The 288,358-nt window shown below is 46.4% G+C and overlaps 1 protein-coding gene and 2 long non-coding RNA genes across 8 annotated transcripts in view; 1 reads left to right on the forward strand and 2 right to left on the reverse strand.

The window, feature by feature from the left end:
- Nucleotides 1-1,487: 1,487 nt before the first annotated feature.
- On the reverse strand, nucleotides 1,488-120,146 carry CACNA1I (calcium voltage-gated channel subunit alpha1 I). 6 transcript variants are annotated; one of them, XM_075936472.1, is made up of 35 exons: nucleotides 117,736-120,145; nucleotides 116,959-117,092; nucleotides 94,277-94,374; nucleotides 74,453-74,612; nucleotides 71,576-71,891; nucleotides 70,650-70,742; nucleotides 59,867-60,173; nucleotides 58,016-58,419; nucleotides 50,598-50,749; nucleotides 49,588-49,773; nucleotides 48,746-48,863; nucleotides 48,002-48,157; nucleotides 47,562-47,652; nucleotides 45,103-45,305; nucleotides 42,142-42,561; nucleotides 41,303-41,403; nucleotides 40,374-40,497; nucleotides 39,370-39,438; nucleotides 38,085-38,269; nucleotides 37,440-37,566; nucleotides 36,290-36,415; nucleotides 35,018-35,107; nucleotides 33,683-33,875; nucleotides 32,432-32,583; nucleotides 29,548-29,657; nucleotides 29,022-29,155; nucleotides 28,078-28,148; nucleotides 23,022-23,100; nucleotides 21,105-21,226; nucleotides 19,565-19,894; nucleotides 18,256-18,402; nucleotides 9,451-9,567; nucleotides 8,557-8,722; nucleotides 7,286-7,482; nucleotides 1,488-4,475 (listed from the first exon to the last, which is right to left on the reverse strand). In XM_075936472.1, the coding sequence occupies exons 1-35, from the start codon at nucleotides 117,826-117,828 to the stop codon at nucleotides 3,774-3,776; spliced, it is 6,273 nt and encodes a 2,090-aa protein (XP_075792587.1). In that variant the 5' UTR covers nucleotides 117,829-120,145; the 3' UTR covers nucleotides 1,488-3,773. The 6 variants fall into 6 exon arrangements, with proteins under 6 accessions (XP_075792587.1, XP_025040924.2, XP_025040935.2 ...); XM_025185139.2 differs by lacking the exons at nucleotides 116,959-117,092; nucleotides 117,736-120,145 and adding exons at nucleotides 96,519-96,630; nucleotides 97,642-97,843; XM_025185150.2 differs by lacking the exons at nucleotides 116,959-117,092; nucleotides 117,736-120,145 and adding exons at nucleotides 96,519-96,630; nucleotides 97,233-97,570.
- Nucleotides 120,147-192,831: 72,685 nt separating this feature from the next.
- Nucleotides 192,832-253,506, forward strand: LOC112545974 (uncharacterized). Its single transcript, XR_003089562.2, has 4 exons — nucleotides 192,832-192,873; nucleotides 195,719-195,910; nucleotides 211,647-211,766; nucleotides 253,128-253,506. It is a non-coding gene; the product is annotated as an uncharacterized LOC112545974 (long non-coding RNA).
- The window catches only part of LOC112545975 (uncharacterized), a 63,732-nt gene continuing 14,853 nt past the window's right edge, over nucleotides 239,480-288,358 (reverse strand). Inside the window, exon 3 of the long non-coding RNA XR_003089563.2 lies at nucleotides 239,480-240,232. This is a non-coding gene — a long non-coding RNA (uncharacterized LOC112545975). The remainder of the gene's footprint in view (nucleotides 240,233-288,358) is intronic.

The raw sequence follows: 288,358 nt of genomic DNA on the forward strand, positions 1-288,358 counted from the left end.
CCGGAAAAGCTTTTAACGGAAAAGATTTCCGTTAAAAGCATTTTCGGAACAGAGCATCTAGATTGGCATGGACGCTTTTCCGCAAAAGCACTTTGTGCGGAAAAGCGTCCGTGCCAATCTAGACGTGCTTTTCCGCAAAAAAGCCCCGATCGCCATTTTCACGATCGGGGCTTTTTTGCGGAAAACAAATCTGAGCTGTCTACACTGGCCCTTTTGCGCAAAAACTTTGCGCAAAAGGACTTTTGCCTGAACAGGAGCAGCATAGTATTTCTGCAAGAAGCACTGATTTCAGACAGTAGGAAGTCAATGCTTTTGCGGAAATTCAAGCAGCCAGTGTAGACAGGTGGCAAGAGACTTTAGCCCGCAGCGTAGACTTGCCCTAACAGATTTATTTGGGTATAAACTTTCATGTGTAAAAGAGGCACTGACAAAGTGGGCTTTTGTCCATGAAAGCTTATGCCCAGATAAATCTGTTAAGTCTTTACGCTGCCACAAAACTCCTCATTGTTTGTGTGCAAATGGAGTACAGTACTCCAAAAGGTCCCAGCTCAGTTGTGAAACCTATACCTTCTGATATAAAATGGTGGCCTAGAAGTAGAGGCAGGTGTGTGCATACAAACATATAAATGCAGGAATAGATTCTTTGCCTATGAAAAAAGCCCGACCTCCTGCTGAAAGTGACCAGGTGTGTCTACACAGCACCCTAAGCTTGAAATAAGATATGCAATTTGCGCTATGCAAATTACGTATCTTATTTCTAATTTATTTCAAAATAGCTTATTTTTAAATTTGGCACATCTACACAGCTCTCATGGGATAGTGGGGAGCTAGGAAGCTGGGACTGGTTTTAAAATACACAGCTCTCTGCTTCACTATAATCAATATTACCTACCATTTTAACAGGTGGTAAGGCCAGTCTAGGGTCCTTCTACCACCTCTGAATGGGGGATAGCACTGGTCCATGAAACGAGCCCCACACCACAAAATTGGCCTGGGGAGGACACTGCATAGCCGAGTTTTACCTGGAACATGATTCGTCTTCCATCCACGTTGATAAAGAGATACTAACATGGCAATCAGAAAACCTATTTCAAAAGTGACCATGTATTGGAGTAAATTTTGGCTCTACCACCATCCTAGGTTCCTTTCCCACTCTTAGGTTAGACATGATACCAATCCCTCCAGCCACTCTTGGGGTAGCTCACATTTCCAGCGCTTTGTCCCGTTCATCTCAAAGGCCCCAATTGAAATAAGTGGAGACACACAGCACGTATTGTGCAAAGCACAGTCTCCAATGTTGAAGTACGCCTGGATTTAACCATGGACCTCGTGTAGCCAATTTTAGTCTTCTGTCTACTATGAATTGGCCATTTTCCTTCCCAGGCAATACAGAGCCACAGTGGTTCTCTTTCCTCAATTGTGCAGGGAGAACCCACCCAAGGAACAACCAGTGCAAAAGCCATTTTAAACCCTTATTATTGCTTTAATTAATCCAGACCAGCAGCCTTCCTGCCAAGATGGGGACTTTGGCTTTCCTGTCTTCCCCGGCATGCCTACAGTCAGAGCAGTGCACTTTCCACAAAACACAGATTACTCTGAACAAATAAAATCAAATACAGAAGTTAATTATCCTTTTTTTTTGTTCCCCTTGACACACGTGGTGTTCACAGCCCCAGTTTATAGTGTTAAGCATCTGCTCAAAAAACAGATGAGCAAATCTGTATAGTACTAGGTTGCACAGGGCTTCCGATTCCAGCGGGAAAGGTGCCTCCAAGAGGAGTTTGCTGAACTAGCCCTCTTGCCTCCAAGAGAAACAATGTCTAGACAGGAATCCCTGTGGGAGATTCATTCTTTCCTGTCAATATGATGAAGCAATGTCCTCTGAACCTCCCTCTCTCTTCCCCTGCTGCTTCTCCTCTCTTTGCCCCATCCTTTTTCTCATGCTCTCAGAAATACCCATGTCAGAGCCCAGTGAGGCTGTGGATTGTATTCCACTTTTTTTCAAGCACTTCAGGTCATTTCTTTGTCCTCTCTCCTATCCCACCATAAATCTGGAAAGGATACAAAACAGATGAGTTCTTAAAACAATTCTCACACGTAGAGAGGGCGATGGTGAAGCAAATCTTGGCCTGAAACAGCAATACAGTCTCGGGGGGGAGGGGAGGGAACTTGCTGCAATAGTTATGGAAGAGACTCAGATACTCCTGTGTTCAGCTTGATCCTGAAGGAGGGGTGGGAATCTGTCCTCACACCACACAATCAGCGGACACCAATCAGCAGCCAGGCATGTACCTCTCTCACAATGAGTGCACATTCCTTTGTAAAGCACAAACAAGGTAAGAAACATACACACAACTGCCTGGAGGGAGTCAAACAGACATGATATTGCCCACACATGCATGCACGCACACACAAATTCTGCCCTCAGAGCCTGATCTTGTGAAGTCCTCCATGCCCCTCAACTGTCATTGGGGTGGATTCTGATCATGCTTAAATCAAGGATAACTTCTGCTGATGTCAACAGAGTCACATCAGCGTGAGAGCAGAATGAGGCCCATTGACTTCAGTGGCATCACATCAGTGGAACTAGGAAGAGAGTTTGGTTCACAAACCCCAGCTTTGTGCCTGGGGACGGAGTGCACTTAATATCTGACTGAGGCTCATTTTATTTTGCCTGTTTTTTTAATTCTAATTTCTTTTTTTTGTAATGTATACATGGATATAGATATATAAAAAATAACAGATCTGATTCTCTAGATAGTTTTTGCGCCTTTGGGCTTCTAAAATAAAAACTGTCACAATTACAGAAACCTGGAGTGGAGGGGACAAACCCTGAACATCTTTTCTTCTCTTAGCAGCTTTCTTTTTCTTTCTTTCTTTCTTTTTTTTTGGGGGGGGGGGGGGGGTAAATAAAAAAAGAAAAATAAATACATAAATAAAATGAAACAGTATTAAATAAACACAGTCAACAGTTGCCATGTTGCCTCCATCTCCTCCCCTCCCAGAGCATTCCTGCTGCGTTCACACACACTCATCAAAGCAATCTCAGATCACTTCCAATGCATCACCTCATTGGGTTTTCCTGATGTCAGGGCCAGATCTTCAGCTGGTGTCAACTTTCATGTCTCCATTGAAACCAAATCTATATTGATTTACTCCAGCTGAGGACCTCCAGGGAACCCTGCTGACTTACATTGGCTGAGAAGTTGGCCTGTGATCATTAATTTTCAAAATGGAAGTATGAATGATGAGGAATTCTCAAAAAACAACCAAACCAACCAAGCCCTCCTTGGTTTCTCGTCTCCTTTCCCCCTCCCTGTGTGAAATGAATGTCCCCAAGCTCCCCCCTTCCCCCCCCCGGCCCTGTTCTCCTACTTAGCACTTTCTGGAAGTCTTAATCGCTCAGTAAAAAAAATAAATAAATCAATCTCTTTCTCTATGTATATGTATATAACTAAATGGCTGCCACCCGGGCAGGTATTTGGCTGGTGGGCCCAGTCCCTCCAAGCCCAGTGGTGCCCTCTTCATCACTGTGATCTTTGTGGTGGTGATCCCCGTCCAACACGTGGGCGGGAGTGGTGCCGTATTGCTTTCACTCTCTCATACCTCAGCGGTACAGTACCAGAGTATTTCCTAAATATATATGTATATATTTATATATTGTGTTTGCTTGTTTCTTTTCCCCACCATCCTTTGGAATTGCTGCTGGGAAATGGTAGCACAAGGCGTGCCCTTGCCCACACTGCTTGCTCCCCTCCCTACCCCAGGGACCCTCATCTGTTCCTCTTGCTGACGCTATTGCCCAGCTCCAGCTCAGAAGGGAGTGGGGAGCTATGGTCTGCCGTCCCCAGTTTATCGGGGCTGTCCGACCCCTCGTCATCACCCGGCGAGGGGGTGTCCTTGCAGAAGTCCGTCACCCACGAGGGCATGGACAAGAACCCCCGGGGATCAACCGAGTAGAACTGCTTGGCGTCGTTGGTGGTGGGCCCTCGGGAGGAGGCATTGAGGCTGCTTGTGCTGTTGCATTTCTTCGTGAGCGCCCGGCCTGGGGGTGGTGGGGGTGGGGAGAAGAGAGAGGTCAGTGAGAGGCTGCTGAGGGTCTCTGACTGCTCGCTGTTGTTACCACCCCTCAGGCTGCTCCCCGCACCCTCCTCATCAGAAGGGTCCATGGAGTCATGGTGAGTGCACCCTGGGCTCGTGCTCCCGCCACTGCTGTGACTTCGCTGATGCCGCCTGATGTTCTGCAGGCTGAAGATCCCGCGGCCCCGCAGGTTCCGCCTCCGGGATGCAGGAGAAAGCGGGGCTGCCATGGTTCTTTGGGTGGCAGTTGTTGGCATCGGGCACAGGGCCACCGGGAGGTCCAGCGTGCACTGGGGAGAGTCGCTGAGGTTCAAGCTGTCCTCCAGAGTGGTCTGCAAGCTGCCTTCTGAGCTACTGCTCCTGCTGTCATCGAGGGAGGTGTCACTTTCAGTGGCCTGAGAGAACAATATGCCACAGAGGAAAAGCTTTCAATTTCAGTTCCTTGCCTCTGGGACATCTGGGGTGAGATGGAAATGTGGCACTAGCTACTGACCTGACTTGAAGGGCCCCTATAAAGCAGTTCAGTTAGATGGCCTGAACATTTCTCACCCTGTATTCATGCCTTGTTGCTATGTGACCACCTGTTCCATTGTCACCAGGAGGCAGTATGGTCACAACTGGAACAGGGCAGAGAACGGGAATTCTACCTCATGACTTGGTATTGTGCAATTTGGTTTCACTCTGATGTGAAAGGAAAACCAAACATTCTGAAATTCTTGGCCACAGACAATGGCACCTGGCTCTGGAGCAGTCCATCTGAAAGGCAGTCACAGCCGCAAATGCCCTGCAAGCCCACACTGCTGAGGAGCAAGGACTCACAGCTCCCTGTCAGCCTGCCCTGCGGAAGAGCCAGTAGGCGTGCTGACTGGAAACAAGGCAGAGATCGGTCAGAACTGCATCAGAATCAGCCATCTCCACAGAGCATTTTGCTTTTGACGAACTGGAAAGTTCTGATTTAAAAAAATTCTGGTTTGGAACTGTTCTGACCTGCTTTAGTTACAAAGCACCTCATGTGGCGGCAGGGAAGGGCCCAAAGAGAGGGGCAAACAGCTGTTTTGTTGGTCTTCTTTGTTATTTCACATTTTAGTTGTTTATAATAAAAGGGTCTGGAGACCTTGGGATTTATCATAATAGGTAAAATAGAAGGTGTCTGATTTTCTCTTTCTCTCGAATGGGCCAACCCTTCCTCAACTTCACTCTCCTGCAGCCTGGAACATGAGTGATTCAGGAGACACCTTAGCATAAGCATGGTAGAGGAGTCCTCTTGTGCTTCTCCTTTCTATCACCTGTGCTTCTCAAATACATTTTATTTCCCCTCCTCTACTCTGTTCTCCCCAGTCTCCTAAGTGACAAATCACAGTATCTACCTGAGAGATAGGGAACAGAAGGGATATGAATACAGAGATCAGGGACACAGAGTCCATCTGGATGGGCTCCAGACAAAACAAGCCCCATGTGTGTGGGAATGAAGCAAGGTCCGTTCCAGTTCTATTTGGACTTCATTGCCCCTGTTGCTTGGGCCCTGTGAACACATTTGACTTCCTACTCCACCTTCTTTAACTCCTGGTGAGACTATGTTTACATGTGTTGAACCCAAGGGCTAATGAGCTCCCCGCCACTAGACCAAGTCCTTAAGCTAAAAGTGTTCTGCTCGCATTAGCAGGATCAGCATCAAACCTAGAAACAGGGGTGTCTGGTTCTATTTCTTTGTTCCTGCCATCCAAGTAGCAAGAGCAAGGGAGGCCAGGCCCAGGAGCCAGTGTGAACTCATGTATACAGGCAGTCCCCGAGTTACGCGGATCCGACTTACGTCGGATCCGCAGTTACGAACGGGGACGTTCCTCTCCCTGGTCTCCAGCAGACCAGGGAGAGGAAGCAAAGCGGCGGAACACGTGGGCAGCGGACAGGGCTGTCCACTGCCCACGCGCTCCGAGGCTTGGCTCTGCTTTGCCCCCCCCCCCCTCTGCAGACCAGGAGGATGGGGGGGGGAGCAAAGCAGAGCCAAGCCGCGGAGCGCCCAGCCAGCTGACAGCCCAGACGCGTCCGGGCTGTCAGCTGATCGCACGCTCCGCGGCTTGGCTCTGCTTTGCCCCCCCCCCCCCCATCCTCCTGGTCTGCAGACGGGGGGGGGGGCGGGGCAAAGCAGAGCAAAGCCGCGGAGCACACGGGCAGCGGACAGCCCAGACGCATCTGGGCTGTCCGCTGCCCGTGTGTTCCGCGGCTTTGCTCCCCGTCCCTCTGGTCTGCAGACCAGGGGGACGGGGAGCAAAGCAGAGCAAAGCCACGGAGCCCGAGGGCAGCAGGACAGCCACGGCGTGTCTGGGCTGTCCCGCTGCCCCCGTGCTCCATGGCTTTGCTCCGGACACCTGTGGTATGGCAGCTGGGGCGCTGCCAGTTGGTCCCGTAGCGCCGCTGTGGGCGCTACTGGACCAACCAGGCAGCACCCCAGCTGTTCTGCCCCAGGCGTCCTGATTCAGCCACTGCTGGTCAGATTCAGCAGCGGCTGAATCAGGACGCCTGGGACAGAGCAGCTTGGGTGCTGCTGGGTTGGTCCAGTAGCGCCGAGGAGCGGCGGTGCTACTGGACCAACCCAGCAGCACCCCAGCTGCTCTGCCCCAGGCGTCCCCAAGTCAGCCGCTGCTGAAACTGACCAGTGGCTGACTACAGGAAGCCCCTGCCCTGGGCTTCCTGGAATCAGCCGCTGATCAGTTTCAGCAGCAGCTGACTTGGGGATGCCTGGGGTTCTTAAGTTGAATCTGTATGTAAGTCAGAACTGGCGTCCAGATTCAGCCGCTGTTGAAACTGATCAGTTTCAGCAGCGGCTGAATCTGGATGCCAGTTCCGACTTACATACAGATTCAACTTAAGAACAAACCTACAGTCCCTATCTTGTACGTAACCCGGGGACTGCCTGTACTTGGATCTAGACTGAGGCTGTCAACTTAATGTGTGACCCAAACCAGGCCAAGACATGTTTTCTGGAGATGCAGGGCCAGTGCCTTTACCTATTGTGCCATCCAGCTCCTTCTACACTAGCACTCACTGTGAATAACTCTTCACCCTACTGCACTTTCTGCTCCCAATAGCCATCTAACCCTTTGATCCTCCAGAGATAGGTCACTCTATGCCCTTCTTCTCTCTCTCATGCCCTCTTTGCTTGGATACACATGAGGTCTCCTGGGAGGGTGGGAAGTAGGGCCCTTACCTGGTGAAGAAGTGAGCAGTTCACACTTGGGGATCGCAGTGATGCCCATGAACCCTGCAGAGATATTTTAGGAAGGCTGCCTGAACAGGACACCTTCTCCTGCCCAGTCTGGGTGGCAGAGATGCTTGGGTGGAAAAACTCTGCTGGCACAGGTAACAGAGGCCTGGCTGTACCTGGAGAGAAGGGTCTGGGGGGAACTGACAGTGGCAGAAAGAAGGCGGAATGAAAAAAGAAAAATAAGAGTTCAAGAGTCCATTGATCCATTTTGGGGACTCAGTTTCTACCAAGCTCAGGGTCATGTAAGCCCAACAAACTGCAGGTGTTTAGTGACACATTCACCTAGACATGAATTCTGAGCATTCGGAGGTCATGCTCCACTGATCCTGCTTTCCACATAATTACCAGAATGAATAACAGACTCAGAAGCACTATCAGAGCTCGGGGCAATAGTTGAACAAGGAAAAGGGGCACAAGGCTGAGACATGATAGGCCAAATGTAACCCAGGTTCAACTCCACTGAACTCAATGGGCCCATAGCCAGGCTCCTACAGAGTAGTAGAAAAGGGAAATACACAAAAAAAGTGACTGGGGAGCACAGTGACCCAATACAGCCAGAGACGTGCTCAGGAGGGAAATTAGGATTCTTTTTTCTAGGGCAGATGAAGGTACTCCACAGACCCTTGTGATAAGTAGCATGGCCTCAGGAAATGGTGGCACTGTCTACTCTATGGAGTTAGCACAGTTCCTCCACCCGACTGCTGACATGACATTGGCTTTGAAGCCTTTGGGCCTTATTGTCATTTGCGTTCTGCTCCAGCTGCCCAAAGGGACCTTAGTGTTAAAGAGAATCAGATACTCTGAAATCTGTCTGTCTAGGGCAACTCTGAGGAAAGACAATAGACACTATAAAAGGTGCCGGGGAAACCAAGCAAACACCACATCAGTGCTTAATCTGTGCCAGAGCTTACCAGAACTGAACTCTGGCACCTCTAGGTTTTGCAGTTCGTAGCCCCAGCACCTTGGGGCCAGCCCCAGCAGTTATGAATGTACAAAAAAAAAATTGCTTGAGCCCCAGCACCTCCTTCCTTGCCAATGAAGCTCTGCACTGCAGTGAGACTGGCGAACTGAGAGTGAATTCCCACATCATATCAACACCATTCCTTTCTAGAATAAAGTGGAGCCAGGCCAGATTACCCGGACTGGTCTGCACTGTCAGCAGAACTAGCCTCAAATGACTGCACGACCCAGGAAAATGAAGAGGACTTCCCTACCTTGATTACTTTCATGTTTCAGCCAGCATTGGACTGGGTTGAAAGGGATTTTCTCCATTTCACACAAGTAACTTTCTGGAGTTGGAGAAGCGCCTGTATTTGTTAATGGGAAGAAACATTCCCCCAGATCTCCCACGCCCATGGAGTCAGGGCTGTTCGGGCCATCCTGTTGAAAAAAATGAAAGAAATATCTTTTGAGGAAAAAAACACACAGAGATAGTGAAACTGACTGAGCAAGGTCTGGAGATGGGGTGGATTTTGAAGATACCTGGCCAGTGCACGTGCATGTTAACCAACAGATAGTCCAAGAATTTACATCCCCTGCCCATCCCCAAATATATTCCTAGTCACAGCAAGCTCTGATAGTGGTAAAAGGAGCTGTAGTTTGCACACCCCTCTGTGTTTTCATCAGATCAGTCTGAGTGATAAGTCTCTAGGGGAGGAGTTGCTGCTAAGTGCCTGACACTCACATTCTTTGTGAGAGTGAAGTGTGATCAGCAGGGGAATCCATGGACCATGGCAGTCCAGCTGATCTGGGTCAGAGGTACAGAGTGCAGCACATTAAGAGGAACATGAATCTGATAAGCTGGTGCTAACGGCCAATGGACATTGTGGTCCTGTTCCAAGAGGCAGACCTCTCCACTCTTCCCTGGTTTGTGCTGTGCGCACACAAGTTCTGTGACAGACCCTGTCTCACACAGCATGGAGAAGTGAAGACAGGAGATGTTCACCCCTTATAAGTGGGAAAAGCCAGACCTCCATGCGACTCACTCCCATGCCCTGAGTGAGGAGTGGGTGGCTCTTTCAAGGGATGATGTGTCCTTGAGGACATAGGCGACTGCATACTTTGCCCACTGTGTAAGTATATATCCCAAACACCGAGGATGCTCCTACCTTGGTCTCCTTAGGACTCAACTGACAGATGCTGCGATTGTCTAAATCATCCCCAAGCAGAATGGAGGAAGACTTGTCTGAGTTGAGGGATAAGGCTTCCATTTCAGCCAGCTGAACCTACCAGAGGGAAAGAAGTTGTCACAGGATATGGGCTGAGTCTGTTTCTCAACCAGTTCTACTCTTTTAAGGGTGGATGGGTGGAGGGAGAGAGCCTGTACACCTGAGATTGACTTTAAAACATTCCTTTGTTTATATTGATTGTTTCCTAACCCACAGCTAGGCCTGGTGAGAGAATCCACTTCTAGTAAACAATGGAAATGAAGTTTGGGAGCTGCCAGGGAGATGGGTTCACTGATCAAGACTCCCTTGGCATCCAAGAAGGAGAGAGGAGTCCAGAGAATCTGCTCCAAGATCAGAGTCTGGCATCCGGCTCCTCAAGCATATGGCTCACAGAGTCAGTGCCAGAGGACTTCCTCCACTGGGGATAATAGTCTGCTCCAGAGACAGAGAGGAGGGGAAAAGTCCCTAGGTTTTGTCCACACCAACAATTAGTTCGTGGCAAGCTGAGGTGTGACTCTACCCTGCACTAGCCTTTGACAGAGGGACTGTCCTTGTGGGCCTGCTGCTGTGCATTAACAGCTCTGTAATTTGCTCTGCTTTAGTCAAAAAAAAACATAACATAAGAATGGCTGTACTGGGTCAGACCAAAGGTCCATCTAGCCCAGTATCCTGTCTGCTGACAGTGGCTAGCACCAGGTGCCCCAGAGGGGGTGGACTGAGGACAATGATCAAGCAATTTGTCTCCTGCCATCTCTCTCCAGCCTCTGACAAACAGAGGCCAGGGACACCATTTTATCCCCTGGCTAATAGCCTTTTATGGACCTAACCTCCATGAAATTATCTAGCTTCTCTTTAAACTCTGTTATAGTCCTAGCCTTCACAGCCTCCTCTGGCAAGGAGTTCCACAGGTTGACTACGTGCTGTGTGAAGAACTTTCTTTTATTAGTTTTAAACCTGCTACCCATTAATTTCATTTGGTGTCCTCTAGTTCTTCTATTATGGGAACTAATAAATAACTTTTCTTTATTCACCCTCTCCACACCACTCATGATTTTATATACCTCTATCATATCCCCCCTCAGTCTCCTCTTTTCTAAACTGAAAAGTTGCAGTCACTTTAACCTCTTTTCATATGGGACCCTTTCCAAACCCCTAATCATTCTAGTTGCCCTTTTCTAAGGTCAAAATATCTTTTTTGAGGTGAGGAGACCACATCTGTACACAGTATTCAAGTTGTGGGCGTATCATAGTTTTATACAGGGTCAGTAAGATATTCAGTGTCTTATTTTCTATCCCTTTCTTAATAATTCTTAACATCCTATTTGCCTTTTTGACCGCTGCTGCACACTGCGTGGAAGTTTTCAGGGAACTATCCACGATAACTCCAAGATCTCTTTCCTGATTTGTCGTAGCCAAATTAGCCCCCATCATACTGTACGTATAGTTGGGGTTATTTTTTCCAACGTGCATTACTTTACACTTATCGACATACATTTCATTTGCCATTTTGTTGCCCAATCACTTAGTTTTGTGAGATCTTTTTGTAGTTCTTCACAATCTGCTTTGGTCTTAACTATCTTGAGCAGTTAGTATCGTCTGTAATCTTTGCCACCTCACTGTTTACCCCTTTCTCCAGATTATTTATGAATAAATTGAATGGGATTGGTCCCAGGACTGACCCTTAGGGGACACCACTGGTTACCCCTCTCCATTTTGAAAATTTACCATTTATTCCTACCCTTTGTCTTCCTGTCTTTTAACCAGTTCTCAATCCATGAAAGGACCTTCCCTCTTATCCCATGACAATGTAATTTACACAAGAGCCTTTGGTGAGGGACTTTGTCAAAGGCTTTCTGAAAATCTAAGTATACTATATCTACTGGATCCCCCTTATCTGCATGTTTGTTAACCCCTTCAAAGAACTCTAATAGATTAGTAAGACAGGATTTCCTTTTATAGAAACCATGTTGACTTTTGTCCAACAAATTATGTTCTTCTACGTGCCTGACAATTTTATTCTTTACTATTGTTTCAACTAATTTGCCCGGTACTGAAGTTAGACTTACCGGTCTGTAATTGCCAGGATCACCTCTAGAGCCCTTTTTAAATACTGGTGTCACGTTAGCTACCTTCCAGTCATTAGGTACGGAAGCCGATTTAAAGGATAGGTTACAAACCACAGATAATAGTTCAGCAATTTCCCATTTGAGTTCTTTTAGAACCCTTGGATGAATGCCATCTAGTCCTAGTGATTTGTTAACATTAAGTTTTTCTATTTGTTCCAAAACCTCCTGTAATGACACTTTAATCCGGGACAGTTCCTCAGATTCATCACCCACAAACGACGGTGCAGATTTGGGAATCTCCCCAACGTCCTCAGCCGTGAAGACTGAAGCAAAGAAATCATTTAGTTTCTCCGCAATGGCTTTATTGTCCTTGATTGCTCCTTTTATATCTCGATCGTCTAGGGGGGGACACTGTTTTTTTAGCAGGCTTGCTGCATCTAATGTACTTAAAAAACCTTTTGCTATTTTTTTTTGAGTTTTTGGCTAGCTGTTCCTCGAAATCTTTTTTTGCTTTTCTTATTACATTTTTACACTTGATTTGACAGTGTTTATGTTCCTTTCTATTTATCTCACTAGGATTGGACTTCCACTTCTTGAAAGATGCCTTTTTGTCCCTCACTGCTTCCTTTACATGGTGGTTAAGCCACGATGACTCTTTTTTAGGTCTCTTACTCTTTAGTCCTTGCTGAAATGGGACTAGATCATAAACTGTCCATGCAGACTAACAGCCAACATCAGGTTAGTGCCAGGTTCACTCACACTCCTTGTTGCAAACTAAATGTTGCATACACACGCCCTTAGTCTGGGGATAACAGTGTAATCTGATGCTGGACGAGGAGAAGATCCCCTCAGTCTAGGGTTAATGGAGATTGCCCAGGTTAAATAGCGTGAAGGCTCTTTCATGCCAGCAATAATCATGCTGCCCTCAGTCCATGCCAATATCATGCTTTTGACTCTCTCTCCCCTTAACTACTATAATCTATTCCCTTCTGTCCTCTCTGCTTCTTCCCTCTCTCACCTCTAATCTATCTAACACATCCACGAACACCATCTTCTCCTCCCCATTGCTTTACCTCTGGCACTCCCTCCTCTATTTTCCTTCTTTCTTCATCAGGTGTAACAAAGCTCTCCATATTCATCTTTCAGGCTCTGTATAGCTCTGCTCCTGCTTGCAACTCTGTTCATTTCCTCTCCATCCCCTTTTACACCCTACACTCCCCTCCGCACACTTCTCTCCTTAGAGATTCCTTTGCTTTTTCCCACCTACATCTGTCCTCTATACTTGGAAAGTTTCTCCTTCTTTCTGCATGCCAGGTAGCCCCCTTCAAACATAATTCCTTCTCTTCCAGATCTAGAGCAGAGCTAGCTCCAACTCCTGTGCCCAGTCCTTTATTGTTGTTTTATCTGTTTATTTGTGGCCGCATGTTCCTCAGGACTAGGATCTTGTCCTCCTATGTGTTTGAACAGACAGCGTGCATCAGTGGCACTATGTAAATAATAGTAAGAAGATGATATGGTGAGATGACTCCTTCAGGCTGGAAGTTTAGTGGTCTGTGCCAGTGTCAGTGATTGGAAGAGGACTCCTTCAGAGAGCTATATCACTTGCAATAAACAAAAGGAAAAACCTGAGCTATATTTTTAAAGAGCTGTTAGGTTGTCCCAACACAAGAATATCATGTTGTACAGGTGTCCAAGCTGCTCAAGTACAAAAGCCACCAACTCAGAGCATTAACAAACTGGGAAACTGACCACTGCATTATGTCAAACATGTTATTCACAACCAAATGACAATTTATGTCTAGAAAGCACAATCTAAATCCGACCCCATTCAACGTGTGTGTTTATCCACCAAAACAACCTTAACTCTGTCCCTTGTTGGCAAGCAAACATGACATAGGAAAAAAACTGAGACATCCTTCAACCATAACAAAACATTTCCAATCATCACTGACCACAAACACTAGAATATGTTACTCTTTGCTGAACTGTTATTCTGCAAATCTGTCCACCTTGCAGTCTACACAAAAAGACATACTTAACAAAGTCATAAATAGACAACAAGCAGGCTCAGAATGATTGTTCACCATTATTCATTGACAAATCCTAGCCTTCACACTAAGCCCTCTATGGGCCACCAATAAACACTGGTAATGTGTACTCAAACCTTATAAAGACAGAAAATGAAATGACATAAATGACATGAAAAGAGAACAAGTTAGTGGAAGGGTCTTCTTATATTTTAGAATAACAGCATTTACAGACTACAGACAACTTAGAACTTTCCTGAATAAAGATGATGAAGTAAACATGAAATGATATCAGTGGACAGTTTGAAAACAGTCACGAAAATCTGTGTGTTGTTTTGAAAACAAAGCTCCAGGGGCAGTGTCCTGCAAGATGCTGAGTAGGTCTGAGCAAAATCTTTTGGACAAACCTTTTTTTGGGGGTGTGTGAAAAATGCAGATTTGGCAACATTTGTGAATTTGTGTCCACTTCACTTCACTGTATAATACTTCCTCCCCTCCCCCCCCCCCCAAGTATTCCTAAAAGTTGAAATATTTCATTTTGACATTTTTTAGTTTTGCAGTAAACATGACTTTTACAGTACAAATTTCCTTCAATTATTTTTTTTACTAATGCAAGTATGTTTTAAAAACTGCTCAAAATTGAAACAAAACATTTTGTTCAATCAAAAACATTTTTTGGGGGGGGAGGGGAAGGGGAAGAGGAAGGGTTTGGAGCTGGGTTGCTCCAAAACAATTTTTTTGGAATCCGCAGCAAACCAAAAAGTCCACTATTTGAGTGGTTCTAGCGTTGAACAATTTTGCTTAACAGAGCAGAACTCTTAGCACGAAATTAAAAACTTTAAGCATTTACAATGTTTTGCACATTGCTGGAGCAAGCCCTAGATAGGAAGGAAACAAAGAAATTGAAGTATGTAGGCAAGTTTTGTTATAGGAGCAGATTTCACATTGTTTTGGCATGGTGCTTCCTTATTATTTTGATGAAGCACACACGTGTCTGTGTAAATCCTACCTTTTCAATGTTCTTCGCGTTTGTATCTGAATAACCTTCAGTGTTACGTGGCACAGTGTTCTTATGGAATTTCCTTATTTTTTCACTAAAGTTTTATACTATTAAATTATGGATAAAAATAATGATGCAGATACCTTGTTAAAATATTGATCTTTAATTTTACTTTAATGTGATTTAGAAAATAAAAATATTCACATTTTAATGATAAATTGTTCTTGCATGAGTTGATCAATGATTTCCTTTAAATTTCAGTATGTATTTATATAAAACAAAAATGCCAACTTTGAAAAATAATTTATAATTCTAAAGCATTTCTTGGAACTTTTTAAAATACAAATCAATTCTTTCACAGGTGTTTTCGTTTTCATCTTTTTAGCACATGCTTGTTGATTCCTATTTTTCTTTTAATCTTTTTTTATTAAAAAAAAATTATTATAGACTGTCATTATCATTCTGGCCTACTGTGTTTGTCTGTGCAACTATTTATAAAATTGCTGTTTTCTTTCCTTTAATATTTCAAAATATTTTTCTTGGTTTTTAAATCCATTTGTGTTTTATGCACTCTTGTGTCTTCCTGTATGTCTTCTCAACTCTAACACCACCTTAACAAAGGGTTCTGTCTAAAGATTTCTTGTGTTTAAGTTTGACGTGGCTATGACATACATAGAGATCAAGGCAGGTAGAGGAAGGAAACCTGCTGAAGCCTCTATGTTCTGATGGCAAATGGGACCAGGCAAACCAGGAGAACTGCAGGATACTGGGAACCATAAGGAGCCACAATTCAAAGAACTCTGTGGAGCTTCAAAACTGTGCATGACCTTGGTTTCCCAGCTATCCTCTGTAAGGGTATGTCTACACTAGCTCGTTAGTTCGAGCTAGGTAGGCAAATGAGGGAAGCTGGAGTTGCAAATGAAGCCTGGGATTTAAAAATCCTGGGCTTCATTTGCATGTTCCCGGGCACCGCCATTTTTAAATCCCCCTTAGGCCGAACTCTGTGCCCGCGGCTACACGTGGCACGGAGTAGGTAGTTTGAATTAGAGATCCTAATTTGAACTACCGTTACTCCTCGTTCCTCGTTCCACAAGGAGTAACAGTAGTTCGAATTAGGATCTCTAATTTGAACTACCTACTCCATGCCACGTGTAGCTGCGGGCACGGAGTTCTGACTAAGGGGGATTTAAAAATGGCGGCGCCCGGGAACATGCAAATGAAGCCCGGGATATTTAAATCCCTGGCTTCATTTGCAACTCCGCTTGCCCTCATTTGCCTACCTAGCTCGAACTAACGAGCTAGTATAGACATACCCTAAATCAGCTTCCCACTATTCACCAGCCTTCCCTGCTTTCCCATGTGCCAAAGCTTGATTCCTGCTCCTTCTCGCAGCTTTGCACACTGTGGATATTCTGAAGTGCCCAGAATCTGCTGCAGACCATAACAGGTCTGCAGGAACCATCAACTCAATATGGAATCGACTAGTGTCCACAGTAGGTCCTACAGACTTCAGAAAGTCTGCAGGGAAGAATATCTGGCACCAGAAGTTGGACTCAGGGTGTGGAACTTGGTGGAGCTGGAAAGCAGGGGGAAGATGACTCAAAGAAGGACCGAAGTGGGCCCAGAGAAAGTCTGCTGAGTGTAGAAGCTTTGTAGGTGTGCTGAACTGAGGTAGGTGGGGAGACCTGGGGATCCAGAGGATGTCTCTAGGGTTAACGAATGTGCTCAAGGCTACCTGTGGTTCTCACCTACACATAATTCAGCTGCATACAGCAGCATATACATGGTAATGATGCTCATGAAAGTCCATGATTCTTCATCTTTCTTTTCAGCCTTATTACTATTCCCTTTCCCTTGACTTGGATTCTAAAATTTTTTGCTAGCATGGGAAGGTGCACCACAAGTACATCTTACGGTTGTGAAACCCTGCTAATCTGGCCCTTGCTGGCAATGTGGTGATTTTGCTGCCTTCCTTCCAGGATAAGAGGGTGGGAAAATTCTGCTGCTACCTGCCTCACCAAGCAGGATGCTGAAAATTATGGCCAAGATTTTCAAAAGCAACAAGTAATTTTGGGTGTGTGCATGGAGCCAATCAGAGGACAGAGTAATCTACCAAGGAGAACTCTTGACACACTGACATTGCTAACTCATTTCAACCAATAAAACTGTAGCATGCAAATTAACCAGACAGGGAACGGTGATAATTGATTGACATCACATTGATGTCACATTGACAATATATAAGAATAACCTGAGCTAGTGACAAAACTCAAACCATAATTATAACAACAAATAGTCTTGTAGCACCTTAGAGAATAACAAAAATACATTTATAGCACAGTATCATGAGCTTTCATGGGCAACACCCACTTCTTCATCTCTAAGGTGCTACAGGACTACCTGTTGTTTTTTCAAAGCTACAGACTAACATGACTCCCCTCTGAGACTAATAATCATAACAGTAAGATGCAACAATCATGAAAAATGTTCCTTAATTACAACCCAACTCCTTTTAATGTAGCCTGTTCCTAAGTTTTCAATGAGTTTTAATAGAAATTCCAAAGCTTTAGAGAGGGATTTTCAAGTATAGTTGATTTAGGAACACAAGTCTCATGGAAAGTTCATGGGACTTGAGCTCGTAAGTCCTTTATGTGATTCTGAAATTCCCATCCTTAGCAAAAAGCCATTTTCAGCTAGAAAGATCCCCTCAAAAACAGACAAACAAACAAAAAACAAAACAAAAACCCAGACTCAAACGCTTCCTTAATCGGACAATTTTTAATAAAGTTTAACTCAAACTAATTAACAGGTTTACTTGAAAATCCAATCTTTCCTCCCAGATTATGGTCTCAATTATTCAAGGCATTTAACCACATGCTGAACTCCCACTGACATCAGTGGGAAGTTCAGAAACCACATGCTTAAAGTTAAGCACAAGTGTAAGTGCTCTGACAATTGGGCCTTGCATGCAGAAAATTTGGAGAAGATACACTCTGTCCTTCACACAAACAAATCTCTTCTTTAAGGCTATGTCTAGACTGCAAGGCTCTTTCGAAAGAGAGCATCTAGACTGCATGTGGAACTTTCAAAAAAGCAAGCCGCTTTTTCGAAAGAAAGCAGCAAGTGAGTCTGGATGCTCTCTTTCTAAAAAGCCCTGTTTGCTTTCAAGAACGCCTTTTTTCGAAAGAGCATTTTCGAAAAAAGGCGTTCCTCCTCGTGAAATGAGGTTTACTGCCGTCGAAAGAAAAGCCGTGTTCTTTCGATTTAATTTCGAAAGAATGCGGCTGCAGTCTAGATGCAGGTGAAGTTTTTTCGAAAAAAGGCTACTTTTTTCGAAAAAACCCCTGTGTCTGGACACAGCCCAAGTGAAAAACTGAATACAACTGAAGAGGCTAGTGTGTCTCTGCAATATCTCCACCTCTAGTTCTTTCTCTCTTGCCTTTCTGGTACATCTACCTTTCCTTCCTGCTTTCTACCAGTACATACATGCCTTCCATTACTTAGGACAACAGGCTAATATCAGAGCTTCACTGGAGTAACAAACAAAGGACAATCTATTGAACTCTTCACAGGGAAACCTCCAGGGTATGAGCATGTGTGTCTGTGTTTTGGGGGGGGGGGGTGTCCCTCCCCATCCTCGCACGCAGGTTACCTCTTGCTTGTCATGGTTACACTTCTCGCACATGGCCGGCGAGGAGTAATGATGGAAGACGGAGCCCGATAGGTTATCGATGATCATTAACTCCCCGTCGAAAGAGTCCTTAATAATTAAAGAGACACTGTCCAGCCATAAGTTCTCCTAGGGGACAAGAAAGGGTGAGGATGGGAGAAATTATTTGAAGAACCCAGAGTTTTTTGCTTTATTGTGTTGTGCAAATGTAGGGCCAGATTCTGCCACTCTTAGATGGATGGAGTAGCACTTTACTCTGTGAGAAACCCCACCGAAGTCAGTGAGGCTGGTCATGAAGCAAGATGTCACTTAAGGTGAGTGATGGTGGCAGAATCCAGTACTTGCGGCTTGTCTACACTTGAAACACTACAGATGTGCCACTGCAGCACTTCAGCATAGACCAGTGGATGTCAACCTGTGGTCTGCAGACCCCTGGAATCTGCATACTATGTCTGAGGGGTCTGACTGTCATTACCATAGAACAATGATTTTCAACCTGTGCTCCACGGACCTTCAGGGGTCTACAGACTATATCTATGATTTCCAAAGGGGTCCTTGCTTCCATTTGAAAAATGTTAGGGGTCCACAGTTGAAAAAAGGTTGAAAACCCACTGGTGTAGACACTACTTGTGTTGACACGAGGGGTTTTCCCATTGGCGTAGGTAACCCACCTTCTTGAGGGGCAGTAGCTTGGTCAATGGAAGAATTCTTCCATCAGCCTAGCATTGTATAAGGGGGTTATGTCAGAATAGTTACATTGCTCAGCGATGGGGATTTTTCATATCCTTGAGCGATGGAACTGGGTTGCCTTAGCTTTATAGTTAGGCCAGGCCTTCGTGTTCATGTAAAATGGAGGGACTAACATCACTAGTTGCCAGTGCAGACAGGCACTGTGAAAACTTCCCTTCCAGCTCTGCCAATGCATCTCACTCCTATACTGCACCATCTCCTGCTATTCTGATCCTCAGCTCCCCACACAAAATACTCTTTTAAGGCACCTTAACCTTGACCTACAGAACCCCTGCTATCGTAATCCTGAACTTCCTGCACACATCTCCCAACGCACCACCAATCTGTTCTGCAATAGCCCCTGCACCTCTTGCTATTCCAGTCCTGGCCCCACACAACTCCAACTATGCACTGGAACAACCCAATTCACCCACGCTTGACCTGAATGCAAACCAGTCACCAGCCTCTATCCCATTACTAAGCTCTAAATCATGTAGATTGCCCTCCTTCTCCTCACTCCAGCTAGTTGCAGTCTTGCTGGTAAGCATGAATCTTCACCCACCTGTGCTGGAGAGTAACACCTCATGCACAGACGTCCTTCAGGGTCCACTCTCCCACCTCCTCCACCTCCTCCTCCCTGTCCTGAGCTCGGGGAGCCCCCAGTGCGGGGACAGAGCCCATGTGCCATCTCGAGTTCAATCTCGGCATCCATTTCCGCATCCTCCTGTGCCTCCTTGTTGCTGTCATCAAGGTGTTTCATGAGCACAGCCACCACCACATTGATGAGGACAAACTGGGCGGTGAGCACGAAGCTGACAAAGTAGAGTGGCGAGATGAACTGCAGGTTGCTGAGGCAACTCCGGTCATCATGGGTGCAATCACGCAGCGTATCCTTGAGGAAAGAGCAGGTGTCAGAGGCAGCAGTGGGAAAAAATGAGGGAAGGACTAGTGTAAGAATTTGAATGTGTCTGCTCCCTCAGGCAAAAAACACAGACTCCAATGCCAGGCAGGACTAAAGCCCTCCAATACTTTGTGCTGTCTGAGCATGTGGGATCTGTGATGCCCACTGTCCCTTGCACTTACAGGAAGTGGTGTCCTCATAGGGGCTGGAACTAGGGGTGCTGCCACACCCCCTGGTTTGAAGTGGTGTCCATTATATACAGGGTTTCTAGTTTGATTCAATGGCTCTCAGCACTTCCACTGAACAAATTATTTCAGCACCCAGGTGATCTCTTCTCTACAAAGAAAAGTCCTTCCAGACCCCCAAATATAGTCCTTTTAATCCCACAAGTGTGAGCAAGAATCACTGCAACTAAGTGCCCAATCCCTTTCATCTCCCAAAGCCACCACCAATGTCTGAAGAATTGTCCACTCCCACCCCTTGAATCCTTGTGAACTATTTAATTTGGAGCAATATGATTTGAATATGGGAGAGAAAACTTATCTCCCTGAGGTTGCTAAATCACAAACCATGCCCCCTGCAGCTCCAGGTGTATGTCATACCAAATGCACCCCTATTTCAACATGGCCGCACTGTTGTCCTGCTCCTTGAGGAGAGAGATTACACTTCTCTCAGGCAGCTGCCTAACAAGATTAGATTGGCCTATGGTCTGATTTAGTACGGCAGGAGATAAATCTGATCTGATCTGGCAAATCAACATCTACATTTCCCCATCATCTAGCTCCTGTGAAAACAGTTCCTGTCAGAAAGCAGGGCCTGCAACAGAACTAGTCTCTAGGTCCCCCAATAAATGCAGTTGAACAGTAGTAGATTGCGATTGACTGGAAGAGTCAAGAGACCAGCTCTTAAGCCCACCAACACCAGCTGCTTTCAGTTTTTGCCCCTGACTGCAAAAGCTTCCGCCTTGGACCCAACCCTGCCCCTACTTAGCTTCACTCCGAGTAACCCAGTTCTGACCTTGGGCTCCAACTACTGACTCTGTCTGTGATCCCTGGCTCTAGCGCTACGCCTCTGACTGTGGCGCTGACACCAAAACATGGTTGCCCAGGGCAGTTCCCAGCAGCACTGATCCTTCCTACTCCAGCGTAGACTATTTCCTTCACTAGAACAGAGCCATTTCTTCCTCTGAGGCCCGCATTACCTTCATGATTCCATTCCAGTTGTCGCCAGTGGAGACCTGGAAGAGCGTGAGAAAGGCCATCCCAAAGTTCTCAAAGGTGGCATGGCGGCTCATGCCCTCACAGGGGTTCTCATCATTGCATACTGCAAAAGAAAGGATTTATAATGGTGCAGTGGACACATTTCTAGCTCTCACAGTGTGCAAGGGACTCAGGGTAAGATTCCCTGTGACCACTGCACCCATAGCTATAAATGTATATCCATGCAGGGCTCTAGTCACAAAACATTTTTTGTCGGGGGGTCGGGCTTGGGGGTCCATACTGGTGGAGAGTTAAAATCTACTTGCACTACAGTGGAAGAGTGGCAAAAGGCTACCCCCAGAACATCCAGCAGTAGTCACTTGATCAAGGGCCTAATCCTCTTGGTGTGAAAGGAGATTTCCTGTCCCTCTTTATGGACTTGGCTGAAAGTTTTGCCCATTGGTACATGTCAACATGGACCAAGGGAGTGCATGAACTCCCCCTGAGTCATCCCAGTAGCCCAGGCACGTCAAATTTGAAGCCTACCAAGGGCCGCACAAATGAAAATGGATAGCTTTCGGGGCCACCTGGGGTTCCCAGATGGTTTGTCGAGCAAAAAAAAAACCACACCAGACACCTGGCTTTTAGGTATAATTTTATATTATTACAATAATTTGATGTGTAAAATTGTTATTTGCTAATATTAGATAATTTTAAAATTAATTTTACATATTTTTTAATTTAAATATAAATTTAAGGTACTTTTAAATTTTGTATATGATACATAACTTATTTTGTTGAAATAAGAACAAGTATAGACCATGGTTAATCAAATAGAACAGGCTTCTGTGGAAATTTCAGATACTTTGTAAGTTTGAGATTTTGCATAAAGATATAATTATTCATGCAATTGCCAGAAAATTGACATTTATTTATATAAAATTAATATACATGTTGTGATTTTTATTTGGAAATAAACAAATAAAAACCAAAATATTAACAAAATATCCCCTCCACTCTCCCAGAGCCAAGCCCCGCCCCAATGTTTCCCCTCTCCCCCAGAGCCAGGCACTCCCAGCCCCCGCTAACCTAATGCCTCTCTCTTGCCCCGGAGCCAGGCATTCCCGGTCCCCCTCAGCCTCCCGCCACCCCCAGAGCCAGCCCCCCCAGCCTAATGCCTTCCTCCTTACCCAGAGCCAGGCTCTCCCAGCCCCCCCCCCCCCAACCTAATAGCTGGGTCTCGGAGTTGACGTTGCTGCCTGAGGCGCTGGGGCGGCGTGAGCACAGCAGCCAGCTGTGAGCGCCTGCTGGAGCGCCTAGCACAGAGCGCCCAGCTGGTCATGAGCACGTGCGCTGAGCAGACCGGCCAGCTGTGAGCACCTGCTGCAGCACCTACCGCAGAGCGCCCAGCCAGCCGTGAGCACGTGCGCAGAGCAGCCTGGCTGGCCGTGAGCAGTTGCTGCGGCGTGGAGTGGCCCGGCCGGCTGCGAGCAGGCACTTGGACACGTGCTCTGAGCGGCCAGCAGGCTGCATTTCATTCTTTCATAAAAATGTTCTGGCGGGCCGCAAAAAATTTCGATCGGACAGCATGAGGCCCTCCAAAGGCCAGTATGACATGCCTGGTGTAGCCTTTTGGCTGACATTGGGACAGGTGGGTGCTGATTTGCTGAGGCAGTGCATGGAAAGCAAAGATTGAAGAATGAGAGAAAGCCATCCACCTCTCGCATTCGGAGACAAGTGCTCTAGAAAGGCAGAAATTCCTGTCACATCAAATACCCAGAGAAGAGAATAAAGGTCATTGGAATACCCACTCCTTTCATTACATCAGAGCTGGGCCTGCTGCAATAAGGAACTGCCTTTTTATTTGATTTTATTTTATTCTGTGGCTCACCTGAGAGCACAACATGCTTGAAACTTACCCAGCTTCCCAAAGAGCTCCACTCCTAGAGCAGCATAGATGAAAAAGAGGAGCATGAAGAGCAGTCCAAGGTTCCCTACCTGAAACCAAATGGAACCATATCAGTCTAATGCAAGCCAAGCCAGGAAAGACTGACTCACAAGCCAGCTAGCACCACTCGAAGCAACAGCAATGGAACACCAGGCAATATTTCCATTATAGAACCTTTAGGAATTCCATGTCCACAGTCAAGCAGGACCCAGGAAATGAATCGTGAAGCCATCAGTCATGCTCACAGCAACCTCATCTCCCTGTGCCTTGCTATCCGAACATCATAAGGCTCACAGCCATTCACAGCTGCCACAGCTCCTATCGCCAGTCACAATGTGGGCATCCAGTTCCTCCCACCCCTTGGACTTCAAGCCCAGAGAGATGAAGAAAATCATATTTTGCGTACATGGAGTGGTAAAGCCTAGCACATGTGATACATATGAGTTGAGACCAAAATTTTATCTGAAAGCCCTTCTCCCCACCTTCCCAGCACCCCCTCAGTGCTACTGCCTGGTGCATTGCAAGTCAAGGTGCTAGTCAAATGTGGGGGCAGAAGTGGGTGAGAGCAGGGTTATCATGGGGTACATGGTGGGGGGCAGAAGGGAATGAATCAGTACCCTCAGATTTGTGTGGTGGGAGGGGAACAAGGGAGAAGAGAGATTTCAGGGACTCAAGTAGGGAACTAGGCCTGTGTTTGAGGTACTTAGAATGGAAGGCACAGGCAGCCTGTGGGAGAGAGCCCAGTTTCTATGCCCCCAGCTATTAGCACTTTGCAGGGTTTCCCATAGAGGCGCTGCCTAGTGCACCATGGGAGCTGTACCAGCAGTAACAGGGGAGAGCACCACCCCTCCCCAGGATCCCTGCTTGTCCCTCATATTCCTTGCTCCCTTGTCTGCAGTGCAGAGTGTAAGGAACAGGACAGGTGTGCAGAAGGCAGACTGGGCAGCAGCAGAAAGGGGAAGCAGCGGACACCAGGTCTGTCAGCAGAGCTTTGCAAGGTGCTGATGAAGGGGAAGAACTCCAATCTGGTTACTCTTGCGAATTTGAAAAGCAGATTTTGTGTGAGATGATTTCAGCACATGGTGTGTGCATAGACAAGCATGTGTGTGCCCATGTGTATGCACTGATGGGGGGCAGGGCGGATGGAATTAGCCACAGGGAACTGAAAAAAGTTAAGATGCTCAGGGATACATTTCCAAAAGGGATTTTAAAAAAATCACATCTCTATTTACTTTTCAAAATGGTTGCAGAATAACAAAGACAGGCAGGGGATTCAAACATGACAACCAGAGAAGCCTTCTATGCCATTAGCAAGTCAAAATCACTGATGACTCTCTGCTCTAGTATAAAGGGAAAAATCTAGACGAGAAGAAGAAAGGAGAGATTGTTTAAAACACTTCTTCATCCAATGTTAAAAAATCTTGGAGAAAATAGTATTATGGAGAATTCAATTGTCCCCAGAAGATTTAGGACACATCTCTACTTACAAAAAGATTGATGCTCCAGAGGTCAATCTTCTAGCGTTTGATTTAGTGGGTCTACTATAGACCCACTAAATCAAATGCCAAAGGCAGCTCTGTCCAGTATTCCTCCTTCTGCAAGGAGTAAAGGAAGCCAACGGGAGCATTTGCTCCTGTCGGCTTCATGCCGTGTGGACACCGCCACAACTCGGCTTAAGATAAGCTGACTCCAGCTATGCATTTTGCATAGCTGGAGTTGCGTACCTTAAGCTATCTTCCCAGTCTAGTATAGACCAGGTCCTAGTGTGGAGACCAAAAATCAACCATTTAAATGTGAAACATAGGGGTTATAGGTTTGCATTAAGGGCATATTTAACATAATTTTGATTGTGGAATTATTTTTAATGCCTCTGGAATGTATCTTTATTGAATGAAGTTAGCCTTTTCCTGGTGCAGAACCACCGGCTATCAGATAGGAAGGTCCTTATTATAGACTCCTTCCTTCCCTAATGGAAATTTCTTGACCCAGTAATCTTTATAAGAGGGGGGCACTTCTTTGAATAGTTGTTTGTGTGTGTTCAGGGGGCAGATATTAAGAACCAACAGAGAAGGGGGATTCTTGCTTAGCTATGAGGTTCTTTAATGAAATAATGTGAAAAACTCAGGGTTTATCAAGCATGGGAAAATGATGACCTTGAGACTAAGGTACTGCCTTGGGATTCAGAAGATCTGGGTTCAGTATTCAGCTGTGCCCCAGAATTCCTAGGTAACCTTAAGCAACATACTGCGTCTCCATGCCTCAGTTTTACCATCTGTAAAATGGAGAAAATAGAATTGACTTTGTCTATTTAGACTACAAAATCTTTGAGGCAGGGGCTGTCTCTTACTTAGCATAAATTACAAAAATGATAAAAGGTTTAGAAAAAAATTACCTGTGGGGAAATGTTAAAAAAACAGGACATGCTAACTCTTGAGAAAAGAAAATTGAGGAGGAACCTTATAACAGTCTTTAAATATGTTAAGGGCTGTTATAAAGAGTTCAGTGACTAGATATTCTCCATGTCCTCTGAAGGCAGGAGTAGCAATCAGCTTAATCTACAAGAAGGAAATTTAGGTTCACTGACAGGAAAAACTTACTAACTGTGAGGGTAGTTAAGAACTTGAACGGGTTACAGACGAAGGGTGCAGAATCTCCATCATAAGAAGGTTTTAAGAATAGGTTGGACAAACACCCGTCAGGAATGCTCTAGGTTTCTATGGTCCTGCCGTACCACATAGGACTGGACAGATGACCTCTTGAGGGCCTTTGCAGCCATACAACTCTGTGATTCTGTTCTAGCATCCTGTCTCAGGTGAGGCCCCTCTCTGCTACTGTGATAAATAAATAACAATAAATAGGAGGTCAGATAAATAGAAGCCCAGAATTCAGTATTTTATTTAGCATGTGCATAGTTGTCTAGCCAAGCAATGGCATCTTCAGTGGCATGATGTTTTTCTTTTAGACCCCTGCTGAACCTAGTCAGTGGGCACTCATCGACAACATGTATCATCGTCTGTGTTGTGCTGCAATTGCACAAAAGGCTCTCTCGAAGGCCCCAGTAGCAATACTGGTTAGCTGCACAGAGACCTTGCCTGGTCCGGAATGTGCAGTAGCAGTCTCGAGTTGGTTTGTGTACTTTCTCCAGTAGCTTGCCAGTGGCAATCTCTCATCTGAAATCAGGAGGAGCAATATCGCTCAGAATTGAGAGCTATGGGAGTGGAGTTGGACACAAGATGCCAGAGATGAGGCGCATGGGGGCATGTAGCTATGTATCCCCCAGTTAGGTGTATGAAGATCAACTCCATACTGGCGTGCAGTTCTCCACCACTGAATATGAGGTGGCTAGAGCTGACATCTGCAAAGTTGGGGCATGAGCATCCCATTGATGAACCTGCTAGTTTGCTAAGAAGATTGTTGCATGTTTTAACTTAGCTGTCGTCTTCCTAAGATGGGCATGGTAACTCAGCGTGCAGTCTAAGCTCTCACCTAGGTAGATCGGTTCTATGTCATGGTTCACCTTCTGACTATTCAGATAAACATTCAGTTCTTAGGCTGTGTTCACATAATGAAGATGGAACAAACTGGAGATGGGTTTTAGGATGCTTGGCTGGAGATGCCAAGTCCTACAGCAGAAAGCTAACTTAACCAAGTCCAGGTTTAAGGTGGCATCAAGCCTGTGAAAAGTCTAGGCCGGGGTACTGCAACAGATGTTGTCTATTGCAGTACCTTGTGGCATATGTTATAGCACGGCACGCTGGCCTGCTCATGAACGTGTTATGGGTCCTGTTACCCCAGGTCACAGGTGTCATTAAACTGTTCCTCCATGAGAGATAGTTCAGAGTCCATACTGGGGAGAAGAGGAGTGCTTGGAAACGACAGAGAAACGACAGGTTACCCCAAGGCTCTGTGCTTTCTTTAATCCTGCTCAGCTTTTACATCAATGACCTGCCAATAACAGTCACCAAAGTTCGTTTACACAGAATTCAGTGAAGACTGGACACTGTGTTTCCATCTCAATCTTGTGTCAGTTGATTCCCTTTAATTCTAATGGACACGGTTTAGTAACACAGATATCAGAATTAAGTTCCTTATGTAACTGCTTGTGCTGTCCCCAGATTGATGTTCAGCCTGGCCTCATTCACATACCCTGGCATATTACCTGATAAGTCAGCTGACAAATGCCTGTGCATTTCGATATCATATAACTGTTGTGGGCCTGCCAGAGGGAATGATCAATAGAGCTACTTGGTGCCATTATTCCTTTCTTAAAATGTCTCTCTGGAGGACCCAAAAGAGAGGAGAACTGTCTCTCTGGCTGCTCATCCATCATGGAGACTTCTTTCAGTAGGCTTGATGCCTGGACGAGGCAGCACATGAATAACTCATTCCAAAACAGCTGCCACTCACAGCTTGTGAAATCCTTCCATCTAGCTGCCTTTCATGAGGCATTTAGCTGCCTGCTCCATAAGCTACAACAGGTCGTGTCACAGCTTGGGACGAGAGGCTGAAAATCATTCACAAACCAAGGAGAAGAGGGTGAATGGAAAGCAAGCAAGTAAGCTGTGGCAGAAGGGAAATGGGCACAGCCTAGAAGAGAACAGTGGAAAGGGGAGCACACGTGGGAAAGAATGAGAGGGACAAAAATGAGGTACTTGAATGGCTGCTTTCTCCCTAAAATGGCCACCACTCACTCTCCATTCTTATGGCCAATGAGTGTGAGGAAAGTGACGGGTCACCAAGAGCAAGCAGGAGCTGGCAGCTAGAAATAAAGCTGGGAAGCAGCTCTCACCAGATGGAGCATGGGTTTATGCAGTAAAGCCACCAGGCGATAAAGTCGTGAGCAGACGAGTCCAGAAAAAAATGGCTATAGCCACGTGGTTGACATGAACATGATCCCTGGGCACATCATGACACTAACTCAAAGACCTCAGCAGATACCATCTCTGATTCTAGGCATGCCCAGGGAAATGAACTCACCAGCAGAGGGATTCCAAAAGTGAATCTTTGTAGGAGTTGGTTTCTTTTACCTGTGGCAGAGCTTGCACAACGGTGTCCAGTAACGCCCGCATCCCTGTAGCCATCTTCAGCAGCTTCAGCACTGGCAACAGAATCCAAACAACATTGCTACTCAGTGTTGGGACTTAGAGGAGAGAAACCTGCCAATATGCCTAGGCACCTGGAAGCACCACCCATTGTGGGTGTACTGCTGCTCTCCTCCTTAGCAAAACAGTTCCACCAACCTCTCACTCCTTCTACAACTGGGCATTTTCCTTCCACCCCCACCGCCTCCTACATGGGCCTTTCTAGTCCAACCCATCCCTCTGCATACTAATGACCCCTTCTCTCTCATCCCATTCCCATGCTGGTGCCTTCCATCTTACCCCCTCACATCCTGCACACTGGCCTGCCTTTTCCCAACACTCCACTTCACCAATCTCTTCTACTCCTCTTCCATACTCTCCTACACTCTCTTCATTCATTCTCTCCTCTTCCTGTTGTTTGCAAATGAGGCTTGGCAAGTATTCATTTGCCCTGATCCCTGTACATCTGTCCTCCACAGTGCAAACCATATAGGCTCTTAGCCTTTTCTGCAAAAATTCCAATGATATTTGCATTGTCAAAACAAAAGAAGGAAGAATTGTTTTTTCCAAAATTCTGCCAATCATTTTGGTCCCTCTCACAAAGCGAAAGTCACGACTGCTTTCCAGGACAAAGGTGCATCTAAATGTCAAGTTGAGGGCCAAATTGAACTAAGATCATTCAGAACACTGCACTTTTATTCCAGAACAAGAGAGTCTACACACAGAGTTAATCAGGAATAAACGAATAACTGCTTGTGTAGACAAGCCCTGAGTTTCCATAGCCCTCCGAGATTCCAGATATGAAAAGCCAATTGGTGAAATGGCAACACACACAGCACCCAGTGCATTGGGTGTCTGTGCCCCACTTCTCCCTCCATTGTCTCGCTCACCCCGAGCAATGCGCAGCACCCTCATGATGCGGATGATAGTGGGGTTAATGGGGAGAGCTGCATTGATTTCAATCTCCTCCAGCGTGATGCCCATGACAGACAGAAGCACAATGGCCAGGTCCAGCTGGTTCCACCTTAAATTAAAAGAAGGACGAATGGAGCTTTTCTGTTTGACTGACAGGAGAATGTGAACTCTTTACATTTCAAACGCAACAAAGTAAAATAAAATCCCCCGAGTCAATGAATCAGAGGCCTTGCTGCAATAGCTAGAGCAGGGTCCTTTATTCTGCTCCCATCTACTCTGTTTCCTGGACCAATCAGCAGATTCCTACAAGAGGAAGCACTCGATAGCACTTATTAACCAGTTATCACTCCAGTGTGTGTAAGGTGAATCTAGTAAGACCCCTTTTACCCTGAGCAAGCAAAAAGTTGAGGTCCCAATGGGATTCCATTGCAGATACAGAGCCCCCCCACTCCCACCAAATGTCACCACCTCACCAAATGACCAGCATGCCCGGGTGCTCACCTGTCTTTGAAGAATCGCCGCAGTCCAAATGCCACCAGCTTCAGAACCGCCTCCAGCACAAAGACTGTGGTGAACATGTAGTTGCAGTACTTCAGGGCAGTCTCAAGAGACTGTGGATGGAAAGAGAGGTTGAGAGAGGTGGGGAGTGAGAGGCAATAATTACAGATGTGTTTGTGAAGTCCCTAAGTTCCAGCCTGCTTGACTGATCAGGAATTCACAAGGAGTGGAGGCAAGAGGGGGCTGCCAAATCCTGGACTGCAACTACCTGAATGCTGAGGCAGACTTACCAAGGGCAGCGGACATCACACTGCATTCCCATGCCAAGTGGTTCTGCAGGGACCTGCTGTTCTGTCCAGCCACAGCTCAAGAGAATGGGCAGGCCGGGGAAAGGGCAGAGGTGCACCTTGGACATCAGCAGCATCAAGTTCATGGGACATCTCCCAGGTGTTACCCTATACATGGCTTCATTCACCTACAGAGAATGCGTCCAGCAGGGAGAGTGCTTCTGAGAAACGACCTGTTGCTGAATGTGTGCCATTTTCAGTAAGGGGAAACCCCATGACTCTGGCTGGGAATTGGGGAAGGGTTTAGCAAGCTTCTGCCCTCTGTTCTGCAGCACTAGTTCTCCCTGCAAGGTCCCCATTCTCCAGCAAACAGTGGCACAAGCTAGGGTGGGCTGTGGGGGTGACTACTACTTCCCAAGTTTTTAGACTTACTTAAAGTTCCCCAGGCCAGCGCCAGATGACTTTTAAGCAATGGTTCCATACTGAGGGTATGTCTACACTACAGAGGTTTTTTTTTCAGAAAAACAGCTGTTTTTCCAAAAAAAACCCGTCAATTATGTCCACACTGCAATCATGTTCTTTCAAAAGAAAATGGAAAGAACAGAGGGGTTTTTCTGACATTGGTAAACCTTTTTCTACGAGGAAGAGCTCTTTTGGAAAAAGGCGTGTGTGGACAGGGAAGAGGGAGTTCTTTCGCAAGAAGAGGAAAGAAGAAAAAGCATGGTGCCCTGGTGGCCATTCCGCCCATAGCAATCACAGCTTACATGCGAGAGAGCATCCATTCAGTGTGGACGCTCTCTTTCGAAAGAGCAGATGGCTTTTTCAATGCACTTTGGCAGTGTGGACGGTCTCTTTCGGAAGAAGTTTCTACAGAAGATCTCTTCTGGAAAAGCTTCTTCCGAAAGAAGCCTGCAGTCTAGACATAGCCTCAATCTGTATGGTGACTGCTGAAGCAGCTGAATGTCACTCTGGCTGCATGGTCACAACACCACTGAAATTTGACCCAAAGGGTCAAATTTGTACAGAGAAGAGAGGCTCCTTGGCGGAAGGAGAGCTGGGATCTCTGCAGGGGGCGAGAGCAGGAGGGGCGAGGGGTAGGAGGCTGGAATGAATCCTCCTCCCAAAAAATATCTAAATTGATGCCACTGCCACCGGAGAGTTTCTATTAATTGTATGCAGCACTTCTACAGCACCTTTTACCTGGAAAACTAAAAGCCCTTTGCAAGAACTGATCAGTGAGACTGTACCATATGCCTGTGAGGAAATGGGTATGTTTACCCCTATTGCATAGCTGAGGAAGCTGAGGCATGGGGAAGTTAATTGACTTGCCCAAGATCAAGGGTGTGATGTGTGGGGGAGACGGGATAAGGGACGGTCATTTTTGCAGAACAAAACAGGAGCTATAGGGAACACCATGGGAGCGAGGGAGGCCGTTCAGGAACACAAGATAAACAGGAACCAAATTCAAAAGTCATCAAGAAAGATAAGCTGGGCTTAGAGGGAAAGCCTGGCAGTGAATCTGGGCAACGAAAGACAAGTCACAGCCTGGGTCACTTCTAATACAACCAGCTCCTGCTATGAAATTAAATGTGTCATCAGTCTACAAAGGGCGGCATGCTTGTGGGCAGTGACATAGCAGTGAGTGTGGTGCTTTTGAATAGAGGGGGAAAAAGCCCCTTTTCTATACATGCACCACATTTCCCCCCTTTGCCCCTAACATGTCTGTAACCTTGTCAAAATTTTTGAGATTTCCCCCTTTCCCCCCAGATCTTTCACAACCTTCAAGAGCTGCTGGTGTGATCACCCTCCTTCCTTCTGAGAGAAACACGCCAGGACTCTCTTCAGAGTCTGTCCATCCTGCTTCTCTTTTGGAGGGAAGGTAACTGGGGCAGGGGCTCTCTTCAGCTATCCAAGGACTGGGCGTGCCAGCCTCTGTGGCACTCCCAACTCACTTCCAGGTTTGGGGGTGGCTACAGAGAAACTGAAATCTGATCCATATAGCAATGCAAAGCATTAGCTCCTGTAGGCAGTATGCCACCCCCTACTGGGGCCCGAGGGAAACTACAAAGAGAAGGTGACCATGCAGCTAAACTGGGATCATTTACGATACAGTGGAGAGAACTAACTCTCTCTTATCACCTTGCGAGTTAACGCTCGCAGAACTTTGCAAAGCAGTTTTCATGGGACATTCCTCTGCCATCTATCAGGGTGGGTCACAACACCAGCAGCCATGGTGAAATTACACATTTAGTCATTGGCTAGTGTTTCGAGCAGGGGAGGGCTGTCAGGATAAGGAGTGGGGAGGAGGTGTTGCAGAGAGGATAGGTTAGAAGAAGTCAGAGGTTAGAAAAAGTTACAGACTATATAGAGGTTTTCTTTGGGTTGCAATTTGATGCCCTCTTGCAAAGCATGCTGGGAGATGCTGCTCTTCCAAGTAAATCTCTAATGGCTGTAGTGTTTTACTTACAACCTAGTGACCCCTCATGTGATTGACTGCTTGGAAGGGAAAGTACCAAGTCTCTTGTTATGGAAAATGAGATGGGGAAAAGAGAGGGAGGGACAGAGGAAGGGGCAGGATTTGGTCCCCTGAACTCACTCACCACTGGCTGGTTGTAGTGCTCCAGGGACATGGTGACGACGTTGAGGCAGATGATGAAGGTGATGAAGATGTCCAAGTAGTGGCTGGTGCAGACCGAATGGATGAGGAGGCGGACAGAGCAGTAGGTGGCGTAATACGGCAAGCGCTGCGCCTCTTCAATGGGAGTGGGGAAAGAGAGAGAGAGGGAAAGAGAAGACAGAAGAGAGAGGGAAGAGAAACAAACAGAATTAGGAAGGGGGAAAGACAGGGAAGGTTGGAGGGAGAGACAGGAACAGGGATGGAGCAGGAAGACGCAGAGGAAATGAATAGAATAAGGAGAAGCATAAAATAAAGAATGTAGGGAAAGGAAACAGAAATGGTGAAGAAGAGAGAATGTGAAAGGCAGGAGGAGCCAGGGAGACACCAGAGAGGGAATTTGGGAGCGACAGAAAGAATCGGTTAGTCCTACATTTCAATGAATGGCACTAAGTCAGCATTGCATGCCTCAACAAATTAAGATCACAAAGGACAAAAAGGAGCAAATGGCTCCAGGAGACACCCAGAGATGGCACAAGGGAGAGGAAAAACTGAAGAAGGGGAGGGAAGCCGGAAGCCCATGGGCTTGGAGAGGAGGAGAATAATAAGACAGGGTCTCCAGGGTAGGGTGAGGAAGTAGCAGGGGTGACTGCCAGGGTCAAGTGTGATTCTGTGATGTTTCTCTCAACAGAACACAGGAAACAGACAGGTGGGGACCCTTCTTGGTTCCAAGGAAGCCTTAGAACCCAAGGAGTGAAACTGAGACAGGAACAGAAAGGCCTAGGAACACAGTGTGGATTTCTTCCTCTTCTTCCCTGCCTCATTTTGCATTAAATGGGAAGGGATTACTGTAGGAATCTGCCCAACAGCATTGGCTGGTGTCACTGGGCTCGTCAAAGGGGAGTCTAAATCCTGAAACCTGGAGTGTGTGTGTCTGGTGGCAGCTCCTTGTGGATGAGAATACTTGCAGACACAAGCACTGACGGTGTTGTTTTCTAAGGGAAAGGGCTTAAGAAAACAGGTTGCCATCAGGGTCTGACTCAAGGTGAGCTGGCGGGGGGTGTTGGGTCAGGTGGTGCATATGTCAGCATTGTCCCACCAAGAGGAGAGTGGTGCTGGGAGCTTTGACATACAGGCTGTTACAGAGCAACTGATCAGTCAAAAAATAAAAGAAGAGGAGGTTTTTCTTAGAAAACCTTGGCCTACGAACCAACCAAACACTTAGGCTGTGCCTTACTCCTGCGCTTCTTCTCCAGGCGCCTCAGGCGCTTCTCCTCCCGCCGGCGCGCCTCCTCAGCCTCCTGGTGCTGCCGGCACTTGTGGAAGTTCTCTACGACCACCCCCACAAACATGTTGAGTACGAAGAAGCTGACAATGAGGAGGAACGAGATGAAGTAAAGGAGCATCCAGGGGTTGTTGTTGGTCACTGGCTGAAAAGAAAAGAAAAGAAAAGAAAAGAAAAGAAAAGAAAAGAAAAGAAAAGAAAAGAAAAGAAAAGAAAAGAAAAGAAAAGAAAAGAAAAGAAAAGAAAAGAGCTGTGATTGGCTGATTGGGGGTTAGAGGTAGGATTATGAAAATGAAGGAGGTTGTGATTGGCTGGAAGGGGCAGGATTTTGAAAATGAGGGAGATCAGCAGATGGCAACTGGCTGGCTGGGAAAGGATTATGAAAATGAAGGTAGGCACAACAAATAGACCAGGTGTCTAGAAGTCAAGGACAAGCCTATACTAGTAATAATAAAGCATTCAGGATGTTGCACCTACATTTCCAATACAATCACAACAACAGGTCAAATGGACAATTAAAACATCAGAGAATATGACAGACACTAAAGATACCTGGAGAAAAGGCGGGTTGGGCTGAGGGTGGGTAAATTCCACATCTCAGGTGCAATGGGGGAACCCCTGAAAGGTGAGGGGTGCCTGAAAGCAGGTGTCAGTCAGGATCAAGGAGAAAAGAGGGCTTGAGTTCAACCCCGTTTCTCACCACTGGGCATTTTAAAAGACCAGCAACACTTCTCGTGTTGAGAACAGAAGGTAAGAGTAGTATCCTTATATTCATTCAGGCCTCTGATGCTGCAGTCTTTGTCGGGGCCTGATCCTGCATTACTCAAGTCAATGTGAGTTTTGGCATTGACCTCAAGGGGGGACACCCTTGGAATTTAATTACAGGGACAGAGGATCCAGGCTTATAGGCAATTAGAGGAACCAATTGTAAATCAGGTGGGTGCACCATGTCCAGAAAGACCTGGGCAACTGCTGCTGCAAAGGTATCACAGGATATATCAGGACCTGGCCTGCACAACTTCCCCAGCTGACTAAAGGCAAGGACTAGAATGAATGCCCACCCTGCTGATCACTTCCAAACTCACCTCCCTGCATGTGAAGAACCACAGCCCAGACCCACTAGTAACAACAAAAAGGAGCTCGCAGATGGGAGAGGCTCAGAGCAATGCTAGAAGATGCTATTGGGTAGAGGGGAAGTACCAACAGCTGGCTGATACAGCATGCTTCCACCTTCCTGCCTGAAGGAGGTGTAGATGGCACGATCAGTTTGGAAGGAAGTCTCTATACCTGCTGGTCCACAGCCACAGCATCTAGTCCATTATACATAATATTGACCCAACCATCTTTGGAGGCCAGAACGAAGAGGGACATCAGGGCCTGTAATACAACAGAAAGATGTCAGACAAAGAGTGTATGTGTGTGGTGAGGGTGGGGACAGTTCACATTTTAAGTTCTTAGGCACAAAACAGCATTAAAACTCAAGGTATTGGCTACCCAGCACTGCCATCTGCATAATTACGAACAGATGGGAGAAGGAGGGGAGCCCTTCGCAGAGAGGGACCATTATGCAAGTTTGTCCTGTTGAAGCAGCAGTGTAAAATGTTCCCCCCTTCCGCAGAGATGAGTGAATTCAGGTTGACAAATTAAAACACAGAAAACCCCAGCATGACATGCCTGCTGCTTGTCTGTGAAAATACAGAGACTTGGCGAAATCTTGAAAGCCTTGGCAGACCTGGCCAACGCAATCAGAAAACATCCACCGTCCAGCTCTGCCTTTGAGGAAGCCTCCCCGCTTGCATGCATGGATGGACCTGCTGAGAAACCAGAGAGCTCAGCCTGGCCCCTTGCCTTACAAGGCAGCACTTCACTGACAGGCCTGGTAGGGAGGCTGCAGAGAAGAAGGGACGTGTCTGCCAATCCATTTCCTTGGTTGAGCCTAAGGGACTGCAGACACGCAGATGCCGCAGACACCGGTGGCCAAACTCCCCGGTGAGGTAAACAAGGGTGGAAGTTGGGCCTGATTCTCCTTTCACTATTTTTTAACTGCAGTGATGTCAGCGAGTTACCCTTGATTCACACCCTGCTCAGGGAGTCAAGCTGTAAGAGCTCAATCATTTACATGCAACAACATGGAAGGTGCCTCTGTGCAAGTGAAGGCAGGAGTCACCCCTAAGCATGAGTCTGGACCCGGGTGTTACATGTTGAGGGAAGGTTAGGGGCTAGCAAGAAGAGGCACTACAAGGAGAGTATAAGGAAAAGCAGCCCTTCCTCCCCTTGGCTTTAGCTTACACTTATGCGAGTTGCTTGGCCAGTTGCATCTCTTTTTCCGCCGCTTCAGTATGGAAGCTGCAGACTTTACATGAGTGACTCTGCTTTAACCTGGCCATGTCTAACCAGCTCCCCTCCATGTTCACATGACTGTCTGCTGCATCTGGCCCTGAATATGATCCACACTGTCCTTGAAATGAGTGAGCATGGCCTTGGCGGGAGCTACCCAAAGGGGCCAAGCACAGCCCAGGTTCATCTGAGAGGCAGGGGCGTGGAGGGTCCTGCACGTACCTGCCCAAGGTTGTCAAAGTTGTACTTGTGGTGGACCCACTTGTAATTGGCAGACACACAGTCAGACCTGTTGGTGATGTTACGGATGTCAACACCCAGGCAGTGGTAGAACTTCCCCTTGAAAAGCTGTAAGATGGAAGCATCTTGGTCAGCGAGTCTCACTCAGACGTCCCCGGTGTCAGGGGACAAAGAGCCACGGGAGGATCCTCAGATGAGGATTGGGACTGAGAGCCTTTCAATCACTGATTATAATCTAGCCTCAGATCAGCAGTGACTGGAAGTCATCCCGCTCAGGCAGCCATGTAGTGGCTTGCTGGGGATGGACTGGAACAAAGGACCTAGAGGTGAAACACCCCAGGCCCAGGCCCCCAGAGCCATCTACTCCCTCAGACGGCTGCTAAGTGTACTGATGGGGAAAAGATCTCTTGTGAGAGCAAAGACCCAGAAAAATATCGCCTGCTTCTCCAGTACTTGTAACTAAAGTGACACTGATGTGGTTCATCTGCCCAAGGCTCCTTTTCCATATGGAGGGTACTGGATTGCACATTTGTACAGGCTCGTCAGAGCAGTCTCCATACAGACTAATTATAGCACATTCTCTGAGTTGGAAGTAACACCCACTGCTGCACTCCTCTGCCGCACAAGCCTAAAATAAGAAGGATTATCCTCCCTCTTCCTCTCCTCCCCCCCCCCCCCCCCAGCCCACACAGCACAATGGGTGAATTTAGCGCTTGGAACAAGAGGAGAGAAAGGAATGACTAGAGTCAGGTATCACGCTGGCCCCTGCGCTTCTGCCCCAACTGACACTGCTCTGTCAGTGCTTCACAGTCATGACATGCAGCATGTCCAGCTGCTTTCCCACTCCGGGGCTTTCTCCAGGGTTGGGATCTGAATATCAGTCTCTAGACCTCAAACCACAGCACTGACCCCCTGCCCCACGCCCCTGCCACTACTGCCAAAGGCTCAGGGATCATTCTGATGAGAGCTACAGAAAGGAGGACAGAGCAGGGCAGAAGTCCAGGAAGGTTTCCTGCGATGCCCCCTCCCCTGACACACCTCCGTCTGCTTAATGGTGCCTGCAATACGCTCCCTGCCTGGCAGTACCGTGCTGAGCTTGCTGTGGGTGCCTGACAGACAATAACAACCCTACCTGCACACCCAGGATGCCAAAGATGATGAAGAAGGCACAGCAAATGAGCACAATGTTCCCAATGGGCTTGAGGGATGAGATGAGTGTCTCCACCACCAGCTTCAGGCCAGGAGCACGGCTGATGACCCTGGAAGGGAGGGAGAGTCAGGGGGTGACACGGAGAGGTGGCAGAGTTCTTTCTTCCCCTGTGTTTTCAGAATCAGACAACAGTGGCATTCCAGATAGCATGGTGCAGCTGTCATCCAGGGGAAAGCAGGCTGTCCCCTGAGCCTGAACACTGTGGGCTTGAGTCCCTCACAGCAGGACATGGGTGCGTTCCCCAGTGCGGATACTGCAGTGACATACCTTAGGGGCTGGAGGAGACGCTGCACAGTAAAGAGAAACATCCCTGGGGAGGGGATACAACACAACAGTCTTGTCTCTAGCAGGATGGTCCTGCAACCCTTTTCCGATGCATAGCCCAACATGATGCTAAGGCGTATGTGTGGAAGGAGAGGGTTAACCTGGGAATCTTGGCCAATGCCCTGTCTCCATAAAGCATATTTTAATACTGGGACTGTGTGGCAGCCATTCCACAGTGGATAGAGGAAGAGACGCAGTGAGAGAGAGTGTAGAAGACTAAACATTTACTCATGGGGCTCTCACCTGAGAGGACGTAGGGTGCGCAGCAATCGGAGGACCCGGAGCACCCCCAAAATTTTAGCTCCTCCAGCAGAGGCCATTGAGACCACAATATCAATGAGGGACACAAAGACCAAGAAGCCATCTAGGATGTTCCAGCTGCTGCGGAGGTAGGCCTGCTCCCCAAAATATAAGCCTAGAGAGACCACCTACAGGAAAGGAGAGGGGGAGAGCATGGGGAGTTAAAGTCTCCACCTTCCAGAGGGGAAGCTACTTAACTCAATAGCAGCAGCTGATGAAGCAATGGGGACTCATCTTTCACCCTTCCATGACACTCATCTCCTTCCCAGAAAAGAAAGACCCATAGTCTGTGAAGTAAGAATGGAGATACTGGTGGCACAGAAATCGAATGTTCAGGAAAATACAATAAAGACCCACCAAAGCCTTGATGAAGTACTCTCGCCTCTCAGCTAATATCTCCTCCACTCCCCAGAGCACAGCCGCCCTGGAGGGGAGAGGGTGATGTACAGTGGATAAGACAAGGCACATGCAGTCATTAGACAAGGGCTCTAGTCCATGCTCTTCTGGTGACTGTGTAAATCACTTAATCCATATTTTTCAAACTCAAGTATGTAAAATAAAGCACCTACATCCCTACCGAGACACTTACAGAAGTGGTTTGCTTTTCAGAGCTGCCAAACACCAGCAGATGTTACCAAAGTCAACAGAATCTGTGAACACTCGTTGCCTCTGAAAACCAGGCCCCGTGTTTAGATGTCTAAATATGGATTTATGGTGTTTAATATCATGCATCCCACTCTGAAAGTGCATAATATTATGCATGATAATTTCATGCATCCAAATCTGACCTTAGTTGCTTGGTACCTCAGTTTCACCATCTGCAAATTGGGGGTAAATGACATTAACCCCCTGTTGTAAAGTGCTTTGAAACGGATGGACAAAAAATAATCACAAGTAAGAGCTTATTATTGTTTCCCTCCCCTCCTGTTCGGGGAGCAGGGAGCAGCTCTTTGTTATTATGAAAGTCTGGGTGTATCTAGACTCCAGCCTACCCCTTCCAGACACCAGTAATCTTGATTTAAAACCCAGAATATATTCTAATTCCAGGCCAGGCCATGGGAGATTCAGACCCAAAGGTTGGGCATGCCCCTACCATGACGAGTGGGTGAACCTCCCAGGAAGACTGAAAGAGGATGGGTGGATTGAGGAAAGATGATGAATAGAAGGGAGATGTGTTGGGCCCATGGCACATGGGGAAAGGCTGAGCAGCTGTCTCCCAGGGACTTACCTTTAGTGTCATCTCAGCTACGAAGATTGCCGTGAAAATGTAGTTGGAGACGGTAAGAAAGATCCTCTCCTAGAAAGAACAGACAAAAGCCCCTAAAAACTCCATGAGACATCGCCACCCCTCTGTGAGCTTATTAAATCCTTTGTTATGAACTTGACCAATGTTACTGTCTTGTGAAGGTGGGAGGGAAAGCACAGGCTGCAACCAGGGGCATGTGCTGAACAACCATCATCGCACCTGACTCAACTAATGCACCATAGTCCTGTTCCCTGCCACTCCGTCTTGCAGCTCCCACACAGCTCTGCTAATGCACTGCGATTGTGATCTGCAGCTTCTGATCATCACACAGCTCTGGAAATACAACGCAATGCTGACCAGCAGCCCAGCCCTGTCACTCCACTCTGGGACCTCTCTTCAGCCTAGACTCTGCCTAACTGTGGTATCATTTGGCAATGTGGGCTCAGCAGAGGCCCTTAAAAAGCCGTTTCACCTGTGACCTCTGTTAAGAATGACTTGAGGAAAAAGGAAAGTATATTCACCCACTGAAGCACACCAGTCTCTCCCCGACCAGAGCACCCAGATCCACATTCAAAGCCAATGCAGAAGTAACACACTCGAATTCTGGCCTGGCATTCCCACTAGGACACTGCTACACACGCAAGGCTCTCTTTTAGTTTCACCATCTGTCATTATTTTACTCACACTGGCAAGCCCGCCCCCAACCATGAGGGCCTGGAGAGACCCATGTGCCTTCTATGATCTAGGAAGCTACTCCTGAGAAAGAAGAATTGGACCATTTTAAGGCCTTGAAAGGGAGGCAAGCTGGCATATTATTCCATATTGAGAAATCACAGAGGGGAGGGGGAGTTTGGGGGTTACTCTCTGGGGCTGAGGCTTATCCAGAGCCTATGCAATGCCCAGAGAATTAACAAACTTTGTCCACCACACCCCTCCAGGGGTGGCAGTGTTCAGCCAAAAAAGGTTGAGGGTGCAAGCTTGCTCACTGTGCTCCCATGCTCGATCTGCGGTCTCTCCAGGGCAATGGTGATGCAGTTCAGGAAGATGAAGGCCAGAACAACGTAGTCAAAGAGCTTGTGAGCTATGATGGTTTGGCAGAGGATGCGGAACCTGCAAGAGAGTTCCAAAAGGACATATGTGCCTGGGGTGAAATGAAATCTGCTAAGGAAGGAGAGAGGGGAGGGAGGAGGAGAGTTCTGCTGGAAAAGTAACATTCTCTGTGCTGGGGTTACCCGAGCATTCTCGGCATCAAACCCTCTTGTGCTGCAGGCTGGAGGGATCCCTGCCATGACAACGGATGTCTAGTTCTATTGCCACAGGAATTAGCCCTCCAGCTTCTCTAAAAGCCGTCGTGACCAGTACAATCAGCAGGAGGGCAGCAGGTGCAGCCAAGAATCAACTTCCAAGAGTTATGATGAAACTCTCTTGTCTCCGTGAGCTGTTATCCTGAGGTATGGCATGCGGATGGCTAGGGAGACGCACTCTTTCCTCCTGGGGGAGGGAGGAGTTGTTCTAATATTTATTTTGTTAAGGGCAGAGAATACTAACTTTGCCCAACCAATGCAACGGGGGTCACTCTTGTGCCACCAGAAACATTGCTAATGGCATAGATTAGTTAATTCAGTCTTCATCTTTTTTGGTCAGAGTTAGTATTCTCTGTATTGCCTCAAGTTAAACTGAAGGAAAATGGGGCATTCCCCCAGAAGGAAAACAGCAGCAGCCTTTCAGGATTCCCCTTCTCTACCTGTACGTCAGGGACCTAACACGAGTTGGCTGGAGAGGCTGTGACTGGAAGCAAGAAAATTGCTCCCTTCCTCAAAGTGTAAAGCTGCACGTGCAGCATCCAACCCACGTCTGTGGCTGCTGAAACAGGATTATACCAACCCACCCCTCCACTGACAAAACTGGGACAAACCTGTTTTGTGGAGAGAAGAGGTAGATGGACCAATCTTCCCGTATCTCACACCAGTCTGGCTTGTAGACCTCTATCATCTTCTGGATGCGGAAACACAGGCTCTGCAAGACACAAGGGCACGGGTTGTCACTGACCACCTCCTCGTTTCACTGAGAAGTGCAGGCTGCCTTTTTTCTTGGAACCTAACATACCAGTAACTTGGATACACTGCCTCTCCTGATCCTCCTCTCTCTGCCCTCCCCACGTGAGGAAAGCAACTGAGCTGATGTCATAGTTACAGGGGAAATTAACTGGGGCTGCTATTCCATGAGCCTGTTTTCCTCCCAGAAGGAAGAGCATCAGTTCACTTCTGATTCCTTAAAACAGAATCTGTTGCTACCCTCCACTCTGCTGTAGAACGCTGGCACTGAGGCTGCCCCGCGCTCACTGGATCTTTGAACCCCAGGGACAGTGGAGACAGAGTACTGGGGTCCACAGCCTAGCCAATGTGCCTAAGGCAGAATGGGCACCTTCCAGCATCTTTTCTCCTAAGTGAAGTCCTAGTGTTGCCATGTGATACAGCAGAAGGAAGCTTCTGCTAAAATCTCCATTACCCTTGACCGCCACTGGAGTGTCACATTAACTTTTTCAGTTCTGGGCACTGGAGCCTTGGAGGCTGGTTAGGAAGCAGCACTCTGGTCTTCTGCTTGAGGCACCAAAAGCCCTCAGGCTAGCCCATAGGGATTCTACGATCTGCTCTTGCCCTGAGCAGTGACGTCTCCTGGGTTGGCACAACTCACCTCCCCGCTCTGAGTGTTGTCCCCCTTTTGTAAGCCCTTGAGGAAGCCCCCTGTACTCACATAGTCTATCTCCTCCTCGTCCTCACCACGTTCCTTGCGGTTGTCCATCTTTGGGAAGATCTCCTTCGCGATATTGGGCATTTTGCCATTGCAGTCCTGGTGCTCACTGGTGCCCAGAGCCACACCCGCCTTCCGTGCTGGCCTGTGACTGGACGGGACTGATGATGTCAGCTCCATCAGGTCACAGGAATCTTTGGTATCCAAGGAGAGTGTCCTCCGGTGATGAGGGGCCCTTCCCATCCCCTCACGTTCCCCATCTGCCACCCTGTGCCTTTCCCCGGACAGGAGAGATTCATGCTCAGCAGATGGAGGCTTGTATTTTAGGCTGTGTCCCCGAGCCAGGCTGTTCCAGCTGGAGCGGCGACTCCCCCAAGCTCCGCTGCGGCCCCAGGCACCATAGTGAGAACTGCGAGAGCTAGACTGTAAGAAAGAGGGACAGGGATTCAGTGTCTTGGGTCATGGGGAAGATGGAGTCTCAGCCATTTAGATCAAAGACTCACTCCAATCACCTAATACAAGAGTACGGCCCTGGTCTCCCATCCCTCCAGGAAAGGCATTTTGTGAACTCAAAAGTGACCTTTGTAAATCTGGCATCAGATTGTTATTAATTAATAATTCTTAATTGGTCATTGTCATATTTATTTTATAGCCCCAGCTGTGTGCCAGGCACTTTACAGATAAGGTTAGAAAGCAAAGGACCAGGTTCTCCTTTGCCTCACAGTTTGAACTGTCATTTGCACCAGTGGGAAATGGGGCTAAAGCCCTACAAAATCAGGGTGGTAGCATTTTGTGCTCACTTTGCACTGGTGCACAGGGAACAGGGCACTGGATAAACCCAGCCCATAGACTTTGCCTCAAAGAGCTTACAATCTAAATGAGAGGGAAAAGAAAGAGACATGGGTTTGAAGGTCTCAGCCTAATCCTCCACACCACCAAAGCTCAGCACTAATTGTTACCAGCAGCCACCTTTGCTCAGGAGAAACAACACTGGGATAGCACGATTGACGCGCACCACTAACGCTGTGTGTGTTGGTTCAATGAACTGTCGAAGGACCGAATTAACAGGGGTGCTAGAGGACACGATTGTGAATATGATGGAAAGAGACAGGATTGGCAGGCATCAGACAGGAAAGGGTGCTGAAGGTCAAGGCTTTGATTTTCACCTGAATTAAGAGCTCCAGAAACTTCTTCAGATAGAGGACCTGTTAGATGAGATATTACCCATGCTTTTCTAATGGCAGAAGTGTTCCATATGTTCTTTTTATATTACAGGCAGTCCCCAGGTTACGTACAAGATAGGGACTATAGGTTTGTTCTTAAGTTGAATTTGTACGTAACTCGGAACTGGCTCCAGATTCAGCCGCTGCTGCTGAAACTGACCAGGGGCTGACTACAGGAAGCCCGAGGCAGAGTTGCTCTGCCCCCAGCTTCCTGGAATCAGCCACTGATCAGTTTCAACAGTGGCTGAATCTGGAGCCTGGGACAGAACAGCTGGGGCGCTGCTGAGTAGGTCCCCCCAGGACCAACCCGGCAGCACCCCAGCTGCTCTACCCCAGGCGTCCACAACAAAAGCCTGGTCTGCTGGGGGGGGGGGGGCGCACTAGCTGCACCCCTCCCCCCCCCAGCACAGCAGGGAGACCCGAGCAAAGCCGCACAGGCGGCGGACCACGCTGCCTGTGCGGCTTTGCTCCTTTGCCCCGGGGCAAAGCCGCACAGGCGGCGGGGTCCCCCACCTCTGCGGCTTTGCTCCTGTCTCCCTGCACAGCACAGCACAGCACAGCACAGCAGGGAGACAGGAGCAAAGCCGCAGAGGTGGGGGACCCCGCCGCCTGTGCAGCTTTGCTCGGGTCTCCCCCCCAGCACACCAGGGAGACCCGGAGCAGCTTTTCTCGCCCCGGAGGACGCGGTGGTGGGACTGCTGCGCTCTGGGCGGTCCCGCCGCCCGCGAGCTCCGGGGCGAGAAAAGCCCCGTTTGTAAGTCGGGGACTGCCTGTACTGAGGAGGCAGGGCTCCATAATTCCATGCTCTGTGCTGCAGAACTACAGTGGAGGGCTCAGAGGGAAGCCGCTTTCATTCTGGAGGGAAGACTCCAAGGGAGATAACAAGGTAGTAGAATCCTACCTCCAGTCATAGCAGAAAATGGATCAAGAAACTGGAACCACCTCTGGCTAAATGGGCACAAGCAACAAGCTTCTGTTGCATTTCAGAGGGGAAGCCACATTAGCCTGTCTCAGCAAAAACAACAAGGAGTTCAGTGGCACCTTAAAAACTAACATTTATTTGGGCATAAGCAGGCCTGCCAATGGAAGGGGGGAAGAGAGGACAAAGGGGGCAGCTATCTCAGGCCCCGATGATTCAAAGGGGCCCTGGTTGCAGTAGCAGCTGGAGCCTGGGACCCTTAAATCACCGCCAGAGCCCCACACAGCTCACTCCAGAGCCCCAGGCAGTGCCCTCCGAATGGCACTGGCAGGAGGCGGCACAGTCTGGGAGGCTGCCCTTGCCTCGTCCTTTCTGCCCAAAGCCCCACCCATCGGAGCGCGTGGAGCCACCCCGCCACCTTGCCCAGGGGCCGGGTGAATCTGTTGGCTCGCCTGGGCATACGCTTTCATGGGCTGTAGCCCACTTTGTCAGATGGGCTTCTCCACTCCACAAAAGTTTATGTGTAAGGGTCAAAAGTTTAAGTCCTGGCTTGACAAAGCCCTGGCTGGGATGATTTAATTGGGGCTGGTCCTGTTTTGGGCAGGGGGCTGGACTCGATGACCTCCTGAAGTCTCTTCCAGCCCTAGGATTCTAGGAGTCTATGATACTAAGGGTCCTAATAAATTGGTTAGTCTTTAAGCTTCTATTAATGAGTTTCCAGTAGGGGCAGAACCCCCGATGGAATTCCAAGATGGCGGCGCTGAGACAATGGGTCCCCTGGGCTTCAGAAGAAGGGTGCTACTCATGTTTCTACTCACTCACCAGTGACCTCTGGTCATAGGTCATTCTCCCCAGGGACATCACACTGCTCTTCCTGGAACCCAGCGCAATGAGGACCTGGTCTGGCTGCAGGGAGTTCCGGGCAGAACTTGTGATCCCACCAGCTGCAACTGGCTGATTGGATGAAGGAAGGGTGGGGTCCAGGTGCCCATTTGGGGTCATGGGAATTGCACAGAGCCTGGGATCTGAGCAGAAAGAAACAAGAAGAGAAAGAGAGAAAAAGGCATTCCTTCCCCTTCTGTGATTTCCTCCCGCACCATTCAGTGAATGTTTTAATGCCCTGTTTGTGCAGCACTGTTAGAACCCAGCACAGCTTCCTGCTGCCTTTGGATTGTATAGAAGGGGTGAGTCAGGAAAGCAACAGAACTGAGGCCATGGCCCCACTCCCAAATGCTTGGTGCACTGATTCCCCAGAGTCCTTTGCACTACTTCTGCCTCACTATGGGCACACCTCTCAGAGGTGAGGCAGGGTGCAGAAGAACAAATGTGATGAGGCAACTTGTTCTTCCTCTCTACCCACCCCTTCTCTTCTAGTCTCTTCTCCTTGGGCAGTCCTGGCAGCATCCTTCTCTTCTGGCTTTGGAGGGGGAAAGGTGTTTCCTTAACTCAGCAGTTGACACAGCAACTTTCACACAGCTGAATCCATCAGCTCAGCCTTCCTGGCACAGAGCTAGAGCAGAGAGTGTTCCTACAAGAGAGCTCTGCCTGAGGCCAACATGCTGATCAGATAGCTGTCCCTGCAGACTCAGGCTGGGAGGCTCTTGCCTGGGAGCCAGGGAGGCAGTGCCCTCACTTGCTAGAACTGGGGGAGGAGGGAGAGTGAGAGGCAGTCTGAAACAAACACAGACTGTGAGGGTGTGTCTGGACTACAGGTTTTTTTAAAAAAAACTGCCCCTGCGTCTAGACTGCTGCCACGTTCTTTCAAAAGTAAATTGAAAGAACGTGGCGGTTTTTTCGACCGCGGAAAACCTCGTTTTACGAGGAAGAATGCCTTTTCTCGAAAGTTCTCTTTTGAAAAAAGGCGCTATGTAATGCAAACTGTGATTTTTCGAACGAGAGCATCCAGACTGCCTAGGTGCTCTCTTTCGAAAAAGCAGTTTACTTTTTCGAAAGCACTGGTTGTAGTCTAGACGCTCTTTTTTGAAAGAGGCTTTTTTTTCAAAAGAGGCTTGCAGTCTAGACGTAGCCTTAGACGAGGAGCCACTGAATATTTTAGGCACATGCTTTGTTTTCCTCACCATTTTACTGTGCTGAGATACTGAAGGGTAGACTGAGACTCGGGGGGGGGGGGGGGGGGCCCAGTTCTACCAAAACTTTCTAGATGCCTTGGGAATCTAATCCTTTATCTCTCTCCAAATTCCCATGCACATACTCCTCCTCACAGTCTGCTCTCACTGACTCATTGCTGCATTGGGCCCTCCTCAGGCCACTGCTCACAGACCCTAAGGATCCAGCAAATCTGCTTTAATTTGCTCCTGCAGGGTGCCAAGGAGAGGCATTAGCATCTGAACAGATGGGGGAAAGAAGAAATCAAAATATTCTTAATGATGTGATATGTTGCTCTTTTTTATTAGATTCAAAAACATTAAGGCCAGAAGAGACCATTATGAGCACCTAGTCCGACCTCCTATACAACACAGGCCATAAAACTTCACGCAATAATTTCTGTTTCAATGACATACATTCTGTTTGAGTTATGGCAGATCTTTCAGAAAGACTCAGTCTTGAGTTAAAGATTTCAAGTGATAGAGAATCTAGCATGCCGTTTGGTAACTTGTTCCAATGGCTAATTACCCTCACTGTTCGATCTTTGCCCCTTATTTCTAGTCTGCATTTGTCTGTAGCTTGAGTGCCCAACCACTGGATCTCATTATGCCTTTTTCTGCTAGATAAAAGAGCCATCTACCATCAGAAATCTTTTCACTTGGAGGTGCTTGTAGACCATGATCAAGTCACCTCTTAACCTTCTCTTGGCTAAGCTACATCAGTTGGCTTCTTTCATTTCTCACTATGAGGCACATTTTCTAGACCTCAAATCATTGTTCTGGCTCTTCTCTGGATTCTTTCCAAATTTTTCCATGCCTTTTTAGAAATGTGGACAAAAGAACTGGATCCAGAATTCCAGCCATGGTCTCACCACTGGTGTACACAGATGTGGTAATACTTCCTTGCTCCTACTCGATGCAGTATCTCCGAGGATCACACTCGCTCTCTTAGCTACAGCCTTACAGAATTTTTGCAAGTGACACTGCAAGCTGACAATGACTTTAAAACAAACAAAAATGCATAAAACTGCAATGCCACAAAAGTGCTTTTAGGCCAAGCCAAAGCACTCTGGTCCCACCTTGGATAAAGGAGTGAGATTTCAGGGAGATTTGTACATTTACATTTTTCACCCAGCTGCTGGTGGGACCACAGCAAACAAGGTGGGAGCCACTGACCTGAGCCATCCTGGTTGTCCTGGAACTTGTCAAACTCCTCCATGTTTGATGAACTCTGATCTTCATCTGAATATGACCGGTTGGCATCACCCTGGAATGGAAAAATCAAAGCCTGTGACTCTGGGCCTGCAGGGAAAGGATTCTGTTCTCTCTGACTCTTCATTCCACAGAGGATAGAGGAATCCCTGTGTGGTCTGCAGCTGCTTAGTTCCTGAACTCCTGGCCGATGGAAGGTTACTGAGTCACCTTTGCAGGGTGCATAAGATGGGTTGGAAATTGTTAACCTCCTCCTCCATATCAGTAGTTTGATACCCCCGGGAAAGGATTAAAGTTTTTAAACCCCTCCCTCTTAAATGGAATGTCTTAACCTAGGCTCTCCTCCTCTTCCACTCAGGCCATCTTCCTCATCTGCACCTCACCTCCATGGAGGGGCAACTCACCTCAGCCTGGAAGCCCTCCACCAGGATAGCCACCAGCAGATTGAAGAGGACGTAGTTGCCAAAGGTCATGAGGGCCACAAAGTAAAGGGATGCCCAGGGTGAGGTGGAGGCCATTCCATTATACAGCACAACGTTCCAGTCCTCCTGGGTCAGGATCTGCGAGACACAAGAGAGGCTGCTTGAGTCCCCTGGAGCAAAGGGAGAGTGAAAGGGATGTAGAGGAAGGGGGCAGTGTTAGTGAGCAGTGAGAGGAAAATCATCAGCCCACCACATGTCTATTGCAGGGTGAGGCTCTCCCATCTTCTTGCCACCTCCTACACCAGGTGCCAGTGATTGCCATCAGTGAACATGGTCCAACTCTTATGCCATCTCCATGACATTAGCTCAAGAGACCTTAGATATACAGGAAGAGATGAACACACACAAGCATAGTGTGTGCGCTATGATGCCAACACTAAACACAGGAGTTGCCACAACAGAGCTGACCTTTCTAAATGCCAGATCCTTCCATTGTCTCCTTGCTCCTTGGAGATAGCAAAGATGTCAACGGCTTGGTTACAGAGTGTCTGGTGCTCCTCTCTCAACATCACATGCTCGTGGGCAGGCTTTTGTGTCATCCGGAATCCGTGCGACATGCAGCTATACTAACCTACAACTAACTCGTCCTGATCCAGTTCATTGTGAGATCCCCCTCCAGTCCCATCCCTTGTCTAGTCTGCCCATGGAAGCTGTGCGTTGACTCACCTGGAACACAGTGACGATGGCCCAGAGCAGGGAGTCGAAATTCTTCCGGTCAGGGACTGTGTCTCCAGTGTCTGTCCGGAGGCTGAATTTGCACCCAAAGATGTGCATTCCCAGAATGCTGTTGGGTGGGGAAGAGAAGATGGTGTCCAATTTAAATAGTTCTGACACCAAAATGAGCTTGTTAGCTTATTTCTTTCACAATCCAACCTGCTGCCACTTGTTACCAGGGTAAGAGCTATACAAATTCAGCTAGCCCATCAAGATCTACCAGTGAAGAAGGGCAAGACACTGATCAGCCTGTATCTCCTCCTGTACCTACTCCTTCCCCTTGCACTGCCAAAAGCAACAAGACCCACCCCCCTCCCAGCTTCTGGCTACTCTATCCAGCCCTGCACCCCTGTCCACTATCTCCCCCATTCTCTCTTGTTCCATTTGCCTGCCTCTACCCACTTCTAGCTTATCTGCATCGTGTGTTGTGAAATACTGCCAAGTGCACCACCCCACACTTTTGTAATATTTAGCGGAAGGGAGAGACGAGTCAAGCTAATCCCTGCAGTCAGCATCAGGACGCTGGAGGAATTCACCCTCTCTAACTGAAACCTGTATCAGTTCACTCCCTGGCTGGCAAAGTTTCTCTACCCCCAAGCCTCTACTTGTGAACACTTGAGGGCCAGATCCTGAGCAGCTGCATTTACACCAGCTGAGGATTTGGCTCTGAAAACTCATAAAGTTCCTCCTAAAGGAAAGACTTGGGCAGGATGAGTCACACAGAGACTGGTGCCAGGGTTTGTATTCGCCATGTGATGCCTCCTCAAATTGCTCTGAAGATGACACTGTCTCACCTGAATATGAAGATGAAGAGCATAAGGAGCATACAGAAGGTGGCCACATTGTCCATGGTCTTCATTAGCACCACCAGCTGGCGTCGCAGAGCAGGCATGAAACGCACAAGCTTCAGAACCCGCAGGAGGCGGAAAGTTCTCAGCACTGACAGCCCCCCGTCAGACTGGCCAATGATCTCCCAGATGCTGTGGCCCAGAGGCAAAGGAGGAGAGAGACAGTTGGACAAGGAGATATGCAGAGGGAAGGAGACAAAGAATGACAGTGGAAGATAAACAGGACAGAGACAGTGAGAGTGGGAGAGAGAACTCACGTCATGGGATTATTACCTCGGTCACCAATGCAGCATGTGTGTGTGTATACAAGAGAATCTGTGTGAACCAAGAGAGTGCAAAAGAAAGAGAACCTGTATGAATCAAGTGTGTGTGTAAGTGAGGTGTGTATGCAAAAAAATCTGTGTGCATAGAAGAGAATCTGACTCAGGTGTGTGTTTGTAGTGTGCATTTTGCATGGGTATGTCTATAAGACTGCATTTCTTTCTTGGGAAAATTGAAGTGCTGCTCAACTAAACAGAAGTGTGCAAATGCTGCATCATAAAGACCTAGGACGGAAAACTCCTTTATAATACTTTGCATTTTTCACCCAATGTTCTGGCTCTTCGCAATAAAATGTTTTATATGTACCGAATAATTAAGCTTCACAAATGCCTGAGGTAGACAATGATTTTTATCTCAATTTTATGGCTGGGGTGGGGGGGAGGTGGGGGGAGGGGGACTGAGGCACTGAAAGGTTATGTGACTTGCCCAAGGTCACCCAATGAGTCAGGGTTTAAGCTGGAAATAAAACCTAGATCTCCTGATTCTTTGCCTTGTGCATTAAGCATGCCTTATCTCATATTTTAGCTGTTTAAATAGCCAAAGCAGGTATGGCACAGCATCACAGTTCAGGCACTGAGCTGCCTCTCTGTTCTGGGGTTGTCACCTGCCTGGCCTCTCTATTCTAGGGTTGTCACCTGATGATGACGATGATGCTGTCAAAAATGTTGTAGGGATTGCGGAGGTAATCAAAGAGGCCAAAGGCAGCGAGTTTCAGGATCATCTCCAGGGCAAACATGCTGGTGAACACGACATTGCTGATCTCCAGGATGTTGGTCAGTTCTTCTGGCTGCGGGAGTGGCAAAAAGCAAGGATCAGAATTGGGCAAGACTGGAAAACATCACCTCAGAACCAAAGGTTGCCATTTCCATGCCACACACAATCGTGCATTGGTGGGAGTCGTGTGGGTGATGGGAAGGCTGGCAGAGTGGAGCACAGAGGGGACCAATGGTGCCATCTTTGGACCTTTCTATACCTAAAATGCTACAGTGACACAGCTGTGCCACTGTAGCCCCTCAGTGTAGACACAACGTTTGCTCACAGGAGGGGTTTTCCTAACAGCCTAAGAATTCCCAGAGAGGTAGCAGCTAGCTTGACTAAGTTTTCAATTCACTTAGTGCTGGGGGACTTAGGTCGGCTTAATTACACCACTCAACAGAGGTGACTGGTGAAGGTGCCAGAGGGGCCACTGGCCTTGTATTCCCTCTCCCCCAGCTTGGGGAAGAGCCAGGACAATCCCCTCCACCCCAGGTCCCACCCCTGCTCCACCCCCACCTTGCCTCTTCCCTACCCCCAAGTGATGCACCCCAGGAGACTAGTGGGGCTGAGGGCCAGCGTCAGCAATGGGGATCCACCTCGCCCCCTCCCTGCATACTCACTGGAAGCAGTGGGTCAAGCTGATCTACACAACCTCATCTTGCTCTGCTCCCCAGCCACGTTGCTCTGCTTCTGCAGGCGAGTGTGGGGCGCTCTTGTCCCTCCCCCGAGTAGCACAGACAGGGGAATGCAGTTAGCTGGGGCTGTTGCTCAACTTGCCCCACCACTGCCAGTGAGTGCAAGGGGGAGGGGGGCAGGCCCTGATTGCAGGTACCAGACCCTCCCTCCTCACTAATCCCCTCACCAGCTTCTTGCTGGCTCCTTGCTCCTCCCACCCATGGCGTTTCGCCCTCTTGTATCCCTATGCATCGCCTGTGCCACTCAAGCATGTGGATTTTTCCACACTCCTCAGCCACATAGTTATGCCAACCTAACTTTCCAGTGTAGGCCAGACTTCAGTGTTGTGTTTTTCCTTTTGTATTTACACAGTCCCTCCCCAGGCAGCTCCTAACCTTACCTCCCAACTTCCTCTCTGCCCCCTTTCCTTTTTCTTTCCCACAGCTCTCCTTTAGTTCCTTGTTTTTTCTCTTTTCTACCCCACTTTCCTCTCCCCCGCCTTTTCCTTACCAGCATTCATTTGCTGGGCCCGCTCTGGCAATCTTTTCTCATACCTTCCTCTTTGCAGTGGTCTAAGTAATTACCCAGGGGAATATCAGAGTGCATGAATAACGCATCAGCAATGAAGAGAGTAGCCTGTTAATGTCTCAGAACAAGGGACAGAGAAAACAGGAGGGAATAAGAAACAGAGGGAAACGGACAATGAGGAAGAAAAAGGAAACTGACAAGACAACAGGAGAAATTACTAAGAATCCAAACAGAGCAAATGGGTCAGTAAAAGGAAATAATGGGTCCAATCCAGGACCTTTGCATCTACTGAATTTGTGACACCTTTTGCCACAGGTAATTCAGCTGCTTCCAGCCAAAGGGTGGTGTGTGTGCAAGAGAAAAAGAGAGAGAGAGAGCTTTAATGACTCAATCAGCTGAACAAGCCTGAACAAATTCAATTACTCCTCCTTTTGTTTTCAGAATTAATGGATGTTTCTTTGCTGTGTTCAGTTCATGGAGGCTCCTCTGACAAGGCTGGGAAGGGGTCCAGCCCGTTTGCTCAGGAACTATGAAGTAGACGTTTATACGGCTGGGGGCTGAGCTGACACCACTGATGACAGATTCTTTCCATCTTTCTCAGTAACAGCGGGTGAGAGGTGGGGCAGGGGGAGAAGGACTCCCCAGTTGAGTATGGACACATATATGTGCGAGAGTATCCTGGCTGCCCCTCTGGCTGAGTTGGAACTCTGCTAGGTTAGCCAGCAAAGGGTAACGGCAATAAACATAACAATGTCTGACACATTCCTGTCAGTAGGGGGCAGTGTCCCTCCCTCTCTCTCACTTGACAAGCCACAAGTGTCACCAACATGAATGGAAAGTCAGACTTCTCGTGTATACAGTATATCAGTATAATCCACCCAGGACACGCTTATGTATCTGAAGTCTGATCCCTCCTCCCCACACTTCTGTCCTTTCCATTCCTAAAGGAGCAGCTCCCCTAGTCCAGACTTAGAGGGAACTGACAGGCCTAACCCATTCTGTTCATGGGGGAGCAGCAGCATTCACCCTGGGGTACACCTATTGGGTGTCCATCGCAGATCCACTTGGATCAGCTGGCCATGTGGCTAGCCTCTTTCTTTATGTGGGGCTGAACTGCCTATAAATGCCAGGTCATACTCTGACATCACACAAATTAGTGTCAGTGAGATTACTGGTACCCCCTGGTGGTGATAGGAGAGGACAGGCACTTGTGAAATTAGGGGACCCAAGCATGAATGGAGACGGAGACTCCACTCAGGCCTAAGCAAATATTCTCCTAGGAAGCCAGCATTGCCTCATCATAGTGCTCTGTGCGGAAGAGATTCATTGACTCACCTTTTTTCTTGATGATGGCAAGACAGAGTTACTGTCCTTTTACAGGGAACACACTTAAATAAAGAAAATAATGGGACTTCTCCATTTCCCACAGGCTGTACCAGCAGTACATCGGGGAGAGGGTGCTCACATGCACAGAATAATCCAGTTCTGGTTCTTCCTCTCCTGCCATGGGCTGCACCTTGAGTCCATTCCAGGAAGCACAAGAATCCAACTCTGATTGTTCTTATCCAATTAAATGAGTGGACAAGAGCCGGCTCCTGAATCATCGTACCCTCCATGAAGCAAAATACAGGACTATGTAGCACTTTAAAGACTAACAAGATGGTTTATTAGATGATGAGCTTTCGTGGGCCAGACCCACTTACTCAGATTTTACATCCCCAGATCTGAGGAAGTGGGTCTGGCCCACGAAAGCTCATCATCTAATAAACCATCTTGTTAGTCTTTAAAGTGCTACATAGTCCTGTATTTTGCTTCAGCTACACCAGACTAACACGGCTACATTTCTACTACTATCGTACCCTCCATGTCTTTATGCGTCTGAGCTTTTATTCCAGTTACTAAAGCAGGTCCCCCACCCTTAGCCATCCATGTGGCTGTACCACATCTGACACCTACTGACCAAAACTACTTCTTCACTCACTCCTTTCTCTCCTCAGCACCTCTACCTTTCCTCTTCTTCACTAGGACCTGGCTTTGATTTCATTCTGGCTGGAGAAAAGAGAAATGGCAGACCCTCCCCCTGCCACAGAATTTTATACACCTCCAGTTTCTCTAAAATCAAAATAAAAGGGGGTGAGGCTCAATTTCCATCCCTAATTACATTTGAATAACAAAACGGGCCCTGAAAAAGAGAGCGAGCGAAAGAGAGCACAGGGAGAAGAGAGATGAAGATAACCTCAAAGCCAGGCAGTAATGACACTAGCAGGGAATGAGAGGCCCATATGCTAAACAGAGACACCAATTTCAGCATGAATCAAATGATTATGTCTGTGCGGATGAAGAATGTAAAAAGACGACAGGGTATAATGGTGGATTAGCCTTCTCTCTGCTGTCCGCGCATTTGCTCCCTTGCTGTCTTGTAAGGAGCAACTGATGTTTTAAAAGTCATGCTTGCCTCTCTCTAATGGAAAAGGTCACCTGTTCTCCTCAGCCCTCCTCCAGTCCCTGACATTTGTTTCTCTAGTCAAGCCCCCACCTGTTAATCTTTTTCTAATGGGCCATCAATCACACGCCTCCCAGAGCATTCTTCCCAGAGAGAGGGACAGGAAGGGAAAGGGTAGAAAAAAGAAAAGGTGAGATAAAGAGAGAAAAGGAAAGAGGAAAAAAACAAAACAGTTCATACGTCCAAAAGGAAGAAGGGGAGATGGTGAAGGGGTAGGAAAGAAAAGGAAGAGGACAGAAAAGAAGGGAAAGAGTGATAAAATGATTAAAGAAGAAATGGGAAAAGGAAAAAAAAAGAGAAATAAAGGGAGGGAGAGCAGCCAGCTGGATCTTTGAGACCTGAGGCAACATACTCCTAGAGCAAAGACAGACCCTGCATTGCAGCTATTTTTGGAGAGACAGAGTGAAAAGAACCATTAACACTGAGCCCAAGATGTTGTTGCTGGGGGTAGAGTCCCCCTCTCCCCCAGAGGGCTCCATTCATAAAGAGTTTTCATCATATCTGGGACTAACAATGCCATCATGTGTTTTCAGCTGAAATGTGACTGACAGTGGACAGAGCAGATGTCTGGGGCAGAGTGTATATGTGTCCAGGGGAGCTTCTCTCTGTCAGAGGAAAGGTAATCTTGATGGAAGGGGAAGGCTGAAAGGAAAAGAATCACTCTCCTTCCAGCTGCTCCCACACAAATAACCGCAGCCAACCAGTTAACGCAGGGTCGTAGAAAACTGCTTGGGATCAAAATCATTTTTCTGCACTATTTTTTCTGAACCTTAACAAAAACCATGGTTCTACTTTCCTTCCTGTGTAATTTCTAGGCTTCCTGTGGTTCTTTCCAGTGTCAGAAAAACTAACAAAGCCACACGGAAAGGTCCACGGTTCATACCCTCTCCTGCCCAGACAGAAGTGGGGAGTATCAAATCTTCCCAGTACAGAAGCTTGATTTCTCTGTCTTGCCACATGATTGCCAACCCCACGAATGCACAAGTCTCACATGTGAACATCTGGGGGGGGGGGGGGGGATACTTAAACCAAACTCTTTCTAAGTATGGAGTGTAGGGGCCCAAGTGGTGGAGGGGAAAGAAGCAATCAGATGTGAATGGCGGTGGGCGGTGTTCTGGTTCAGGCCACTTTTTCATGTATCAGAATTAGTGTGTCTATCCTGAATCTGGATTTCTTTCCAAATCCAGGAAACGAATCTCATTCAGATTCCCACAGCAGTGAACCCTCCCTCCCTACTAGGATGAAGGAAATGTGTGAAACAGCATGGTCCTCTTCTATACTAGGGTATCTGATTTTATTTGGAACCCCTCCCTCAAGGATCACATGATGGATCTGGGATGAAGGAGAGCAGCAGTTTGGTCCTTGCTAGCCTCTCCACATCTTTAGTTGAACAAAGGAAATTTCAATGCAGTCCAGCTAGTCCAGTTTATCTCTGGGTTCATCTACACTGCACTATAACTCAAAATAATATATGCAATTTGAGCTACACAAATTGCATATCTTATTTCGATACTATTTCAAAATAAAGTGCTATTCCGAAACGTCCCTTACTTCTCATAGAATGAGGTTTACAGGGACATAGGCATAGTGAGCCCGAAATAATGGGCTTTCTATGAAGATGTGGGATAGCTATTTCAGGATACTCCGGTATCCTGAAATAGCATTGCAGTGTAAACGTAGTTTCTTTGACTGGGAGCAGGACCAGATGATTCAGGAATGGAAGAACACCTGGAGTGTACCAAATGACCTATCCATAGAGGGAATTCCTTCCACTGGCTCTAAATTGGCAACTATGCAGAAATCTAACTAGGTGACTCCCTATGCCGTCATAAGACCAGCCCCATATATCAGTATTTAGAAATCAGAGTGATAAGTGCCTTATAAATATAATAGAGAGATTTCTCTAGTTGTAAATGACATCAAAGTAACTCAGCGGTAACTGGAGAAGCACAAAAATTAGAGATGGAAAAGACCAGTTTGGTCTCATTTAGTCCAATCTCCATCCCACAACCAGTGCTTTATCTCAGTTCACTTTCAGACAACATAGGGGATGGGGTCTCCATCAGTACCCTGGGCAGATCAACAGTAGTTTAAGAAATCTCTCTTTAAGATACTAGTATTTGTTGTTTATATTACAGTAGCACCCAGAGGACACAAAGTGGATCCCATTGTGCTGGGTGCTGTACACAGGAAGATATGGCCCTCAAGAGCTTATAACCCAAGAACTTGAGAGAGAATTCTTTATCTCCAACGCATATTTTCCTTTTGCTAAATATCATCCTATTGCTCCTAATTATACCCCCTCCAATGACCCTAAACAATTCCTCTCCTAGAGTGGTGTTTAGCCCCTTTGAATACCAGTGGCCAGTGATCATGTTGTCTTGTGCCTCATCCCTTAGTCACACCTTAGCTAAGTGATACAGATTTTTCTCTTTTAAGCTTTTCTCATGATTCAGTCCCTCTGGTCTCCTAGTAATTTGTATTGCTCACCTCTGAGCTACCAGCTTTTTTCTGGTAGTGAGGTGCCCAGAGTAGTTTTCACTCTAGGATCAAACTGGGGTTACCCAAACTCCTAGCAGAGGCTGGGTGAGGTAGGAAACAGTCTAGTGGATAGGATACTGGATTGAGGAGACTTGGAGGTCAATTCCTGATTCAGCCACAGACTTCCTGCATGGCTTTGGGTTGGACATTTAATCTACACTGTGCCTTAGTTCCCCATGTGTAAGGGGATGATAAATCCTTTTCTACCTCACAAGGGTGCTGTTAGGATAAAATTGATTAATGTGTGTGAGGTGCTCGGGGACTATAGTGATGACAGCTATCTATGTACCTAGATAGAGACCTGCTTTCTGTGACTTGATCCACCTGTCAGTTCATGCTATCAGATCAACAGAAGGGTTCAGCTCCCCAACCTCCTGGGAGCAGGAATATTTTGGTTGTAGAAACCGCAAGACTCACCAGTTTTCCTCGGTCCTTCTCTACAGACAGACTCTGTTTGTGAATCTCTTAATTAAGCTGGAAAGACTAGCTATCTGATGGATCTGAATTGAGATGCTGGTGAAGTTTGTGTGACATCCCCGGAGAGCACATTAAACTAAACCAAACAGACTAAGGATTCGGTCAGCTAATGAAGAGAGGAATGAGGGAAAGAGACGGGAGATTGGAAGAGACAAGGGAAAAGAGAGGGATAGAAAAGACAAGGAGAGAAAGAGAAGTAGGGGATGAGACAGATAAGGGAGGGTGAAACAGAAGGAGATAAAAGGAAAAAAGATGGCCATAGCCAACATGACTGAGCACAGAGCAATCCTTACTCCACTTCAAAGCCACAATGGGACCCCATGCACTAACATGTGTGTTCAAGTTGTTTTGTCTCCACCTCCGCTGGGTGGTAAGCTCCTCGGGGCAGAGTCCATGTCTCCTTAAGAGGATCATGCAACATTGGATGCTGCCCAAGGAGACCCACCACTGGATGAAGCTCAGGTCTAGATCATGTGATTCAGCAGGGTCCATGCTGCCTGATCCTAACCCAGACAACCCACAGTGCAAGAGTCTCCACTGCATTCTAAGCTGCCAGATACCATTGTGCATTACCTGTTCATGGTGCTCAATGCCCATGCTGATGGTGTTTACTAGGATGGCTATCATGATCCCACGGTTGAAGTACTTGCTGTCCACAATCCCCCTTAGTTTGACTCTCACTTCCCGCCACATGTCGCCACAGAGCCTCAGCCATCCGCCCTCTTCCCCCTCCTCTTCCTCCTTCTCCAGTTCTGCAGCACCCTCGCTTCCCCTTCTTCCTTCTCCCTGCTCTTCACCAGCCTCTCCTTCCTCCTGGTCCGAATCAGCACTGTCAAGGATGGAGAGCCTCCGGGCCGCTTCACGCTGCACCCTGTGACATCTGGGGCAGTTGTTGGGGTCAGAAGTCAGTGTCACAGCAATGGGCTGAACGAGGGCATGAGGGGTGTAGTCGAGAGAGTTGTGTTTCCGGCAATGCCCTGGGAAAAGAAATCATTACATTTAAAGGAACAGGGCTCAGTTTTCAATATGGAATACAAATCAGTGCACCAATTGGATGATTAAATAGCAACCAGGCTCCAAAAGTGGAAAGCTGGGCTTTTTAACAGTGAGGGTGATTGAAGACTGGAACAGCTTATCAAGGGAAGTGGTAAATTCATTATCATTTGCAGTCTTTACATTGAGATTGGATACCTCTGTAAAACATACACTCTAGTGCAGCCACAAGTGATTAGGCTCAACAGTATTCACTCACACAGTAGGGAAACATTATTTCCTCTGCTGCATGAATCAGTGGGTGAAATTCTATGGCCTGTGTCACACAGGAGATTGGACAAAACAATCACAGTGATCTCCTCTGACCTTAAAATCAATGAGTGCATATGGAGTACCCAAAGGCAGCCCTGGGTGCCCTGATTTAGAAACCCAATGTGTTGACAGCATTTTAAAGAGATGGAAGAGAGACTTTGAAAATGGCATTTCCTTATCCACTGCACTGTATGAGATTACATTTGTTGGCTTAGTGAGCTATGTTTCTATTCCTTTTTTCTCCTGTTAGCTCTGGAGAGCCAGCACAGCTACGCGAGGATGAGCCAGAGTCCAGTGCGACAACGAATTCCCAGCTGCAGAATCTTTATTACTGGTGAATAGGCACAAAAAGCTGAGCCTGTATGGCTGGCAGTGAGAAATTCTATCTGTTCACTCACAAAGTGAATTCAATTGACATGGAAGTCTTTGAGAGACAATTAACACAGGACCTATAAAGCCATTTTATTCTCATTCTTCAGACTAGAACGGCCATTTAAATTAGACAATTGTATCTCGAGTCTACTTTTACACATTCAAAAAATGTCTCCCTGGCCCTTCAAAAATTAACCTGTCCCCTCCCCCTAATTCTGCCAATACACTTTAAAACTGTGCACTTCAGCATTCCTTTCTATTCTTGTTCTGGGACATCCCCCACCGCTGTACTGCCAAAATACCTCGATCCTCGTCTGCAGTGTCTCTGTTCCTTAATTTTGGGGTTCCAGAGGCTCTGCTTAAGCAGCTCCATTCCCCTCTCTTCCACTTCCTAGTGCACCTCAACCCAATCTGCAATACCCTCTGCTACTCCAGACCTGGAACTCTTTACAAGTATCTGTTGATACCTCTCAATCCTATCATTCAGCAGCCTCTGGAATGCTAGATCTGGGCTTCCCATGCCATTTGGCCAAGGAACCAAATTTCTGCCAGCAATATAATACCTATTGCTATTCTGGTGCATTGCTTGCCTCCCTCATGCTGCTGTCCAATTCCTACAGCCTAATATTAACTCTGAACTCTGCTTCTGGGACATGTGCCCTTTGCAAGACTGGTACACAGTGAAGTTTCCAGCTGCTATTGCTCTTCCTCTACAGGCATTCCCAGCTTTGCCCGTGCAATACTTACTATAGTGCCTCTGTCCTTTCCCATTCACACCAAGCTTGGCATTGCCTGGTTCCATCCGGCCCTGGCGTCGGTCCTGCAAGCTGTTGTAGAGGCTGAGTGTGCGACGCTTGGCTTTGCGCACAATGTGGCAGACATACTGGAAGATCTCCTCGTAGCAGTCTCCTGGTTCTGTGTAGCTGGCCACGGTGCTGGAAGACAAGTACCGTGCCCGCTGTTCCTGCATCAGCTGGTGCTCCCGCTGCTTGGTTTCAGAGAATTGAGTAGCTATGACCACCAGGCACAGGTTGATCATGAAGAAAGAGCCCACCTACAACCGATAGAGGAAGAGGGGAAGAGTGAGAGAGGGAGGGAGAAAAACAGTGGGGGGACAAAGAGAAAGAAAGGAGGGAAAAAGGAGGGAAAGGGGAAAATAAAACAAGATGAAGAGAGAAGGAAAAAACTGAGATCAGATAGGTGAGATTCTGCACAAGAAGGCAGGACTTCAGTACTCATCACATTTCCTTTTGAGATTTAGGACACTAGGGGTACGTCTAAACTACATGGCTCCGTCGATGGAGCCATGTAGATTTGTTGTTTTGGCAAAGGTAAATGAAGCCACAATTTAAATGATCGCGGCTTCATTTACATTTACATGGCTGCTGTGCTGAGCCGACAAACAGCTGATCAGCTGTTTGTCGGCTCAGCGCGGCAGCCATGTAAATGTAAATGAAGCCCCGATCATTTAAATCGTGGCTTCATTTACCTTTGCCTATGTGTCTAATCAACATGCCTCTGACGACAGAGGCATGTAGTCTAGACACAGCCTAGCAGAACTCCTAGTCCTTTCTTCCCAGTATAGCATCTCTGATGCAGCTCTGAAGTACAACACAGCTGTACTCAATACCTTCCTACTCATCCTGTTTGTCAGCTCCTCTCCTGGGTCCTTACAGGTATAACCTCCTAAAAGAAAGGGCAGAGAGCAGATTGATGAAGGAAAGAACCCCCCACTTCAACTCCGCGATATCTACCTGAGTCAGAGAAGGAAATGGTGATATGAACAGTGTTCAAGCATAACTTCCTCTTCTCAAATAGATGACATTGCTGCTCCACTACCCAGGCCTCATCACCCCACCCCACTGATACCTCAAAAACATTCACTCTCTCTCTCACATACACAGGTGTCTTCTCTCCTTCCTTCATGAGATTCAGTACAGTGGCTTTTACTACTTGAAATGGGAGATGTCTCCGCTGACATATAAAATAAGCCTTTGAAAATAACTTGTTTCCTAGAATCACTCTGGACAGTAATTCCATGCTTTAATAATAGATTACCAGCCACCTAACCAGGATGGTGATAGTGACTGTGAAATGTTAAGGGAGACTAGAGAGGCTATAAAAATAAAAACCTCAATAATAGTGGGGTATTTCAACTATTCCCATATTGCTTGGCTCAGTGCTTTTTTTTTTTTTGGTTTAAAAAAAAAAAAGATGCCAGTACACCAGGGGAAAAAAGCAGCAGTGGGGCCGGCATTGCCTTTTAAGACACACAGCCCAGACAGCCATTTTCATTACAGAGGTGCAGGTACGCTCCGTTCTTTCCAGGAAAGCTCTGACTGGAGATGCCGGTCCTGTGTACCAGGCAGTACCATCACAAAAAATGCACTGGCTTGGGTACATGTCATCTCAGGACTGAATGCAGTGAAAGTTTCTTGACACCTTAAATGACTGGAGCAGCTGGTTCTGGAACCCACAAGAGGAAAGACAATTCTTGATTGAGTCCTAAGTGGAGAACAGGATCTGGTCCAAGACGTGAATATAGCTGGACTGCTTGGAAATAGTGACCATAATATAATTTTAACATCCCTTTGGTGGGAAAAACATCACAGCAGTCCAACACCATAGCATTTACATTCAGAAAGGGGAACTACACAAAAATGAGGAGGTTAGGTAAACATAAATTAAAAGGTCCAGCACCAAAAGTGAAATCCTTGCAAGGTGCATGGAAACTTTTCAAAGACACAATAATAGAGGCTCAACTTAAATGTATATCCCAAATTTAAAAAATACAGAGAATAAAAAAGTGTCACTGTGGCTTAACAACCAAGTAAAAGACCCAGTGAGAGACAAAAAAGACATTGCTAAAAAAAATGGAAGTTAAATCCTAGTGAAGAAAATAGAAAGAATCATAAACTCTGTCAAATGCAGTGTAAAAATATAATTAGGAAGGCCAAAAAGGAATCTGAAGAGCAGCTATCCAAAAACTCAAAAAGTAATAGCAATTTTTTTTATGTACATCAGAAGCAGGAAGCCTGCAAAGCAACCAGTTTTGGTCCCTGGATGATCGAGATGCTAAAGGAGCACTCAAGGATGAAACTACGTGAATTCTTTGCATCTCTCTTCACGTCTGAGGTCATGAGGGAGATTCCTAAACCTGGACATTCTTTTTAGGTGACATATCTGAGGAATGTGTCATTATAGGAAAAGACTGACATGTCGTTAGAGAAGTTTTGGAACAAATTGATAACCTAAACAGTAATATGTCCCCAGGACCAGATGGCATTCATCCAACCATTCCAAAAGAACTCAAATGTGAAATTGCAGAACTACTAATTGTGGTTTGTAACCTAGTCTTTAAATTATATTCTGTACCAAATGACTGGCGGATAGCTAATGTGACACCAATTTTCAAAAAGGGCTCTAGAGGTCGTTCTGGCAATTACAGTGTAACTTCAGTACCAGGCAAATTGATTGAAACTATATTAAAGAACAGAATTGTCAGACACATAATTTGTTGGGAAAAGTCAACAAGGGTTTCTGTAAAGGGGAATCATACCTCACCCATCTACTAGAATTCTTTGAGGGGGTCAACAAGCATGTGGACAAGGGGTATCCAGTGGATATAGGCTCTTAAGTAAACTGTCATGGGATAAGAGGGAAGGTATTCTAATAGGTTGACAACTGGTTAAAAGATAGGGGGGAAAGGGTAGAAATATATGGTCTGTTTTCAGAACTGAGAGAGATGTTGTCTGTACTGGGACCAATAATATTCAACATATTCATAAATGATCTGGAGAAAGGGGTAAATAGTGGGGTGGCTAAATATGCAGATTATACAAAACTGCTAAAGATAGTTAAGTCCAAAGCAGACTGTGAGGAGTTTCAAAAGCATCTCACAAAACTAGGTGACTAGGCAACAAAATGGCAGATGAACTTTAAAATTGATAAGTGCAAAATAATGTACATTGGAAAACATAATCCCAACTATGGGGACTAAATTAGCTATTACAACTCAACTATTGAAGAGAGAGATCTTACAGTCATTGTGGATAGTCTCTGAAAACATCCACTCAATGTGCAGCAGTAGTAAAAAAAAACCCAAACAGAATATTAGGAAAACATTAAAACAGAGACTATCTTAGTGCCTCTAGATAAATCCATGGGTATGTCTAGACTACATGTCTCCGTCGATGGAGCCATGTAGATGAGTTTACTAGACATAGCAAAATGAAGCGGCAATTTAAATAATCGCCGCTTCATTTATATCAAAATGGCCACTGTGCTGTGCCAACGATCAGCTGATTGGCACAGCAGGGCAGTCTAGAGGTGCCGCGGTTGACAAGGGAAGCCTTTGTCGACCGCTCCGGTAAACCTTGTTTCACGAGGCATAACGAAGCGGTCGACAAAGGCTTCCCTTGTCGACTGTGGAGCATCCAGACTGCCCCGCTGTGCAGATCAGCTGATCATCGGCACAGCGTGGCAGCCATTTTGATGTAAATGAAGCGGCAATTATTAAAATCGCTGCTTCATTTTGCTATGTCTAGTAAACTCATCTACATGGCTCCATCGACGGAGCCATGTAGTCTAGACATACCCCATGGTATGTCCACATCTTGAATACTGCATGCCAATGTGGTCACCTCATCTCAAAAAAGGTGTATTGATAGGAAAAAGTTTGAAAAAAGGGCAACAAAGGAGGTATGGAAGGGATGCCATATGAAGAGAGATCAATAAGACTGTATTTTTCAGCTTGAAAAAGAGGAGACTAAGGAGTGATATGATAGAGTTCTATAAAATCATGACTGGTGTGGCAAAAGTGAATAAGGAAGAGTTATGTACTCCTTCCTGTTACACAGAAACTAGGAGTCACCAAATAAAATTATTAGGTAGCAGGCTTAAAACAAACAAAAGGATGTACTTCTTCATACAAGCACAGTCAACCTGTGAAACTCCTTGCCAGAGGACGTTGTGAATTCCAAGACTATAGCAGGGTTCAAACAAGAGCTCGATAAATTCATGGAGGAAAGGTCCATCAGTGGCTATTAGCCAGGATGGGCAGGGATGGTGTCCCTAGCCTCTGTTTGCCAGAAGCTGGGAATGGGCAACAGGAGAGGGATCACTTGATGTTCATTCCCTCTGGGGCACTTGGTATTGGCCACTGTTGGAAGATAGGATACTGGGCTAAATGCACCTTTGATCTCACCCAGTATGGCTGTTCTTATGGAAAATGAAACCATTCCTGGCCAGATCAGCATTAGGACAAATATATACTGTTTCAGAATAAAGTTTCTCTCCCTGCCCTCTATGGCGATGTCTATACTACATGCTTATTTTGAAAAAACAGAGTGCAAGTCTACACAGCAAGCCCATTATTTTGAAATAATTTCAAAATAACAGGCTTTTTACTCCAACTTCTATAACCCTCATTTCACGAGGAGTAAGGGAAGTTGAAGGGAGAGTGTCCTTCCTTCGATTTCCTGCTGTGTAGACAGCACCAAAAGTTGAGTTAATCTTCTTCGTGTTCAGCTATGCAATTAACGTAGCTGAAGTTGTGTATCTTAACTTGACTTTGTCCCACAGTGCAGACATGCCCTAAATGCCCTCAAAGCTGTTATAAATCCATTTCATTTCATCTACAGAACCCTCCCCACCTCATTCCAGCTGTCTTTCAGATTTCTTATGTGGGTTTTAAAAAAGAAAGAGGGGAGGAAAAAAAGGAAACTGCTGTGTGGTTCAGATCCCTTTCCCCAGAGGATCCTGGGTAGTTCATACTGTTATCATGTTTTCATTGAGTGGAAGTCCAAATCTCCTTCAGACATGTCACCCCACCAAACATATACTCTCCCATTTACATTGTCTCCCTCCCTTCACATTGAATGAATCAGATCATGGAGTTTGGGAAGAGTTGTGTCATTCCTAAGATGTCCCTCTCTGTGTTGTTCAGGAACCTCACAAATATTCATGAATTAATATTCACAACTACCAGTTGGGATAGGGAAGATTTATCCCCTTTTTAGAGATGGAGAAACAGAGGCACAGAAAAGTGAAGTGATTTGCCCAAGTTCACAAAGTATCAATGAGTCAGAGTCATGAAGAGCGCTCAGATCATCTGTCTCCTAAACCTGTGCCACAAAGCCGTGCTTCCTCCACAGGCTCATCTCAAATCAAGAGGAAGTGGGAGAAGGAGGAGAACTGGATATAGCTGCTAACCTGAACCACTCAGCTGAAGTCGTTTAACACAAGCACGTGTTTGTTTTATTCCTAGGACAACAGCCACGTCCACGGACACACAGGAGAACAGTCACAGGATGCATTGGGCTCAATGTTGATTTCTGAACTAACAGCTTCAGGCATCAAGAACCTGGGATCTTTTTTTTTTTCTGTTAAGTGCCTAACTCACCACTGGCATATCATCCTCGAGGCCTTTGGAAAGGAGGCTGACAGTTATTATTTACTGAGTGTCCATGGTGCGTTTGACAGAGTGGTGGCATGTCTCCTTTACGGACAGTGGGGGCTGCGGGAGAAGAGGGGGATCAGTCAACCCTGTTCCCAGACTTGGCCCCTTGGTGAACTGGTGGCCCTGAGAAGGATCACAAGGATCAAGCTAGGAATAACTCTGGGTACCTGCGCCATGTGACCACTTGCTGAGGATTAAAGAGAAGTGCTCTTAGCTCTGTGCCAAGGGGGATCCATATGTGGCTTATGTGGAAAGGAAGAGAGGGTTCTTCTGGTAGAACTAGGACACGGATGAGTTGTGAAGCATGCCTGGGTTATAGCATAACCCCAAGATGAGCTGCAGAAGGACTATGAACGCAGATACCAGGGCTAGACTAGATCTGGAAGGAGGTCTCCCTAAAAAGCCCAATGGGCTAGAGTAGCACCCGCAGAGCTTCCCTGCTCAAGGGGAGCGGAGCGAGAACCAGGGGAGACAACCCAAGGAAGGAAGGGTTTGTGTGTGGAAAGGCCAGAGGAATGGTATTTGTTTTGTGAGGTCTGAATAAACTAAACCCCCCAAGAAGGGGAATATTATTAAAAGCTTGTGAGTGCATGAGAATGGACTGGAGACCCAAGAGGGGGCATTGCGATGGACTGACAGTGGTGCCATACTATGGGGCAAGGGTTGCTGGGACTAATCCCTTGTTACATGCCATAGAGGCTTACTTCATGGGAGCTTTGGGACTGGAGCACCCATCAAAAAAAGTAGTGGGTGCTTAATACTGTGCCTTCCCCTCCCCTCCCAGCACCTCCCATCAGCTGTGATGAGCTGTTCAGAGGTATGCAGGAGATGCGGGGACAGGGGGCGAGGAAGAGGAGGACAGGTGGGGATGGCATCTTAGGGGAATGGGTGGGGTGGGGGCTGGGCTTGGGGCAGAGCAAGAATCAAGTGCCTTCTAGGATCCGACTAAATCAGCACCTACAACACAGGGTGCCCTATACAAGCAGAGATGATGACAGAGGGTCAAGTGCATCCCTGGGGTCACTCCACCGAAGCCAATGGAACTACCCCTGAAATGGTCTCAGGTCTCTGTGCTGAGCAGCACTAACCAGCAGTTCATCAGCTGCTAGGCCTGCCAAAAAAATAACATCGAGGAAGTGCTGCAGATGAGTGGGGGTGGGCATAGAAAAAACCCAATGGCATTCATCTGCACGGTCTCCGGGTGAGTGTTTAATTGAGGGTTTCAGGTGACTGTACAAATGCAGAGACAAAATTCAAATCTCTGAGGGTATGTCTACACTACCCTCCTAGTTCAAACTAGGAGGGTAATGTAGGCATACTGCACTTGCAAATGAAGCCCGGGATCTGAATTTCCTGGGCTTCATTTGCATAAGCGGGGAGCCGTCATTTTTAAAACCCCGCTCGTTCGAACCCCGTGCAGCGCGGCTACATGGGGCACGAACTAGGTAGTTCGAACTAGGCTTCCTAGTTCGAACTACCGTTACTCCTCATTCCACGAGGAGTAACAGTAGTTCGAATTAGAAAGCCTAATTCGAACTACCTACTCCGTGCCATGTGTAGCCGCGGGCACGGAGTCCTTAACGGGGATTTAAAAATGGCGGCGCCCGGCAAGATGCAAATGAAGCCTGGGATATTTAAATCCCGGGCTTCATTTGCAACTTCGAATGACTACATTAACCACCCTAGTTGGAACTAGGGTGGTAGTGTAGACATACCCTGAGTTAATCTCAAATTGGAAAGACACCTCCCACCGCCTGGCAGAGAGGGAACGGTCACCTGTAGCCTCCGTGCGGTTTGGGAGCATGTGAATTGACTCTGAAGGAACTGGCTCCCACATGTAAATTCTGCCATTAGAAAGGCACCCACAGCTCCTACAGGCCTCCGTGGGAACTGCAGATGTGGAGATGAGGCTAAATGCTGTTCTTGGTTACACTTTACAAACACCATTAAACCACTGGTGTCATGCAGGTGAAAATGGGGGCAGAGCTGATACCCAAATATCTGTTCTAGCGGGGAAGTGAAATTGCAAGGGAAAGAAAATTCTTTCAGACTCATAAAAACACTGGGGTGTGGCTAGGGTTGCCAGGTGTCCGGTTTTGAACTGGACAGTCCAGTATTTGAACTTTCTGATCAGGAAAGAAATTGAGAAAATATAAATGAGAAAATATAAATGTCTGGTATTTTCTAAATAAGATGCAATGTAAATTGTGATATAATGTCAAGTGTGTCAGTAGTTTTGTTGAAGCCATCTGGCAACCTTAGGTGTGGTTTACTCCTTGGGAACTGGTACTTGGACAAACTGTTTTAGACACAATATCACCCATGACAGGGGAATTCCATCAAAGTTTGCTAGGGTGGAGTCTTCACCAGAGCACTTTCCATTTGGGATTGGGGGGAAGATCTGAAGAGGGTGATAGACCTGACCTCATTCTTTGGTTTCTCCTTCCTCCAACTACAAACATAGCCCTTCCAGGGGAAAAAAATATCTCTCAGGTATCCATGGTCTCCCCTAGCCCATTCTTCAGCCCATCAATACACAATGTCACTGGGATTGGCAACGTCTTTCTGTTTTCTTCTTGTTGAAGATGTGGCTTTCCCTCTCCATTTCCATTTCTCTTGGCCCTCACTGACGACACTGTTTCTTCACTGGTGTGTATGTGACAGGGTTAACAGGCCAGAAAACAAAGTACATATTGAGACAAAGAACACAATGGAGATCCCCTTTTAGTCCGAGGCCTGGCACCACACCATGTGGCAACACTTTATTCTGAATCAGACAATGAGCTAGGCAGGTGTGGAAAATTCACAAGCTCAAATGATTGATGCAGAATAGGTCCTTAGCTAGGTATGTCTTTCCCACTCTACCACCACTTGGGGTATATCTATACTTGCAACCGGCCTGCTCACTTTGATTGAGCTAGTGCCCTAAAATCAGAAGTGTAGCCATCACAGCGTGAGTGTTGGGATGGGCTCACTGCCTGACCACGGCAACCCTGCCCAGGCCCTGGCCTATGCCCTTACTTCTTTCTGGTGGTAAACCCGTCATGCTACTCATGCTGCTGCCGCTATATTGCAACTTTTTGGTCAATCATAGCTAGTGGGCCTATGTCAATTTTAGCTGAAAAATGACACCTCGAGCTCAAAGGGTAGATGTCTGGGCGCCACATTTCAAGAAAGATGTGGAGAAATGGGAAAGGGTATAGAGAAGAGTGACAAGAATGATTAAAGGTCTAGAGAACATGACCTATGAAGCCAGGCTTCATGAACTGGGCTTGTTTAGTTTGGAAAAAAGAAGATTAAGGGGGGACATGATAGCGGTTTTCAAATATCTAAAAGGGTGTCACAACGAGGAAGGAGAAAATTTGTTCCTCTTGGTTTCTGAGGACAGGACAAGGAGTAATGGGCTTAAAGTGCAGCAAGGGAGGTTTAGATTGGACATTAGGAAAAAAATCCTAACTGTCAGGGTGGTCAAATATTGGAATAAATTGCCAAGGGAGGTGGTGGAATCTCCCTCTCTGGAGATATTTAAGAACAGGTTAGATAGACATCTGTCAGGGATGGTGTAGACGGAGCTTGGTCCTGCCTTGAGGGCGGGGGGCTGGACTCGATGACCTCTCGAGGTCCCTTCCAGTCCTATGATTCTATGATTCTATGTACTGTGAGACTTTGAAGATACAGGCTAAAGTCTGTACAAGGGAAGTGATTAAGGAGTAAAACTGAGTCCTTCTCAGATACATTTTATATAGTACACATCCCATTTCAGGACTCCCCCGCTCTGTTCTTGGGTCTGGTTCCCATGTAGCCAGACTCCAGGACAAGTTTTTGAAAAGAATCCCTTTTTGTCAAAACTAGGATGTCCCCATGGAGGAGAAGGAGGAGAGAGGAATGTTCATGTCTGGAGGTCCCATGGGACAAAAGAAGCAATGGCATCCAGCTTTCTGTTCATCCTCTCACTTAGGCACCAATTCTCCTGCTCATTTCAGACCCAAGCTGACAGAAGAATATGGGGCACTTTCTGAGCAGTAAAAGGAAAAAGGAGAAAGAAAGCGATTGCGGGTCAAAGAGACAGACAAAAACTAAGCTTAGCTAAGGCAAAGCAACGTTTTCAGCTGTCAGCCAAAATGAAGCTCTTCAATCAGGCTTTGTCTAGCTTTGTTTAAAAATAGACCCTCTCATTCCCTTTCCATTAGCCATTATTGCTTCTCTTTTTGTCTCCTCTCTATTCTCTGTGTGGACAGTAACTTGGAAACCAGGAGATACCCAGAATCCCAAACCATGGTGATGATTTGTCATAAATGACTTGATAGGCAGAAATGCTGCAAGTTTGAACCCTAAAGAGATTAAGTCTAGCTTGTAAGTGATTCATTAATAGCTATCGATCACATATTTAAAACAAACCTACACAAAACCCTATGATGCTTCCAAACTGTACACTTAACCAATATAAACAACCTTATTTTTCTATTCCTATCACACTTCTCTTCTTCCTTCCCCTCCATCCCTTGTGCACTACACCAACTTGTTATGTTCTGCCTCTACTTCGACTGTGAAGACTGAGGCAGATTGTTTTTTATTTTAGGTGATTATACCACTCAACACTTGATAGTGACAAGATCCTTCGGGTGCTACAGTAAGAGAAATAGGTAATAATGGGAGGAGCTATTTGAGACTGCCAAATATCAAGAGGAAAAGAGAAGGAAATGGATCTTGGAATGGATCCATTGGATTTATTCACCCTTGGAATGGAATTGAGAGGTAGCAGCAGGCAGAAGCAGCTGGATTCTAGATTCCCTTGGAATGAACTGTAGGTGCAGATCCGTAGGAAGAGGAGAAAATCCTGAATTGGATTTCTATGTCTCCTGCACCAAATTCTGATTGCATCCTCGTGGAAGGAAGAGAAGAACCAGATTTGCATTTATATACTTTGGAATAGACACTGTATGCAGCCTCCAGGAAGACAAGAACCTGATCTAGATTCCTCCAATCCCTGGACTAGACTAGGTTACAGCTTGGAAACACTCGGTCATAAAATAGGATTCCACTAGGGGTGAGAGGCCAACCTGTACTTACGATTATCAGCAAGATAAAGTAGATAAAGTTGTAGAATGAATGAGCGTCCATCACATAATACATGATCTCCACCCACCCTTCCAGTGTGATCACCTGCAAAGAGAAGAGACAGCCAGGATGTGGGATTTCTGGATTCATGCAACCTGGTACAATATTCATTTCTACATATGGCACAGGCTGTTGCTGGTGAGCAGTGGGGAAGACTCAAACCTCAACAAAGTTGAGAAACGAGCCGTTCCAAGGAGGTCACACTTCCAGACCAGAATGTCAGTGGCTGCTTCTAGGTGAAGAGACAGGCTAACAGAGCTGGAATGAGTATGTTCATGGGGTGTGACTGCAGCTCAGGCAGACATACCCAAGCCAGTTAGGTACCAGAACAGCTGTGGCTGAATGGACTTCCATGCAGGCTCTACAAACTCACCCAGAGCCCTGGGTAATTATTTGCAGAGCTAGTCTTTATTGATGTATGGCATAGCTCGGGAACCCAAGGAAGGTAGATCAATGCTTGTTCAAGTATGCCTGCTTGAGCTGTAATCCCATCCCATGACTGCAATCTAGATATCACCTAGGACTGCATTAGTCACCAATTGAGGGATTCATTCAAATGATTTGTTTCCCTGGAACAAAGGAAGGAAAACCTGAATTGGATTTGTGGGCCCTCTAAATTGGATTCAGGGTACAGCTTCTGGATTGAGGAGGAGAAGACACAGACCTGGATTTCCATTCCCACTAGCAGTGAATTTTAGAACCTAAATCTGGGTTACAAATTCAACATCCTTCTCAATCCAAATCACTGCAGTAGGGAGAACAAGAGAGTTGGAATGCGGCACTTTAACTCGTTTCAATTAGGAATTGGAAAAGCATGGGGCAAGAGAAGGCTCTGCTCACAAACCTGGATTGAGGACAGGAAGCCAACTTTATTTTACCTGAAATATAACAATCCAGGCATAGCCAATATTGTCAAAGTTGATGGCACCCTTATGTGGGTTGGCACTGCCTGTGCGGCACACGTTGTAGTACTGGTTCCAGTTGACACACATGCCACTGACATTGAACTCCTGTTTGACGGAGTTGTAGTAATAATAGTCATCTTTATCCAGGCAGCATTCGTGGCCCCTCTCCTTCAGCGGGGGGATCTCATGACAGCCCATGATGCCATTGTCTCCTGACAGCGAGCAGATAAAGGGCATCTCGTCATCCTCCTCAGGTTGGTAATAGGGAGGGAGAATGATGTCGCCTTGTCTAGGAAGAGGAAAAATGTGCTAACAACGTTACTGTGACCAACACGCACCTTTCTGACAGTTGCGGAGCTGGGAAATCCCACTTTGGAGCATGAAATCTGCATATAAAGGGGCTTCAGATTTATGGGGGCTGAGTGGAGCTGTGGGAAGTTTCTGGATTTGCTCCCTGGTTTTGCAGAACCATATTTAGGATCGAACTGCACAATCCCAAGACAAACCCTGCCACCACCAGATTTGGGGGATAGGAAGATTTTACAGCTGCCAAAGGAAAGTTTGCATTTTCATAAAAATGACGGTGGACCTTGTGCAGTCAGCTCTTCCACCTGGTGGGCAACAAAGCATACAATTGATGCAATGTAAAGCAAGTGTACACGGCTACATGGTGATGTACCTGTGAATGTGATCATCAATGTTATAACATTTGGCAGTAAACTTTCTATAATAAAGTACAAACCCATAGTAATGCAAAGTTAAAGTGCACAATTAAGTTCTCAAGAGATAATAAATTAAGAAATCAAAACCGAACAAACAACCTTAACTCTGACCAGTGTTCCCTGTAAACTATGCACCTGTGTGGCTAGTCAGGAGAGACTGAAATGCTGCACAGCTGATTAGCAGAGCACCCTCAGCTAGCTTACTTCTTTCTACTGGTGGTGCACATTCACACATGCCTTGCTGCACATAAAAAGTTTATTCTGCACACGTGTGGAAAAAATCCACACATGGATGGAAAAAATTAGAAGGTACATTGATACTGAATCAAGATCACATGATACTTCTGCAGTGACACAATCTGCTCTACAATCTTCAAAATATACATGTATCTGAAATAATTTATGCTCACCTAATATAGAACTGGACTATAGTAAGCAAACAAAAGAGAGATTTAGGATTTTGAATTCAACCTTTACTCGTGCATTTCCAGTCTTCTCAGACCTACAAAACACACCTCGATGTTGCATTAATATAGGTGGGTTTTGAGGGGTTTTTTGCATTAAATATTATGGCCAATGGAAATGTGTTCAAAGAAAAAAGAAAAGTTACTAATTCTGTAACTAATAGACACTAATCTATAAAGGCATATTACTATAATTAATACATTGAGTCTCTGTAGACATAGCCAACCATGGTCAGCCAAAGATTAACTAATGTCCGATGGTTGTGCAGACTGGGGGCCTGATTCACCTTACATTTACAGTAGTTCTGCATTTCTGTAATTCCATTATCTCATTAGTATTACTCTTCATTTGTGCTGGTGCACATGAAAGAAGCAGCTGTGTGTTTTGCCTGTCGGTAGGGACAGTTCTGTTGGAGGGATCACGCTGTTTGGAACTGGTGCTCTGCTCCCTCCACGCAAGGTAAATGGAGCATGGGTCACCCACAGTGCTTTTCCTGGTTCAGTATGTTATTGAAGGAAATGAACGGAGCTCTACCTGCTCTGTCTGACCATAGATAACAACAATGCTAATCATGCCTATTTGCATATGACATTTTCCATAGGCAGATCTCAAAGCGCCTCACAATCTCCCTCCACCCATTTATTTATCCTCATCATACTCCTTTAAGATAGGGAAGTACCATTATCCATATTTTACAGAGGGGGAACTGAGGCACAGAGAGACTAAGTAACTTGCCCAAGGTCACACAGGAAGTCCAGGGGAAAGCCAGGTCTCTCACATTCTAAACCAGTCTCCTAATCACTGGGCCAGCCTTCACTTGTTCAGGTAGAGCACCCAGATCACTTTCAAGCATGCACCGTGCAGCACAGAGATCCTGTCTGACAGTCCACATATGCTTATCTGCCAGACTGAAGAGCCTGTTATCAAATATTTGTTCCCCATGCAGGTACCAACAGGCCATAATCAAGTTACCCTTAACTTACTCTTTGTTAAGCTAAGGACATGGAGCGCCTTGGGTCTTTCACTATAAGCTCTGTCCTCTAACCCACTAGCTAGTCTGGCTCGTTCATGGCACTGGAATGACCTCTTGAGGCTGTGGGCAGGACCAGTCCCAGCTCACCTGAGAGCCTGGCAGCTACAAAGACGGCGTACAGGCATCATTGCCCTTTTTCCCCTCTGATGTATGCAGAATGCAGCTCAGTATCAGGGTCCTACATCCCTTGTGCATGGGTGGTAGTGACTGCAATGGGAGATTGGGGCTCTTGCCTGTTGAGATGAGATGCTTTTCACTGGGACTGTTTAATCGGATTTAGTGAAACCCAGGGGGATGGGAGAGGCAGCAGTGGGATCCCAAAAATGAAGATTTTTTGGTTGCTCTGGCTGGCACAGAAGAGGAATGCTGCTGTAGCCCTACTACACTGACAGGTCCTTTCTGCAGACAGAGGTAGCTCTGAGAGTGTGTGCATGTAAGGAAACTGGAACCTTTCTGGCTGGGGGAAAGAGTAGACAGGAGAGAAGGGCTAGAAGTTTTAGCACCCTGGGCACTGCCTCTGGAAATTTTCAGGGACAGAGAGAAGAGAGAAGGAAGTAAAGAGTAGGGAGGGGAAGGAAGGAATCCCCCAGCAGATAGGACAGAGGAGGTAGCCATCTCCCGTGCACTCACATTGTGAAGTTCTCCTCCATGAAACAGCGGTTCCTGAGCAGACCAGCCCACAGCTGCACTCCGATGATGCCAAAGATGAAGAAGACAAAGAAGCAGAGAAGCAGAACATTCCCCAGCATGGGCAGGGTGTCCAAGAGCAAATTCACCAGGATCCGCATGCCTGCAGGGGGGGGAGGAGGAGGAGAGATTGAGATGGAAGGAGAGAAAGGGAGATGCAGAAAGAGAGAACAGTAGAAGAGGGGAAGAGAAAAAAAAGGAAAAGATGGAGAGAGAAAATTACATGAAAATAAAATGGGAGGCAGACTGGAAATTCATTATTGTCCAATTCAGGCTGGGTATATGGTCACTGCCCCCCAGCCCGACTTCCAAATGACAGGCAGGGGACAAAGCCATTTCTGTTCAGCATCCTTTACCCCAGGCCACACGTTATAGCCCCAGGAAGGAAGGATGATGATAAAGCTTGTGATGGGGTTGCCAGCGATAGCAGGAGACTGGACTCCATGGCCCAGGAGGTCTCTGCCAGGCCTGTCTTCCTACAAGGTTTTTGGCACAATCACTATTTGACATGCTATTGCATCTTCTTCCTTTGCCACAGAAGGGCGATGGGGTGAATACACCACCCTAAAATCCATGCGAATCAACAACTCTAGGGTTGGCTGGCATGGACCTCCTGGGTCATAGCAGCTGTCTGGCTGCATGGTCACCTGTGAGAAATGAGCTGGAAGCCAATTCCTAGTGGGATGAATGTGCATCACCCAAACACAAATCCCTCATCAAACTGGCATGGGTTGGCCTTTGCAGTCACAGCTTCCTCACACAGATAAGGTGGGTGAGGTGATATTTTTTATGGGACCAACTTCTGTTGGTGAAAGAGAGGAACTTTCAAGCTACACAGAGCTCATGGAGGCCAAATTCCCTTCTCCTCTCTAGTGAGCCCTCCAAGACAGGGCTGAGGTGCGCTGGGGGATGGTGCTGTACAAAGGAAGCTTTCACGGCTACTGCCTAGGCTATACCTGGTCTCTGGCAAAACAGGCCATTCAGGGCTGTCAATTTTGTGTTGAAATTATTGTATGAAGAATTTTGGCTGTGTTGTTTTCATCTGACTCTTTGCCTCACGGTGCCAAGGGACGGACTGACAGGGTAAGGCCAGCCTCCCTCCACTGCTAAATTAATTACATTTCCTCTGGTCTCCAAGGAGGCTGAAATTCTAGAAATCATTTGGCGCATTAAACAAGCTCCTTTTCCCTCTGCCTCCCCCCACTCCTCTCTCTTTCACATACAGACACACACACACCCCTCCCCACTCCTCCACTGAGACTTCCCCCACCAGGGGTCCAGGGAATTCCATCACGCAAGACGCTCCATGTAGGCCAGCATATAATTAGCTAATTAGATATTTATAACTAGTTCATTACTTCAGATGGCAGTAGAAGGGGAAGGGGGAGGGAAAGATAAGATTAGGATTCAGTGACAGCCCCTCGAGGTACCAGATAATCCCTCTTTTATGCCCACTGTCAAGTAATTAGTCACATCAAGTTGTGCTTTACATTATGTCTCAGTTTCCTGTGGTGTTTCATTCCTACTGCTGAGGGAGAGGACCGTGGGCATGTAGAGAAGTGTCATGTGTGGGCAATAAGCGTGGATGAGGATTAAGGCACATTTGTACCAGTGGAGATGTTTATTATACCTGGGTAAGAAGGTGGGAATGGAGGAGAAGAGTGTATCTGTATGGTGAGAGGCTGTGGCTATAGTGTGAGGCATGTACATGGGGCAGACAGGTGTGTGTATCTGTGTGACAAGATGGCATGAGTGTGAGGGGTAAATATATTTAATATTGACAAGATGTGTGTTCCAGCCTTACAATTTGTGAAGCCCTAAACCAGTGTGTGTGGAGGTGTCTGGTGAATTTCCTTTCCTTCTGGTTCCACTGCGGGAGGGAGTGAAAGAGCTGGTCCATGTGTGATTTGAAGAGTTAATTCAGGGCTTTACATGTTCATCCTGGCATTGGTCTGTGTGTGTGTGCAGTGGGGAGTAAGGAGCAGCACGCAGAATTCCAGGATTGGGGACCTATATATGAGAGGGAGATGGCAGAAGGAATCAAACAGTCCCTTCTAGACTTACAAACATAAGTCTTTGGGTGGTTACAATGCCCCAGTCTCTAGACTGTCCAGATGTCCCATTAGTCTTCAGTGAGTCATCTTGTAATCTAGTAAGGCATCAGTCGTTTGCTACCGCAGGGTTACATCTGCAGCCTCTTGCCTGAGAGTATTTGCCTGTATCTGACTTCCTGATTCATACTACAAAAAGCCCAATAGTGCAGCCACAGAACTGTGTGCTGCTATCGCGCTGACTTCTGGGTCTCCGGAAACAAACCTTTTACAGCATTACCAACTTACAGCTCTACCCCAGAACTGCAGTGTAACGGGCTTCCATCTACAATACTATCACACATTGTAATCCTATTCACTCTCATAAGCTAGACTGGCTCAGACTTGGTAATATGTAGATGGAAGACCTGCAGGGAAATCCAGGCCTCATAGGAGCCTGTGCAGGTAATAGAATAGAGTGATAAACTGAGACAACATCTCTACTTATCCCTTGATCAATGCTCCAGAGATCAATCCTCTGGCATTCGATTTAGCAGGTCTAGTAAGGACCCACTAAATCAAATGTTGAGGGCACCTCCATCGGCGCTGGTACTCCTACCTTGTGAGGAATAAGGGAAGTCGACAGGAGCATTTCTCCCATTGACTTCCGGCTGTGGAGACAACGTGAAAGTTTGAATCAAGTTACGTCGATTCCAGCTATGCAATTAACACAGCTGGAGTTGCATATCTTGATTCAAACGTATCCCCTAGTGTAGACCTGGCCTGACTTTCCACTAAATCATTGCTCAACCAAAGCTCCATGCTGGTGTTTGGGGATGATGTTATCTTTCAGATGAGACACGGATGTGAGGTCCTCTTGACTACAGCAAGACAGAAAGTTTCAGAGGACACATTGTTTTGTCAAAATTTGCCCATTTGATAAAATGGAAACATTTTGCAGTTTGTGCAATTTTGCTGAAGTTCCGAAGGAATGCAGACAGATTCTAAAATCTACCTGTATTTCCTCTTGGCACCTGTCTACCTTACTGCCAGATCATCTGCTGGGCTCCTCATCAAGCTGGGAATCACACATCCTGCTCAAAGTGTAAATTTCACACTGCAAAAAATAATAGATAAGGCTGCGAGGGACTCTGGGCTGAGCATGCAACAATGAAATGTCAGCTGATGAGTAGAGAGACAAGGTGCGTGAAATAATACCTTTTATTGGACAAACATTGATTGGTGAGAGAGACAAGCTTTTACAGAGCTCTTTTGAGTCTGGCAAACATACTTAGGTCTGGTTTACACCACACACCTATGTCAATATAACTACGGTGCTTAGCAGTGTGGAAAATCCACACCCCATGAGCAATGCAATTATACTGACCTAGCTCCTGTGTAGATGGTGCTATGTCTGCAAGAGGCTTCTCCCACCAACATAGCTATCACCTCTCAGGGTATGTCTACACTACAGAGTTTTGTTGGAAACACAGCTGTTTTTCCAACAAAACTTGAGGAATGTCCACACTGCAAATGCATTTTTTCTGCAAGAAAATCGAAAGAACAGAGGGGTTTTCCAGCACTGGTAATCCTCATTCTAGGAGGAAGCCTTTTGTGAAAGCTCTTTAGAAAAAAGGTGTGTGCAGACAGGGAAGAGGCGAAAAGAGGAAAAAGCACAGGTGCCCTGGCGGCCATTCCATCCATAGTAATCACAGCTTATATGTGAGAGAGTGTTCCTTCAGTCTGGACGCTCTCTTTTGAAAAAGCAGATGGCTTTTTTGATGCACTTTTGTTGTCCGGACGCTCTCTTTCAGAAGAAGTTTTTTCGGAAGATCTCTTCCGCAAAAAGTTTATTTGGAAAGAAGCCTGCAGTCTAGCCGCAGAGAGGTGGTTTAACTATGGTGATGGGAGAGCCCTGTCCCATCATCTTAGGGCTTTGGGCTGATCTTCACTGGCATGGGGCTGCGCTGAAACTTTCTTACTCAGCATGAAAACATCACACAGACGCTCCCCGTTGTAAAGCACCAGTGTAGACAGGCTCCCAGCTCTGGGGGCTACTATGCCCCTCATTGATTTTATCAAAGCACTGGGAGAGCCACAGCAGGGCTTTAATCTGGTAAGTGCAAACAAAGCCTTAGAATGACTTTCATTGAAGTGCTAGGCTATAGTGGTGCAGCTGCACCAGAGCAGCTAGGCTGAAGCAGCATTTTAAGTGTAAACTTGCCCTCGGGGTATCATAGCTAACTACAAGGTGGAAGAGATTGTGTAGCATTAAGTAGTTAACACATATTTCAAGGGCTCCAATCATAGGGGGAAGCTGAAGGGAGGGGGGAAAGGCAGCTGGCGGGGCAGTTGTGAGCGGGTTACAGATTGTTGGAATAAGACGTAAGTTCCATGTTTCTATTCAGTCCATGATTTTTAGTGTCTAGCAGAGTTATGAATTTAAGCTCCAGGCTCAGCTTTTGAAAGTGTGCGGGCTTCCTTTGAGAATGAGGACTAAGAGGTCAGACAAAGAGTGATGGTTCTGTGAAAAGTGTTTGCCCACAGGTGATAGGGGTGGTTTTGTCTTTTACCTTTTTCCTGCAGGAGTTCATTCCAGCATGCCATGATTCTTTTCACCCACAGAGTTGCTATTGGGGCATTTGGGGTATGTCTAAACAGGGATAAAAACACCCGCTGCTGCTCTGCACCAGCTGACTCAGGCTTGCAGGGCTCGGACTCTGGGGCTGAAGGATTGCTGTGTGCACCTGTGGGCTTGGTGTGGAGCCTGAGCTCTGGGAGCCTATGAGAGTGGAGGGCTGCACTGGAGGAAGTGTTTGCCTGTGTAGCTGTACCCACAGAACACTGGACGAGATGCACTGCATGCACCAGCAGGGACAGCCTCACTGTGCCCCGGCTCCAGCCAGAGCCAATGGGGGCAGGGTAGCTGCCTGCCGCCACATAGCCCCGCCAGAACACACCACTATCACCACTCATCTTCCAGTCCAGCAGGAAAGTGAGTGGTGGTGAGTGCTGCTCTGCTGGTAAGGTGGGCGGGCCTAAAATTTCTTGTGCGTGGCCGCACAGGCACGCCACTTAGAGGGAACCCTGCCAAAGAGCAGACCCCAGAAAAACCCATCTAGTTCAATGACATCCCTGTGAACCGCCATGCACCCAGGGGTAAAGAAGAAGAGAAGACTTGAGCAACTTCAGTTGGGGCACATTGCCTGGATGAGGTACAGAACCGGTACTTCAGATTCTGCAAACCACTACTGGAATCAGCACAGTTACGCATCCTAGTGCCCCTGCAGATCATCCAAGTGTGGATGGGGAAATATTTGCTTTGACTTCAGCTAAAATCCAAACTGATAGTTTGGCCCATCATACTGCCACAATGAGTACTGAAAATTACTTCTTCTACCTAGTTTGTTTGAGCCGGTAGATACAGAAGGCTCCATTGCCTCAAACCTTGCATCTCCTTTTGATTCCACTGATGCCAGTTATGTCCATTAATACAGTCCAGGAAGATGCTCAGATACTATGGTGATGGGAGAGGTGTAAGAACCTGACTAGAATTTTCCCACCAGTCCAGAGTGGTCTATCAGTGTTGGTGCTGGAGTGATGAGGAAAAAAACCGTATTGGGCTTTAGTTGCTTGTTTTAAAAAGGTAAGCGGTCTCTTCTGCACATGCTCCGTCAGCTTAGCATGCAAATTGCAGCATACGCCCCCTGCTTTGCTCTCTCTGCCATTGCTCACCCTGGTTCCGCTTTCCCATGGGTTGGCACGTGCCAGGTGTTTGTGCTCAAGAAGGTTTCGACTGTGACGGCCAAGTTAACCGGGGCTGACAGGAACTGTCTGCAGGGAAACGTGGACTCTCTGAAGTTGACAGAAGCTTGTCAGAAAGGGCCCTGGGGCTCCTATAGAGCAAGGAGCAGAGCAACTCTACCCAAATCCGAGGGGGAATTCTGCTACTTTCCCAAAATATTGGCTGTTGTCAGTGGATTTTGGTTTTCTTAAAAGTTTCCTTTTTTTGTAACCCTTTCTCCCCTCTACCTGCCATCCCCCCCCCCCCCCCCCCCCCCCCCGCTCTCATGGCATGGTGTCCTGCCTGGTCTGATGTTGCACTGCCATATCTGAGTCACCGAGATGTTTCCATTCTGCTCACAGGCCAAGTTCTGGGACACTCCATGGAGAGAAGCTCCCAGTGGCTAGCACCCACTGGGCAGGCTCTTCCATTCTCCACCTTTCGTGTGTGCACAGGGGTGTGGGCATGGGTGGTGGCAAAGGACTATTCTCTAACATTTCATGAGTACTGTGTTCTGGGAGAAATCAGCCAGCTAGTATCCTCCGCTGGTTGCCTGCAGCAGACACAGGCTTGTCGTCCTCCCCTCAGTCTCCCTGAGAGAGTGAGTGGGGAGGGTGAGATGCCTTTCATAGCCCACACCTGGCACTCATGAATATTTCATGCTTCTTGCTTTTTTTCCCCCTTGAAGAGCAAACCTTTTCATATTTGATACCCTGGAAGCTTGTTTGGTTGCTGAGTGTTGCTTCATTAATGCCCTCCCTTCCCCCTTTTTGTCTGGACTGCCCAGCCCCTCTTCCTTTCTCTTCTCAGGGAACTGCTGCTTTTCAAAGGCTGCCTCCGAAAAGGTCATTGTCCCTTTCATATTCACTCCTCGCTGTGAGCCAGTGTGGCTTCTGCTCTGCCAATGGAAAAGGACAAATGGAGATGGGGGGAAAAGACAACGGATGAGAGGGAGGGAGAGTCAGACGAGGAGAAAGAGAGGCACAGACCTGGTGAGAGAAGAAAAGGAGAGAGTGATATAGAGAGATACAGAGAACAAGGAAAACACACAGGGAGAGAAAAGTAAATGGGGAGAGAGACTTACAGGAAAAAATTCAACAAAGAGGCCGGGAAGCAGCTGGCTAGAAATACACCAACGCATCAGCTTCCCAAGACTTTTCAAAACTCATTCTGTACAATGCTCCAGTGTCTTCTCAGAGCCCAAACTAATGCCCAAGCTAATGCTTCTTCTTTCCCCTCCCTCACAATAGTCTCCTGAGGCCAGGTGTCCAGATTCCCCTCTGATAAAGCACTATAAAAACTATTCAAATGGCAAGAAAAGAAGTATCGGTGTGGTACCCTCCTCTGACAACCAGTTTCCTCTCCATTTATGTCCTGCTCTCTCCCCACTTTCTTCATAAATATTTATCGACCTGCACCCCCATTTGATTATCCCCCCCCCCGCCCGAATCTTCACAGTTTTTCACAAACTACCAACTTCCTGTTCAAAAGCCGTGTAGCCTGTCTCCTTTCCTGCACCACTCCCATGCACTCTCCTGATCGGTTGCAGTGCTATTCACCTCCCCTGCCCTTGCACTGGGCACATTGGAGAGTGCCCACCAGTTCCTTCTTCAAAGGCCTTCAGGAGCTGGCACTAGCCCCAGCGCTGTGTGGTGGAGGGGCAAATCAGACCCCTCCAAATTGGAAGAGCAGGGTTTGGGGATTATGTGGAGGCAGAGTTGGGCCCTAAAGGCAACTGGGAGGACTCCTGTCCATAGGGAGTCAGGGGACGTTGGATTTAAATCAGGGAAAGGAATAGGACCAGCCATGGGAAGTGGCATGATATCCCCCAGGGGAAGCAGCTAAGCTTGATTTTTATTTTTTTCTCTCTCTCCCATATCAGACTCGACTGCCTCCTACGTCAGTGGTGGGCAGCCTGCCACACATTGGGGTTCTTTGTGTGGCCCACCAGACACTTGGTTTGCTGTTGCCTGCATTCAATGTTGCCAGATTCCGCTGGTTTTCATCCACGTTGGGTTTTTTTCCCTAGCGGTATTACTGACATGCACATAAAGCAAGGGCACGTGAAGTGAGGTGTATGCTGAATACACACAACACTGACTGTGAGAGCCACGCTCTCTCTGCATCCAATCCAAGTGCTGCTTAGGTTCAGTCGGCACATCCCACCAATTCTAGGTGCACAAGCACAGTTAGCAAAACTACCCTAGCCTGGGAGACCGTCTTGGTTACGACAATCTTGCAGCCCACTGAGATGAAGGAAGGCCACTCATGAGACTCACTCAGTAGCTTACAATGCCCCTAAGTGCTTCTCTACCCAGCAATTGCAGCCATGCAACTTACCATGCCCCATCCATTTCTGAGGGGGTGGATGGGAAGAAGGAGGCCATACAAGTCCAGCTGGAGCATGAGGAGGCAGCCACACACAGCCCAGTCCTCAGACATACCCACAATGGGGCAGGAAGGTCAGGAGCATGGTGGGAAAATTTCCCTGATTCTAGGGAGAGCATTAATAGGCCATGATTCTAGGGAGAGCATTAATAGGCCATGTCACTACAGACCTGCCAGGATGGGCTAGCTACCACGAGTATGTGTCCATGGACCCCTTCTTAATTTCACCCAGTCTGTGGCAAGTCTCTGTGCTGCAGATCGGAAGCCCTGACTCTTGGCTCCCCATCACTGGGCTGAAGCTGTGAGCACTGGCTCATAACGATTAGGGACTCTCTGCATGTTGACCTCACCTGAAGTGCTGCCCCCAACGCTCCCATAGGCCAGGAATCACCTCCCCCAACCCAGAGGCCACAGAGATGTGCTGGCTGCTTCCATGATCAGCCTGGGCCCAGGGCAGACAGGAAGCCAGCACCAGGTATCAGCCCTGAGCCGTGTTCCACAACTTCCCTGCCAGAGCCCACACTCTGCACCCCCAGCCCAGAGCTCCTCCTGTACCCCAATTTCCTCTTCCCCTGCTCCACCCCAGAGCCCTAACTCCCACTCAGAACCCACAACCCACCTGAACCTCCTGACACTGGTCAGAACCTCCTCCTGAACTCTAATTTCCTCCCAGATCCCACAACCCAAACCCCTGCTCCAGCCCTGAGCCTCCTCCCACACCCCCATCCCAACCCCCTGCCCTGAGTCTGCTACTGCACTCTAAACCCCTTGACCCCAGCCTGGATCCCCTACCCACACCCCAGACACCTGATCTCCAACTTCACCCCAGAGCCACTTCAAGTCAGAGCCCTCACCTCCTCCTTCACTCCAACACTCTGCCCCAGCCTGGAGCCCCCCTACACATCCTAAACCCCTCATTTTTTACCCCCACCTAGGAGAAGCCCCAAGCCTCTGTACTTCCCCCAGTGGGCTGTGTGTAGCACACGGCTGACTTTTTGGGGGGGGGGGTCAGTGGCTCCTGATATGAAAAAGATTCCCCCACCCCTGATTTAAGACCCTTGGCACATACTCTGGACAGCCAGCCAGTCTCCTGCTGCTCACAATGCAACAGCTACACTCTGTTGTCAGGGCACTAGCTTGAGGAGAGCTAGAGCTAATGTCTCCCCAAGTTGGGAAAAGCACTCCTATTTCCATGGGCTGACACACTCTAACTAAGGCCCTCATCCCGCGAACACTACCATATGAGTGACTTGAATTTGGTGGGACTACTCATGTACACAAAAGTTCTGCAAGGGTCCATTTCAAAGCCTACTGAGGTAAACTGGAGTCTTTGCACTGACTCTAATGAACTTTGAATCAGGTGTTAGGTATGCCAGGGCACACCTACGCTATGATAAAAGAAAAGCTGGCGCACGGTCTCAAAGCCCTGGTCAGCTGACTCAGGCTTGTGGGTCTTAGTGTAGTCATTTTTGGCTGGAGCCTGGGCTCTGAGACTCTCCCCCTGCATAGGCTTTCAGACCCTGGACTCCAGCCTGAATCTGAATGTGTGCGTCGCAATTTCCTACCCCTGTAGCCAGGGTCCCGTGAGCCTGAGTCACTGACCTACGCCAGCTGCAGCTGTGCTACGGGTGCAGGGCTCATATTGCAGTTTACACTAAGTGTTTGCAGGCTGAGTTTATTTAGATTATAAATGCCTCAGGGCAGGGAGCTGTGTTTTCCACTTGCCTGTAAGGTGCCATACATAACTATGGTAATAAACAATACAAATTATGTCTTAAAACTGTGTTAATGCAACTCTATGGTTAAGATTTAAAGGGGCCAATTCATTCTCATGGGCATCAATCAGATGTAATTCTATCAGGGTACGTCTACACTACAGCGCTAATTCGAACTAACTTAGATCGAATTAGTTAATTCGAACTAAGCCAATTCGAACTAACGCGTCTAGAACTAAAAACTAGTTCGAATTAGGGTTTTGCTAATACGAACTAGCATGTCCACATTAAGTGGACCCTGAACCGGGCTTAAGGATGGCCGGAATCAGAGGAGGACTTAGAGCGTGGAGATGCTGTCTCAGGCTAGCTGAGGGCTGCGCTTAAAGGGACCCGACCCCCACCCCGGACAGACAGTTCTCAGGGGTGCCCTGCTTGCAAACCAGTCCTGGCTTGGAGTGCCCGGAGTGCCCACACTGGGCACATCACAGCACTCGGCCATCAGCCCGGCTGCACTTGCCGCAGGCTGCCATCTGGGAAGAGGGGGCAATTGGGGGGCTGCAGGAGAGCTTCCACCCCCAGAAGCCCGCAGAGCCAGCCCAGTCCTCTCCATCGGGGGCGCGTACCCCATTCCTCCCTCACCTCCTTCCACTTACCCTTCCCTAGCCCCTCTTCTTGATGTACAAAATAAAGGACAATTGTGTTCAAAAATGGAATCTCTCTTTATTGAACAAAACTGGGGGAGTCTGGGAAAAGGAGGTGGGAGAGGGGAAGAGAGAGGCTGGGAGAGGGGAGGGCAACTAAAATGATCAGGGGTTGGGAACAGGTCCCATATGAAGAGAGGCTAAAGAGACTGGGACTTTTCAGCTTAGAAAAGAGGAGACGGAGGAGGGACAGGATAGAGGTCTCTAAATGCAGGAGTTGGATGGAGAGGGTGCATACAGAAAAGTTCTTCATTAGTTCCCATAAAGAAGGACTAGAGGACACCAAAGGAAAGGAATGGGTAGCAGGCTTCAAACTAGTAACAGAAAGTTGTTCTTCACAAAGCAAAGAGTCAACCTGTGGAACTCCTTGCTGCAGGAGGCTGTGAAGGCTAGAACTAGAACAGAGTTTAAAGGGAAGTGAGATCAAGTCATGGAGGTTGGGTCCATGGAGTGGTATTAGCCAGGGGGTAGGAGTGGTGTCCCTGCCCAAGGTTTGTGGAAGGCTGGAGAGGGATGGCACGAGACAAATGGCTTGGTCACTGTCTTCGGTCCATCCCCTCTAGGGTCCCTAGGGTTGGCCGCTATCGGCAGACAGGCTACTGGGCTAGATGGACCTTTGGTCTGACCCAGGACGGCCATTGTAAGCTCAGGGCTCAGGGTCGGGGGTCTAAGTGGACCTCCTTGATTTTCATGCACACCTGCTCCTGGGTGGCCAGGCTGGCAGCTCTCCTGCCCTAGACGGCCACTTTCCTGTGCCTAGTGCGGAGGTCGTGGACGAGGTCCACGATGTCCGCACTAGCCCAGGCGGGTGCCCGCCTCTTGCGGTCCCGGGCAAGCTCCCGGGAGCCACCAGCCTGGTCCCGGGAAGAGGGGGAGGGCTGGGGGGCATCGGGTAGGTGGCTCGATCCGTGCCAGGTGCAGGGTCTGCTGGCTGGGTGCTGGCAGGCTTGCACCTGGCATGAGCACCGTAGCCAGCCCGTGCCCCTTTAAGGAGTCCGGGGCCGGAAGGGGGGCAGACGAGTTTCCCTGGTGTTGGCCAGAGTGGCCACCAGGGAAACCTGGGGAGGGCTAGCCTCCCACTAGTTCGAATTAAGGGGCTACACACCCCTTAATTCGAACTAGCTAGTTCGAACTAGGCTTAATCCTCGTAAAATGAGCTTTTCCTAGTTCGAACTAAGCGCTCCGCTAGTTCGAATTAAATTCAAACTAGCGGAGCGCTAGTGTAGCGCCTATTAAAGTTAGTTCGAACTAACTTTGTAGTGTAGACATACCCCAAGAGAAGCACCGGTGTGGACAGCACAATGTCAGGGGGAGACATTCTCCTGTTGACACTGCCGCCACTGCTCATTGAGGCGGTTAAATTAGCGTGGGTAGGTGGGAGACCTTACACTGGTACGGCTGCAGCAGTAGCAGTGTCATAGTAACATCCATGGTGTAGACATAGCCTTAGATTGTAAGCTCCTCAGATCAATGCCTTGTTTTTGTTTGTTTTGCTTTAAGATCTAGTGATAAAAATGGTGTATTATTGCCAGGCATTATTACGTGTGTGTGTGTGTGTGTGTGTGTGTGTGTGTGCGTGCGTGAGAGAGAGAGAGAGAGAGAGAGAGAGAGAGAGAGAGAGAGAGAGAGAGAGAGAGAGAGAGAGAGATACACATATGGCACTCCATAAACTTTTATTATCAACAATGGAAAACTTAGTACATTGCAACTTTGAATTTGCGGGGGACGGACTGTTTGGCTTTGAGTTACCTATGAGCAAAAATACAGTTCTAAAATGATCAAACTGAATTTTACATTTTCCAAAACTAAGTCAACTTTGGACAAAATATAGAGTATTTTTTCCGGAAACTTAAAAGTATCAGAAACAAGGGGTTTATAATGGAATTGTAAGAGTTCGGGTGCGTCTACACTGCAGGGATTAATTCAAAATAAGCTACACAAATTTAGCTACGTGATTTGCGTATCTTTTTTCGAAATAGGGAGCGTCTATACAAAACTTATTTCGAAATAGAGTACTCTTCCTGTGTCTTCCCTTACTCCTCGTACAATGAGGGTTACAGGAGTTGGAGTAAGAAGTCCTCCAGCTTGACAGTATTTTGACACTATTTTGAAATAGTCTGCATCTACATGGCAGGAGTTAAGTTATTTTGGAATAGCGCTAGTTATTTTGAAATAGTTTTTCAGTGTAGACGTACCCTTTAGAGATGGAAAAATCCTTTTAAATCCCTCACCCAGGTCAGGACTGTTTCCCACAGGGAAACAGACTTTTGTCTAGTCTGGTTTTAAGACAGACTGTTCCATAGTCTAATACATCTCCTTGTCAGAAACTAATTTCACATACACTCTCCATTGAAATTAGTTCCTCAAAAACACACTGGAGAGAAGTCAAAAGCCATCATTTCTCCATGGTACTGCAAGTGGGGCTTACATCCATGTAAATCTTTCTGTCTTAGGCACTGACACGTCACCAAACATCTAGGTTTGAGATACAGATTTAAGGCAGACAAGTAAATACTGAAGTGCTTTTTCTTGCCATCCCAGGGTTCAGCTGCTTTAAATTATTTTTATATTATTGTTTTGGTCTAGTGGGTTGAACATAGCACTGCGAATCAGGACACATCCATTCTATTCCTGACTCTGCTAGTGACTCATTGTGCCTCAGTCGCCTGCTCTGTAACAAGAGGATGATAATACTAATAAACTTTTGGAAAGCTTTTGGAGAATGGCAATTGAAAAGTATGGGAACCTGACCAGGTTGGCTTCTGGGAGCCAGTGCAATATAAACGAACAACAACAAAAACAAAGCTGGTGGAAAATTTTCTAGTGGAAGATTTTTCCATCAGAAAATGCCATTTCATCAAAAACAAAAACTTCCCACGGGAATGTATCAATGTCAATGAAATTTCATTTTGGATTTTTTTATAAGTTTCAATAAGGTCAAAACTTTCTGTTTCAATATAGTCAGATGTTTTGATTTTTCATTTCAATTTTTCTTTTATTTTAATGTTACTAACAATTTACAAATGTCACAATCCAAATGAAATCACCTGATTGACCCCAAATGATTTTCTTTTGTGGTGGGAGGGAAGATACTTTGTTTCAAGGGAAAAGGTAATTTTGTTTTTGTTCCAATTCAGATTGAACAAACCTTGAAATCACAGACTTCCCCATGAAATGGAAATCCCTGTTCCCACACAACTCTAAATAATAATATGCAACCCCCACATATATTCCTACACTCATACGCTATATATATTAATAGACATATATGCTTCCTATTCAGCAAAGTTGCTATGCAACAGTCTACTACACATCCCTTCACAGAACCTTCACATTAGCAGATTTCCTCACCTCTGTGCAGTCTGTGATGACTCTTTCAAATTAAGATTCGGTGACCATAAATTTGAGGTACAGATCAGTAGAAACAGTACAGTGAAAAAGGACTGTGCAAGCAATGTGACAGGAGAGTGAATTGAAGAGACATTTTGTGCTCCAATGTCAAAAATATGATGGAGTAAGATCATATTCCCCAAATTATCAGAAATGATTAAAGACTTTCCATTAAAAAGCGGCGAGGAAAAACTGCATCACCCGGAGAGGATGGTAAGAAAAGAGACAGCAGAGACGACATTTTATATAGGAATCCACCACTGAATCAGAAATGGAGAATAATAATAAAGGAAGTGGAAGAATACCCCAAACCTGGAGTGAAGACCTGCCATGAGCAGATTGTAACTACCTTTTGACAGAGACCTGAAAAGTCTCTTTCCTCCTTACACATTGTTAGCTTGTCATGCCAATACAGTGTTACTGAATTAAACTGAATGGTTATAGGACCAAAACAGCCTATCATTTCTGTTTCATGCACCTTCAGACAAAACCTTGAAAGGCAGCACTCATATGACTAAAGGCAGGGATGTGAGAGAGATGCATGAACACTAATGCATGGGTGAGACACACAGTCTCATAAAAACTGGACTTCTAGTATTTTGTCCTTTCTAATTTAAAAATGACACAGGAGCTGCCTGACTGGATCTGACCTTGGGTCCATCTAGTCCAGTATTCTCTCTGAAAGCGGCAAACACCAGATGCTTCAGAGGAAGGTACAAGAAATTTTTAATCCCCAGTAGTTTAGAGACTGGCTCAGACTCTGAAGCATGGAGTTTAATGTTTCTTCTAAAACTTGTGAGCATTAACTATGATAACTCTGAATATTTTTAACATCCATACAAATGTCTAATCTCCTTTTGAATCTTGGTAAGTTTAGGCCTCAATCACTTCTTGTGGCATTGAATTCCATGGTTTAGTTATGCACTGTGTGAAAAGGTATTTCCTTTTCTTTACATAGAATGCCCTCTTGTTCTTATGGTAGCAGAATCTCCCACCATACTTCATCTATACCATTTATTATTGTATATCACGTCATATACAAAACATAGGGTTTCCCTCACTTCCCTTAAAAGGCTACTCCTGGGAAGCTCTTTCTTCCTGTTATTCATTCTAAAATTTCTTCTTCATTAATTTTATCCCATTACTCTAAGTTATAACCAAGCAGTTGGGCTTGAATCTCTCATGTATACACACAGCAATTATTTGTGGGTTGTTATCATGTCCATTCCCTTCGGACATCCCTACTTAGCCAAGCTAGACCTATTTTGCTTTTCAAAAATCCTCCCTCATCAATCAAATCCTCCCAGCTTCCTGATCATTATGGATGCTCTTTTATGCATTCCTTCTAATATATGCTGGTCGTATGGTACCATGATCAGAAAACAATGCCCTAGATTAAGGCCATGTAGACAGGGAATATTAGGAAGAAAGGACTGAAAAGGACCTCCTGGGTCATCGAGTCCACTTCCATGCTGGCAACCCCAGCATATCATTCCATTCATAAACATATCAAGCTCCATTTTAAGAACGGTCAGGTTGCTTGCCCCAGTGGAGGTTGAACCTCCCTGATCTGGCACCCTTAGGACTTGTGCAGTCCGAAACAAGGGAGTTTGCTGGAACAGGAGAGGTCAGGCCTCTTTCCTCCTTACACATTGTTAGCTCACCTCCTAGCCTGCCACTCCAGCCAACACGCTGCCCCAGCTCACCTGCTGGGCTCTGCGGCCCCCAGCTGCCAGGGTGCCACAGTACCACTCCAGCTGCCAGCCCCACTCTGGCAGGCAGGGCTCTCTGGCCCAGCCCACTGGCCACCAGACCATGCATGTTGCCAGACCAAAGAGTTCCAGACCAGAGAGGTTCAACCTGCACTCTTATTTGAAGGCAGATCCAGAATCTCACTCCTTGGAAACTAAAAGAAGGTTTCTAAGCATCCAGGCTAGATTTACTCCAGGCCGGTTTATACCCATTTGACCTTCCTACACTGTGGCAACCTTTGCATATGAAGCCCAAATTTATAACAGCCTTGTACACTGCCACTGCACATTGCAAACTCGTCTCATTTTGGCTGCCTGCTCTCACTCTCAAGCTCAGACATTTTCAGACAAGTGCAGGACCCTGGACTGAGAAGACAATTTCCAAACCACACAGCCAGATATTCTTACCTTACTAGGTGCACACTGGGTGCTGAGCTCTTTTGAAAGTCTGCCCCTTATTTAGTTGCCTGAATGTGGACCCTAAGTTCTTTTGAAAATATGGCCCAGCATCAGGGCTGGCCTTGGGGCTGGATAAACGGGGCCCATGCACAGGACACCGTAGCCAGAGGGGGAGAGGCAAGTGGGCATGGCTGTTGCTGGGCAAAGGGGGTGGAGGGTACTGGGCAGGGGGGCAATGTGGTGGGGCATACTGGAAGCGCAAGGCTGGGGCTGGGGGCAGGGGTGGGAGAAAAGTGCAGGGATGAAGGGGGCACTGTGTAGAAGTTAGGGGCAAAGTGGGCACAATGCAGGGGTTAGTGGTAACAGGAGCACAGGACGGAGGTGCAGGGGTTGGGAAGCCCGGGGGTGCCAGGGAAATGGGTGGTGCTATGCTCACAGGTGAGGGGCACCAAAACACAAGTTTGCCCAGGGCACCATTTTCCCTAAGGCCGGCCCTGCTCACCATTGCTATCTCCCAGAGTCCTCCTCCCTCACACTGCACTCTCATATTTCAGATCATTCCATCCCCCAAACCGCACCAATTTTCTCCTTTTGTTACTTACTGCCCATGTTTCCACTCTCTCGCCGTCCCTTTGTACTTTTTTCTCTGTCCTGCCTAGTGTCTGCAACTCCTCCCATTTTCTTATCATCTGCAGATCTCCTCAATGTGCTTTGCTCTTTCTTCCACATCATTAATGAAGAATTTTTAAAAGGCATTCAATAAGATTTCTGACAAAAGGGCCTTTCGGTGATATTGGCTGTACCTCACTAGACACTTGCGTCTACCTCAGCACATTCCCATTTATCATTAGCCTTTGTTTACAGGCTTTGAGCCAGTTTTCACTCCACAGGACAGTCTTCCTATCCAAGGAAATTTATTTTTTCATTTAATAATGAAAGTGTCTCTTCATCCAGAACTACTGCACATATAGCCATATATCTATGTAGACAGACAGAGATAGAAATATATGATAGTAGAATAGAAACTAAAATAGTATTAGTTCTATACTGCCATAGTGGCGGGAAGTAGAGTTCAGAAGAAGGACTGATGTAGGGAAGAAAAGCCTAGAGATGGCTGAATGGCAAGTTATTGGGCTCTATAAAAGGGTAGCTGGGTGAAAATCAGGGGCCTGTGTTATGCAGGTCAGACTAGATTATCACAATGGCCCTTTCTCACTTCAAAAATCAAGTCATTGTGGGCCTGATTCTGATCTCACACTGCTTTTCCCCAAGTGTAACTGCATTGATTCTAGCTGAGTTATTCCTAATTTATACAGGTATGAAAGAGATAAAAAGGCAGGGCTTCCTTTTGATCTGTCTAGCTTTGTTTTTACTGCTGGACCCAGCTAATTAAAATGTCGGTGGCACATATATCCTCAGGAGACAGCCTGTCAGCTGGGTTTCTTTCATTCAGTCTCTGGCCTATTCCCACCTATAATAAACTTCCCCTCAGCTTTGGAGAAGGGAATGTTGAGGGGTGGAATGGGACTGGCCTCAGCACTGAGAGAGAGCCCTAAGGAGGTCTTGGTCACTGCCAACAGCCTGATAAAAGTGGGAGCAAAGGACCTTTAAGTGGAAGAGATGTTTTGTTACATGGTAAGAAAGAAGAAATCAGTATAAAACCTGGAGAGAAATGGAAGAGATGCTGAAAGTGTCACAATATCTTGCCTGACAACTGGTTTTCACCGAGTAGGTTTGTGTCCTCATAGTCCCAGTAGGACAAATTCGTTGCTGGTGTAATGCCACTGACTTGAATAGCATGAAATTGGCCCACTGAATCAAATCAACTCCTCTGTTATAACCACAATGATACCTGTGATACTGTGCTCTATAGGTATCAAAACTGACTAGAGAAAGAGGAGATGCAGTGGAAGAGGGGAAAGGGAAAGAAAGAGAAGTGGAGAGTAATAAAGATATGGCACACAGTTAAGAGGTTAGTTTCTGTTTCCCGGCCCCTGCCACAAAAGATGGGGCAGGGTCATAAAAGATTATACCCGTTCACATGGCAGAGGTCAGCACCCATTGGTTTCAGTGGCTACTGATACATGGAAAAGAAGGAAAGTGCGAAGTGTCATATGAAGATAGCAGATGTGCATCTGGATCTGGTGCATAGTACCCCTCCTCACTCCCTTTCCTTCACAGTGAAATTAACACCAAGGTGGGTCCATTTCTTGGATCTAAGCCAAACCAACAGGGAAGCCATTTAGCTGGACCAGAGAGCTGTAGAAAAGCTGTTTGTGCCTCCAGGTTCAGATGCGGCCCATCAGACCCTGACAGCTCAATCCCCAGTAGAGCTCACAGCCCTGACTCATACATGCTGCATATACACAGAGCTGCAGAGGTGGGAACCAAGAAAAGAAGGAAAAGAGAAAGTGCGCAGCAAGAAATAGATAAAATAAGGCTATTGTTGTTCACCCTCACGCAGAGCTGGACTGGTATATTTTTAAATTAGAGGAAAGTGAAGAATCACGCAGGAGGCACTAGAGCTAAACCCCTCACTCCTGCTCCTATCTGATTGCACTGCTCGTCCATCCCCCAAACACCTCAGTAGGACTCTACAGGTCTTCCCCCACCTCCACCTTCTTACATGAGACAGAAACATTTCTTGCTCTATTACCAACTCTCAGGACTTTGCTCATCAGTTAGGCATGATAGACAGAATGATGCTAGGTGTAGCCTCACTGTTCATACCCTTCCCCTCCTCCCCCACAACCCAACTGGGCAGCAACTGCACCACCCTTTGAGAAGAGGGGAAGGGATTTGGAGGGTGGAGGAGGATCTTGGAAACAAAATGAAGGGCTAGGCTCAGAATCTAAAGTATAACTTGACTAGAACTAGTGATTCTGTTTCCCATTCTCCCAGCATCTCTGAATTCTTTGGTACTCACCGCCAAACGGAGGCTAGATTGGTAACCTGCATCTAGAAGGCAAAGTATCCCAAACCTGTTTCCCAGTTCTTGAGCCAGCCAGCGGCCCACCAGCTGGGACTGAAATCTAGGAGCCATTTTGATGATACACACACACATACAGACCCTACATACATGTCTTACAGGCTAAAGGATCAATCCAGCTACCTGGATGTCTGGGGCAGGACAATCAATGGGGGAAGAGATCCCAAAGGCCCAGCCGAGTGAGTTAACAACAGTACAGACCAGGGTGAAGCGTGGATGAAGTGCAGTAACAGTGAGAGGGAATAGTAACAGAGATGTAGCCGTGTTAGTCTGGTCTTGCTGAAACAAAAGGCAGGACTATGCAGCACTTTAAAGACTAACAAGATGGTTTATTAGGTGATGAGCTTTTGTGGGCCAGATCCACTTCCTCAGATCAAATTGTGGAAGAAAACTGGCATGACCATATATACCAAAGGGATACAATCAAAAAAAGTGAACACATATAAAATAGACAAATCAGATTTTAGAACAGAGGGGGGATGAAGGGGAGAGGTTGGTGTCTATGAGATAATGATATTAGAGGTGATAATTGGGGAATCTATCTTTGTAATGGGTAAGATAATTAGCATTTTTGTTAAGGCCCATTTGCAAAGTGTCAAATTTAAGCATGAACGACTTACTAGGCACCCGGTTGATGGCTTTGAGGGGCCTCAGGACACGGACAGTACGGATTGCAGACAAGTTAATATTTTGGAGGTCCAGGGAATATTCCACCATTCTGCAAAAGGAAAGACAAAGAGTGAGTTTAAAACTATCCAAGACCTTGTTTGAGCGACAGGCATGACACCAGAAGGAGGAAGTGAGGGATGCCCAAGGTGAGAGGGCAGGACTGTCCTCACCCTCTGTGCAGTGCACAAGCCTTTCAATGCATCTGGGCTTTTCCATCCGGCTTGCAGAAAAAGCATGAAGAACAAGAGGTACCAAGGAGCCCCTTGCATGTTGATAACATGCTAATGTGCTGCCCACTGCACCTGGAGAGGCTGGAGAAATGACTGATAATTGGCATTACAAGCACAGGGTGTATTTTTATTCAAGAGTTTCTGGCAACCGTGTAGCGCTGAAGTCCCTGGGAGGCCTATGAGAGCAGAACTCAGGTCCCCAGAACCCCAAGGTAGAAAAGTCAGCCTTCAATCCTTATGTTGTGGAATGGAAATGAGAGCAAGAGCAGCCGTGACAAAGCCATCAGGATGCTACTCAGCAGGCTGCCATAATCCCAGCCTGGCACTTACCTGGCGTAACTGTCACAAAGGGAAAGAGCTGTGCAAGAATGGAGAAAGGGGTGGTGAGAAGAGCACGTGTCCCACAGGTAACCCCCGGCTCCTCCGCACAGAAAGTTGGGCTCAACTCCACTGGCCGCGGAACTCTCTGGAGCACTGCAGCTGCCCACCCGTTGCAGGTGGACTTACTATGGCTCACACATCCATGGATTCCCATTGCAAGGATCCAATCAAGGCTCATACAGCACAGGCAGCAGGAATAACCACATCAGAGCTGTACATCACTCTTGTTGGACACCATTCAAGGGGGAATGGCCTTATTTTATAATATATATATATATATATATATAGAATCTGGGGGGGTTTAAACTTGCAACCTATGCAGCAAGTTTTCTTCTCCAAATAACCTTGAGAACTAAGCAGTTAGGAGTAATGCGCTGGCTTTCACCCACCCTGCCAGTCAGACAAACTTTAAGAAAACAGTCCTCTTTTTTCTTTTCTTTTTTTAATAAGCAGGAAAGAGAGAAATTGTGGCTCTTTTAAGGCACCTACTATATGAGGATCTCAAAGCACTTTACACCCATCAATGAATTTCAGCTCATGACACCTCTGGAAGGTAGACAAGCATTTTTACCCCAATTTACACAAAGAGAAACTGAGGCAGTGGCAGACTCAGGAATGGAACCCAGCACTCCTGAAGCTCTTTTCTCAACTTTAATCACACGGCCATGACAAAGTGACTTTCTTGTGCTGTTTCAAGGTGCAACATAGAGAGGTAGGTGAATCTTCGCCTTTCTGCTGCTGCTGCAGAAACTCCAAAACCAGAAAGGCTAGCTGAACATGCTGTGCTTGTCAGATAAGAGCCCTTTGGTCCTCTGGGCTGTCTCTTTGGCACCTTTCACGAGCCCCAAATCACGCTATATTAAAATACCAAGTTGCTCGGCCTCTGTTTTTTTTACCTCTGTGATCCCTCTACCCAGAATGATCCCTTCAATCTATAGCCTCACTCCCCTCCTCAAAGGGCAGGAAAAGCATGTGTCTAGTTGTCTATCTAAACCTTTCACAAAGGGACTAGTCAGAGTGATAGATTTTCAGACAAAATGGGGTAAACCTGTCAAGGTGTTGTGATTATTTTCAGTCTCTCTCTCTCTCTCTATCTCTTTCTCACTGCTCTGTTCTCTCTCATACTTTTAGATTAATTGAGTGAATAATTCTTTTCCTGAAATACAGTGGTGTTGATCTATCCCCCTGGAGCTGTCAGCTCCACATACAGTGAACAGAAAGAGAAAAAGAGAGAAGGGATTTTGTGCAGATAATCATAATATTCATAAAGCCCATAGGAAGCCCACAGAAAACATGAATGATAGACAGGGGTTGAGGAGGTGAACAGCAGTGGGGAAGGATACACAGTAATACACACACACACTTATATATGTGCAAGTAGACATCCAAGCACGCACACAAAGAGGCTGCCACACTCAGAGTTGTACACTTGCAGATGTTCTTTTCTCATGTACACTTCCCCTTAGTACGCTAGTGAGACAAGGTGGTAGAGATACTATCTTTTATTGGACCGACTTCTGTTGGTGAGAGAGGCAAGCTTTAGGGTTAGGGTTGGTCCAATAAAATATATTATTTCACTCACCATGCTTCTTTCACTTCCTGGGACCAGCATGGCTACAGCAACACTGCCAACATGAGGACACAGTCAGGTATATCTCCTGTGGAGATGTGTGGTGGGAACTCAGGAGCGGGAGCTATGAAAACAAGGGATTTCCTCTCTGGTAAATGGCAGAACAAACTGAAAAAAATTCTCTCAAGTGGATAGCAAACAAGCAAATGATCTTAATATAAATGTTTGTAATTTGGAAAGGGGGCCTTTGTTGATCTGCAAATTCCCACATAAAAGATCCAATTGCTCTCACAGCACATATGCATAGCAGAAAGGCACAGTCTTGTAAAGACCTTGTGGCTGGTACACGTATTCTACTTCTCTAGACTGGATAAATCAGAACTTGTCATCTACAACGCTAGAACTAAGATCCTCCTCTAGCTAAATTTTGCAGGAGGGGCAGAGGTCTATCCCTGCGGTAGTTAAGTTCCCAGTAGCCACAGTATCAGCATGTGAAGTCCTCAGCAGCTCTGGATTTGTTACACTGTAGTTTTGTTTGACTGAAAGTTGCTGGAACAGTCAGTCTCCTTGCCCGGTGTCACTGAGAAGAACAACTAGTCCTCGGGAAATGGAGGAGTTCATACTTTTGTATGTTTTTGTAAGTTTCACCCTCCAAAGTTTGCAGAGAGCAATTTCTAACCAAGATGAGCCCAGTTCCTATCCGTTTGGCCAGGGGTTTTAGCTTACCTGATAGAACTACCACTTATAGTTTCTCCCAAGGAGTATTGGTGATAACTTGTCTGTGGTAACAAGTGGGACACACCAGCACTGGATGACCAGGGGTTCCAGCTATTTGGTTATTCCCACTATGTCCAGTTGAATCAGCTATCCTGAACCTCAACATAGCATGCACAGTTCCAGAATCTTGTCTGCTTCAGCAGTTCGCCTGCCACAGGCCTGCTCCTTGACAAGGACCTCTCAATTCCTGATGTCTCTAGCCTTGGCATCACCTTGTATTGATGTTTCCCCCCTACAAAGTGATGCAACACACACACACCTAGTGCAAGGGAATACTGGGCTGAGGCAAACCCCCTGCCCAGGAAAAAACCCTCTGTCTGTGTGGCCAATGCTAATAATTCAAATTTTGCATACATACCCCTTTTGAAATGGAATATTTCAGAAACACAGGTAATTTCAGGAGGGGTATCTGCAGAATCCCTCAGATTCTTAATCCTGCAGTTTGATTTCATACCCTTCTCCTGCCACCCTGTCCTTCACCTCCTCAGACTGTCTCTACTGGTGGTACCCCATATGTGACACTGGAGGGAAGCTGGGCTGCACTGGAAGAATGCATCACCTGATGTCAATCTTTATAGTGTGACAGTAGGACAGGTTACCATGGAGACTGAGGGGGATGTCACAGAGAATGAGGAGCCAGGAACAGGTTAACTGACAGGAAACCTGGATCATGTTTGCTACACGTTGGGAGGCAAGCCAGTCCTCGCTTACAGACAGCCCCTCCCCCCCAAATTGAGGCAAATACCAGCAGCTTCACACTCCACAACAGAAACACAAATCCAGGAACCTATCCCTGCAACGAACTCCGCTGCCAACTCTGTCCACACATCTACCCTAGTGAACACCATCACAGGATCTAACTACATCAGATATATCATCAAAGGCTCATTCAAGTGCACATCTACTAGCGTGGTATATGCCATCCTGTGTCAACAATGCCCCTCTGCCATGTACATCAGACAAACTAGACTGCCTCTAAACAAAAGAATAAATGGCCACAAATCAGACATAAACAGCAACATCCAAAAGTCATTGAGTAACCTCCCTGGGCACATAGTTTTGGACTTGCAAGTTGCTATTCTCAGACAGAAGAATTTCAAAAACAGATTGCATAGAGAAACTGCTGAGCTGAAATGCAAATTTGACACCCTGAACCAAAGTCTAAATAAAACACACGGAGCGGTTCTCACATTACAATAGGTAATTTCCCATTCAGATACTCTCACCCTCTCACCACTGTTGGAGATGAGCCATGTTCTGATTTAATTAGCACTGTTGTCACACTCCTATCTCTGTATCTTTTTTTTTTCTTTCTTTTTCTCTTCGGCATCTGAGGAAGTGAGCTGTAGCCCATGAAAGCTTATGTTCCACTAGCCTAATAAATTTGTTAGTCTTTAAAGTGCTACCGAACTCCTTGTTGTCTTAGTAACAAAAAAGAGTTTTCCAAGCTCCTGGCTCACCTAGCACCCACACGCTACCAGCAATGAGCCTGACCCTCACAGGGATCAGGATTTCAAAGCTGACCCTGTTCAGACACTAGACCAAAATTCAGGGGAAAGGAGGGCCAGCTGGGACATCTGAATTCACATCTCTATTTCTATAATGGGTCTGAACAATTATCCTGGTCCAGTGGCAAGGGCAGAATTTCAGGAGGGCAGGGGGGCAGCAGCTCTGTATACCAGGACACAGCTTGCTTTTCATCTCATTCTCTGGACTATCAGGGAGCGATGGGAAAGTACTTACATTCTGTGATTTACTGCTTTGCTCCCTCCCTTCACCAGCAAGGTGTGAGAGGTATGCACGGAATGCACCTCACTATCTGACAGTCCCGAGAATGGGATGAAAAGCAAGCAGTGTCCTGATGCACACAGCTGCAGGCCCCTTGCCCTCCTGAAACTCTGCCCTTGTTCAGTGGCTCCTATACACTGGGAGAAAGGATTAAAATCTGAAGCTGGATCAAATTTCATAGCTTTCACCTAAAACTTTGGACCTGAACGAAGGGAAGTTTGTGTCTACATCTGAACTTTGAGGCTTGAACCAGTACTTCCCCTATTTTTTTTCCATTCACGGGTGGAATAAATTTTGTTATATACACCAAGGCATGAACAGATGCGTACCACAAGTAGAAACACATGCTGTGGGGTGTGAGCGCTTTGCTAATCAGCTGGGTGGCAACTGAATCTCTCCTGAGCGGCTGCCTAAGCACTCAACTTTCAAGGAAGATTGGTTTGGACCCATCACGTGCTCCCAACTATTCGAAAGAGTTTGGGAAATGATGTTGATCACAATACACTGCAGGTCTTTTAATTCAGCGACAGCAGGGTCACACTAGGGCCAGCCAAGACATCCATCACCTTCTCCCCTAATCCTCCCCTTGTCATAGCCCAGCTTGACAAGAAAGAATGGGCCTGATTATATATTCCAATTTAGCTTCTCTCGGCATCTTGTACTCTCTGTTGTTTTATCGTAATTGCTGCTTGTGTCTTCAGGTCGAGAGGCAATCAAGCAAAGCCCACAGCCCAACAAAAGCCCATACCAGGATTTGAACACTCTCTCCTTCCATCCCCTTCACGTAAATGGCAGCTCACCTCCACCACTGAACAGATGTTACTTGGCCTTCGGTTGTGGGTGGGTGAGTGCAGGAAGGAATTAGGGAGCTGAAACTATTGCTAAATCAGTGGGAAACCCCTGAGCTGTGAAGGGATTTGAGCAGACCTGTCAAGATAATTGAATTTATACAGTAATGCCTCTCCACCCGGTGACTACATTCCCCTGCAAGGTTTCCTGTGCAACATTTCTCAGAAAAGGAGGGGGAACAGTGCTACCACCAAAAAATATTATTGCCCAAGGCAGGCATAGGTGGCAAAAGAATGGTGAATGATCACCATGGCATAGGGAATGGTAGAAGAGTGCACAAGTTGTAGGAGTTCATAACTACTTCCAGTTCAAGCCACTCTCATGGGGCAGGAACACTGGCTGGGGGAGAAGTTGCTGTGGGGAATGGAGTGGGAGCACTGGCTGGGGGGCTGGGAACGTATCACTGAAGGGATGCTGGAACTATTTATAGGGTGGGAGTGCTGACTGTCCCCCCCCCCCCACACACACACACGGCTGTCTGTCCTCTTCACTGTCCCAGGCTGGGGTCACGCCTGGGTTGCCAACTCTCCTGGACCAGACACCATTGCCGAAAATGGTGTCTAGTCCATCAGGTCCAGAAGAGTTTGCAACTTAGCTGCAGCTGGAGGCAGCTGCGGATCCCTGGGCCAGCAGCAAGACCCCAAGCAGCAGCACAGCCTCCAGGGCTGGTGGACTGGACCCAGGGGACGGTGGCCATCAGACTCCTGGATGGGCCCCTGGAGGCCAGGATTTGGGGCTGGGCAAGCGGAATCCGGGAAGAAAATGTGGGGGTGCTGCACCCCTGCACCCATCCTTCTCACTCCTATGGACAGGGTGGGTGCACTGGCTGTGGGAGGAGTCACTGTAGGAAATGGGGCGGGAGCACTGGTTGGAGGTGGTGCTGCATGGACTGTGAAGGACAGAGGTGCTGCCTGAAATGGGAACGAAAGGAGTTAAGACAGGAAAGCCTTATGCAAAGGACTGTCTGACCCCTATCCGCTGACTGAGATGGGCTTTCAGATCCCTATCCACAGAGCTGCTGACATGACTTCTCAGGCATGCAGCATTAATTAGTGGGGGTTTGGCGTAGTGCGTAAAAAATCCATTGTGACATCTCCAAGGCAGGGCCAGCGGCTCTCGTCAAGGAAAGTTACTTCAATTCTTCTTGTGCTTTATATACCCAGGAAGGAGCCAGTTAGTCATTTTGAGAAGCAGAGGGGGCAATGAAGGGTGAAAACAGAAAAAGGAAAAGGTGGGCAGAGGTGAAACACAGTTTTTGCCCTGTGCATTTCAGCTGTCAAAATCAATATGATATTTGCTCCACAGAATTCCAAAGTAACTGGCCTCAGTAGTTTCAGATGTACTCTCCACTATGGCTCTGTCTCACTCCCCCTTGCTCCAGTTTACTCTCTTTCTTATCCTTAGGCTGCTTTCTTTTCAGCTCCCTTGTCTCATGGCTCTTTGCATCTTCCTTCCTTTCCCTGTCTCCTCCTCTCTCCCCTCCTTCACAATCTTCTTTTACTCTTCCATCTTCATAACTCACTCTCCCCTTTTTCCTTCTATTCTCTTTCCACTCTCTACTTTCCCCGTCTCTCTCTATTCCTGCCTCTTCTCCCTTTCCCTGTTCTGTGTTGACAGTAATATTACAGTAATATTACCCTACATCTGAGAAAGTCTGTCTGTTTAGTCCCACTGCATAGGGGGGTAAGCAGTATGTCAAGAGATCATCTTAGCTTAACCAGGAGATCGTCAATGATCCAAAACTTAAAAGAACAAAAAACAAAAAAACAAAAAAAGGAGTGCTACAAAAAGTGGAAACTGGATCAAATTACAAAGGATAAATATAAATAAGTAACACAAGTAAGAAGGGACAAAATTAGAAAGGCCAAGGTACAAAATGAGATTCAACTAGTTGGAGACATAAAGGGGAACAAGAAAACATTCTACAAATATATTAGAAGCAAGAAGATGGCCAAAGATAGGACGGGATGTTACTCAATGGGGAGGGAGTGGAGAATAAAAACAGAAAATATGGAAACAGCAGAAGTGCTAAATGATCTTTTTATTTTGGTTTTCACCAAAAAGGTTAGTAGTGATTGGACATCTAACTTACTGAATGCCAATGCAAATGAAGTAGGATCACAGGCTAAAATAGGAAAAGAATAAGATAAAATTACTGAGACAGTTAGAGGTTTTCAAATCACCAGGTTCTCATGAAATACATCCTAGACTACTCAAGGAACTGAAGAGTTATCTGAGCTATTAGCAATTATCTTCAGAAAGTCATAGAAGACAGGAGGGGTTCCAGAGGACTGCAAAAGGCAGTGCCCAGCTATAAAAAGGGGAATAAGGATAGTCCAGGGAATTATAGACCAGTCAGTTTAACTTCTGTGCCAGGAAAGATAATGGACCAAATAATTAAGCAATCAGTTGCAAACACCTAAAAGATAATAAGGTGATAAGTAACAGTCAGCATAGATTTGTCAAGAACAAGTCCTGTCAAACTAACCTAATAGCTTTCTTTGACGGGATAACAAGCCTTGTGGATAGGAGGAAAGCAGTAGACAGGGATGCCAGAACAATCTGTACAATGGAGAGGGGGGTGCTGAGAGCCACTGAACCAAACTATAAACTCTGTATAAATAGAAACCACTTCAAGCTGGGAAGTGCGGCAGCACCCCATCACTCCTAGTTCCAGCACCTATGATGCTGGATGTGGTAGATCTTGACTTTAGTAAAGTATTTGATATAGTCTTGTATGACCTTCTCATAAACAAACTAGGGAAATACAACCTAGAGGGAGCTACTATAAAGGTGGATGCATAACTGGTTGGATAACCACACCCAGAGAGTAGTTATTAATGATTCAGAGTTAAGCTGGAAGGGCCTAACCAGTAGGGTCCCACAGGTAGCAGGGCTGACAGTCTCACTGGGTCCCTAGGCAAGATGGAGGCTGGAGAGGGGGACTCTGCTCCATGCCCTTTGGAGGGGTGGGTCCTCGGGCAAAAGAGACAGGGCTGAGGCTAGGCAGAACTCAGTGCTGCCCAGAGTGTGCAGCGCTGTGCTCTGGCATCAATTTAAAAACCCAGGACTCCAGCTTCTGCCACATAGTGGCCAGGAGCTCCAAACCTTTTCGTATCACCAGAACTTGGGGCAGTTGCCCCCTTCCCACATAGTGGGCCTGCCCACAGGGATCTGTTCTGGGCCTGGGCCTGGTCAATATCTTCATAAACAATTTAGATATTGGCATAGAGATTACGCTCATAAAGTGTGCAGATGATATCAAGCTGGGAGGTGTTGCAAGTGCTTTGGAGAAAAGGCAAAATGATCTGGGCAAACTGAAGAAATCATCTGACGGAAATAGGATGAAATTCAATAAAGACAAATGTTCTTTCCATTTAGGAAGGAACAAAATGGCAAATGACTGACTAGGAAAGAGTATTGTGAAAGGGATCTGGGTTATAGCAGATCACAGGCTAAATATGAGTCAAAAATACATTCTGGGATGTATTAGCAGGAGTGCAGTAAGCAAGATTTGAAAAGTAATTCTTCAGCTTTACTTCATGCTGATTAGGGCCCCACTGAAGTATTATGTCCAGTTCTGGGTGCTACATTTCAGGAAAGCTGTGGACAAACTGGAGAAAGTCTAAGAAAAGATCAACAGAAATTATTAAAGATCTAAAAAACATGACCTATAAGGGAACATTGAAAAAAATGTTTTGTTTTGTTTCTAGTCTGGAAAAGAGAAGACTGAGAGGGGACATAATAGTTTTCAAGTACCTAAAAGAGTGTTACAAGGAGGAGGGAGAAGCATTGCTCTCATTAGCCTCTAGGAACAGGACAAGCAGCAATGAGCTTAAATTGTAGTATGGGAAGGTTAGTTGGATATTAGGAAAAAAAGCTTCCTCTGAGGGTGGTTAAGCACTGGAATAAATTGTCTAGGGAGGTTGTGGAATCTCCATTATTGGAGATATTTAAGAGCAGGTTAGACAAATACCTGTCAGGGATAGTGAACTAGCCACACTCAACCGACCAAACAGCCACACTCAACCGGCCAAATAGCCATATGTCGCTAGTGGCTAGCATGTTGGACACCATGGGTCTAGATAATACTTTGTCCTGCTTTGAAGACAAGAAACCTCTCGAGATCCTTTCCAGTCCTACAATTCTATGATATACAAGAGATCCTGAGTTACAAGAAAAAACAGTCCCTGTCACTTATTCCATGTGCTGACCAATCTATTAACACACTGACCCTGTCCTGAAAGTACCAAAAGGGTCTGGCCAGGAGCACCTTAAAATCATGCCAACCACTGGAGAGGAGAACAAGCATTCAGGGAAGAGAGACTAAAATCCAAGCCCAGGTTGACTTGCTTCACCAGCCACAACTCTGCACTTCTTTTGCTTTTCTTTCTATATGTTCCAGACCAGGGATTCTCAAACTTCATTGCACCGTACCCTCCTTTTGACAACAAAAATTACTAGATGACAAGGGGAGGGGGGACCAAAGCCTGAGCGTGTCTGAGCTCTCCCATCCTCCCTAGGACTTCTTCCCGACAGGGGACCTGTAACCTGAGCCCTCTGCCCAGAGGTCCTGACCCACAGTTTGAGAACTGCTGCTCCAGAGAGAAGAATGATGTTTAGAACCTGACAGCTGCAAAAGGACCAGCCAGAGTGACTATGCTAGGTGAGAACAAGAAGTAAACAAACAAGAGACCTTTGATAGCCACATTTTGGATTTTTTTTCAGAGGGGCTGGATTCCTTATATGCAAAAGCCATGAAGAATGGACACAAAAGGGACATGAGAAAAGCACAAAAATAAACATGAGGGGGAGCATGTGATGGCCACAAGGCAACACAAACTAAGGTTGTAAGGGATGGAAAAGTCAATTACAATGGGAGCAAAGAACACTGGCAATGGGTACAGCAAGGAAGTGCAAGCCACAGCAAACAATTATAGAACCACTATAGCAGTGGTTTTCAAACTTTTTGTACTGGTAATCCTTGACACACACAAAGCCTTTGACTGTAATTTTATGGGGGCTTGGGGAAGTCATGCCCATGGAGCTGATAACTCACAACTCCTTGTAGCCAGTTTGAGAACCCATGTGCTCTAAGAAGTAGAGGAAAAAATTAGTCTAGTTCCTTGGCAATAGGACTGAGTCTCAAGAGATCTGGGTTCAATTTTCTTTTCTAATATGGACTTTTTTAAAGCAAGTCATTTATCCTCTCTACTACTTCCTTTCTCTCACCCTTCACCTGTTTTATGTACTTAGCCTTTAACTATACTATGAGCTAGGGTGTAATTCCCAGCTCAAGTACACATATTCCAGTAGCTCAGTGATACCTACTGGGAGTATAAGTAGCAGTGTAGCTTTGGTAGCCAGGGCAATGAACTGACTTTTGCTAGGTGTATATACAAAATACACTCCAGAGGCACAGACATGACATAAGCACAAAAGAGATGTGCAAATGGCATACGTGTCTATGCAGCCCATAAGGGCATATCAGGTACTTCACAACAGTACAAAAGCAGCCAGGGCCCATATCCCAAAGGGCTTGACATTGTGATGCAGAGGAGGGGGACAGAAGAGTGGGGAAGAGTTGGAGGAGGAAGAAGGGAATGACAGCAATAGGATTATGTTAGTCAGTGAAAGCTGTGCAGTAAATTGGGTGTTTTTTTTGTTTCCAGTACCTAAAACATCTTGGCTGATGCTCTCCATGTCAGAAATGAGTCTTGGGATTGGAATGAGAAGATGCTGCCCTTCCAGACCAGGTTGGAGAGGCAAACAGAGTATTGAGCTTGGCAATATTAGCCAATGTTAATGCTGCTATAGTTCTCTGTCCCTTTCTGTCTATGTGGTGAGCTAGGTATCCCTCCTGCTTTCATCCTCCTGCAAGTCCTTTTTATCTGTGGCCATGGCTGCCTCCACACCACAGAACAGGCCCGTTTTCCCTATCTCTGTAGCTCTATCCTAGGAGCTTGCCAATACTACAGGGCTGTGTCTAGACTGCATCCCTTTTCTGTAAAAGGGATGCAAATTAGACATATAGCAATTGCAAATGAAGTGGGGATTTTAACCCCCCCCCCCGCTTCATTAGCATAAAAATGGCTGCCGCTTTTTTCCAGCACCAGTCTAGATGTGGATCCCTCTTAAAATAAAGCCTTTTCCGAAAGATCCCTTATCCCTCTTAAAATGAGGGATAAGGGATCTTTCGGAAAAGGCTTTATTTTCCGAAAGATCCGTGTCTAGACTGGCATTTTTTTCCGGCAAAGCTCCGAGCCGGAAAAAAGCGGCAGCCATTTTTATGCTAATGAAGCGGGGGGGATTTAAATCTCCGCTTCATTTGCAATTGCGATATCTCTAATTTGCATCCCTTTTACGAAAAAGGGATGCAGTCTAGACACAGCCCAGATGTTTCAAATATTGTTATTGTCATGTGGGCAAAGCCACGGAACAGAGATGCAGCTTATACTGAACACAGGAGTTCTTTCAGAATAGTGAAACCACCTCCCTAAGCCATACAGCCAATTCCTGCATCTACACTAGTGCTTTTGGCAGCGTAGCTATGTCCTCTGGGGGGTAGGGGCTGATTTTTTTCCCCCCACACTCCTAGACAATATAACTATGCCAGCGAAACATTGTCACGTAGACTAAAAGCCTACAAGCCCTTTGCTGGTAAAGCTATATTAGGCCACTGTACCAATAAAAAAATGGGCGTAGCTCAGACTACCAAGACTATTTTGCAAGCATAGCTTTTTCCAGCCCCCTGAGTGAAATAAGCTACACCTGTAAAAGTGCAGTTTTGTCACTATAGCTGACTCCACCTCAGCAGCCTTTGCCAGCACAGGTATGCCAATCAGGGAACCTGTATGATGGACAGAGCTATGCCAGCAAATGTTTGTAGTGTAGCCCTGGCTTGAGAAGCTCCCAACCCACCAGTGATGCTAGCCTTCCCCTTGTAGATCTCTGTGTAGAGAACACTGTTTCATCAGGGTAAGCCAGAAGCAGAGAGTGTTGATAACAAGAGATAACTCTTGGTGACAGTCCTCCAGCGAGAGATTTAACACCTTCCCGAGAAGAACAGCTGATTGGAATGAAGAACAAGAAACTGCCCCAGCCATGCCCAAACACGTACGTACGTATGTACGTGTGTGTGTGTCACATACCTGAGCTTCTGGTCCCCTAAAGGGGTCACAGGAGACTGTCTGTGTCTCTCCAAGGACTGTGTTCTGGGACCTTTGGCTCTGTGCTTCATCCCAGAGTTTAACTACAGGCAGTCCCCGAGTTACGCGGATCCGACTTATGTCGGATCCGCAGTTACGAACGGGGATTTTCTCGCCCCGGAGGACTCGAGCGGCGGGATGCCTGGTCCCGCCGCCCGCCTCCTCCAGGCGAGAAAAGCTGCTCCCCATCTCCCTGGTCTGCTGCAGGAGCCAGCAGACCAGGGAGACGGGGAACAAAGCGGCGCAGGACCCGGCCCGACCTGCAGCCGCTTCCAGATCAGCTTCCAGCTTCCAGACGCTGAACAAAGCCGCGGAGGACCCGGGGCCGGACCGCGGCGCTTCCAGCTGATCTGGAAGCGGCCGCGGGTCCGGCCCCGGGTCCTGCGCCGCTTTGCTCAGCGTCTCCCTGGTCTGCAGACCAGGGAGACGCTGAGCAAAGCCGCACAGGACCCGGCCCGACCCGCGGTGCTTCCAGCTGATCTGGAAGCGGCCGTGGGTCTGGCCCCGGGTCCAGATCAGCTGGAAGCGCCGCGGTCCGGCCCCGGGTTCTCCGCGGCTTTGCTCAGCGTCTCCCTGGTCTGCTGATCTGGAAGCGCCGCGGTCCGGCCCGGGTCCTCCGCCGCTTTGCTCCGCGTCTCCCTGGTCTGCTGGGGAGGGACGCAACTAGTGCCCCCCCCCCCAGCAGACCAGGGAGATGTGGAGCAAAGCCCGGGACCTGTGGTAGAGCAGGTGGGGCGCTGCCGGTTGGTCCCGCAGCACCGCTCCTTGGCGCTACTGGACCAACCCGGCAGCACCCCAGCTGCTCAGCCCCAGGAGTCCTGATTCAGCCGCTGCTGATCAGTTTCAGCAGTGGCTGAATCAGGACGCCTGGGGCAGAGCAGCAGGGGTGCTGCTGGGTTGGTCCAGTAGCGCCGAGGAGCGGCCACGCTACTGGACCAACCCAGCAGCACCCGAGCTGCTCTACCCCAGGCGTCCCCAAGTTAGCCGCTGCTGAAACTGACCAGCGGCTGACTACAGGAAGCCTGAGGCAGAGTTGCTCTGCCCCAGGCTCCTGGAATCAGCTGCTGATCAGTTTCAGCAGCAGCTGACTTGGGGACGCCTGGGGTTCTTAAGTTGAATCTGTATGTAAGTCAGAACTGGTGTCCAGATTCAGCGGCTGAATCTGGATGCCAGTTCCGACTTACATACAGATTCAACTTAAGAACAAACCTACAGTCCCTATCTTGTACGTAACTCGGGGACTGCCTGTACTAGAATTTCAATCCCTCCCTGTCAGTGAGGGGATGACACTAGAAATCATTTGCCAGATGAATGGGACTAGCAAACAGAGAGTGCTGGTGAGGGGGCTCTTTCTAGGTACTGTTCTATATTCAATACCCTGATCCCAACAATGGACTTCTTCTTTCCTGTTTGAAGCCAGAAGGGACTGTCTCTGCATGAAGTGGAAGTTGGTGGCTGTGCTTGAAAAACAGGTTTGTGATTTGGAAAGACTTGCATCAGAAAGACTGAGGGTTACTTGGAAAACCAGATTCAGGAAATTGCGTATGCACCCTTCTACCCTCAGAATCAAGAAATAAACTGGTATCAAGGAACCAGAGAGGAGGTTTGACAGTCTGTAGCCACCAGAGGCAAGAGCCCCTGGCATCGATCTGTATGGCTGGAGACATAGGAGCATGGGCAGGCTGTGACTACTACAGAGAAGAGGATCAGGAAGAATACCCACAGAGCTAAAACATACTACTTAGCTCCCCCCACAAATCTATCAAGAGTGCCCACGAGGAGATCCCCAAACATCCAAAGAAAGCAGACTGTTTTAATCAGGGACCTATGCTACAAGGAACAGAAAGAATGTTCTGCTAGGGATGGGCAGACAATAGGATGGGGTGTTGTCAAGCCAGGAGATGTGAGTGCAAGACCGGATGGGTTTCTGAAGTCAGCAGGGAAGGCTCCACTAGTGATGCTGCATGTGAGCACTAATGACATTGCTTCACATGACACCTACACCACAGATTAGAGATGACATCAGAGAACTTGGGGAAGTGTTGAAGGAGGAAAGGAATATCCATGTGATCTTTCTCAGAGATCCTTCCCATCCCACACACAAAGGAAGACAGAACATAAGAACGGCCATACTGGGTCAGACCAAAGGTTCATCTAGCCCAGTATCCTGTCTGCCGACAGTGGCCAGTGCCAGGTGCCTCAGAGGGGGTGGACCGAAGACAATGATCAAGCAATTTGTCTCCTGCCATCCTTATCCAGCCTTTGACAAACAGAGGCCAGGGGCACCATTCCTTACCCCCTGGCTAATAGCCTTTTATGGCTCTAACCTCCATGAATTTATCTAGCTCTTTTTAAAACTCTGTTATAGTTCTAGCCTTCACAGCCTCCTCTAGAAAGGAGTTCCACAGGTTGACTATGCGCTGTGTGAAGAACTTTCTTTTATTAGTTTTAAAGCTGCTACCCATTAATTTCATTTGGTGTCCTCTAGCTCTTATATTATGGGAACAAGTAAATAACTTTTCTTTATTCACCCTCTCCACACCACTCATGATTTTATATGCCTCTATCATATTCCGCCTCAGTCTCCTCTTTTCTAAATTGAAAAGTCCCAGTCTCTTTAGCCTTTCCTCATATGGGACCCCTTGCAAACTCCTAATCATTTTAGTTCCTCTTTTCTGAACCTTTTCTAATGCCAAAATATCTTTTTTGAGGTAAAGAGACCACATCTGTATGCAGTATTCAAGAGGTGGGTGTACTATAGTTTTATATAGGGACACTAAGAAATTCTTCGTCTTATTTTCTATCCCTTTTTGAATAATTCGTAGCATCTTATTTCCTTTATTGACTGCTGCTGTACACTGTGTGGACGTTTTCAGAGGACTATCCATGATAACTCCAGGATCTCTTTCCTGATTAGTTGTAGCTAAATTGGCCCATATCATATTGTATGTATAGTTGGGCTTATTTTTTCCATTATTCATTACTTTACACTTATCCACATTAAATTTCATTTTCCATTTTGTTGCCCAATCACTTCGTTTAGTGAGATCTTTTTGAAGTTCTTCAGTCTGCTTTGGTCGTGACTATCTTGAACAGTTTAGTATCGTCCGCAAACTTTGCCACCTCACTGCTTACCCCTTTCTCTAGATCGTTTATGAATAAGTTGAATAGGACTGGTCCTAGGACTGACCCTTAGGGAACACCACTAGTTACCCCTCTCCATTCTGAAAATTTACCATTTATTCCTACCCTTTGTTTCCTGTCTTTTAATCAGTTCTCAGTCTATGAAAGGATCTTCCCTCTTATCCCATGACTACTTAATTTACCTAAGAGCCTTTGGTGAGAGACCTTGTCAAAGGCTTTCTGGAAATCTTAAGTATACTATATCCACTGGATCCCCCTTGTCCACATGTTTGTTAACCCCTTCAAAGAACTCTAACAGACTAGTAAGACATGATTTCCCTTTACAGAAACCATGTTGATTTTTGCCCAACAAATTATGTTCTTCTATATGTCTGACAATTTTATTCTTTACTATTGTTTCAACTAAAGATTCTGGCAAGCAAACTAGTGCCTAGATAAGTCACATAAGGTAAAGGGGTTGGTTTTATGGAACACTGGCCACCTTCTGTGATTAGAGGGGCATGACCTCAGCTTGAAGAAGGGGAACCAATCTTGTATGGCAGAGATTGGCTCAATTAGTCAGGGGACATCAGCAATGAAAGGAGAGGGTGAAAAAGGAAAGAAATGGGCTCTGATTTCCCATAAAATCAAGAAGTCAGCAACAAAATTAATCAAGACCAATATATGAGAAAAAAAATAAATTGTGTAGGCAGCCAATTCAAAGAGCCTAGATGATAGACAAAACACATTAGAGTCGCTCATTTGTGAGTATATATTTCACCTACTTAGTATTATGGAAACCCGGTGGAAAGATCTGCATGTTTGGAACACTGCAATCAATGGCTATAAGCTACTTAGGAAGGACTGAGTGGGGAAAGCCAAGGAGGAGTGGCCGTCTATATAAAAAATGGCAATACTTGACAGCTCAGAAGCAAATTATCTTGAATGCTTGTAAATCAATATTGTAACATAGAGATGGGAAACCTTTTTGCTCTATCGGGGCCACCAGCCCACAGAAAAATCAGTTGGGGGCCACACACAAGCAAAAAACCCTAGCTCCTCACTACTTACCTGCTCCCAGTGCTCCCAAGGTGGAAAGAACTCTCTCCACAGTGTAGAGACTTGCCGCAGGCCAGATCAAATTAAGCCAGATCCAGCCTGTGGGCCGTAGGTTCCCTACCCCTGTTTTAAAGATAAGTTTCAAGACTGGTTACTACTTGGTGTCTGCCACAGACCATCAGATCACACTAGAGAACATTATGACTGGCTCCCTAGCACGTACCCATAATGTGTAGGGGAAAAATGCATCATCATGGGATATTTCAGTTTGAAAGACATATACTGAAGGTCTTAAGCTTTTTGAGTTTCTAAACATTTGTGACTGCCGGAGGAGCTATGCAGTGCAGCTCCTGGCCCCTCTCCTCTGGGAGGAGCCATTGGCCAGGCAGCGTGGCCCAGGGAGCTGCTGTTGCTGGAGCAGCGCCACCCTTGCTGCTGCGGGCAGCCCTGGTGAGCCTCCCAGAACTCCCAGCCCCCAGCCCTGACTTCTGCACTCTGCATCCTCTGCCCTAAATCTTCACAAGGATCCAAGCAATGCTGGGTAAATCCTCTAGTGATTTTATATTTGTTTCCAAGTCCACTGGTAAAAATAGTGAATAGCGTAGAACCAAGAAGTAATATGGGACTCCTGGGCACACACCTGCATGATGATAATTTCCTATTTACAGTTACATTTTGAGATGTCAGCTAATTTGTAGTCCATGTAATCTGTGCCATGTTGATTTTGTGGTATTCTAGTTACATCAATGCTTTTATAACCTTTATCAACAAATCCTGCAATAACATCAACATATCAAGTTAATTTGATGAGATCTATTTTTCATAAGCCCATGTTGATTGACATTAATTATATTACTCTCCTTTAATTTTTTATTAATTGAATGCCATATCCACTGTCCCATTAATTTGTCTACGTTTTATAATGGTTCTTTATTATAAAGATTGCTTCCGCTACCCAGAAGCTTACTGGTACCAGCAGGCAATGAGGGCTGGTGAACCCTAGTTCTTCAAAAATAATCTTGAAAAAAATGGTGAGGGTTCAGGGAAAGGCCACAGGAAGGACTACAGAATTGGAAAATATGCCTTATAGCGAGATACTCAGGGAGCTCAAATTATTTAGCTTATCAAAGAGGAACTTAAGGGTGATTTGATCACAGTCCATAAGTACCTCCATAGCGGACAGCAATTTGATACCAGAGGGCTCTTCAATCTAGACGACCAGGGATAAAGACCCAATGGCTGGAAGCTGAAACCAGACAATTTCAGCCTAAGACTGGAATGCAAATTATTAACAGTGAGGGTAACCAACCATTGGAACTATTTGCCAAGGATACTAGTGGATTCTCCATCTCTGGAAATTGTCACAGGTCATGCTCACCACTCTTATGCCTGCGGCTGGTTGCCTTGGGAATTAGCTCAGCCCCAGTTTGCCTGCCTGCTTCAGGTGGTGTCTTGCCTGCTGTCACGCCCACTCTGGATTACAGCATCTTCTTTAGGACACAACTCTCTGGACATGTCCCAATCCGTTCTCTCCCCAGAACAGCCGTCCACTATCCAACCACTTGTCTCAGTGGCTGACTGCAATTCCAGTTCCAGTCATTTGCTTCAGTGGCAAACTGCAGTTTTTGCATTCGCCACTCCCCTTGGTAGCAAGTAGGAGTTAGAAGGGGGAGGGCCTCCCACTACTCGGGGTCCCAACCCAGGTACCTTATAGGCAGCAGCCACATATTGCCCCTCTTCCTCTCTATCTACTTCTCTAGGCCACTTCCCCAAAGCAGCCCCCACCTCTCTGTCCTTGTGTCAAGGCCTCAGTCTGGCAGTATCAGTCTGGAAAGTTCTCTTACTCCATCTGATCGTGCCCAGCACTGATCTGTTCAGGGCTCCAGTTCTTCCTCCCTGGGTTTCCAACTGAGAACTGACTTTGCTGCTCCACAATCTTCTTTATATATGGACCTGCTTTGCTCTGATTGCCTGCTCTCCTCAGTCCTGCTCTGATTGGCTACTTCTGGCACAGCCTCCCTAGGACTGCTTTTCACCCTTTAAATGACAGTGTGGGGCAGATGCCCCATCACAGAAATGTTTTAATCAAGATAGGGTGTTTTTTCCTAAAAAAAAAGTCCCACGTTCTAGTTCAACCACAGCTATCAGACTTGAATCAGGAATAAATTCAGGAAGTCCTAAGACCTGTGTTATACAAGAGGTCAGACACTACATGATCACAACAGTCCCTTCTGACCTTATGTAATCTATGAATCTATGCACCTCATTCCTTTTCCCTCAACCTTGCTTGTAGTGGACCCCACAGAACAGGTCAGAGATAAAATTAACATTCCACCAAAGACAGGTAGTAATAGCAACTAGGATAAGCACAGATAGAGTAGACACCTCTCCCTAAATAAACGGTGATCCCCCACACAGAGATCCAGGAGGGTAGTGTGATTATATAACATCTCAGATAGTTGGTGATCCTCTGAGCAGTGACCCCCATGCACTTCAAGCTCATACACTCATACACACAAAATGATGAGGAGAAAAACAGTGAATACATCACTATTTTCAGGCAATAAGCTGCCAGACTAGGATAGATCGAGTAATATTCTAGCCCAGAAATTGGTGGCCTTTGTCAGGACAAGGAGAGACATTGACCTACATTCTTCAGAGTGATTAGCAATTTTGGATGCCCAAATATGAGACCCTAAAAAGGGGTTGGGTTTTCCAGTTCCCATTTTCTTGTCTCAGGTTGAGAATCCACAAAATCCAGCATGCAAAATCACTAGATGTTTTTGGGAAACGCAGGCCATAAATCACAGGAGATAATTTCTAAAGCAAAAGGTAGACAGGAGGGCATCCCACCAGGAGAGTTGGTGACAACTGCAGCCAACATTAGACAGCTGGGTACCTGGAGACTACTGTCATCCAGTGACTAGTTGAAGGCTGGAATATCAAGCCAGATTGCAGCCTCGTCGCTCATGTGCACACAGGCATATGTGCTTTAACCTTGCAGCAAGTGTCTTCGTTTTGGGAGCTTGCAGATTTCTTAAGAGGAATAATAAAGAAGGAAAACATTAACTAGTCAGGGCTGGGTTTTGGGTTTTTTTTTTTATATATAATTTGTTTTTTTTTCTAATCTACTCCAAAAACTAGGAAAGGAAGGGGGAGAAAGTTCTGGTGATGTCAACTCCCATCACCATGGAAACTGAACATTTTTAGTGACAGCAAGGAATGAAGTCTTCCTCCTTGAGCGGCTATGTTGTGTGGGGAGTGAGGGCGAGCAGGGCAAAGAAGGGAATCCAGTTAACTTAAACTATCTCTTCTGACTTTTTTAAAGGTAGTGAAAAGAGAGTGAGAGAAAAAAATGACTGAATGAATAAATGACTTGAACAGTGAACTGAGTTTACAGAAACAGGACCTGGCGTGATTATCCCTGTTGTGCCTCTGCTTTTTCTGTTCACAAGGTGATCTTTTAACCTTGGCCTCTCAGCCTGGATTAAAAAGACAGGGTGGTTGTTTGTTTTGGGACAGGCAAATGGTTGGTGTTTCCTTTGGTTAAAGGAGAGAAGTCTGATGGTCTCTAGTTCTTTCACACACACACCCCAGCACCACATATTCCTTCTTTGGAACCCAATTTGCGTGCTACTAAAGTCAACGGGAGCTCTGACACAGAACTGGTTGGGAACAGGACACAAGCTGTAATCTGCAGGGGAGAGAAATGCCTTGATTCTGATTTAGGATATGGTTAAACGAGATGGAGAGAAGAGGCATGAAGACCCTGTGTCAAGGTTTTCACTTCCATATATATCCACATTATAATATTCATGGCTGTGCATATCTGTGGAGCTGTGGGCTCTATCAGGAACTGCAGTGGCAAAAGCTGCAGCATGTCAGGCTGCTGCTCGCAGGAGCCAAGGCCCAGCCCAGGCACTCCGCCGTACAGCATCTCTGCATCGCCCCCAACCTGTCCCACTCAGGTAGCACCAGGCTTACCAGCAGCAGTCCTTAGTCACATTAGTGTATGCAAGCAGTTCTCCTGTTCCTGGACAGGAGACTCACATGCTGCATGGAAGAGACTTGTGTTCTCAACCAGCTTCTAGCCACCCCTTTTCAAATACACTTTCTATCCTTTTGCAATTTAAAAATCTGAGCTATAATATCTCTTCTTTAACATTACTTCTCCTGCCACTACACCACCCCTCATCTTTCCTGAATATTCTCAGCTACACTCATTGTTACAGAAGCTCAGGACCAATGGGCTGAGATGTGGAATGCAGCTGTTTCAACTTCTTTTCCCTCGACTAACTCCCGCTCGCCACAATGTGGGGCCAATTTAATGAACGACCCGAGCCTCTGATACACCAGGTGCAGTGACTAAAAGATGGAAAAGCTCTTCCCATTTCACCCATGTTGCTTTCAGTGTTCATTTCTTTCCATTCTCTTTCTGGTACAGGCTGATTTCACCGCTAGGCACCCACCTTCGTCTCTCAGATAATAAATTAAATGAGTTTGAAGGTCTCAGTTTAGTGCAACAGGAAGCAATTGTCCTCACACCCAAAGGGAAACATCTTTCAAACCTTGTTGCAGACAGGTGTATTAAAAACAAATGTAAAAGATGGTCCTATTATTCACCCCAGGGAACAGTTATGCGGGGTAAGCTTGAACGGCTCAGCCAGCTCAGCCAGTGATACACGGAGTTCTGGATGACAATGAAAGCTGGTTATTCCCTGCAGGGAGGAAAAGGGAGGTGTGGCTAGCTCCACAAAGGAGCTGTTTGTGTTTTGTTTGCTGTAAGAAAACAAAACAGCCATACTTTCTTCTGCAAACAACAACACTTCTGCCATGGGGCGATCTGATTAAAAACAAGCAAATCGGTAAAGCTGCACTCACCCGTACAAGGAATGAAATTTCCTCACACATGCAAGTGGCACTCCTTGTGGGCTTTGGGCTTTGGGCTGCGCATGCACAGAGGCTTGGGAAGTGGAAATCAGAGCTTCACCATAGCAACTTTGTTGTTAAAAATGCTCAAATGTCAACTTGTCCCTAAGGTGCTGTGGGGTGGACTGATGTGATGCAAAGGCAGAAACCTACTATTTCTAAAAGGACGCTTTTAACCTGAAAGCCAAGCAAGTGGAAGCAGAGCTGTTGCACTGATCTGGGCCACAGCGACACAGCACTGGCCCAATTATGGGCCCAATTACGTTAAAAATGTTGCTGGTTTCTGAGCCAGTGCTTTGACTGATGTACATCAAGTTAGCTTCCCTGCACTGAGGAAGCTACACCAATTCCCATGTGTGGAAGGTCTGGCCCCCATCGACTATTGGTTTCTACCCAAGCCTGCTGAATTGAGCACATGTGTGATTCCAGTTTCTCAGGGATGATGCACACAAAACGACACAGCCACAAACACCCAGGGCTCATCGTGCTCTCAGTTCCAGCAGGGCAAATCGAGATTAGCAATGTTGACGTCACAGGAATTGCTCTGCTCTTTCCCTCAAGTAAATAGGAAATTAATCTGCTCCTGCGCTTAAAAAAAATAACCCCCTTTCTATTCTCTTCCAATGCTTGACATGACCCCGAGACGGGGACCATGTTCCAACCACATGCAACACTCCAGCACTTCAACATGGTGAGAAAACAGAAAACATGGAACATACCCAGCCATCACAATGAAGAAATCCAGGCGGTTCCAGGTGTCTCCAAGGTAACACTTCTTGCCAAAGATCCCAAGGGCCACCATCTTCAGCACCATCTCCATGGCAAAGAAGATAAAGATGAAATCATCAAATACCTGAAGGAGCCACAGGGAAAATGGAGGGTAATTTTAACAAGTGCTCGCTGCCCTTTCATTCTACAGCTCAAAATGGGTAGATGAATATAAACATCAGTGTGCACAAAAATGAGAGACTGCTAGTGCTGGACAAGCAGGGAGCTGGGTAAATTTCCTCTGCACATAACTGGGCAAATAGGAATACATAGAAAAGGATCAAATTAGCGGTGGATGAGTGTGGCATATGGATGGATGACTATAGATTAGTGGGGATGAGTATAAATGAACTCTCTGTAATTCTAGTGCCATAGATTACATTCAGTCTCTTTCTCTCTCACACACACAAACTCCTATGATATTTTTTAAAGCAAGTTTGTTGCTATGGGCATGCCTGTTGAGAGAAATGTGAGACTCCACTACACCATGTTTGCTGGGGCTCTGCACCCTTCCATTTCATTTTATTTGAGCATATGTTACAGATAGTTACACACACACACACACACACACACACACACACATTCATGAGCCCTTCTCCTTGCCAACCTTTTTTGGAAAAAGCTAAATGCAGATGGAAGGGAAACATCAAACATAACAATTAGAACGCGGGCCTGAGCCTCAGCCAATGATGTACCTGCTCCCATTATTGGGGCAAGAGACTGCTTACCTGCAAGATCTTGCACCGATCATTGAGGCAATCCATATCATCACAGGGCTGGTACATGCCCAGGGTAACACAGTTCAGTAGAATCACCATCATGCTGACACACTCGAACCAAGTACGAAGGAAAATAGAGTCAAGGAAAAGTCTGCTCAGGTCAACTACCCCACAATTGCTGTCCCAGGTCTTGAGATGACAAAATAGAACGCTTTAAGGAAAACAAAACCCCAGATGGTAGAATAGCCAAGTCATTAATCCCTGTATTTTCTGTCTGTATTCTTTACTCTCCTATCCTCATTCTATTCTACGGAAAAAAAAGTTGAAACACATTTTGGGGAGAGATTCAAGTACCACAAAGCATTACTTATGCACATTAGTTTCCATTGTTAAACATAAACACACACCAACTTCCTGTTTCAGTGGTTTGCTGTACTGTTACAAATTAAGTGCAATAGGAATAGCTTTCCCATCATGTCCGTCATTCCAAACATGCAAAAGCCTCAAGCTTATGAGCAGAGAGTTTGTCCAACACAACTGAGTGGACAGACTTAAAAGTACAAGTCTCTCCTGGAGTGGGTACAGGTTTCAAAGGTTGGAAATAATTTTCTCTTTGATTAGAACTTCAAAACATGGAACTGCCACAATGCAACAGATCAATGGTCCATCTAATCTGTAATTCTGCCTCCAACAGTGATCAATGTTGAATACAACTTCCATAATGTGCCTAATTGTGCTATACTATCACCATAGGGGAAAACTGTGTTCCTGACCCCAGCTGGTGATCACTTTACACCCTGAAGCATGAGGATTGATAGCCCTTGTAATTGTTTTCTTCGCTACATTGGGGTCTCATTCACTGATTCATAAGAAACGCTATACTTATTCATAAGAAATGTCTACTCCTTTGTTTAGACTAAAATATCTGCTTCAATAGCAGCCAGCAGAAGAGAGTTGCACGGGCTAATTATATTTTACATTTAAAAGTGTTTCCATTCATTTGTTTTTAATATACTGTATTGTCTTTTAATTTTATCAGGTACTGCTCCATTTCTACATTAGGGGGCAGTGTAAACAGGAGGGCTTGAATGATCTTTGTGCCTTCAAAATTGTATATACCCGCTCTCCTCTTATTCTTATTCTTCTTTCTAAAGTAAACAGACTTAGGGCCAGGATTTCACTTATACTAACCCCTTTGTATAGTGCTTTAGCTAAATGCTCCATCTAGCACTGCAAAGGGGCCTAAAGGGGATGTCAATTCTTTAAGGGAACATCTACACCACAAAGAAAAATCCACAGCCGGCCTGTGCCAGCTGCGGACTTGTGGGGCTTAGCTGTGGGGCTGTTTCATCACTGTATAGACTTATGGGCTCAAGATGGAAACTGAGCTCTTGGACCTTCCCACCACACAGAGTCCTAGACCCTGAGCTCCAGCCCAAGCCCAGAAATGTACACAGCAATGAAACAGCCCAGCATCCCTAGGCCCATGAGGCTAAGTTGTCTGGCCCAGATCAGCTGTGGGTGTCCAGCAGTCATGTAGACATAACACCAGGCACCTACTGCCACAGTGGTGTGACAGGGTCTTGGTTCAAATAAGGCCCCTAGTCTCCTACTCTTCCTGATATGTATCAGCACACATCAAACAAACACTTCTGCTTAGTTTCCATTTGGGGCCTGCTATGGGCAAATGGCCCTTTGGAGCCGCCTCTCCACCCCCAACTTTACTCTCCTCCATCTCCGCCGGCGGGTTAGTGCATGCGGGGGCCCAGCCCCAAACTGGAGGGGGCAGGAGAAGACGTGGTACAAGCTCCCCAGCCTCCTCCCAGGATCTGGCTCAGTCATGCACCAGGTTTGGGGCCCCACCACAAAGCAGCGGTGAAGGGGGGGGGGGCGCAAAATTTGCCTTTGCCCCCGGGTGCATAACACCCTTGCTATGCCTCTGGAGACAACCCCTATATTTTTTGACACACTGTAAATGTTTGTTTGTGCTTCGAAATAGAGGAATTGTGTCCTCCATAAGTAAGATGGGTTAATCATTGTCCCACAATTAGACAGTTACATCTCTAAAAGGTTTGTCCAGTGGCTAAAAGGTGATAATAGTATGGCCTTGCTGCATAAGAATGTTGCGAGGATAAACACAGAACACGTTACGAGATGCTCAAATACTACGTTAATGGGCCCACATATTTACCTAAGATATATTCCCCAATTTTGCCAACTATTGTGATTTTACTGTGATCTCAGAATATTTGGAGTTTTTCTTATAGCCCTAGCTCCTGGAGTCCTGAATTACCTGAGAATCTCATCTTTCATAAAAAATAATAATTGTCTAGTACTCATGGTTGCAGAGAAACACTGAAAAATATGAACCCTGAAGGCCCAAACACCAGAAGGCCAATATAAATATCTACAAGTGCTTACTTTGACCCCTCCTGGAGGTGCTTGACCCCCCTCTCCCCCAGGCCCTGCCCCCATTCCCCCAACCCTCAACCCCCACCTCACCGATTCCTGTCCCTGCCCCTCCTCTCACTACCCCATTCTATCCCCTCCCCTAAATGCACCCTGCCCTTACTTCTCCTGCATGTAAATAGCTGATCTGCCCTGGGTTGAAGGTGCAGGAGGGGGAGGAGCTGTTTGGAGGGGTTGCAGGTGGTTGCTGAGTGTCTACTATTTTTTCCCGGTTGGTGCCCCAGCCCCAGAGCACCCACAGAATCAGGTCCGATGGCAATATGCCACATCTGTTATTTTTTAAAAAACACCTGATTTTTAAGGCCTGACTTTTGATTTGTGGCCACTCGGCATTGGCAATATTAGATTTCTTCTCCCCTTTTTTTTAGAAACTGGCTCTGTGAAAGTGTGTAGATGCCATCCAATTTTCCTGGTGACGTTGTTCAGCATCCTTGTGGTTAAAATGACATAAAAGAGGCTCCCGCCCTTGTCACTCTATAGTTTTCCTTTCAGTGCAGGTGGGTCTCCAAAAGACCCATTGTAGCTGCAGTAGAGAGAGAGAGAGAAATTCTGATGAGAAAAATGGAGCATCTCCCGCTCAGAATCGGGAGGGGTCACTGTCAACTTGAGTCAATGGAAGGGGGTAATTATAACTACCTGCTGCCTTCAATGTGTCACCACTGTCAGCCACAAGGACTGTCTCCAGTCACCACGGCAACTGCCTAGAACCAGGTTTATAATCTTCACTTTTGCAATGTCTTCCCCCTCCCTCTCTGCTCGCTCCCCTTCTCTTGTGCCTGAGCCTGTAATTAATTTCAACTGCTGACAAAGCTGGTGTTCAAAATCTGCATCATTCAGTCAGAAATTTCATTATTAATTAACTTTTTTTGAAGTTCAAGTCTTCTACTTACAAGTGAATTTCCCCCTTCTCTCTCTCACCCATTTCTCTTTTCTCCTCGCTGTTCCTCTCCTACCCCACCCTCTCTCTCCTCCAATCTCTCTTTCTCCTGTCATCACTCCCCTTCTCATCCTAAGTTCTGGATCCCAAAGGGATGGAGAAGTGACAAGACACTTTCACAACAAGGCCTGTCGCCATAGGTGGGCTTAGGAAATGAAAACAGGAACACAGACATTGTCAGAATGGATCAGATCAGCTTTATGTCTAGTCCAGCATCCTGCCTCTGACAGAGGCCAGCCACAGACGCTTCAGAGGAAGGTGCAAGAAATCCTGTAGTGAACAATTCCATAATAACTTGCCCTCAGGGGAAGTTTCTTCCTAACCACTGTCAGTTAGTGTCTGATTTATGCCCTGAAACTAAAAGGGTTTATAGCCCTCATTTAAAGTTTTTTTGTCCGGTCTCCGGTGCCCATGGATTGCTCATTAGCCACAGAACTGTCTCCTCCTTTCAGAATCCTGTTAAGCGCTTGGCTGCAGTGCTGTCTTGTAGCAATGAGCTCTGTAATAGGATAGCTTGGCCCTTACGGGCTGGAGGCCTGCAGGCAGCCAACCCCTACTACTCAAGGAACTGCTCCAGCCCTGCTGTGCCATGATAGCAGTGATGGATGAAGCTGGATGGAGGCCAGCAGGAAGATACAAAGAGAGGGGAACCTCAGGGTACTGTGGGGCGTGAGAAAAGCCACTGCTAGGGAAGTTAAGCCGTCAGAGACAGGAGGCTGAAGTTCAACCAGGTAAAGCCTGCAAGTGACTGTGATTAGGGCCCATCTCTGGGAAGAAGGGAGTGATGTTGAGCTAGGGTTGGGGCCTACATAACCAGTGTGTACCCAGAAGACTGAATACATTGGACCCCAGAAGGGAAGTGATTTAGTTACCCTTGGACTTGAAAAGGAGGAAAGAGAGGCAGGATGTCAGATAGTGATCTCTGGCCACATGGGTGCACCCAGGAAGCAGCCAGTCCTATTATAGGCTCCAGATTTGTTAGCTTTGGCCTGAGAGGTATGGCCCTTTTATCATTCTACATTTGTTGGTTTTCATCTTCATTGACAATACATCCTGCCAGACACCTGTCTTCTTCTCTCGTCCTCTTGTCTATAGATATTCTAGCAGCTGGACAGCCTCCACTCCCAGGAGCATCAGCCAAATGGTTAATTATCCTTTAACTTCTGCTCTCAACCAGTCAGGGTGGTGTTGGAAGTGGGAAGATGAAGTCTACTTAAGGGTGGTACAGAACACCAGCTTGGGCTATAACAGCATCACTGCCTATCTGGGACACCTTGGATTTTCCATGTCAGTCCTCTAAGACTTAGTGTGTGGGACAATTAAAGATATCAAGATGATCATGCACCAATGTGAGACCATGAGATGAAACTGAAAACATGGCAATGTTGTGACACTGGAAAGTCATTTAGTTTCCATTCCTGTAGGACGAGGAGCAATAAGAGGGAAAATTTGGCCCAAAGTGATTAATATCGGCTGCAATCACTTGTTTTTCCTAGACAAAAAACAAAACTAAGTAAAGTCCAAGTGTTTTGCGTTTTGCAGACATGGCTCACTCCCCTGCTCTCCTTAAGCATAAGTCTGCTCTATAACTCATTGAGGGAGCACCAAATCCAGAAAGATTCCTACTGCCTGAGATCCCCAGCCATTTAAAATGCAGATATGCTTCCATGGAAAACACTGTGTTACTTGGGTTGACATCATGCTAACATTCCAGCCTCTCCCCATTACATACCATGTGTCAAGCCCACTCCCAAAATTGGTACCACAAAATTCATCCTTGGCACAACTCTGTTGGGTTTAATAACAGGGGCCTAGTCTATACTAGAACAGGCAGGTCGGCTTAAGGTACAAAACTCCAGCTACACAAAATGCATAGCTAGTGTTGGCTTATCTTAAGCTGAGCTATAGCGGCATCCACACAGTGGGAGGTCACTGGGAACAAACACTCCCATTAGCTTCCCTTACTCCTCGCAGAAGGAGTACTGGAGGCCGGCACGGGCTGCCCTCATCATTCAATTAAGGGGTTTGAACTAGATCTGCTAAATCAAACACAAGAAGATCGACCTCTGGAGTGTGGATCTTCTCATGTCAACATGCACAGGGATATTTAGTCATGGTGACTGGCCAGCCATGGTAACTGAACAGCCCTATGAAGAGGAGAACAAGATAGCTAAATGGAGATTGTAGGGATTCTACAATGATAACAGTGGCAAAGTTGCTGTGGGACTGCAATAGCAATGGAAGCTGTAAGCCTCATGGGGACATACAACGCAAAGCACAGACATGTGCACCCTCTCCCAAGCACCTCGTAATGACATACAGTCCCATCCCCTCCTCCCTTTGAATTCCAGCCAGTCAGCAGCACTCACGAGTAGTTGTCACCTGGCCTTTTAGTTGTGGGCACTTTGCCAGCTAGAGGAGAATCACTTGGGCATCAGCTTCTCCTCCCTGCTTCTCTTTCCCTCCATCTCTTTGTATGGTTCATAGCCACTTCATTTCAGTTAGTCAGATTTGTGATGATTATACTTTCCTTCCCTCCCCTTTAAATAGCCTTGCTCAGGCCCGGAGAGCAGTGCTGCATTTCTTCGCTGGCTTGCTCACTCACTCGCTCTCTATGTGCCCCTAATGTAGACCATGGGGAGACAGTGGGATGCCTGTGGCTGCTGCAGGACTGTTAATATTTCATTTACAGTGGGAGGAGTGACTTGTGCAGTGAAGGTTAAAGAGACCAGAAGCTCCAGGGAAAAAAACTCTCTCTCTCTCCACTGCCTCCTTGCCTTCCTTCTATCTTCCTTTTTCAGACTTCCCAGTGGGTAGGTATCTACTTTTGTTTTCCTCCCCTTCTTTTTTCATATCCTCACTCATCTTTCTCTCTGGTTCATACTCTCTTTCTATAGAAGAAGCATGCAACAAAACCAGCAGCAACAAAGTTCCTGTAAGTCTAAATCTACAAGTTTGATCCACTAACAAAGTGGAGTGATAATCAAAATTTACTGCCCATTGAAAATTCCAATATATCATCAATTTTTCCATCTCACAATGGATTAAAGTCAACATTTTTCATAGAATGAAAAGTTAAAAACATTTCAAATTGAAAATGTTGAACCATTTCAACATTGTTGATGAAAATGAAGTGTTCCGACATTCCTGAAGTGTTTCAGTTTGTTGACACAAATTGAAACATTCTGTTTCTAGTCAGTTTGACTAGACGTGGCATTTTCCTGCGATGCCCGAGTGCTTTGTGGGAATTATAGTCTGGGGCCCAATGCCTTAATTCTTCCCTGTAGGTTGGGCTTCTTAGTCAGACGACTCAATCAGTGATTCTTAGGATATGGCATGTGCCTGGCTCGTAAGGGAGATTTTTTTATAAGGTTTGTTGATGGAAAATTGAAAAAGTTTGGTAACTGTCCTGCAGAAAATTATTATTTTGCAGAAGCTTCACTTTTCACCCAACAACTATTTTTATTAGCTAAAAGAAGACACAAAAAAGTCAGATGAAATCGGTAAAGAACTAAGTGAGCAACAACATCAGAGAACAGATGCCAATGCTGAATATAGCACCATGTCCAAATGGATTTTTTAACTTCTAAATTCTGTTTAGAACAAAAAGCCCACACCTGGATTCAAATCAAGATCGTATAATTCAACTAACTCTGAATGCAATTAGGTTTTAAACCAAATGTTGCGAGTGTTCAGATAAGAGGTTTTGGTCCCTGTCTGTTTCCCACACACACACACAGATGAGAGGTCTCATTTCAGTGTAAATCAAGAGTATTTTCATTGAAGTTAATTTAGCTCAACTGCTGTGAGTGGAGAACCAAGTCCATGAACTTAAAATCTAGATAGATAACAACAGAGCTAGAATCTAGAGTTTTGAGTCTGGGCTTCTGGTTCAAGTTTTCCCACTGATGTCCCTTCTCCTCCCCACTTCAAGAGAGATGACCCTGTAACTGTGGCCATGTCATTAGAAGCTTTTAGAATGCACACTGTCACTTCCCTGTGGTGGCATAATGTTCAGAGCTGAAGCCATATCATCTCAAGCTGTGACCTCATCAAATCTCATACCATGATGCCGAATCTATGTTTGGATGGGGGCCTCCAAGAGAAAGCCAGAATGTTGCAAAAAATGGCATTTGTGACTCAACAGGAGGTGCTGGTATGCCCTAGAATAGCATTAGAGCACTGTGTTTCCATATGAGCCATGCAATCAAGGTCCTCTCCATGTGAGAATATTAAAAAACCCCACAGTCTTTTTTCATGAATACAGTTATTAGCGCTGGAATCCTCCCCAAATTCAGATTTAGGTAATTACTTTCGGCTGGCCTAAAAATTCCTCATGTGGTTTCTATTGGACACAATATTCTTTTGCACTTTGTGTGCTAACTGGTTGTGTAAGAACGCTGTATACTGTTAAACAGCTGATACATTGCACCACAGAGCTAACTGCAGTTCAGTGGTGGGTCATGATCAGTATATACACATTGCACAATGCTTTGGGCTGAAGGTACTACAGAAATATTGGATACAATATATTATTAACTTATTATTATTAGAAAGCGTGTGGGCAGCATTGAGGAACAACATTTGAATTCTTAGTCCGGGGGATCTGAATACTTCCTCTGCTGGAAGAATCAGCACATACTTTACAAGATCAATTGAATCAGTGAGGTGGGGACAAATCCCTGCATTCCTGGCCTCCCCTTGGCTTTATTACCTGGGAAGACTAAAAATAGATGTTTCTCCCAGCCTTCTCAGTGGTGAAGACTAATGCAAAGAAATCATTTCATTTCTCTGCAGCCAGATTATCTCCTCTGTGACTGACTGCCTTCTGCAGACCCCAATGACCTAGCAGATCCTGACTCTGGTGCTGGCTTCCCATTTTGAGTGTATTTAAAGGTTTTCTTATTAATCTGTCTTATTATATTTAATATTTGCTCTTCCAATCTCATCTTAACCTCTTAATCTCCATTGGACATTTTATCTGCCAAAGTTTAAATTCCCTGTATTAGCTTTGCTTATGCTGGATTTCATTGTTTAAAGGATACAATTTTTTTCTTATGACTGAATTGCTGCACATGATAATCTAAATTAATAGATGTCTGTCCCTCCATTTTGCTTTTTTTTAAGGTACTTTTGCAGGTCCATATTCAACTCTATTCAACTCTGGAGTAACTCTGTTATCCTCAGCCAACTTGGACAGGAATATGACCCCTAATTAGGTTTCTATCACTCTCCATGATGACTCCATGGACTTTTGGTTCCCTAGCTTTTCCCTTTATGCCATTTCTAATGCCTTCATAATTTCAATTCTCACTTGTTGAAGTTTAGCATCCTGGACACTATTATTACAGTAAACCCTTGTCATTCACAGTGGGTGTGTTCCTGGCACCATAGCAAATGGCAAAATCTGTGAATACAGGGGCAGCGGCTCCCTGCCACCACAGTCAGTTCCTTGTGGTGAGCTCCCTGCAGCTCCTGGCACCAGCAGTGAGCGTTCCATGGGCTCCTGGGCACCACAGTGAGTGTGGGGAGGGGAGACTGACCACCACTGCCATCTGGCAAGCCCCTGTCCAAGGCCGTGTACCAGGAGAAACCCCTGAATATGTGAAGTCATGGTAGCGATTCAGCGAACTTCAAGGGTCTCCTGTACTATGTATTATTTGTACTCTAGTAGTGCACAGAAACACCAAACAAGATCAGGACCCCATTGTGATGGATTCTGGACAAAACACATAGTGAGAGACAGTCCCTGCCCCCAAAAGTTTAATGCCAACAGACAAGACAAACAAAGGGGTGAGAGGGGAAACAAGGCACAGAGGAAAACTGACTTGCCCAAGGTCATGCAGCAGGTCAGTCACAGAGTTGGAATAGACCCCAGGTCTCTTGATTCCAAGTTCTGTACCCTAACCCCTTAGCCTGCACTGCATTCCTAGGAGCGCTCTCTCTCTCTCTCTCTCTCTCTCTCTCTCTCTCTCTCTCTCTCTCTCTCTCTCTCTCTCTCTCTCTCTCTCTCTCTCTCTCTCTCTCTCTCTCTCTCTCTCTCTCATATTCAGTCTTTTTCAATCAATATTTACAGTAATTTTTATCCTCTCATTCTATTTTTTCCTCCTCTTTGGTTATTTCTCCCCACCCCCAACCCCTTCAATCTATTTTCTGTCCTGTCTCTTTCAATCCCTCCTTCCTCTAACCCAGGGGGAAGCTGCATGAAGGGAACCATGTAAAGAAGAAGATGAGCTGCTTTTGCTTAGGCAGGCAGCCAATTCCACATTTTTAAAGGTATTTACACACCTAAAGATGCACTTGGGCACCTAGTGGGATTTTTAAAAGCATCTTGGCATCTATCTATTGGCATCTTTAGGCACCTAAATACATTTAAACATCTTTCATTACCCTCCCCCCCATCATCTCCAACAAATTCCCAGCTTCCATAAGGGATCTGGCTGCATGGGGAAAGCAAAACAGAGAGAAACACGTGCACCAGGAAAGTAGTACAGGGTAATGGCAATGAGGAGTCCTGTGGCACCTGAAAGATTAACCGATGTATTTGGGCATAAGCTCTGGGCATAAGATTTTTATATATGCCTGCCTCTGTAATTTCCACTCTATGCATCTGACTAAGTGAGTTTTCTCTATGAAAACTTATGCCCAAATAAATCTGTTAGTTTTTCATGTGCCACAGGACTCCTTGTTGATTTTGCAAATACAGACTAACACAACTACCCCTCAGATACAGAGTAATGAGACTGACAAATAGGACAGAAAGGAGGAAGGAAGCTGAGAAAAGTCAGACTAAAAGGTCAATGCTGCAAGCCAAATGCAAAAGCTACGGACATGGTCAGTAGAGATGCACAATGGAACAAAGCTGGGCACTGTGATGAACAGGAGAGACGGTCTTGCTACATGTTCCCTCCACTCATAGGAGCAGGAATACTACTAGTCCTGCACAAGGAGGTGAATTTATGCCGAATGGTCATGTGTCCATAAAGTGCCTAAAGCTGTGCCACAGCATGTGCACGTAAGGCAATCTCACCATAATTATCAGTTCACTTGCTACCGGAATTAAGGTACCTTTTTTGCCCTGGAGGAAAATTCTGATCTTATGCTAGAGACAGCTTGGTTGGTTTTAGAGCTAATGAGTAAGGACAGAGGAACCTTGTGGAGTCTGACGTGCAGCCCTCTCTACGTTCAAGGTTCAGGTCGCTAATTTGAAGTTATGAATTTTTCTTCCTGTAATTTAAACCTGACACTATTTGAGAGCTGCTCAGTTTTTAAAAACTTACGCCAAACCTCTCTCACCGATGGGAAGCCACAGCTATGTAATGCAGAGCTTTCCAGCCAGCGGGTCACAATCCCCAGGGGGATTCTAAATGGCAATCAAAGGGGACTGCGAGATGTCAGAAATGTTATTACCATTTCTTCTAAAGCACAGAAAATCTCACTCCCCTCTTCTCTGTACACCCTTACTCTTCAAGCTCAAGTATTCTCTCTCAGCCCGTCACAACACACAAATGGCACAGGCTTATGATTATTTATACAGTTCTGGCTTTTATAGTAAATGTAAGGATGCCCTCAAAACTTTTAACTTTGAAAAAGGGCTCATCCACTTGAAAAGAAGGAGAAACTGGCATAAGAGCTAGAAGCCTCACAAGCTCTAGGGTGGCACATGCAGCTAGAAACACTACATTTATTTTTTCATTAGTTGTTTCTTCTTTTTGCCCAACCCTGTCTCTCTATATTTCTTCTTCATTCTGCTCTCTTTCTAGTCCATTCTGCCTCCTACCTTTTATCAGATTTTTTCTTCTCTGCCTCTTTCTGTCCATCCCCAGAGTGGATTGAAGAAAACCAAGTTGAACTTTCAATTCCACAATGCTTGAATGGGCTTAAATGGAGGCATTTTGACCACCCCCAGTAACAAGGCCATCCCATTTTGCACCCACTTAAAAGAATGGTAATGACACCCAGGGACAGATTCTGATCCCTGCTGCAGCATAAAATGGCTGTCTCACTCTCCACACCAGACAACATCCCCCACAAAGGGGCACTGTAGTTAGTGCTTCGCTATCCTCCAGTACAGACTTCAGTATAAGATTGGGCTAGGGGTGTAGCCAGAGCACACTTTGCTCCAGTGACTGTGGGGCTGCAGGACAGCTCATAGACACCTATAAATCAGAGCAGCTCCCAGGGCTAACTTATGCTGGGGGACCACTGTTATAGATTCACCTTCCCAGAGCACCCCCACTGTGGCATGACTTGGAACTTTAGCAACGCTCCTTCAGCCTCCTCCTTGGCACTTCAATGGTCAGGAACAAAGGTGAGTTAGCCCTATGGCCAGCTTGCTCTCTAGTGTTCCAGGCTGTCGTTGTTCCGAACAACAAATGTCAGACAAAATAATAGCATTCTATCTGCCTGGACTCCTCTTCGGCCTCAATCTACTTGCAGAGCAGCCGTTCCAGAGCTTCTCCTGAACATCCCTCAATAAAACCAAACTACCCGAGGAAATACAAACTAAATAACAGTTGCCCACCCAAGGTGTGAGCCTTTAGTTCATCTTAAGTTCTCCCTCACTACTCTTGCATGGAGTGCCAGCCCACAGAGCTACCTTCCTGGAGTCTTGCTCCTTTTTCAAGACCTACCACAGGAGTTAACTCCTGTCCTGCAGCTTTTCCCTGGTTCTCCATCTACCTGGCTCCTGTCATGACCTTCCACAGAGAGGGAACATCAGGCCACCTATCTCCAGGGTCTCCTCCTGCTCTCTCTAACTATTCTGAACAGTTCCTGTCAACTACTCCATGAGCCTGACACATCCCCCGGGTGTAACAAGATGGGGCTAACAGAGCTCTTCTGCTCTGATCAATTCCCTCTTAGCTGGTGTAGGGATTGCCCACCTCATCACAGCCACACTCATCCCTGTGGCAGTCTGGCAATTAGGAAGGTATAAAGCTGGCCTAAAGCCACGCCCTGGGCAGAGCCTCCAGTGAAGGCCAATGCAGAATCTGGAGCACAGTGCATTCACCACCACATCTTTCTCTGTGTTTCCTATTCAGGATAGGAAAGAATATATCACGTAAATAAAGACAAAGTCAAGGGTGTATCATATATTCAATTACATTGAAGAAATTGCACACAGCCTATCTGGAATGCCTGGAAAGAAGCAGAAAGGGCTTGGTACCAGCTTCTGTTATTTGTTTCAATACATTTTCATTATTGACTGTCACAGAATAAAATGTATTTATATTCAGCCTTTCTAGATATGTCTCCCTTACTAAGAGGGGGTGGGGGGATCTAAGCTTTTTTCCTCGCTGTCTCTCCTGATTTTAACACTTATAGCTGGTCTTTCTCGGATGCATCCCAGGATCCTATGTTCCTGTTCTCAAAGGACTTGAGGCAGGAATAGGCAGTGTAGTATGGGGCACGTGCCTGAGGTGTGTGGAAAAACAACCAACTGAGCAAATCTGATTCAGCAGGCAACAGGGATTTACAATGGGCTCATAATTGCCCAGACTCCCTGCAGCAGCTAATGACTCCACTGGGGCACAAAGAGGTAAAGAACAGCTTCCCTAAAGGGAAACGGATAACATGAAGGGGAAGGGATGGGGAGGAAGATCCACATTAATTTATTTTAGATTACTGTAGTGGAAGGAGGGGGAAGGGAGCACCTGGAGAGTGAGTGGACATACTGGTATTCTCCCCTATCTCTCTGCCTACCAATACAACACACAGCAACACAGCTACATGGCTTAGACACACATAATGATGATAATATTTAGTCATCTACAGCTTTCTTCAAAGTCCTGCACAAACATTAACTCACCCTCACAACCACACATGTCAACTCCTGGAGGCCCTGGGGCGGAGCACTCGGGGGAAAAGATGGTGTGCACTGTGTACCCAGTGGTAGCCTCCCATCAGCTCCTGCCTCCTTTGCCCCCAGTGCCTCCCACTAGCCAGCAAGCCCTGCAGATCAGTGCCTCCCGTGATCAGCTGTTTTGCAGTGTGCAGAAGACTGGGGGAGAGGAGCAGGTAGGGGGTAGAGCTGGGTGAAAAGAGGGAAGGTGAGGATGGAGCAGGGATGAGAAGAGGCAGGATGTGGGTAAAGGCTTGGGGGAAGGGGTGGAGTGGGGGCAGGGCTTGAGGCAGAGCCAGAAGTTAAGCACCCCCACCCCCTCCCAGCACATTGCAAAGTTGGTGCCTGTGCTCGCAACACCCCCTATGACGTAGGGACGTAATACCTCTATTCTACCCATGGGGAAAGAGGTAAAGAGATTTAAAGTCAAATCTGTCAAAAATGTCCTTTGATTTTGGATAGCCGAGATGCGAAAGATAAGGCCCAATTTTCACAAGTGCTGAGCACTCCAAACTCAAGCAAAGCCCCAGAGGCTGTGGGTGCTTTGCACCTCTGAAGATAAGGGTCTGAATGCCTCAGGTAAAGCAGCCAAAAATGAAGACACCAAAAATGAAAACTCTCTCTTGAAAATATTGTCCCTAGTCACTTACCTGAGGTCACACAGTGAGTTATTGGCAGCAGAGCCAGGATAAGAACTCAGGTGTTCCTGGCTTCCAGTCCATATTCATTGGACCGCACTGCACGTTCTCCAAGGGCCAACACAGCCCTAAAGACAAGTGTCATCACAAACTTAAGCGCACTCAAGCTTCCATAACAACGGTCACTGTTCTGTTTGGAAAGGGTTGGGTGCCCTTTCAGCAATTAATTTAAGTTACAGAGAAGGCACATTTTATTATTAATTATTTTCATTCTTATTAACTATCTGTACTTTTGTAAATCCAAGAGGGCCTCAATCAAGATCAAGGCCCCACGGCACTGGACACTGCACCAACACACAGTAAAACACAGTGCCTGCCCCAGAAAGTTTAGAATCTCAATATACGTGCTAGACAAAGGCTTTGTCATACTTCCCATTTCCATTCTGAAGATGAGAAGCCAAGGCAGAAAGAAATGAAATGTCTTCCCCAAAATCACAAAGGATGCCTGGGACAGAGCAAGGAGTTGAACGCAGGTCTCCTGAGTTGTACTGTAATGCCTTAATCCCAAGATCACTCTCCAGCTCAGTTAGAATGCCTCATGTTTGCTGGATAGTAATAAAGAGGTAGCTGTTTTAGTCTCATCTTGCTAAAACAAAAGGAAAAACTATGTAGCACTTTAAAGACTAACAAGATGGTTTAATAGGTGATGCGCTTTCATGGGCCTGGCCCATGAAAGCGCATCACCTATTAAACCATCTTGTTAGTCTTTAAAGTGCTACATAGTTTTTCCTCATGTTTTCTGGGACACTGAAAGCATTGTACCCATATCAATTTTTCCAGAGAATGTTCGAAGCGCTACATGTTTCATTTTACAGTTGCAGCCAGTCAGTTGCTTTTACATCACTGCACTTGATTTTATTATCTGCAGGGACGCAAAAGGCAGGCAGTGCTTCATTTACCCCTTCAGACTTACCTTTGGCTAGCAAAGTGTCTAGTATATTGGGAGACCTGTATTTCATCCCTTGATCTGTCCTGATTCGCCATAGGATTCTGAATTAGGGCATAATTAAGTTTACATGGCTAAGATTTTCAATGTGCAAAGTATTTAACTTCTAATTCATTCTGAGATCACAGATAAAAAAGTGCTATAGAAAGTGCAAATTATTGTCATGATATTCTGCAGAATGATAGGTTCCACAAAGAATTGTAATTGCGTGCTATGTGCCAGTATGACAAATCAACCAGTTTATCAACCAGCAAATCACCCGTTATTAATATGCTTCCATTGTTTACCTCTCTGATATTTCTTCCTTCTGCATTCATCACTGTGGTTCAGCTTTCGGAGCTGGTAGTACACAACCACTAGAGTATGTGTATTATTCACACAGAGTCTACTTCACAATCTATCTGAGGTTTTCCCACCACTGAGGTATGTAGGCACCCTCTAGTTAGAAATTCTCTTTTGCTAGAGTCTATGGAAACACATACATCCTCCCTCGTATCCATAATCTATCCTATTTTTAACATATAGTGTATACTCAAGAGTTTATGGTAATCTTTTGATTATTCTCACCTAACACATTACAGTACATCTAGACCTCCCTCTCCACACATGCCAGCCCCGCTGTTCCACATCTGATTTTAAGATTTTCACTGGCAGTAAAGCTAGTGGTTGTTTCATTTTTAACACTTGCACATATTTTTATGTGACTCCATAGGAGTTGTTTCCTTATTGGATTGTTCTTCATTCTTATTGATCCAACTTCTGACTTGTTAACTACTGTACGTTGCACTGAAGTGTCAGTTTAATTTCTTCTGTCCCTAGCAGATTTCACTGAATGATATGAACATGCTTCAACACCAATCAACTCTCCCTGAGATTTCCCTTTCTCCCCTAAATCCGCAGGTTTTTTTTTTTTAAAAAAAAGCCACATATATTTTTAGTGCCAGCAGTCTGTTTCCCTTTCTATTAAAGGAATGCAATTACTTACATGTGAGGTAGGACTGAAAATGAATATTTAGCCAGGCAATGGCTTGTCAAAAATACTGGAAAGTCTGGTGAAAACCGGGCCCTCCCCCTACCTGCCCTGTTCCAGAAGAAGGGTTCATATGGTGCCTAGAGGCTAGTTATTGTAGAACCAAGAAAAGGAAAAGCTACTTCATGCAGTGAATGTTTTATCTCTGGAATTCTCTGGCTGGACTTTAAAGAGATCAAAAACACTGGTAACACTTGCAACTATGCAAGCTAACGACAACTAGGTGTAACACTGTCATCACAGGGCTCACAAAGGTATGCAGTGCTGTATCACTGAGAAGGCCCACAGAGGATGGTGGTCACCTTCACCATTTTCTGAGATCAGAGACAGGCTACTCCTGAATAGACTAATAGCATGATCCACGGTGGCAAATCAATGCTCCTATGTAAGGCAGAGGCTGTTCTTTAAGTCTATGGTCTCCTTTTCCCAAGAGGTTCATCAGTGCCTAATAGAAATTGGGTCCTTCTTTTAATTAATCCTGCTTAAGATGACTCAGAGCATGAAACGGATATTATTTTGGAAAAGACTAATGTTGAGGCCTTGGCTTTAGGCTTTTTTGCTAATAATGTAGATTATTTTCCAAGAACTCTCTCCTACAGATTCATACATCACTGATATTAAAACGTACTGTAACCACAGACTTCTCCCCAGTCTCTAAGGTCTGGTCTGCAGTACACAATTAGGTTGACAAAAGGCAGCTTACATTGACCTAACTAGGAAGTGTCTACACTTAAATTTCACTCCAGCTGATGTAACTGCACAACTACACCAGCTAACCACTCAATCTCCACAAGCCGCATAGAGTCACAGTCGACAATGCTAGGTCAACACAGTGTCAGTGAAGACACGGTGTTGTGCATGTCGACTGTTACTATCTTGTAGGAGCCATCCCACAGTGTCCCACGTTGACAGTACAATCAATATAAGCACTCTTTGTGAAGACACACACTACTGACTAAAGAGCAAAGTGTAGATCCATGCAAGCAATGCAATTGCTGCAAAAGCTGTATGCTGACATAAGTTAGGTTGACTTCACTTTGCTGGGTAGACATGGCCTAAGACTGACATGTCTTGTGTCATTTCATACCCTTGTATCCAATGAGCAAATTATTTTACAGTTCTCCTGGTCATCACATATCCAGTCTATGTTCTGGATGACAGACTAACGTCCTCTCTTCATAGCTCGACTGCACATCACACTTATGCAGCCTATGCACATAGATTGGAGACTACACACACAGCACTTAACCTCACCTGTCTACACAGGCAGGTGTGGCTCTAAACTGGAAGACCATCTGGCTGTGGATGTCAGGGAGGTGACTGACATTACCAAATGAATCATCACATAAGAGGTAAATGTTAATTATTGTCATAGTCAGCAAGTGACTACTGGACATGAATGGGATGGTTGAGAAAGCTAGAGAGAGACCAGCCAAAATACCTGGAAACAAGTCAATTTCTCTATGTTGTGCTCATGTTCTGCATAGGGGTCAACCTAAAATCTCTCAATAGTGAAGCATTTCAGCCCCTCCTCTACTTCTCTTTGCTCACGGCCCCCATTGAGGGCAGGGTCTGGGATGAGGAGAGGAAAGGACATGGGAAGGCACAAAAGAGAACTGTTAAAAGAACTGATGGACAGCTGTGTCACTGAAAGTCAGGAAAAGATGTTGGCCAAAGAGAGTGCTATAGTGACCCAGCATCCTAATCAATCATTCGTTTTGCAGCCACATTGTCACTCATTTCACAAGTCCATTATTATGATACTTTGTGGAAGATGGGGATGGACATTATTCTGGTTTTAGTCAGTTTGAGGACTGAAACATTTTACCTCAGGTAACTTTACCCATTAATTCCAAGTGAAGATGGGACAGAAAAAAGTCTTAGTTTTTTTGTTACAGCCCTATGGATGGAGGGGGAAAAAAAATCTAGATTTCAGCACTGCCAGCTCTGCTAGAATGGAGTCCTTGGGCATGTCCTATGACAGGAGAGTTGAAATGGATCTGGAGGCCTATGCCCTCTGGAATGGACTTTATATATCCCCACAGCACATACGCATATTCTGCTCTCGGGCAATCCATGCAAAGCATTTCAGTTCACAGTATTTAAAAGCCTTTAACGGTATTTATGACAGCCCATGGAGAGAAAGCAAAGTTAGCACTCAGGTCAGGGTGGCAAAGAGTGACTTGAAATGCACTGGAAAAGCTGGCCACCGAACAATCAGCAGTAAATCTTTAAAAGACGAGAGCAAAGTGCTGCCAGCTGTTTCCCGGAAAGAACAGCCTGTCTCTGAAGCCAGCTCAGCATCTGAACCCTCCTCACCATCATGGAACATGACAAATCACCAGCCAAAGACCAGATGGCTAAAGTCCTGCACATACCTCAGGAGCTGAGAAAGTGTTGCCAAGGCGACAGCTGCTAGCCAGGTTGACAGCTGGAAGCCAGACCGGTTGCTTAGCGCCCAGTACTGGTGTCAGCCGCACATTCAAACCCCAGCATACTGCACCGGACTGATAAGACTTTTTCCTGTCCTCCATGCTCCGCCTTTCCCACCTGCCTGACCCTAAGAAATGGGAGGGGAAAAAATAGAATTTTCATCCATTTGTGCGCATGCGTGTGGTGACCCCTATTATATTTTTTTGTCTAAACCCAGCTTCATTTCCCTAGCATAATTAGTTCTGTTGACCTTTCAAACACATTTCCACCCTTACAGAACTATAAATTTCAGAGTGGTAATTATTATGTAGACCGTGCTGTCATTTACAAAGCTCTTTACAGGTCCTATCTGTCTCCCTGTGCATTAAAACCATTTCAACGCCCCGCCACCCTTGGCCTTTGTAACAAATCCTTCTCCCCCACCCTATTAGCAGTTGCACTTATCTTTCATATTCTTCCCTTTAGCCCCCTGGGTGCTGCCATTCAGGGTTTTGTTTGAAGATGTGTAAAAAGAAATCCTAAACTATGTTGGTCCCATAGACTGTCACATGACAACTTGGAATAAAACATGTGTCTGTTTGAGGATATCTTATATGTAAAAGATAAATATACTACACGGAGGCTATAACCACATAATAAACGGAGCTCAGCCATGTGATCTCTACTTTTACTGGGAACTAGCATACTTTCCAAAGTTTTGATTGCTTGTAAGTTTAACCTTAACCTCAAATTTCCAGGCATGTTTATGGTCATATGTTTGTTATTTAATTATTTGATCTTTGAATTAGTGAAATCTATTCACAAACTTAACTTCTGCTTAACAAAATGATTTGGCATGTGTGTGTATGCATACACGCTCTAGGAATATCCTTAGGCTGTGTCTACACTGGCATGAATTTCCGGAACTGCTTAAAACGGAATACTATTCCGTTTTCAGTTTTTCCGGAAAAGGAGCGTCTACATTGGCAGGCTGCTTTTCCGGAAAAGCCCTTTTTCCGGAAAAGCATCTGTGGCCAATGTCGACGCGCTTTTCCGGAAAAGAGCCCCGATCGCCATTTTCGTGATCGGGGCTTTTTCCGGAAAAGACTACTGGGCTGTCTACACTGGCCCTTTTCTGGAACAGTGTTCTGGAATAAGGACTTATGCCCGAGCGGGAGCAGAATAGTTTTTCCGGAATAGCAGCTGATTTTGTACAGTAGAGCGTCGTTGCTTTTCCGGAAATTCAAGGGCCAGTGTAGACAGCTCGCAGCTTGTTCCGGAAAAGCGGCTGATTTTCCGGAATAAGTGGCCCAGTGTAGACACAGCCTTAGTGTTTCTACTCCGGATTCTGTAATTCCTACTCCAACTCATCTGATGAAGTAGGTTTTGCCCACGAAAGTTCAAAATTAATATATTTGTTAGTCTCTAAGGTGCCACAGGACTGCTTATTATTTTCTTAGTTTTTCTAGTTATTCCTAATATGGGCTTGGGGAAGGAAAAGAGCTTAGAAAGGCATTGTCCTGTGGTACTAACCTTATGAAGCCTGTAGGAAGGATGTACCCCAAACACCAAATGCTGATGCGTAACAGTAGAAATGTTCCTCTTGCCGCAACAACCATAGCAAAGAGGGATGCATCTTGCCACAGCCTTCAAGACCCTTGAAGACCTGAACCAAAACCAACTGAAATTTTAAAAAACTTTCAATTTACTATTTAGATCAGGCTCTGAGAGCAATCCCGGGCCCAGAGAGAGTTAGTACTTTAACTAGCAAATCTGGCCTTAGCATTTTGGGGTGGGACTGTAAGACAGTTTTTTTGCCTCCCCTCCAAACATGGCCAAGCCTTGTCCTTCATGCTGCTCACCCTAGGCAACTGGAGGGTTTTGGGAAGGCAATTCTTTAGGATACAGGTCCAGAGTTAACCGGCTCATTATACTTTCAAAGTTGGGACATGATATCAGAGGGAGAATCATTAGAAGTAATTAGTCCTGTCAAATTTTGTGAGCTTGCATCAGTAAAAATCAGTTTATATTTTCAAGGGAATCACCACAAAGGAAGTCCAGACTTCCAGTGTAATCAATCAATCAATCAATCAATAAATGAATATATACATTGACAAGTCAAGATTCTCCTTGCTGGAGCCCACAGGCCAGCTCTAGTAACATGGGCTTTATATCAGCCCCCTTCAATTCAGGAGCTACATTTCTACCATCTCCTCTCCCTTTTTTTGCTATAGAGTGGTAAAGAAACACCAGACGACTTCCAGAACACAGGTGAATAATGCCATATTTACTGTGCCGTGTTACAAAAATTCTTTGAACAACTCCTTTGCACTTGCTAGAAAAAGTTTACCACAGACCCAGGCTTAACCTGCCAATTTTGAGGCAAATATTTTTTTTGTTTGTAGATTTTTAGAGTGGAGGACAAAATTGCGCTTATAATGGAAATTTAGTTGCAAACCTTTAATATAGGGAAGCAATCACCACTCCACCAAAAAGGAGATTTCTCTTTTTCTAAGGGTATCCAATACTCACTTCTCTACCTGTGGAATGTCTGGAGATACACTGCAAAGCAAGGGATGTAAGATCACATTTACTAGTTAACTGGTTAAAGGTATCTCATGGGCAGGGGTCTGCTCCAGCCAGGTTGGGCCGGACCACCAGTTAACCGGTAAATGGTAAGTACCACGTGGTAAGGGTGATGCTTACCAGTTAACCATTTAACTGGTGACATCCTTATTTAAAGTGGTGAAATTATTATCTTACATCATTCTTATAGATCTATCTTAGTTCATAGAGCTCTCTACAATGGGTGTGTAACCCACAAACCTACTGGGTGCAGTTCACTTCCCATGTAGCAGTACTTAGACCACTTACAGAGAGAATGAATGAATGTGCTCTACAGCCTTAGCTGAGAACCCACTGGCTTTTATCTCAGGCGTTGTGTAGAGGTTCATGCACAAAGCTCCAGAGGTTCCAGGTTCATTTGCACCTGTCAGCGTTACAGGTGTACTCGCCACAACAGCACCCCCTTTGAGCCAGGAAGCGGTGTTGCAGAGACTCATTCACTGTAGCCTCCCCCCCGCTTCCTTCCCTCACCCCCGATGTCCGGGTTCTGCAGCAGACCAAGCCACTCCTTCTGTGGCCTCACCCTCCATTCAGGTCAGCTTTCAGTCCACTATCTCATCATCATAGACGTAAATCCCATTGCTGAACTGCAGAGATTTCTCCCAAAGCACTGAAGATGTTGTATACTCTGCAATGTGTAGACTAAACTGTTTTCTGACAGTGGGGACACCTTAGGTTGTAGAACATACCTAAAGGAAGCCCCCAGGCTTAGGGAAATCTTAAAGTGGTTGAAATACTAGACAAGTGTCTTGTAAGGAACAATCCCTTGCTAGCTAGGAGATCTTAGAGGCCTTTCCCAAATCTGATACCTAAGACACTGAGATAAGTGGAATTTAATAATGGATCAGATCTGGTTCTTGTGACAGAGAGAGAGGAATGGCAGCACTGTGTGAAATCAGGTGCAATGTAAGAAGGAAGAAGCCTTTTCCCTTGCCCCAGGTTTGTCACTTCTGACTGGCAATGCTCCCAGCTACGCCAGTCCTGCTCCCAACTGCAGCATTAGCATTTTCATCTTCTCCAGCAGAACCTCTTGTTGATCCTGTCCGGTGCACTCTGAGCAGAGACTGGTGGATTGCATGGTGGCTCTTGTAACAAAGAGGAATTCCCGCTATGGCTGATGGCAGCGCACTCAATTGGCTTGTGTCCTAGAGTCAGAATTAGTGCTCAGGTATTTGAGCTGTTTTTCCTTTCAATGAAAATGACTTTGTTTTAAAACTGTGCATTTGTTTTATTGGAGTTTGTTAATCTTGACTCTCAGTAAGGGTGCCAGGTATTCATGGACCCCCAAATCCTTTATCAAACAAAGATGCTGGGTTTGGTTTTCTAAGTGATTCTTTTTTAACAAATATTATCCTGTCTGGGTTCGTAAACAAGCCACATTTCAGTGAAATTTAATTCAATCTGCTTCCCACTGCTCTTTAAAATAGAGAAATTCAGAGAAGGCCTCTACAAGGAGAAAAAAATGGATTTGGTTTATTTTAGGAGCAGAGACTGAGCTTAGGTTTTCTCTGAAATATGAAATATCCCTTGATTGTGCAAATGCATCCTGATGGTGTCTTTGTGTTCTTGTCACTCCTGATTTATGGGGCCTTTTCTCCACTCAGAGGAATTTGCATTTCAATTTCCATTACTCGTATTTCTCCCTGCGGCAGTTCCAGCCCTGGAAGCAAGCACGCGCTGTTCTGCCCCAACTGGAGTCCCAGATGGCACTGCCCCATGCAGCACTGCCCTTGGGACAATAACAGAGTCCCTTGCTGACGCTGGTAGGGCACTGCTGAGAGGAAGCTCACACTGCTGGAATCACAGGTGGCATGTTAATTCTCTTCCACGTTGGCTGCAGGAAGTTTGGCATGTACTGTCTTGCTCTCTCCCACTCCCACTGCTCCTAACTCCTGTAAGGAAGTGGCTAATGGATCAAGCACTGAGCCCTGGTATATTCCATGTGGGTATTTGCATGGGGAAGTGCAATCATGGAGCAGTGCCTTCATCTTACCACCACTCCATCTAAGCCCCACTGAGAGCAGCTACAAGCAGGAAAAGCAGACTTTGCTATGTGCAGGCTTGTCCTATTTCCAGCAGGGGACTCACACATCTGCCTTTGCCATTCACAGAAGCAGTGACAGAGAATAAGTGGGAGGCCATGGTGTGCTCGTCCTTGCCTTATTTCCTGCTGTGACATCTCCCCTATAAGAATACAAACTTACGATCAAATATGTTTTTATTTAAAATACATAGAAGGAGCAAAGAGAAGGCTTTGAAGAACAAAGAGCCCATCCATTCAAGAAAGATTATAAAAGCTCAAAAATTCTTAGCTTTGGAAATGGAGGAGGAGTGGCCAGGAGTTTTATAGGCTTTTGAAGGTTTACCTGTTGTGAAATGAGACAAATCTCTGGCCATCTCTAAGTGGGAAAGGTGTCCATACCCCATAAACCAACCTCACCACAGGCATAACAGATTCTGTCAAAAACAAAGGCTCAGGTAAACAAAGGACTGAATGGGCCACAGACACTGAACAACCTTACAGGTAAATTCTTCCAGGTTAGAACTGAGATAAGAGGCTTGCATCGGTGGGAAGCTTGTGCTGCTATTGGCCTTGATATACAGACTAAGTTGAAAGAGAGACATTCTATTTTATTTCCTTAGTTTTTCATACCCTGACCATCATTGTAGTATCTGAGCCCCTTCTAAACGGATGTTCTTCAAAACTATCAGTTCTGCACCCGTCATCAGCCCATGATTCCATTAAAAATTGGGATACCATGTTTGTTTAAAATATTTGGGACAAAGATGACTCCTCAACTTTGAGAGCTGAAGATCATGCTGCATGCCACTAGAAAGTCCATATTATTTTGTATTTGAAATAGTGTCAAATTTGACATGTGGCCCTGATGTCACAATTATTTGGATAGTCTTAATTTTGAATGGGTAAGTCCATAATTGCTGGCTCCAACACTCATAGACTCATAGGCTGTGTCTACACTGGGCCACTTATTCCGGAAAATCAGCCACTTTTCCGGAATAAGCTGCGAGCTGTCTCCACTGGCCCTTGAATTTCCGGAAAAGCAACGACACTCTACTGTACAAAATCAGCCACTATTCCGGAAAAACTATTCTGCTCCCGCTCGGGCATAAGTCCTTATTCCGGAACACTGTTCCAGAAAAGGGCCAGTGTAGACAGCCCCGTAGTCTTTTCCAGAAAAAAGCCCCTATCGTGAAAATGGTGATCGGGGCTCTTTTCCGGAAAAGCGCGTCTACATTGGCCACAGATGCTTTTCCGGAAAAAGGGCTTTTCCGGAAAAGCAGCCTGCCAATGTAGACGCTCCTTTTCTGGAAAAACTGAAAACGGAATAGTATTCCATTTTAAGCAGTTCCAGAAATTCATGCCAGTGTAGAGACAGCCATAATAGACTTTAAGGTCAGATGGGACCATTATGATCATCTAGTCTGACCCCCTGCACAGTGCAGGCCACAGAATCTCACCTACCCCTCCCAGAATAATCCTCTCACCTATATCTCAGATATTGAAGCCTTCAAATACTTTGAAGACCCCAAGATGCAGAGAATCCTCTAGCTGTGATCTGTACCCCATGCTACAGAGGAAGGCGAAAAACCTCCAGGGCCTCTGCCAATGTACCCTGGAGGAAAATTCCTTCCCGACCCCAACTATGGCGATCAGCTAAACCCTGAGCATGTGGGCAAGACTCATCAGCCAGACACCCAAAAAGTTCTCTAGTAATTCCTATCATCCCTCCATTGACCTATTTCCCACTGATAATGAATGGTCAATGAGAGTATGTCTACACTACCACCCTAGTTCGAACTAGGATGGTAATGTAGGCAATCGGAGTTGCAAATGAAGCCCGGGATTTGAATTTCCCGGGCTTCATTTGCATATTGCCGGGCGCCGCCATTTTTAAATGTCCGCTAGTGCGGACTCCATGCCCCGCGGCTACACACGGTACGGACTAGGTAGTTCGGATTAGGCTTCCTATTCCGAACTACCATTACTCCTCGTGGAAGCCTAATCCAAACTACCTAGTCCATGCCGCGTGTAGCCGCGGGGCACGGAGTCCGCACTAGCGGACATTTAAAAATGGCGGCGCCCAGCAATATGCAAATGAAGCCCGGGAAATTCAAATCCCGGGCTTCATTTGCAACTCCGGTTGCCTACATTACCACCCTAGTTCGAACTAGGGTGGTAGTGTAGACATACCCTTAGTTACCAAGATCATGTTATCTCATCAAACCATCCCCTTCATAAACCCATCTAGTTTAATCTTGACTCCCTCGGTCAGCTGAAGCCTTGAATCATAGAGAGTTGAATTATTGTTACTCATGTCAAAGCTAGAGACAGTTTAAAAATGGAATTTCCATATTGCAAGAAATTCCAGTATTTCATTTCACTCTGATTTGGGAGAAAATATTGAAATAAAATGTATTATGCATTTAAACATCCCAAAATTTTTCATTTTGATAAGGTTGAAATGTTTCATTAATTTTTCACTGAAAGTTTCTATGAAATCTGAGTGTTTCTGTGAAATGTTTCGATTTTCTAACCAGTCTATTCAGACCTTGGATACCTCCACAATAGACATCTCTGAGACACTTATGATTAATAGATGGATTGTGATGTTATCTGGGTTGTGTCCCTTTTTCTATGCTGCTTTCCCTCTTTGTTGTCTGAGGTTCATGCAGAGCACTGTAAGTGATGGTGGCTTGAATTACCTACTCTTCTCTCACTTCTCATTGCTAAGGGAAGATGACACAAAGATGTCAAGATCCAAAAACCAATGTAACCAGATTAATCTATGAAAGGGAAAGTCCAACCCCTCATTTCCTGCAGCAAGGTCAGACACAATGTTTCACCTCTGGATTAGGGAACTGACCCCAGATCTCACATAGGGGAGGGGAAATCACAGCAAGCCTAGCAGGTCTATTCTCTAGGCATTCATTAAACCTGTAATCCCATCCTCCTCCCCTTCTGGCAGGCTGGAGCTCCCTTCAAGGGAGCAGCTAGTTTGAAAAATGCTGAGGACTGGGGTGGGGAGGAACAGAGAGGCTATATACACAGGTTTTCTACAAGCCCAATTCATTCATTCCAGTGATGGCTCAGGCCTGGTACGTTTCACACAGCACGAAGAGTGAGAACGTGCAAACATAAAGCAGGAAAAGGGGAGAGGACAGGAAATGATGTCAGGGAGGCCTGAGGTGCAGCTGTGTGCATAGGGCCCAGGAACAGAATATCAGAGATTACGGCAAAGAAGGACTGAGAAGATTGGCACAGATATGTGGGAATCCCAGAATTGGAATAACCCATAGGTGAAGCTGGTCATAAATAAAGTACATGGAAACGCTATAAGGATTTGGCACAGAAGTGGAACAAGTAAGGGGAATGCAGGCTAGAGCTATATGGTAATGCCAGCATTGGGGCAGCAAGAGGCATTGCACAGGCAGCACTGTATGGGAGAGAAGCCTGGGGGTTCTGGGAAACTAGCACAGGCCATACCTCACAGTACATCTGTCTCCACTTTCACAAGCAGTAAATTCAGCAGATAAAAATTTAAAACATTTGGTTGACAAAGCCCAGTTAAGAAAACACCATCTCAACATCTCAAGCTGGGTCACAGAAATCGGGAAAAGACCTATCAGATCACACCTTTTATAATAAGAACATAAGAAAGGCCATACTAGGCCAGACCAAAGGTCCATCCAGTCCAGTACCCTGTATGCCGACAGTGGCCAATGCCAGGTGCCCCAGAGGGAGTGAACTGAACAGGTACTAATCAAGCCATCTCTCTCCTGCCATCCATCTCCACCCTCTGACAAACAGAAGCTAGGGACACCATTCCTTACACATACTGGCTAATAGCCATTACTAGACTTAACCTCCATGAATTTATCTAGTTCTCTTTTAAACCCTGTTATAGTCCTAGCCTGCACACCCTCCTCAGGCAAGGAGTTCCACAGATTGACTATGCGCTGTGTGAAGAAGAACTTCCATTTATTTGTTTTAATCTAGCTGCCCATTAGTTTCATTTGGTGGCCCCTAGTTCTTATATTATGGGAACAAGTAAATAACTTTTTTTTATTCACTTTCTCCACACCACTCATGATTTTATATACCTCTATCATATCCCCCCTCAGTCTCCTCTGTTCCAAGCTGAAAACTCCTAGTCTCTTTAATCTCTCCTCACATGGAACCCATTCCAAACCCCTAATCATTTTAATTGCCCTTCTCTGAACCTTTTCTAATGCCAGTATATCTTTTTTGAGATGAGGAGATCATATCTGTACGCAATATTCGAGATGTGAGCGTACCATGGATTTATATAAGGACGATAAGATAGTCTCCATCTTATTCTCTATCCCATTTTTAATGATTCCTAACATCCTGTTTGCTTTTTCGACTGCCGCTCCACACTGCGTGGACATCTTCAGAGAACTATCCACGATGACTCCAAGATATCTTTCCTGATTAGTTGTAGCTAAATTAGCCCCCATCATGTTGAATGTATACTTGGGGTTATTTTTTTCAATGTGCATTACTTTACATTTATCCACATTAAATTTCATTTGCCATATTGTTGCCCAATCACTTAGTTTTGCGAGATCTTTTTGAAGTTCTTCCCAGTCTGCTTTCGTCTTAACTACCTTGAGCAGTTTAGTATCGTCTGCAAACTTTTCCACCTCACTGTTTACCCCTTTCTCCAGATCATTTATGAATAAGTTGAATGGGATTGGTCCCAGAACTGACCCTGGGGAACACCACTAGTTACCCCTCTCCATTCTAAAAATTTACCATTTATTCCTACCCTTTGTTTCCTGTCTTTTAACCAGTTCTCAATCCAAGAAAGGATATTCCTTCTTATCCCATGGCAATGTAATTTACACAAGAGCCTTTGGTGAGGAACCTTGTCAAAGGCTTTCTGAAAATCTAAGTATACTATATTTACTGGATCCCCCTTGTCCACATGTTTGTTGACCCCTTCAAAGAACTCTAATAGATTAGTAAGACATGATTTCCCTTTACAGAAACCATGTTGACTTTTGCCCAACAAATTATGTTCTTCTATGTGTCTGACAATTTTATTCTTTACTATTGTTTCAACTAATATGCCCGGTACTGACGTTAGAGTTACCGATCTATAATTGCCGGGATCGCCTCTAGAGCCCCTTTAAAATATTGGCGTTATGTTAGCTATCTTCCAGTCATTGGGTACAGAAGATGATTTAAAGGACAGGTTACAAACCATAGTTAATAGTTCTGCAATTTCACATCTGAGTTCTTTTAGAACTCTTGGGTGAATGCCATCTGGTCCAAGTGACTTGTTACTGTTAAGTCTATCAATTAATTCCAAAACCTCCTCTAATGATGCTTCAATCTGTGACAAGTCCTCAGATTTGTGACCTACAAAGGACGTGAAGATTGAAGCAAAGAATTCATTTAGTTTCTCCGCAATGACTTTATCGTCTTTAAGTGCTCCTTTAGCTTCTCGATCGTCCAGGGTCCCTACTGGTTGTTTAGCAGGCTTCCTGCTTCTGATGTACTTAAAAAACATTTTGTTACCACCTTTTGAGTTTTTGGCTAGCTGTTCTTCAAACTCCTTTTTGGCTTTTCTTATTACATTTTTACACTTAATTTGGCAGCATTTATGCTCCTTTCTATTTACCTCACTAGGATTTAACTTAAACTTTTTAAAAGATGTCTTTTTATCTCTCACTGCTTCCTTTACATGGTTGTTAAGCCACAGTGGATCTTTTTTAGTTCTTCTACTGTGTTTTTTAATTTGGGGTATACATTTAAGTTTGGCCTATATTAAGGTATCATTGAAAAGTGTCCATGCAGCTTGCAGGGCTTTTACTTTAGTCACTGTACCTTTTAATTTCTGTTTAACTAACCTCCTCATTTTTGCAGTTCCCCTTTTTGAAATTAAATGTCACAGTGTTGCACTACTGAGGTGTTCTTCCCATCACAGGAATGTTAAATGTTATTATATTATAGTCACTATTTCCAAGCGGTCCTGTTATAGTTACCTCTTGGACCAGATCCTGTGCGCCACTCAGGATTAAATCGAGAATTGCCTCTCCCCTTGTGGGTTCCTGTACCAGCTGCTCCAAGAAGCAGTCATTTAAGATATCAAGAAATTTTGTCCCTGCATCTCGTCCTGAGGTGACATGTACCCAGTCAATATGGGGATAGTTGAAATCCCCCATTATTATTGAGTTCTTTATTTTGCTAGCTCTCTAATCTCCCTTAGCATTTCATAGTCGCTATTACTGTCTTGGTCAGGTGGTCGATTATAGATCCCTACTGTTATATTCTTATTAGAGCAGGGAATTACTATCCATAGAGATTCTACAGAACTTGTTGATTCATTTAAGATTTTTACTTCATTTGATTCTAAATTTTCTTTCACATATAGTGCCACTCCTCTACCCGCATGACCTGTTTTGTCCTTCTGATATATTTTGTACCCCAGAATGATTGTGTCCCATTGACTGTCCTCACTCCACCATGTTTCTATGATGCCTATTATATCCGTTTCCTATGATCAGTATCCTATTATATCAGGCACTCTAGTTCACTCATCTTGTTTTATAATCTCCCAAACACTGGAGGTTTGGCTACACATTGTAATCTCCTTTGCTTTCTGCCTGATCTATCTTCATGTTTCAGACAGTGCTGCTTTCTGGATGCACTGGAATGCCTTCCAATAGATGGCAATTTAAGGATACAACAGGAATGACAGAAACTTGGTGAGACAAGGTGAATGAGGTAGTATTTTTTTATTAGACCAACTTCTGTTGCCGAAAGAGATAAGGATTTGTTTGCTTGCAAAGAACACTTAAAATTAAGCATAAGGAGTTAACATATTAAAAAAAAATCATGGTGAAGTGTCCCATTAGCACTGCCACAATCATGGACAAAAAGGGGAAGTTAGTGGGTTAAACCCTAAATCCAGCATCTTTATTGAGTCCATAATTATTAGCTAGCAAAGTTATTCATATATTCATACCACTTCTGGACTTGTCTTTTCAAGGTGTTTCCTTTGAGGACACGAACTAAGAGGTCAAATATGGATGGATCATGTTGTGAAAAGTGGAGACTTGATGGAATGACAATGACTGATGGGATACTGTAATATCAGGTGGCAAACTATACAAGATAGACAGACGAAGCTGATGTAGCTTCTGCATCTCACAAGATTCCATTTAATCTAATGAGATAAAAAATTCTGAGTGAAGAAGACCACATGGTTAAATCTATAAGGATACCAATCACAAGCTATAAGAATGTAAATACAGGCCCAACCTTAAGATCCGAAGAAAAGGAATTGATTCAGGAAAGCAAATTCAAACACATAATTGTGAAAGAAATCAAAGCAGAAGCAAATTCTAACTAAAAAACATGAGCAGAACTACCCATCCATAAACTGGCTCAAAGAGCATAACAGTTTTTCAACACTTTAAGTTATTGCTTCTTAGACACGAGAGACTGTTCTTAACTTCATCTTAAGTAACACACAGGAGCTAATTCAAAAAGTGACAGTAGGTGAGTTACTATTTAATAGGGTCCCACAACATATGGTTCAACATGCAAGAGACAGATACAGTACAGGCAGTCCCCGAGTTACGCGGATCCGACTTATGTCGGATCCACAGTTACGAACGGGGATTTTCTCGCCCCGGAGGACTGGAGCGGCGGGACGCCTGGTTCCGCCGCCCGCCTCCTCCGGGGCGAGAAAAGCTGCTCCCCGTCTCCCTGGTCTGCTGGGGGAGCCAGCAGACCAGGGAGACGGGGAGCAAAGCGGTGGAGGACCCGGGCCGGACCCGCCGCTGATCTGGAAGCGCCGTGGGTCCGGCCCCGGGTCCTCCGCCGCTTTGCTCAGCGTCTCCCTGGTCTTCAGACCAGGGAGACGCTGAGCAAAGCGGCGGAGGACCCGGGGCCGGACCCGCGGCGCTTCCAGCTGATCTGCAGACGCTTCCAGAGACGTCTGCAGACCAGGGAGACGTGGAGCAAAGCCCAGGGCCTGTGGTAGAGCACGTGGGGCGCTGCCGGTTGGTCCCGCAGCACCGCTCCTTGGCGCTACTGGACCAACCCGGCAGCACCCCAGCTGCTCTGCCCCAGGAGTCCTGATTCAGCCGCTGCTGATCAGTTTCAGCAGCGGCTGAATCAGGACGCCTGGGGCAGAGCAGCTGGGGTGCTGCTGGGTTGGTCCAGTAGCGCCGAGGAGCGGCCGCGCTACTGGACCAACCCAGCAGCACCCCAGCTGCTCTGCCCCAGGCGTCCCCAAGTCAGCCGCTGCTGAAACTGACCAGCGGCTGACTACAGGAAGTCCGAGGCAGAGTTGCTCTGCCCCGGGCTTCCTGGAATCAGCTGCTGATCAGTTTCAGAAGCAGCTGACTTGGGGACATCTGGGGTTCTTAAGTTGAATCTGTATGTAAGTCGGAACTGGTGTTCAGATTCAGCTGCTGTTGAAACTGATCAGTTTCAGCAGCGGCTGAATCTGGATGCCAGTTCCGACTTACATACAGATTCAACTTAAGAACAAACCTACAGTCCCTATCTTGTACGTAACCCGGGGACTGCCTGTACTACAAAATGACACAAACTTTAGTCAGAGAGACTTCAATAAATTGAGAAAGTTAGTCAAAAAGACCCTAAAGTTAAAAGTAAAAGTAAATAAAACCCTAAAGGAAAAAAACAAAAATAGAGACAAAAGACATGCAGACTGCTCAGCAAAAAGAAGAAAGCCAATAAATGACAAGCCGTGAGAAGCTATTTTAGCCAAAGTGAAATTCTTCTCAATTTGAAAACTGGGTCCTAGTGAAGCCAATAAAGAGGAAAATAAATTACAGCAAGCAAGAGTGAAATGAAATGGGCCAAAAAGGAATGCAAAGAGTAAACGGCTAAAGGTGTAAAAACAAAAGTTTCTTTAAGTATATCAAAATCAGAAACCCTTGTGATGGGGTATTTTACCCCCCTGGGGTCCTGAAAAAATTAATGTGGGCCTGAGATACCCGGAAGGATAGCCACTCTCAGCTGGGCTGGAATAGGATGGATTATAAAGCCAAGAAGCTTGCAGCAGAAGGGGGCTGCAGGGAGAGACTCTGTAGATACTCTCTGATGCAGAGAGAAGGGGAGCTGAAAACCCAAGAGAGAGAATGAGCTCTGTGTTCTAACACCTAAAACAAGTGTCAACCTCAGATGAGTTGTGAGGAAAGGAAACCTGAGAAAGCTAGGTAGGATGAAGCCCATGGAAACAGCAGCAAGGGGTAGGACTATGCAGACCTTGGCTGCTCGTTATAGAATCCCTGGACAACTTGGTATAGAGGGTGGTCCTGGGTTCCCCTTCCAGCCATTGGCTAAAGGCACTGTCAGTGGAGAATAGGAGAAATGACCCAAACAGCTGGTCCAGAAGGATTTGTTATCCCAGATGGGGATAACTCAAATGACCTAGCCAATGGGCCAACCCACAAAGCCACCGAGAAGGAGAAAGAGATAACAGGGTGTTTAGTGAGTAGCAGAAAGGGGTGTTGGACCTGGAAAGAGTTTATCCTCAGAGCAACCAGCAGGCAGTACCCCTACCAATGGGTGCACCCCTTCATATCTGCCAAAGAACTGGTGGGTCCACTCAATCATTTAACAGCTAAAGTGAGCAATTAAGGAAGATGAGGGTAATGGTGAGAAACTAAATTATTTTTGTACCAGTCTTCACCACACAGAATATTGGGGAGATATTTACCCTGGACTTATTCTTCCTTAGTAACAAAGATGAGGTACTCTTCAAAGCTGAAATGACAGAAGATGATGTATTGGAGCAAACAGATACCTTAAAAAGTAATAAGTCACCAAGGCCAATCTATATACATCTAAGAGTCTTGAGAGAAGTTAGTATGAAGTAGCTGAGCTACAAGCAATCTCTCATTATAAGTACCAGAGGGATAGCTGTGTTAGTCTGTAAGGGTATGTCTACACTACCGCACTAATTCGAACTAACTTAATTTGAATTAGTTAATTCGAACTAAGCTAATTCGAATTAGCGCATCTAGACTTAAAAACTAATTCGAATTAGCGTTTTGCTAATTCGAATTAGCACGTCCACACTGATTGGACGCTGGGTCACATTTAAGGGCAGCTGAAACCGGTTCCAGCAGGGCATCAGGTCAGTAGTTGCTTTGTGTGGCTACTGTCTGAGGCTATCTGAGGCTCGTGCTTAAAGGGACCCCCCTGGACAGCCGGTTCTCAGCTTTTCCGCTTGCTTGCCTACCTCGCAGAAGGAGAGCAAAGCGTTTTCCTCTCCACCTGCCTGTGTCAGTGCTTCCCATTGGGGATGCTGCCGCAGTTGGCAACATGGAGCCAGAGCTCACCCTGGGCATGCTGCTCCAGTTTTTGGACTCGCTGCTGCAAGCCTGCCAGCAATGGGTGGAGGCTGCCTTGCACCACCTGGTGCACATCAGCCCATGCCTCTCCCCCTGGCCTCCCCGGGGGTCGTGGAGGAGCGGCAGCAGCGCCCGGATGCCAGCGTGCCCCACCGCATCTGTTTTGCCAACAAAAATCTCTTTTTATTTTACATAACTGGGGTGGGAGATGGGAGGGGGAGACCTGGAAGGAGGGAGCTGGAAGGGGGTGGAAGGGGAGGAAGGGAAGAGAAAGCTCAGGGTTGGGGGTCCTGCTGGCTCTCCCATCTCGCAGCACTGCGGGTACGGGGGCGTCGGGGGGGAGTGGGTGTGGAGGGTGGGGTAGGAGGGACGGGGGGTGCGGAGGAAGCAGGAGGGGGAGCAGGGGTTGGAGGAGGAGCGAGAGCTGGGGCAGCCGCAGGGGCTGGAGCAGGAAGAGGCAGGAACCTGTCCACCAGGGTCTGGAGGTGACCTCTGAGGGCACGGCTCTGCTCCTCCAGCACCTCCAAGCTCCGCTGCTGCAGATCCTCCCGGACCCAGTGCTCCTGGATGCGGATCTGGTGCTCCAGCAGCCACAGGTGCCGCCGCTGGTAGTCCTCCAGGTTCCTGGTGCGCCTGCTGGCTCTGGTGCAAGTGGCTGTTGTAGGAGGGATGGTGCGCCCTGCAGTCCCAGGTACTGAGGCTGTGATGAAACAAGAGCAGTGGTCAGTTCTCCCTGGGGACACGGTGGGTGAAACCCAGCCCCCGTCTGCAAGGTGAGGTCGGCGTGTGGGGAACAGTCCAGGGTCCCTGCATGACACCTAGCTGCTGCTCCATGCTGGGCAAGGCCCAGGCGCACAGTCCCTGGGCTCCCTCTCCCCCCATGGCGCCCTGTACACATAAGGGGAGCATGATGGCACTCACACGTGGAGCCCTCCCCGGCCTCAGACGACACAGCTGATGAGCTCTGTGGGGTGCCTCGGGAGTCCTGGATCCTGGGCAGGCTCCCTGCAGGCTCCTGGTGTCCTCCTCCTCCATGTCCAGGACGGGTCCCTCTGCCCCAGGGTCGATCACCACCCAGGGGGCATGGGCGGCGTGAGCCCCCAGGATACAGTCCAGGGCCTCAAAGTGGGGGCAGGCCTCCGGGTTGGCCCCTGGCTGGGAGGCCCTGGAGTAGGACTGCCGCAGGCCCTTGACCTTGCTGTGGATCTGCTCCCGGGTCCGCATGCGTCCTCTGGTGGCCAGGCTGTCAGTCATGCGGCTGTAGACGGCCGCGTTCCTGTGGCTAGTGTGGAGATCGTGGACGTTGGAGGCTTCCCCCCAAACCTCGATGAGGTCCACAATCTCCGCACTAGACCAGGCGGGCTCCCGCCTCTTGCGGCCCCGGGCAGGCTCCTGGGAGCCACCAGCCTGGTCCTGGGAAGAGGGGGAGGGCTGGGTGGCAGCAGGTGGCTCATCCCGTGTCAGGTGCAGGGTCTGCTGGCTGGGTGCTGGCAGGCTTGCAACTGGCACAAACACCGTAGCCAGACCATGCCCCTTTAACGGCTCCGGGGCCGGAAGGGGGGCAGAAGAGTTTCCCTGGTTGTGCCCAGAGTGGCCACCAGGGCAAGCTGGGGAGGGCTAGCCTCCCACTAGTTCGATTTAAGTGGCTACACAGCCCTTAATTCGAACTACTTAATTCGAACTAGGAGTTAGTCCTCGTAGAATGAGGTTTACCTAGTTCGAATTAAGCGCTCCACTAGTTCGAATTAAGTTCGAACTAGCGGTTTGTATGTGTAGCGCCTATGAAAGTTAATTTGAACTAACGGCTGTTAGTTCAAATTAACTTTGTAGTGTAGACATACCCTGACTTAAAAAAATAAGGTAGCACCTTAGAGACGAACAAAAATTTTTGTATAGTATCATGAGCTTTCATAGGCACAACCCGCCCCACTCATCTGAAGAAGCTCATTAAAGCTCATTAAAAGTAGACACTTTTCCAGCGGATTGGAGGCATGGGCTGTTGGTGCAGCTGGAGCTAGGGGAGGCAGGACCCCTGCCCCGCATACAGCCCTGCCTCCTCTGCTGAGGCCCTACCCCCAGGAGAGGAGGAGACGGGGCAGTGCATTGAGTGCATGCCCTGGGAGGAGAGGTGTAGCAGCGTGCCAAGTGTGCCCCAGCCTCCCTGGAGCTCTGGGAGGGGAAGAGAGGCAAAGGGGCACATGCCCCACCTTCCTGGAGCAGCGGGGGAGGGGAAGAGAGGTAAAGGAGCACGTGTGCACAGCACAGCTCCCTTGCCTCCCTGGAGCACTAGGGGAGGGGAAGAGAGGTAAGAGAGCGTGTGCGCGGCTCCCCTGCCTCCCCGGAGCACATGGGGCAGGAGAAGGCCGCGCAATTCCAGCTCCCCAGCCCAGAGCACAGGGAGTGCGGGTGCTGGGGGCAGCAACACTCTAGCCTCAGAATGCCTACAGCAAGCTAGCTGGTGGATTGGGAAGGCAAAGCCTTCCCCCACCTAAGCCACCTGATGCCCATGATTGGAGGAGAGTAATGTCGTACCTACATTTTAAAAAGATCTAGGGATGAGCCAGGGAATTACAGATCAATGAACCTGATATTTGTACCTCGCAAAATGGCCAAAATAATAATTAAAAACAGAGCAACAAAACATCTGGAAGATCATAGGTCTAATAGGATTGAAGCAGAATCTTCACAGGAAAAATGTGTTTTACTAATCTCCTAAAATTCTTTGAATGGGTCAAAGTAATAGATAAAGGATAATTATAGTTGACTTAATTTAGTTTGGTTTCCAAAAGACTTTTGAACATGTCCCACACAAGAGGCTATTACAGAATCTAAGGGTATGTCTACACAATGCAGCTTTTAGCAAAAAGACAGTGTCAACACAACCTGTCACTAAAATTCAGCTTCTGTGAACACTGTTTGTTTACACTTTTGTCGATAAATACTTGCACCCCCCATGAGTGGGTTTCATTTTGTTGGCAAGACTGCCCTATTGTTGAGAAAGTAGCGTTCACATTTTCACTTGCGCAACAAAACTTTGTCATTCATGAGGTAAGAGTTTAAACACCTGTGAACAATTAAAGTTTTGTCAATGAAATGCAAGTGTAGACCTACCCTAAGTAATCATCAGGTGGGAGACAAAATACTGACATGGGTCCAAAACTGGCTAAGAGACAGAAATCAAGGAATAGGATTAAATGATAAATTTTCATCATGACAGAGGGCTAACAGTGAGATATTCTTAGGTTCTGCTGTGGGTCCTGTGTTTATGGATGATCTGGAAAGGGAACTGAGCAATGAGGAAGCAAAATGAGCATATGTCAGCAAAGTAATTTAAATTAGTCGGCATCACAAAGGGCCATGAAGAACTTCAGAGAGACCTAAGCAAGGTAGGTGAATGGGCATCACAATGCAATTAAACTTTCATGTCACTAAATACAAAGTAAAGTATAATGGAGGAGAAAAGAAACTACTTGTGTACCATTCTAAATTAAATGATCAACACAAAAGAGACCTGGGTTTCACCATAGATGGCTTAATGCAGACTTCAGGGCAGTTTGTACTTGCAGTTAAAAAATCAAGCAAAAAGTTACGATAGATAAGAAATGGAATGGAGAACAATGCAGACTACATTATAATGGTTTATATAAATCCATGGTGTGGCCTTGTGGAATAATTTGTGCAGTGCCGATCACCCTATTTCAAAAAGGATAGTGCAGAATTACACGGGAGTGGGGTTTCAGAGAAAGCATAACCAACAAGAATGACCAACTATATGGTCCCAGCACACACCACAAGAGTACAGGGACAGTCATTGAATTTAATCTGTAACAAATTGAAAACAAACAAAAGGAAATATTTTTGACACAATGTGTAATTAAACTGCAGAAATCACTGCCAGAGGAATAGTGATAGAAATGTAGCCGTGTTAGTCTGGGGTAGTTGAAGCAAAATGCAGGACAATGTAGCACTTTAAAGACTAACAAGATGGTTTATTAGATGATGAGCTCATCATCTAATAAACCATCTTGTTAGTCTTTAAAGTGCTACATTGTCCTGCATTTTGCCAGAGGAAGTCATTGAAGCCAAGATCTAAACAAGACTCAAAAAAAGGACTGGGCATTTTATATAGATGTCATAATTAATCAGAATTAAATTTTTGAAAGGGATATGAAATCTCATGCTTCAGGGCTTTAGCAAGTCTCTACGTCAGAGGTGGGAAAAATATGGTCCATGGCCTGGATCTGGCCCATCAAAGTTTTGGATATGGCCTGCCATGATACTTTGTGTCACCAATGTATTGTTGGGAGGAAGGGGCTCCACACCCTTCTCCTGCCCCGAGTACAAATCCTCGCAGCTCTCATGGGCCAGAAACTGGCCAACAGAAGCTGCCTGGGCCATGCTTGTGGCACAGTGCACAAAGCCCCCACCACCACGGAGCGTGCAGCACTGCGATGCACATGGCCGCAGTCACTGGCTGCTTTGAGCAGCATGCAGAGGTGCAGCCAGCAGAGAGCCTGCCCAAAGGTTTGAATGGGCTGCTGGCTGGGAGATGCCTAAAGTAAGCACCTCCTGACCAGAGCTTGCACCTGGCACCCCTTCACTTCATACACCCCAACTCCTTGACCCAGGTCACAATCCAAACCCTGTGGACCCCCTGATCCTACCCCAAACTCTCTTTTGCACCCAACCTCCATTCTAGACCCCGCATCTCCTCTATTAATATCTCAGAAGAGTGTGACTCTGAACCACTTTTGATCGGAATCACCCTCCATCAAAAATTATTGCCCATCTCTGCTCTACGTGCTAAGGTAAGAGCTACACTGCAATTGAACACCCACAGATGGCCTGTGTCAGCTGACTCGGACTTGCAAAGCTTAAGGAGCAGGCCCATAAAATTATGAGAATGACATCTGGGCTTGGGATGGTGCTCAGGTTCTGAGACCTTGTGATGAGGGGAAAGATTCTGTGACAGACCGGGCCAGATCTGGGCACAGCCAAGGGCGTCCGCTCAGGACGGATTGCTCAAATTTGGAACTCCTTACAGCCCTCAGACTGGAGACCTTCCCAAATAGGTCACAAACCAGTCCCCCAGAGCATCTTCAGATGCCTGCCTGGACAGCCAAAAGTCTCATGAGCAAAACCCCTCTGACCACCCCAGCAATATCCGTGCCCCAGATGGTCCCGGGCCTAATACACAGGTGAGGGTTATTAGAACCCAATCTCACCTACCCTGAACAAGTTCTGTCCAGTTCCAAGAAACCAGCTACAGATCCCAGGTCAATTTACACTCTCGATCTTACCCACAAGATCACACTGAGCCAATCCTTTAGAATCTAAAATCTAAAGGTTTATTACTACAAGAAAGAAAAGCATGAGAGTAAGGTTGTTAAAGTATCCTACATTACATGCATCAAATCTCCTAGTTCTCGATGCAGGCTTGAAGCAGAGATGTTATAACTGTTGGCTTAAAAGTCTTTGGTGAACATCCTATGTCAGGATGGGTCCACAGTTCTTTCCAGCTCCTCGATCCCTGCACTCTTGCCTCTGGGATTAAGAGCTGAGCTGAGCACCAAGATGGAATCGGCCACATGGCGTATTTATATTCCCCCCCCCCGGCTTCTTCCAAGCTGGAGACAGTCACATGGTCAGTGGCCAGGTGTGTCTTTGGTCTTCAGAGGTCCATTGTTCCCAGGAGCTTTGCTCATTAGCATGTCTATGGGCTGAGCATTCCTTGTCTATTGCTCAGCCACAAACAGAGAAGTTTCCAGTATTGACACAGAATACATATTCATAATGCCACACCCAGATACTATACAAGTGTATGGATAGCATATACAGAACCAGTAGAAGGAAAGCTTTCATTTGAAACCTTACATGGCCCCCTTTGTATCAATTGTTTGGGGCAACTCCCCCCCCCAAAGGTGCAGCAGTGATCTGGCTGCTCCCCTCAAAATCCAGTAACGTGACAGATCCCCGAGTCTCTTCTCCAGCCCAAGCTGAAACATCAATATCATAGTGTCACAGACCTGCAGCCTGAGTCCTGAAAGCATGAGTCAGCTGGCATGGGCCAACTGTGAGTGTTTAAGAATATGTCTCTACTGCAATTAGAGACCAGGATGAGATCTACTACAGAGGCAGATTAACCCACATGTGCCTATTGCAGGGTTTCTAAGCTTTCTTGTGAAGCATCTTGATCTGGCTACTATCTGAGACAGGGTACTGGACTAGAAGAACCGTGGGTCTAATCCAGGCTGGAAGTTCCTACATTCATATGTTCGTATGCTTCCCTGACTTCCCTTGGAGACTATTTCATGGAGCAATAAATTTGATTTTTCTGGAGTGCCAGAGGTATGCCTGGTGCTTAGAGACAAATGAAAGATCCCTCACCACAAGGGGTTTACAATCCAAGGCAAAACACATCAATGGAGGACAAACAAAGCAGAACAATGGGAGGCACAGATGGTATAGGGAATATTAGGATTTGGGAAATATTTCCTGAGAATCACTCTGGCTGTGTCTACATTGGCACCCTTTTCCGGAAAAGGGATGCTAATGAGACAAGTCGGAATTGCAAATGCCGCGGGGGATTTAAATATCCCCGCGGCATTTGCATGAACATGGCTGCCGCTTTTTTCCGGCTCGGGGCTTTGCCGGAGAAAAGCGCCAGTCTAGACGGGATCTTTTGGAAAATAAAGCCTTTTCCGGAAGATCCCTTATTCCTCTTAAAACCAGCTGGAAGACAAACCCCTATTGCAATATTCATCTAGTTTATGTGGCCTGAATCCTGTGATGGAAGTATCCACCCCACACAGGCCCTGAGCAAGATCATGTGAGCCAAGAGGGGCCCAGGCAGCCTGAGGTGCTCCACCTGGAGGGGAATCAGGGAGTGATACAGTCTACTGGCAGATAAAGTCTTGTTGAGGGAGAAGTTAGAATAGGCTTGGAATCCAAGAAGTGACAGCAGAAGGGGCTACAGCATGGAGGTCACTTCCAAAAGGAAAAGGGAATTGACTGGAGACAAGAGTAAACTCGGGCAAGAGTGGGGGGTCCTTCCCTGAACTAAGCAGTCTAGCAAAAAACTAGGAAGGTTGAGGTAGCTAGGAGGAGCAGAGGAATCTCCGGTGGTAAACCCAGAGATAGACAAGGAGATAGAGGGCTGGGATAGGAAAGGACCAAGGGAAACAGCAACAGGGTCTGAGACCGAGCAGACCTGAACTGCTAGTCACAGGATCCCTGAGCTGGAACCCAGAGTTGCAGGTGGTCCCAGGTACCCCCTCCAGGCACTGCCAAAGTGGCACAGGACCTGGAGACTTGGAATGGAAGGCCTCTGGGCAGCTTATCTGGTAGAGCTCTATTACCCCCCAAAAGGGGGGTGGACTATACAATGACCTGGCCAGAGGAGTGAATCTTGAAGAGGGAGCACCTGAGTAATGGAAGGAGACAAGAGGTACAGAGTGAGTAACTGACAGAAGGGAGCTCCAGAGCTAATTCCCAAATCTAGTCACTAGGAGGCACATATGCAGTGAGTGGACCCCTTTACATTGCCAAAGAGTTCTGTGGTCCAGGGAGGGCATTTGATATATCTTTTAATGGAGCAGCAGCCTATTCGTAAAGCACTGTTATTTCTGATTAATCTGCTACTCACTGCTGACTTCATTCATACCATGGAAGAGGTGGTTATACACTAAATGTACCTGAAGCTTGCGTGCATTTGTCTTTGAATGGCTAAAACATGTGTCACCTCCTTTCAATATAAGATTGCTCTAATTCACTATAATATTGCTTCATCCAACAACACATTCTACTCCTCCCAACAAATTATTTCTTTCTTCTTCCCCTGGAGCATTCTTCATATATAGGTCCTCCTGCCCCAGTGCTATAATTTGGTTCCCTCCATCCTCCTGTTATTGCAATTATCAACAATTTCTTTTCTTCTCTTACTTTCTCCCCAACTCTTTAAAATCTGCCAATGTTCACTCTCGTCTTTCCTCCACCCCTTCGCCCAGATGCACACACTTAGGTTACGTCAAATCAAGATACGCAACTTCCAGCTACCTGGCTGGAGTCGATAGACCTTGATTCGTGTTTGTTCCACTATCCCTATAGTGGGATGCCGACAGGAGCAAATGCTCACATCAACTTCCCTTACTCCTCTCAGGAGCAGGAGTACCAGCCACCGATGGGTGCACCCTCTGAGTTTGATTTAGTGGGTCTTTTCTAGACCCACTAAATCAAACTCAGGAAGATCGATCCTGGAGGCATCAATTTTTCCCGGAGTGAAAACATGGCTCTAGTCTGACCCTATTTCTAACTTTCCCTTTCTCAAAAAAGACCTCAAGAAAGTAGTGCCCTCCTGTTTTCCATACAGCAGTATCCTAGATTTTAGGCTGGGTTCTGGCAGACCTACAACACAGAGAGCATCCTGTGAAATAATCGCATCTTCAGCTGCTGAAGGATTCTTGTCTCTCTTCATTCTTCTTCTCTCAAGTGCAGCCTTAACCACTGAATTATTCCATCCTTCCTGAGATTTGGGCATATCTCTCTTGTTGCTGCTCTGCAGATGTCTTCTCTGATTTTCTTTTCTTGTTGCAGTTACATTGCTCTGTCTGGTTCCAATAACTCCACCACTGCACCAAGAACTCTCCCTATACCCATGCCTGTTGTGGTGGTCTGAAGCATCTAGGGCTGGCCACTATAGTGCACTAGAAGCAACTCAGGTCTCAAACTCTGTGACAATTCCTATGTTCTGTCTCAGTTCAACATTTGACTTACTGTTCTTTTCATAGAAAAGAAGCGAGAGGCAGAAAAGGCCTATTATATAGTCTAGCCCACTCCCTAGGGCCAGTGCAAGATTGTTTCTGGGTGGCAGTACATTTTCTTTTTTTTTTGTTCAGTCTACATTTAAGCATCACAAGCAGTGGAATTTCCACCATCATCACACATTTCACCATCAGGAAGTTCATTAAACTATTCAGTCAAAATCTTCCTTTTATTTCATCTCTTTTGCAGGTACCAAGCCCTTGTTCAATTTTAAATAAATCTTCTCCCTCCTTGAAATCTATTCTACACCTTTCATACTGAAGGCTCTTACTGCTCAAGTCACTGAATATAAGTTGAAAAATCTTCCTCTTGTTCATTAAATTGGCCACTGTTCATATATTGCCATTTTATCTTTTCTCGCTTCCTTTTTTTTTTTAAACCCATACTCAGTGCCAGTTTTCTGTTATGTTCACAGCATATACACAGAAGTTAGATAAAAACAAATACTCTTGCTGGAAGGATGTGACATAATACTACTTTATTTCTTAGAATTCAAAGGATAATACCCCAAAATATAGAAAGTACGGGCTGTTCTTCAAGCAAAGAATCACAACTCTCTCCCACCTTGCTTGCTGTCTCTTACTCCCAGAGACTTCCTTACAGAGCCCCTTTGCCTGCAAGCAGAACCAGGAACACCCCACCACCACCTCTTAAAGAGATAGCTTGCTATTCCAACAGCTCTCTGTGCACCACAACTTTGTTCCCTGCTAGTTGTTGCTAAACCAACCATCTGTATTTAAACTTCCTTTTAAAAAAAATCAATCCTTCAAGCCCCCTGAGCATTTTCACTTCTCTGAATTCCCTCCAGTTTGTCTTGCTCTTTCTGGTAATGAGGAGTGCAGAGCTAAACACAATCTTCCAGGTGTGGTGGCATCAGCCCTGTACAGAGAGACAGATTGTTACCTCCCAGCTCTGTGATATGTCTCTGTGTTTACAGCTTAAATTTGCACTGAGTTTCTCTTTTGACATATTGCTTAGCAACCTCATGTCTAACTTACTGTCCATTAGTATCTATCGGTCTCTTTCAGCATTAGCCAGACATCTAAAGTGCTTTGAGATAGATAGATGGAAAATGTCATACAGCTAGCAAGTATTAATTATTACTCTTTCCCAGGATTCACCCTCCCACTGAATATCTGCATCAAAATCCCATCCAGACTTGCACTTCTTCTTGCCTAGTCTTTCTTTGTTGCTTCCTCGAGATCCAGATTTCAGAATGTTGCTGCCCAACTCTTCCTATATTCAGGCCTTGTTTCCATTATGTCAGGGATCGATGCTGCAGGGATCAATCCACCGGCTGTCGATTTATCGCATCTGTTGAAGACATGATAAATCAATCTCTGAGCGCTCTCTTGCCAACGCTGGAACTCCACCAAGATGAGAAAGGTAGCTGGCGTTGACAGGAAAGCAGCCCCTGCCAACCTTACCACACACAAGATGCTACGGTGAGTATGTCGCCTTCATTTACACTATTTGCATAGCTGAAATAGATTGACAGCGGGGGATAATGTAGACAAGGCCTCAGAGAATAGTCACCACATCATTCCTGCTTTCAAACAACTCCACTGGCTTGCCATTCATTTCATAATTCAGGTCAGAATTTCCCTCTGTTTTAGGCTCTCTCTCCCTCATAAATTTTTCTAACTTTTTCTGATCATAAAGACGAGTTACTATCAGAGACAGGGGTGTCAGAAGAAAAGTTGATGGCACAAACTTATAAGTTCAAAACAAATACGTCACCAAGTTTAAATTTTCTACAGCCAAGAGTTCTGAAGGTGCTTAGACTGAAGTAGTTCAGCTGCTAACAAAAACAAGCAATCTCTCATTAACAGCTACAGTACTGGCGGATTGCAAAGCAGCAAATTTTGTAGGTAGAGAAAAGTCTCTAGAAGAGATCCAGGGAATTATAGACCAGTAAGCCTTATATTTGTCCTTCACAGACCAGCTGAAATGCTCATTAAAAACAGAACAACAAAGCATTGGGAAGATCATGATTCTGCACAGAAAAATTGTGTCTCGCTAATCTTAGAATGCCTTTTAAATGTGTCAAAGTACGGGACAAAGGAGAACTGCTTATGTTTCCAAAAGGCTTTTGAAAAGCTCCCCCACAAAAGGTGGGTTACCCTCTTTCAAAAAGGATATTGCAGAATTAAAGGGGGTTGAGCAAATGGCAATAAGAATTATCCTGGGCTTGAGAGAGAGATGACTGACCAGAGAAGGAAATGGTTGGGATTGTTACCCTTAGAAAGGAGACAAATAAGATAAGACAACATGACAGAAGTCTATGAAACAATGACTGGCATTGACATGGTACAGCAAGAGTTTCTGTTCTCCCTGTCTCATCACACAAGAGCAAGGGGGGCATTCAAAGATATTAAAAGGTGGCAACATCAATGTGCTTTTCACACTGTGTGTATTTAAACTGTAGAACCCACTAACACAGGAGATGAATGAGGCCAAAAACACAGCAAGATTCAAGAAGGGGTTGGACCTTTATACGTACAACCCGATTACCCAGAGATATAGCAGTTAATATTAACACATTTTAGATGGGATATATCTGGTGTTGGTCACTGTCAAAGACAGTATACTGGACTAGGTGGACAACAGGTCTGATGCAGTACAGCAATTCCCTCTTTCCCATAGTAATGCTCCGACTCATTTAATGGGACAGAGCAGCTTCCTCCCCACTTTTCCCCCAGTCTTGCCAACGTGCCTCAGCGCTGTCCTGAAAGGACGACACCTGAAGGAAGTTCAGGTTCTCAATCATTAAAAATCTCAGCAGGAAATGCCTCTTTCTCCTGATTTTTGCTTGTTCAATGCCACCTCCCTTTGCTAGCAGGGATCTGTATTATTCCAAGTAACTCAGTCCAATGTGTTATGGAAATACAGCTATTATGAAGGATACTAAATAAAATGGTATCATACTGTAGGCATATATCTGACAACGGTGCTCATACTCCAAGCAGGAAGTGTGCATGTGATGGGGGAAATAGGAGTGCAAACAAACTGAAATGATCGGATTGGAATGGCTTTGGAGGCACAGCCGGTGTTCTCCAAAATGAAACCCCCTAGAGGGAGCTTCTAGGCTCATGGGACCTGGATATCACAGCAGCGTGATCATGGCTGTCGCAAGCAGAATTCTGTGCCAGTGAAGGAACGGCACAGATGTATAATGCAGAAGTGCCCACATTTCCCTCTCTTCCCACTTCTAGGGAAACAGCCTGTAGCACTTGTGGCTCCTGGCAGGTCTCTCTGGCTTCCCTTCCTCATTTCAGAAAGAGGACTTGGTGCTAAAACTATAAAACTATTTTACTGTCCCCTGCTTTGAGTAGGAGAAGGATTTTATTGTGCACAGGTGTGCATGGTTAATTAAAAGCAGGTGGCCATGCCCAGAAAGCAGCACGTCGACTGTTGTAAATAGCTGGCCTTAAAAATAATCACATATCATTAGCAAGTCACAGATGAAGGTATGCATGTATGCTTCCCCCAAAGTTCTGTTGTACAATGCAATTACCTGTCTTTGTGGGGCTGTGTGATCTCCCTTCTTGTCAAGGTGCCAGGTGAATCTCCACATGTGCTGGATGTGCAGTTCTGTGCCCACCCCAAAAATGGTTGGTGTCAGATTGCCCCCTACCTTGGGGAGCCTTGCCTCACACCAATATTTTAAGGTGCAGAATAATCTCTTTAGAGGACTGCTCCATCCCCATGGGGTCTGGGAGTGAGTGCAGTAAAAGGAAGCTACTCATCTTCAACAGTTCTTCTAGACGTGTGTCTCTGTGGGTGTTCCACTGTTGGTGTCAAGTTTGTCCCAGTGCCACAGACCGGAGACTTTTTTAGCAGTGTCTGGCCAGGCCGTGCATATGTGGCAGGGGGGCATGTACTGTTCGTGCCTTTGCAGTTCATGCACATGGCCCATCTGCTCTCAGTTTCTTCGTGTACATCCTATCTGAGAACATCAATCCGAAGAAGCAGGGAGGACGGGTGAGTCATGAAGTACCCACAGGGACACACATCTCGAAGAACAGTCATTACAGCACAAGAAACGTCCCCATGGACACTCCACTGTTGGTGACTACACAGCGGTACTCCCAGGTTGGTAGATGAACTTTGGCTTAGCTCTTGTTAGCAGTGTAAAGAACTGCACTGGCAACAGTAGACGTCACGGCCATCCTTGTGGAAATTGCATAATATCTCATGAAGGTATGTGAGATGACCAAATGGCCGCACAGCAAATGTCCTTAAGAAGAATGCCTCTGAGGAATGCGGTTAAGGCAGCTACCTTTGTTGGGACATGCACTTACACCATCATTTCACTCAAGGTAGATGGTCTAACACAGGAGTCCTGGTGACATATCAACCTGTTGGAGCTCTGAGCTGTCCACAATGCCTGAAGACATTTTCTTCAACACATCTGAGGTTCTACGGTGTACATCCTCACCAACAATACAACCACTATGTTTTACATCAACTGTCAGGGTATCGCCCATTCTTGTTCCTTCTCTGTAGGAGCATTACACCTGTGAAACTGGTTTATCTAGAACAGTGTCAAAATCGTTGCATCATACCTCCCTGACATCAAGAATATTATAGCAGATTCCCTCAGCCATTACTTTGCAATAGATCACAGATGGGAGATCCATACGCTATCTGTGGTAGGGTGTATAACTCTCCCTTCAATAAAGAGGCATATACTTCCCTAATGTATGTAATGGTGTGTGGGAATCCTTAATGGAATAGAGGACTTCGTTGATCTTGACTGCAAAATGTTTTTCTTTGTCAAATGGAAAATCCTCCACCTTGTTCTGAGGGTCCTTTGAAACTCCCGCCGCTTGAAGCCATGATGCATCTCATGACAATAGAAGTTGCCGTTGCTCTTGCAGCTATATAAGGTGAATCCAGCACCATTTGGAGGGCTGTGCATGATATAATGTAGCCCTCTTTAACTACTGACTTCAGGATAAGTCTTTTCTCATCCGGAAGGTGTTGCATGAGCTCAGTTACTTTTGTGTAGTTGTCAAAATCGTGGCTAGTGAGTAACACAGTATAGTTGGCTATTCTAAGCTGAAGCGTGGATGAGGAATACATTTTCCTACAAAATACATACAGATGCTTATGGTCTTTCTCATGCTGAATGGACTTGTATTGAGGGGTTTAGGCCCTGTGTTGTGTCACATCCACCACTAGCGAATTTGGCTGTGGGTGAAGAAATAAAAAGTCCATGCCTTTGGATGGTACAAAATATTTCCTATCAGCCCTCTTGTTCGTTGGGGTGGCTGAGGCTGGTGTCTGCCAAACCTTGTCAGCCGCTTCCATGATTGCTTCATTTATAGGAAGCGCAGTCCTTGATTTTGAGGCAGATTGGAATTTCTTTTGGCATTTGTGTTGTTTCTCCTATACTTCTGATAATTCAACCTCCTGACTGGTGGCGACTCTTTTAAATAGGTCTGGAAATTGAAAGCAATGGGTCATCAGGAATAACAGTCTTCTCAGTCAAGGAAGAGGACTTATCAAGTAGGGAGACATCAGGTTGTTCTGCCTCTGTGTCCTCAGTAATTTGGCCATCCTCAATTTCTATGTCCTCAGTTGGCTGAGGAGAGCTACAAGGATGAGACACAGGTATTGGCCTAGGAGCTGTTGTTGACTGTGCTCTTGGCCGGTGCCGTGGGGGTGCCCAATAATGACATGGGGACCAGCGAGGAGAGTAGTGGGAATGGTAGGACCAGTCCAGGTACCACGGAGGATGATGGTCATGCTGTAGGCAATGTCTGTCATAAGACACATGCTCTAGTGGGGGAAGAGTGTTGGGAAGAAAATTCACTCCACCTATTATCCTCATGGCTACTATAGTTGGATAACACCGGTGATCGAGGCAGAGAACTCCTTATGGACAAAGGAGAATGAGAGCAATGCCTTGGGGGAGAGCCACATGGACTTCTCAATTGTGGTGCTGTACTCAGCAGTGGCTCATGGTAATCATGGCAGCGCACAGTAGAACAGTGGTGGCCAGAGGAAACACCATGCAGTGCAAAGGAGCTCAGTGCCGATGGAGGGGGCATTGGTGCCAGTGGAGAGGGTTACAGTTCTGGGCTCGGTGTGCAGGGCAAGGGCTTAACAGATTTTGACTTCACTTTCGCTGAGATCTTACCCGGTGTCAGTGCCGCTGATGCCGAGGGCCTATCCAGTTCCCTGGTACCTGCCTTTTTCGGTTCCGAGGATGGCGGTACTGTCTTTTGTGCAGTGCACGACTCTGAGTCTGCCACTGATGTGGCACGGGGGCACCCGGTACTGGAGGTGCCTGGCTTGTCTCCTGTACTCATTCTTGGACGTAGGGAATGGGCCGGGGAAATTCTCTTTGTGGATTTGGGTGGCAAGGAGCCCAACTCCTTAGCCTGACTGCTAGTCTTGTTAGCTTGGCTGCTTTCATCCCTGCTGTTTAGAGGCTCTACAGCCTTGTTTAAAAGCAACATATTCAGCCTCAAGTCCCTGTCTTTGTGGGCTCTGGCAATGAGGCTGCAGCACTGTATGCATTTCTGAGGAACATGGGTCTCACACAGACAACGTATGCAAGACCCGTGGCCATCTGAGACAGGCATGGAGTCGCGGCATTTCTCACATTTCTTAAAACCCTGGGACCCGGGCATGTTGTCTGCAAATCTTTGCCTGTTTGTCTTGAATCTTTCTTCTCCTTTTCTCTCTCTCTCTTTTTTTTTTTTTTTTTTTTGGTGAGCTGGGTTTTTTTTTTTAACAGAGTGACATGAAGCCGTTTGAGAGACAAGACTTTGACTTTTAATTTTGTATGTCATATTCCCTACTATCTTCCAACTCCCTTCCTTCTTAACGAAGGCCTGAGGAACCGCCAGCTGGAGGTTAACAGCGCAGCTCCCTCAGAAAAATGTAAAAACATTAAGGCAACTTTTACAGGAGAACTTTTTTTTTTTAAGTAACAACCAAATTAAGCAGTAAGACCAACAGGAACCTTTTTTTAAAAAAAAAAAATCCAAAACCCTAATTCTAAGTAAAATCTTGTCTCTAGCAATCACAAGGGAGGAGAGGACTTGAGCTCCATCTGTGATTGAAGGTGGTAATGAAGGAACTGAGGGCAGACAGGCCATGTGCACAAACTGCAAAGGTGCAAACGGCACAAACCCCCCCGCACACTGTGAATGCTAGAAAGGTCTCTGATCTGCGGCACTGGGATGAGCCCAACACCAACAGTGGAGCACCCACAGGAACATCACTCAAAGAAGATCATATATGACTTTATTTTAAGAATTCTAATGCAGCAACATTGTTAGGACCTCTCAATGGTGGACTACCCCTCTAGCAAACCTCCCCCTCTGCCTGCTAGCACTGGAGACCTCTATTCCTAATTGTCACTGCTCCTCCTCCTGGACACCCCCTTTCTTCCAACTCCTACCAGTGCTGCACCTGCCTGCAGTCCTTTCCCCTCCCACATTGATGCCAATACCCCAACAGGGCAATTTATCACCCACCCAATTTTTCAATGCCGCGGCAGACTGTGTAAAGTACCATACCACATCAGTACACATTATACCTATGTATTATTTAGGTGTAAGGTCTGCCACATAGTATATGAGGCCTTGCCTTTAACATTGGATTACACAAGGTATTGTGCAGAGATGATACATATACAGTAGAGTTCCCACAACTATAGTCTCTGAGTTTCAAGAGAGGGATTACTCTGAATTTCTTGAAGGCAAGTCAGGATACAGCACAAACCCCACAGGTCCAGCTTCTTGGGCATCTTCTCCAATTCCCCCAGTTTCAGTTCCCAGCCTAGTCAAGAACTCTTCCCCTAATTATGAATATTTATACCCTTGAATTCAAATCAAAGGATATTCTGCTTGCCATTCTGAATTGCTGCTTCCCACATGGTCTTTCTACTTTTCTGGCTAAACTTCCACTCTATTTCCTCCACATTCAAACTGCATAGGAAATGCCCTCTCATTCACTGACAGCATACTTAAGGTTTGTACAAAGATAAACAACTCCAACCCAAATTTGCAGTTCACCACCCACAGAAACTAGTAACACACATAAAGCTGTTACCAAAGGCCACTTTTTCACTAACCCAAAGCACAACTGCTCTGTTACACCACATGGGGACTGTGAGAGTTGCACATGAGGAATCAAACTTCTACTGTCTGCATGGACTAGCTGTCATACTGCATTAGGATTCAGAATTTCAAGGCACAAAAGGGAAGCAATTCCAAATACAGCATTTTCTCAGCCATGTTAGCTACAATTAACCAGATGCAGATTATTAGACATTAAGACCAAAGGTGTCACTGTGATCATCCAGGCTGATCGACATCGCACAGAATTGCATCTAATGATTGCCACATCCAACCCTGTGGGTATGTCTAGATTACATGCCTCTGCCGACAAAGGCATGTAAAATAGGCTACCCGGCATAGTCAATGAAGCAGGGATTTAAATATCCCCAGCTTCATTAAAATAAAAATGGCCACCACGCTGTGCCGGCTTTGCTGATCATTTGCACAGCACGTGAGTCAAGATGCGGATCGGTCGACAAAGGAAGCCTTTGTCGACCACTCCTGTAAACCTTGTTTCACGAGGCATAACAGAGCGGTCGACAAAGGCTTCCCTTGTCGACCGATCCTCGTCTTTACTTGCGCGCTGTGCTGACAATCAGCTGAGCCGGCACAGTGCGGCAGCCATTTTTATTTTAATGAAGCCAGGGATATTTAAATCCCGACTTCATTGACTATGTCGGGTATCCTATTTTACATGCCTCTGTTGGCAGAGGCATGTAATCTAGACATACCGAGAGAGTCCCTGGAGTTACTCCACCATGAATCCTGTCTTATATGGTAATCCATTTGTTTTAACTGGCTCCAGTAATCTCAAATACTGCACACATAACGTGTCTGAGTTAACACTACTAAATGGAAGGCACCACAACTGTGAGATTTTTTTTTATTTTGTGTATTAAAATTTGCAACTGAAACATAATGAGAAATATGCTTGCAGAGAGCTCCCTTGTGTGCTTTTTATCTCAAAGAGAAAGTGACCACTCACCTGACCCCCTCCAAGCAGTCAACCCTTCCCATCCTTCACTACAGACTCAAGAACATGACCTCTCTCCCAGCTGCTAAGTCCTCCTCTGCTGGTGATAAGCCACCAGCTCACCTGCAGAACCCCTCACTGCTTTGCTAAGCCTAACTTTCTCCCCTCTCAGTTGCCCAACACAGCCTTAGGGCAAGTCTGTCACAAATTCCACTTCCTCTGCAGACCAAGTACCCTGCATGACTCTAGCACACAGTCCAGTAGATCAGAATAGGATGAATCACTGAATGCGTCAAACCCAACAAAGGCGAGTTTTGCTTCTCGAACCTGCAGCCCCATTTTCCGCCCATCTCAGCCGGGCATTCAGCACCAATGGGCATCTCACAATATAGTGCTGTATTAAGGCATACGCTAAGATACAGCTTAGAGCTTTGCAATATCTGAAAAGAAAGAACTGATTCCACTTCAAATTTTATCTAAATTGGTTAATATAAGGGGGGGAGAAGATTCTCTCTAGATATAGACATTTTTGTTCAAATATAACAAAAATATAGACATCTAGTTACACAAATACCCTTACCTTAGCCTTACCCTTCACTAATTGTTCATTAATGACAGGTGGGAGGCTGGGACTGAGAAAAAAAGCAATGATAGCACTTATAAAATTTGTATTTCTATGAGTAAGTTTGTTATCAACCTCCTAAGGTAGCGGTTTGTTGGCCAACTGCTATGGTAAAATTTTGACAGTGCCTTCATCACTTATTCAAATAAACAAATTAAATAATAATCTCACTAATGATAAAATTGGGGAAAATGTGAAATCGGAGACAGCAGTGTTGGGAAGCAACCCTGCCAACCTCATACTTGTATGGGACTCGTGCTCAAGGGCACCATTTCAGGAGAGCAGGGGGATAGACAGAAGCCATGTGGCTTGCTTTTCTTCCCATTCCCCTAATAATCAGGGAGCGAGGGGAAAGTACTTTGATTCCATGCATGCCTCTCCCTCCTGGCTGATGAAGGGAGGGAGTAGAGGAGTAATTCACAGAATTCAACGATCTTCCCCTTGCTCCTATATTGTCAGGGAACAGGAAGAAAAGCAAGCTGTATCCTGGTACGCATGGCTGCTGCCCCCGCTCTCCCAAAATATCACCCTTGCTCACGCTAGAGCAGGGGCAGGCAAAAGGGCCTTGACAGGCCAAATGCAGCCCACCAAGCGACTTGGTCCAGCCCATGGAGGCCCTTCCACTCTCGGCCTGGGTGCGGAGCAGAGTACGCAAAGTCTCCTCCCGCCCTGCAAGGAGTGTGCAGTGTTTAGAAGCGCCATGCGTTCCTGGCAAGGCGGAAGGAGACTTTGCACGCTTTAGGGTTGCCAGGTGTTCAGTTTTGAACCTGACAGTTCAGTATTTGAGCTTTCTGTTTGGGAAACAAATTGAGAAAACATAAATGAGAAAATATAAATGTCCAGTATTTTCTAAATAAGATGTAATGTAGATTGTGATGTAATGTCAAGTGTGTCCGGTATTTTTGCTGAAACCATCTGGCAACCCTAGCACGCTTCACCCCTCCCCCAAGCCCTGATTGACTTGAGAGGGGCACAAGTACCTAGAGGAAACCACCAGCTGTTCAGAACAGCTGGCGGTTCTCTCTGCGGGGGGCAAAGACTTTGCGTGCTTTCCTACCTCCAGACCAACCCTTCCAGAGTGGCCCCTGGGCAAAAACGATTGCACACCCTGTGCTAGAGCGATGTCATGTATACTGTTCCCCTGGCCTGTTAGTAGCCAGAAGGCCACCATCTTTTATATATGGCCCAACATGCTCAGTCCTATAGCACCCTTGCTTCTGTTTCTCTTTTTTTCTTAAGTGCTAGAGTGTTCTTTCTTCTTTTGATCTATACATACAATTCCTGCTTCATGCTTTATCCATGCTTCACATGATTGAGTTTGCAATTGATCATCTTATGGACTTGGGTCATGTGAATCTTAGGAGGATAAATTTGTGTTGGCTTCTCTCTGTTAGTTTTGGGAGCCCTCTCTGTATTTTTATAGTATGGCAAAAGAAAAAATTCCAATCATTAATTGTTTTGAGGTAACAAAAAAGATATTAAGTTTTCATATCTACTAATCACAGCTGAAAGTATGTTAATTTGAAACTATACTGTAATGCAAATAGCCATGCTGCAGACATGTTTTAGTTAGGGTATTATTTTACTTTTACAACTGCAACTTTGTATACATGCAGATCTACAGCGTTCATGTTTATATATTCAATGTCCTTTCTGCGAAAATAATAATTTTTTTTATGGTATGAGGCCTCTTCCACTTGACATAGCTTAGGGCCTCAGAGTGTCATAATCCAGCCCTGAATACCTTTGATGGTTTTCCAAAATTAACTGTACTCCTTCATTACCAAGAATCAATAAAGCAAATGGAGGGAATATTCCTTCCTCGATTCTTCATGCTAGTAGCATCACCCCTCGCCTCCATTTCCTAAGTGCAGATGCACTCAATTCTCTTACTCATTTATTATATGTAGTTCAACTGCTGCCATTTCTCCTCTAAGGATTTGGCAGCCTGATTCTCCCGCCAGCCAAGGGAGACATTTCTCTGAACAGAAGTAGCTTTCACAATCCCATCACTTGGCCTAGCACTACATCATCTTCCTAAACTTGAGTGGATTTTAGTGCTCATGAGGAGTCAGGATTGATGAACCGAGGTCACCCTAAAACCATGCGCAGACCTCCTTTGCGCGCGCACACACACACACACACACACACACACACACAGAGGAAGATTAACTAATTTTTGACCTCATTGCATCCAATTAACCTGAATTTCTCACATTCTCACAAAGCAATTGCCTTAGTAAGCCTTCTGGCCTTTACCTTGTGGCTATATTATAACTATGCTGCCCTAGAAAAACAGAAAGAGAGGAAGACAGGGAGAATAAAAGGGCGGAAGAATAGGGAGAGAGAATAAAGCAGAATATGAAAAAGGAGGAATGGGAAAGTATCATGGGTACAATTCTTGCTCAATTTACATTTGTTAACACAACTATTTAGTTGTTTTATCCCTTCCCTCTATCTCGTCTCTGTCCTTAGATTGTTAGCTTGCAGGACAAGTATTATACCTTTTTCTGTCTGGAAAGCACCCAGTACATGGTGAATGCCTGCCAACAGAAATAAAGCAACAACAAAGGCCTCAAATTCAGCAAAGCACTTCAGCATGTGCTTATCTTTATGAATGTGCTTAAAGCTGACCTGTGCTACAGTACTTTGCTGAATTGGGGTCAGAATGAATGTAAGGAAATTAAGAGACGGAAGCATATGAAGAGCAAAAAGAGGAAGAGGAAGATGAGAGAAAAAGAGGAAGAGGAAATGGGAAAAAAAGAAAAAGGTCAGAAAGAAAAGAGATACAGATTGAGATTGGGAAATAGAGAAAAAAGGGACATTTAGGCTGAAAAAGGGAGTGAAGAAAATACAGGAGCAACTGGAGCTGGCTGCCCTTTCCCACAGTGCAAGGGAGATGGCCTCTTGCTTTCTATTTGGCATGCCTAGCATTTTGGGTGACCCAATCTCAGCCATTACCTTTAAGCATCCCCACAATACAGATACATACCTGGATAATAATGATGATGATATATCAGAGAGGGAAGGGGAAAGAGTGAAGAAGCTTCACCACTCAAGAGAGAGATCTTGGAGACATTGTGGATAGTTCTCTGAAAACATCCACTCAATGTGCAGCAGCAGCCAAAAAATGCAAACAGAATGTTGGGAATCATTAAGAAAGGGATAGAGAATAAGATTGAAAATATTATATTGCCTCTATATAAATCTGTAGTATGACCACATCTTGAATACTGTGTGAAGATATGGTCATTCCCATTTCAAAAAAGATATATTGGATCTGGAAAAAAAATTCAAAAAAGAGCAACAAAAATTATCCGGGTCTGGAACAGCTTCCATATGAGGAGAAATTAATAAGACTGGGACTTTTCAGCGTGGAAAAGAGACGACTATGGGGGAATATGATACATGTCTATAAAATCATCACTGGTGTACAGAAAGAAAATAAATACTTCTTCTCATCACACAAGAACTAGGGATCAACAAATAAAATTAATAGGCATAAGAACATAAGAATGGCCATACTAAGACAGACCAAAGTATCCTGTCTTCTAACAGTGGCCAGTGCCAGGTTCCCCAGAGGGAGTGAACAGAAACTGGTAATCATTAAGTGATTCCCTCCCCTGTCAACCATTCCCAATCTCTGACAAACAGAGACTAGGATCACCATCCCTACCATTCTGGTTAATAAGCATGGATGGACCTATCCTCCATGAATGTATCTAATTCTTTTTGAACTCTGTTAAAGCCCTGGTCTTCACAACATCCTCTGACAAGAAGTTCCACAGACTGTGCAGTGCATGAAGAACTATTTCCTTTTGTTTGTTTTAAATGTGCTACCTATTAATTTCATTTTAATGACCCCTAGTTCTTTTAAAACAATGAATAGTCTAGCAGCACCTTAAAGACTAACAAAACATGTAGATGGTATCATGAGCTTTCATGGGTACAACCCACTTCTTATGTTATGGGAATAAGTAGATAACTTTCCTTGCTCACTTTCTCCACATCAATCATGATTTTATAGAGCTCTGTCATATCCCCCCTTACTGTCCATCTTTTTTAAGATGAAAAGTCCCAGTTTTATTAATCTCTCCTCATATGGCGGCCGTTTCAAACCCCTCATAATTTTTATTGCCCTTTTCTGAATTTTTTCCAATGTAAGATATCTTTTTTGAGATGAGGTGACCACATCTGTATGCAGAATTCAAGATGTAGGCATACTATGATTTATACAGAAGCAAGAAGATATTCTCTGTCTTATTCTCTATCCTTTTTGAATGATTCCTAACATTCTGTTTGCTTTTTTGGCTGCTGCTGCACACTGAGGGGATGTTTTCAGAGAACTATCCACAATGACTCCAAGATCTCACTCTTGAGTAGTAACAGCTAATTTAGTCCCCATAGTTGGAACTATGTTTTCCAATGTGCATTACTTTGTATTTATCAACCTTAAAATTCATTTGCCATTTTGCTGCCCATTCACCTAGTTTTGTGAGATCTTTTTGAAGTTCTTCACAGTCTGCTTTTGGACATAACTATCTCGAGCAGTTTAGTATCATCTGCAAATGCTGCCACCTCACTGTTTATCCCACTCTTCAGATCATTTATGAATATGTTGAATAGGCTTGGTCCCAGGACTGACCCCTGTAGGACACCACTAGTTACCTCTCTTCAGTCTGAAAACTGACCATTTATTCCTACCCTTTGTTTCCTATCTTTTAACCGGTTATCAGTCCCAGGAGTCCTGGGTGTGGTTATGCTTATTCAGTTGTTTAGCCCTGCAAAGTATTCAATTGTTGATATGTAAATACAAGTCATGTTGGGCTGCGAAAGGAATCTGGGGTGTGGTTATGTAAATCCAGTTCAGTCAGTGCTATAGGCCTGATGGATGGTCAATTGTTAGAATGGAATTTTGTGTATTGTAACTAATTTGGCTGTTGTGGGGTCACAGGCCATGTTGACTCTAGATGTAGGAGTTGTAAACTGACCACCAGTGCTTGTAGGAGGGACACTGTCATTACAAAGAGTCTTGGATGGACAAGCCTTCCCCTTCCAGACTCAAGTGGATTGGATTGGGGAGGAAGGACCTTGAACCAGCAGGCTACATGCCCTCCATGCGGGAGCGGTAAAACTGGTCCAACCTGTCTCTCCCCCCACTTTTTCCCTTCTAAGGACAGACCTATAACACACTCCATAAGGAGCCTCTTTGTTATTTTGAAATATTATTCCAGTGGAAGCTGGAATCTTTTGGACAGCCTAAGTAGTGGGCCAAGAGCTGAAATCACTGAGAAACTGACAAAGAGCTGAAATCACTAGGTTTAACCTAGAGCCAGACCCATTGTGGAAGCAGCAGCTGGCAGGAGCAAGTGGCCAGAAGGACAGCTGGCAAGAGCAAGAGGCCCGTAGGCAGCCAATAGGAAAAGCAGCAGATGACCAGCAGGGTGGCTGGTGGGAGTGGCCAACCGATAGGGGCAGTGGCAGGCAGCCAGCCGGTAGGAGCAGGCAGCCAGTGGGACAGCCAATGGGAGCAGGCAGCCCGTGGGGCAGCCGGAAGGAGCAGTGGCAGGCAGCCAGAAGGACGGGAGCGGCCGGCGGGCAGCTGGTAGGAGCAGCGGTAGGCGACCAGTGGGACGGTTGGCAGGAGCAGGTGGCCAGTGGGGTGGTTGGCAGGAGCAGCAGCAGCGAGTGGCCAACCGAGTGGGTGAGATGCCTCTTATCCCCACCCCTCCAAGGGTGGGAGGTGAGCTCTGATCTGCCCTGACCAAGGGCAGCAACTGTGAGTGGGGCATGAAGAAAGTTTGGGCATGTGAATGGGACACTTACATTGCTTGACTTGTGTGCGTGAGAGGCAAAGGACATTGCTCAATCCATTTGAGCTGGGACATTTACTCGTGGTTTGGTTATGAACTCAGTTTGTGGTATTTTCCCAAGCTAATGCCATGTTATTTCTCTTCCTCTAAGAGACACCCAGGGATGTGTGAATTTCCTAGGCTACTGGGTGGGGACTCGAGCCAGTTCTGTGTAAGATGGATGAAAAGGAACCCCTAGATATTGAACTCGGCCCTGGCTGCTGCCGGCAATACCTGGCAGAAGGGTTACACTTGTATGAGCATAGCCCCGACTGTGGATTTCCCCACTCTGAACTGGTTCCCAACTGAGCAGTAGTAGTCCACTGTGGCAAACTTCTAGAGAGAAATGGCTGCATGCCTCTGCACAGGGATGGCAGCCATGTGGAAGTTGTGCAGCCACTGCTGATCATCCCATCCCTGCATGATGGTGCGAGCCCATCAGTGTGAGCTCATTTCCCTCTGCCAGAAGCAGCATTCCACTATGTCTAGGGATTGGGGGGCATACACAGTAGCAGGAGCACCAGGACTTGGCTGAGCAGGGCCTGCGGGCCATGCCAGCGTTTGCCCTCCTTGCCTTTCTTGTTCTTGTCCTGTTTCTGGTGGAGCAACATGCAAGCACTGTCGATGTACTGCACCATGAGGCGCAGCACAAGAGCCAGGAGCATGGCACTGCTTTGCAGCAGCTCCGTCTCCATGGTCACAGTGCTGTGGCGTCTGCACAGGCAAGCAGTGTGTGATAAGGCACACACCCACTACATCCCTTTTCTGTCCCGCATGGAAGGAGGGAGTGGAGAGGAGCCCCTGTAAGCTCCCTTCGATGTTTTCCACACCAAGCAGACACCGGAAGTATCTGCTGTCTTGGTGCACTCCCCAGAGTGCTTCCTGGAGCTCTGTGTCCAAGGCAGGCACCATGAATGTAGACGCGCTACCTCAGAGCACATTAGATTCTTGCCAGCAGTGGGGATGTAGCCCCTCGACTTCTCAACATAGGGTACCCAGAACTCAAACTTAGTAAATTTGAACTAATTATATTGTGTAAACAAGCCTGAGTGTCCCTAACCTCTGTTTGCCAGAAGCTGGGAACAGGTGACAGAAGATGGATCACTTGACAGTTACATGTTCTGTTCATTCCCTCTGAAGTATCTGCCATTGGCCACTGTCAGAAGGCAGGATACTGGGCTAGATGGGCCATAGGTCTGACCTCATATGGCCATTCTTGTGTTCTAAGGGGGGAAAGCTAAGTGTGATTAAGAGAATGAAACTAAATCCATCTGTCAAACTTAGAGAGCAAGCATGCAGGAGACTTATTTCTAGAGTTAGCGTTTCTGAAGTGAGTAACCCAGCCCCCTCCCACTTTGTCCCATACCCCACCTTCCTCCTGTAGCACACTGCTCTATTCTGGGTTTAATTATAGATTATACACAGTGAGAGGAACAAGCCAGTATCTTCCTCGGTATGGAATGTAATGCTATTTTCTCTGTTCTCCTTTTTTCTTTGGTGCATAGATTAAAAAAATTAAAATAAAGCTTTTGTTTCTTTGAAGAAGAAGAATGCAACTAGGTTTTTTTCCCCCTTCCAATCTTATTCGTTCCTGCCCAACTGCTGAAGCAGCCACATTCCTGTCAATTAGCAAAGAAGGTTTTGTGGGGGCATCTGTCAAAGCCTATTACAAAATGCTAGCTTGAGGAGAAAAAAACACAGATAATTGAAAAGTGGTATGAAAAGAGACCACGTCCCATTTTCCCCTTTAAGAAAGAAAATGACTTCATCCCCCCCATAGGAAGTAACATCCCAGCACAGAAATGACATCAACACAGAACAGAAAGTAAGGCAAAGGGATCAGTGGAGCTATGGATTCCTAAACAAATCTCTCAGGGCAGGTCTGCGCTGCAAGGACAGGTCGATCTAAGCAATGCAATTTGAGTTATTTTAGTAGCATAACTCAAATTGACGTGGCTTATCTCTCCTTACAGAGAGGTCCACAGTGCAGGGAGTCGACAGAAAAAAACATCCGGTCGACTCCCTTTACTCATTCTGTTCTGCCAGAGTACGAAAGTCAACAGAAGAGTGATCAGCAATTGATTTAGTGGGTCTTTACTAGACTTGCTAAATCAACAGCTGGTGGATCAATCACTACAGCATGTGATCTACCTCATAGTGGAGACAGGCCCTCAGATACTCTCTTGCATTTCCACTGTTTTATCGTGGTCTCTCCAGGGTGGGCTCCCCCTTGGAGAAAACGCTCTACTTGCCTTTTGGGAAGAACAATCATGTTAAGATTATTAAATGCTGAATTTGAAGCCCTCTTGAGTACTAAGGAATGATATATTCATCCTGAGGATGCAAAGGCAAGAGCTGAGAACTAAATAAACAAGGCTTCTCTCTCCTCGTCTCTGGGGGTATGTCTATACTACCCCGCTAGTTCGAACTAGCGGGGTAATGTAGGCATACCGCACTTGCAAATGAAGCCCGGGATTTGAATTTCCCGGGCTTCATTTGCATAAGCGGGGAGCCGCCATTTTTAAAACCCCGCTGGTTCGAACCCCGTGCAGCGTGGCTACACGGGGCTCGAACTAGGTAGTTCGGACTAGGATTCCTATTCCAAACTACCGGTACACCTAGGAATCCTAGTCCGAACTACCTAGTTCGAGCCCCGTGTAGCCGCGCTGCACGGGGTTCGAGCCAGCGGGGTTTTAAAAATGGCGGCTCCCCGCTTATGCAAATGAAGCCCAGGAAATTCAAATCCCGGGCTTCATTTGCAAGTGCGGTATGCCTACATTACCCTCCTAGTTCGAACTAGGAGGGTAGTGTAGACATACCCTCATATACCTCCCTGGCCCTCTCTCTGTCAAACAAATACTGTCACGCCTCTCCAGTGCCATGAGAGGAGATCCCTTCACAGAGTACCATCATCCTCACAATATCGCCTTGCCTCCGCTCTCCTCCTTTCTGCCCACATCCCCACTTTCAAGCCTCTTTGCACTGTGTGTCAATTTTCCAGTGCTTCCAACCTCAAGAGATAAAAAATCATGAGTTGGACCCCCAAAAAGCATGAAGTTGGCCCCACAAATCATCATGAGATTTTTTAAAACTTCAAATCATGTTTTTTTCAGTCTGTCTTTTGACTGTTTAACTCCCCTGCAACGGTGTACATGGGATCATCTCACCTTGAAAAGACAGTCTTTAATGCCCACAAAAAATGTGTGCCTCTCCCTGCATAATCAGATGGATACTCCGCTTACCTTCTCCTCACCCTAAGATAAGAAATGCACAGCACTTTCCTTTTTAACATCTTGACTCCCCATCTCCCCAGCCTTGCTGTCCTGCAGGGCTTCTCCTATGCCCAGATATCAACTAGAGGAGAAGTTCAAGGCCTTCTGTTGCCTTGAAAGTGTTGCTGATAAGTCCAAAGCTCCAGAATCATGTAGCAGCTTTTCCCCAATTCCCTGCTCCCCTGTTGCAAAGCCTTCTCACTCCGATGGGGCCATACATTGCAGGCAGGACAGGTCTGGGTCCTTAGCCCTAAAGCCCCCCACACACACAGCCCCAAATGATGGAATCAGAGCAAGAACCTCTTATGTCATTGTGACAGCTTTCCTGAAGGAGCCCAAGCCCCTGGACTTGTATGTAACACATCGATTCTAAGGCCAGAATGGACCGTTGTGATCATCTAGTCTGAGTGACAGGCCAAAGAATGTCCCAAAATAATTCCTAGAGCAGAGCTTTTAGAAAAACATCCAGTTTTTATTTAAAAATTTCCAGTGATGGAAAATCCACCTTGACCCTGGGTGAATTACTTCTACTGTCAGAAATATATTCTTTATTTCAAGTCTGAATTTGTCTGTCTTCAACTTTCAGCCACTGGATCATGTTACACCTTCTTCAGCTAGAGTGCAGAGCCCATTATTAAATATTTGTTCTCTGTATAGGCACTTACAGACTGTAATCAAGTCACCCCTTAGCTTTCTCTTTGTTAGACTCAAGGAGTACAATTTATTTAGCTTATGATTATGAGGCATGTTTTCCAATCCTTTCATCATCATAGTGGCTCTTCTCTGAAGTCTCGCCAATCTATCAACGTCCTTCTTGAATTGTGGGCACCAGAACTGGACAGAGTATTTCAGCAGTGGTCACACCAGAGCCAAATATAGAGATAAAATAGCCTCTCTGTTCCTTCTTGAGATCCTGCTGTTTTTGAATCCTAGAATCTCATTATCTTTTTTGGTCACAGTGACACAGTCTTCTCCTGGCTGCTCGGAGGCTACACCCCTGCCCCACCTCCACCTGCACCCCCATGCTGGGGGAGCTGCCATCCAATTCCTGCTATTTCCCACCCCCACAGCCTCCCTCCTGCCCCTACATCCTCTTGGACCACATTCCCCAGAACCCTGTAAATCTGTCTCTTTCTCCATTCAGGGCCCTCCTCTCATTGTGAAGCCAGGTTTGAGCACTCAGAGGTCTGGCATGTATTAAGGCATGGCAGGTCCGGGAAGAAACAATTCTTCCTTTGAGACCCACCTTGGTTGGTAAGGATAGGTAAAGTGTTAGCAAAAAAGTGGCAGTGTACATCATTAGCATGAAAGCAATTATCCCTCCCAATATGACGGTCCCTATGATAAGCCTCTGATCATATCCATTATTAGACAGATGTTTCTAGAAGTCCAAACAGACTCAGAGCGGGCTGACTGCTTGTGCATTTACTAAAAGTGCCATATGCTTTCTGTCCTACCAGCCTGCTTCCCAAGTGCCTACTAAGTGTTACATGTTGCTAGAAGCTATATAACTTGCCAAAATTGGAGCAATTAGTTTCTCCAGCTATCCTGGGCTTGCAAAGTAACCTCACCGAAAATTAAATGATTCTAAAGCAACAAATTGAAATTGCCACAGGGACTGTGGAGAAAACACCTATGTGCAGACTGTGACATTTCTTTACATGGAGGGCTGGGACATGTTCGTGTGGCAGGTACATCATGTTTTTACATGGCATGAGGAGGAAAAGAAAGAGGATTAGGGACACAGTGCAGATACATTTAGTGGGAGTGTGATCCCAGGGAAAAAGTTACTTCTGATAACACTTGTTTTTTATTTAAAATCAATGGCAAGATGATGTTGTTGATGCATGTGACTCATGGGCAGCAGGTAAAGCTCCCTTTCGGGGACCTTAGCCCCTCATTCCAGTCCTGACCCTTCTGCTCGAGGCCTTCCCCTGCCCCACAGCCAAACCCCTGTCCTCCCCTGCCTCCCTCGCGGCCAGAGCCCAGAGCCTCCCCCCCACCCACACACAGCTGGAGGAGCCCTGGCTGGCTGGAGCCACCTCAGCTGTGCCACATCTCCCCTCCTGAGACACCAAGCCAACCCAGAAGAACCTGAGCTTCTGAAATGCACCATGCTGGTTCCAGGGTGGCTGGAACAGGTACAAAGAAGGGCCACTAGGATGATCCGAGGAATGGAAAACCTGTCTTATGAAAGGAGACTCGAGGAGCTTGGCTTGTTTACATTAACCAAAAGAAGGCTGAGGGGAGACATAATTGCTCTTTTTAAATATATTAGAGGGATAAATACCAGGGAGGGAGAGGAATTATTTAAGCTGAGTAGCAATGTGGACACAAGAACAAATGGATATAAACTGGCTACCAGGAAGCTTAGACTTGAAATTAGATGAAGGTTTCTAACCATTAGAGAAGTGAAGCTCTGGAACAGCCTTCCAAGGGAAGTAGTGGGGGCAAAAGACCTATCTGGCTTCAAGGATAAGCTAGATGGGTTTATGAAGGGGATGGTTTGATGGGATAACATGATTTTGACAACTAATTGACCTTTCACTATCAGTGGTAAATAGGCCAATGGTGGGATGGCAGGCGTTACTATAGAGAACTTTTTCGTGGGTGTCTGGCTGGTGAGTCTTGCCCACATGCTCAGGGTTTAGCTGATCACCATACTTGGGGTCAGGAAGGAATTTTCCTCCAGGGTAGATTGGCAGAGGCCCTGGAGGTTTTTCGCCTTCCTCTGTAGCATGGGGCACGGATCACTTGGAGGATTCTCTGCATCTTGGGGTCTTTAAACTATTATTTGAGGACTTCAATATTTAAGATATAGGTGAGAGGATAATTCTAGGAGTAAGTGGGTGAGATTCTGTGGCCTGCATTGTGCACGGGGTCAGACTATGTGCTCATGGTGGCCCCTTCTGACCTTAAAGTCTATGAGTCTATGAGGCGGTGGTACATGCTACTCAGCTTCCTGGGTTCCATAATAATCTCCCATCAGGACGTAATAATAAGAGAAAACTGCCCCCTGTGCCAACTGCCAAAACCTGCAACTGGGTGTCCAGCTGCACTAGGGGAGGCTTAGCTTTCCCTGACCTATTATACCCACGGCCTGTGATGTGACTGATCTAAAACATAAAGCACAAATGCGAATCTGAGGAATGTATGTGACTTTTTGATAAAAGATTAAACTAAATGGAATACAAAATGACTCAACAAGTCACAGACTGCTGTGGGAAGCTGAATTCACCTTCATCTGAACCAGAGATATCTTGTATACCGGGTGAAATGCAGATCTGGACTTTGTGAACCGATTGAGAATGAGTAGCTAGTTCACATAATATAATTTTGAGAAGAAAAACAAACCAAACCAAAAAACACTGGGAATGAAGGAAACCGAAAACAGTCAGAACTGATGTAAATCTAATTCTGAAGGGAAATATTAGCAGCTTCAGCTACGTTCCATTGAAGTCAATGGCAAGATTTGACCACTGAATTGCAGCAGCTGCTTAATCAGGCATGAAATATAGCTTAGAATGAGTCCAAAAAGGCCCAGCATTTGATTAATGTTGCTGTAAATGCAATAAATAAATCATATTTCAATGTGGCATAGTTATCACCATGTGCTTGGAGATGAACAAGAGAGTGAGCCATATCTCTTTGTAGCTACAGTGACTGCAGTGCAAATTGCCTCAGGTTGGCAAAGATGGCTAAACAATAACAGTGGAATAGTATCTTTTACACTGGGCACTAGAGCACACTGCAGTGCTATTCCAAAAGAAAATAAATATTGTAGCTAAGGTAAAGGTACAGAAACAAAAGCAAAATGTCTTTCTTACTCCAGAAAGAAAGTACAAATCCAAGGGTGAATAACTGTTACAACGCACCCTAAAAACCAGTATCATTTCATCAGAACTTTCCATTTAGCAAACGCAGACAGATGGACCAGCTGCGTTAGGCCTTAGCAGCTGGAGGTCAACCTAGCTCCTTATAGGCATTCACCTGAGTTAAAATCTGAGTTACCAGGTCTTCAGTGCTATTTTAAATCAAATGATCTAATCAGGAGCAGCCCTAGACGAGCTGCCGGCAACTGGCGCCCTAGGCGAAATGCGCGATCGGCGTCCCCGCCTCCAAAGCCCTCAGCGGCTGTTTATCTTGGTGCCCTAGGCGACTGCCTAGTTCGCCTGTACTAACTGGCCGCCACTGGATCTAATATGGGTTAGCTAACAAGAGTTAAGAACCACTGGTTTTGGCAGCGTAGACATGCCTTTAGCATCATTTGCTAACACTCTCCATTAGGATTCAGGTAATTACTGTTGAATCTGGCAGAGAGTAAAATAACCTCCAAGAACAATATAAAGGAAGTGGCAGTGACACTGGATCAAAGGTTACTAAGAAGCTAGAACAGTATTAGTCCTGAAAGGGGAACCTTAAGGGCAGCAACACTCATAGAAGAAGCTTTATGATGGGTTACTCTTTTTGAGATACCACCAGAGTCAAACCACAGTAAGTAGGCACGTTTAAGTGCTCTGTCATTGACAAGACAGACTCCCATTCACAGAACTGAATACATAAACATAACTGAATATATAATTGGTTAAACAGCCAGAAACAAAGCATAACTATTACTGAAATGATGTTGGATTGGAAGGAGGTCTCAACTGGGGCTCCACGGGGATCTGTTCTGGGTTCAGTGTTGCTTAACATCTTTATTAATGACCTGGATGTAGGAATAGAGCCTACTGAGCAAACGTGCACATAACCCAAAGCTGGAAGGCAGAGGGGTGTTTGCTAACACTTTGGGGGATGGAACTGAAATCCAGAGAGGTCTTGATAAATTGTAGAATTAGGCTAGAGACAACAGAATGAAATTCAGCAAAGAAAAATGTTACACTTTGTTACACTTAGGGAAGAAAAACCAAATGCACAAATACAGAATGTGGGATAACTCTCTGGGCAGCAGCATTGCTGAGAAGGACCTGGGAACTGTGGTAGATCACAGCCTTAACAGGAGTCAGAATGTGATGCTGTTGCAAAAAACGTAAATGCAACTTTGGGTTGCATTAACAGAGCCATACCATGCAAGTCACAAGAGGTGATAGTACCATTCTACTTGATGTTGTTTAGGCTTCTGCTGGAGGACTGTGTCCAATATTGGTCACCAATGTATAGAAAAGTCAAAGGTGAAAGTAGGCCAATGCACTTTGGTACACCACACTGGTAAGAGTGTGGCCAGCTGGGGGCGGGCCTGGATGCTGAATAATAGTTCCCAAAGTATTGCTGAGGCTGGGAGCTAGAAGCAGAGCTCCTGCTGCTGCAGGGAATTTGGAAGTGGGTGGGGGGCTGCTTCTTCTCTAGGCCAGTGACACTGGGCCGGAGAGCTAGCAGCTGTGCTCCCTGAGCAGGAGCTGGGAGCAGGCAGCCTGCCCCAGGGCTTGACTGGCTCTAATGCTGCAGACATAGGCAAGTGCATGCACTCTCAGCCCTGAGCCCCTCCCACATGCCCCTTACAGACACACCCCAACCTTCAGCCTGAACCACTCCCAGCACCCACATGCTCCAATCCCCTGTCCTGCCTCCTGTACCCCCCACATCCTAAGCCACCCCCGTAACTCCAGCCTCCTGCTCCTGAGCTCTTCACAGCCCACAAACCCCCTGACTCCTGCGTCCCCCAGTCTCAGCCTCTGATCACTGGGTGATCAGCATGGTCAGAGTATCCCCAGCTCGGGGCAGGCAGAGTGGCCAAAACACCTCCCAGCCCCAGCATGCAACCAGTCCCACAACAATGGGCAGGTAGTGCAGTCCCAGCACCCCTGTGCCGGGCACAGACAGACGCAGTGAGGTGTGGCCTCATCCCCAGGGGCTTGTGTGTTCTTGCTTCAGCCTGACTGTTCCAACCTCTTGGCCACAGAACAACGGGATGGGAACTGGAAGCAGACTGTAGGGAGTCTAGGAGTACAGCATGGGTGGGGCCAGACCAGGTTCTTTGGGGTGGCATAGCTTTCCCCTTCCAATACAACCAACTGCACATGGCAGGGGGTTTGACTAGATGACCCTCACAGTCACTTCTAGCCCTACGATCCTAGAATATGGAAAAACTAGGGAGTATTGGAAAGATAGAAACTGAAAGGCCAGATTAAGTACAGTATGCATTTGGCATTAGTTCTTCTCACAAGGTATTGCAAAGAGTAGCTGCACTGATCTTTGTGGGATCACAAAGTGATGAATTTATAATGGATGTACTTTAATTTGAGCTAAGTACATTAAATGGAACAATTAAAGACAAAAAAAGGCCCAATTCCCCACTGTGTCACTCCAATTTTATGATGCTGTGACTCCATTGATTTAAACGAAGTCACAGTAACATAAGAGTGGAGTAATATGGAGTGAACTGAGCCCTTTAGCAAGATTTGCAGGGAGTGAGAGACATCAAACTGAGTAAAAAATGGTGTGTGTGTCTGTGTGATTTCATACATATATTAAAAAATTATGTTATGGAGAGAACCAGCTCTCCATAGTTAAAAAACTCTTGTTTACAGGTTGATTTTGACCCACTCAGCCCCCTCCAAAAATAGCAAAAATCTTCAAACTTGATATGTCAAGAACAAAAGGAAGTTCTTTTTCACACAGCGCACAGTCAATCTGTGGAACTCCTTGCCAGAGGAGGTTATGAAGGCTGGAACTATAACAGGGTTTTAAAAAGAGCTAAATAAATTCATGGAGGTTAAGTCCATTGATGGCAATTAGCGAGGATGGGTAAGGAATGGTGTCCCTAGCCTCTGTTTGTCAGAGGGTGGAGATAGATGGCAGGAGAGAGATCACTTGATCGTTACCTGTTCAGTTCACTCCCTCTGCAGCACCTGGTATTGGCCACTGTTGACAGACAGGATACTGGGCTGGATGGACCTTTGGTCTGACCCAATATGCCCATTCTTATGTTCTTATGTCCAATCTTGTCATCCCACAGAATTTTCCCACTGACTTTGAGGTAATTCAGAAAGCCAGTTTTTGAGATACTGTATCACATTTTAAAATGTTCTGTCATTTAAAAAAAAAAACCCTAACTTTTTATGGCTTATTCTTTTTCACATATCCCTTTATCTACAAACTCCAGAATGATCCTATTCGCTGTTCTCCATGATGAGTTTTGCCTTTCACTTTTACCTCTGCATCTCCCCCATTTCCTGGATACCAGAATTAATAATCACACTCTTATCAGCTACATACAGAACACCACATACCTTATATATACAAATCTGTAGATGTATTTTATGAACTTTATAAATCTTCGCTCAGCAGACAGAACTACTTGCCCTCCCAAATAGTCATATATTGAGATGTAAGAATAATTACAGTATATATTTAACACCCATGACTAATTCAATGAGATGATGCATTCATATATGTGGGTGAAAATCAATATAAATGGAGATTTTATAAAATATTTACTATGCATTATTTATTTATATATATACACACACACACACACACACACACTTACTAATAATTTATTATGCTAATAAATATACAGTTGCATGTGTTCGTATAGCATCCAAACCATAGAAATGCAGAGTAGGAAGGGACTTTGAGAGGTTATCTAGCCCCATTTGTCTAATCTGCCTCCAAAGATTCCATAATCTCCCTTGGAATCCTATTTCTGTGTTTAATTATCATAACACTTATATGGGTTTTCCCCCCTAATATCTAACCTAAATCTCCATTGCTGCAAATTATGCCCTTGTGTCTTATCCCAGCTTCACTGGACATGGAAACAATTGATCCCCATCCTCTTTACAATATTCCTTTACATATTTGAAGATTGTTATCAGGTCCCCTCCTTCAGTCTTTTTTTTCCCTCAAGACTAGACATGGCCAGTTTTTTAAGCTTTCCTCATAAGATTTTGTAAAACCTTTTAGCACTTTTGTTGCTCTCCTCTGGACTCTCCCCAATTTGTCCACACCTTTCCTAAAGTGTGGCACCTGGAACTAGACACAGTATGCCAGCCAAGGAGAGTGGACAATGCCTCGTGGGTCTTACAAATGACGCTCCAATTAATATACCCCAGCATGATATTAGCCTTTTTTTAACTGCATTACATTGTTGATTCATATTTTATGTCTGATCCCTAAAACCCCCAAATCCTTCTCAGCAGTCCAACTACCTAGCCGATGATTCCCCATTTTGTACATTTTCTATGTGTAGTATTTTGCTCTTATCTTTACTCAATTTTCTTGACTTCAGACCAACTCTACAATTTAATGTCAATTTGAATTCCAAATCTGTCCTCCAAAGTGCTTGCAACCCCTGTCAGCTTGGTGTCGTCCATAAAAGTTATAAGTATACGTTCCACTGCACTATTTAAGTTCTGGCTCTCAGTGTTCTGTATTGTTGAATAGTACCAGATGTAAGACAGACCCCAAGGGAACCTGCCAGATATATCTTTCCAAACTGACAGCAAATCTTTAATAAATATTCTTTGAACATGGACTTTCAACCAGATATGTATCAACCTTATAATAATTTTACCTAACACTACATTCCCCTAGTTTGCTGCGGAGAATGTCATGTGAGATTGAGTCAAAAGCCTTACTACAATCAATATATGTTACATCTACTGCTTCCCTAGTAAATGCAAATAAATGAAATGGTAACGTGTATGCAAACACATTCTTGACTTATATGTATTTGCATAAAAATATATGTTCCTATTACAGCAAATAGTTCAACACCCATGATAATTAAGGTCCCAAATGTCTCCATGGACAGTAATGACTGTTTAGAGGACAGGAAATTACATTCAGATTCCTCTGCATTTTTCCACTGAATGAAGGAAATGGACATAGCCCTCAAACATTGTGGATTTCAGGAATCCACCCAGGAGCACAGGATCATCTGTACTGTCAAAGGCTCTCTTCAATGCTAAGCTGCTACTGGGATCCTGGCTCCATCAGAGCTGTGCTACCAGGCACCAGCATTAGAACTGGAGGAGCTAAGGGGCCATGCTTCCCCCCCCCCCATTTTTAACATAGCTGTAGTTTGAGGGCAGAAAGGGCTTTGCCTCCCCAAACTGCAAGCCTTGAGCAGATATGGAGCACAGCAGCAAGGGCTGTACTTTGTGGTGGGGGAGCTGATCATGGTACTGCAGGTACTGGATAATGATGGGAAGGGCAGAGGACTGGCTGTACTGATGGTTCTCAGAAAGCTATGTGCAGCTGCTGAAGGTAGGAGTCCGTCTGCACCAAGTGCCTTAGAGATGAGGGGGTGCTGTGCAGGAAGGAAGTGCAAGGGACTGTGGCCATGAGGAAGTGCAAGCTTAGCTGAGAAGAGGGCACAGGAAGGGAGTGAAGGTACCAGGAGAGAAGGGGCACAGATACCCACTTTGGGTTTGGTCCCCAGCACTTCAGCAAAGGTTCCAGCCCTCTTTCCCAGCTGATCCCAAGTTCTCCATTAACAAGATCTCTCCAAAGCAAGGAAGGTTGGCACCGAAACATAATAGAGTCTTCTGGATGTTTTACCTTTCCATGGGGATTCTGAAGGGCCCAGAGAAGAATAAGACACACCCTCCAAGCCTCCAGCCCCTTTATTGCCCCTGTGTATGGGGCTGGACTGACACTGAATAAAGGTAGCTTAATGGCTAATGGTGATCAAATAAAAGCAATAGATTAAACATCCATGCCCAAACAAAGTGGATCCAGAGAAATGCATGCAACTGATAATAACTGCTGGGCAATATTCATTCCAAATGTGCATATGGTCAATAAACATTTAAGGCAACTGCTGGAATATGACCTTGCCTAGCACTGATTAGGGAGACATAAACTGGCAGAAAAGCAGTTAAATATCCATCCATTTTAAAATTTAATTTAACTAATTCAGTTGCACTGTGTGCATTTTCCAGAGGACTACAGAAAGAGCTGTACTTGTGTAAGAACAGCAGCCAGTTGTGTTTGAGATATCTACAGAGGGCCAAAAGAAACTCTATCCAGATTGAGAAAAGGAAGCTGGCAATTGTGCTTGGCTGTCTTACATTCCACCACTGTGTGAGAGGGGAAAAGATTTAACTTATCGCAAACTACTTGAAAGACTGTTTAAAAACACCCTCTGACAATTTATTTTATGTCTATCTTTTTAATGTGCAATCATCCAATGCCTGGAAACAATAATAAGCCATCATCAATACCTTGGAAATGTTCAAAATATGTCCAGATTCCCAGAATAAAAATTACAAGTTCAGAAATATCAGACTGCTTCCAGATGCACTCAAAGTCATGCTCACTGTGCACCATCCAAAACCTGACCTCTAACACTGAGGCTGCAATTCAGTGAATCTCTTTGCACAACTGTCAGGGACTACATAACAGTGCAAGATACTGGAAAAATTATCTTTCATTTCCATGTGGAATATAAATCAAGCAAGGACCCACATGTAGCAGATACCCTCAACAAGTCAATAAGACCAACAGCACCTGAAAGTGATATTCATGAATATGAAATTCACTTGTTTACAGACAGCCAATACAAGGACTACATAGAACTTAAATTCAGCTTATGTAGTGTTTCCAACAGTCACAATTTTGTGCAAGACTTGCAATATTTGCAGATACTCAAAAATAAAAATCCAAAATGTACAGGTTGAACTTCTCTAGTCCAGCACCCTTTGCTCTTATTTAGCTCTAATTTACCCCTAAATGTCTTCTAAGAGTGCACTAAGTCAGTGGTGCACGATCCGTGGCACTTTAAATTAAAGGGGCTGCAACAAAATATTGCTGGGTTTTTTTTGGGGGGGGGTTCTCAACAAAAAATTTCCTGGTTCTGGGGGTCGCAAATGAAAAAAGGTTGAGCACCACTGCACTAAGCAGTGGAAATGTTGGTAATGCTGCTAGACAAAATTGACCTCCCATTGTCCAGCAAATTCTCTGGTTCAGCACGGGTCAGGTCCTAAGGGTGCTGGACTAGAGGTTCAACCTGTATTTATTTCTCTCACATCTCAATCTCAGTAATTTAGGAGCCTAACCCATTATTCTGAAAGTCTTGTAGACAACAATACTGAGTATTTATTTTGGGGGCTTTAGTGGGACTGAAGTAGAATGTAAGTCATGTGCTAGCTCTCTGCAAAGGAGTGAATTTCGCCCTTAATGAAGCATGCTATGTCCAAATTAGCAGAAGTTCAAACCAAATGACACAGAGAGAGGCCCATTTTTGCAGAAATCAAAATTAACAATTTAACAAAGATGTATTACAGAAGCTAACTGTGGCCACATTGGCCATTCAGAAAATAAACTAGTAGTAAGGGCAACATTTTGGTAAAACGAGACACTGATTGCTCTGGCAACACTTAGAAAACATGATTCCCTAAAGTATACAATCTATATCGTGAAAATGTAGGTAAAGAGCAAGGAATATCTAATTCTTTCCTGGAAGAAGTGCTCAGATGGCTCTCACACACAAAAGTATACTGCTAGGTTCTCACTAACAATGAGAGAGAGTCCAATGTTCAGTTATGGAATTTTAGGATTTCACTAAGACCTGCTAATATGCACAATTTGCCTCCTTGTCAAGATACACATGAGTTACAGAATGCCTGGGAGAGTTATTCAGATGGTGAAAAAATCCCTTATCGAAAACTAGAATTGACAATAAAAATCCACATCTGCCCCCGCTGGATTTTAGAAAAACACCAACAGAAGGCTTAGCTTCCATAGCACAGATGCTAATGATTAGACAAACAGGACTTTTCTTCCCATAAGACAGTTATCCAAACAGAAGCAAACGCCAAACCCACAAATACAGCTGGAAGAAAGGCAAAGTAAATCAAAATTTTACTGTGATACATAAAGCCATCATTCAGATTGACTGCCAGGTAATGGGTATGGCTGAGAATAGACAACAACTGGAAGCCCGTGATGGGGCTTTTTCTGCACAGCAACTGGCAGATGTAATTCCCAGGTTAGGTAAACATCCACTCACTAGCCTTGCTCAAGCTAGTGCCTAAAAATACCAGCACAGCCATGGTTGCATAGGTGGTGACTCAGGATAGTTGCATACATGCCCAGGGGGTCAGGTTAGATTGTATATTCAGGAAGCTAGCCCAAGCCACTGCTCTTGTCTCCAGAGCCACAAAGCAAGTGTTAGGCACTAGCTAGCATGTGCACAGCTCTCTGAGCTGGGAGTTTCTGGCAGTCAAAGTCCAGACATCCAAAGGGGAGAACAGGGGGCTTTGAACCCCAAGAATAAGCAGTTGAATCAACCGACTGTATACAATGTTATTGTCAGGGCCATCCCAAGGAATACGCAAAATGCACAGCTGCCTAGGGCACCACAAAATTTGGGACACAATTGTCCCCAATTTTGTGGTATTGTAGGCAGCTACACGCTGCGTATGTGGTGCCAGCTCCGGTGGCCAGCCCCATCCCCCAGCTATCCTACGGAGCACCTCTGGCCAGCATCTTGTGCCACTCCCCATATGGTGCCCACATCTCCCACCTGCTCTGCCATCAGACTCCCTGCCCTGCTCCTACCCACCCCAGCCTTAGGTTCTGCCCCCCATAGCTCCTGTCCCAATGGCACCTCAGCCCCTATAGAGTGGTCAGCCCTGCTGCAGGACGGCTGCAGGTGCTCAGACTGCATAGGGCACCAGGATTCATAAGGATGGCCTTGATTACTGTGCTATAAAAATACATCAAGTGAGGGCTCTTATGAAAGCCCGTAAAGTTCTACGCTTAATGATCATTATGGAGATATACACATGCAGGCTATGGCTATGAACACATGTATTTGTGTATATTACATACAGCACTGTGCTCATAAACTTCAGTGCCACATCACAGCAGAACACAGAGCGGTGGACAGGGAGAGACTCTCCCAAGTTAAGTGTTTACTCTGCCCAGACTTAAGTACCAATGTATTGTACAGCCCAGAAAAGGAAACGATGGGTCATTAAAGAGAATGGAAAGAAACAGAGAGCTGGGGATTTCCCCAGTTGGAATATCAATGACTAGAAAAAATTGCAAAGAAGACCCTTTTGCAAAAGAAGGGGTTTGAAGTGAAATTCATCCAGAAATAGAGGGACAGCACAGTTGGAAAGCTGTCCATAAAGGGTAGGGTGGGTTTGGCTGGGAAACGGGCCCAAAGCAATTAGTAACTTGCATTAGAAAGGGGGTTTTGTTTGATATGGAAGTCTAAAGTGTGAGGTTGCATCTTTGTTTTCAGTGCAACTTGTACATATTTTCTCTCCCTCACAATTTCATCTTGGAATCTGTGTTTTTTTCTATTAAATAAGCAATTATTTATTTTTACCCCAAGCAGGTCTCTATTATGCAAGGTAGACTGATAATTGGGGGATCTGTTTTCACACCTTCGGGGCAGATGAACCAGAGAGCAATGGTCTGAGTTTCTGGTTCTTAAGAACTTAGGGACAATGGATTGGCAGAGACTCAGGATTGGAAGGGCTACTGGTGTCATTCTGCAAGGAGTAACTGGTGGGTGGAAGCTAGGCTGAGATCTTGTGCTTATAGGCACATTGCTGGTGTAAGGGACTGAGCCACTCTGGCACAGCCATAAAAGCTCCAAAATTACAGGCCTGAAGGCAGCAGAATTCCTTACCAGTCTTGGTGGGTCCTAAAACATCACAGAATTACACCATCTGGCTCTTGTGCTGATGTACCCTGAGTAACCACCTGTGAAGAGTTTGGTTTAAGTGACTTCCTCGGAATCACACAGAGGCAGGGATAGACTCCAGATCTCCAGGGCAGCATCCAGCTGTCATCGTTAGGCCATCCTTTTCCTCCCTGCCTTGTTCACCACACACCTTCCAGCTTCAGAAACAAATGAGTTAGAGGTCTGACAGAAAACTGCCTTTTTCACTACACAACTTGATCCATCCTCAGTGCAGGGCTATCCTGGGTTCTGAATGAGGCAGTGGTCCTGTGGAAAAAGGCTACACAGGCAACCTTAACTCTGCACCACAACCATAATCATCATCTTTTAGCGTAGCTTGTGCTTGCTCAGTGTCTTGTTTTTTCAAAGAAGCAAACTGGAAAAAAAATTAATTGTAGCCTGTGACATCACAGTGGCACCTGCCAGGGTCTTCAGCAGAGCTGGAACCTTCAGAGTCATTGCATAGCACTCTGCCTCTTGAGTTAACAGAGTGGCAGATATTAGGTTGTCATCTCTATGGACCAGAACTAGAGCAGGGTAAGAGAGCTATTGTAAGTGGCTTTTTAGACACTTGCAGAGGAATGGTCAGATTCATTAATCTTAGGTTCCATTCTGGGGTTTTCAGGGGAGTGTGAATGAGCACAGACTTTTCTGCTCTTCCTCCTACCCCCAAGTTTGACTACTACTGCCTTGTTCCCTCCAATCTGTCCCGGTCCTAACTCTGTCACTCTGGCTCATTGTCCAAATCCTACTTTTCTTCCCTTCCCAGTCCTAGTCTTCACTACTCTGGCTTCTTATCCCAATCCTAGTCTCATTGCCCAACCAGGTCCCTACCCCAACTACCAGTCATGGTTTCTCTCTTTCTCCCTGTCCTAGACTCATGAGACTTCTTGCCCATATCTACTCCTTTCCCTCCCTCCAGTACGGGTATTGTCCCCTCTGCTTTTCAGTCAGGGACCACCCTCCTCCCCACTGCATGGAGACCAGCAAGGGAGTTGGGTTATTGAGAACACTGTTCACAGTTCCCCTGCCCATCCCTACACAAGCCTGGAGCAGTTATTACAGGGAAAGTCCGTGTGAGCCCCTATGACCTGGGACTGGGGCATTCTCAGTTACACTATGGGATGACATATGTGCAGATTAATCATATGCAGGAGATGAAGCATGTTCAGTGAGGACAGATTTTAGCTGCAAAACTCTAACAAGTCTTTACTGAGCATGTGCAAACTGCCCCCATTCCAAAGGCTTGGTCGAATTCAGGCAGCTTTTCACGTGGACAATAAAGGCATATCCCTGATCCTCAGAAAGCCCCTATGCCAAATGTCAAATTCCTGCTCCAAAGGATAGGGACAGTAGACCAGTTTCAAACAGCTCAAGATTATTTTAATACTAGGCAATTCGGCCGTCATAAAATGGGATTTTCAGGTCTCTCCTCCACATTGGTCTTCTCTCCTGAGCCTCTGGTCTCTCGCTCCATCTCTCTCTCTTCTTTCTACTGCCTCCCCCTCTTTCTCTCTCAGCTCTCCTCCGCCTCCTGCCTCTCTCTTTCTCTTCTCCTCCCCCTCCTGCCTCTCACTCAGGGGACCGCAGAGCCCAAATGGCCGTTTGGGCTCCACACTCCTCATGCTGCATGGGGGGCACGGAGCCCAAACAGTCGCTTGTGCCACTTGCTCCCACGAGGCGGCCTGGCTGATCAGCGCAGAAGTCAGCCGAGCTCCACGGCGGGAGGCGAAGGGGGGCGGGCGTTGATGTTCACGGCCAGGGGGCAGGGCCTGGAGCCACTGTCACGCCGCACATCACCACCCCGCCCCCCTTCGCCTCCCACCGTGGCACTCGGCTGACTTCTGCACTGCTCAGCCAGGCCGCTGCGGGGGAGCAAGCGGCAAAAGCGGCTGTTTGGGCCCCGCACGCCACGTGCAGCATGGGCCGCCCAGAGGGAACAGTCAGCATTTCAGCAACAGCGCCGCCCAGAGGGAACAGCCAGCATTTCGGCAACAGCGCCGCCCAGAGGGAACAGCCAGCATTTCAGCAACAGCGCCGCCCAGAGGGAACAGCCAGCATTTCAGGCAACAGCGCCGCCCAGAGGGAACAGCCAGCATTTCAGGCAACAGCGCTCCCCAGAGGGAACAGCCAGCATTTCGGCATTACAGACACGCAGACACTGGGCTACTATATATATGATGTCACAACAACATGTGTCCACCTTACCCTCAGAAATCTGACAAAGTGGTTTTTAACCCAAGCTAGTTTATGCTCCAATAAATCTGTTAGTCTTTTAGGTATCATAGGTCTCCTCGCTGTTTTTGCAGATACATACTAACACAGCTACCTCTCTGAGACTTGAAAACATGATATTATAATAGGCCATTTTAGACATGCTCATTAATAGGCAACTCTACCAATCCAGCCTATAATTAATCCTGAAGCGTAAAATATCTCAGAACTGGCCATTTTTGTAAGGGCTTTCGTGAGTTCTTTGAGGTGAGCTGTGGGAGGTAGGGATGTAAGTGACTAATCGACACACTAGTTGACTAGTAGTTCCTCCTCCTCTTGCTGCCTCTATCAGAAAGAGGCAGCAAGGTGGGGGGAGGAAGCGTTGCTGGGGGGAGCCGGCTTAAAAGCCAGTTCCCCCCAACTCTAGCTCTGTGGGAGGAGGAGGGGCGCAGCGGCAATGTCTGAGAGGTACAAGAGTCCCTGCTGGGGCTCTTGTACATTTCAAAGTGAAAGAACCTGCATGGAGCCTGGGGCCAGCACCAGACGCCATTACAAAAATGTCTAGTTATGAGATATTTTACACTTTAGGATTAGTTATAGGCTGCATTGTTAGGGTTGCCTACCAAGCTGGCTCCCCCCAGCAACCGCTCCTCTCTTCCCACCTTGCTGGGACTCTTGTACATTTTAAAGGCAGAATGCTGCGTGGCACTTCCGCCTTTGAAATGTAGCAAGCCCAGTGGGCTCTTGCTACTTTTCAAAGCAGAGGCACCCTTATCGACTACTCAAATAGTCAATAGAAATTCCATCGACTATTCGATTAGTTGATTAATCTAATTTTAACATCCCTAGTGGGAGGCAAATGGGAGAATGTGTAATGGTTGTGGGGAGGGCTATGTAATGTTTGATAAGCGTTCAGGAGAGAAGGCACAGCACATTTCTGAACTGCACGAACACTTAGGGCAGTTTGTGTAAACTTCTGGAAAGAGCGAGCTCATGCTAAACATGCTCAGTGTCAATACGAGCCCATCCCCATGCTTGCCTGACATCATCCAACTGGCACAAATCGTTCTCATATTAGTAATGTATACCTGTTCTTGCAACGCTAGCAATGCTGGCACCTATTTTGATTCTGCTGGCACTAATATGGCTCCTTTTCTGTTCCTTGCAGAATCAAGCTTTTGGCCTCTTTCCTCTGAATTAATGAGTATCTGGTCTGTCTCTAGCATATCAAGTATTAACAATAATCAAAAATGTCCCTCAGATTGTGCATTCTGCATTTTCTGGGTGACTGACTTAAGGTCCTGAGGTCTGACTGGCAGAAGTGCTGAGGACTCATAGCTACAGTGGAAGTCAATGAAAGGTGAGCTCTAAACGTATTAGGTGCTATGTATGCTAAGTCCTCTTGGAAAAAAATTAGGTTTTAGGGGACTCAAACTGGGCAGTTAAATGTAGCGGGATGTTTTTTCTCTTAAGCTCTCTGTGCCTCAGTTCTCCATCTGTACCATGAAGTAACAATCGCCCCTGCTGGCACGGGAGTGTTGTGAAAATGAATTAATTAATGTTAGAGAAGCACTCAGAGTACCCTGATGAGCATCACAGAAAAGCCTGTGAGGAAATCAATAACTCTGTCTTCCAACCAGGAGTCAAATATCATGCAGTAAATAGGGCATGAGGCCACACATTGACCAGTGAAGAGAAAACAAAATATTGAACACTGTCCATTCTGTGCACTGAATGAGGTAGGGATCCTGTGGAAAAAATAGTAGGTGATCATGTAATTAAAGACTATCATAATGCTTACACACATGGAGGCCAAAATAAAGTTGCACACGCAACCTCAGTTGTGGCTTTTCATAAATTTTGAGTGCTTAACTTCATAATCTTAATAATCTCGCTATACATCAAAAAAAGTTTTTTCCTGCGGGAACTGAGTGACATCATCATGTCACTCTGTATCCCATCTGCCTCCTCCCTCTCTCCTCCCTTTCCCAGCTTGAGCCTGACCTTGCTGCTTCCCCTCACCATTTGGAATTGCTATTTTAAACCAAGCCCTTACTTCCTTTCCACCACCTACACTCCACAGGGCTTTCAACACCAAGAAACATGCCACAGTAGTTGGCAGACCCCGCATCGCAGCCGTGACAGCCCAGGGGCGGGGGGAGGGTACAGTGCTCAGGACTAGAGTTGCCAGATGGTTTAACCAAAAATACCGAACACCTACCTTCCCCCCCCCCCAAAAAAAACACTGGGGGAAAAATTCTGTGGAGAAAAAAAAAAGGGAGGAGACCAAAGTTGTTGAGCCAAAAAACCCAGCATGGCCCCTTTAAGAAATGCTTTTGAGGCTTTTTGGCCCTAACAGGCTCCCTGCTCTGGGCCAGACAGCTCTCCTGCGGAACCAGGTAAGCACCTGGGATTTTCGCCTCCTGGCCGGGAAAAAAATCAGAAAATACTGGACATTTTAGGTGTCCGGTGTTTTCTGATTTTTTTTTACCGGACAGGAGGCAAAACTACTGGACACCTGGCAACCCTACCCAAGACAGCGACCCCGGGACAGGCGCTAGGAGTGGGGCTCTCAGCTGGGCTTATGTGCCAGTAGCGGGCTCTTGAGGGATCCCCTGCCGCCCGGTTCTTGGGGAGCTGCAGCACGGTGCACAACTGCCCTGAGTCCAGCTGCTCCCACAGAGACTCACCCCCTCCCTAGCAGCTGCACTTACTGCGGTTGCCAGAGCACCCCAAGCTGCCTGGGGGAGCCGCCGCACCGACCTGTCTGATCCTTCTGTTCCACTCCCAGCGGGTGGATGGGTGGCCCTGGGCTCTGTGGGCAGGGCTGGGGTGGTAGCACAGGCAGCACTGCACAGGGGAGAGGCCAGAACAGTGGCTCCCCAGGCTGCTGCTTTCCCCACTTTAGTGGGCTACAGCACCCTGGAGTGCCGAATGCACACGTCATACCTGTGCCTCACTGTGCCCCATGATGGGGGGGCAGGCATCCCTACACCTCCCTGACCACTGGGGCTAGAGCTGGGCCTGGCACATACCGTGTCCAGGAGAGGGGGGTATTAGAGTTGGGGGGGGAGTAATGGCCTGGGCTGGTGGGGGGGGGGAGAGAATGGAGACCCAGGCTGGTGGGAGAGAAGGGGGGAAGAATGAGGGGCTGGGCAGGGTGGAAGAGAGGCCCAGGCTGGCGGGTGGGGAGGGAGAAGGGACCTGGGCTGTTGGGAGTGAGGCGTAGAAAAAAGGGAGAAAGGACCCGGGCTGGCATGGCCGCAGCCCAGCCCTCCCCAGTGGCCAGGAGGGAGAGCCAGGGTTGCCTACCCTACAAGAGAAGGGAGCTGGTGAGCGCAACAAGCAGGGGGCACGGTCCCCTAGTGTTTGTTTAATGTAGCCTTTTTGTGTGTAGTACATAATAATGTCTTGCATTTCAATAGCCTCTTTTATGCAGAGTTCTGTGTTTTAGAAACCTTAATTAAATCTCCCATGGGACAGTTTAGCATTATTACCCCTATTTTTCAGATGGGCAAATGAAAACACAAGTAGTGAAATTATTAGCCTAGGCCACACAATGGGTCCATGGAAGAAGGTAAACAGAACCTAGATAATTGTACAAAACTTCTCCTCTAGCTAAGCCTCTTAAGCACGGGCTCTGACTCCAGCAGATGTTTAGCATCCACTGGCAGCCAAGCTCCCCTTCCCCCCACACACACACTTCAGTGCCTAGTGGTGGCCCTCAGTGATCAACTCTCCCATTTCCCTCCCAGCACCTCCTGCAGGCGGGGAACAGCTGTTTTGCTGTATACAGAAGGCACTGGAAGGGAGGGGGAAAGAGTGGAGATGAGGCATACTCGGGGGAAGGGGCGGGAAGAGGTGTGTGCTTTGGGGAAGGGATGCAGTGGGGCTGGGGCTGAGGGGAGGTCGAGCACCTTCATGGAAATCAGAAGTAGGCATCTGTGCTCTTAAACCAGGGGTGGGCAATAATTTTTTGCTGGGGGCCACTTTGGAAATTTTTGAGGTGACCCTGGGCCGCACAGGAAGGGGCAGGGCATCGAGTGGAAGGCGTGGGGCCAAGATATTTCTGGGTTCCCCACCCCCAGATAATGATTGGTCTGGGGATGAAAGAGTGTCTTTGCCCCCACCCCAAGTTTCCCCAAGGCTCCCATGCCCCTGGCGTGGGAGAAGACTTCGCTCGCTCCCCTGCCCCCGGGCCAATTAGGGCCTGGGGGCAGGGGAGCACATGAAGCCTACTCTGTTTCCCCCCACACCCTTTGAGCAGTGCACGGCACTTTAAAGCGCCACGTGCTCCTGGCAGGGCGAGAGGAGGCTTCATGCACTCCCCCACCCCAAGGCCAATTAGGGGCAGGGGATTGTGTGAAGCCTTTTCCACTCTGCCCCTCCCTGTCATAGCGCCATGTGCTCCTGGCAGGGCGGGAAGAGGTTTCGTGCGCTCTCCCGCCCCCAGACCGTAATTGGCCTTAGGGCAGGAAAGCAGAAGGGCCTCCATAGGCCAGATCCACCCGCTTGGCGGGCTGGATCCGGCCAGCGGAGGCCCTTTTGTCCACCCCTGTCTTAAGTGTTTATGTATACATACGCACATTTGTGCACCCTGATTTTGGTGGGAAATGAAAGCACCAAAAATACCATGTTTATTGAAACATTCTGGTATTTCTAACTTAGCCTGAAACACTGAAAACCAGAAGTGACACCTGGTCAGAAAAAGCCAGTTCTCGTGATATTTACAGCCTTCATTTCCAACCAAAAATGAACATCTAGGTCCCTGGCTTGGTCTCAAATCAGCCAACTAGAGCTCTGTCAGGTGACCTCAGTGGGAGCAGATTTTGGTCCCTTGACTTTTGACTGAGCTGAACAAACAAAAGTAGAGAGATTTGCCCAATTCTAGTAGACTAAATGTCATTGGGTTGCCATTGCTTCAGGTGACTGAACTGGTTTCAAGGCATAACTAAAGTTAGAAGAAAAATGCAAAAAGGGATGCTTCTCCTTTAAAAAGCCAAGCAGCAAGTGATATTATTAGGCTAAAATTGAGTAAAGCTGTAGATACAACTATTCACCAAGGAGAATATAAAATTAGAAGGAAGGTGCCAAGAACAGGCACTGTGCCTTGGACTGAAGGCAAGAAACATCTTTATGTAATAGGATCCTGTATGTCTAGCACTGTAAACTACAAGGAAAATTTGAAATATACACAAGACTGAAACATTTCCAATTTCCCTTTTGGATTTACAAACCCTGAACAAACTGATACTCCTCTCTCTGCAACAGAAAAGGCTAATGAAGATTGTGGCAGAATAAAAGCAGCCACGAGAAAAGCTTGGGGGCGGTAAGAGTGCTAAACAAAGCCCTTCACACCTCAGATGCTGAGGAGTGATGATGTGGGCACACTTCCACACAGCACATCTCCAACAGCACCAGCTCTGCCTGATAGGCTGCACCTGAGACACCTTCCCAACTGAGGGCTACAAAATGTAAGCCTGTGCCCAGACAGATGAAGGTGTGCCCCTACTACCATCAGTAATAGTTAGCCACTGGGGAAGCAAGACCACAACAAACTGATAAAGGCGTTCAGTAATGGGCAGAGGTGTATGCACATATACCATCAGTCCAATTCTTATGCAAGGAGCAGCCCTCTTAGCTCAAATGTCAGAGAGTTGGAGACATATATACAATGAGTCTGGCATCCAGGAGACATGGATTGGAAGGGAAGGTAGCTCACCAAAAGAGAAAGAAATGGTGCCACCCAAACAGGACAGGAATTATTCACCCCTCAAACACACACACTCACTCTCAAGAATTCAGGCTCTCATGGGAGTGATTTGCATCTGATCATTCTTTATTTCTGTGCATCCCAGCCAGCACCCACTTGGCCATATCATGGGATAGTCAGTTCATCTATATTAAGGCCTAATCAGCAAATGTCCTGATGCTTCTCTCCTTGGCAGGGACTAGAGCAGCAATGGGCAACCTAGGGTAATGAGTGGGCCACAGGAGTGGCCCTTGTTTATCTCAGTAGGCCCCAGGTTTATTCTAACCAAGGTGGTCTCCTAGGATAGGATATCTTGGCTAATTGCCCTTGTGTACCTAGAATTTGCAGGATGTGCTGACTGAACCACAGAAGCGCTTTGGATGTAGAGGGAGCACAGGGCTCTTACAGGCAATGTGTGCGATCAACACGCACCTCACTTCACATGTCCTTGTGTCACTTTAGCAATACTAGTAGGAAAAAAACTATGCGGACAGAAACCAGTGGAATCATGGACCACAGTAAACAAAATGTCTTGTGTGCCACACACAGAACCCCGATGGGCCACACACGGCCCTCGGGCTACAGGTTGCTCACCACTGGACTGAGGCTTAGCAGATCACAGAAGCTATTCAAACCATAATGGTTTTATTACTAGTTTTCCTGGCTTCATGTTCCCAGGGCTCCCCAAAGCACTGTACAGACTGTACATTCTGGCTGGTCTGCACCCCCTGGGTGAAGCAAAGCAGCAGCTACACCCCTGACTTAGCTGGCCAGTTAGTCAGATCTCTGCTGCTATGTGTCACTGGAATGTCACAGTTTCAAAGCCTGGCCCTCCTGCAAATCTTTCTGCCCAGGACAGTGTTTCTCACACCCCTCCATTGTGATGATTTCCTGCCTCTCTTCAATTTGATGTAGCTTACCACTGGTTCCCTTCCTGACCACCAGGACTTTACTTCATCCCAAACCTGGGACCCAGCAGACAGGAGGTGGGTTGCATGAGGAGTACATGTCCGAGGAGATCATGGAGGGCTTCCAGCAACACGAAAGCCAATTCAAAGGGTTCAGATCTTGGTGAATTCCTTCTGGAACTCCACTGCATACACAGATACAGCTCCAGCGGGATCCACTTCCACTGTCCATCATGCACAGGCACCTCTCCTCTTCTCCAACAGAAGGTGCCATGTAAAAATGTCAGTTCAAGCTGCAGTGTGCCAATGAGAAATCCAGGGTCAGAGAGATAAGGAGGAAGACAAGGGAGGAGAGAGCATCCCACAAAATGTAAGAGAATTGAGAGATAAATATAGACATAGATATTAGGCTGAGATATCAAGGTGATCGAAAAGTTGGATAACAACCAAGGTGCCTAAGACAGATAAAATAGATGGAATTATTTGTTTGGGAGCAAAATCAGCACAGGATTTTTATTAGCACAGGAGGGAGATACTTAGATATGGAACAAGACAGAAAAAACATGTGCACAGTGCATCAAAGAGACACGCCTACAAATCTCCTTCTCCAAAAAATGGTCTGTCTATCTCCTAAATGGCCCAATTTCGCTCTGATATCCTACCTTGCCTTATGCTGTGTGGGAATCTCAGGCCAAGTTTACACTGGGTAAGAAAACTGATTTAAGATACGCAACTCCAGCTACGAGACGCAACTCCAGCTACGAGAATTGCTCATACCTTAAATCGAATTTCTGGGGTGGCACCACAGCGGGAGGTAGGTGGGAGAAACTTTCCCTACTCCTCACAACTCCGAGGAGTACTGGAGGTAAATCAACTTTCTATTTAGCAGGTCCTTACTAGAACAAGAGCCCAGAAACTGGGAATGGATGGCAAGGGATGGATCACTTAATGATTACCAGTGTTGTTCATCCCCTCTGGGGCACTTGGCACTGGCCACTGATGGAAGACAGGATACTAGGACAGATGGAACTTTAGTCTGACCCAGTATGGCCATTCTTATGTTTTTAAGCTCTTAAATTCTTACCCATACATCCCACCTGCAGGAAATGTTTCCACCTACATTTGCTCCTTGGTCAGTTTCATCCCATACCCTTTGGGGTCACACTGAACAATCCCCATCCCTACCTAGTATTGGAGAATGTATGCATGTCTCTTTTTATTATCATTTAGCCAAGACACGCATTTCACATTTCCCTTAATCATTTTGGTTCCCCTTCTATGAATTCTAGCCAACGCTTGTTGACATCTTTCTGTGATGCTGTTATGGTGCATGGTATGAATCATATTGTCATTTCCACAAATTTTCCTCCCTAGCTTTTTGGTTGTGTTCCTTTCATTGATGAGTGCAGGGCGGGAAGAATATTCACCTGCAGTGTTTTCCTCTTTATTTTTAATTATTCCTTTACCTTATATTGTTGCCTTATTGTTATTGCTGTTTTAGTACTTGTGAGTGAGTCACATATTGTGCTGATTAGGAGCAGACCTAGGTTCTGCAAGCTTCCCCCACATAGTTATGGTGATTCAAGCCACTTCAGATCAGCAGCACCATTCCCCCAGCTATTTCATTCCTGGAATCCCCAAACAGCTAGGTAAATGCCCCTGAATCACCAGCAGTATCACTCCTTGGAGACTCATGTATAGTTCTGCCCATCCCCCTTGGACCTGCCTTTAGAACCTCATCCTCTTGTTCTAATCTTCACCCCAGCTCTGCCAATCCATTTCATTCTTGCAGCATTTATTTCAGCATAAACTTGGTAATTAACTATGGCCCTGGAAAGCCAATTAATAGTGCCTAAAACCATAAATTGTAGTAGATCTAAGGGAAGAGGGCATAAAACACATAATAAAAAACTAATATGGTAAAAAAGAAGCCATGTTGGTGAAGGGAAGAATTTTTTGAAGAAAATATCAACAACAATGGCAGTTATCTAATCCCCTTTCTTAGTTATGATTTGACAGCCAAAGTGAGAAGAAATAAGCAGCACCAAGCACTCAGGATATGTCTGCATTACAGAGTTTTGTCGGGAAAACAGCTGTTTTCCCGACAAAACTTGAGGAACATCCATACTACAATTGCATTCTTCCACAAGAAAATTGAAAGAACAGAGGGGTTTTTCCGGCATTGGTAATCCTCGTTCTAGGAGGAAGAAACCTTTTTGCAAAAGAGCACTTTCGCAAAAAGGCGTGTGTGGACAGGGAAGAGGGAGTTCTTTCAGAAGATGAGGAAAGAGGAAAAAGCACAGGTGCCCTGGTGGCCATTCCGTCCGTAGTAATCACAGCTTACATGCGAGAGAGTGTCCGTTCAGTCTGGAAGCTCTCTTTTGAAAAAGCAGATCGCTTTTTTGATGCACTTTTGATGCTTTTTTGATACACTCTTTCAGAAGTTTTTTTGGAAGATCTCTTCTGAAAAAAGCTTCTTCCAAAAAGAGCCTGTAGTCTAGACTTAGCCTCAATGGATAAAGGAAACACAAAAGTTAGTGTCCAATGTCTGAAAGAGAACTGAAGAGCCTGGAGTTGTGGCTAGATGAGAAACTCTTGACCTCAGTGAGTCAGAAAACACTGAAGTTCTGACAATATCATAAATGATTGGAAATGCTAGTTCTCAAATATAAGAGTACGGAGGCTATTCTTGAGACAATCCTAAACCTGGGAATTGAGCCATTAATATATTTTGACATGATACTGTAGCTAAGCTTTACATCTTTGTGGAATGGAATGTACAGTAAGCTAAAGACAAAAGTTCATCCATTTAAATTTAAGGCCTTAGTTTCAGTGGAGTATATTAGAGAAGGAGGCAGCCTGTATGCCTCTAAACAAACAATACAACACATGCTAACATGGATAATGGCAAGGTCAAAAAGTGGAAATCCAAGTGATGCCAAAGGAAAGGAACAAAAGCTACAGCAGGTAAAACAGAATATGAAAATCAGGAGGGCTAAGAGCAAATGTAAAGAGAAAATAGCCAATAAAAATTATTTCAGATTATCAGAAGCAGAAAGTCTATGAGAGAATCAATAGGAGCCATCAAGGAAGATAAGGACATTGCAGGGATACTACAAAAATTCTAGTGTGTCGGTCTTCCTGCACAATAATGGAAAGTCACCTGATGGTACTGGGATGTAGGAAATGCCGTATTTTATCTGTCATGATTTTCCTTGCTTGCTATTTTTGCAGAATACAGAGATGCTGCGGCCTTCATAACTGCTGAAGAAATTATATGATATGGAACTCTTTTGTACCATGAAAATTGAATTGATAACCTCAATTAATTCTTATGTTATTTAGGATTCTGTTACACAAATTATGGAACAACATGTGACTTTCTGGTTGCTCAAATACTAATGCTGGAATTTTTAAGGGAGCAGACGGGTTCTGCATTGAAAATTCCAGCCTGGATTACTCTGAAGCCCTCGCTCCTTATGAAGAATACTGCTTCATCGTAATAGTATTGTTTTGCCTTCTAATGTGATATAACTTTTGCTCTTCTTTATTTTTATTTCTTTATTTTGGTTAACTTACACTTGTAGCTTTTGCATTTTTCCTTCAGGTATATATCAGACATGCTCCCTACATTCAATAAAACTTCTCAATTCAATATTAGTTTGTATTGTGGCTGCCAAGCATAGTCTACTGATGTCAAACAGGAAGATAAGTCAGTACAAGAAGCTACAGGCTGGTGACCCAGGATCCATTGCTCTACGAACCATCTCAAATACTCTAAGTTCTTCCAAAAAAATCTTCTGACCTTCCACCTGCAGCTCTCAAATGAGTTAACAGGAAGAACAGAGAATTCCATCCTCTTAGCATGAGAAAAGATCAAGAGTGGTTTGAGGGTATATTTATGAATGCTGGGGAGAGAAACATCACATACATAGAGAAGGTCACTAAAGAAGAGCATGATGCACTATTAATCGCCTATAAGCGGAGTGTCAGTACATGAATTATGCTGAAATAAAACACTGCTGGTTTGTGTTTCAGCACATTAAACACATCGGCTACGCCTACACTGGCCCCAAATTCCGGAAAAGGCATGCAAAGCAGGTAAGTCAGAATAGGGAAATCCGCGGGGGATTTAAATATCCCCCGCGGATTTAAATAAACATGTCCGCCGCTTTTTTTCCGGCTTGGGGAAAAGCCGGAAAAAAGCGTCTAGACTGGCGCGATCCTCCGGAATAAAGCCCTTTTCCAGAGCATCTCTTATTCCTACCTGAAAGTAGGAATAAGAGATCCTCCGGAAAAGGGCTTTATTCCGGAGGATCGCGCCAGTCTAGACGCTTTTTTCCGGCTTTTCCCCAAGCCGGAAAAAAAGCGGCGGACATGTTTATTTAAATCCGCGGGGGATATTTAAATCCCCCGCGGATTTCCCTATTCTGACTTACCTGCTTTGCATGCCTTTTCCGGAATTTGGGGCCAGTGTACACGTAGCCACTCAGTAACTTTTGCTATAAGAGGCGAGAGTTTGTCTAGCCAGGGACTAATTTAAAGTACTCATAATTTTACCAATTAGCAAATGTTTGAAGAACTGATCATATTTATTTGTAATTAAACACAGTTTGAAAGTCATTGTTCACAGCCCACAAGGGCAGAAGGAAAAGAGGTTCCCTGGGAATCTGATCCCCAAATGGGCCACAGGAGGAGGGTAGTCAATATTTGCATTGCCATCCTTGGACAGAGGAGGGCAATTTTACTTCCATCCAGGGCCGCGAGAACCAGTAGCTAGAGAAGCCTATCTTGGGCTACACCTTGGGCTTCACCTGCACAACGGAGCCAGAGGTGTAATTTCTGGCTCACACAAACAGACCATGCTAGCTCTGATCAAGTGTAGCCACAATAGCAAGAGCAGAGGGAGGGGACAGTCGCTGTCTGAGATCCTGAGACCACACATACTTGTGTGGCAGGCCCCCCTACCATTTCTATTCATAGCATGCTAACCTGATCAGAGTTAGTGAGTGTATGTGCCCCTGAGCTCCAAATTACATCCCCAGTACCACCAGAGACATAAGAATGGCCATACTGGGTCAGATCAAAGGTCCATGTAGCCCAGCATCCTGTCTACCAACAGTGGCCAATGCCAGGTGCCCCAAGGGAATGAACAGAACAGGTAGTCATCAAGTGATCCCTCCCTTGTCACCCATTCCAAACCTGTGACAAACAGAGGCTAGGGACACCAATCCTGCCCATCCTGGCTAATAGCCACTGATGGACCTAACCTCCATGAAGTTATCTAGTTCTTTTTTTTAACCCTGTTAAAGTCTCAGTCTTCACAACATCCTCTGTCAGAGTTCCACAGGTTGACTGTGTGTTGTGTGAAGAAAAGCTTCCTTTGGTTTGTTTTAAACCTGCTACCTATTAATTTCATTTGATGACTCCTAGTTCTTGTGGTATGAGAAAAAGTAAATACCTCTTCCTTATTACTTTCTCCACACCAGTCATGATTTTATACACCTCTATCATATCCCCCCTCTGAGTCTCCTCTTTTCTAAGATGAAAAGTCCCAGTTTTATTAATCTCTCCTCATATAGCAGCCATTCCAAACTCCTAATCAGTTTTGTTGCCCTTTTCTGAACTTTTTCCAATGCCAACATCTCTCTTTTGAGATGAAGCAACATCTGCACACAGAATTCAAGTTGTGGGTGTACCATAGATTTATATAGAGGCAATAAGATATTCTCCGTCTTATTCTCTATCCCTTTTTAATGATTCCTAACATTCTGTTTGCTTTTTTGGCTGCTGCTGCACATTCAGTGGATGTTTTCAGAGAACTATCCACAATAACTCCAAGATCTCTCTCTTGAGTGGTAATAGCTAATTTAGTTCCTATCATTTTGTGCTTATAGTTGGGATTATGTTTTCCACTATGCATTACTTTGTATTCATCGACATTAAAATTCATCTGCCATTTTGTTGCCCAGCCACCTAGTTTTGTGAAATACTTTTGATGCTCTTCACAGTCTGCTTTGGACTTAACTATCTTGATCAGTTTAGTATCATCTGCAAATTTTACCACCTCACTGTTTACCCCTTTCTCCAGATCATTTGTGAATATACTGAATAGGACTGGTTCCAGTACTGACCCCATTCTGAAAACTGATAAAAGATAGGAAACAAAGGGTAGCAATAAATTAACTAGTTATTAATCCATTAGGATTGACATAGTCATCAAACAATCATCAATCTTTATTATCCCATGACAACTAACTTTACTTTAGAGCCTTTGGTAAGAGACCTTATCAAAGGCTTTCTGGAAATATAAGTAACACTATATCCCCTGGACCCTCCTTATCCACATGCTTATTGACCCCCTCAAAGAATTCTAGAGAATTAGCGAGTCATGATTTCCCTTTACCTAAATCATGCTGACTTTTCCCCCCAAGAAATTATGTTCATCTATGTGTCTAACAATTCTGTTTGTTACAACCAATTTGCCTGGTAGTAAAGTTTGACTAACAAGTCTGTAATTGTCAGGGTTAGAGACCTTTTTAAAAAATTGCTATCACATTAGCTATCTTCCAGTCATTTGGTACAGAAGAGGATTTAAAAGACAGGTTACAAACCTCAGTTAGTAGTTCCGTAGTTTCACATTGAGTTCTTTTAGAACTCGAGTGGATGCCATCTGGTCCTGGTGAATTGTTACTGTTTAGTTTATCAATTTGTTCCAAAACTTCCTTCAAGACACACCTTAAATAAGCACATCCTCAGGGAGACTGGCCATAGTCCTACAACAACCACTTTTTGCATTTTGCATTTGCATTAACTTGCCTAAGGCCTTCTGGTGGGCGTGTTTTACTCCTGCAGGCACTTTTATAGGTGAGGTTTGTACCACTAACGGTTTACAATAATGTCTGTGCTGGCATAGCGTTTTGGTGAACTTAAACCAAAATCTGTTCCCAGACTAGAGCTTCACAGAGGTTTGCCTCCAGCATACAGGGCAGGTTAAGGGTAGGAGAAAAATTCCTTCTCTTACTACTACTTACTTGAATTATAGTAATATCTAAAGAGACATCAAGCATAGATCAGGAACCCTCTGCACTGGGCATTGGACAAACACAAGTAGAAAGTGTCCCTACTTTAAAGAACCTACGCTCTAAACAGACAAGACACAGACTGGGAGGAAAAGAGGCAGGGGGCACAGAAAGAGGCAGTGATGCCCTGTGCATACGAAGAGGGAACAAGAAAGAAATGGACACAAAGGAAAGAGGTAGAAAGAGGTCCTATCCCAGCAGTAGGAAGGCAGAGTGAGAGCTTGAACCGGCCAAAGTTTATGAAGGTAAAATGGATGCCATTCATTAGGAGGAAGGATAAAGGAGAGAGAGAAGAGGAAATAAAGCAGGCTAAAAGCATTCACAGCATCTGAAGAAATCTATCCTTTGTATTTGGTATAATCGGATTATCCGCACATCAGCCTCCCTCTCCACTCACCCACTCCCACTACAAGCAGCCAGTAGTCCTGGTGAGGAGAAAATAAAGAGGCAAGAAAAGAGAGACAGAGAACATGGTCTACCCTAGAAAATTAGGTCGGCAGAGATGTGAAAAATCCATACTCCTGAGCCATGCTGTTAAGCTCACCTACGTCTTCATGCAGACAGCTTTAGGTCACTGGAAGAATTCTTCCATCAGCCTAGCTACTGCCTCTCAGGGAGATGGAAAGCCTATGCTGACAGGAGAATCCCTCCCATGCGCATAGGCAGTGTGTACACTGAAGCACTGCCGTGGTGCAGCTGTGCCGCTGTAGCATTTTTAGTATAGACAAGTCCCCAGAGACAGGAGGATTTCTCCCTTAGATGTCAAACTACATCTTTCCTCCTTCCGTTTCATCTGCACCTCACTGCTTCTGAGACACCATTTTGATGGTCCTGCTGGCTCATCAAAAGATACACTGTCCTCCATGCCCCTTCCTGCGGAAAACGCTGCACCTGCTGAGCCTTGTTACGTAGCAGTCAGAGAAATCTCACCTGCCTGGCTCGCCCTGTTGGCACATGGCAGATGCCCTGGAGAGGCAGGTAGGCTCATATGTGTGAGCAGGCATGGAGCAGACAGCATGTCATTTGTTGTATTGTCAGATGTGCACGGAGGAAGAGAGGCTTGAGAGGAGAAATGAGGTGCAGGCTTGGAGGGGGCAGGAAGGGGAGTCAGCAAAGATGACACTGCAGATTTGGACACAGGAAGGCCGGGTTCCCCACCCAGCAGCTGCAAATGGCACCACTTAGCCCTCTGCAAGGCTGTTGACAGCTGGTGATGCACACTGGGATTTTGCTGAAAGCAAAATGCAACACTCCATTATATTGCACCAGCTGGGAATCCCACTACACAAGTCTCTCCACTGCCCCTTTTCCTCACATTTCCCCCCTCCTCGACTTCCAGTGTACCCACCTTTCTCTCTTCTCTCGTGCCATTTCCTTTTTCTTCTCTATTTCTCCTTTTTTCCTAATCCCCCTTCCCTGTCTCTCTCTCCAGTGGAGAGATCCTGGCCTGGAAGACATGGGAACAAACCCCCAGATTGAATTTCTTCCTATTCCTCTATATTACCTCCCTTCTCCCCCTGTCCCCCAATCCTTTCTTTCTCTTAATCCATCTCTCCATTTTGGTTTGCTTCTTCTTAATCAGATCTCTTCCTCCCCTTTCGCTATGGCCTCACTTTCATTTACAAAGCCCCCTCTTTTTTAAAAAAGAAAATGAGGCCTGACATCTGGTTTAATATTTCTCACTGCTCACACTTGTTAATTCATTGCTGGAATTAAATATGGCCTGGAGGGGCACAGAGGAGTGATTAGCACTGGCAGGCCTAGGTGGGGAGCCCAGAACTAGGAGAGCAGCAGTTGCTGCAGAGCAGGAGTGAAGGGCATTGGTAAGAGCGATGAATGGGAGGAGAGTCTCTGACTGCAGTGTGTCATGTGGATGATAGTATTGGGCAGGATTTGAACCCCAGACTCCCCACATAAAAGGCTATTGGGCTAATTAAAATACTCTCCCATGTCTTAGGATAGGCCTACACTACAAGGACTAAACTAAATTAAATCTGAACTAAAGAAATTTGAGCAAAATTGCACATTGACACAGCTTGGATCTACTTATCACTGGGTCCATACCAGCATTTCCTGTAAGTTGTGTGCTTGTGTAGCTGCTCAGGAAAGATTCAAATGCCACCCAGCAAATTAGTAGAGTGCCCAAAGCTAGGTTTTTTGTTTCTATTGGTGTTGCACATTTGCACGTGCCTCAATGCACACACGAAAATTATTCTGCTCAAGGATGGAAAAGAATCCGCACATGGATGGAAAAAATTGGAGGGAACCTTAATCAACACTGCAGGGGAAAGAGGGGTCATAGAAAAACTCTCCTGTTGACTCCTCATACTCATCTCATTCTGCTGGAGTACCGAAGTTGACAGGAGAGTGATCAGCAGTCAATTTAGTGAATCTTTACTAGATGCGCTACATCGACTGCCTCACCACCATAACTAGGTATTTTTGTGCCCGGGGCAAAATATTAATTATGTGCACCTCTCCTTAGGTTAGCATGCATCTGACTTTACTTTTGCAGCTTATTATTTTTACTTATTGTGTCTTTGCACCCTTGATTATGATGCGCTTGTGGCGAGCACCCCACTTGCTCCACCCTTGTTACGGTTCTGAACCACCAGTGGATTGATCACTGCAGCTTAGATCCACCCTGTAGTGGAGTCAAGTCCTTAGGGAAGAAACTGAAAGCGTAAGTTATTCCAAGACAAGTCCTGTGCAGATGAATGGGAGTCTTTTCACTGCCTGTAATGGGAGCAGGACTGAACCTGTGGATGCCACTGGGTTGCAGTCTCATAACCAAATAAGTGAAGCAAGACCTCACTTGGAGTCTCAGCTCACCCTCTTCAGAGAATTAGGGTTGCATTGCATTACCCTGGAGAACTCCTGGCCTCAGGTAGTAAAGCACTGCTGCAAACAGAGAGAATTTAACCCACCTCTCTTTATCTCAGTCTTCCACTTCCATTCCCACCCTCTTTTCCTATTACTCTCCCCTCCGGTCTCCTATTGCATCACATCTCTCGCTACAACTACTTCCTTTACTGAAAAGGGGGCAAGGGGAGGGGATTCTAAAAGGAGACAGGAGATTGTAGCCAGGGAGCGAGAAGGGGCTAGATGGGCACACTATGACAACGCTAGCGGAGTTGCTGTACTGTAGTGCTCAGTGGTGATTCATTCCGGGCATGAAGGAACTCCTTCGTCCCGCTGAGAGCTACAGACACAGAGACAAGGTGGAAAGGTGGGGGTGTGAGACTGAGCCAAGGCTGGAGCCATGGCACAAGCAGTCCTTAGAGAAAGTGGCCATGAGGTCAATGAGGAGTAAGACCAGGGAGTTTAGAAAACAAGGAGACACGTTTTTTAAAGGACTGAGGAGCTGAATCAGAAGCCAGTGAAGACATCCAATGACTGAGGGATTGGAGAGCTGGTCATGGTGACAGATGGGCAGAAGGATGCTTGGAAAGCCAGAAAATTGAGCATCGCAAGGTGAGGTGAGATTAAGATCTCATTTCATTTCTCTCCCTCATGTCTAATCTCACTAGTCCCTTTGCCCTCCCACCCTTTTATAGTTCAGTAGTTGTGGAAATTTTCCATTGCTGTGCTGTTATCTTCCCCCTTCAGAAACCTCTGGCTAAAATGTTAAAGAAGGCCAGACCTACCATTGGCCCTGCTCTGCTTCCATTGAAGGTGTGTGTGTCATACCTCTGAGTTCAACAGGAGCAGAAGCAGCCCTTGTCTTCACAAAGAAATGCCCCTTCTCCCTCTTCCCCCACCTCATTTTTATCTAAGCTGAAGCTGTGGTGGACGGAGCACCCTCCTGCATGTTCTTGCAATAGCACCTCAAGCACATGGTGGGTGAAGGTAGCCTTGTTACCTGTGGAGCAGTGGGGCATGAGTCATGCAGAAACCAGACTGCATGGGGGCGTGTGCCATAGGATGCAAACCACAGCGGGGAATGGAGTAGGTTCATTTTGCTTTGTTTTTAATCTCCTCTCCATTCTTCTTCGCCTGAATGGGATTACAGAAGTGACAAGAGCTCACTGCCAGACACACACACTGCCAAGTCATCAGGTTTTAAAGACACAACAACTTGGAGCAGTGCTAATGTGCTGTCTCTTCTTATTACACGGATTCTGTTCCCGCTCCTCAGCCCTCTCCATATCCCATTCTACCTACCATCCTCTCTGGCAGTCCTGTCTAACATGCTGCAATCCTCCCTTTGACGGAGAGAGATGTACCTGAACTGGGAGCTTCCAAGCAGCCCTGACCCCACCAGTGTGAGCTTCCTCACAGCAGTGCCCTGCCAGTGCAAGAAGCAGCCTCTAGCTAAGCGCTGGGGATGTAAAATCACAGACAAAAGGTCAATCAGTTAAATGGAATGTTTAACCGTGATCCCACAGTGGTGGGCTGCTCCAACCAGGCCAGGCTGGAGCAGCCCTCTGCCCGCATCCTGCCGCAGGTGGGGCCTGCTCCAGCCCAGCCAGCCCCACTGCCCTTTGGACTGCTCCTGCCAGGCCAGGGGGCTGCTCTAGCTGAGCAGGGAAGACCCCGATATCCCATGCTGTAAGCTATTCTGCCTGGGTAGGGCAGGGCCTGCCATCCACACCGCAGGCCCTTCTGGCTTGATGCAGTTGGCCTGGCCAGACTGGAGTGCTCCCTTCCCCTCCGTCCCCCCCTTACAACACACTGCGGTTGGCCCGGCCAGGTGGAGCAGCCCCCACTAGGCCGAGCCCACCGCACCTTCCTACGAGCAGGACTTGCTCTGGCTAGGCCAGGCCAAGCCCCCCAGCCAGTTAACCAGTTATGCTGGTAAGCATGCTGATAAGGAGCATACTTACCAGGTAAACGGTTAACCATTTACATCCCTACGAAGCACAAAGTCCTAGTGGAAGTAATGAACCTATTAATTACCAAAAGAGAAGGAAGATGAACTATTCTCTTTATTTCCTCTTCCTGACAGACCCACAGAATTGTAGGGCTGGAAGGGACTTTGAGAACTTACCAAGTCCAGGCCCTTGTACTGACCAAGTAAACCCAGACTATCCCTGGCAGGCATTTCTCCAACCTGTTTTTAAAAACAGTGACAGGGATTCCATAACCTCCTTTGGCAATCTGCTTCAGTGCCTAACTACCCTTTTAGATAGATATTAGGGAAAATTTTCTAACCTAAATCTCCCTTGCTGCAGATTAAGCCCAATACATCTTGTCCTACTTTCAGCGAACATGGAGAATGCTTGAGCCACTGTCCTCTTTATAACAGCACTTGAAATATTGGAGGACAGATGAGGTCCCTTCTCAGTCTTCTTTTCTTGACACTAAACACAGCCAGGTTTTTTTTAACCTTTCTTTATAGGTCGGATTTTCTAAACCTTTCTTCATTTGGTAGCTCTCCTCTGGATTCTCTCCAATTTGTCCACATCTTTCCTCAAGTGTGGTGCCCAGAACTGGACACAGTATCCCTGCTGAGGCCTCACCAATGCCAAGTAAGATGGGACAATTACCCCCCACTCCATGTGTCTTCCATACAACATGTCTGCCAATACTCCTGGTAAGGGGGGTCCACTCACCACTAAGGTGCCTTCTTCAGGTTGGATCTGGGAACTGGCACTCCCCTCTATTGCTTGCTCATGTTGTGACCCTTCTGTATGACCCAAGGTGTTTTTTCTTCATGACTCAGGCTCTCTGGCTAGGTCACCATGCAGTGTGCCACACTTCCAGGGTAATAAAGTCTCACTGGACAAGCTGTCTATATGTTATCTCAGGTGGTCTTCTGTTCCAACTCTTTGTCCTGTGCCTCTTTTCCAGTGGCTGGTAGGGGAATGCAGGCCTATTTGTGACATCTAGTTCCAGGCCAGGCACCCTATGACTACCAAACGAAGTCCTCTCAATCATTGACTCAGTTGCTGGTTCCCAGTGTTCCTTCCTACACCATTTCTTAATCTTCTTGCCTGTCTCTGATTTACCATCAGTGATTCCTCTGCTCCTTCCAGCTTCTTCAGTTTTCTAGATCTCTTGTAAGACTCTCTAGTCCAGGGCAGGACCTGGGGTTTACTGTCCCCTAGATTTCCTTCTTATCCTGGGTCAGTTCCCGTTCCCTCTAGGGCAGGGGTGGGCAATAAAACAGCAGCAGTTCACCAGGGTTATCCCCTAGTGGGCCACCACCACTATATTTACCTGCACCTCCACAGGTACAGGTGCTTACAGCTCCCATTGGTTGTGGATCGCCACTCCTGGCCAATAGGAACTGCGGGAAGTGGCACGGACTAGGACACCATTTCTTGCTGCTTCCATTGGCTGGAAATGGTGATCTTTAGCCAAGAGCAGCTGCAATTGGCCATATCTGCAGAGGCGCAGGTAAATCTATCAGTGGCAGCCCACCAGGGACTAGCTCACCTGGGGAACCGGATCCAGCCCATAGGCTGATATTTGCCCACCCCTGCTCTAGGAAAATGACTGCAGACCTCCTCCTTGAAGCTCTTTTGTGCTCTCAATCCTGGCTTTGGCTACGTCCAAGGAATCCGTCCGCTTTTCTGAAAAAAAATGTGGAAAAGCAGATGCACTCTTTCGCCATCCCTGTAAACCTCGTTTTATGAGGAAAAAGGATGTGTCAAAAGAGCAGGTTTTTCCCAAAATTTGGCGCCATGTAGATGTGCCAAATTTTGGAAAAGTCTCTTTTCGACAGAAAAGCAGAAAAAGATGCACAAATTGTGGTTCACAATTTGTGTATCTTTTCCTACTTACCTTTGTAGTCTTGACGTAGCTTTTATAATGCTAGCCTGGCTCCTCCCCTGGCTGGGCTTCATCTGCCATGAATCCCTGGTTCCTTTCCAGGTGCAGCATCTAAGATTACTTGAGCCCTTGTAGCTCACATTAACGCACTCAGAGCTGATAGAGGGTGGACACCCCAGCACATCACCTCAGAATATTAGCTTTTTTCACAACAGCATCACATTGACGACTCATATTTAATTTCGGAAACTCTATAACCCCCCCAGCTCCTTTTCAGCAGTACTACTCCCTAGCCACTTCTTCCCCATTTTGCAAATGTTACTTTTACACTGACTTGCCTCTCTTATAACTAAGGCTATGTCTACACTACAGAGTTTTTGCGCAAAAATGGCTGTGTGACAAACTGCTGGCTAAGCCAGAGCTCTGCCACTGTAGCCTGGCTGAAGAGGCTGATGGCCACAGCTGAATAAGCCCAGGCCTAAAGGGCTGTTAGAAACAGCTGTGGGTCTCACTGGGAGAGGACTATATAAGGTAGAGAAAGGAAGCCAGGAGGGGACAAAGGAAAAGCAAGGAGCCAGGGTGTGACTCGGTGTGCTCCCAGGTAAACGGAGGAGCTGGCTGACTTTGTAAATAGAAGGTGGTGGTAACTGATAATAAAAGCACAGATGACTGCACCAGAAGGTTCTCTGACTGATTTGTGGACCAGAAGGTATCCCAGACCAAGGGGCCTGAATGGGGACTCTGTCAGAGGCTGTTTGTGCGCAAAAACTCGCGGCTCATCCACAGCTCACGCACATTTTTGCACAAAAAAATTGAAAGAACAGAGGGGGTTTTGCACAATAGTTATTCCTCTTTCTACAAGGAGTAACTCCTTTTTGTGCAAGATGCACTTTTGCAGTGTGGACACTCTCTTCCGCAAAAAGCTTCTTGTGCAAGAAGCCTGTAGTCTAGTCATAGCCTAAGTCAGTTCACTATGCATTAGGTAATACTTCAGCCAAGTTGTGACAATGCAACCATTTCAGGGGCTATAACATTAGTCCTTGGCCTTGCAATTTCACATTTGGATTACAGCACGATTGAGGTCTGGCCGCCTGTTAAACTCCCACTGATTACAATGGGAGTCAAAGATGCCCAAGCACTTTCCACAGTCATGTTACCCAAGTCTGTAATTATCCTACAGGGATTTCACTGTACCTTCACTTTGAAGACCTAAGTCTTTTAGCATATCATCATTTGTCTGTAGCCAATACAAAATGTGGCAATGTGTTTACTTTCCTCCCTTTTGGTAATGATCATGTGACACCCTGCTTTTTGACTTCTTGTACTGATTACCTACTAGCTTTAGCACCTGGTTACTAGTCATCTTCACTCTATGTAGGAATTTCCATACCAGCTGAAACCAGCCTTCCATGTAATCTCGTGCAAGTCTCCCACAGCAACTAGTGCTATATACTTCAAAAGGAAGGCACAGTGAACGCTGCTGTGGATAATTACAGATTAACATGCCTACAGGGCAAGTTTTCTCCTACCCCTAATCAATTAGTGGTTGGTTTATGTCCTGAAGCAGGAGTGTATATACTGTACACAAGCATTGTTAAGCTTTTTCCTGTCTAAGGTAATTGTGGACATTTCCATTAGCCATATAACCATCTCATCCTGTTTTGCATCTGAGTTCTTGGCCTCAAAGATACTTTGGTGACAGTGAATTCCAAATTAACAGTGCTGAGAAAATAAGACTTTCCATTTTGTTTGTTTTAAATGTGTTGCCATTCACATGAATGGAATGTCCCTTAGTCTTTTATTAAGAGAGAAGGGAAATTGGAGCATGCTACCTGCCTTCTCTCTACCATCCATTATTTTCTATACTTCTGTCATGTCCCCTCTCATTAATTCTTCTCTAAACTAAATAGTCCCCATCTTTCAATCTCACATGTACGTTTTTCTCAATCTCTGGCCATTTTCATCCTCTGTCTCTGAGCTTCGTCTTTGAGCTCCCTCTATTCCTTGTGTGCCTTGTCTGAAACGGAGAGGACTGAACTAAGAGCAGACCAACAGCATTATAATATTTGCTGTATTACTCTCCACCCCATTTATGCATCCTGACATTTTGCCTGTTTTTTTACCACCACTGAACTCGGAGCAGAGGTTTTCATTGAGCTGTCCACAGTGATGCCCAGCTCCATTGTAATGGTCTATTTTAATCTGAGTCTGATTTACTCTGGGTCTGTGCCCCCAAGTGGGACTTTTGATCTAGACATGACAATCTGGTTCAGGTGCCTTTGAGACCCCTGTGGATTTCCAAATATAGGGAATTATCAGTGGTGCCCCTATGCTCTCCAATACGATAATACAGTGATGAGGGCAATTAAGAAAAGCCCATACATAAAATAAATACATTTACCTACTACATGGTAGAAAGGCCTACTATTTCAAAGTACTTTCAAGGGGCCAAATTAATCCCTGGTGTATCTCTACTAAGTCATTAGTTACACCGAGCATGAATTTGACCTAAGACTTTTTTTTCCAGTGTCTTTTAATTGTGCATTTTATTCTTGTTCTCCTTCTCCCCTAAAGCACTGTGATACTCAGAAGGGGCTTTCCATACATCAACCAATACTAATCACATCAGTGAGGGGCTGAATTACCAGTCTCTGAAACTACACTGGGAAATGGTGCAGTCCTAATGAATCTCAGCATTGAGACACTAATCTGTTTAATCCCACTTGAGAGGCCCCAAAATGGACTGAGTGGTCAGGGAAGTCAGTCCAGGGTTCTCCTGCTACAACTGATGTGTCTGTCTGTCTGTCTGTCTGTCTCTCTCTCTCTCACACACACACACACACACACACACACACACACACACATACACACACCCCCCGCAGCCTGCCCTTGGCTGTGAGCAAGGGATGGGACCACATATGGCCCTAGGGACAACCTTAAGCCAACAACTGCCATTTCACCAGCTACCTCATCCCACGCTCCCTTTTACTCCTAGCTAAATTTGTAATACAACAAGATACCTTGGCACCATCTGCTTCCCCCACCACGCTACGAAGGGCAAACCTGGCACAGTGCTCTATCCCTTTGCCCCCTCAAAAATGCTGCCAACAGAACTGCCTGAACTGCAGCCTATGCCAGCCCTTGCACAGCACGATCGCATATATCGTAGCACCGACTGGGCATGTCTACACAGCAAGACATGTCCAGTCAGTGCCACGAGGCTGAAATAAATCCAATGCTAGTGAACCGCCCTTGGGCTAGACTCACAGACAGACCCATGGGGAAACCAATCATGGACCATCTTATGAACTGGGGCTGGGAAGATCCCCAATAAACACCACCCGGGGAAACTGTAACAATCACCTTCTGTAACTCCAGTTTCCAAGATATCTGGTATTTATCTCCACTGCCTTCGCTACAGCAAAGGAGAGACATCTGTATGCAGACTGGGGTCTTAGGTTCTCACCTGTGTCATATAAAAGCCATATGGAGGCGTGCACCTCAGCCAGCCTGGGATGGAAGCTCCCATCCTAGCTGTACACACAGCCTGGTAACCTTGTGTCCTGCGAGCACAAACACCCGGTGTTCTCTATCAGACAGACTTCATCAGTCGTAACGCCCCATGCTTGTTACCTGGGAGTCAAGTGAATAACGTAACCTCGGCTCCCAGCCCCGTGGGAATGTTGAGAGTGGCATTGGGCCAGCTTGCGCACACTCAGTAAACAGCTGAAATATAAGATCACTGGGAGCTCTGCTCCTAGCTGAGTCTCATCCGGGACCCCAACCTCCAGGGGTGCCCAGGAATTCCTCCATGTTGGAGCCACGTCCACTGCGGCCAGGGCATGAGGTAACAGGAATGGGACTCCCTGTAGACCTGAAGGGACATAAGCATTTCTAAGTCCCTGTTACTCTGTATTATGCATTGTTCTGTGTATGTTGATGCGTAATGTCACTTTGCAGTTGTCGCGTTGTGTAGCCATTTGGCAGCATTAAGCCTGTAGTATTAGTGACTTAGAGTAATTAATAAAGCAACTATCCCTATCGGCTCTGTGTCAAAGCGAATCCATAATCCTGCTTGCTCACAGCCCTAGGGATCATGCTGTGGGCTGACAACCTGCACACCTGCTCTGCATGCTCCTTCCCTTCCCCCAATGCCACAAACTAAAGGAATGGAAGTTGCTTTCTCTAAATATTGGATCCGTTTCAATCATCTTGTTATATAAGACAGATGCAAGGCCAACAGAAAAAAAAAAAAAACAGCAAAAGGCAGTGGAGTCACCAAGGTGGCGGGAAGCCCAAAGCCTCCATAAGAGATGGGACTGAAAACTAGGCCTGTTTCTTTTCCTGGAAAGGGAACAAGTAAGAGGAGGCAGAATAGACACACATGAAATATTGGCTGCTACAAGGAAGGGTCTCTCAGCACCCTTTCCCCTTGCATCATGGCCACAGCTCTCCCTGGTGTAAAGAAGGCCTGGGGAGTCAAAGAGGGTGGAGAATAGGATGGGAGCAGCAGCAAGTATTAACCTGTTTGGAAGCCAAGCATACACTCCCCGTTTGGAGATATGGAGCTCCCGGTCCCCAGCCCAGTTCCCTGCTCCAGGGGTCAGGCCATGCACTCAGAGTTCTTACAGGCTGGGGAGGAAGAAATCCTGCCCCCATTACAAGCTGCAGAGCAGCAGGAGAGCCATTCTAGCCTACTATTGGAGCTGCCTATGAGCTACATCAGGGCTACTCAACTTTGGAAGCCCTGGGGGCCACAATGATATTCACAGCACATGCCGAGGGTGACAACTTAAGTGTGGTTGCATATACATGCAAATATGTATGCAAATATATGCAAATAGCTTCTTTCACACTGACGGGCATGAATACAAAGCACTTCCTCCAATGCCCTGGCACTCCCAGCACCTCCTCCCTGGGGGCTAGAAATGCCAACACCCTGTACCAGTCTGTTCCAGCCAGCCCATGCGCTTGCGTCTTATAATGCTAACCCCACCTGGGAGACGCCTCACTGTTGTGGAACGTGTTCTCAGTGGAGGCCATGTTCAAAGGATCCCACCGATGGGCTGCGTGTTGAGCCCCATGTAAACCCAAACCGCACTGTGGGCTGCAAACAAACAGGCTGCAGGCCACGGGCTGAGTAGCCCTGAGCTAATTCATCCCTGTCTGAGGGGAGTGGCTAGCCGGACAAGCAGACCCATTGGCTAGGCCTCCATATTAGGGATGTAAAAGCTTATAGGTTAATATTATAGACTATATGCATTCCTACACACACACACACACACACACACACACACGTAAATGTTTTAGCAGGCTGGCCAGCAGCCCAGCTCAGTCCTGGCTTGCAATAGGTGGGACCTACCCCCGTTGCAGCTCTGCATTTAAAGCATATTAGGAACCAGGCAGGCAGGCAGCCTGGCTCAGTTCTATTCACACCAGGTCTGGGAGCTCAGACGAACCCCTAGAAAGGGGATGCTGCCACCCCGTGCCGCTGCCTCTATCACAGGCAGCAGCACAGGGCAACAGGCAGCTGGTCCTCAAGGGGAGCTGGTTTTTAAACTGGCTCCCTTTGCAGCCCAGCTCCCACCTGATACCCTATGCTGCTGTCTCTGATACATAGGTCGCATCACTGCCTGGCAGGGGTCTTCTCGGGAGTGAGGCCAGAGCACACTGGCTGCCAGCCCCACCCCCAGGGACTATAGAATAGTCGAACAACAGATAAGAATTCATGAGGTTAACCAACTATTCAATTAACTGATATTTAACATCCCTAGTCCATATCTCCACTACAGAGCAGAAAAGAATCCCATGGAGCTTGACTGCAGGGAGCAAAGAGGGTGGGTTTCCCACTTCCTTTCCCTTCCTTATACAGCAAAACTGCACGTTTTGCTGCAGGCAGGGTCCCTCTGCACCCATAGGTGACTCGTGGTAGCACTCAAGATGTGCGCCCTCCCCTGTGCCCCTACCAAAATTTTAATTGCTAAATGGGGTGCCCTCCATGCTCCCTTCCTGCACCTCTGGGCGGCCATCCATGTACCACTTCCCCACTGGCATCAGGCACCCCTGTGGGGCAGAATATTTGCTTGTTGAAATCTACTGATATAGGACTCTGTCTCCCCACCCCAGGGGTCCAGAGCCATGTTGTCTCCAAGCCAGATGGAGAATCCCTGGTGTGACACCTCAGAAAATTGAACAGTGTGCTATTTTATATTTCGCTATAATGATAATCCATATGGAAGAAAATACACAATTTCTCCAGACATCTGCTGCACAATCCAGAAAATGCATTATTATTATAGGCATGCTGCAAAGTGTGAAATAGATTTCAGAAGTTAGAAAGCTATTGGCTATTTAAAGGATGTGCGACCCGTCACAATACATTGGAAATGCATGTTAATAACAGCACCTTGCAGACTTTGCAAAGAGTTACACTTAATGTTGTGCTTCTGAAAAGTCTTAGAGCCCCTACTGAAGGAAGTACTTTTCTTGGTACAATTCATTGTTAATTATTCTTATTATTTTGTGCGGCTCTGAGCCTCAGTGTACTAGGCCCTGTCTGTGTGCGCGCATGTGTGTTATATATAAAATATTGAAAAACCCACTGCGACAAAAGAGCTTTTTATAAGATAAAAGACAACACGAGGATACCACTAAGGGAGGAAACACAAGGTCAGCTTCACTGCAAACTTCTTCCATATTTCCCTGTCAGTGTGCCTAGGCCTCCCGTGAGACTACACCTATGGATAAGAGGGGAATTTAGTCTCCAAGACCCCTTCAGAACAGGTCCTTCTGCAAAGAATATAAGAACAGGCCAAATATCGCCAACCTGCATGCTGCTTGCATCGCCTTTCCAGTTCCTCATTCAGTCTCAGTCTTCACCCCTATTTCTCCACCAACTCCCAGCCCCAATGCCCTTGCCCAGCCAGGCTCAATATTTCTCTCTACCCTGCTCCCCCATTCCAGGTCTCCTTACCCAGCCACAGTCTCCCCAATGTCCCAGTTCCTGTCTCTGTTCCCAGCTAGTCTCAATCTCCTGCACAACACTCAGTTCCAATTTCTCTCTCTTGCCCCCACAACCAGCTTCCTGTCCCAATCCCTCTCCCAACCTCCTCCCCCCACCACGCATCTTTCATTATGCCTGGCCCACCAGAGCAGTCACTGAGAGCTCTGGAAAGAATGGCTCTCCATTCTGGTGTCTAGCCATGGTCTAGCTCAGACCGACAATTGAAGGTTAAGTTCTGCTCACTCACTCCCCCCGCCCCACATGCAAACAGAAACTTCATAGCATTTAGTGGCTAAAATCAGAAGAAGATGTTGATGAGCATGTGCAAACTGAGATATTTCAACAGCGTATAACTTGGTCAAATGGGGACAGATTTTCACAGAGATGGCAAAAGGCATGAATCTGACAGAAAAGAGTTAGGTGCCCCTGCCAAATTGCATACCTCTGCTCCAAAGCATGAGGGTGCTAAATTTTTCAAAGAAAAGGTCACCATAATTTTTAATGTGGGGAAAAATGCATTTTCTCTCACTTGGTTCTAAGACACGGCTGAGTCATTTTGGCTGCAACTATCCCAAGAAATTCAGTCTGAGACAGACAACATGGAAGTCTTGAGCCCAAATGGCTAAAGTGTGGCAAAGTTATAAGCAACTGAAAAAAGTGTCTTGTAATGAGCAGTATAAGGCAAGTTTAATAGCAGGCAGTGCTATCTGCCTCACATAGAACATCATGAAAACGGGGCAGTGTTGTTCCATTATTTTAATATATATTGATTTATTAACCTGGGGGAATTAAACAGTATACATCAGGAAATCAATCGTGCATGGGGAAGAAAGAGGGGACCTAAGCAGTGCTGGAATAGGAAGAGAGCTGGTGTCAGGAGGAGTGGAGAAAGAATCAGTATGGAACAAACTGAAAAGGGACAGGGGGAATGAAAAACCACAGCGATTGCTCCTATTGCATAGAGTGAAGGTTTGCGCCCCTGCCTCAGCTAAATGGATTCCCATCTTCAGAGGGCTCAAGAGTCCACCTATTCACTGTGCGGCACCCTCCTGCTGCCAGGAAAGAAGACACTGGAGCCTTCCTCACAGCAGGTAAACAGTGCCCACTGGAGTGGGGAAATACCTTCTACATTAATCAGATGAGTAGCAATGGGCTCTGAACACAATGGCAAGCAAAATAATCTCTTTGAGGTAAAAAGAGCATCCTTCATTCTGAAACAGTGGATTCAGCCTTCTGCTTTGGACAACACACAGTATGACATGGCAATGGCTTATTCCATTAGGTAATATGTTACTGCTGTTGTTCTTGCAGCCAATCATTGGTTCTTGCAGCCAGTCATTGTGTGTGCACGTACATGTACACACACACACACACACACACACAAAGCCTTGCGTGCGTGCACACACATACAAAAGTAAATCCTTGCTGATGGCCAGGAGACCTATTGAGAGTGAATTCATGTTTCAAATTAGCGAGTAAGTGAACAAAGAAAATCAAATACAAAAAAGGATAATACTTAGCACAATAGACTTTCTTCATTTATTTAACAACTACAATTTGGCTTTAATTATTGATAACAATGCTTCCTAACAGACTGGCAAATGATCTCCAGTACATATTGCCAAAAATAATGAAGTCATACTCATCTGAGAGTGCACTACAGCACTCGAGTATTAATTTCTTTCTTGCAAAGCAATCTGTGGGGTGCAGGAAAGTGGGGGAAAGATGGGGATGTGTGTGTGTGTGTGTGTGTGTGTGTGTGTGTGTGTGTGTGTGTGTGTGTGTGTGTGTGTGTGAATTACAGACGGTGCAGATTAGTGAAGTGTGCAAGGTGAGGTTATAGGGTATTCACACATAATAGGCGGGAAGGAGAAACATTTTGGATTTCAGAGTTTGCAGGTACTTTAGAGCTAGTATTGGATTTAAAAAAAGAAGAAAACTATTTTCCCACCCCGAAATACTGAACTCTCCTGCCTCCTCCAAGCCATGAAACCAAACAGCTGCTGTTTGTTATGAGCTGCCTATTTAAATAGAGAGGTTAATATTTTACAATGTGTTTTCTTTTCATCTTCTCTCTCTCCTCTCTGCACTTTGCACACAAGCAATTTCATTGCCAGCTTAACGCCACTGAATTCAGAAGCCTTACATCAAAGGTGGCCTTGTCCCAGTGTGGGTTAGCCCCACTTAGTCCTTGAAGCTCTGTGGGAGTGGAAGTCCCATGAGCTCAGGCTCTCTCCCAAGTTGTTACAAGTGAGCTGGAAGTGTATATGGGATCTCAGTATTTATACCTCCAGCTCCTACTGAGAAGCACAAAGATCTAGAAAATGGTGGTGTTTTAAAAACAGAATAGCAGTTAAGAAAACCTAGCCCCTCCCTCTCCACCCAGAAAAGCCTGTTCAAGTATTAGGCAAAGAGTGGGGACAGGGTTCAAATGTTATTAAATCCATTTAATGCTTCATACATCGAATTTCACCAGCTTCCTATTTATCTCACCCCTCCTTCCATCTTGCTTCCTATCCACCATCTCTCATCCTTCCCCACTTACCTTTCCTCCCCATTTTTCCCCATCCATCCTCCCACCCCAGCTTTCCAACACCCTTTCCATGACTCTCCCCCCTTATCCCAATGAATCATGTGCTCAGCTTAAATCCTGCCTTAAAACCTTCCCTTTTCTCTTTATCTCATGACTGACTCTCCCCAGGCAGTAGTTTTGCTGCTGCTGTTCTACTGGATATGAAGGGTGCACTATAGAAAGATAGACTATTAGCATATGAACTTGCCTCCTAGGGTGCCTTGCTGAGAGAGACAGACAGCAGGCAGTAAAGGCAGAGAGACAAATTCTATGATTCTATGAAAGTGGGAGAGGGGGAAAAAAGGCGACAGGAAAAAAAAATGACAGACTCGGAGAAAGAGGGAGCGAGGAAGACAGGGGAAGCTGTTCCTGAGATGAGATGAATTCTGATGCCAGTGGGAACCAGGGGTTCAGAGTCAATCCCCAACAGTCAAACAGAGAGGGGAAGCAATAATACTACTTAACCCTTTCACATCCAAGCAAGCAAGGCAGAGAGGATGTCAAGAGACGGGAGGCAAGACAGAGAACCAGAGTGCAACAGAAAGCTAAAGGCAGAGAGGACGGAGATGAACAGCACATTATTGTATCACAAATGAAGACAGATTTTTTCCCCCCGGATGAATTGCTGCATATAAATGTAAATGGCACTATTGTCTCTGGGGACAGATGGCAACCTACATTACTGCACTGAATAGCCTCTCCCCTGCCCCAGGGAATCATTTTCCTTACTTATTCCAGATTGCCTGACTCAATGAGTGGGTGGGAAGCTTAGGGAGCGGGAATGGAGAATGGGGGAATGGGGATTGGATTCTTCTTTAGATTGGCCTAAGATCCAGATCCGTGCTATGTTCCCCCTGTACCTCCATCTGGACTCAAGCTCAGTAAGGCCTCTGCCGCCTACAACCACATCAGCCGTATTTCCAACCATGCCATCGCTGAGGGGAGACAAAAGCAAACAGAGCAAGGAACCCTCCACTAAAGGAGGCTGGTTAAAGAGATACAAGGATGAGCAACAACCCTGCAGGCTGTCAGTCCATGAATCAGCTGGGAACGGAGAACAGCCACACAGCGCTACCTGCTCTAGATCGAACCAGCCTGAGCCCCATCCCACATCAAATATCCATAGTGGCAAGTGTTATTAATAGCCAATGTCATTAAAAGTAGACAAAGGAAATGCAATAGCTCTAACCTCCCTAGATTTCAGGAAAGCATTTGATACAGTTCCTCATGGGAAATTATTAGTTAAATTGGAGATGGGGGTTAATATAAGAATGGAAAGGTGGATAAGGAACTGGTTAAAGAGAACACTACAATAGGTCATACTGAAAGGTGAACTGTCAGACTGGAGGGAGATTATTAATGGAGTTCCTCAGGGATTGGATTTGGGACTAATCTTATTTAATATTTATATTAATGACCTTGGCACAAAAAGTGGGAGCGTGTTAATAGAATTTGTGGATGACAGAGTAGGGAGGAATTGCCAATACGGAGGAGGACCAAAATATCATGACCTAAAAAACTTCAGTAACAGAAATGGGATGAAATTTAACAGTGCACTAACAATAAGAATATTTGCTCTAAGCTGGGAACATATCAGTTGGAAGCAACAGAGGAGGAGAAAGATCTGTGTGTATTGGTTGATCACAAGATGATTATGTGCTGCCAACATGATGTGCCTCTCTGTGCTACACCAGGGAGAGGCTTCACATACTGCCCCTGCCCTCAGCACAATCTTTCAGCTCCCATTGGCTGGTTGCCTATGGCTGCCTCTGCCCCCAGCACAGTCTCTCGGCTACCATTGGCCAGAAACAGCCAATGGGAGCTGAAAGGTTGTGCTGAGGGCAGGGGCAGTCAATGGGAATCAGCCAAAGGGAACTGAGAGATTATGCTGGGGGCAAGGGCAGCACACAAAGCTTCCCCTTCCCCTCGTGCAGAGAGGCACATGGAGAACTCACTCTGAGCCCTTGGACTTCTTCCTGACTAAGGATCACAGCGGCTGTGGGCCAGACTAAAAGGCGTGGCAGGCCGGATCCAGTTCTTGGGCTGCATCTTGAGCACACCTAGCCTAATGAAAACAAGGCTGAGGGGAGATACAACTGCTCTCTATAAATACAACAGAAGGATAAATGTCAGAAGGAGAGGAATTATTTAAGTTAAACTCCAATGAGGACAGAAAAACAAATGGATATAAACTGGCCATCGACAGCAAGTGTAGGCTTGAAATTAGACAAATGTTTCTAACCATCAGAGGAGTGAAGTTCTGGAACAGCCTTTGAAGGGGACCAGACGAGGGTAAAAACCTAACTTGATTCAAGACTGAGCTTGATAAATGTATGGAGGGGATTGTACAATGACACTGCTTATAATGGCAAATAGCCAACTTGTGACTGCTAGCAGCATATATCTCCAACAGCCATTGATAGGACTCTACATAGGAAGGACTTAGAGAGAATTCTTGCCCAGGTGTCTGGCTGGTGGGTCTTGCACATATGCTCAGGGTCTAACTGATCTCCACATTTGGGGTCAGGAAGGAATTTTACCCTGGAACAAACTAACAGAGGCCTGGGGAGTTTTCACCTTCCTCTGCAGCATGGGGTATAGGCCACCTATGGGTTTCAACTAGAGTAAAGGTGGATTCTCAGTAACTTACCGTAAGTCTTTAAATCATGATTGGAGGACTTCAGTACTTAGCCAGAGCTTAGGGGTCTATTACAGAAATGGGTGAGTGAAGGTCTGTGGCCTACAATGTGCAGGAGGTCAGACTACACAATCATGATGGCCCCTTTTGGCTTTAAAGTCTGTGAATCTGACAATTATCCAGCCTCTTTATGACTTTGAGGCAGTGAGCACTATGGGATGACTGGACATATGAGGGTTAATGCCGTCTTACTCAGTTCCTGATTTCATTGGCTAATGATGCCAGTAGATTAAGATCAAGATCCCATGCTGGTTCTTTTAGCTCAGCTGCCTTGGTACCATTGAGTTAGGAATGTTAAGCATCAGTTAATTAACTGGTGGAATTTCCATCGACTACTCGATTAGTCAATAAGGGGTGACAGTACTGTTTTGTCTCTGCACTTTAACTGTAGTGAGAGCCCACCAAGCTCTTATTATATTTAAAGTGCAGAGCTGCAGCAGTCCGGGGAGTTCCAGCTTGCGCCACCCCCGGGACAATTGTAGCTCTGCCTCCCCTGCCCTCTCCCTGCACAGATGGTGCCGGGGGGAAATCAGCTTTTAAGCTGCCTACCCCCACCAGCAGCTCCTGCTTCCCCCCCCCCACACTTGCTGCCTCTGATACAAAGGCAGTGGGGGCGGGGAGTGACTAGTTGAGTGGTCACAACTACTCGGGTAGTCAACTACTCAACTAGCCGCTTACATCCCTACATTGAGCACAAGGTTTTGTTGACATGCCTGCTAAACCCAGCAGACAATGACAAAGTGGCAGCTGAGAGTTCTGGTTCTTTCTGCTTCAAGAACACCCATCCTTTCTTCTACAGCCCCTATCTTCCTCACCTCCTCTCACTCATTGGCTGAATGTCTCCTAGGACATTGTGCTCAAGCTCCATCTCCAGCACTCATGTGAAACTCCTGAATCCCACCCCCTCTGCTCAGCCAAGTCATCTCATTTTACTTCTCTCTTTGACTCCTTTTCCCACTCTTGGTTTGTACCAACGGTCATGCTGCCCCCATCGTCTCCATGGTCCTATCACCACACCACCTTTCTCTGAATCCACATCTAAGCAATCTTTCTCATCTGTAAACCCCACACCCACCTCATGTGGAGGAAATGCTGATTGTCTGGGGGGGAAGATGATGGAGTTGATGCCTGCTCTCTTGTGAGGGGGAATTTGGTTGCTTTAGGTTGGCATAGCATGCAACTGAGGGGTGGCGTTAGTTCAGAGTCAGCCTTTGCATGGCCAAGAAGCAGCATCAGCCAGTTATCTCGCCTGTTCTTGGCCAGGAAGATGCAGAGCTCCTTGGTTATCTGTGCCTTCATCTCCTCCAGATTCGATTACTGTAGCACACTCCACTGAGGCTACTCTTCTATATCACTCGGGAACCTCTCACACGGACCATACTGCATGGACATTGCCCTGGCGCCGGCACTGGGTTTCAGTTAGCCTCCTGGTAGTGCATTGCTCATGTAGGATGACTATAAATTTTCTTTTGGCCAGGATGGTCCCCTTTTTAAGCTCTGTCCCAACATCCTGGCTTTTTCAGCAAAGCTGTGTCCCTAAGAACAAATTGGACAAATACCCAGCTTTCCCAAAAAAGTCAGAACCGCCAGGACAGGGCTTGAAAAGGGGACTGTCCCAGCCAAAACAGGACAGTCACCCTATATAGATAATCCATTCCCAGGAATGGAACTGAAACCCAGGGGGGTGTGCTGCAGAGGAACATTCAAGGCGGAGGAGGTGGGGGAGCAGCAACACAAAGTGTGGAGCTCAGTCTGGCAGCTCCAGGTGGCAGGGCTTCGGCTCTCAGCCCCAGCTCTGGCTGAAGAGACTTGAGCCAGCCTCACAGTGTGTTCCATTTTCCCTTTGGGAAGTATGGTCATTTGATGGCTACAGTGCACTTTCTGGGCTGGTACTTTGCAGACTCTCATTCTCTTTCTGTTCTATCTCAGGACTGAAGTCAGCTGAGGTCCTGAAAGATCTATCTCCAGTCCCTCATTTTAAGAGTCTTAGGTCCAGAGACAGTTCATTTTCTGGGGAAGGCACTTGGTTCTGCTAGGTGCTCCCCATTTGATATGACAGAGCCCAGGTTTTTATCTGCAGGATACACCCCAAGAGGGCGCATATATTTACATGGGCTTTTACATCTGTTTGGACCTTTGGGGGGGGAGGGGAAATCTGCAGTTCTTTAATGGGCATTTGTTCGATTTGTTAGTTGGTCATTAGATTATTTAATTCATGTTGTTAATACTGTACATGCAATTACAGTGCCTGTCCAGGATGTTTCCTACCTCCTGAAAGCATAAAATGAACACATGTATTGCCTATCAGGCATTCTCAAGAGCTCTCTTCCCTGCTCTCCGTAAACCCTGCCCTTACGTTACAGGAGAAGGTTACAAAAGGGGAACTGATTTTCACTAGACCCAACACAGATCAAGTGGCTCTTAATGCTGCAGCACAAATACGTTCCAGTGAATGCACACAACATGCTCCAGAAGGGTTTTCAGTGTTAATTTTGGTTTAACTTATTGTGCTAATGGAGGAAGGGAAAAGACCCTATCTCAAACCGTCACTGCCCTTTCTAGGTAATCAGAAGCAGGCTGCATTCGCTTCCTTGCATCTATTGGGGGGGGGGGGGGAAGGGGTTGTTCCTGTCCCTTTCCCCTGCCCAGTCAGCTTTGTGCCTCCTCTCTGGCCTAGCACTAAAGATACTGTCTCCATTGGCTAACACGAGACACAAATCAAACCCAGCAGCTCCATAAAGGCCTGAAGAATGATGGCCGGATTGTCAGCTGATGTACAAGGTGTTACTTTGTTAATACACTTAAAGACCCCCTGTTCTCTCTTTCTGTCCCTCTCCCTTCTTGCCTGCTTTCCCCAGGCCTCCGTGCTTTTGTATCTGAGCCAGAAACAGAGGGAGCAAGACTGAGTGAAGGACATGTCCTTGTGAGAGTTCCAGCCTCAATTTACTAGACAAAAGAAGTTTGGTTCAGTTTCCAGACATATTATTATTAATTTGTATCTGATCGGGATTGGGGTGCCAGGCCCTGCCCACACACAGTACCTGCCTCAATGTGCTTATATTCTCAACTGAACACATCTCTGAACATTTTGAAATCAGCTCATCATTAATTCTGCCCCCTCACTCATTCTAAGTAGTAGCCAGTACCTTGTCACGAGCTACTAACAGAGTAAGATACTACTCGCTACAAATAAGGATGGCAAAACCATGCCCTTCCGCATCAGAGTTCAGTCTAGTGATTACAGTACAGAATGGCAAGTCTAGAGAGCTACATGCCATTTCCTGCTCTGCCACCAACTCATTTGTGAGCAGGGTCAAGTCACTCACACTCTATGCTCCAGTGAAACATGGGGATGATGCAACCACCGCAAAAGCGGAATTTTGGGAGGGCGGGGGGCAGCAGCTGTGCACTCTGGGGCTACGTCTAGACTACGGGGTTTTTCCTGGGATACCTCTGGTATCCCAGAAAAACCCCACCACATCCAGGGAATGCATCTGCTCTTCCACTTTTTTTTTTTTTCCTTCCACAAGGAAGAAGGGCTCTTCCAAAAGACGAGGATTTTCTGAAATTTGGCCCAGTATAAACGGGTCAAATTTTCTGAAAAGCCTCTTCCAACAAAACTATCGGAAAAAGGTACGCAAATTGTGGAAGCATTTTGCATATCTTTTTCCAATAGATCACTTAGTCTAGACATAGCCTGGGATGCAGCTTGCGTTTCATCCTATTTCCCTCACTCCCTCAGCATCCGGGGAACAGGATGAAAAGCAAGCTGCTGGCTCTCCTACCCTCCAGAAATTCTGCCCTTGTACCACCTCCACAAATGAGGAGACTTAATTCACTTATGCCTGGGAAGGGTTTTGAAGCCACTGGAGGGAAGGCACTATAGACATGCAAAAAACTTATTTCTGTTTTCACTGAAACCTTGTCAATCATGCAAGGCCTCCAATTCAGGGAGCCAGAAATCTTCAGTGCTCATTTCACATCTGCAGTACCACCATTTCACATCAGAAATATGGTCTTGGGCTTCTCACTAGATAAGCATACATCGCAAACAAGGGGTCAGAAGGAGGTGAACAATATGAATATTTCAGCATTCATGCTTGGGCCAACCTGCAAAACAGTCAGGTTTAAACCTCCATCCTTTAGGGCTGCTCATTTCCCCAGGACTGAGTGGATCTCACGTAGACATATACACAACCCAGACAGTTTCTTACGGCTAACAAGCATGCAAATTCCCCTCAAATTTGCAACAGCAATCCCTTGCATGCTACTAACCACAGTATCAAGCTTGATTTCATCTTACACCATGTCTACCTTGACAAACAAGCCCTTTTCACGTCCCACTGTAAACTTGCCCATCAGCCAGCTAACGCAAATAATTCTCTCCTCTGCAGTTACAGAGCAGGCTTCCTTCCCATCAAGTTGAGCATGTCCTAGATGGCACAGTATTTTCAGGACACTGGTATATTTTACTACTGATTAGAGTTAGCAGGGGGGAAATTGCCAGCCCACCCAAAAAAAAAAAATCAAAATTTGTGGAATCTTTTTCATTCTGATTTGGGACAAAAAGCCAAAAACTCATAACTTCACAGAACTGAAATTCCACAGTATTTTTTTTAACACTGAAATATTCCCACAGTATTTCGAAAACAAAACATGCTCCATCCAGAGAACCAGGAAGCCCACCAGGTAGGCTGCAGGGGACCCAGGGATCTCATAGAGCCCTGACAGCCCACAAGTTAGGTTGGGAAGAACTGCAGACCTCAGGAGATGGGCAGGAAACCAGGCTAGCTGGCCAATTTCTATCAAAACTTATTCTAATACAAACCCATTTAGACAGAATTTTCAGCCCTCTCTATAACAGATGCAACAAAGTGATTGTGAAGTTATGATTTAACACATTATGAAAAATAGGAAAGCGATCACGATTTCTTATAGCAGATATTTTGTCTCACTCTTGCTGTTTCTGTGGCAAAAGGATATCTGCTCTGCTCAGTGATTAGAAACCAGCCATGAAACTTTTTAAGCAACAGGAAGTTACACTTTTGGATGACAGTTCATTCATGCAATCAGTTCCTAAAGGCACAGTCATAATAAATGGTACCTAAAACTCTACAGAGACATCATGTTGTAAAGCCTCCCCCAGAAGGTCAGATTCTTTACCCATCTTGCAAGTTAGATTTGCAGGAAGAGATCAGACAGATCTGTGAAAAAATGGAGCTTTGTAATACTGCACATTTCTTTAAGGTTCTCCACTCCAAACTTCTTTACATGCTGTGGATACAGGACTCAGTATTGTCAACTCCAAGCTAACATGAGTCTGACCCCCGTCAAAAAAACATGAGATTGGCTTAAAACCCATGAGACTTCAGAGTTTTGAGCAGTGAAGGTACCCTCCTGTCATATTTTTAACCTTTCCTCCACAATCAGGAATGCTAGAAACTTACTCTTTTTAAATGAACTGTGATATTTTTACACAATCAGAGGATTCCAAGAGCTAGGGATTTAAGAAAGATACCCAGTAGTCCAAGCCTCACAATAAAACTGCAAGCTGTTCGTTCACTAACGAAATACACCCAGCTGTGGTGTGGAAGGCAGCAGCTGTTTCTCCCTGCATGCAGGACACTTTAAAGAAATGAAAAATACAATATGCTACCAACACTCTAGAGGGGATTTTAGGCACACACATATAATTGCCAACGTTGGAACTTGACCAGCATCCAAGTCAAATACCTCTATTCTGGTGAAAGTTGACAGAGGCTCTTTCATAAGCACTGACTGGTCAGGACCTCCATTTTACACCTCATCTGAAAGATAGCATGACCTCCAGCAACACAGTGCCCCAGTACAGCATGCTTGGAACATTAGTTCAATACTGACTCAGAGAAAATTGTCAGCAACCAAAGCACACACACCACTTTCTTTCTTCTGCTCCCTAGATGATTGATTCTCCACTGCCCTGCACCTTTTGTAGTCACACATGAACAAAGTGCATGTAAAACTCTGATCTATTAGCATTTTACAGTGACTCGGCCCATGTGTAAATGACTACACATAGCACAAGGCAGTGGCGAACAAGTCCATAGGCTCTCCTGTAAGTCTCCCACCCTAATACTGACCTGACCCAATGCTGCTTATCTTGTGAATTTGCCCAGGATTTTTTCCAAGCTAAATTTTTTCTAAATACAGCCTATATAAATAATAACATGCATATAGCAACAATAGCTAGCAACTTTACAGAAACAAGACACAATTTCCTTGCCCTGGGAATCTTAAAATCTAAGATCTGGGGGCAGGTACTCAGCACAATAGATAAAAATGGATGCTTTTTTTTTAAATAGACTTTTTAACATTTAAAATAAATATAGATTTATGAACTAATTGAAAATTGAAAATTTAGCCCTTAAAATAAATTTATTACAATCGTTTAAATTAAATATAAAAATAATATTAAGCAGTACTTATTTATTGCTGCTTTTAAAGAAAGTCAAACTAGAGAACTGGCACAAGTTACTGGCTAAATACCTTGAACCAGAACCAAAGCTGACATGCTAAAACAGCTTTTGACAGCAGTTGCCTTTTCTGCAGGTTCAGAGAGAAAATTTTATTTCAGTGTATTCAGCTAATTCAGTTCAATGACTGGTTCCTTTAAAATTAAGAAATTAGTCGTGAGTTGAAAAAGCAGGAAAACTTGTTTTCTTCTAATCTCTGATTAGTGTGAGAGGATGAGATCTACTAGTGCTAAAATACTGAAGGATACGGTGACCAGAAACAATCAGTTCCATTCATTAACTACATATTATTCTTTTGTCCAGTGAAGTGAATCTGTTTTAAATGCAAACACTATTTGATAAACTATTTATAAACTTTGTTACATATTCCTCATATTTAAGTTCATTTCATTTTAAAAAAATGAAAAGTTATTTTAGTGCATTTGTTATTGAATTCAAATTTCCATCTGATTAGATTTTGGCACAAATAAAGAAATTAATCATTTAATAAATAAGAAATACATCAGTTACCATTTTCTAATATAATAAAAATGTAAAAATTAAGAATCAGAATAAACATTTGTAAAGCGATATAGTTGCATAAATAAATGTATACAGATTTAGTATATCCTCCAGGTTAGAAAAAAAGAAGCACCAAATTTAGTGTAATTTAGTGTACACTTAGTTACAATGTAAAATGTTTTACCGATACCAACCAATGAGAATCAACCTTTCTTCAGGAAAATAACTAAAAAGTACAAATGCAAAACAGAATTAAAATTGATTAATGCATTTGGCTTGCTGATTTAAATTGTGATTAAAATTAGTGATTTAAATAGCACTGATGTAAATCAAATACACCCAGGGCCTCCAGCAAGTGTAGGTGATCATAATGTCGTTGACTTCAATACAAAATATAATACACAACATATTACAAAAAAAACCATGGGAACCCTGATTAAATTAACAGACAGCAGGAGATACTTTTTCACATAATGCACAGTTAACCCATGGAACTCATGATATGGGAAGTTGTGGTGGCCAAAAGCATCACTGTGTTCAAAAAAGAACTAATAAGCTTATGGAGACTATATCCATCGATGGCATTTGCCCAGATGATCAGGGAAACAATCCTAAACCTCTCACTGCCAGAAGCCAGGAGGAGAAGACTGGATGGATCTCTCCAAAATTGCCCTTTACTGTATACTTCCCTGGAAGTTATGGTACTGACCTAGGGTTGCCAGATAGTTTCACAAAAAATACCAAGCATGGTGGGGGGAAAAAAAAAATAACCCACGGGGATCAAAGTTGTTGAGGGAAAAAAATGCACACACAAAAAAAAAAAAAAACAGATTTCCAGCGCCTTTAAATCCCCACGCTCTCCACTCCCCCACCAGACACAGCAGGGGAAGAATGTCCAAGGCAGCCTTCCATCCAAGAAAAACAGAAAATACCGGACATTTTACATGTCTGGTATTTTCTGTTTTTTTTAAACGGACAGAAGCTGCAAATACTGGACTGTCCAGACCAATACTGGACACCTGGCAACCCTATACTGACCACTGTCAGACACAGGATACTAGACTAAATGGGCCATTCATCTGACCCAACAAGGCTGTTCCTAAGTTCTTAATACAGCTACACCACTTCATAACTTCCGAGGACCTGGCTTTATATGTACTGTATAAAGTTACACATGGGCATAAAGCTACACATGGGTGTAAGGTTTTACACTGCTCTGACCTGATTGCCTGATCCTGCACTGCTGAAATCAATTGAAAAATTTTTCATTGACTGCAATGGGAGCAGGACAGCAGCCTAAATGCCATGGTACAGATGAAGGAAGGGGACCAGTGAGTATCAAAAAACAAAAGACCAGAGCAGTTAACTGCAGAACATATTTTGTTACTTCCACATTTTGCTATTGATTTTTTTTAATGGCACACTCATTCTTGCTCTTGCTGTCACATCTATAATATTGACACTTGAGCAAGAGGAGGTCTAGGGTTTATAGACCTCCTGGAAGGAGTTCTTTTAAGGAGGGACTTAAAGGACACATTATATATATATATAGCTCCTGATCCTAGACTTAGATCCATAGGCATGGACCCTAATGCCTTCACATAGCCCTCCTGAAGTCACTGAGATCCCATGCAGGTGCAAAGGACCATCAACATGCATCTCATCAGAGGATCAGGCCACAGTTTATAAAGGGCATTGGAACCCTTCTGAATGACACTGTGTTACCTGTAAACTGGTAATAATCAATCTCAAAGACTTTAGGCATTTTAGCTTATAATAAAAACTATACACTTGATTTAGAAACATTTCATTCTCTGCCTTTTTTAAGTCACATTTGGCCCAAAATTTAGGTTTTCTATAAGAAAGCATTTAAATATTGTCTGATCAATAACAGGATTTTTTCAAATTCCAATGGAAGCAGGTTTTTAAAATAAGCAGTTTCTCATGGCATTTGCAAGCCAAAAGTGAAATTGACTGAACACACAATCCTGAAACTGAGTAGTATGTTTACTTTGCCCAGCCCAAGTGGATGCAAAAAGTACAACAAACAGCTGAAAGAGAGGGAACGCAAATTCTCAAATTACTTCAAATTTTAATAATCCAATGTGTTATTTGTAAGGCGTCTGGACAAACATTTTTTAGAAATATGATTAAGCGGATATTGTTCCTAAAATTTCAATTATTCATAAACTCTGTCATTCCAAAGTCAATGCAAAATGATTAATCCTGATGACCTATTGCTGCTGCACATTGTAGGCACCAGTAGGGTGGGAATGCTAGCCTTTCAAATGAGACACACTGCTCATGTGAAGATGCATTGTATGGGCCTGATCCAAACTCCCTTAAAGTCAAACAAGAGTCTTTTCCCTCACTTCAGTTGGAGTTGGATTGGGCCCCAGGTACATTTTGTGTGTTGAATCCAGCTGGTTTCCCTGCAGTTACCTGTATCTAACAAGTTTAATTAGAATAAAAAGCATGTTTGCTCACCAACAACCCAGCATGATTCAGACATTAGTTCTGACTGTATGCAAAATTGCCGTAGGAATGTTTGATCAGATACTAGTCTTAAAGCAACAGGCTCCTTTTCAGCATGTAGTCTAATGACAAGGAGTGCTGTTCATATACCACTTTGAGCCATGGGGAACACTGATATTCTCTTTGGAGGTTTATGGTTCCAAACTTTTATGATTAACAATTTAATACACTTTTTAAAAAGTGAATTAGAGAGAGTTTACACTTCCATAATATTACATTGACGTGGTATCTAAATTGTACCCAGAAATTATTTAAAATGTTGGGTGCATATATACACAGGTTTCAGAGGGGTAGCCATGTTAGTCTGTTTCACCAAAAACAACGAGGAGTCCTATGGCTCCTTAAAGACTACCAAATTATGACAACATGGGTTCAAGCCCATGAAAGCTTATGCCCAAACAAACTGGTTAATCTTTAAGGTGCCACAGGACTCCTTGATATAAATACACAGGTTACATCACCCACTGCTGAACTGCAGCAATGAAATGTGACTGTTGTTTAATAGTTGGTATGCTGCAAAATTGCAGCACTATTCAGGAGAGGAAGAATATTTTGCAGGGGAAATTTTTAAATAGGTGGAATGTGATTGCCCATATTATAATCTGGGTGGGCAAGGCCTTCATTCTTGCAAAAAGCCTCTGATGATTTAATGGCCAGGACCTTGGGTTTAAATTTCATGTGACAGTAATCCCATAACCCAGCTTCCTTCCTTAACTATGGTACAATATTGGACTAGCAAAAAAAGAGAGAAGAACATTCCCTATTTACTCAGCATCCTTAATTTTTGTAGTACCTGGGGTTTCCTTAAGTTCTGCCATCCAGACAGTGATCAGACCTCTACCTGCCTGGCCTGAGAGAGCTGATGAAATAACAGGTGGTATAGTTGCACTCTTAACCTCAGGTTGGGAAGCAGCAGTCAAGCATGGGAGCACTGAAGAAGCCATAAACCAATTTCCATACAAACCTATATTAGCTAAAGAATGGAGTACAAAAAATAAGTGGAGAAAGTGGATATTTTTAAAATAATGCTTGCAAACTCTTTCCTAACATTAGAAAATTCATTTAACTGAAAAGTTGCATTGAAATCTCTCTATATACATAAAACGAGAGAGACAAGCCTGCTGTAGTCTCAGCTCAACCCACCCCCAGACATGGCTACCGAGATGGAGGTGAAAGAGGGTAGAACTGGGGCTGGCACAGCCTTGACCTGGCCCAGCCCGGCCTGATGGGGAGGCGCAGGCCAAGGTTGCCATGCCTCTGCCTGGCCCTCCCCAGTGGCCGGGGGGAGAGCTGGGGCTGCCTACCCCCAAAAAGGGAGGGGGGATTGGCGAGCGTAGCAAGCAGGGGGCACAGCCCCCTACTATAACTTTAAAAAGAAACTAACATTGTTTCCAAACATAGCAAGAGTGCTCATTCATTGCCACACACACTTTGTATGGTAAGCAGGAGGGTAGAGAGTAATCACAGCCAATCCAAAGGTGTTTCCCTTTCACCATAATATTCAAATACAAAAGATGGACAAACTGATGCCAAAACTTAAACTTGAACATCATAACTCAAGCATCTTAAAGTCACAAACAGTCATCACAAATTCACACACAAAACTCAGATAACTTGGACCTGAATCTTTGCCTGCCAAATTCAAACAAATCAAATCTCTTCTTCACTAATTGAAACAGAAAACTTCATCTCAAACTCAAGCTTGGTCCATAATTCTTCTCCCATACTATGAATCAAACTTTTAGCCAACTATGAGGCCAGTTTAGACTGAGACAGCGAATGCCAGGAGACACATGATGAAGATTAAACATTCATATTCCAACATCAATCCCCAGTGCCTCAAGGAGCTTCCAATATAATGGGCTATCCCAACACTAAACCTCTTCCCTAAATCTTAATTGTCATTCAGACTGAAACTCAGAACCTTCCTAAGGACTTCTCAACCACCATCATAAATAATACAACTTTAAACCACAACTATTTGCCTACATTTCAAACAAAACCCAACCGCCCAATTCTTTATTAATTATTATTATTATTATTGGCAGGATCTAGAAGCTTCATTGAGGATCAGGTTACTAAAAATCTCTCATTACTGTTTTTTAAGCTTCTGCTGCATCCCTTAGCTTTCATATTTAACCTAGATGCAGATCCACCAATATCTCATAATAAGAAATGGGCATTTCCCATCCAGCCATAAATATGGGAGCCTTGGAAATCTTCAGAAGAAACTCCAATCTCACTGAGATTTCTAGCCAGAAGATTTTGAATAAAACTTCGGTCAGCTTTTTGTAGGGGAAAGGTCAATAAGTCCACAATAAGGAAGCTATTTCCTGGGGGGAGTTAATTGTTACCAGCTGTTGCTTATTGCTCTGTTACTATTGCCTCCTTAAATCAAGGTTGAGATTCAGAAGTGAAGGGTGTGGTGATAATATTTGCTGACCATATCTACATTGCAGGGATATCTGTAGGTCATGCACTAAACTCCCACAGTCCTGTCACAGGATACACCAGAGTTAAACTTGTAATGGATTCTCTGAAGTAAACTCTTCTTTGATCCTGGTCAGGAATCTAGAGAGGAGATATCCCCAGGACAGAACTCAGTGGTTAGTATATGCTCACTAGCTAGTGGGAGGAGGGTCATTCTACAACTGAGAACCAGGAAGTGCAGTTCTGTCTGTCTGTAAGAGAAGATTGAGTTCATAATATGTACAGTCCTGTTAGATGAATAAATATCCCTTTTTGAAATAAAGACGTAGTGATAAGTCAGCAGGAGATGGGATCACCCCACTGTTGTCCCTGATTCAGTAATGGGAAGGTGGGGGGGAATACATTTTGAAAAGTGTCCCCTGTCTTCTTGCCCCCCATCTCTGTCTGTGTGATTCCGGCTGACACTCACTTTCTCTGAAGTTCTCCCTTTGGTAAGCAGCTCCTTTTGATCACATTGTAACAGCCAAGACAGTGCTCAATAAATGTAAATGAGGAACAAAGCAATTTGTTTAATATGTACAAAACCTCCTCTCTTACCTGTCGGATGCCCTGCAAGGGCAGGGGGAGGGGACATGGAACGAAGAGAGAACAGGCAGAGCTAAAAGGATATGGATTACACACCATTTTGATGCACCAGTTGCGAGGGCTGGTGGTCTGTTTCAAGCAAAAAAACACCACAGGTGCCAAGTCAGGATAGGGCACATCAGGGTCTGGTGGCGAGTTGATCTCCTCCTCGTCACCCAGCTCCAGGGATGGCAGAGGCTGCTCCAATGGCGGCTGCTGCTCAGTAACTCCCAGATCCATGAGCTCCAAAGGGCAAAGGGCAGAGGTGTGAGGGGGCTGGCTGCCTGCATGCCAGGCCGAGGAGGGGTGGACGACATATTCAGCCATGCTGGCACAAAATAAGAACTCCTGGGGAGGAAAATGACAGAGGTGAAGGGAGAATTAGCAACGAAACGCACAGTGCAACTTTGTTTTTAAAGGGAATTTAGGATGGGTAACTGGCACTGGACTGACAGCCCCGCATGCCAGTGGTCTCTTTTTAGGCCACATGAATTTTAAGCAGCACTCCCCCCTCTTCGGTTAATTACAGTCGAATGGTGGGAAACAGCCTTTTATCCCCAGGATAGCTGCAGCACGAGCAACGACAGTGCTACCTTCCCATACTCTCCACCAACCTGCCTCCACCCTGGGCAAGCTGCCGCTAGCTAGTCCTCACCAGGCTTGTCAGCTTCAGATATTATAGCTTCCCCTCCCCCACACCCAACTGCATCCATCTGACCAAAACCATCTTTCCCACCTGACACGCAACTGTGCAGCCCTCGCCTTTGAGTCACTAAGCAGGCTCCACCTTATGCCTCAGGCCGAATTCAAGCACTTTCTTGGCCCCATGCCACACCGCCCACGACTACACCTCAGATCTGGTGTCCTGATGCCTTTCTCCACACCCTTCTCCTCAGTCAGTGATAGCCCTTCCAGCTCCGCCTCTCTCAGGTTCTCCATACCTTCTTCCAGGCTGCCATGTAGAATTAGAACCCCTTCTCTAAAGCCAACTCCCTCCTCACATTCAGATCCTCTTTGGACTCATCCACAAGATGTGAGGGGAGAAGAGAAAGGAGAAGCAATAAGGGCAACAAAGAAGGCAGCAGAACTAGCAAGACAGGCATGTGCATCACTGGATTAGAATGTGTTCTGCTTGAATTCACCCTCTCTCGCCTCTCCCCTTCTCCACCATCTGTCTGCATATCCTACCCACACACCCTGTTGTACTGTACTCAGAAGGTCCCCTCCGGGTCACAGGGACAGTGCTACCAGTTTCTGTGAGACCCTCCCCCCACCCAGCACATATGAACAACCATCCTAGGTCAGACGAATGGTCCAGCTAAACCAGTGTCCTGTCTTCTGACAGTGGCCAATGCCACGTGCCCCAGAGGGAACGAACAGAACAGCTAACCACCAAGTGATCCTTCCCCTGTCACCCAGAGTTTTGAGTGCTTGAAAACAAGCAATGACGCAAGAGTGATAAATAACCTAGGGGGGATAGGGATGTTCTAAATGCCCAGCACATTCTGCTCACAAATGCCCAGTGCATCTCTGCTCTCAAACGTTTGGACGCTACGGAGATGAGGCCCACATAGATGAAAAAAATTACTCTGGAAACTTGTATCAAGACAAGCCCTAATTTAATGATACAATTCATCTCCCTTAGACTCTAGGCTCTTCGGGACAGGGACTATTTAGGGCCTTTTTTTTTTTCTCTTTGCAAGTCAGTTCCTAGAGCTCAGATCCATGCTTGGGGCTAGTAGGTGTTACCATCATACAAATAATAAATGGCAATTCAATATTACAGGCTCATGGCTGTAGCACTTGGAGCATTCATATACTAGAGCAATAAAAGCATTACCAAATTCATAGTAATGATGATAAACGAAAAGGAGCATGGGAAATACTGAATATTCTATGTCACAACCACACCAGAGAGGACTGTGCAGCACTTTAAAGACTAACAAGATGGTTTATTAGGTGATAACCTTTCGTGGGCCAGACCTACTTCCTCAGATCAAATTCTTTTCCAGAATTTGATCTGAGGAAGTAGGTCTGGCCCACAAAAACTCATCACCTAATAAACCATCTTGTTAGTCTTTAAAGTGCTGCACAGTCCTCTCTTTTGTTTCAGCACGATCAGACTAACACAGCTACATCTCTATTACTTCAACCACACCAGGTGGAGATGATGGAAGGACAGAGCAATAAAGAATACCGTGTTCTTTGTTAAATGCACCCTGATGCTGATGGGCATGCTTAAAGGAGGCCTCATTTTAGCAAAATAAAGGGCCGGATTTGTATATATTATTTTATCCAGCATTGGGGGTGACTTGGGCACGCGAAGGGAATTAAACACTCCACAAATTATTTTGGTATGTGAGTTTCTTATGTTTACAGTGTTAGGAAAAGTGTGTGGTCTGAAGGGTTACACTGGGAGTATAGCACATCTTTCAGCCTGTTCTACTCAGTTGTTCTTGAATATGCATGATACACATCCTGGCTTATTCCAATAAAGTAGTATTAAACCCCCCCAACCATCGAGAAATGTCCAGTTGTCAACAGCACAGGACTTATCAGTCACCCAGATCCAAAACATGGAGTTTATCTCCTCTTAATCCTGTCTTTGCTCTAAGACTGCATGTTATCTTGGACAGACTTGCCAGTTCACTGATTTCTCTTCTTTCCTGAGCAGTTCCTTGTGCTACCAGTGCAGCTCAATCTTGACCTGCAGCACCCCCTGCTGTATCAGTCCTGGAACCCCTCTCACCCATACAGCTCTGCCCATATTCTTCAGTATTGACCTTTTGCACCCCATTATTCCAGTCCTGAGCTTTGCCTATGTGCCTCAGTGCTGTCTTACAGCACCCGGCTAGCCAAACCTTAAACCCAGCCCCTCCCTCCCACTTTGACAGTACACCCCTCAACCCCTATCCATAATACCCTCTGCTATTTCAGTCTTGGAGTCTCTTCTGAGCAGAGAATGGCAAACACAGAAGACATTCAAAGCAGACACGACATCCCCTAAGGACATAGCTAAGACCCCTCAAATTTAATACTCAATATCCACAGACACCTGAAAAAAAATTCTGTCTCTTGCCAACCCACTGGCTTTGGGATTATTTTTAAAAATCCCAATAGCCAAAGCAGCAGAATGCTCCTCCCATTCCTCCTACATGCCCCAGGACCATGCATGCACATTTTTACTTCTACCAGTTACTTAATTCGGAATGCTCTGGTAATGCCCTTAACCCACCCCCTTTCTTTCCCCTTGTTCATTCCCTCATTGCCCACTCTGACCTGGGTTCCCCCAATAGCCCAGTAACACGCTGTGCCTCGGCTCAGCTTCCATCCCATTAACGACACAGAGGAGAAACCAGCCGGGAGGAGAGACCAGCCGGGAGGAATGACTTATTACGATGCTCAGAGTGGCTGTACTGACGAGGGCACAACAATTCCAAAATGCAGTATACGATGCCTCATAATTAACAATACAACCCAACAACGGAAGAGGGAAACAATTTCATCAGCATGCCCCTTGCATTCTCCGATTAAGTGTTCAGGGTTTCTCTGCCGTCCCAGCATCACCAGACACAATCAGGGTATGATGTGAAGAAGCCTGAAGCTCTGGGAAACAGTTCTCCCTATTGCACTTAGGCAGACAAACAGCCCATGCCTCAGAATGATGGCTAACAGGGGTAAGATGTGGTCTGGCAATTCACTGCAGATTCAGCAAAAGCCAGGGGAATAGCTGCATCATGAGCGGATTATCTGCTCCAATTTGTGCAGCCTGGAATGACTCATTAGAGGTGATATGGATGCAGCAACAGATTAGCCCTTTCGGGAGCTTGGAAGCTAAATGCATTCCTTATCTGACAGCTGCCCTACTGGAGGTCCTAGGAACACCTCTCCCTTGTTCAGATAAAATCCTTTCCTTCCGCCCCAGCCACCCCTAGGGCTGTGATCACAGCACATTTCACATGTTAAGCAGGGTCAGGCTTAGCACACTTTATAGAGAGACTGACGAGAGAAACTGAAACTTCAGAGGGGTAGCTGAGTTAGTCTGTAATAGGAAAAACTTAAAAAAACAACAAATAGTCTACTCTAGTAGCCCCTTAAAGACTAACAAAACATGCAGATGGTATGATAAGTTTTCATGGGCACAGCCCACTTCTTCAGAGAAACTAAAGTGGTGCAAGTGAGACGGGAAGTTAGGCTTTTACCCTGAGCTGATTCTGATACTCTAGCATCATGCGGGAAGAAGGGCTCTATTGCTGCAAATAGCTTTTGGATGAACCCATGGTCATGGTGACCACTTTTGTTTTGGTGTGATTTGAGGTAAATTGACAGATGTCAGCAAATGTCAATTTCAGCCGATAAGAAAATTGACAAAAACCATATCGATTGGTAACAGTCGGTGGGAGTCCAGCCCCACCTCATCCCCTGCCTCCTTTGTGCCTGCAGGGATCAGCTGTCATCTGGACATGTTGAAAATAAGCCAGCTGCTGCACCCCCTGGCTTGAAATGGCTTCATCCTATCCAGGGTTTACAGTTTGGTTCAATGGCGCACTCACCCCCATTGTACAACTTGTTCCAGCCCCCCAGTGTCACCAGCCCTGCAGCAGTGCCCAGAGCCCTCTGCAGCCCTTCCGCCATGGGACTGAGGGAGACCATCCCTGTGCCGAATGGCTGCTTCCTCCAGCAAGACCTGTTCACCAGCATCCCATGGCCAGACACTTGTCCTCCTCCCTGCTGTCCTAGCCAGGGTCTCTGCTCCATCGGTCTAGAACCACTGCCTCCACCACACTTTATGCCAGAGTGGCTTGGGCCCCTCAGCCATGCAGGGAGCCCCCTGCATCTTTGGTGTCAGTGCTGCGAGCCCCCTGAAGTCCTGCTGTCAGTACTATCCTAACCCTAACTCCAACCCTATCTCCTCCCACTCAGCATTGCCAGCATCTGTGCAAATAAAAATGGTTAAAATAAAAAAAATTACACATTGATATTAACCACCTCAATTAAACCCCAATACAAGCAATATTCTGCCAAGACAAGCGGTGGTGCTTAGGCTTTCATGGCCCTTTTTGCAGCAGCCAGCGTGTCAACCCCAGTGTCCAGGACAAATTTCAGCTCAGGTTAGGTGAAGTTTTACCTTCTCAAAAGTGCCCCTGCAGCTCTCATTTTCTCTTTATGACACCACTGGCTAGTGTGGCTGGGCAGACTGATCTAATGCATTTCAGCCCAGAAGTGGTCGCATTTCAGCAATAGGAAGGCACTCTGTATGTATGTGTATACACGCAGGCATGCGCACACACACATAGAAGGGATGGTTCAAAGGCACTATTACAAAGACCAGTGAGGCATAGTAAGTTCTAGAATCCACCTCCCAGAGAATCCCAAGTTCTTCTTTCTGTAGGTGCTCCTATAATCAAGGAGATGGGCGCATTATAAGATGACAGGCAGATAGATAGGCAGGTCCCCCCCACGCCTTCATCCTAACAAATATCTAGTCTTTGCCGGGGAAAGACAGGAGAGGCCATCTGCAGTAAGCTGGTGCTGATAGTAAAAAAAAAAAAAAATCAAGTCTGATCAGGCCCGGCCAAAGGGTTTGCGGGGCCCAAGGCAGGACACTGGGAGCAGGGCCCCGGACTCAGCTGGTAGATGGTGAATACTCAGCAGCACAGAGTCCCAAAAGTGTGGGACCTAATGCATTTGCCTTGCTCGCCTTGCCCTCGGGCCAGGCCTGAGTCTGATTCCTTAAGAGGCAACCCTCTCCAGAGTAGATCTCACAAGTATAACAACATTGGACCAGCCCTTCATGACTGTTCCCTGGATAGAGAACAGATTGTCGATGGATGTGTCTTTCTGCCCATCTAAGGTCCTGATTTGTTCCCAGCTCACTGCCACTCCCACAGTCTCTTTCTAGGCACATTTTTATTTTCCAAGTATAGGCCAAACACAAAAACAGCTCCTCAGCCTATAGAGCTCCTTTGCCTCTCTTAGACCCTCCTTCAGGGCCTGTGGCTAGGGTTGCCAGGTATCCGGTTTCGAACTGGACAGTCCAGTATTTGAGGTTTCTGTTCGGGGAAACAAATTGAGAAAATATAAATGAGAAAATACAAATGTCCGGTGTTTTCTAAATAAGATGTAATGTAGATTGTGATGTAATGTCAAGTGTGTCTGGTATTTTTGTTGAAACCATCTGGCATCCCTACCTGTGGCAGGATTCCTCCTTGCTCTTTTTAGCTGAGCCCATCCCCCAGTAACCTGGAGGCTCTTTTTTCCATAGCAGGCGCCCACTGCATCCCACTCTGGCAGTCTTTCCCAGAGAACTCTCTTCTGCTAGTGCTCCTGCTTCTCCTTCCTTTCTGACAGGCTGTCTCTTTACAGCCCTAGGTTCTACTCCTGGGCAACTGTTCTAGCCCAGGGATGCTAGACCTGCTTAATTTCAAGGGGCCAGCCACCCTGTGACACCATCCATTACAAAACTGATCACTGGGGTACCCAGAAACAATGCCTGCACAGTAGAGAGCATGCTAGAGTAGAGTGCTGGGCAGCTCAGAATCTCCTAGGGCCTGGTCCTCGGCCTCCCCATTCCATAGGCCTCTTGCAGCTGGTCCCCACTCTGAGGCAGCAGGAGTTCTCTGTGCCGGTCCACATGAGGCGCTTCACAAAAGGTGCCACAGGAAAACTAGTACAAGGTGTCTCCCAGCACTACCAGGTATGAGTAACTGAGCCCACCTCTTTAATCAGAGAACCAGAAATAGGGAATGGAAGCACAGTCAGTGCCTCTCCAAAATGCTGCTGGCAACCTCCCCTCACCCTTAGCCTACACAGGTTGAAAACCAGTGTTTTCGAAAGTCCTGACACATTCCTCTGCTGTTGATGGATCGACACCAGGCAAATAGTATCTGGACGGACAGAGTGGTTCTTCGCCAAACGTCTCCTTTGCTTACCAACTGCATAGAAATGTAGGAAATGGTCCTTTAAAAAAACCTGGTCTCTCATGCACAGACAGAGCAATGCTGACAATCCATCCAAGGGAAGGAAGGACACTCATGGTCTCAAAGAGAACTGCTGACCTGCTCACTCCCTCCCTCCCCCTCCCCCCCACACACACACATCAAAGAATCATAGAATACTAGGACTAGAAGGGACCTCGAGAGGTCATCGAGTCCAGTCCCCTGCCCTCATGGCAGGACCAAATACTGTCTAGACCATCCCTGATAGACATTTATCTAACCCTGCTCTTAAATATCTCCACAGACGGAGATTCCACAACCTACCTGGGCAATTTATTCCAGTGTTTGACCACCCTGACAGTTAGGAACTTTTTCCTAATGTCCAACCTAAACCTCCCTTGCTGCAGTTTAAGCCCATTGCTTCTTGTTCTATCCCCAGAGGCCAAGATGAACACGTTTTCTCCCTCCTCCTTATGACACCCTTTTAGATATCTACACAGTTTGCACCCAAAACCTTCCTTGTAGCCACATCTCAGAACTGTTGCCTCTGTCCCCAGCATGCGTGTCCCCCATGAGCCAGCAAGTTCAACCCCACAGCTTCTCTCTCCCTGTCTCCCACACATGGACCTGCCCACACAACACAGACACACATGCGTACACAGACACACACGTGCCAGCCCAGAGAAAGCTCATTAGCTTGCCTGTCAGGAGTAGCTTCTGGCCTTTGGCTCATCCCTTTCCTATTTCAAAAGCACCTGGTTTTGCTCTGAGAAGGCTGGAGGGTGGATTTTGATTCCTCCGGGGGAAGCTGATCTCAAATGGCAAGAAAAGCTGCACGCTTAATGAGCAGAAGAAAGCACCTGGAGAAGAGGAGGAGGGATTGAAATTCAGGAGAAGCAGGGACGCAGGAGGTGTCTTCATCACGAAGGCCTGTATCATTTCACAGCCTCCAGTGAGACATACTATCCCCCAGCGCTGCACAGCATGGGGGCGGAAGGGAGATTAAGATTTCAGGATTGCTAATACTAGGTACTTGGCACACGTGTAACACCAATCCAAGATGTTAGGAGACAGCAAATGTGTGGTGCATGGCAAATACTTGTCACCCATAACCTCCCTGCCCTTTCTCTACCCCAATGAAGAGTATTTGGCGAGCCACGACTCCTCGTAGGCACTGGTCACAATGCTGAAAGGCAAGCAGAGGAGACCAGGCCATCTAACAAGAACCTGGATTCTTTTGGAAAGTCGATGGGGAACAAAGAGGGTACTGGTGGCTACAGTGGAGAAAGACTCTGTAATGCCAGGGGAGAAAGGGAATGTACTTGAGGAAGCTGAAGAGCTCTGTTTTCCCCTCTCTCTCTTTCCTCCCAGGACCTTATAACCTCTCTCATCCTCACTGACCAGAGCAAGGTCCAACAAGAAAGTGATGCTACACCCAGAGACCATCCTAGGAAACTAAAGGAGCCAGTGTGAGATTATGTGCGCAGGCTGCCATTCCTCCCCCTTCCCCCAGCTAGGGCCATGTTGCAGTGAGCGCTAGGAAGCTCTATCCCCACACTGCTCTCGCCTCAAGGCTCCACACCCACAGCTCCCACTGGCCGGAAACTGCAGCCAATGAGAGCTGTGGGGGCAGTGCCTGAAAGCGAGCAGAGCCAGCTATCTCCCCCACCAGCAAACGGGATCTGCCCCATGTAAATGCCCTGTACTTCTACCCTCTGTCCTACCTCTGAGCCCCCCCCCCCCGACATTCTAAGTCCCTCCCAGACCCTGCATTCCAACCCAGAGCCCCCTCCTGTACCCCAAACCTCATCCCCAGCCACATCCCAAAATCTACAATGCCAGTCAGAGCCTTCACCCCCTTTTACTTCCTCCTAGTCCCTTCCCACACTCTCAACTCCTAATTTTTGGCCCCACCCCAGAGTCTAGGGGGCCCTGCAAAATCTTACAGCCCTTGGACCCCCAGAAGAGTTAATCCAGCCCTGCCCAGCAGGGAGCTGCTGCAGCCAGAGGAGAAACACCTTCTCAAAGTTCTCCCCCCATAGTCTCCAGCATGGACCTGCCTAGGCGATAGGTGCCCCTCTTCAAGTCCAACTCAGCCTCACCAGAGCTGCCACAGCTGGCACAGAGGCACCTCTCACTTGGCCCAGAGCTGCTTCAGGGAGCCCTGTCTCCCAGGGGAGAATGTACCCAAAACCCCTCATCCCCATCCCAGATCCCACACCCCCAGCCACAGCCTTCACCGCTGCACCTCAACCCTCTGTTCCAGCCCTGAGCCCCCTCCCATACTCCAAACTCCTCATCTCTAGCTCCTACCTCAGAGCCTGCATTCCCAACCAGAGCCCTCATTCTCCCCAGCTCTGAGCCCCACATACATGTCAGATGCGTCTAGATTGGCATAATTTTCCAGAAATGCTTTTAACGGAAAAGTTTTCCGTTAAAAGCATTTTCGGAACAGAGCGTCTAGATTGGCACGGACGCTTTTCCACAAAAAAGCCCCAATCACCATTTTTGCGATCAGGGCTTTTTTGTGGAAAACAAATCCGAGCTGTCTACACTGGCCCTTTTGTGCAAAAGCTTTGCGCAAAAGGGACTTTTGCCTGAATGGGAGCAGAATAGTATTTCCACAAGAAGCACTGATTTCTTACAGTAGGAAGTCAGTGCTTTTGCGGAAATTCAAGTGGCCAGTGTAGACAGCTGGCAAGTTTTTCTGGAAAAGCGGCTGATTTTCCGGAAAAACTGGCCAGTCTAGACACAGCCTCTGAATTCCTGGGCCTCACCCTGCCACAGATAGTCTATGTGCAGAATCAATGTTGTTGTGTGCACCAACATGGAGGTGATGTCTGCATGTGGACATAAACAATTAGAAGGAACACTGGTCTGGGGTGCCTAGTTGGTTGATAATCCATGTCTGCCTATCTGTGAGTGTGCCTACATGTGGGCAGTCATGCTCCTGTGTCCATGTACTTCTCTTTCTCCCTGCATATATGGTATCTCACAGCTATCCTCATCTCCATTCAAGAGTCTCCTCCCTCCCACACGGCCCAGATCTCCCCACCCAATTCATTGTAAACTGCTTCACATACAAAACTCTGAGTCATAAGATTGAGATAACAGGGAAATTAATTTTTTTCCCTATTCTGTTAAACGGCTTTACGTTTTTATAGCACCTTTCATCCAGAGGGGATGCACATGCTTTGTCAACCATCTATCAGGATTGTTCACCTGCTTCAGCCATGCAGCCACCACTGGCGTGGAATGCAGCAGCCATTCTGTACCTGTAACACTGGAACACTGTTACGAGAGGGGGGAAGAGAAGGATAACATCTCCTGCTGAAATTGCAGAGGCAATTCTTAGGCAGATAGGATTACATTAATCCATCATCCAGGACATGAGGGCCCCTGAATAACGTGCCTATGTATGCACATCTGTGCGTGAGTTCACATGTATACCCGTCAGAATATGTGTGTGTGTCACTCTGTGAATGTTCTCATTGGATACACGTGAACATGCATAAGTACATGTGTGGTATATTCATGAATGTGTGTGGGTGAATCCATGTGGTGATTGTGTATGTGTGTGCGCATGCCTGTGTATCCTGTCAGTATATGTTGCATGTGACAGAGCCTGTGTGTTTGTTTCTATACACACGTGTCACTTGTGTGTTATCTTTGATAGCTTCATCTGTGACCTTTTACTCCACTCTAGTATCACAATTATCATCAGTTGTACCTGGCTCTGTCTTTATGCTCATCTTGTGTGTGCGCGTGCGCGTGCATGCATCTTCCTGTCAGATGTGCGTGTGCATATCTGCATGCAAACATAGATCCATACATGTGCATGCCTGTGTGTGGAAACCTGTAAGGGAGAGGGGCTGGCCTCTTTAGATTGCCCATAGCCATCTGACTCAAATCTCTTCAACTGAAGTAGACCTCAAGGCTACATCTAGACTGGCATGATTTTCCGGAACTGCTTTTAACGGAAAAGTTTTCCGTTAAAGCATTTTCGGAAAAGAGCGTCTAGATTGGCGTGGAGTTCGCGTTATAACATTGCGCTTTTGCGGAAAAGCGTCCGTGGCCAATCTAGACGCACTTTTCCGCAAAAAAGCTCCGATCGCCATTTTCGCGATCGGGGCTTTTTTGCGGAAAACAAATCTGGGCTGTCTACACTGGCCCTTTTGCGCAAAAGTTTTGCGCAAAAGGGACTTTTGCCCGAATGGGAGCAGCATAGTATTTCCGCAAAAGCACTGATTTCTTACATGAAATCGTCAGTGCTTTTGCGGAAATTCAAGCGGCCAGTGTGGACAGCTGGCAAGTTTTTCTGGAAAAGCGGCTGATTTTCCGGAAAAACTGGCCAGTCTAGACACAGCCCAAGAGAGGAGGGAAGTGCAGACAGGAGTTAATATAAAACAAACGGAGCAAGAACCTCCTCCATCCTCACACAGTACTTCTTGGGGCATTTTCTGCTGTGAGGAGAAGCCAGGATGTATAGAACACAGCAAAAGAATTAATTCACTGTTTGTACCTGAAACAAATACCAGAGTTTTGGGAAAGAAGAGGAATGCCTCTGTGCTTCAACACACCATCAATGGACTATGCAATGACTAGGGCCCTCCATGTGGTCAGGCTGTTTAAATGCCTACTGATCATTTCCCTGCAGATGAACAGCTGAGTAACAGATGCACCTTATCTTCCCACATTAGTCACCTGGGCCAATTCACTCAGAGGGCTTGACAGCCTCTTCCTCCTTACCCTGGCTCCTCTGGAGACTCTCATTTGCTTGGTGCAGACAAGATTTCACCAGCCTCAGGGATAGGAGAAGGGAGGCAGCATAGGCTGATCCATGCTCCACAGAAGAGTCGTTCTTTCATGCAAAATCTAATTGTTTGGCCAGGAGATACTAGCCAGGTAACCTGAGTCTGTCCCAGAACAGGAGATGGGGGAGGGAACTGTGGAGAATGAAAAAGACACCATGTTTGGGCTTGGGAGATCTGGGAGAAAGGTGGGTGCCTATGCAAATCTTCATGTTGCAGTGCTCAGAATGATAATCTGAGTGTGACAGAAATGAGAGATGAAGACCCAGCAGGTTTCATTTACTCCATCTCTCAATAATGCACAATTGCTTTCTACCAAACATGGTTAGCGCTCTGCCCAGTCCAGTTTTAAGTAGCCCCCAGGAGGAGGGTTCCAGCAGGGCTGGCTTTAGGCCGAATCACATGATTCCCCTGAATTGGGCCCCGTGCCTAAAAGGTCCCCGCACCCTAAAGCCAGAGGGCCCCGCGCCCTAAACCCGGAAGTATGCCGGGCATGCTGCGGGAGGGGGCGTCGGCCCTGGAGGAGGAGCGCGGTGGCTTCTGTACACCGCAGGAGGGGGAGTTGGCCCCTGCAGCTGGGGATTTAAAGGGGCCGTGACTTGTTTCTTTGTGTGATTTTTTTTTTTTTGGCTCAACCTAAATTTGTGTGTGGTTTTTTTTTTTGGTCAACAAAAAAATGCCAGCTGCCGGGGCCACGACAAAACGGTTCGAATTGGCCCAGCACTTCCTAAAGCCAGCCCTGGGTTCCAGGACATCCTTTTGAGGATTACTCTACGTTCTAATAGACCTCTCTGGCAGCAAATTCTTCCTGAGAGTCAGCCCATGTGTTTTTTCATCTCTAAATTTCAACGCAAAACATTAAATTGCATCCTGTGGTATAACCCACAATAATTCCTCCCCCTCCTTGAGGTTTGCACCTTTCAAATGAGTAGAGTCTCATCATGTCCTTTCACTTAAATCATCATTTAGCCAAGCTGCACCAATTTAACTCTTTATCCTGCCTCAAATAATCCCTCCAGCCCGTAGGTCATTTGCATTGTTCATCACTGATATCCCTCTAATTTGCCAACATCTTTCTGATAATGAAGTGCCAAGAACTGAATACACTGTTCCAGGAGGGAATCACATCACAGCCACACAGAATGACTGCAACGGTGTCTGCTGCCTTATCACAATACAAGCTCACATCTAATTTGCCATCTACTGTCACACCTAGGACTCGTTCCACATTTCTTCCCAGGTCCACCCCCACCCCCATTGAATCTCTGTGCTCTCTCTAGCTAGGCATTTGTACCACATGTTTCAGATTACATTCCCCCAGATGCATTAGCTTGCATTTTTCTAAGCTGAATCTTATTATGTTATTTTCTACCCATGTTTCTAATCTCTCTGGTTCTCTTTGTATTATTGCTCCATCCTCACTAGCATGTGAAAATCTCCCAATTTATTATCTTTGGAAGATGTCATTATCATGCTGTTTACTCCCTATTCCAGATCCTTAATGAAGGCATTAAATAAGACGGGACTAAAGGAGGAAGAGGAGGAGGATGAAGAAAGCAATCCTATGAGCTCCCAAGAAGGGAGGAGTTGGAGATTTCTTCCCATATGCTTTAGGGCAAAATGCTTAGTGCTGGAAGATGAGGGGAAGCTGAATGTTAGAAGCCTGAGCTTTTCCCGTAGCATCTATAACACACTACTCAACACAGGGCCGCCCACGAAGAGGGGAAGGCAGTTATGTTTTCCAAGCTGTGAGGGAGGTCACAGAGCCTAACTACATGACCCCCATTAACTCAATTCCCATTCCCTGCCGGTCTGCTAGCTTCCCACCTTAGCTGTCACTGACAGTGAAGTTCTTTCTGTTTCCAAGTGTCTGGTGGAGTAACGTGTATGATAGGAGCTTGGATTGCCTCTGTTCTTTCTGTACCTGCTCTTTAGGTAAAAAGGAAGTGTCAGTCCCCCTGGCAGACACCAATCTTGTGGTTTGCACCAGCACGTAAGTTAGAACTGGAAAGCCCTGGTCATATCACCACTCATTTCAGGTATGGCTGGTGCACTGGAGTCCTCTCTCACATCCCCTACAGTACCCCCTCAAGAACTCTGCTTTTCGCAAGAGTCACACTCATCCCTGGCGTAACCCCACTTAAGTCATTTTGTCCCTGGGATTCTCCCACATGGGAAGTCCAGTCCATGAGCAAGTTCCTTTGGGGTAAAGCACAAGTCCTGTCCTCCATCCCCCCCACACCCACACATGTACCTTCCCTGCCTGAATCCACCATAAAGGGCTAAGTGCTCCTTTCTGGGGGCATATTGCAGCTCATCTGCTTTCACTCTAGGCTTCTCAAATGTCTGGTTTTGGACTGGAAAACCAAGTTGAAAGGGTACCTGTATAGAGTCTGGTCACATGTCCTGAATGGACACCAAAAGTCCGTGGGGGAAAGGGGGATGAGGAGGTGCTGGGTCATCAACCCACACCAGTCCCTGCTCAGTTGGGGCCACCTCCTACTTGCATCTTGTGGGCAGGCAGGCATGCTCCCATTCTCGCACCGGAGTGAGGGAGCCCAGCTGTTGGAGGAAGGGGAGAAAGGAGGGGAACAGGATCAAATGAACTGCAGCAAGCAATGGGATGGGGCCTCAGGAAAAGAGGCAGAGCAGGGTCAGTTTCTGGGTGGAGGGAAAGAAGTGAGGAGAAGGAGGAAGGTTCTGGCTCTCCTGCTGTAGTGACAAGTTTCCAGAAATTGGAATATTGGCAACCCTAACTCACTACCAAGCCATAAAGGCAGCAGCCAAAAGTTCTGCTTCTGCCAAGCCTGCCGCTGAGGGAGACCACACTGCCCCGCCCCCATGCGTATTCACAGCACCTTCAGACAGGGCAGCCACCAAAGCAGCTCTGCTAACCTCTTTGTACAAGATTTTCCTGCCTGATTGGGAATTTCAAAAATGGGCAGGGCAAGGTGATGCTGGACCCCTCAAGATTTAGAAACTCTCCAACAAAACAAAAAATCTTAACAGCGCATGAGATGCAGTTAGGTTAAATAATATCCGGCTTGAGCCTGCAAACATGTACTCAGGTGAGTAATCCTTACTTGTGAGAGTGCCACTGGAAAGACTGGTCCTACTTACATAGTAAAGACTACTCGTAAGTAGAGTTTTGCAAAATTGGGCCTATTCAGAGAAGTCACGGCTGCTGACTCAGTGAGCCAAATGACTGAGGTTGCTTTGCTGGGGGAACCCTTCAGATGTTTATGCTCAGCACAGGGGTCGGGCTCCCACCACCACCCACTCTTCCTGCTTTTCCCAAGTCCCCTCTACCCCCACATGCCACCAAACTCTCACTGACTCCCCTCCCCCAATGGCCCTGCTCTCTCATATCCCTCACCACCACCACTCACCCATGGCACTGCTGCCTGGTGCACCAGGAAGCTGAGGCAGCAGCACGTAGCTCTGTCTTCCCCACTTCTCACTCTTCTCTTCACGGTCCCCCAGTCTGCTCCAATACCCCTATCAGAGCTGCAGCCAGAGACCCATCTCTCCCTCAATTCTGTCCCAGACCCAGGACCTCTGCGCTAAGCAGAATTGGTGAGTCAGAGGGAGGTTAGTAGTGCTGGAGACCAGAAGTGGTCAGAAAACCCACCTAAAACCACCACCACTCTGCACACCTTCTGACTCAACCATTCTCCGCATCCCACTAACCATCATACCTCCACACTGCCTCACACCCCCCTTCCTGAGCCTCCTGGGGAGCCAGCATTTGGGAGGAGTGCATGAAAGAATTAAAGCAGCAGGTGGGTAGGCGTGGGAGGACTAAGAAGGCTGTAGAGGGCAGAGAGTTGAGTATGGATGTGGGGTGCAGCAGAAGATATCCACGCCTCACATCCAACCCCACAATCAGTGACATCCCAATCTACCCCCTAGCTCCAGGAGAGGTCTCCAGACAACTACTGAACTCTGGTGGTGCACCGGAGAGAGCTGGAAGGACAAGCGGCCTCAGGGACAAAGCTAGTAGTTCCACTCCTTAACAACCTTCAGCCACAAGTCTCCCCTTCTCCCTGCCCTGTCATGGTGAGAGAAGGGGAGGCTGCTCTTCTTCTCAGCCCCACACAATCCCAGTGCTCCCACTCCCACTCTGCTCATCCTCCCTCAAGCTCCATTCAACACCAATACCACCATGTTCCCTGCCATCCCCACCGCCCACCCTGGGAGAGGAGTGCTGTGCAGAAGGGGCTGTAGGGGGACAAGGAAGCACAATGAGAGCCCAGGAAGTGGATAACAACACTGATGGCTAGCCATGGGGGGAATTCATCTCTCCGCAAAGGCTTATGAGCCACCTAAATCCCTCCCACATAGTGAGTAAGATAGGCCACATGTTGGCTCTCACTCTAGGGCAGATTTCACGCTCAATGAACAACTCTCAATGTTGCTATGTACTTATTTAAACTTGGGAAATCTGCTCCCCCTCCAAAAAAAAAAAAAAAACAACTTCCTTTGCTAAGACCAAGAGGTGCTTGAATACAATTCTCACCAATGCAGTCAATGAAAATCAAAGAAACTGCCAGCAAAGGCAGCCTTCATATTCTTCACATTCATAACGCCTCTATATCGCACCATACAAACATGCTTACAGGTTCCTCACCTCAGCAACAAACTCCCCTATGCTTCCCACATACCTAACCCGCTACACCGCACGCACTCCGTTCCTCTGCCGCAAATGCAAACCTGCCACCTTATGTCCCAGGGAAAGAACACACAGGTGGAATTAACACTTTATAGTCTCTGCTGGGACACAGAAGCCTCTGAGGGAGGGGAGTTCACTGAGCAGTGGTCGGAGTTAAGGTTGTGTGGTGGAGCAGGATTTGGTGCATGCCCTGCGGGGCTGGCTGCGTGTTTGAGGGGTGAGGGTCTGGGGACAATCACATAGCAGCTGGTGCCAAGAGTGCCTTTCACCACCTGTGCTTGGAAAGAAGGGCACAACCTTTCCCTTGGGAGGCAGCCCCTTATTAGCAGCATCCGTGCCTTTGTTGTGTGGCGATCAGGCTGCTGCAACTCACAGGGCTCCATCTCGAGACTCTTTGGAACCAAAAGCGGGTGCAGAATGCGGCTGTTCGTTCTGAGAGCGCACTGCAGTGTGTTCATTCACCAGAAGCTTTGGGGAGGTTTTGGAGGCGCTGGGTTTGATCCATACAGCCCTGAATGGTTTGAGATCTGCCTACCTGCGAGACCTCCTCTCTTCCCATCTGACACTACTGCAGTATTATCAGCTCCCTGCTCTTACAAGCTGCTGTCAGGGCATTTTCTGGGAAAAATCCTGACCCTCATTAGTCCCAAATTGCTTTTTAGGGCATGCTGCCCTGCTTATGAGGTAATGGGATGAAGGGTACACGGAGAGCAAGGGAGTATGTTACCAAGACAGCTGATTAATTTATACTTTCTGAGTTATGGCTGGATGGGTTAGTCATATTTTCAGTTGGCCTAATGTATTTTTATACACCCGTGTGAGTGCTGAGAACTTTAGGATAGGCATTCTTAGAGACGTCTGAAGACATTTCATTAGTTAATTATAATACGGCTTACAAAAATGAAGAAACCTTCAATCTAAATGCTAATAATATGTAGCTCATACAGCAGTTTTCAACTGTAGATATCAAAGCACTTCACACAAAAAGTAAGTTTATCCCCATTTCATAGATGGGAAACCAAAGCACAGACTTACTATGATCCTGACCCTACAATCTAATCTGCTCTGGTGGATACAGTCCCATTCACAGACCCATGATAGCAGGAGGGCACTGGGCAGGCACAAGTGGCTACTTGTGTGGATTAGACTTCAGGATCAAGGCTATCCCTCAGACCGGGAGCTAGTGGTTTTAAAGAATCCTTCCAATGGCATGTGCGTTTCACACGGTTTTTGTCTCTTTTATGTGAGAAAAATGAACAAAAAGGTGATGTAAAGATTTTGTTTGAAGCGGATGAAGTTTATTTGCACTGGCAACTGGAATTCCAATCCTTCCTCAAAGGCATAAGGGACCGAGACTCAGCCCAATTCATCCTAGTCTTGTTCATCTGCACTGCATAGGTTGCTATGATTGGACTAGATAGGAGAGGGCTGTGAAAGCTGGGAGAGCTGTAGATTGGGATTGAGTTGCACTGGGCAGAGATGCATGGCATCTCCAAAACTGGATTAGCTGGGGATAATGCAGTCAGGCTTGAGGTACATTGGCAAAGCTGTGGGGAGGGAGAGAGGCCAGCAGGGAAGCTGCAGGTCAGGACTGATGTGCAGTAACAGAGCTGTAGGAAGACTCAGGGCTGGAAGAGCAGGAGATGCTACTGATAAGGAGGTCCAGCAAAAGAACAGCATGGGGGAAGCTAGCCCAGCCAGCGCTAGACTCTGGGCAGCCTGACCGCTGATTAGCCTTTCTTGTTTTACACATGCTAAGCTCACGACACTTACCCATCCAAATAAATAATAAGGAGGCAAACAACTAACAATTACTTCCCCAGCCAGCATCAGCCGTTATTCATGCTTCCCCAGTCTCTGACCTGCCCTTGTGTACCCTCAGGCATCAATGGTAGAGCTGCAACCAAGGTAGTCATGGTGGGGCTTTTAGGGAAAAAAGGAGAAGGCTAGGGCACACCCAGCTGTTTGTTTTTAAACACCTTCAGAAAGAGCCCCACTCCAGGGGGCAGAAATGGGATCCAGAAAGTCCCTTGAGAGGAAGCCCCCTCCTCGTTTCTCACACTCCTGAAATCTCACAGCATGACAGGTGTCTGTTTACTTATGTGTAGAGCTGGTAAGTGCTCATATACACCCTTTCCAGGGACACCTGCCTTTCCCAGTCATTCCACCTACATGTGCATGCGGTGCCAAGACTCTCTGGAGAACTGCTTCCCCCTTACCTGAGTGGGGTGGTATCAGTTCTTCCCAAGCCAGTCAGGTGCAGGCATCTGTGCGTGGCATAAGCCTGTACCTGCCCCCCTGCCCCCAGAAAAGGAATGTGTTGACATACCATGTTTACTTAGGGAGAGAAAATGGGGGTGCATTATTCTAACAATGTATATTTGATACGAACACCATGAAATCTGTATTTAATGGAGAAAAAGGAACCCACAAGCCCAGCTGCACAATGCTATGATTGGACTAGATAGGAGAGGGCTGTGAAAGCTGGGAGAGCTGTAGATTGGGATTGAGTTGCACTAGGCAGAGATGCATGGCATCTCCAAAACTGGATTAGCTGGGGATAATGCAGTCAGGCTTGAGGTACATTGGCAAAGCTGTGGGGAGGGAGAGAGGCCAGCTAGCACTAACCGTGTCCCTTGCCTGCATCAGACCTCCTACCCAGATTCACGATATGAGGAAGCACTTGGGGGGGGGGGGTGCTGCTGCAAGGGCTTAGGTGTCCTGAAAAAAATCACTGTTCCCCTCTCTGCTCTGGGTTCCCTATGTGTTGCAGATTAAGTTTCTTAAAAGGTGTGGGTGGGGAGGGGGGTGACATGAAGACTGTGGGCTTGTGTATGTCTTGCCCCAAATTAAGACAGGGTTAAAACATTAATGTGGGGGTGCAGATAAGAGGCACTTCCTCCTCTCCCCAATATCAAACAAACCTTTCATCACCAGCCAGAATTTAAACAGACCAACAACCCTGCAATAGCACATAGAAACAACAGACAATTAATGTAGCATTATACAAGGTAAGAGAGACATGGATCCATGAACAGCCCCCCAGATCAACAAGAAATTGTTCCCTTCTGACTGACAGAAAATAAAAGGCAAGTTCTGTTTTCTGATGTTTTCCATTTTCTTTGGAATAATTTGCACTAAAGTGATTTTGAAGCCCTTGGTACTTTTCACCCAGCTGCTGTTACCATGAAGCAAATGGAATGCACTTCAGTGTTACGAAAACATAATACTGGGGGGACCGTGCCAAATATTTGCCAGTCATCAATGTCTAACAATATCCCAGGGTCTTTCTTTTTTAAAATTTTCTCTCTTCCCTCTCCTCCCAAATTCACAGTTACTGACAAATTTTATGTATAAAGTGCATCCTATCTTTCAAACCCTCCAAAACACTTTGGGAAGCTGTACACAATTTCAGTGTAATAACAATAAGTAAAGATGAAGAGGGATTTTTTTAAAAACCCCAAACCCAACTCTTGCTATGCAAATGGAAAAAACGAGAAACCTCTAAATCAACCTTTACCAGTAAGCCAGTTTAACAAAAGTTAAAAATATACAGTCTCAGACAGTCAGCTCTCCAGAGGGGAGATTTTCTAACCCCCTCATCCTCTCCATCCCCCTCCCAAAAAAATCCATGATTAATACTACATTTCTTCAGATTATTCATACACCCATTGTATAGTATTTATAGACATATAAAAAAGAGGTTCCATCTGTGTGTGAGAAACACATTCTTTATAATAATTGCCGATATATACTACTAGATCCATATTCTCCCCACAGACAAGATAAATTATTACTACTTGTTGGGTAAATAGAGGCAGGGACAAACACAGAAATAACTTTCCTTTTTGGCAAGATGAAATAACTAACAGCACAGAAGCATCTACCCTTTACTCGTTTCAAAAAGAAAACAGATCCTAAGAGAACAGGTATTCTAAAGGTGGATAGGGGTGGAGGTTCAAGTTTTTTTTTGTTGGCTTTTTTGTTGTTGGTTTTTTTAAGAGAGCAGGACAATTTAGGTTAGCCAGGTGTACCAGTCTCCCACCTACCTTTGCACGGAACAGAAATCTCCAAAAGGGAAAGTCCAGGTCAAAGAGGTACAAATTTTTAAAAAGGAAGCTTTGAAAAATTTCCAACACAGTCCTCGTCCCCAAGCGTGCACACACCCCTACCCCCTCCACCCCAAAAGAAAAAGATCAGGATCAGCTGAGCGATCGGGAGCAAAAAACCTGCTGGCAAGAATCAGGGAGTTGTGTTAGATCCATAGCTGCGAGCATTGAGCGTGTGCAGGAAGGAGATGGTGTAAAAGGAAAATACATGTTAGGAAAAGGTGCCTGTTCAGGCTGGAGTCTGAGGCTTCTGAGTCGGAGCTAAAACAATCTCTCCCTTGGAGGGAGGGAGCTGGGATGATTTGTTTTTCTTTTCCCCCAAGCAGGTGGGGATAAAGGGGCAAGGAGTGAAGGCAGCTCCCTTAAAAAACAAAAAAGACCAAAGGGACAAGATAATCAGGAAGGGGTGGAAGGTGATGAGGGAAGTTTATCTACTCCATGGTGAGAAAGCCAGGAGAAGAGATTTGTGTGTGATTTCTATCGGTCTCTCTCTCTCCCTGTGTCTTATGGTATGTTCACCAAAGGCGTACAGAGTGAGTGGCACAGAGAGACAGAATAACTGTACAGGCAGAGAGAAATGCTATCCTTACAGTGACACCAAATGTCTTTAGGGGAAACCTACAATTACAGACACACACAGGCAGAAATTTTAGAAGCATCAGAGAAAGGCAGAAATACACACACACACACACACACACACAATGTGGGTCTCAGGCCAGCTGGTCTCCCCTCTGTCTTTAGCCAGCCCTTCCTCTACTCTGTTCTGACACTGGCTTCAGACTGCTTGCACCTTTTCCTCTACTCGATCTGTATGTCCCTCAACAGGTCACAAACCAAGCAAGTAAGGAATTTACCATTTTCTCAGAGAGGTATAATAAACAAGAAGTCTTAAAAGCCCCTCCCTCAAATCCAGGTCACACACACACCCACACACACACCCACACCCACACAACCTGTTATCACAACTGCAGAGATGGAAACAACTCACTATAAATGTATTCTCCACTGTGTTTATGACACTGGAATGGGTGCGGGGAATGGTATATTGAAATATAATTGACAGGAATTGCTGGACCAGCTCATCTGCTGATGTAAAGCAGCATCGCTCAGCGGGAGACAATGGAGCTAGGACAGTATACCAGCTGCTCTGTTATTTCTAGTAGTAAGTCCTAGTCTCCCACCTGCAGAGGTGGCCAAAGAGCTAGGAAATCACGTAACCTGACTTTGTGCCCAGCCTCTTGTACAGTCAGATAAATAGGCCCTATGATATGTACATTTTTCTCCTTTTAAGTTTCCGTTGGGTTTCCATGGCAGATGCAAACAGCACCTGGCACTGAATGGCTCGTACCCTTTACTTACAGCAGGTGAAAGGTTACAGTTCTAGTATGTGGTTTTGTCTTTGCTAGGTGGCTGAGTAGGGACTACGGCCCCAGTTGGATCTGTGCCTTGGTGCTCACCAGGGCTCTACCTGGGCATGAATCCAGTTGGGGGGATTGGGGCATCTGACTCTCTGGCCCGGCAGTGGTTCTCAAATTGGTGCTTGCAGTCGTTCAGAGGAATGTGAGTTCCACTCATGCCCTGTCTCTGGTAGCATTTGTCATTGCAGCAGATTCCCTTCCACGAGAGATGTTCAATTTCAATTACTCAGTTAATCAAGTAGTCGATGGAATGTCCATCGACTACTCGGTAAGGAGGGAGGAAGGTGCTCGTTATCCCCATTGCACCTCTGCCTTTGAAATGTAGCAAAAGCCGCCCACGGCTCTTGCTACATTTCAAAGGCAGAGGTACAGCAGTTGGAACCTGGGGCAAGTGGGGACCTGCGGGCAGCTCTTGCTACATTTCAAAAGCAGAGGTGCAGCTTCTGGGACCAGGCACAAGCCGGGACAGCTGGTTCTCAGCTCACACCCAGACAGTCCCCTGCTGCTCCTCTGCCTCCCCTGCTGCCACACAGAGATGGTGCTGGAGGAAACCAGCTTTTAAGCCAGCTCCCTCCAGCAATGGCTCCTGCTCCCCGCCCCACTTGGAGCCTCTGATGCAGAGGCAGCAAGGGGTGGGAGGGGAAGTGACTAGTCGAGTAGTGACTCCACTACCTGATAAGCAGTGCTCGCCAAGCTGTGGCGAGCCCCGCTCGTCAGCTGCGCTGTCCAGCGATCTGCACGTGCACCGATCGCCCAAACCCAGCTCTTCCGGGTTGTAATCTACTCTCCACGGGTGAGTAGATTACATAGTTTGTCGAGTCCTGATGATAAGTATATGTTTATCAGGTAGTCGACTACTCGCTTACATTGCTATTTTCCACCACACATATGGTCATGTGAATTCCCAACAATGCATCTTAGGAACGTGGCAGGACAGGCCTCTGGATCCTATCTGAGGAGGATCAATGGTTGCAAGTGGTTAAATGTGAGATCGTGGTATGAAAAATGTTGCTACTGGGTACTGTGGTGTCCTCTTATAGATGTGAAGACAAAGGTCCTGACCACTACGGTCATTAAAAAGTCCCTGGAGCTTCTCACAAGGGTAGGGGCATTAACGTTACAATCCTGAGTAATTTCCAATTTGGAAAATTACATTCTGCTTCCTTTAAAATGCTCTCTGCACTTTCAACATTGGATAGAATCTTGTTTTCTTCCTGCTGTTAGTTGTTACAGAGTGTTGCTGTGCACTGTCGAACAGCTGCCATGTTCCACTTCAGAGCAGACTTCTCTTTAGTGGTGGGTGAAGGGACCCTGCATGTAAGTGCTAAATATTTATTAATATTGTAGTTGAAGCTTTGGCCTGAGCAGTTAGCCTTGTAAGATCGTTTATGTCAGATTGACAAACAGATCATATGAGAGTCAGATATATTCTTGTCTGCTGCTCTTGTTTATTTGTCAACAAACAATGCGTACACAAAGCCCTGTTTCCCTGAACATAGCAGTGGAAGCAAGCAGTAGGCAGTTTCCTTGTTCAGCAATCCCCAAGTGTGCCATCCCAGCAAGACTATGCCCAAGAAGCATGCAACCAGGAAAACCCCTCAGTCCATACACACAGCTCTGACCTGTCAAGTGGCCTCATGCCTTGGGCCATAGCCAGCAAGTCAGTTTTACTACATAAGGGGCATGATTATTCCTTCTGTCGACTCTGAAGAACGGCACTTGGCCCAGCCATTGGCTGCAATGAAGTCTGCAATTTCCTTTGAAGCCAAGTTTCCCTGAGGGTAGCCATTAACAACTTTCAACATAACATTATTTTATTAGATAAAGGGCCTGATCATTCTCCTACTGAAGCCAAATCTGGCTCTCACTGAAGTCAATGGGTATTTAGCGTGAGGAAGAAATGAAGGACTGGAAACAAAGTGAGTCAAGAGTTCTGGATGACTAGTACTATAGAAATGGCCTGTTATTATTCTGTTTTTAATAATGCACTTAAACAAAAAGCCCTTCTTTATACCCCTCCAGATCATGTCATGAATCCATGCATGTTCCCGCTGAAATAAATGAGATCTTTTATCTCAAGCTACATATGCATATCTTTGAGCCACTTCTTGTTAGACAGCCTGTCTGTTCTGTAAATTTGCCATGTTGCTTTTTCTGGACTCTCTCCAGCACCTGGAAAGAGTTTTGATATTTTTTTAAGCTCTTTCATACAATACTCCCCAGGAGGAGCAGTTCCAGAGCTGTGCATATGTATAAGTGTGAGTGTGAGTGTGTGTGTAAACACCAGTGAGCATCTCAAAACATAAACTGAACCTGATTTTCAGAAATACCAATCTCAACATGACTCTGGATGTGGCTACACCCACCTCCCACCATACAGCAAAACTGTTGGCATACTACAAGAGATGCCTAATTGTGTCAAAGGTTGGCCACGTCAGAGGCAGAAGGACAGATGGACAGTGTGAGGCTTTGGAATGCCAGGCCGCTGGCAATCTACTTAGCTCTAGTTTTAACAAACTTATAGATGTCCCAGAATATACTTCACACTTCTAAACTGCCTTGCAGCCGGGGATAACAATGGGCTTTCAAAACACTAATGAGCTGACCCTTGTTAGCCCATGCTGACAAGTGAAGAAACTGAAGGGCACGGAAATTAAGGGGCTGATCCTTCAGAGGAAGTAAGGGGCAGTTTCTATGAAGTATTGAGTACCTCCTGTGACGTAGTGGGGGTACCTGGCTGGTTTCTATGCTGCTGGCTCTGGGGTAACCCCCACTGGCTGCCGTGGGTACCACGACCCAGCAAAGCAGGATGAGTCACTATGCAAACCAGTATGGCCAGACACCCCCCATGGAGAGGAACAAAGAAAGGTGGAATGCTGCCCTGGCTGGGGGGCAGGGCTGGAAGAAGGTTAGTTTTGTGGCTGTCTGAGAGCATGGAGGAGACAGCCTAGGGAAAGGGGCTGGAGTTTAGGGGCCCAGTCTCCCCCATCTCAAGGGGGCCTGAGGCATCCTAGCCCAGCTCTGTGACCAGATTACATCTGTGCTGTGCTGTATCCTGGAGAGGCAATAAACTTCCTCTATTCCACCGGCTGGTGCAGTCTGTTTGTGCCATTTCGGGGTGCAGGAGACGGGGGACCCCCAAAGCGCCGTCACACCTACATTCAGTACCTCATAGAATGGGTCCTTCAGAAACTTTGCCAAGATCACACCAGGGCTATGTTTACACTAGCGGATTCTTGCACAAGAAATATGCAAATGAGGCTAAGCGTGGAATATCGCCGAGCCTCATTTGCATATCTTATGAGCCGCCACTTTTGCAGAAGAGCCTCTTGCACCAGAAGGAGCTGTCTACACTGCCCCTTCTTGCACAAGAAAAACCCTCTGATTATTTTCAGGAATATTAGCCTCATTTGCATATTTCTCATGCGAGAAGCCACGAGTGTAGACATAGCCCAGTAGTTTGTGCCAGAAGTAGGAGTTAAACTCAGTTATCCCGACTCCCAGTCCTGGGCACTAATCACAGAAGCTTCCTCCCTTCTCCATACACAAGTATATATACACCAGGGAGCCATATACACAGCAGACCTTCCATACTATATGAACAGCATGGCACACCCCTGCTATTTCCCTACTCCCACCCCAGACACACACACCTCCACACTTTATATAAACAGCTATACAGCAAACCTCAGGACACACAGACACATTCCTCCTCCATATACAGCCCCATGCACACACACGCTGCTCCTAGATGCAAACGAAAGGCTGGCTGACCCTCTATGCCTTTGTTGCTTTATGGTCCCTTTAACTCACCCTGGCCCCCTGGGTTCCTCATCACGAGTCCCTCAGCCCTCACTTCTCCCCCTTTCACCAAAGGCTTCTCCCTCCTTTCCTTGCTGAGAAGGAACAGCTCTGGTCCCATCCCACGAATGAGACACTGGAACACTCTATGATTTCAAATGTCTCCAATTCACCAACAAGCCCCTTCGGGGGAAAAGGGAAAATGCAATTGAATTTATTCATACATGAATATCAATGAGAAAAGGGAGGAGGAGGGCAGAGGGAGAAGGCGAGACGGAGAAAAGAAAGAAGGTTGCAGGGAGAGAGAGACTTTAGTCTGTGAGAGAAGGCAGAGAGAAAGAACTGTGAGAGAAGGCATACGGAACCCAGGACAGGAAGGAGGGACGGACACACAGAGAGGCTGACAGGGAGCTAAATTTACGTAGCTTCCCAAATATCTACACCATGAGGGTCAGGCTGCCATTTTGAACTCTGGCTTTCAAACAAACGCTCTAAACCAGAAAAAAGTCCATCTACAAAGGTCAGGGGGAGAAGGGGCAGAGAGGGGAATGACGAGGTCTGATTTATCCTCTCAATCTGGAGTTGGTGACAAGAACAAACAAAAGCCGAATTTTGCACCTTCTCAACCACAAATGCAGCCCGGACTCCACAGGGACTGCACACTTGGAGAAGGATTTCTGCATGCTTGTCAGTCACACCGAGTACAGCAGGTGATGTGAGCCACCAGACATCTGTAGCCAAATCCTTGGGGAGGGGAGTATTCTCATGGTCTGATTTCACCCTCCACAACCACTGGAGCAAACACCTGAAGAGAGGGCGACAGTTCCTCGTCTCAGGCCTGGAGTAACATTGCTTCTTCAGCCGCTGGAACTCCTTCCAAAAGTTTGATCTCCTGTCACAAGAGGAACAAGGGGCTCCTTCCTCTGATACCAAGATGGGGGGAGGGAAGAGAGAGGGGTTAATCCTGGTTCCAGCATTCGGGTCCAATTAGAAGTGTGCCTGATGCTACACACATATCTGGAGCTGTCTCTGGGGGTTCCTCCTCCCTCTCACTGGCTCTGTTGCTTTTGAGGGGAATAATACAGGCAGCATGTCTTCCCTTTCATCACTTGAGCCAGCCGTGCTTGTGGACAAAGGCACAGGTCTATATTTCAGTTCTAAAGAGCCCTGAGTGTTGGAAACCCTCCTGGAAGTGGACTTCAATGGCTGCTATTGATTTCACTTAAAGGGGGCAATTACCAACCCTGGCGATCCTCAACTGCAAACAGCTTCTAAGAGGGGGCCAGGTGGTGGGGGACAGGCAGGGAAGAAAGAGTCTTATAGAAGTGAAGAGACCTCAGGTCAATAGTGTCCCCCTGGCAGGCCTGTGAGCTGCCCCCTCCTCCCCACAGCATGTCCTACGCTGGCAATTTGAACCCCAAGCGTCCACATGCTCAGGACAAGCAGTGTCTCATTTTTCAGTGGCCAGGCACAAGCCAGTGCAGGATCTGGATGTGTGCTCAGGCCAGCTCACATAAACCCAGCAGGCAGCTGGGGTCCAGCCAATAGCAATATAAAAGGCTAAGCCACGTGGGGAGCCAAACTATGCTTGGCTCAACTAGCAGGCGCTCTTGGCATATTCGTCTCTGACACAGTCAAGCCAAATCCCCTCCCTGCCTCCAGGTCAAACCCTAGCTGAGTCCTGCTCCCTGCCTCTGACTTCAGAGGGAGACCTTAGCCAAACCCCCTGCCTCTGACCCCAGGGGCAGACTTTGTTAGCCCCAGAGCAAGAGAGGCCCCACCTGGTCCAAGGCTGATGCAGGTACCTTTAGCAAACACCCAGAATCCATTTTTGTGTCTAGCTAGTAGGGACAGCCCACCCGGCCCCCCTTAGTAGTGACACAGCTGTGCAGAGCACATCAGCCCCTCGGAGTCACATCTGCGGTGCGGACAGATCGCTCTCAACTACTAAAGGTCAGGACACAGTCCCAGGTCCATCCCTAAGGCAGCCTGTGTGCTCTGGCCAGCTCACATAAACTCAGCATGGGTAGCTGGTGCGTATGGCATCCCGTTGGGGACTGGTCGAGCTGCTAATGCCACCACCTTTTGTGTTTGCTGCTTCCAGTAGGCAGGGCTCAGTTTTTCCCACATCCTTCAAAATAGAAAGGAGAAAAATAAAATGGGAGAGCGAGTGTAAGCTGCAATGTGAACCTAACTTTAGATCTAAGGGCCGATGACTCACTCCACTGGGGGGAAGCGACTGAGCTGGCTGCAGGTTTCTGTTTATACACCTCACTGAGCTAAATATATAGACTGAGAAGTTCTTGTGTTCTGGTCCGACAACTTCAATCTGCATTTTATTTCTTTCAATCTTCATGTTCCCCTCTCCTTCTAAATCCCTCTCTCTTCCCCCAGCATTGCCTTCATAATCCCCTTTATACTTGCTTTGTCGTGGGAAATTGAAGAAACACATGCCTCCCCCCAGTTTATAGTCAAACAAGCAGAGGATTTGTAGAGAATGATTCAGTGCTGCTGTTCTAACCTGGGCTCCCCACACAGCTGTGCCAATGCAACTCAACACAGACCCGCAGCATCTGCTGCTATTCCAGACCTTGAGTCTGCACACCCCTCACCTCTGATCTGCAGCAGCCCCTGCTAGTCTAGGCATCAATCTCCATACAGCTCAAAGGGGGACTGCTTGCCATGACAAACTGTTTGAAGGGTTTGTGATGTGAACAACTGCAACTACAAATTATGATGAGACCTCCACAATTCATTTCACTTGTGATCCGCTGTAGACTCCATTTGGTAAACAGATGCCAGGGGCGAAAGGCTGGGTATCAAGCAGGACTAGAAATTCAGCCATGTTTGCATCAAGTTCCACCTCTAAATCTCAGTCCTGGTAAAAAGCAGCAGAGCACCCAGCTAATCTATAACATGCTCAATCCCTTGTTTTTGCCAGCCGCAGCTAAGACCCACTTGCTGTGACTGTCCTGGGAGGCAGGAATTACAAAAGACCCAACTGGGAGCCCAAATTGGATTAGCCTGGGATGCTGCAGGCCAGGGCTGAGGAGCACTGGCAGAGCTCTGAGCGTGTGTGGCCGTGGCAGGGCAAGATTGGCATAGCAGGGAGAACACAGGCCAGCACTAAAGTGCATGTCTGAGTACTGAAAGCCTGACTGCACATAACTAGTGCAAAGCCACATCATCTACAGGCAGTGGGACCCTCCTGCTTCCTGTCTGGGTCCAGGTGAAAGGAAAAGCTAAGGGGAAAAGAGAACAGTCCCTCATACCTCAGCCCATATGGAAGAACATACATGAATCTGCCTCACAAAAAGAGGAATTCCTGGCCCCAAGGGGAAGGCCAGAGTCCAGCGTAGCCAGTTCCCCGGCCAGGAAAAACAGACCATTTATGAAGACAGAAGCAGGGAAAAGAAGAGTAACAAGTGTGTTTGTGCTCCAGGGGAGCTGTCTCCAGGGAGTAGAATTCAATGTAGCCCACAGCTCACTCTCATGAAGAAGTAATGCCAGTGTTTACAAAGGAGAGGGGGTAGGAAGGGAAGGGATGTCCCCAGGAACCCATCCCTAGAAATAATCCTAAACGAAGGGGTGGGCAATCGTTTCTGATGGGGGTCACTCCAAGGATTTGGTCTTCCATGAGGTGGTGCAGGGTTTGGGATGGAGGTTGGGTACAGAAGGAACCTTGGGGTAAGGAACTGGGGTGTAGGAGAGGGTGTGGGTGAAGGAGGGGTTTGCGACATGGGGCAGGAACCAGGAGTGCAGGAGAGCATGCAGGATCCAAAAGGGGCTACGGGTGTAATAGAGGATTCTGACCTGAAGGAGGGGTATAAGAGGGGGTGCAGGGTCCAGGAGGGGGATGTAAGTTGGGAATGTGATGGGGGGGCAGGATTTGGGAGGGGTTATGGGTGCAAGAGAGGATACTGACCTGAAAGAGGAGTGCAAGAGAGGGTGCCTGGGGTGTGACCGGGCATAGGGGATTGGAGTGCAAGGTCTGGGAGGGGGCTGTAACCTGGAGGAAAGGTATAGGAGGATATGCAGAGACTGGGAGGGGGTATGGGTGTAGAAGCAGGGGTGCAGAGGGTTTGGGTGACATGGTGTATGGGTGCAGAAGGGAGGCTTAGGAGGGTTGGTGGGAGGGAGGAGCTGGGATGCCAGAGGCAGACAGAGGCCGGGAGGTGCTTACCTGGGCAGCCCCTAGCCATCAGCCCAGCAGGTTCCTCAGCCAAGGTCCCTGACTTCCATGCCACTGCATGCCACTCAGAGCAGCCGGCTGTGAGGCCATGTGTGGCTCTGAATGCTGCAAGCCCAGAGGGCGAAGGGCTACTTTGTGCGCTGCCTGTCCTGCAAACAAGCAACTCCCATTGGCCAGAAACTGGCCAGTGGGAGCTGCAAGATTGTGCCGGGGGAGGGGGCAGCACACAAAGCCTCTCTCGTCTCCCCAGGCTTGCAGTGTTCAGAGCTGCTCGGAGCACCATGCAGGGGGCAGGGAGCCTCACTGAGGGTCCCACTGGGCTGCAGACCAGATCTGGAGATTTGGTGAGCCAGTTCCAGCCCATGGGCTGTACTTTGCCCACCCCGATGGCACAGGTGAAAGATGGCCATACTCCTCCCTCAAGGTTCAGCAGGGTTTGGGATCCAGGGCTAGATGTTCCCTAGACTGTGAGCAGCCAAGTGATACCACCATCGGAACCAAGGAGGAGACATTTTGCTCAAGGCTCGCCCATGGAGCTAAGGGAACTGACTTCGCCCCATTCTTCCCATCAGCTCATTGCCTGTATCTTTCCTCCCTGTGCAATTGGGTCAAAACCTTTCCTCCTTCACCACCAGTCTTGTCCTCTCCTCCCACCCCCCCCCCCCCCCCAACCGCACATGCAATACAAGGCAGGGTCATATACCCACCTGCACAAAGAGATGCTGCAGTTAGTCTGGATACCCATTTGCTATTCTGCCCAAAGCCCGCCTCCTCTCCCCTCCCCATCTAGTCTAGTCACACACTCCCCTCCCCCCAGCTCACACAGACAACAGAGAAATTGGCAAGCACAGAAAGCAGCCAGTCCTTATTTCACAACATTGCTGCTGGTGACCCTTCACCTCCGCGCACACACCAGGAAAATGGGGGGAGGCACCAGCTATGGGATCCTAATTATCTTTCCACCACAGTACCACGGCTTCGTTCAGAAAGGGTCTCTCAGCTGACCTCCGTTCTTTCTGTATTTCCAAAGTGCCCATGACTTTAGCGCACTCCATCTGGGCCAGGGTCAGCAGCTCTGAGGTGAATCAACATCCTCTTCATCTAGCAGCTCTGCTGGTTCTGTAGGGAAGCCTGCCCCCACAGAGGTAAAAGCAGGTCAGAGAGAAGGCAGGGGGGAGATGGTTGATTGTCTAATCAGCAGCAGTGCTGGGGAATGGAGTGGAAGGAAGCTCTGGATGGCATCTCATGGGGTGACTAGATCGGTATCTCTGGTCAGGCGTGTTTACTCCTGAAGAGGAGCAAGCACGAGCCTGAATCGCAAACCCTACTCAACACACAAAGCTCAGCCTCATTTGGACCCAAGACTAACACCGAGCACAGCGATGGGCAACGCAGGCTAGTGAGAGGGCTGCGTGAGTGACCCTCCTTCATCTCAGTGGGCCGCAAGATTGTCTTGGCCACATCTCTCAGGATAGGTAGTTTTTCTAACTGCACTTGTGTACCTAGAATTTGTGGGGTGAACCGTAGCAGCACTCTGACTCGATGCCGAGGCAGTGTACAACTCTCACAACGTTGTGTGCAATCAACACGCACCTCACTGCACGTGCCCTTGCTTTACATGTCTGTAGTAATACCAGTAGGAAAAAAACGATGCGGAATGAAACGTGCAGAAACTGGCAACTCTGCACATGGGCAATAGTAAACAAAGTGTCTCGTGGGTCACACATCGTACCCCGATGGGCCGCAGGTTGCCCACCACTAACTTAGGGGGCTTTCTTAGCCATGTGCTGTGCTTCTGCTAGAGCCCAGACAATGCTATCCCAGCCTCAGTGCCTCCACTGGCTTTAAATCCACAGAATCCCTGGAGGCAACATAGTCAAGTAGCACCATGAAGCTGTGTGCACAGTGTGCAGCAGCTGTTGGGAAAGCACGCAGAAGGCGAGGGGTAATAAAAAAGGGGGGGCTAAAACCCCACAGCACTGTAGATCTTATCACACCGGGATGTGGGATCTTTTTATACCCTGACCCAATCCATGGTCTCAAATTTTGCTTCAGGAAAGATAGATAAGATAGAAAAGAGATTGGCAATGTCACAAGAGTGGATGCAGCGATGGCTTGAGTCTGAGGGGACCAACAGACCACGACAAGAGATAGCAAACTATAGGACAAGGTAGACCAGAAAAGAGATGATTTTGGCTCAAACTCTGCCCTTGTTAACATGAGGGCTACCCCCTGAAGATGACAGAATTGCACCTGCATAACAGATATCACAATTTGGCCCCCAGAGAGGACTTTATAGTCTCCTTACCCTGCCCCCTAACAGGAGGAGAAGCGTGGATGCTTGTGAAGTACAGAAGCAGTCAAATTTAGCAGTGATGAATAGGAAATGCAGTGGCGGCAGGGTCATGCAGAAGCAATGTGCAGATCTATTTACTAAAAACAAGCAGAAAACACAAAGGCTAAAGGATCACCTGCTCCTTGCAGACACTGGATTATGTGGAATGATCCCTGTTCCATGTACCAGAAGAAGTCGAGAGAGGGGGAAGGGCAGAAGACTTCAGTGAGGCAAATCTTGCTCCCAGTGTTTCGTCTGCACCAAACAATTCAACATGCCAACCCCCTTGGAGGACAAATGCCCCTCGCTGTGTTAAACTCTTCCTTAGAACTTGGACTGTTCTGCTGGGGAATGTCCCTCTATTTTTCTTAGGCAACTTTGTTAAAATAGATCCTCCACTCGAGTCCTTTTGATACCACCATAGGACAAGTGGCTCTGTCTATCCCAGTTCTGATACAGCACTTTACATTTGTACATCCCAATGTAGTTTATAAAGGAGGTACGACTGTTATCCCCATTTTACAGGTGGAAAAACAGAGGCACAGCTAGGTATGGAGCTGGGACTAGGACATAAAGGAACCAGAGCCCTACTGCAGTGAGCTATCCACTAAGCCATACCACTTCCCCCTTAGCTGTCCCCGTGGCCACAGCTTCTCCCCATATCCATTGCAGGACCATTGATAATATATGGATAGTTACACAGCCTTAGGGAATATAGACAAATCCAATTTCAGGGTGTAAGGCGGGGTGGATCTAGTCCCCTGAGTCTCAAGGTTTCCCTTCCCCAGCATTAAGGAGCCCATGCTGGCACTCCAGCCCCACCACTGCTGGGCTTCTGTGAGGGTTTGTTTGTTTGCTCCCCTCCCCCCACCCTCCTTTTTTTTTTTTTTTTTTTTTTTTTTTTTGCTTCTCACTTGTGTGCGGCTCCTGACTGATTTCTCTGTGTGGCCCAGACCCAAAAAAGGTTCCCCAGCCCTGGTGTAAGGTGATCACTGGAAGCATTGCACAATTGGCCCTTTTGCCTTCTGCAGAAGCAGCAAGTATTGACTGCTTCTGGAGGAGAAAAGACTGAAATACACGGACTGCTCCACTGTAGCAGCCCCTTCGTTCCTAAATTCTCCTGTGTCCCACAGTCCCCTTGGGCAGCTTTTCCAAGCACGAAGGCACCGAGAAGAGACAGGAAGATATAAATATTGGCGACAAAACTTGAGCTACAGTAGCCTGAGGGGGATATTTTTCTGAAACAAAGAAATCACACAGCAGTTGATAAAACGCAAGGTTAGTGTGGAGAGCAGGCTCTGTATTATTAAGACGACATTTGTGCTGCTCGTAGTCCTAGCTCCTGCCTTCCCTCCCCCCTGCATTGCCATCGCTCCGGCTCAATCTCTCTTTCCCTCCCCGCCGCTCACTCTTTCTGCTCCATCACTCCACATCAGCCTGTGGACTTGATGCAAAGTGCCTGCCTCACACCAGTTCACAAGGATGACCCAAGACTCTCTTGGACAGCAGAGAGCGTGTAACTCCCAGCCAAGGCCCACGCAGTGTGGAGCCTACCTGCCAGGGCCAGGTGAAGCTGCTGTCAGAGGGTACATCTACACAGCAGCATTATTTTGGAATAACTTATTATTCTGAAATAACAGAGTGCGCATCTACTCAACAAGCATTTATTTCGAAATAACGTTGAGCTGGAGGACTTCTTACGCCGACTTATAGTAACCCTCAGGTCACGAGGAGTAAGGGAAGTCGAAGGAAGAGCGCTCTTCCTTCGACTTCCTGCTGTGTAGACAGCGCCAAAAAATGAGTTAAGCTATTTCGAATTATGCTACGCAACTGACGTAGCTGAAGTTGCGTAACTTGACACAGCAGGGCAAAAGTCGAGTTGATGTACCCAAAGAGAACTGAAACAGGAGGGGGAGCTTTCCCCACACTTGCCTAGGGGGCGAGTGCTGGGCTGCTCAGAGAGGAGAGGGGAGCTTGCTCTACTTGCAGCCGGAGGGGGAGCTGCGCTTAACCCCCCTCCCACAAATGGCAACTTCCTGAGGTGTCTCACTTTGAGACTTACAGTAACACGTGGGGCATGCAACCATTACTGGATTGAGGGGGAAGGAAGGGCCCCACTGATTATGCTGGATGCTGAGGAGACACTATTCATAATAACCACCATTAACTACCTGCCTGTACCCATCTCCCACTCAGGAGGTCCGCAAAATTGGTACATGCTGCCTATGAGAAAGAGAACTGAGGGGCATCTTGTCTTCTCCCTCAGAATGCTCCTCCCACCATTGTTTGCCACAGGAAAAGCCCCCAGAAGGAGGAGAAAAGCATGGTACAGGTACTCCCCTTGCCCCACTGCTCCCCTGGGACAGCCAGAATCCTCCAATGAGGACTGATTTGAATGTGCAGTCTAGATCATCAAGCCCCTTTCTTCCCTCTGAACCGCTAGCAGCAGGGAAGCCGTGGAACATGTAGGTATAGCGATGTGTTTGAGGAATATGGCCATAAAGGGTGCTGCTTAGAGACACTCGGTGCTCAAATTCCAGACTTGTCCATGAGTGGCAAGGAGCTGGAACACAGCTGCTGCATGGGACACAGTCTTCATCTCTGGACTATGGCAGCACCTCCCTTTAGTGACCCTCATGCTCCCTTCCCCCACACTGCCAGCTCTTAAGTGTGAAATGGAGCTAGGCAACGAGAACAGCTGCGACGAAACATGCTTGGACCAGAAAGAGAGCATGTGCATGAATGTACTCTTTTCTCTAACACACACACACACACACACACACACACACACACACACACACCACACAGAACCACTTGTATGAGCATACACACATGCATTATCATGCACACTCTGAACACACCAACCACATAGTGCACAATGCCTTTCATTCATACAAATACCTTCAAAAATTGCAACGTGGGGGAGTGGATATGGCACTGGACTCAGTGATTCAGAAGACCTGGCCCCAGGAAGCTTGGGGAAGACACATTCTGTAGCTATCCACAATGCTCACCACACTGCATGGCTGCAGCCACTTCTTGATCCTCAATGGGCTGCTGGCACACCCTATGCCTCAACTTAATACTGACAAATACATGGCTGGGATAGTTTGGATCACCTGTGTGTTAGTATTGTTAAAATAGGAATCCGAATAATAAGACAGTGTTTAGACTTTATGGAATGCTTATAGGTTGCTGAATGCACTGATCCCACTTGTAACGCCAAACTATAAGGTAATATTTGAGTGCTTGCATTTAAGCCTCTGTAACTGTGCCATCCAACAGGAGAGAGTCATTAACTAGTGCTGAACTCCAATAGGTGTCATGTCCTGGATGATAAGGAAGGCCCATCAACATCAGACAAAGCAGAGTGGAACATTAAAGAGGACAAAATACTTTGTTGTTTACTCCCTTAGCCATGAAGCTAAATCTGGCAAGTGAATTCCTCCCGTTAGGTGAGTTTGCAGCGAAAAGCAGAAGAGTAGGGGGGAGGAATAAAAACCCTAACAAGGAGGAATTGTATCTTTATGCTGCTTGCACTCTGAGGGGCAAGGATTACTCGGCATAAGCAAAAGATCCCCAGTGCTTAGACCTGGTTTGCCCTAAAGGACATATGACACTTGCTTATCATAGACATATCTTTTGTTTTGGAAACTTAAGATTGTAATTCATGTGTGTGTGAGCATTTGCCTGCTTTAAGCTGGGGGTAGAATACTTCCTTTTCCTATTAATACATCTGCATATACTTTGTTATAGGATTGGTTACAAGGACCGTCTTTTGTGTGCAATCTAAGGTGCAATTGACCAGGGGTGAGCGACTGGTCCTTTTGATCTAGGATCAATGCGAATACTGCTGTGATCCTTGGTGTAAGGGACCATCCATCAGAAAGGCAAGCTTGCTAGGTGGCAAGGCAGACCAGAGTATCCAAAGGGACTGTCTGTGACTCCATGTTAATACTGTTATACTGCCTGATGAGTTTATATTCGATAGTTGGTCAGTGAAATCTCAGTATAGGATTCACAACCAATTTAGGGTTTGTGTTCTGCTTCTTAACAGTTTGCTCTGTGGTTGGGACTCATACCTTTGAGTCACTCCAGACAGTTTGGCACTTAACAGCTGAAAAAATATTATTTTAATACATATAAATATTAAGTTCCAGAGGGCAATAGAGACCTCTCTTCTCAACTGACAAAGGAGCAGAAATGTGAGGGGGGAGAGCTGTCTTTATTGCAGCTATCAGAGGAGCAGAAGCCTCTTTGCAACTGCAAGGGGATAAGAAATGGGGGCTTTGTATTTGCATCTGCTAGAGAGACATTGGGAGCAAAAGGCTTTGCCTACAGCTTCAAGCTTTCTATGGCCAGCTGGAGTGCAATGCCCAAGGAATGCAAGTGTGACAGCTGCCCTCTGCTGAATGGTTCATAAAAAGCTTCATAATCCATTTGATCAACAGCTTAGAGACGCTCCAAGGAGACAAAAAGTTCAGGTCCTTTACAGACCCATTGTAGCTTAAGCTAAATCCAAGATTCAGCTAGAATTAATTGTCTTACAGAACTTAACCTGCTTAGCTCCACGTTTCATGGAAGAACCCTACCGAATGACTCTGCTCACCTGACGGATCACACAGATCCAGAATTATGGCACAGGAGTGAGAACGGGACGGGACTTACAGTGTGGGGATGGTTGGGACGATGACCAAAAAAGAAGGAAAAAGAAATACAACATAAAAATGTTGTACCGTGGATGTGACGCAGTCCAAAGCACCCAATAAAACCCACAGCATCGGCCAAGCAACTGCTCAGCAAGTTCTCATTTACCTTCCCAAATGAGCGGAGTCACCTAAGAACATAAAAGCAGACCTCAAAACACTGGCTTGCAAGCAGCAGCAGCAGTCTTCTCCCTGACATGCCTTCCTCCGCAAGGCGCATTTTGTTTTCCTGGGTGTCTTGTAGAGCACTGTGTATATTTACAGCACTCTATAAATAAAAATAATAGCAGGGTGCATTTATCTCTAATTAAATCCCTGAGTCAACTCATGTAAATTTAGATGCAAATGAGGGGTAGCCCTTAGGCTTGCCAATGAATCTGTCAGTGCTGCAAAGGTCTTACGTTGCTAGCGTAGGGTGGCCACTCTTGAGAGGCTATGAAGGAGGGTAATTTTCCGCAAGGGTGAAACAGTGCAGCGGCATCGTCCAGTGTAACCAGTCAGACATCTCTGTAGTTAAACTTACAAATAAGATAGTTCAGAAGAGTGGGAGGTACTAATGCTAAGATTCAAGGTATAGAGAGCCACAGACATTGGTGGAAGAGATAATGTGAATAAAACTATGACCATGTCCACACTAGAGAGCTTAAAGCAGCACAGTCGCAGCCGCTTTATGCTGATAGAGAGAGCTCCCCCGTCGACATAAATAAATCACCTCCACAAACGACAGTAGCTATGTTGACAAGAGAGTCTCCCGCACACGTAGCATTGTCTACACTGGTGCTTCTAGTGATGTAACTTATATCATTCAGGGGAGCATTTTTTTTCATATCCCCTGGTGACAGGGGATCCAACCCCCGCGCTCTTGGTAGCCCGGAGACAGCGGTCTACCACGGGAGCCCAGGGGCGGAGGCCGCACAGGAGAATGCCCATGGCGGCGCCGCGCAGGTGCAGTAGCAGCCGGGCCTGAACCGGTAGACCTTAGGGCCCCAGGACGCACAGCCAGGGGGACGCCGAGTGGGGCGTAGAAAAGGAGGGAGGGAGAGAAGAGAGAGGGGGGAAATAGAGAGTAGGGGCTGGTGTCGCTTTTAACCCCCCCACCCCCCGCAGGCCCCTGACAGGGGAGAGAGCCCGGAGGAGCCCAGGAGTGAGTCCCGCCGGGGCCGAGGGACCGCGGTGGCCCAGGAGCGACTGACAAGTGCCACAGCGGGCACAACACCTGCGGACCGGACGCCAGAGAGGAACCCCTTTCTCGCCGGGGACCGACCAGGGGCCGGCGGCCCAAACCCCGAGGTGGACTGAGGCACAAGGACCACGGGAGTGGTGAACAGGTGGACTGGGGAATAAGGAACCACAGGAGAGGCTAGCAGAGGGACCAAGGCAGGGGGATTTGGGGCAACACAAATTATGCCAACAAAAGTGCTAGTACAGGAGTAGCTGATGGTGTCAGAACTTAAGGGGAAGAAAGGGTGGGGGGAAACGAATCATCAGCACTGGGAAAGGAAATAGGGCCCAAGGTCTGAAGCTGGGAAAAAATAGAAATTCTGAGACTGACAGCGGTAAGTGGGCTGTTAAAGAGAAAAGCAAGGTTCAGAGCAGAGAGTGGAGACATTGAAGTCGGTCTTGGTACAACTCGGCCCCCACTACCAGGGCCCCAGCAAATGGGGCTGTTCCAGAAGGTGTCAGAGGGGGTGGGTCCTCAACAGGTCTGGAGGGTGCCCAGGCTCAGCCAGCTGCAGGATTCCGATGGATCAGAGTGGGAGGATCACGGAGAAGAAGGGATTTTTGTTGAGGGAGCAAATCTGGCAAGAGGCTCTTGTGAAAGGGGAGAGGTACCAGAAGGAACAGGCATGAACATGGGAAGATTTGTGGTTGGGGACGAGGAAGAAAGTGGGGAAATATTTGGGTCAGATACAGGGAACTAGGGATGAAAATCCTGTTTAACCAGTTAACCAATTAAAAAGGAAGGGGAGCAGAGGCTGCTCTGGCCTACCTGTGGTGGACCCCTTGGGCCTGGAGCAGCCCCCTACCCATGGCAGGTGGGAAGCTGCTCCAGCCCCTACTGGTTAACTAGAACTAGTAAGCCGGTTAACTAGTTAACCATTCACATCCCTACTGGGAACTGACTTTGGAGAAGGACTGAAGAGAGCTTTTGAGGCAGCAAAGAGAGGAGACTAGAAACTGAAGCTCAGATGAGGGAGAAATGGGGGGAGGATGAATGGAAGGGAAAAGTGAGAAGATGGGAAGGCATTCTGGCAGGGAGGAAGACTGTAGTGATAGGGAAGGTGGATGAATGAATAGCGGAAGCACCTGGAGATGGAGCCTAGATAAAACTGGAAGAGGCCGTGAGGGAGAAAAGTGGGGAACTGGCAGATAGGAGAAGGAATGAGGTGAGTGGGGTCTGAAGGAAATAGGGAAAAAGTAGGGTTGCCAGGTGTCTGGTATTGTACCGGACAGTCCAGTACTTGCAGCCTCTGTCCAATTAAAAAAAAACAGAAAATACTGGACATGTCAAATGTCCGGTATTTTCTGTTTTTCTTGGAAGGCAGGCCGCATGGGACATTCTTCCCCTGCCGCATCTGGTGGGGGCAGGAGGAGCAGGGAGATTTAAAGGCACAGTGACCCTTTTTGTTTTGCGCTTTTGGGGGGGCTCAACAAGCTTGATCCCCCATTTTGAGGGGAGCAGGGGGGTCACTCAACCAATTTTTTTCCCTCCATGTTTGGTATTTTTTGTGAAAGTATCTGGCAACCCTAGGAAGAAGCAGGTGGGTACTGCAGCTACTGGCATAGTACAGACTGAGACCAGTGGAGAAAAGCAGTCTATGAAGCAAATAAAAGGGAGGTTTGCTGCTCTCAATGTGATTAATCTAATTTGCCTGGGATAGCACAAAGCAATGTGTGTACACAGAGCTTCTCTACACACCACCTTGGCCAGGCCCCCCATGCAGTCTCACACTGTCTCAGACACAAGTGCACCTACACAACAATTTAGACCCAAAGCCTCTGAGAGACACAAAGCACAATTCAGACTTGGAAGCATACATGCACACAGTGTTTCAGACACACATGCACACACCAACACTGCCTTAAAGTCACACATGAACACACTCTTCCACACATAAAAAACACACACAGCAAGGGCTCCCAAAGTGATAGAAGAGGCAGGAATTCAGTGATTGGATCCAGAGAGCTCCTGGTGGCCTTTTCCCTATGGGGATCAGCTTCTCTGCAAGCCCAGAAAGGTGTCCTTGAAGCAAGCTCTGAACAGACTAATCTGCCCTCTTCCTTACCTCTTCCCAGCAACTCATGTAAAACCGATTAGACTAAACACCACTGTTTGGTGCATTTCAGTCTCAGCACATTTGTCAAGTACCCTTCATGTACAGCCTCAACATATGCTGCCCTGGAAGCACCCATCAAAAGCTAGGAAGAAAAAATAAGAACTTAAGAATGGCCTTATACTAAGTCAGACCACTGGTCCGTCTAGCTCCGCCTCCTGTCTTCCAACAGTGGCCTTTGCCAGCTGCTCCGGAGGGAACGTACAAACTAGATAACCATTGAGTGATGCATCCCCAGTTCTCTCATCCCAGCTTCTGGCAATCAGAGGCTTAGGGACACCCAGAACAGGGGGATGTGTCTCTGAGAGGTGAGAGTCACAGAGGCAACCTGACTTAAGAGCTGTCAGGAGGAACGTGAAGAGGTAGGTGCAGCATGAGCAAAAGAGAGATTGCCTGAAAGAATGTGGGAGAGGGGGGTTCCTGGGAGGAACATATACCACATATGAGCCATCTGGGTTTTATTCTCCCAGCTGTGGCTGCTCTCTTGCAAATTCTACAACTTCTTAAAAGCCGTCTTATCCCACACCTCTCATTCCCACTACCCTTTTCATTTAATGACCCCAGTCACTTCCTGCGCCCCCACTCCGTCACAAACAAGGAAATCTGATTTGGGCTAGGGTTCAGGAAAGGGGAAAGAAGCCAGCTGGCATGTCAGCTGGGATCCCTGTTGTGCTTGCTGCCTGATGTGTCCACGTAGGAGGCCACCAATGAGTGGAGTCTGCCAGCCAGTTCATGTACACTGAGTGTATCAGCACATGACAGCCTCTCTGGCGGAGGGCTGACCCTGCAGTAAGAAAGCTCGCCACAGACAAAAGCCACTGCTTTTCTGAACTCCAGACTGGAACCAGCTCTTTTGCTAGATCTGCTGGTGTCAGCAGCACCAGGAGAGCCAAAAGAAGCATGTGCCCCTTGTCACATGGGTAAGAGTTGCACTGAATAAACTGGTCTCCACTGGGAATTTCTCTTGTCGTATTTTACAATGGCTGTGTAGGTCTGACCAATTGGGGTCCATGCATAGAGGCTCCCCTGTGTTGTCCCAGTATGGACACACATTGTGCCCTTCTAGGTACAGACCCTACTAGGAGAGAGGACTAGCTGAAGAAAGCCACCCTCCCCGTCAATCATCCCAGATCATCACTAGTAAGTGGGATGAAGCCACTGCCCCTCTCCCCCCAACCAGGAAATGGGCGATGCAGCAGAAAGCTATTGCCAATTCTAATGCGTCCAGTGATAATCAGGCTGGCAAGGATGTGTGGAGCACGAAATCAGGAGGCAGGAGTATTCAGGCGGGGAGCCGGAAATAATTACCATGATACTGTAACCAGAAAACACAAGACCAAGCTACTTACCATACTAATTACTGTTTATCCCTGTTTATGGATCCACATGGCAGAGGGATTGACTGACTGACTGGAGGTGTAAATTCTTAAAGGCATAAGCTCTGGGTATTAAGGACTGTGCACCAAATGCATACAGAGTTTTTGCACAGTTGCAGAGGGACCAGCACATGACAGCCTCTCTGGCGGAGGGCTGACCCTGCAGTAAGAAAGCTCGCCACACAAATCCCAGCTTGTACTGATAGGGCACTGCTAGGAGGGAATCTCCCTTATATACAATTGATATTGTTATAGTAAGATAAGGGCCTAAAACAAAAGCCCATGTAGCACTGGCCTGAGCTGAGGCCTAGCTAACAATGGACCAAACATGGCTAACATAGAGCAAAGCTAAGCTGTGAGCAAGAGGCAGGCCACTGTTCACAGAACTTGGCATGAACACTAAGAGTGCAAAACACTAATTGGCAATAGGCCCAGGTGTAGAACAGTAATTGGTACTGGTCATAAGTTGAAAGCACATGGTACCACCAGCTCATTAAAAAAAGACCTCGATACCCACTCCTCACAGATACAGACCCAGGTTCAGGACAGGGTCTAAAATGACAGCATGATAGACAGAGATGATCTAATCAACCCACGAGGTGCAGGGTGATGGGTGGTATCTAAGCAGCATCAGAGGGTGGTAACTTGACAATGTCAGGAGTGATGTGTAACTTTTTTGTACCTGTATATAAAGTGGTGTTTTGAGGGGACATTCTTTGTCCTGCTGGAGGAGCAGTGGGAGTTTCCTACTGGTTGGGCTGAGGCCATTGTTGTGAGTACATGTGTGTGGTGATTCGGTAGTCTTCTAACTGTTACTGTACTTTGCTTAACAATAAACCTGGCTGGGCACCTTTGATCCTTATCTGATTTGTGGAATTTGGAGGGTGCTCTCTTGGGGTCTGCTGAATAAGTCAACACACCACTGAGCACACACGCAAGCAGCCTTCTGGATATCATCATCGATGCAGCCAGAGACCTGTCCGGACACCATGGCATCAAGCCCTTTGCCCTTAAGTGGAGTTACATTTTCAAGGCAGCTTACAAACATCTGGGGACCCATGCCACACCCCTCCAAGGCAGGCAAATTCACAGATGGGGAAAGGGCTGCACAGAGGAAAGGACATGCCCAAGATTACAGTCAGTCAGTGGCTGAGCAATTCCTAGCTCCTAACCCTGTGCTTAGCCTACTAAGCCCTACCGATGGGAAGGGAAATAACCACAAGGCCACATCTGTTTAGATTTAGTCCACACTAGGGAGGAGTCTGAGAACGCTTACAATAGTTCCTGGATGCTTCTTCTTAACTCCCCCTCCCTCTGTCCCCCATAAGAGTCTGCAGGGTTGTCTCTTCCCTTTTACACAGGAGTTCATTCACTGTTTCTTCTTTTGCTTCATATTCATGGCCTATCTGCTCTCCCTCTCAGAAGCCATTCTGCTGTGGGACCCTTGCATCTGTCCCTTGAACTTTGCTCTGGGGCTGGGCAGTGACAATCAGGGGACTAAAATGAATTCTTCCCTTCACAAAGTCTTATCTAAAAATAAAAGAGAAGATTCTGCTCTGTAACCATGGCTGTCCCTGCAGCCTCCTGTCAGCTCCCCATGCCAATGTCTCTCGCCTCTCACCCCGGGATACCCATCCATCACTGCCCACATTAAGCATAGTGCACTGGCGTTGATTTAGGCAGGTCCATTTCCATCAAGGCTGTGGTATCTTTTGAAACCTCTTGGGAGAGGAAGGCTTTCCACCCTGGAGATTGGGCTCACCCACTCCATCAGAGGTGTCAGAGAAGCATTTCACTTGTCATTTCCTGCCATTTTATCTGTCTCATTATTAATGAGGAAGATTAGCTTGCTCCAGGGGAAAAGAATGACTGACTCGCAAAGTAAAACAAGTCATGGTCAGGAGAGAGCCAAACTGAGCAATGAAGGGGTCAGGGAAACCCAGACCTTTCAGTGGTGGATTATGAAACCAACATTTAAGGGCATCAAGAAGTTTAGCCCTCTAGACAATTTTTCAACCTGAAAGAATCCAGATGGACTCTCTGCCTTCTCCCAGAAAGGGGAGCTGAGCACCGACCACTCACTCATCACAGAGCCCGGCAGAACAGCAGCGTGAATACATGTGATTTCTCTTCTGTCATCTATTTCCAGCCTCTGACAAATGTGCTCCACAGATAAGCTGGTCTTCCATAATCTAGCCTACTCCAATAACATGGCCTTCCCACCACTCACACCATCAATAGCCATTGCACTAATATTGCTATTAACTAGACTCACCCCACACATGCCCTCCCAATAACCTGAACATTCAAGGCTTTGCTTTCATGTACATAATAAAAAAATCTTCAAAAATTGTACGGTAAATGTTGATAGGCCTTTCCTCTAGGTCTGGAAGGATGGTCTCTGGGAGCTGTCCAAAGGGGTGGTGCTGAAATAGAAATACTGCCTGGGATCCCAGCCTGCAATGTACTTTGTGAAGCAGTTTTCCATAGCTTTGATGTTGAAACAAGGGTGCTGCTTTGGATCTCCCAAAGGCTGGTAGTCTCCAAACCCAATGTCAGCAGTTTCTGAGCCCCAGTGGCCCCTGCCTTATCCTACCAAAGGCAAGAAGCATGTCTGATTCTAGTTACCCTCATCTGCCAGAGGTCATGCAAGTCAGTAACTAGGATGAGAAACCTGAACTTTCCTGAGTCCCAGTTCCTTAGATTTAACAATGGAACCACATCACTTCTGGTATGACTGCCCCCTTGGAAAGTAGAGTGTCAGTTACATGTCTACAATCTAGCTCTCTTAAGAACAATTTCTTGTGTTAAATACTTTAGTGATAAGCCTATTAGAAATCTGATGGAGCAGCGTAGGTCCAATTCATCCCTGTTGTGATTAACTCCCTACATTTCCAAACGTCCTCTGCCAGCTTCCCAAGTCACTATGACTCTCTCTCAGACATTTTATTACCTCCAATCGTGCAATTAGTCTCAACCGTTACTTCTGTGACTCAAAGGAAGCAATAAGGTTCCCGAGATTCCTTGGACAAAGCAGAAGTCTGATGGAAGTTAGAGCAGCTGAATGGCATAAGTAGACATATGCAATGCCAGTCCAGCACTGTACATAGGTTCAAATTTAGATTTTGGTCCCCGGTGCAAGGAGATTAGAGTTCTCAGAACACTCCTTAAATTAGAGATAGATGGTCTGTGTGGGTTGTTGAGCAGATAGATGGGGCAACAGGGAGACTCACCCACCCTGAGCATCTCATGTGTAACTCACATGAGCCTGGTGTGACTCTTCATCTCTTTCTTGTGGATGGGCCACACAAGAGGCTGATTGTGTTGCTACTGCCTCCTTCGGCTCAAGCAATACAGTTTTACTGGGACTAGAGTTCAAACCTCACAGAAGGCCCATCCTGGGGCTCTGTCATACATGCATGGACCAAGGATAATCTAGTCCTCGCATTTGGGTGAGCACAGGAATGGTACTCTCTATATCCCCTGGAGCGCCCTCCCCCATGCACACTGGCTAAGGGGAGCAGACTACACCGTTCTTTGCCATAGCGCAGCCTGCACTCTCCCTCTACTGCACTCTGAGAGGTTTGGAGTTGAAATGTGCCAACTGTCCCCAGCCTGGACCAGTGCCTCAATGGCGTAATTTGATCCTCTGTCTGCATCTCCAAAACAGGCTGTAGTTCAGCATGACAGCCAGTCTCTGCTATGAGGGGGGTTCAGGATCAATGGAGAAGGAGTAGAGGGGGAAGAGAAAAGAGTGAAGGGAAAAAGAAAGAGAAAGATGAATAGTAGCCTGCAGAATGAAAAAAACATTGCCAAGCAGTGCAGGATTGGAATTGCCTGTGACAGGCAGACCCTCTCTGCACCTGGGATTCAGACGCAAGCTTATTTTCCTGGTTTCTTAGAGAGACAATGAGTCCTGACTACCTGTCAGAATGTGCCCAAGATATGTCACCAGTATACAGGGGGCCCCAGGTGTTCCTGCCCCATGTAGCTGACACAGGTATGACAGCAGAGGGCATAGGCAGCATTTCCCAGAGATGGGCAGCAAGGCACAGACGGAAAAGTAAAAGCCCAGAGGCAAGGCTGTGCCAGGATTCCTGTTGTCTGACAGAAAGCAGGACAGGTTTGTGGCAGAATGACTCAGTCCTGCTAGTTGGGGGGGGAAGAGGAATAGCCGAATGGATTGTGCCTTTGGACAAACACACCTGTTCTCTGATAAGACTTGGCCAAGCCACCCTCAAAGATAGTCCCAGGACTGTTCTCTCTCTAGCCAATTTTCCATATTAGGGTCTCTTCTGTGCACACTCCATGAAGTAGCTAGGGCCAGACTACTTTTGTGCCTGCAAAAAGCAACCCCAGCCTTAGCAGAATAACAGCCCCCTGCAAGACCATGCCACAGCCCCATCGCATTACTCACTTCCAGGAGTCCTAGCAATATCCTTTGCCATGTCCCACTAAGCCAGAGACACAAGTTTCTCACCAGCCAAGGCCCAGGTGGAAGTGAGAGTCTTCCTGGATACAAAGGTCTCCCCCCCCCCCCCCCCCCCCCCCCCCCCCCCCCACTGCCCATGCTACTCCTTTTATCCCCTCCCTTACGAAGTCCAGCTGCCTGCTCTTCCCCACTATGACTGAGAGCTTGCTCCCAGCTTTCAGGGGGTGGCAGGGCCTTTGCCAGGAAGAGGCCAGTTAGATCATACCCAGGCTTTATGAGAACTACCCAAGTAAGAATCCGTCTACCATGCCCTGACTCACCAGAAGCTGCCGGCTTGTTCAACATCACAGATAGGGTCAGCAGGATCCCTCTTCCTCTTCCCCAGCGATCTTAACCGGCGCTCAGAACACTTCACATTTGCTTTGTTACCATTACACTGGAAATAATTGCTGTCAATTAAACAGCGCTATTTTTGCTGATTTAAAAAATAATCGAAATTTAATTTACACTAATGATTTAGTTACACAGGAGACTCTGCATGGAAACGAGACAATGTCAATCAAGGCTCAATTAGAAAAGCCGGAAATAGGCTGCATGGGAGATTGCGAAGGTGGATGGGTTTATTTTGGGACTCCTCTAGGTTCTGTCCAATCTTCTTCCTCCAGACCATAGTCAAGGGGGAGCAGAGCCATGGCAACCTTTGCAACACACAGCACAGCCTAGTGTTCACTCCCTTTACCATCCCGGTGTGCCAGGGCGGCTCTCTCTGTACATGCCTTTCCCCAGCCTGAAGAGTGCACAGGGCTCTCTCCTGATCATATGGCTTGCTATCAAGGCAGAGGACGGGCCAATTACTAGGCAACTTGCTTCTCCTCTTCCACTCCCTGCCTTCCCAAGCACCCTCCGCCAACAACCTGGAATCAAAGCACTGTGAGCATCAGCAGCCGGAAACATGCCCTGACAGGGAGTGGGAGGCAGTCAGGGGCCTGAAAAAGAGGAGGGGGCTAGTGAGTCATTCTCTCCACAGCATGCAAACACACGCCCACACACCCCCACATGCGTGCACATCCACCGCCCCCACTGAGCTCCAAAAAGGTGCTGAATAGTCTGTTAGAGCTTTTTTAGAACCACTGAAAAAGACAAGGAAAACTCCAGCCTCAAAGTCTGATGCTCCCCAGCAAAGACTTCTTACAACTTTCCCAGGGACAAGAGAGACCTGCCGAAGGAGTGCTGGCACAGCAGCCTGTAAGTGACTTGTTTCTGACAGCAAAGAGGGGAGCAAGCGGACACTCCTCTGCACCAGCATGCACATGATTCAGAGGATTAAGACTGACTTGATCAGCAGTCCAACAGTGAGGGAGGAATATCTAGGCTCAAGCCAGGTCTCTGCACCTTTGATACTGCCACGTGGCAAAATGGGAGGGCAGGTCATAGGTCAACATATGCTCTCACCCAGCCCCTAGACAAGCAGGCCAGCTCAGATCATCACACCCCAAGAGACACATTTAAGTATGTCCAAGAGATGAGTATGGGGAAAAACCCACAGCGCCACACTCCAAAAGTCAGCAAGAGAGATCTGTCCTGGGAAGGTAACAATTGTCAGCATCTGCTCCAGGTTTAGTCTGAGGGGGGAGGTGTAAAGGAAATGCCATATTGGTGGAGGGTGTCTTGTGGCTTTGCTCTGGAAGGGTCACTGTCAGGACTATGAAAGGAGCTGGACTCCAAGCTAGTTCAATTCTAGGCCTGTCTGCTAAGGTTGACGCCAAGAGGGCTCCTTCCAATGGGATCCTCTCATGATGGTGCATTTTGTGACGCAAACATCTGCCTCACAGGAACTGGACTGAGATCCACTGACTCATTTCACTGGGAATGAGTAGCCTCCAGGTGAACGCTCCTGAGACCCTCTCCCCCAATTCCCAATCTCTCTTCTGCTCCTGTTTCACCAATTAGGGGACACCTACACTGCATTCCAAGGTGGGATTATGGCACACGTAGACATACTCAAGCCAGCTTTGATCTAGCCAGCATGAGTATCAATAGCAGTAAAGCCACTGCAGCATGAGCTAGCTCCCCAAAGGCACACTCTGTGTCCCAAACGCACACTCTGTGTCCATGCAGCTGCAGTTTCACTGCTTTTACTACCTCTGCTAGTTAGATTATGTCTACACATGCTGCAATCACACCTCTGATCGGAGTGCAGACGTATCCTTAGTCTGGGATTATTCCAAGTGGGAACATGGGGATTAGATTACAACTCTCTGTTGTTTCAAGAGGCAAATGGTTAAATCTTCATTCTTGGTGAAACCCCAGCCAGAAAGGAAATCTGCCACCCTTTCAAGTGAGGTGCAG

This window comes from Pelodiscus sinensis, chromosome 1, assembly GCF_049634645.1.
Source record: "Pelodiscus sinensis isolate JC-2024 chromosome 1, ASM4963464v1, whole genome shotgun sequence".
Lineage (NCBI taxonomy): Eukaryota > Metazoa > Chordata > Testudines > Trionychidae > Pelodiscus > Pelodiscus sinensis.

Bases quoted from the DNA above. Each gene is read 5' to 3' on its own strand.
- CACNA1I (XM_075936472.1), bottom strand. From the start codon at position 117,828: ATGATGGTGATTCTACTGAACTGTGTTACCCTGGGCATGTACCAGCCC. The intron at 35,108-36,289 runs GTACGTGCAGGA...GTTGTATTACAG, and splicing joins ACTTTGACAACCTTGGGCAG to GCCCTGATGTCCCTCTTCGT. The intron at 7,483-8,556 runs GTAGGGAAGTCC...TGCCACTGTCAG, and splicing joins GAAACATGAAAGTAATCAAG to TTCCCCCCAGACCCTTCTCT.